A 288,358-nucleotide genomic window follows, 5' to 3' on the forward strand; every position below is an offset into this window, starting at 1 on the left:
TTAAAGACAAGTCCATTTTAACTACTTTCTGTCCAGGTGCTGGTTGTTATCAAGTGGACTCCAACTCTAGGCGACCCCATGTGTGTTGGAGAAGAACTGTGCTCCATAGGGTTTTCAATGGCTGATTTTTTTTATATTGCCAGGCCTTTCTTCTGAGGTGCCTCTGGGTAGACTCGAACTTTCAACCTTTAGGTTAGCAGCAGAGTGTGTTATCCATTTGTACCACCTAGGGCCTTCCTACTACCTAGGATGTTGTTGTTGGGTGCCGTTGAGTCAATTTCGACTAATGGTGACCCCATGTGGCAGAGGAGAACTGCCCCACAGGGTTTTCTAGGCTGTAATTTTTACAGAAGCAGGTTCCCAGGTTTTTCTCCTGCAGAGCTGCTGAGTGGGTTCAAACTGCTAACCTTTAGGTTAGAAGCCAAGCACTTAACCACTGTACCACCAGGGCTCCTTAAAGTTCCTCCTACCTGCTGTCCTGGCAGGAGGCATTTATTTGCCGATTTTGTTACTGTTTTCTTTAAATAATCCCTTGTGGGAAGAGGAGCTCCCCCCCCCCCCCCCCCCGCATTCTCCCAGTGTCCCATAGTTGTTTTCAGCAGGGCCTGGCCCTGAGCATGGGACAGTCACACATCCTGGCTCCCCATGGGGCTCAGACAATGCACTGGGCTCATAATGGGAGACCTGGCCTATAGCAAGGCTCTGCCACCAGCCAACCTGGTGACTTTTACCAGTCCCTTCAGCCCTCAGGGCCCCTGTTTCCTCATTGGTAGCATGGAGTTGGGCCCCTGGCTGGCACAAACAGTTAACCATTCAGCCTCTAATCGAAAGGTTGCAGGTTTGAGTTCACCCAGAGGTGCCTCAGAAGAGAGACGTGGTGATCTACTTCTAGAAAATCAGCCACTGAAAACCTTACGGAGCACAGTTCTAGTCTGACACATGTGGGGTGCCAGGAGTTGGAACTAACTCGATGGCATCTGGTTTGGTTTTGTTGTTGTTGTTGTTAGCATGGAGGTGAGAAGGATGCCTGCTTATTAACTACTCAGGGCTGTTATAAAATAAGACAAAAGGAGAGTTTGAGTTCAACTCTCTTCTTCAAGCCAGAGATGGTTATCTGGAATGGTCAGAGGGAGTTCCCAAACTGTTGGGCTCCTGCAGCATGTAGGAAGAGGTGGGAAAAATTCCAGGAATCTTTGCCTTCTTCCTACAAATGGATTCCTCAAGTTGGTTAGGCAAATGGTACTGAGACTGTCAGAGAATGGAAATTGCATTTCTAATCCAGATATGTAGTAACGTTGGGTGCCCCTTTCTCCCTGTAATCAGGATCACAATTTCCCTGGTGTCAGAGAGACCTACTTCTCACTGTCCAAAGAACCCAATGTAATTAAGTACACGGCTCGCTAGTGTGTATGAGGCCAGGTTGGCAGGTCATAGTTCATCTATCTACCCATTATCTTACCTGAGATCCTGCCAGGACCAGCCAGGCAGTGTGCTAGGAAAGAAAAAGATGCCCAGGCTACACCCCCACCTTCAAGAAGTTCCTAGTCAAGGGGAATATGAACACACCCAAAACCAAAACACCAAACCCGCTGCTGTCAAGTTGATTCCAACTCATAGCAAACCTATAAGACAGGGTAGAACTGCTCCACAGAATTTCCAAGGAATGCCTGGTAGATTCGAACTGCCACCCTTTTGGTTGGCAGCCGTAGCACTTAACCACTATGCCACCAAAGTTTCCAGACACACACAGGGCAGTACGATAAACAAGGCTGTGTAGTTTCTGGTTTATGGCTTGTCCTCCAACTGGAATAAACGCATCCTGAAGGGCGCCTGTGTCTATCTCGTTTCTTAATGTATCCTCATTGCCTTTCCTATTGCCTGGTGCAGCACAGGCCCCCAAAAGATTCGTTGAGTGGATGAGTGAATGGTGAAACAAAAGTGTGCCAAAAACGTGAAGGGACTGCAGAGAGGAGGCAGTGGGCAAGGGCTCGTGCTGGCCGCCATCCAGTCAAGCCTGGCTCGTGGTAACCCCGTGTGTGTCAGGGTAGGACTGTGCTCCAGGGGGTTGTCAGCGGCTGATCTCTTGGAAGTAGTTCACCCGGACTTTCTTCCAAGGCATCTCTGGCTGGACTCAAATTTCCAACCTTCCAGTTACCGCCTGAGTACCTTAACTGTACCACCCAGGGACTCCAAGGGCTTATACCTGCCGCCATCGAGTCAATTCCAACTTGTAGTGACGCTATAGGGCAGAGTATAACTGCCCCTAGGGTTTCCAAGGAGCAGCTGGTGGATTCGAACTGTGGACCTTTTGGTTAGCAGCCGAGCTCTTAACCACTGCACCATCAGGCTCCAAAGGCTTATACCCACTGCCGTCGAGTTGATTCCGACTCCTCGTGACCCTATAGGACAGAGTAGAACTGCCCCGTAGAGTTCCCAAGGAGCACCTGGCGGATTCGAACTGTTGACCCTTTGGTTAACAGCCATAGCACTTAACCACTACGCCACCAGGGTTTCCCCCAAGGGCTTATAGCGAAGCAATATTTGAATTTGACCCTGAAGGATAGAAGTTTTTGCAGGACCTGGAGGAAGCAAAAAGAACAACATGGTCTACCACTCGGAGCTGGCCAGGAGAGGCTGCACTATAAACAGCCTCAGAGAGTGGAAGGTGGCAGGAAAGGCGGACACCTCAGAAATGGTATTCCAGGCCTCCCCACGGGTCAGAGGTCTCAGCTATCATAGTAAAAAGTCCAGATATGATCCTACAGAACCGGAGGGCTGGTGAGAATTTTCAAGCAGGCAGATGACTTGATGAGATTCTGCTAGTTAGGAAAGGTCATTCTTGCCACAGTTTGGTGGACAAATTGGAGCCCTGGGGGCCAGGAAAGCAGTTAGGAGGCTGATGCTGGAGGCAGGCTAGAGACCCTGAAAGCAGAACCAAGAGCGAGAGTAGCTCAAGAAACTGAAGAGGAAGAAACACTTGAAAGACGTTTTGGAGGTCGGATATTAGAATCTGGTAATGGATTTCAAACCAAAATCAAACTCTTTGCTGTCGAGTCAATTCCAACTCATAGCAACCTTACAGGACAGAGTAGAACTGCACCCATAGGGTTTCCAAGGAGCGAGTGGTAGGTTCAAACTGCCAACCTTTTGGTTAATAGCCAAGCTCTTAACTACTTAGCAAGGCGGTAAATGATAGAGGCGGGAAGGGAGGACTCAAGGTTAACATCCAGACTACAAGTTTGAGAACGAAATAGACAATGGAACCACTCACTGGGAGAAGGGCCAGGGTGTGCTAAAGGATAATCAGCTAGAGATGCCCAGAAAATAATTAGATGTTCACGTCTAGATTGTAGGACAGAAGTCAGGGTGCAGTTATAAATTTATGAAGCAAGCTTTTCCTGGACAGAAAAACAGCACCTGGATTGAAAATAATGAAATAAACACCGTCTTCTTTCTGGTGGGCCAATTTACAGTGATTTAAAAAAAAAAAAAAAATCTAACAACCTGAAATGTTTTACTTATCACATGGTATGCTCCAGGCTACACACAAAACCCCAGATGGAGAAATAGTCTGCAGTCCTTGTTAGGTGTTGCCTGGAATCCTGGGGTCACATGTGGGCATTCTGCTGTATCACTGGGGGCCAGGCACAGAACCAGGCTCTGGGTCTACCAAGCCCCAGAAATCTCTGGCTTCATGAAGTTTGCAGTTGGGCAGAGTGATCCGACATGAATATGACCTATGAGTTAAAACAAAAGTAAAACTCATACGAGGGCTCTGAGGAACCAGTCTGAGAGGCCAAGAGAAGTTTTCTGAGGAAGTGACACTTGAGCTGAGTTATGACTTAGAGTTAATTTAACTAGACGAAGGAAGAAAAAATGAGCATTTGGGAAAGAGGGAAGAGTACTTGAAGGAGCCCTGTGGAAGGGAGCAGAGAAAGTACAAGGACAGAGATGAGGCGAATGTGGCCCAAATGGAGTGTGTAGAGCCATGAGGTAAGAAGGGGCTAACGAGGTAGGAGGGGTCGGTTTCTGGTAGGTCCTTGTCAAGCAGCATCTGTGGAAGAAAACATCGCCAGTCAATATTTGGAAAAGCTCCTGACGTGCCTGAAGAAGACAAGAGAGTATATTCAACTTGGCTCATTGAATGAACTAGATATGCAAAATAGTGATGGTCTGTGATAATGAACGCATTTCATGAATTTTAACAAATTAACTCAATTTAAAACAATTTAATCTCTTCATAGAAAGTGCCTTCGCAAAATGCCTAAATTACAGAGTGGGAGTTCAATAAATATTAGCTGAATGAGAGCTGGTACGGCTAAATCATCTGCTTCCCACATTTGGATAATGTTTGCTAGTTTTTCTCAAATTCAACTGACACAGGAGAGCATCTGGGACATTGCCTGGTCCGTGGTCACTGTCCTTCCGTCTCTTGGTTAACGTCCTCATCACCCATGTGGAGAAAGCATGATGGGCTCCTCTCCCAGATGAAACATCGGGGACTTAACAGATGTTAACGGAGGTGCCAAGGTCACCCTGCTGACATGGGAGGCAGCCCCTGTCCTCATCTGGATCTCCAAGCTTCCTCTACCCCATACTACCACCCTTTGAAAAATAAAGCTCTTACATTTAAAAAAAAAAAAAAGTAAATGAATTACTTTAAACACAGATTTTATTTTAACCCCAATGGAAATGCAAAGAGTCAGAATTGTGTGTGAGACGTTAATTACTTAAATCTGACTGCATGGCTGTTCCTATCAATGAATGCACTTAATTAATTTTTTCCCCTAGCTTCTTGCTATTTCCCAACTATAATCTATTTTCTTTCATCCCAGGGGCAAAAGGACAACAAAAGAAGGATCCAGTGATCTGCAGTTCCGGAACCTCGCTCTGCAGAAAAACAGGTCAGAATATTTACTTATTTATTAATTTGTTGTTTTAAGTGGTTAGCTGCCATCAAGTCAGCTCCGACTCGTGATGACCCCATGTACAATCGAGGGAAACATTGCCCCAGCTTGTGCCATCTTCGCAATCACCGGTATGCTTACATCCATTGTTACAACCACTGTATTTTGAGTGTCTTCCAGCCTACGGGGTTCGTCTTCAAGCACTATATGGGAAAGTATTCTGTTGTGATCCATAGGGTTTTCACTGGCTAGTTTTGAAAAGCAGGCTGCCAGGCCTTTCCTCCTAGTCTGTCTTAGTCTGGAAGCTCCACTAAAACCTGTCCACTTTGGATAACCCTGCTGGTATTTGAGATACCGGTGGCATAGCTTCCAGCATCATCGCAACACACAAACCACAACGGTATGAAAAGCTGACAGACAGGTGGTAGCATTTATAAGGAGCCCTGTTGGCACAGTGGTTAAGCACTTGGCTGCTAACCAAAAGGTCAGCAGTTCAAACCCACCAGCTGCTCTGTGGGAGAAAGATGTGGCAGACAGCTTCCATGAAGATTACAGCTTGGAGGTCCCCATCATTGCCTCTTGCCAAAACAAAAAAAAAAGTTCATGTGATAGAGTGATATTGCTGTTAGTGACCTTCCAGGCTACCTGGAAACTGAGGCCCAGAAGAAAAAGCGAGTGGATGTGGGTTGAACAGGCAGCACATGTGGGATACACGCACAGGCTGAGAAGCCCCAGACATCCACGGCATTTAGACCAGGGCTATTTCCACCATCCACCCAGCGCTCCACAGCCCTGAGAGAGCCCCAGGGGATGCTTCAGCTCCCCTGCTGGATGAATCGTGCATCCTGGATCAGCCGCTAGTCCGCCTCCGGTCTCACAAGCAAGCAAACTGGAGGGAACTGCCTGGTTAGTCAGTGAGTGCCTGAGCAGTCTCTTTTCTTTGTCCTTCAGCTGAGACAAACATTTACTGGGCAGTTATCAGAACTTGTGTAGGCTACTGAAAATGCAGAGACACGAAGTCCTGCCCTCACAGGGCTCAAGATTAGTTAAAAAGCTACGTTGATTACATTACTGACAGGAGATAAAGACTGAAGTCAAATCCGGCTCTCCTCCGACCTCAGCTTTATACAGGCTGTCTTAGTCAGCTCCCGACTCACGGCGACCCCATGCACAACAGGATGAAATGCTGCCTAGTCCTGCACCATCACCATGATTGTTTGCAGACCAGACTATTGTGATTCACAGGGTTTTCATTGGCTGATTTCTGGAAATAGATCGTCAGGCCTTTCTTCCTAGCCATTGTCAGTCTGGAAACTCCACTGACGGGTGGTGGCTGCATGTAGGTGCATTGGCCAGGACTCCCCCAGGTCTCCCACACTGAAGATGAGAATTCTACCTGAACCATCACTGCCCCGTTTAGTTACCTAGTGTTGCCATAATTAAAAAATACCCCAAGTGGGTGGCTTTAAAGTACAGAAATTTATTTTCTCACAGTTCTGGAGGCTAAAAGTCCAAATGAGGGTCTCGGTCATGTTAATTCCTTCTGTGAGCCTCTGTCTGGTGTCTGCTGGCAATCCTTGGAGTTCCTTGGCTTGTAGACAATCCTTGCATGGTGACTGTCTTCCTCCTGTATGTGTTCATGTCTATTCTGCTTGTATTATAAGACCCCACTCAGAAGTGATAAGGTTTAGGACTGACCTCGCAATGGTATGACCTCATTAACAGCAAATGAAAGCCTCTATTTCCAAACAGGATCACACTCACAGGTAGAGGGGTGAGGACTTCAACAAATATTTTCGGGGAACACAAAATTATCTATACCACTGGACTACACCCTGATACTCAGAAATATTGAGCTTTCTCTTATGCACCCATCCAGAACACCCTAGTCAAGCCTCCCAGACTGGTCTCAGCTCTGAGGGATATCAGAGGGTCTCCATGGGTTATACCAACCCTTGCATCACCAACTGAGTTCAAGTCAAGTCAATCCGCCAAACTTTTGTTCAGTCCCTACTGTGTGCCAGATGCTATAAGCATGCCTGGGATCCTGGTATTTGCTTGAATAAATAGCTTCCCTAAGCTGAGTAAATGAATCCCTGTAAAACAGGAAACTTGGGCTATTTTCCAGACCACATTAAGCAAAGGAAAATTTGTGGCCATTCTCAGACTTCTTTAATGTTTACATTAAATATGTTTGAATAATGCATTTTAAGTCAGTTTTTCTTATTTCTTGACAATAGCAGGAGATGGGAGATGGAAGGGTTAGAAGCCTTCCCTCAAACAGAGCTGCTTGAAGCAATTACATACATCAAAGTAATATTTACAGTTATATTTGGAAAAAGAGAGAAAGAAGAGCAGTGTTTTCTTTTTCCCCAAAGCAAATGATTTCAGTATGTGTCATGGCATGCTCAAGAGATATTAAAGATAGCAATAGCTGATGATCCTACGTGTTCCAAACCATTTATAAACCCAAATCTAAAAAAAAAAAAAAATCCAATATACATACAAATCTCTGTACCACCACATATTTTATAATGAAAGTGCCATATGAATATAAATTAGTATTTGCAATGTATAAATCAAATCAGAATGTCTGAAATGTACATATGTGGGTTTAGTATCTGACTTTGATAACTATTGAACTGATGTATTCATTCCACACACAAATTATAATTACCAGCATTTGATGGTGATGGAGGCAAGGAGGAGGCTACTGATGGCCAGTGATGCAGTAACAGAACGAGCCTGTCGGGTCGGATTTAAATCTCAGCTGGCCTGTCTACAGGCTGCGTGACCTCAGACAGGCCCATTCCATTTCAGCACCTCGTGTATTTTAGGGATGGTATTTGAAAAGTAACTGATACCTTAATGCAAACTATGGACTTTAGTTAGTAATGACACAACCTGAAGAGGACTTGAAGCTCTTACTGATGAAGATCAAAGACCACAGCCTTCAGTATGGATTCACCTGAACATAAAGAAAACAAAAACCCTCACACCTGGACCAATGAGCAACATCATAATAAATGGAGAAAAGATTGAAGTTATCAAGGATTTCATTTTACTGGGATCCACAATCAACACCCATGGAAGCAGCAGTTAAGAAATCAAATGATACATTGCACACGGCAAATCTGCTGCAAAAGACCTCTTTAAAGTGCTAAAAAACAAAGATGTCACTTTGAGGACTAAGCCATGGTGTTTTCAAACATCTCATATGCACGTGCAAGGTGGACAGTGAATACGGAAGACCGAAGAAGCATTGATGCCTTTGAATTATGGCGTTGGTGAAGAATATTGAATACATCATGGACTGCCAGCCAGGAGAACGAACGAATCTGTCTCGGAAGAAGTGCAGAAGGAATCCCGTATGGAAGCGAGGCTGGTGAGACTTGGTCGCACATACTTCAGACATGTTATCAGGAGGGACCAGTCCCTGCTGAAGGACATCAGCTTAGTAGAGTAGAGGGTCAGCAAAAAAGAGGAAGACCCTCAATGAGATGGATTGACACAGTGGCTGCAACAATGGATTTAAGCATAACAACAATCGTGAGGACCGTGCAGGCCCAGGCAGTGTTTCATTCTGTTTTACGTGGGGTCACTATGAGCCAGAACCCTTTCCGTGGCATCTAACAACAACAATGTATCAATATCATTTCATCATTGTAACAAATGTACCACCACTAATGCACCAGGGAGCGCTTGGAACTCTGGGCGCTTTCTGCACACAATTTTTCTGTAAACCTGAAACTACTCTAAAAAATAAAGCTTATTTTTAAAAAGATAAGTGAGAGACTGCCTTGCCCACCACCAACTCCCTGAATGGAAAGCAATGCCTGTGTTTGTGGAATAAATGAATGAATCCCATAGTGTGCCTTGAACATAAACCAAACCCATTGCCATCGAGTCAATTCCGACTCATAGCGACCCTATAGGACAGAGTAGAACTGCCCCACAGGGTTTCGAGGAATAATTGGTGGATTGGAACTGCCAACCTTCTGGTTAGCAACCAAGCCCTTAACCACCGGGCCACCGGGGCTCTGCCTTGAATAGGAAGTTCTCAATAAAAAACAAATGCTGACAGGCACTGAGTGCGCACACGTGCTAAGTGCTGTTCTAAGCATTTCACAGGCAGCATCTCCCTGAATCCTAACAAGCATGCTCTTTTTAGTCACCTTGTCATAGAAGAAACTAATGCAGCCCAGAGAGGGTAAATAATTTCCCCAAGAATGCACAGCTGGTTGTGTCATGGTAAATGATAGACATAATTGTTATTGTTAGCTGATGTCAAGTCAGCCCTGACTCGTGGCAGCCCCTTACCCAATGGAATCACAACGGTGTGTCCCATAGGGTTTTCACAGGTTGATTTTCAAAAGTAGATCACCAGGCCTCTCACCCCAGTCTGTCTTCGTCTGGACGCGCCGCTGAAACCTGTTCAGCATCGTAGCAAAACAGAAGCCTCCACTGGCAGACGGGCGGTAGCTGTGCCTGAGGCACATTGGCCGGGAGTCAAACCCAGGTCTGCTGCTTGGGAGGCCAGAACTCGACCAGTGAACTAGTAGGTAAAACAACTCCAGCCCTGCCTACCAGTGCCCTCGCTTCTTGCCATCATTAGTTAGGTGTAGGAGTCAACTCTCCCAAACAGGTGCAGAAGGGCTGGTGGGTTGGAACCACCAACCGTTTGGTTAGCAGCAGAGGGCTTAACCACTGCGCCACCAAGGCTCCTTCCCTGTTTTACCAGCATCATATCCTTCTCCAGGAACTGGTCCCTCCTGATAATATGTCCAAAGTACACAGGACGAAGTCTCCCCATCCTCACTTCTAATGAGCATTCTGGCTGTACTTCTTCCAAGGCAGATTTGTTTGTTCTTTTGGAAGTCCATGGCATATTCAATACTCTTCGGCAAAGGCATCAATTCTTCTTCAGGCTCTCTTATTCATTGTCCAGCTGTCGCATGCATATGAAGCAATTGAAAATGCCATGGCTTGGGTCAGGCACACTTTAGTCCTCAAAGTGACATCTTTGTTTTTTAACACTTTAAAGTGGTTTTTTGCAGCAGATTTGCCCAATGCAATGCGTCATTTGATTTCTTTGACTGCTGCTTCCATGGATGTTGACTGTGGATCCAAGTAAAATAAAATCCTTGACAACTTCAATATTTTTTAAAATGTATTTAATTTTTTTTATTGTACTTTAGATGAAGGTTTACAGAACAAACTAGTTTCTCATTAAACAGTTAGTACACATATTGTTTTATGACATTGGTTAATAACCCCATGACATGTCAACACTCTCCCTTCTCAAGCTTGGGTTTCCTATTACCAGCTTTCCTGTTCCGTCCTGCCTTCTAGTTCTTGCCGCAGGGCTGGTGTGCCCCTTTAGTCTTGTTTTATTTTACAGGCCTGTCTAATCTTTGGTGGAAGGGTGAATCTCGGGACCGACTTCATTACTGAGCTAAAAGGGTGTCTGGGGGCCATACTCTCAGGGTTTCTCCAGTGTCTATCAGACCAGTAAGTCTTGTCTTTTTTTGTGACTTAGAATTTTGTTCTACATTTTCCTCCAGCTCTGCCTGGGACCCACTATTGTGATCCCTATCAGAGCAGTCCGTGGTGGTAGCCGGGTACCACCTAGTTGTACTGGACTCCGTCTTGTTGAGGCCATGGTAGATGTGGTCTGTTAGTCCTTTGGACTTATCTTTCCCTCGTATCTATAGTTTTCTTCATTCTCCCTTGCTTCTGAAGGTCTGAGACCAGTGTTGTATCTTAGATGGCCGCTGATAGGCTTTTAAGACCCCAGACGCTACTCACCAAAGTAGAATGTAGGACATTGTCTTTATAACCATGTTATGCCAGTTGAGCTAGTTGTTCCCAGAGACCATGGTCCCCACAGCCCTCAGCCCAGCAATTCTGTCCATCTGGTAGTTTGGATGTGTCTATGGAGCTTCCATGACCTTGCCTTGGACAAGTTGTTCTGGCTTCCCCAGTATTGTGTACTGTCTTACCCTTCACCAAAGTTACCACTTATCTATTGCCTATTTAGTGTTTTTCCTTCCCCACCCCTCCCCTCCCTCGTAGCCATCAAAGATTGTTTCTTTTTGTGTGTAAACCTTTTCATGAACAATTTCAATATTTTGTCTGTTCTTAGAAACAGGAATTCTCAGGTGCCAACACAGGCATACTGAAAGGGAGACTCAGAGATGGGAGGCCAGCCACTCATGTTCAGGCAAGCCCCTCAGGGGATTCTGATAGCAAGTTTGAAAACCTCTGCTTTAAGCATAGTTACCAAGACCAAGCCCTGGAGTTGGAATAAGGGGACTTCTGGGCTCAACTTTCTGCGCTGAGCTCTGAGTAACATGACATGGGATGTAGGGGAGAAGATAGAAGATAGGGACCGAGTGGGAGAAGGGTGGAGAGAGGGAGGGGATGGTGGATGCAGAAGTTGTTCTGCCCTGGGGGAATGTCTGAACCCTTAACCTAGCCAGGGATGGATTACCCAATAAGCAGGGTACGCACAGGCTTATTTGTGCTTACTTACTAATCTGTCGTGCCCAAATGTGGTGAAACCCATGTGAAATTGTGCACGACAGATTAGTAAGTAAGCACAAGTAAGCCCCTACTGTCAAGATGCTCAGTCTACAGTGGGGTTGGGAGGATGAGCATAAAAACATAAAAAGACATATGTAAACATCAGGAGACAATGTGCCATGTGCAATGCCGGAAGCAGATGCAGGACCTATGGATGCAAGGAGACCAGGGATCAGGGAGGTTAAGGACTTTCAAAGCCCACCCGCTAACGAGTAGCAGAGCTAAGATTCTGACCTATGTCCTCCTGTCCCAAGTTCAAATCTCTTCTTCCTACCCGACTCTTAATGACATTGTTATTATTAACAGTGTTGTTCACACTTTCTGATGTTTAAGCCCCTCCCAGTTCATCATCTCATTGACCATGGATTTTTTTCCCCCCTCTGCCACTAGCACCTGCAGCAATAGTTAATTCCAGGGGGAAAGGTGCAGGTGGCTGTAATTTCTCAGGGCACGCGGGCCAGTTATTCTTCAGGAGAGGTGAGCCCTCGTCTAGCCTAAGAGGCCCCCTAGTGGGCATCTCTGGCCATGCAAGCCCCTGACCCCAGGAGAAGAGCATGGTCGCTGCTGTCTTCTCTCCTGCTGTCTCTGGCTTAGCCCCACCTGTTCCAGAGCTGTCCTGGGACACAGTGCAGACCTTCAAATAGAAGGAAGAAGAGGATGAACTTAAAAACATTAGATCCTTCGGCGTTTCTCTCTAGGCTATTTTCAAAACGAGTTTAGTAACTCTTAGATCTTCTGTCTTTCAAAATTTAGGAAATTTTACCAAAAGGCCAACAATTACTCTAAAGCAAAGATGAGAAGGGAAGGGGGCAGGGAAACTAGAGTACTGGAAAGAGAAGACCCAGAGCACAAAGAGAATGCTGACTCATTGTGAAAAATGTAACTAATGTCACTGAACAGTTTGTATAGAAATAGTCAAACGGGGACCTAACTGGCTGTATAAACTTTCACCGAAAACACAGTCAAATATTATTTTTAAAAACTAAGGAATTTTATTCTGGAGTAGTCCTTTAATTTCTGGGACAGATCTTAAAATGGTACGTGGAGCTGAGCCAGTTCATCTTGGAGGCCTGAGAGCAGGCAAGGGCTGGCGGGGTGAAATCACCCTGATAATTTCCCACGGGGTTCACCCCCACCTTCTGGACTAGTAGTGCTTGGGGAGACCCAGGGGGGATGCCACACACTCGAGGGGGCGATGAGGAATTAGCTTCCATGCCCGGAGCTGACCCTGGGGACAGGCCCCAGCCCCATCTCTATGGAACCGGAATAACACACCATCCAAACTCGGTTCCCATGAAATAAGTAGAATGCAAGGACACCCTGCCTATTTCATCAGATTCCATCCTTCCAGGAAAAGGGGGAGCGAGATGAGTTTAATTTAGTGTTCTTTTTAGAAAATATATTGAACATATTGCACTATTTAAAAGTATTAAACATCAAAAATAATTCGAATATCAGAAAGCTGTATTTGTATTTGTAAAGGCACTTTCCATACTGAAACCCACAAACCCCTGGGGGTCACTGTGTTCATTTCGTAGGCCATGAACTTCCCCAGTGCAATGTGGACGCTTGCCTAGACCAGGCTGCAATGTAGCGGAAACCCTACTTCACACAGGCCCAGATGTGGGGGGAGCAGGGGCCGGGGAAGAACAGAAGGGTGACTGCCAAGCTAGAGTGCTGCCCAGCTGTGGCCCACTCGCACATGGCGGTGTCATCTATGCTGTTTACAGAAGGAAGCTGGGGTGCATCCTTGTAATTCCCTGGCAAGAGACAGCTTGCTAACTCACGGGCCTCACGTGAGCGCAGAGAGAGTGCATCAAACAGCCACGAAGTTTGCTAGCAGAGTCTTCCATCAATCACCCTGGGCTGTCAGGCCGCAAAAAGCATTAGCTCAGGGGTCTTTGCAGATCACTTGTCAGCGACTGATGTCCACATGATGTCCACGCTCTGGCCAGACACAGCTGTGGTCCAGGCTACCTCTCCAGTCTCCTCCTTCCCAAACCCCAGGCAGCTGCTTCCAGCCTCCCCCTCCTCCCCACCCCTCAGCTTCTCTGGCTCTCTGGCTCTCAGCAGCAGGCTCAGCTGGAATAACAACACGGCTCCCTGTTTTGCTGATACTTCCTCTGCTAATTCATTTGGCTCGCATTGACGCACGGAGAGCCCTGGGGTGCAGAATCCCCGGAGATATGACATCTGAATGAGTACCATCACTTCACGGTCCCGCAGAGAGGTAGAGTGGAGCAGATATGCGGCTCTTCAGACTGCCTTCGCCACTAGGAGAAGTCTACTTTGCTCCCGTGGGCTTGCACGTCGGAGGGGATGTAGAGTCAGACGAATCCTGGCTCTACCAGTTACTTGCTGTGCCTCCTTAGACGGTTACTTAACTGTTCTGAGTTCTAGTTGCATCTGCAAAGTGGGCATAGAAATACTTGCCAGCCACGGCCCAGCTCAGTGCCCAGTTTTGTTGTTGTTGTTAGCTGCTGTCGTGCGAGCCCCCGATGTGTATTGATCCCATGCACAATGGAACCGCACACTGCCCTGTCCTGCGCTGTCCTTGAGCACTCTATTGAATAATATTCTGTTGTGATCGATAGGGATTTCATTGGTTGACTTTTGGAAAGAGGTTGCCAGGCCTTTCTTCCTAGCCTATCTTAGTCTGGACGCTCCACTGAAACCTGCATCAGCAACATGCAAGCCACCGCTGACAGACGGGAGGTGACTACCCATGAAACGCATTGGCTGGGAATTGAACCTGGGTCAAAAGTATGAGCTCTTCTTTTCCCTTCAGTTCTGCTCTTTTTAGGTGTCCAAAGACCTCAGTTCTGCCTGCAAAAGTCTGAGACCTGGAACAGCGCCCTGGCTTCCTTGGGCCTGAGCGCTCTCATTCACAGAGCTAATGAATTGGATGCCATTATCTCTAACACGCTTTCTATCCTGAACAGCCTTTGATTCTAAAAATTAGACCAGGCCAACGTCAGAAGAAGGACAGAATCCTCATTTAAAAGCTAAAGTTTTTTCCTAGGATCCCAGGAAGAGTTTTCCTGGTATTCAGAATCCCTGGGCTCAGACCTTCATGAGCCTTGCGTTTGAATTCCTGCCTGCTGTCCATCAGATGGAGCCCTGGTGGCGCAGTGGCTAAGAGCTATGGCTACTAACCAAAAGGTCAGCAAATCCACCAGCTGCTCCTTGGAAACCCTGTGGGTTTCTAAGGAGTTCTGCTCTGTCCTACAGGGTTGCAGTGAGTCAGCATGGACTCGACAGCAACAGGCTTTTTTATCCATCAGATAAACAGGGGAGGTTCAGTGGTAGACTTCTCACCTTCCATGCGGGAGAGCCGGGTTCGATTCTCAGCCAATGCACCATGTGGACAGCCACCACCTGTCTGTCAGTGGGGCCTTATGTATTGCTAGGATGCTGAACAGGTTTCATTGGAGCTTCTAGACTAAGACACCTAGGAAGAAAGGCCTGGCAATCTGATCTGAAAATCAGCCTATGAAGACCCTATGGATCACATAGGCCTGAACCGCAGTCAGCCTTGGAGATGGCTCAGGATGGGTTAGCATTTTGTTCTGTTGTGCACGGGGTCGCCATGAGTTGAGGGGCCAACTTGATGCCAGCTGGCAACAATTAGGTGGCCTTCCACCCTTACGTTAGGTTCACAGTTCACAACCACAAACACTTCTCACAAGTGGTGAGTTGCAAGTCTGTGGATCAAAAACCAAGGTGTCAGGAAAGAGGCCATATGTTTCAAGTGTCAAGAGAGGGCCCGCCAGGCCCCAGATATATGATTTGCTCCTTCCTGGCTGGTTTGAGGAGCTCTGGTGATACAGTGGTTAAAGCAAAAGATTGGCAATTCAAACTCATCAGCTGTTCAGAGCAAGAAAGATGTGGCAGCCTGCTTCCATAAAGATTATAGCCTTGGAAACCCTATGAGGCAGTTCTACTCTGTCCTATGGGGTCCTATGAGTCAGAATTAACTCGACGGCTGTGGGTTTCGTATGGTTTGTTTGGCTTGGCTTGGGCTGGTTAACTTTGAATTTCTGCAGAATCTCAGGTACTTGAAAGGTTGCCAACACCCAACCACACAGGGACCCAGGCCACAGCTGCTCTGCTCAGTGCCTCCAAAGCACGACTCTCCACTTCTCTGGAAGAGGGGCAGGGACAGAGCAAGGACGTGGGAGTCGGGGAGCCAGGAAGCACTGTCAAATCCCTCATGCTTGGTGGTTCTGTGGGACCTGGCACGTTGCTCAACCCTCTGAGTCCCCCGTTTCCTCTTCTGTAAATCTGGGACAGTTGTAGTCACCCCCACTGGGTCGTTTTGAGTGTGACAAAGGCGAAGAGGAAGCAACGGGGTTAACGGGAAGTTGGTTGTACTTGTAGGCTGTGGTCCCGTGGTTGCTAACATCACACCGCTTGGCTATTCTGTGCCTGATATCCCAGGCACGAAACAGGACTTATAAATATTTACACCCGGAGTGTGTTGTGGTGCTCAGCTAATTGCTGCTGTGACGCACATTTCGAGCCTGGAGGGAAGGTGTAACTCGAGAGCAGGCAGGGGGTTATTAAAGGCACAAACAAGGCCTGGCTCACAGAAGAAGTAGCATCCTTTGGAGCTTTCCACAGCTTAGGGCTTCCCAGATCATCCCCCAAAATCCAGGGGGAAAGTGCTTCCAAAACCGCAACTGGCGAAGGGATTGTGGCTACACAAAGACCTCGCTGGAAAACAGACTCCTACAGATAACTTACCATGAAAGAAATGCAAATGGCCAGATTTGGAAGAGAAAAAGAAAATAGTTCAGTCTCTCTAACTATGGCAGAAGTGAAACAGGCAAATAAGGAATCAAGTGCCAAACAGGCAAAGTTGTTTTCAAGTTCGAGTTTAATGGTGGTAAGATGCAGCGAGGTGGTCACTTCACACTCTGTGGATGAGAATATAAATTGATACAACCCATCCAGAAAGCAACCGAGTAATACGTAACAAAGGGCTGAGTATGACCTTAATTCCACCTGATGGAGCCCCTCCTTGGAAATATTCAGGGACGTAGGTCAAAAATAACGCAAGAATGGATGCTCACTGCGACATTATTTACAATCATTGACACCAGAAAGAACCTCAACGCCCCCTCCAAAAACTGTGTAGTTGTTAGCTGCCATCAAGTCGGCCCCCAGCTGATGGCGACCCCATGCACAATGGAACTCACGCTGCCCCGTCCTGAGCCATCCCCATGATCACTTGTACATCAGACCTTTGTGATCCATGGGTTTTCACTGCTTGATTTTTGGAAGTAGAAAGCCAGGCCTTTCTTTCTAGTCTCTCTTAGTCTGGAAGTTCCACTGAAACCTGTTCAGCATCCTAGCAACACACAAGCTTCCACTGACAGATGGGTCATGGCTACACATGAGGGCCAATGGGTGGGCACAGAACCGGGGTCTCCCACATGGAAAGCGTGTCCTCATCCAAAAAATTATACAGCCAATAAATGTCATCTTTGTGCAATTTTAGCCTGTGTCGTTGTCAGTTGCCACTGAGTCAGTTTTGACTCATAGTGACCCTGCGCACAACAGAACGAAACACTGCCCGGTCCTGCGCCATCCTCACATTTGTTACGTTTGATCCCATTGTTGCAGCCGCTGGGTCAATCCATCTCTTGTACAATTTTATGCCATATATATATCCAGAGAGAGACTTCCTTGGTGATACAAATGGTTAAGAGCTCAACTACTAGCAGAAAGGTTGAGGGTTCAAACCTCCACAGAGGCTCCTCAGAAGACAGGCCTGGCAGTCTGCTTCCAAAAAGTCACAGCCTTAAAAACCATATGGAGCACGGTTCTACTCTGACACACGTGGAGTTGCCATGAGCTGGAATGGACTCCATGGCAACTAACAGCAACATGTATGTATGTGTGCGTACGTGTATTTATGTATATGTACATATATGTATATGCGATATAGAATACATTTTTAAAGTTGGGATGCTATATGTTCTTATACTGTTTTTATATATTTGTACGTTTAAATGTATACACACATCCTCATAAACACATTTTCACATGAGACTCACAAAAATGTCACCTGGGGTATCGATTTTTATATTCTTCTACACGCATTTTTCTCTTTTCCAAATTCTCTGTAAATATCAGAGGTCTATATTCAGGTCTTGCTTGGTAAAGTAGAGGGTCGGCAAAAAAGAGGAAGACCCTCAGGGAGATCGATTGACACAGTGGCTGCAGCAATGGACTCAAGCGTAGCAATGATTGTGAGGACGGCACGGGACCAGGCAGTGTTTCCTTCTGTTGTGCACAGGGTCACCGTGAGTCGGAGCCGACTTGACAGCACCTAACAACAACAACATATTCAGGTCTATAAAAATACAAAGAGATCGTTTCACTGATAGATCCGCGAGCTGGCCTCTGAGGACTACCTGCGCCACCTGGGCGGTGGGGAACCTCCATGCAGCTGACGCTCACCTGTGCTCTCTTTTCTGCCCTAGGTCATGCCCTCACAACCAGAGAGCCACAGGTGAGTCAGGGGTCCTTCATCATCTAAGTGGTGGACCATCAGCATACACCTGTTAACTGTTCTTCCCATTCTTTTCTGTTTTCCCTTCAGTTAAACTGTTGGGTAGTTCAAAATGACATTAGCTACTTACCGTCTTCCTGCCAGTTGCTCCCTGGGTGCAGCCTCGTGTGTGGCTGACACAGACTTTGGAATCTGGCAGACCAGGTGGGAACCCTGGCCCCCACCTATGAGCTGTGTAACCTCGGATGAAGCACAGATCCCCCTGAGCCTGAGTTCCTTCGTCTGTGAAGTGGGTATAATTCTGCCTAACTGGCAGTGTTGGGGCTACTCATTAAAGTTAGTTCAATTCAACTCTACATAATAGGTTCCTCTCAAAATATGGCTTTAGTAAATGCATGAATCCGAATTCACATTTATGCTCTTTCTGCATTTCTTTTCAGAGCCTAGCTCCTCATACTAGGCGCTTACTTTAAAAAAAAAAAAAAAACACAGTTGCTCTTAATTCCCACTCATGGCGCTCCATGACCCTATGTCTTTCAGAGTAGAACTGTGCTCCAGAGGGTTTCCAATGGCTGTGATCTTTTGGAAGAAAACTGTCAGATCTTTCTTCCAAGGTGCCTTTCAGTTAGTAGCTCTCTTAGTTATCTAGTGCCGCTATAACAGAAATACCACAAGTAGATGGCTTTAACAAAGAGAAATTTATTTCTTCACAGTGAAGTAGGCTGAAAGTCCAAATTCAAGGCATCAGCTCTAGGGGAAGTCTTTCTCTCTCTGTCGGCTCAAGAGGAAGGTCCTTGCCCTCAATCTTCCCCTGGTTGAGGAGCTTCTCAGGTGCAGGGACCCTGGGTCCAAAGGATGCGCCCTGCTTTCTTGGTGGTATGAGGTCCCCAACTCTCTGCTTGCTTCCCTTTCCTTTTTATCTCTTGAGAGATAAAAGGTGGTGTAGGCCATACCCCATGGAAACTCCGTTTACATTGGATCAGGGATGTGACCTGGGCAAGGGTGCTACAGTCCCACCCTAATCCTCCTTAACATAAAATTACAATCACAAAATGGAGGACAACCACAGAATACTGGGAATCATGGCCTAACCAAGTTAATACACACATTTTGGGGGGGACATAGTTCAGTCCATGACAGTAGCCGAGCAGTTAACTGTTTGCACCACCCAGGGACTCCTAGGTACTTACTAGGAGTAAAGTTTCAGGAAAAGTATATAATATTCATCTTGAAAAGTTATTATTTAAGAGAAAGTTCTCATAGAACTTCCCCAGAAAGCTTGTGGCTACAAATGACAACTGGAATAAAACAGAAACACTGAGAAATAGACAAGAAAAAGTGTTCAGAGAGGTAATAGAATCTTTGGGGAGAGATGTAATCAGCAAATGCATAAAGAGGGTTCATTTTGGAGCACAACGAAACAGACAACCTGTACGGCTGTGAGGAGAACTGGGCAAAATAAAGTCAAAACTGCAAAGTAGGAGTCTAAATCGGAAACAAGCCTCCGGCTCTAAATTCCTCCTGCACAAAACGTTTTTATGAAGCTTCCCTGGCAGGTTCTCACAGAGGCGGGAACCTCTCAAGGTGGTAGTGTTAGTTGCCATCAAGTCAACTTCAACTCATGACCACGCCACGTACAACAGAACAAAACACGGCCTGGCCTTTCACCATTTTCAAGATCACCATTATGCTTGAGTCTCTGCTTGTGGCCGGTGTGTATTTTAAGTGCCTTCCAGCCTAGAGGGCTCATCTTCCAATGCTATATCAGGCATAAGGTTTTCACTGGCTATTTTCAGAAGTAAGATCGCCAGCCCTTTCTTCCTAGTCTTAGTCTGCAGGCTCCACTGAAACCTATCCACCATGGGTGGCATAGCTTCCAGCATCTTAGCAACATGCAAAGCCGCCACAGTGCGACAAACTGACAGACGCGTGGTGGTCTCTCAAGGTAGAAGAGTCCAAATTGTACTGGAGCCTTTGGTCTCAAATGTTCACCCCCTGTCTGCTTGCCAGCTGTCCTTCCCTTCTGCCATCTCCTGCAGTCCTGGAGGGATGGTGCCTGAGACGGACATTTCTAATCTGACATAGTGGCTGGTGAGTTACAATCACGTGGATAAAACAGAGCGGCCAGCTGTATCTACCCGTCTCACTCCCTTTTTCTGTCTTGCTTCCCACCTTGGCTGAGGTGGAGAAAAGCTGATGGGTGGCTATTTCATTAGCAACATTCTAGACACAACCTGGGAAAGGAAAACAAATCAAAAAACTCCCCAAAAATCATTTGAAATACAACTGCCCACAACTGCCCATGTGCACTTGAACCTATACCTTGCCAAAAAAAACTTAGCAAATCGCACCATCCAACGTATACCAAAACCAAAACCAAACCCACTGCCATCAAGTCGATTCCAACTCACAGCGGCCCTATAGGACATAGTAGGACTGCCCCATAGAGTTTGCAGGGAGTGCCTGGTGGATTCCAACTGCCGATCTCTTGGTTAGCAGCCGTAGCACTTAACCACTACACAACCAGGGTTTCCCCAGCGTATACGTACTTGCGTTATTATTGTTGTTGGGTGCTGTGAGGTAGATTCTGACTTATAGCGACCTTAGGTGACAGGGTAGAACTGTCCCATAGAGTTTTCTAGGCTGTACTGTAATCTTTACGGGCGCAGATCACCAGGTCTTTTCTCTCGCAGAGCCGCTGGTGGGTTCGAGCTGCCTACTGTTCAGTTAGCAGCCGAACACTTAGTCATTACACTACCAGGGCTCTGGTACACACTTATCAATCCCTGAAAATGTCCACTAGACAATATCAGAATTGAAATAATTAAGGCTGTGCATGGGAATTTACATTTGAAAAATGTATCACAGTGATATTGACATGTCTGGATACTTAAGTTGTTTGCAGTTGGTTACCATGGAATTAGTTGAAATACGGTGGGCCGTTTATACAAGAGAATACTACACAACCATGAAAAATCATGACGTCAAGCATATTCATTGATGTGCAAGTGTTGCCAGCCAGTTATCAGGTGACAAAGCAAGAAAAAATGTGCCCACGATTATATATGCATAGACTATATTGTGGCTACAATCGTATTTACAGTAGTTGTCTTGAAATGATGACATTATAGTGATTTTTACTTATTATTTTGCTTAACTGTCTCATAATTTTTCTACAGGAGCAGCTATTTTGGTATATTAAAAACAACCTATCAAAAAAATAAATTCTTAAAAAGTTTCTAAAAAGACCCCTGGCCTAGAGAGGACAGACACATATTCCAACTTGGAAAACCTGTCATTGGCTATACCTTCTCAGAGGCTGATACATAGAAAAGCATGCCAGGTTTTTCTATAAAATGAATGCGTGAGTCTTTCTCCTTCCCCTGAATAAAGAATGAAATTGGAGACGACAGCCACCTTCAGCAAGTGGGCCCTTCTGTCCTAGCTCACCTTACACAATGAAAACGTTGATAAAGATATACACTGACTTATTCAATTAAACAGACAAGAAATTTCATTTTGTCCAGGAACACTTGATTTTTTTTTTTTTTAAGTTTTCTAAGGAAGACAGCCTTGATGGTTGATTTTTCCCAATTTTAAGGGGAAAAAAATGACTGATGATGATTACATAGGGAGGGACTGGCAGGTGTGGAGTACATGAGCATCCAGTGCCCCCTGCTGGCCATGCCTCAGCGTTGCCACGCCTGCATGAATGGCGCTGAGGCAGGGACCAGTGAATACTCCTGGTCCTCCGTGATGTCGGCAGAAGCTAATTGAAAAGTTGACGCCAGTGGATCCTGAATTGCTGGGACAGGGTGATTCTCGTAAGCGCGAACTTGGCCTTCAAATCAGTCCAAGGTTGGTAAGCTCAAGGCTTAACTATTGTCTTCAAAATTCAGTGTGTATTATTTTGTATTAGAATGGTTGATGTTAGTTGCTATCAAGATTATCAAAGAAACTACTACCCTGAGATAATCAGTAAACCTGAAACCTTAAACCAAAAACATCCCCTGAAGTCTTCTTTAAACCAAACAATAAACCAAAACCAAACCAAACCCGTTGCCTTAGAGTCGATTCCGACTCACAGTGACCCTACAGGACAGAGCAGACCTGCCCTGTAGAGTTTCCAAGGAGCGCCTGGGGGATCCAAACTGCCGACCTTTTTGGTCAGCAGCCATGACATTTAACCACTATGCCACCAGGGTTACTCAGTGGACAAAGTCTAACCATTGTGCTCCTTCAAAGAACTCTCTCTATGGGATCAAATTGAGAACAGCAACTTGAAAGATTAGATAGGAACCTTAGGGGGCAGCGAGTTTTTGTTAATGGGGGAGGAACAACTCGGAAAAGGAGGGTGAGAATAGTTGCACGATTTGAAGAATGGAATCAGTGTCATTGAATTGTACACGCAGAAATTGTTGAATTGGCGTATGTTCTGCTGTGTATATCCTCAACAACAAAAGAAAATCATTTTTTTAAGAGGGCAGCTAAGAAATAAATAAAAATGAGTATTCTCAGTCTCATGCCGGAGTTTCTGACTTGGTGGCTTGTGGCGAGGCCAAGGGAGTCTTACTTTTAACAAGATAATTCCAATCCAGGTAGTTCCTGGAACATCTGATGAGAAACACTGGCTGAGGCCAGAAAAGTGGCCCTTATCAAGATCATCCCCATGAAAGAACTATCAGTTCTTGAAATAATAGCTCTTTCAGGATATTTCAGTTGAATTCCTGAAGATCACACAAGACCCAAAGATGAGAGGTAACTGCCTTCTGTACTCCCATTCATTCATTCATCCCACCATTCACCCTGTTTGCACTACGTCCTTAATGTGAAGACACTATAACAAGCTATGGGCACAGACTGGTAAAGGGGAACATGGAAACCAAAGGCTCTGGGGACTTAGCTCTTCCAAGGTTTTAATATGGCACTTTCTAGATGAAGAAATTAAGAACTAGAGAAGGGAAGTGAATTTCCACGGATCACTGTCTTAGTTTCCTAGAGCTGCCGTAACAGAAGTACCACAAAGTGGGTGGCTTCAAGAACAGATCTTTATTCTGACCATTCTGGGGGCTGTTTCAAGGCAGCAGCAGGGCCATGCTCTCTCTATTCCATCTGCCCTGGAGAAAGATCCTCCCTTGTCCCTTTCAGCCTCTGTATCCCGGGTGTTTCTTGGTACTTCTTGGCTTAGAGATGGATCTTCTCACTGTGTGTGACTCTATTTCCATGTCTGTCCTCATTTTTTATAAGATGCCACTCAGAGGGCACTCGGACCCACCCTGCTCTGGTATGACCTCCTTTAACTTAACTGGTAACAAAAGAAAACCCCTGTTTCCAAACAAAGTCACATTCACAGGTACAAGGCCTAGGACTTCAGCATATCTTTTGGGGGGACACAATTCAATCCTTAAAAACCACCTAGTAAGAAAATCAAGCCTGTTCTCCAAACTCCCAATAAGCGTTCCCCATGTAACTATTCCTGTGAGTTTGGACTATTAGTGGCTTGGTGTTATCAGTTCATAATCTTCAGATCAGGGGACCAAGGCTCAACAAATAAAAATACAAGATGACTGAGCCAGTCTATCCTCTTCTCCTCTTAACTCCTTCTCCTCCCCCTCCCCTCCTCTTCCTCCTCCTCCTCCCTCTCGCTCTTTCTCTCTCTTATTCTTTCCCTCCCTCCCTCTCTTCCTTCCTCTCCCCAAGAATAATTCATATCATCAAGGCTCATTAGACACCATACTCTTTTACTCAGGGTGTTAAAGAAATTCATTTCTGCCTGTTCATACAGTCGTGGATTGATCTAACACCAAACTGAAGGTGTGCTAAGGCTGAGAACGGATCACAGGAAGGGTTTGAACTACCCTCTTTCTCATCATGCTGAAGGGAAGGTCAGATTTCTGCCCTCAAACACCTTCTAGCTCCTCTAGATAAAAACTCTGCAAGGCAGTCCAGGGAGATGAAGGACACGGGCGCTGAGTCTGGAGTCCAGAATTTGAATCTGGTTCTCACAAAAACAACACGTGCTATGATCTTAGAATGGGAAAAAGTGGAAACAAACCAACACACACTGAGTCCCTAGTTTGTGCCAAGTGTTCTATGAAGGTGTCTGATTTAGCCGTAGGGCACTGATTTGATTATACATACTTTACAGATAAGGTAAACTGAACCCAAAAAAAAAAAAAAATTGAGGAGTTAAATAATTTGGAAAGAAATCACTAGAGCCGGGACTCAAATCCATCATACCACATATGTTGGTGCAGTGGACCAAATACGTTTGGCCTCAGCTTTTTGTTTTTTCTTTTTTAAAATGAGGGAGTCAACCAAAAGATGGTGACCGCTGAATCCTTGAGCCACACAGCTAGAAGGGACACTTGCTTGGAGAGCCCTTGCAAAGGATTGGCATGTGCCTGTCAAGAGAGTTGAACGCTGAAAAGACACACATTTTGTTTTTCAGGCCTCAAAAGTGAAGCATTAAATAATGGAAAAGATACTAATATAGGTCAAAAAGCCATGCCAGAGTCCTGAGTCAAGTGAGAAAAATTTGGACATCAAGTTGGACCTGCAAACCTATGAAACATAGAACACAGCACGTTGTTCGTGAAGCACTGAGCCAGGGAGTTATCTCTTAAACTTCTGAACAACCATTTGGGGATGATGTTATTATTTCCCTTTAACATGTTAACATTAGTTACCTGAGGCTTATAAGTGATGGAGTTTGCCTGAGGCCATGTGTCTAGGAAGTGACAGTCAGGATCTGAACTCTGAACTCTTTCATCCAGCTTCCATGAAATATGTATTGCCTTCCTCACGCCTTTGAGCCGAGGCTCTGCTATGTTACTGTGAGCTCCGAGGCCCTCCTCCGCAAGGTGAAGAAACATGAAAAGGCTACAAGACACTGGGAAAAAAAAGAAAGAAATCATGGGGGCTTAAGCATGATAGAACATCCTGGGTAGCACAAAAGGTTTGCTGTCATCTACTAACCAAAAGGGTGGTGATTCAAACTCACACAGTGGCACCACAGAAGAAAGGCCTGGCAACCTGCTTCCAAAAAGATTACAGCCAAGAAAACCCCATGGAGCACAGTTCTCCTCTGAGTCACATGAAGTCACTGTGAGCTGGAATCGACTTGACAGCAACAGGTAAACATGATACCAAAACTCGTTGCCCTTGAGTCGATTCCAACTCATGGCAACTCCACGTGTTTCAGAGTAGAACTGTGCTCTGTAGGATTTTCTCTTCTGTAATCTTTATGGAAGCAGATTGCCAGGGCTTTGTTCTGCAGCGTCACTGGGTGGGTTTACACTGCCAACCTTCAGTTTAATAGTTATACAGAAACCATTTGTGCCACCTTATGTAAATGAAGTCCAGAGGTGAGCAGCCAAGGCTGATTGGCATCTCTGCTCTGTGAAGTCCTCAGAGACCCTGGCCCTCCTATCTTGTTTCTCCCTCACTTGTATGGCCCCAATCCCACGGCCTCAGGTGGTGATAACTCTGCTCCAGGCAGCAGGATGGGAGGGGGGAAGAAAAAGAAGAGACAAGGACACAACAATTTCTCTTAAGAAAGGTGCTTGGAAGCTATGAACTGGTTTTCCATCTAGATTCTGTTGACCAAAACTTGGACTCATGGCCACATGTAGCTACGGGGAAGACTCAGACATGCAGGATTTAGTCTAGTTGGGCAAGTACGAGCTAGACATCAGCGTTTGGTACCTGGGAAGAGAGGGAAAATGGACATGGGTGACACACAGCTGGCTGTGCCATGGAGTGGTTAGTGATGGGTAGTTGAGATTCACTGACTTCTCTCTTTTATGAGTAGCTCTAGCTGGCAGCTTCTGGAGTCAGAGCCAACCCTACTCCCTCACCCCTAGACACACACACCTCCTCTAGTGTCTGAAATGAAAACAGAAGCCCATTTTGCTCAGGGATGGAATTATCTGAAAAGCCTGCTAACTGACTTCGCTTCCTAGAGAAACAGAAAGTTCTAAACCTCTGCAGGCTTCCTATTTTTACTTCTCTCATCAGAGAAATGTATTCTCTTCTGGGACCTACTGGGAATTGCTCCAGCCTGTGATTCCCTCCAAATGTGAATATCCCATGGCAACAGCACTTTGGGGCTCATCCAGCTGCCCTGTCGCTGAAAAGGTACTTAATGGGGTCATGGGCAAAGGCACCAGCCGTGTGTCTCCAGGGACTTGGGTTCACACAAGTGTTTACAGATGCAAATAACCTGCCTGTCTCTGTTTTTAACTTAGATTCACCCACTTTCCAGTGGAACGGGAATTTGAGCTTCTAAGCCTGGTTCTCAAGCTTCAGTGTAAATAAATATAACCATGTCATTATTATTTGCCAGAGAGTCGACTTTGACTCATGGTGACCCCAAGTAGTCAGAGTAGAACTGTGCTCCCTAGGATTTTCAATAGCTGGCTTTTCAGTAGATCACGAGGCCTTTCTCAAAGGCACCTCTGAGTGGGTTCGAACCAAAAACATTTCAATTAGTAGCCTAAAGCTTAACTGGTTGCCCCACCCAGGGACTCCAAACAGAACCATAAAACCAAAAACAAACCCGTTGCTGCTGAGTCAATTCTGACTCATAGCAATCCTAGAAGACAGTAGAACTGCCCCACTGGCTTTCCAAGGCTGTAATCTTTACAGAAGCAGGCTGCTACATCTTTCTCCCTTGGAGCGCTTAATCACTGCACGACCACCAAACCAAATCCATTGCCGTTGAGTCAATTCCGACTCATAGCGACCCTATAGGTCAGAGTAGAACTGCCCTGTAGGATCTCAAGAAGCGGCTGTTGGATTCAAACTGCTGAGTTTTTGGTTAGCAGCTGAGCCCTTAACCACTGCACCACCAGACTCTGACCTACAAATTTTGTGATTTAACAAAATAAAGCTTATTTCTTGCTCCTTAAATAGAGCCATCCATATACAGCCATCCAACCCTGTTGCCATCAAGTTGATTCTGACTCACAGCGACCCTAGAAGACAGAGTAGACAGCCCCATAGGGTTTCCAAGGAGCAGCTGGTGGATTCAAACTGCAGACCTCTTGGTTAGCAGCCAAGCTCTTAACCACTGTGCCACCAGCAGACTTGAATTCGAGTGGTTTGCACTGGGGCTTAAGTTTTGCTTCATTTCCTTTTATTTATGTATTTTAACACCCAAGATGAGTCTGACACAAATGATTAAGACACCTCAATTTGAGGGTCATTGGCCATCAGTCCTTGTCATCCATGGCTCTGTCTCTATAGACATGAGAAGAAGCCTCCACGTTGATGGCCAAATGGCTGATGTTGCCTTCTGCCTGTCAAGAAGACCCCTGTGCTTCCCATTATGCGTATTAGTCTTCGCTTACCTCTCCTTCCCCACCTAAATAGCTATTTTAAGAGAATGTTGCTTTCCGTAAAAAGAAGTTGCCGTCAGGGGCCTCCAAGAGTCAGTTGCTGTCTAGAGCTTTTGTCTCTTGTGTCTGTGAGTGACAAATGACCCTGCATTCATCAACCCAACAGAGCCGTAACTCTCCCAGAATCACAGTGTGAAAAGCTCCTGAGCAACTTCCTTTATTTTTGTAGAAAATGGCTGTCTCTGAGAAGCCAAACTGTCCTCAGTTCCAGGAAGACTCAGTGGCCTGGAAGGGTTTGGTTGGTGGGGGGCCTGGGGCCCATTGAGAGCAGGTGTCACGCCCATGTTCGCTCACCACAGGAGGAGAGGGGGGTTCTGTCACTAGTTCCCAGTTCTGTGTTGTTTCCACTGCACAACATGCTATATTTGAGAGCCAACTATTCATTTATTGTGCACTTACCATATGCCAGCCTCTGCTATACGCTGGGTTACAGGAGCGGCCAAGAAAAGCCTACACTCTTGTCACTTCCATTTGCTTTGGGAAAGATTCCATAGTCTGTAACTATATAATTTGTTTGCTGGCTTACTTGCTTCCTGCATGTTAACAACAATTGCTGTCAAGTCAATTCTGACTCATGGTGACCCCATGCATATCAGTAGAACTGTGCTCCATACGGTTTTCAATGGTTAAGAATCTACTTTGGGAAGTAGATCGCCGAGTCTTTCTTCCGAGGCACCTCTGGGTGGATTCAAACCTCTGAACTTTTGATTAGCAGCCAAGAGCTGAACTGTTTACCTCACCCAGCAACTTCTTCCTACATACTGTGGAGACACTAAAAATGGTGTATCAATCAGGGAAGGTTAATAACGACAATGAATATCAAAAGATAAACAAATAAAACCCGTTGCTATCAAGTCGATTCCAACTCATAGCAACTGTATAGGATAGAGTGGAACTGCCCCATAGGATTTCCAAGGAGCAGCTGGTGGATTCAAACTGCCAAGTTTTTGGCCAAGCCCTTAACCACTGTACCACCAGACTCCAACCTACAAATTTTGTGATTTAACAAAATAAAGGTTATTTCTTGCTCACATGACAATCCAATATCAGTTGGAAGGGGATATTGTCCAGTGCACTCATTTGGGATTTGCTCTCCATCCATGCAGTAGCCTTGGGGTCCTCTGTCTTTGACCAGCCCCTGAGGGAAGAGTGAGAGCTTGGAGGGGCAAGCAGGCTGGCCTGAAGTGTAGTCCCTCACAGCTGTCGCTCCCCAGTGGCCATAGTACCACCCCATAGCTGGCCCAGTCCAGGGAAACTTACTCTAGCTTAGCACCCACAGCAAAAGGAAGTGGGGTTTGGTGGGCCCACTGTGCTGTTGCTGCCACACTAGGGGCTTTTGGTAGTGAAGAACAGGCCTGGAAAGGAGCCCTTTAAATTTTCTATGAGGTTGGAGGTCAGGGAAGGCTGCCAGGGGAAGATGACATTTAAGATGCAATCTGAAGGATAAATAGGATCCGGACATAGGCAGAGGCAAGGAAAGAACATTCTGGACAGAATGACAGCGTATGCAAAGTCTCTGAGATAGAAACAGCTTGGAGTACTTGGTGACAGACTGTGAGGAGGCTGATATGGCTGAAGTTCAGAGATGAGAAAGGAACTGGGGCAAGAGGAGGCTGGAGGGGGGGCAGGGGCCAGCTCTGCTGAGCTTTGTAGGCCACAGCAGGGATTTGCACTGTATTTCCTGTGCAAGGAATCCCTGGGTGGTGCAAAGGGTTAACATGTTCCCTGATAAGCAGAGGTTGAATTCACCAGTCCACCCAGAGGCACCTTGGAAAAAAGGCCTGGTGATCTACTTCCAAAAACAATCAGCCATTGGAATCCCTAAGGAGCACAGTTCTATTCTGACCATGAGTCAGAGTCAATTTGACAGCTGCTGGTTTAGTTTCTTCTTGGGCAGTGAGTGGCACGAGCTGATTTACAACTTTACAACTGTGCTTATAAAATTATATTTCCAAAATTCTGCATTGATAATAACACAAGTAGGTATTTGGGAAATAAAGAGATAAAAGAAAATTCCTTCCAATTACACCACAAAGAAGTAATCAGATGTTGCCTATTTTTATTTAAGTGTCTGGTGAGTGAGAGAGAAAATAAGTGCTCTAACAATTCAGTGAGATTCACGTGGCCTGTAGTGGTGGCACAAGTGGTTTGCACTTGACCGCTAAACTAAACTGGACAATGAAAAAGGAAGACCAAAGAAGATTGATGCCTTTGAATGACGGTGTTGGCAAAGAATATCGAATATACCAGGGACTGCCAGAAGAACAAAGAAGTATAGCCAGAATGCTCCTTAGAAGCAAGGATAGCAAGACTTCATCTCGCATACTTTGGACATGTTATCAGGAGACACCAGTCTCTGGAGAAGGACATCATGCTTGGTAAAGTAGAGAGTCAATGAAAAAGAGTAAGACCTTCAATGAGATGGATAGACACAGTGGCCACAACAGTTGTGGGGGCTCAAGCATAACAATTATGAGGATGGTGCAGGACTGGGCAGTGTTTCGTTCTGTTGTACATAGGGTTGCTATGAGTCAGAATTGACTTGACAGCACCTAAGAACAAGAATGCTAACCTAAAGTTTGGTGGTTCAAATCCACCCAGCAGCAATGTAGAAGAAAGGCCTGGAGATCTGCTTCTGTAAAGATTAAAGCCAAGAAAACCTTATGGAGCAATGGAGCAGCTCTACTCTGACACACATGGGGTCACCATGAGTCTGAATTAACTCAACTGCAACAGGTTTTGTTTTTCACTTGTTTGTTTGTTTGAGTGATCAGATAGGGAAGCCCCTGAAGACAGGAAAAGAGGGTCTCAAAGCACACGCAGCATTTGGAAGGCAGGTGGGGAGAGGGAGGGAATTCCAGGCAGGATCAACACCAGCAAAACAGAGGTGTCATGGAGCATATTGGGGAACCCAGGAGAGACTGAGGCTGCAACAATGGTGAGAGAAGAGACCCCTCCACTCTTTATGGGCATGTCAATATAAAGACCACACTCAAGAAGGCCAGGGTCTTAAGGTGAAATTGTATTACACTGTGGAGCTGCATTCCTGGATCAGGAAAACCACTGCAGATCCCCAGTAATTCTGTGCTCATTTGCTCTTTCCAAGCCAGCTGGTCTGTAATGGGTGACCTTATTAACTTTACTCAATTTGTAAGAAAGTACAAATCGCTGCTCCGGAGATCTGGAAAATGTGTTTCTCTTCCAGTGATCTCAGTGGGGGAGTAAGTGGGGCTGGGTCTGGAAGGTGCCATTAGTGCCCCAGGGTAGTCGGGGCTGCTGGCCCAAGGACCAGGACAAGCTGGGCCTGGTGGCAGGTGCAGACAGGGTTCACTCCTCTCAGCTCATTATTTCAGGGAGATTAGCTATAGTTAACACTTCCTCCATGTGGTGGTCTTTGGCAAACTCCAGGCCATTGTGTTTTCACTGAGGCAAATGTCTGTTAATTGCACATTTAAAAAACAAAAATGGTTGCCATGGAGTAGATTCAGACTCATGGTGACTCCATGTGTGTCAGAGTAGAACTCTGCTGCACAGGATTTTTAGGGCTGTGATCTTTCAGAAATCAATCTCCAGGACCTTCAAGCATCTATGGGTGGACTCGAGCCTCCAATCTACTGGTTAGTAGCCAAATGCTTAATCATTTGTGCCACTCAAACCAACCATCCAACCCATTGCCATCGAGTCGATTCTGACTCATAGCGACTCTATAGAACAGAGTAAAACTGCCCTGTAGGGTTTCTAAGGAGCAACTGGTGGATTTGAACTGCCAACCTTTTGGTTAGCAGCCAAGTTCTTAACCACTGTGTCTCCTTAATTAACACATTAAAACCTACACCTGTTGCCATTAAGTCAATTCCAACGCATAGCAACCCTACAGGACAGAGTAGAACTGCCCCATAGGGTTTCCAAGGCTGTAATCTTTATGAAAGCAGACTGCCAGATCTTTCTCCTGTAGAGCAGCTGGTGTTTTCGAACCACTGACCTTTCCACTTAGCAGCCGAGTGCTTTAACCACTGCACTACCAGGGCTCCTTTAATTCACACATTACACCCAACAAATGAATTGGGCATGCTAACAAAAATCAATAACTATTTCATATTTTGGTATTGTGTTAGTTTCCTGGGGCGGCCCTAACAAAATATCACAAACTAGGCGGCTCGTAAGAACAAAGATTTTTTGGCTGACAGGGATCTGGAAAACAAAAGGTCTGAATTCAGGAATTAGTTGTGTTGATTCCTCCTGAGGGCTGTGCGACAGAACTGTCTCGTGTCTCTCTCCCAGCTTCTGGTGACTCCCAACAATCCGACGCATTCCTTGGCTTGTAGATGTATCCTACATGGTTGTCTTCCCTCTGTGTGTGTCTTACACGGCCGTCTTCCCTCTGTGTGTATCTTACATGGCCGTCTTCCCTCTGTGTGTGTCTTTCCATGGCCGTCTTCCCTCTGTGTACATCTTACACGGCTGTCTTCCCTCTGTGTGTGTCTTTACAGGGCCGTCTTCCCTCTGTGTGTGTCTTTACAGGGCCGTCTTCCCTCTATGTGTGTCTTTACATGGCTCTCTTTCCTGTGTGTGTGTCTTTCTGTATCCTCTTTTACAAGGACAGCATTCATATTGGATTAGAATTCATCCTATTCCAGTAAGCCCACCCACCGTTGTCGACTCTGACTCATGGCAACCCCATAGGGTTTCCAAGGCTGGAAATCTCTACAGAAGCAGACTGCCACATCTTTCTCCCATGGAGCCACTGGTGGTTTCAAACCACCAACCTTTTGATTAGCAGTCAATGGCTTTAACCACTGCACCACCAGGGCTACTCCAGTACAAAAAAAAAAAAATCCCAGTGCCAGCGAGTCGATTCCAACTCATAGCAACTCCAGTATGGCCTCATGTTAATCTAACTGATAACATCTTCCAAGACTCTATTTCCAAAGAAGGTCAAGTTCACAGATACCAGAGGTTAGGACTTCAACATATCTTTTTCAGAGATACAGTTCAATCCATTATAGGCATGATAAGGGAATTCAAGATGAGATAACAAAAGTTTAGAAAAATAATGAAGCCAGGGCAAGATGTAGAAATACCTATCACACAATGGCCCTGTAGGGTACCTGGAAGCAGGCTAGAAATTTTCCCTGAAATTCCTAGCCAGAAGAAGGAGGGCAATATGATCTCTTATGGCATTTGTGTTTTCTATAAAATTGAAGCACATGGCTTTTGGTCCTGAGACTTGGAAGAAACTCCCCTTGTATGCAGGCGGTCCCCGACTTATGATGTATTTGAGTTACTGTGAACTGCACTTAACGACTATCTGATGTTTGTTTTTGTTTTTTTAATATTTATCTTAGTAATATGTACTACATAATGTTGCAGTATGTAATTTGCTGCTGTCTTCATACCTGTAAGTTTATATTTAATGTTTCCAACACCCAAGGACAAATAAAGGTCAGACTTATAAAGATAATGATAACAAAAGTGAATAAAACTAATAAAATGAAAACTAGAAAAAAAAAGTGAGGTATTCACCTTAAGTCAGAACCGACTTACAACAGGGTTGTCAAAATGGAATCCTGTCTTAAGTTGGGGACTCCTTGTATGTAAGTAAAAAGAATGCGATAAAGAAAAGTTTCTGTTTATAACACTCTCAATGCACACTAAGAGGATAAAACTAAAATGCAACTTAGAAAAATCAAGCCATATGGAACCAAAATACCTGCAGGTCAAAGAAGCAGTTCATTGACAGTTTTGCATAATCTAAGGGTAAAATTTAAAACACAGAACTCTGAACGGGTTGCATGATCTTCGGGCAGTCTTTCATAAAGCAAGTCCAGATGAGGGGGTTGAGGAGAAACTGCCACTGAATGACATTCATTCAACGAGCATCTTCCAAAAACTCGTTTGTGCAATAAGGAGCCCTATGCCTAGAGATACGGGTAGATGAGTGAAGAGACATGACCCCTGCTCTCAGAATACTTAGTGTCTATTCAAGGGAACATGGAGTCCCTGGGTGGCACAGACGGTTAAGAGCTTGGCTATTAATCGAAAGCTTGGAGGCTCGAGTTCCCCAGAGGCATCTTGGGACGAAGTCCTGGCAACCCACTTCCAAAAGATGACAGCCATTGAAAACTCTATGGAGTGCGGTCCTACTCAGACACACACAGGCTGCCATGAGTCAGCAACTGGTTTGTTATTTGTTTTTTATTTATTCAGGGTACAGAGGTATGGACAGATTATTGCAAAGATAATATAATAAAAAAAATAGGGAAGGGAAAATAAACCTTCATAAGCTGAGGTGCTGCTGAGTCAAGACTTCAGGTGCATTCGATGTGGCGTAGCCTACTATCATGCTTCTTTTTCAGTGAGAATTTTATCGTGCTGTCGGAGCCCTGGTGGTGCAGTGGTTAAAAACTTGGCTGCCAAACAAAAGGTCAGCAGTTTATATCCACCAGCCGCTCCTTGGAAACTCTATGGGACAGTTCTACTCTGTCCTACAGGGTTGTTATGAGTTGGAATCAACTCGACGGCAATGGGCTTAGTTTTTTTGGTTGTAGGAAGAATAAGGAGCCCTGGTGGCCCAGTGGTTAAAGCGATCCACTGCTAACCAAAAGGTCAGCAGTTGGAAACCACCAGTGGCTCCATGGGAGAAAGACGCAGCAGCCTTGGAAACCCTGTGGAGACACTATGAGTCAGAATCAACGCAACCACAGTGGGTATAGGAAGAACAAGACTGCTTCTCTCCGTGGTCACAGTGGTTATATGGTTTGAATTTTATTTTCTTTCCTCCTTTTCCATTGTCTGTCTTTGCAAGAGCAGCATGAAGAGCAGGAAATAAGCACTTTAGCTTTGAAAAATTACAGTCAAAAAAAGTTAATGGAAATGAGCTCAAGATTCCTGGAGAAAAACAAAAGCTCAATCTTTTCAGTGTTGTGAGCTACCACAACGATTGCTGTGTAACATTTTGTTCTTTTGTTGTTGTTGTTTGGCAGATCAGTGTCAGACTGTTGATGAGCCTCTTCCCAGCTATGTAAGTCTAATGCATCCTTAACCTATTTTGAAGTCTCTGGTATTTATAATGTGTGTGTCTTTTTAAGATACTCGGTAGAATGCAAAAAAAAAAAAAAAAAAAAAAAAAATTTCCAAGTGATATACTTTCCTAGGAGGAAAAAACCTATTTTAACTATTGGATATAAAACTGCATTTCAATCCTCATCTATAAAATGGAGATAAAAATCAATTCAGATGGTCATTGTGAAGACTGAATAAAGTGAAAATACCAACACACGTTATTGGCAAGCATGCTATGAAAAGTATACTTTCTGGAAAGCAATTTCATAATATTAACTAAGAGATACAAAATGTCCATTTTTCTGGCTCAACAATTCTACATTTGGTAATCTAAGGAACTAACCTTAATTTTGGGCTAGTGGTTAATTCCTTCATGACCATTGTAATATACTGTTGCCCACCCATATTTTCCACCTCTCAGGTTCATTGGGAAGCAGTTTTCCCACTGAGAGTGCATGCTGCTGCAAGGCCGGGGCCTTTAGGACTATTTGAAATTTAAAAAAACAGGCATGTGCTACAAATTACTGTTTCTACAGGGTGTTTTATGAGCTGTGTGCATTTTGGGTAGGAGAAAGAGAAATGTTTCTTTGGGACACCATATGTCCCTCTGGACTCTAGGGATGTCCAGGATAAATTTAGTGGGACACCATGTGTCCCTCAGGACTCAGAGGGTAGGATTGTTGGAGGGGGAAAAAAATCTATACTACCTACCAAAAATTCAGCAACACTCGATGATTCAGCATACTTCCATTAATGAAAACTCATGGTATCAACAAAAAATCCAAAGCAGAAAATAATTGGATCTCACTTGTCTAACCCAAGGTGACAAAGATTTTACTCCAAGTTTTCTTCTACGAGTTTTACAATTTTAGCTCTTATATTTAGGCCTTTAATCCATTTTGAGTTAATTTTTGTATATGGTGAAAGGAAGCAGTCCCACTTCAATCTTTTGCCTGTGGACATCCAGCTGTTCCAGCACCATTTATTAAAAAAACAATTATTTTTTCATTCAGTTGTCCTGGCAATCATGTCAAAAGTCAATTGACCATAAATCTAAGGGTTTATTTCTTTTCCATTGATCTATACGTCTATCATCATGTTAGTACGATAATCAGTCGGAAACCAAACAACATGTTGCACTGAGTAAATCTGCTGCAAAAAACCTCTTTAAAATGTTGAAAAGCAAAGATGTCACTTTAAGGACTAAGGTGCGCCTGACCCAAGTCATGCTGTTTTCAATTGCCTCATATGCATGCAAAAACTGGACAATGGATAAGGAAGACTGAAGAAAAATTGACACCTTTGAGTTGTGGTGTTGGCAAAGAATATTGGCTATACCATGGACTGCCAAAAGAATGAGCAAATCTGTCTTGGAAGAAGCACAACCAGAATGCTCCTTAGAAGCAAGGATGATGAGACTTCGTCTCACACACTTTGGACATGTTATCAGGTGGGACCAGTCCCTGGAGAATGGCATCATGCTTGGTAAAGTAGAGGATCAGTGGAAAAGAGGAAGACCCTCAACGAGATGGATTGACACAGTGGCTGCAACAATGGGCTCAAGCATAACAATAATTGTGAGGATGATGCAGGACCAGGCAGTGTTTCATTCTGTTGTATATAGGGTCACTATGAGTCATAACTGACGGCATCTAACAACAATAACAACGTGTCAGTACTACACTATCTTGATTCCTGCAGCTGTGTAGTAAGTTTTGAAATTGGAAAATGTGAGTCTCTCAACTTTGTTCTTTCTTTTCAAGATTGTGTTGTCTATTCTGAGTCCCTTGCATTTCTATAAAGATTTTAGGATCAGATTGTCAATTTCTGAAAAAAAATTTAGCTGGGATTTTGATAGTGATTGTATTGAATTTGTAGATGAGTCTGAGAGGATTAACAGTGTAACAATTTTCAGTCTCCTAGTCTAGGAACATAGGATGTCTTTCCATTTATTTAAGTGTTCTTTAATTGATTTCAACAACGTCTTGTAGTTTTAGGAATACACATTTTGCACTTCTCTTGTTAAATTTATTCCCAAGATTTTATTCTTTAGATACTATCATAAATGAAATTTTTCTCTTAATTTCATTTGTATATAATTCATTGCTATTGTTTTAGAAATACAATTGGTTTTTATATATCGATTTTGTAACCTGCAGGCTTGCTGAACTCATTTATTAATTCTAATCCTTTTTAGTAGATTTCTTAGGATTCTCTATTTATATGACCACGTCATCTACAAATACATCTACTTCTGCTTTTAAGAGCTCATGTGGTTACATTGGACCCACCCATATAATCAAGGATACACTCTCTATCTCAAAGTCAACTGAGTCTGGAGAAAAGAGAAATAAGGAAGCCAAAGGCTCAAAGAAGAAACTCATCTATGGTACTAATTGCTTACATGAACCACAGCGTCATCTATCCTGAGACGGAAAGAACTAGATGGTGCCCTACTACCACTAACGACCATTCTGACCGGGGTCACGATAGATGGTCCTGGATAGAATGGGAGAAAAATATAGAACAAAACTCAAATTCTTTTTTAAAAAAGCCAGATTTCTGGACTGGTAGAGACGAGAGGAACCCCTGAGACTATCGCCCTGAGAAAAACCATTTAAACTTGAAACTAAAACTACTTGTGGAGGTCACCTTTCAACTAAATATCAGATTGGCTCCTAAAATAAATAATATCACCCATGAGTACTGTGCTTCTTATGATTATATGTATATATGAGCCCAACAGTCAACATTTACCCCAAAGCAGAGATTAGAAGGTAAGGTGAGGCAGGGAAGCTAGATTAATGGAAATGAAACAACTAGAAGGGAAATAATGAGAATGTTGACACAATGCGTAAAATGTAACCAATGTCACTGATCAATATGTAAAGGAAGTGTTAAATGGGAACCTAATTTGCTGTGTAAACTTTCACCAAACACCAAGAAAATGTTATTTACAAAACAATAAAGTCAACTGATATAGTAACCTTAGTTACATCTGCAATGATTCTTCACATCAGTACCTAAATTAGTGCTTGATAGAATAACCAGAGCACAGGAGGCCATCTTTAGAATTTTGCCTACCACAAGAATTGAACATGAATTGTCTTGTTTTCCAGACTTTTAATTTTTTATCTCCCAACCGTGAGAATCTATATTGCTCCTCTAGTTAGCGCTGTAGTCTGTAATCTTTGTCCTCATTGTAACTTGCTTTGGCTCACTTGAATGTTTCCTCCTACTTAGAATAGGAATTTTGCTGCAGTCCTGGATGGAGCAAAAGGCCACAGTGATGATAACTATGAAGAACCTGAACTTGAGATGGTAGAAGCATGGCAGCCGATCAAAATTTTGCCAGCCAGGCCTATAAGGGAATCTGAATATGCAGGTAATATTTGGGTCTGCCCAAATTTTCAAAATTCATCCAATACTATAATAATGCATAGTGATTAAAGGTACAGATTCTGAATTAAACAACCCTAGGTAAAAAGAGGAAAAAAAAAAAAAGAATTCTCCAAGAAGCCCTGGTGGCACAGTGTTTAACTGCCTGGCTGCTAAACAAAAGGTCAGTAGTTTGAACCCCACCCCTGGTGACTCCACGGGAAGAAGACCTAGCGATCTGCTCCCATAAGATTTCAGCGTAGGAAACCCTATAAGGCAGTTCTACTCTGTCCTGTAGGGTCCCTGTGAGTTGGAATCGATTCAACAGCACACAACAACAGGTAAAAATATGTCTCCATTTCATACTAGCTGTGTGACCTTGAGGAGCCCTGGTGGCACAGTGGTTAAGTGCTTGGCTGCTAATCAAAGGGTCAGTGGTTCGAGCCCATCAGCCACTCCAAGGGAGAAAGATGTGGCAGTCTGCTTCCATAAAGATTTACAACCTTGTGAATCCACAAAACATCTCACAACATGGATGAATCCGGAAGGCATTACACTGAGTGAAATAATGTCAGTCACAAAAAGACAAGAACTCAAGGAAAGGTTTACACACAGAAAAAAAAAAAAATGCATTCTTTGATGGTTACAAGGGTGGGGAGAAAGGGAAGGGGAAATCATTAACTAGATAATAGACAAGAATCATCTTAGGTGAAGGGAAGGACAACACACAATACAGGGGAAGTCAGCACAACTGGATCAAAGCAAAAGCATAGAATTTTCTAGACACATCCGAACACTTCAAGGAGCCAAGTAGCTGGGGCTGGGGGCTGGGGCCTGGGAACTATAGTTTTGGGAGACATCTAGGTCAATTGGCACAACATAAGAAAAAAAAAGATTTACGGCCTTGGAAACCCTTTAGGGCAATTCTACTCTGTCCTATAGGGTCGCTATGAGTTGGAGTCAACTCAACAGCAATGGGTATGGTTTGGTTTCATGTGACCTTGGGCAAGCCCTACAACTAACTCATTTTCTCTATGTGAAAATAGGGATGATCATAATGGAACCTACTCCATAGGATTCTTTTGAAGATACATGATATGATACATGTCAGGTTCTTGCCAGAGGACCTGGCACCGAATCAAACTCTGTAACCTTTGGCTGTTAGAACCATGATGCTCTTCCTGAGCCCAATGAGGGACAGAGGGATGTGGGAGACACGCGAAATGTTAAGATAGAGTTTGCATAATAAAACCAAACCCACTGCCGTTGAGTCTGACTCATGGTGACCCTATAGGACAGAGCAGGACCGTCCCCATAGACTTTCCAGAGCTTGCATAAAGTGAAAGCAAAGACTTTTTAACTTGGTTGATTGATTTCATGCGTACCCAGCCTAGGACTCATACTGGAGCCATGCTTACTAAGAGCAAGGAAGGCTCAATTTCACACCCACTTTGCTTCTTTCTAACTGGGAGCCATTGGGCAAGTTCATCAAGGTCTCTGAACCTTAGACAAGACACTGGACAGGAAAAAATGAAATCATGTATTTCTGACTGCCTAACCTATTGAAGGAAACCCTGGTGGTGTAGTGGTTAAGAGCTACGGCTGCTAACCAAAAGGTCAGCTGTTCAAAACCTATTGAAGGAGCCCTGGTGGCACAGTGGTTCAGAGCTCAGACTACTAACCAAAAGGTTGGCAGTTCAAATCTCACCAGCTGCTCCTTGGAAACCCTATGGGACACTGTCCTATAGTGTTGCGATGAGCCAGAATCTACTCAACAACAATGGTCTGGTTTTTTGGTTTAACCTATTAAAATGAGCCTACGGAAGTTTCTTTGCAGAGAATCACCTTGTAAATAATGACGATATTCATGTGCTCATTCATTCCACAAACACTTTACTCAGTATCTGCTCTGTGCCAGTGTGTTGGGGGTCCCCAGGAGCCCCCCAGTGGTTTGCTGAAAACTCACAGGAATGAGAAAAAGCTGTTATACTCATGGTTATGTTTTATTACAGTGAAAGGTCACAGGTTAACATCAGTACAGTGAAAAGGCACACAGAACAAAGTCCAGGAAAAACCAGGCACAAGCTTCCAGGTGTCTCCCCCCAGTGGAGTCACGTGGCAATGCACTTCATTCTTTCATTTATGATGTGTGACATGTTCAAAGTGTTACCAACCAGGAAAGCTCACCTGAGCCTTGGTGTCCAGGGCTTTTACTACGGACCAGCCATGTACACATGCACTGCTCATGTGACTAACCTCAGCTACTCAAACTCCAGATCCCCACCCCCATTCCTCAGAAATCACATTGTTAGCAGAAACCTATCTGCACAAACAGTGCAGCATGGTCCAAGGCCTCGGGCATACAAACACACCCTTCTCAGGCAGAGTATTCCAAAAACTCACGGGCTATCCCACAGGAGCCTGCTCAAGGCCAGTCCTGAAGGCAGGCCTTTCTCTGGAATTTGCAAGGTTTGCACAACCCAGGCCTGCTGACTTAACCCTTTCCTACTCAGCTAGTTGCCCTATAAGGACCAGGTGGTACATCCCATGCCCTCAGGAGGGTCACAGTCTAGTGGGAGAAAGAGACAGGTCAACAGATAAACACGATAGAATGTGTTACGTGTATAATATAGAAAGGAGAGGCAGGGTGGGATGTAGGTGGGTGGGATCTGGGAAGACTTTGATAGGAAGTAACATATCCCAATTCTCAAGGATATGTAGAGTTTCCCAGGCAGATGAAAGAATGATGTTCAAGTCCAGACTTTGGCATTTATTTGTATGAACCTGGAAAAGTAATTTCTCCTCTTTGAGACTCAGTCTCTTCATCTGTTAACTGGAAGTAGAATTGCTTGCCTCATGCCTAAATTGTGGGGATTTAATGAGCTAATAAGTCCCTAGATGGTGCAAGCAGTTTACACACCGCTAACCTAAAAGTTGGTCGTTCAAACCCACCAAGTAGGGCCATGGAAGAAAGGCTTGGAGGTCTGCTCCTGTAAAGATTACAGCCAAGAAAACTCCACGGAGCTCAGTTCTGTCTAACACGTGGGGTCGCCATGAATCGAAATCAACTAGATGGCGATGGATTTGGTTTGGTCTTCTAAATGAACTAATGGATGTACAAAATATTTTGTAAATTTTAGTGTATTAAGTCTGTGTAAGCTATGACTTTAGTGTTTTACTTTCTTTTCACAGATACACGTTATTTCAAGGCTGTGATGGACCTTCCTGTAGACCCCGAGACCTCTGTCTTCATTGAGGAGAAGCCCTGGAGCACACCAGTGAAACCGGAAGAAGTGAGTAAAGGCTTGACCCTATGAATCAAGCACAAGCAGGGCACTTCCCAGCAGCCAAGAGCCTGCTATCTCTCATTCCTCAAGGGATCTCATTAGGGAACAAGCAGGTCAAGTTCAGCATAAAAAAGACCTGTTGCCGTCCAATCAATTCCAACTCATAGCAACCCTATAGGTCAGAGTAGAACTGCCCCATAGGGTTTCCAAGGAGCAGGTGGTGGATTCAAACTGCCAGCCTTTTGGTTAGCAGCCGTAGCTCTTAACCTCTTCACCACTAGGGTATTACAAGGGGCTGATTTGTATTACTGGCAGGATAAGCAGAGTCTTATGAAATAAGTGCCTAGTAGGGAGTGCAGTGAACATTTGTTGAAGATTTACTGTGAGCCAGACCTCAGGCTAACCCCTTTCACATATATCTTATCTAATGCTTATCCCATTCTCCAGAGCCAGAACTTGAACTAAAGGCTTTCTGATAATAATATTTTGCATAGATTCTAGGCCCAACTTTGCCAACTGCTGAGCGGTAATAAATCATGCAACTCCGAGCCTCTCTGTAACCTCATCTACACAACAGGAATAATAGATGGTAAAGTGGTTAAAGAGCCTGGCTGCTAGCCAAGAGGTCGGCACTTCAAGCCCACCAGCTGCTCCTTGGAAACCTATGGGGCAGTTCTACTCTGTCCTATAGGGTCACTATGATTAGCAATCAACTCTATGGCAAAGGGTTTTCAGCAGATTATCAAAACCAGAGCCAAACCCATTGCCGTCAAGCCAATTCTAATTCATAGCAACCCTATGGGACAAAGCAGAACCGCCCCCATCGGGATACCAAGGTTGTCATCTTTACAGAAGCACACTGCCACATCTTTCTCCTGTGGAGTGACTAAGGAGTTCAAACCACGGACCTTTCAGTTAGCAGCTGGGCGCTTAACCACTGCGCCACCAGGGCTCATTTAATCCCTATTATACTCACTTCAGAAGGCTACTTGGAGACTGCGAAAGATAACCTTATGAAAATATCTCATAAATGTAAATGCCTTAAACACACCTATAGAATTTTATTTTTAAGTAAAACTTTTGCTAATATTTAATTTTCTACATGTAGAAATGCATAAAATATAGATGAATTGACCCCTGGGATTACAAGGTTATCAATGATAATGTTTTGGTGTATTTCATATCAATATTTTGTATACAGACGTATTTCATGCAAGGGAGCCTTGTTGTGTAGTATTTAGGTGGTTTCCTGGTCTTTTCTCCTTAAGTTCTGGTTATAAAACAATTACCCATGTAATGATAAGCATTCATTCATAAGCCTAATTTTATAGATATATCATGCCCCATTATGATATTTGTATTATGTTACTGAACCATTGAGTAGAAACATTTTAAACACACTTAGTATATATTGTGATCCCCCCCAAAAAATATATATATATATAATTTCAATTTACTTTCCCAGAGGAAACCCTGGTGGCATAGTGGTTAAGAGCTACAGCTGCTAACCAAAAGGCCGGTAGTTCAAATTCAGCAGGCACTCCTTGGAAACCCTGTGGTGCAGTTCTACTCTGTCCTGTAGGGTCACTGTGAGTCGGAATTGACTCCACAGCAGTGGGTTTTGGGTTTTCCCAAAGCTATATATGGAAATGTTCGCCTAATCGAACTTTCATCAAAACTGGCTGTTATTTTTTTTAATCATTTATTGAGGAGAAATCCACAGAACATAAAATTAACTTTTTCAAAAGTGACCAATTCAGTGGCATTCTGGCTGTTGGTTTTTTAATCTTAGTTAAAACAAAAGGGGAGAATATTACCGTTCTTTTTTTTTAATTTGCGCCACAATTTGAACATGCTTTTGAATATTTATAACACACACTTCTTTGTGATTACCTGTTCCCATTGTTTACCTATTTAACTTGAGGTCCGCTGTTAATATTGACAAGAAAAGGAAAGTACAAATTTTCCCAAGCAATGCCATTTACGTGAAGTACATCAGATAGAGGTTTGGCAAGCAAGATGAGGGGTGAAATATTGAACGTTACCTCTTTACACAGGCACCAAGCTAAACACTTCGATCACTCATGCAACAAACTCATTCAAGAAACATGTACCGAGTGCCTGCCACAGACCAGACACAGTTGTGGGTTCTGAGATGCCACCCCAAGTCCTGCTGGTGCAGTGGTTAAGCACTTGGCTGCTAACCAAAAGGTTGGCAGTTAGAACCCACCAGCCGCTCCATAGGAGAAAGATGTGGCAGTCTGCTTCTGTAAGGATTACAGCTTTAGAGACCCTATGGGGCAGCTCGACTCTGTACCACAGGGTAGCTATGAGGAGGAATTGACTCCATGGCAACGGGTTTCGCTTTCTAACTGGGGTGCCACCATGAATGACCAACTCCTGCTCTTACGAAGCTTATGTACTAGTGGGAAAAAAAAAAAAAAAGAAGAGAACCATAATAAATAGACAATAAGCCAAGTGATAAGCGATTCAAGGAAAAAAGAGTAAAGTAAGGTGAGGGGTCGGGGAAGACCTTTCTGAGTAAAGATCTAGTGAATCGGTCAATCGCGTTGAATTCTTCAAGCAACCTTACAAGATGGGGTATATCACCTCTATTTTAACAGCTCTAAATTTTAACTTTTATGAGCTCTGTGCTTTTAGGCCTGTTGCTTGCCCTCTCTGAGCCTTCGTTGTCCTACCTATAGAACCTGATAGCTGTTGTGACAATACACATAGGGCACAGTGCCTGGTACAAAAAAGCAAACCCGTTGCCGTCAAGTCAATTCCGATTCATAGTGACCCTATAAGACAAGGTAGGACTGCCCCACAGAGTTTCCAAGGAGCACCTGGTGGATTCGAACTGCCAGTCTTTGGGTTAGCAGCTACAGCACTTACCCACTACACGACCAGGGTTTCTACCTGGTACAAAAAAAAAAAGCAGTCAATAAATGCCACTTTCATGAGGACAGCGACCAGTTTATCCCCAGCACAGCGCCTTTATGTAAGAGGTGCTCAGTAGATATCACTGGAGTGGATGGAAATTTAACAAGCAAACTTTCAATCATATGAACTAGATCTTGAAAAACTTAATAACTCGTTGATAGGAACAGTAACCCAGTCTTTTCCCCAGTTCTACTTCTGTTCACATGGAGTCCTTTTACACTTTGTTTTCAAAGTTCTCCTGTGAATATTTGCTACTATAACTGAGATTTGCATCTGTGGTGGCCCCACGGGGGCTGTCTTGACAGGGAGAAGGGTACTTCAGGGCATGAAGCTTGTTCAGGAAACAAGGAGAATTTCAGAACAGAGACTGAAGGCCCACGTTGTGGTCTGGCTGTAACGGGATAGGGACTCTCAGTTCTCCTTTCCTTAAAATCACTCCTAAAGACCCCTTACATGTAGATGAGCATTCTTGAGACTTTTTTTAGGAAGATAATTCTCATTTGTTTTTTGTTTTGTTTTTTAACAACTATGCCAGAATTTAAGCCTCCATTCTTATTGCTTCGTATTTTTTTCAAATCATCTTTGTAGTTTCCTGTAAAAAAACAAACTTCTTCCTCAAGCTAGATCGTGTTACACATGGGAGGACAATCTCAACATACTGAGTCGAATGAAGCCTGTGAGGAAAGGGATCATGCTGGAGCCCTGAGCCCAGTCTTGGTCAGCCGGAGAGTTGGCTTATAAGTTAAACAAGGACTTGACCTCAATTCAAATAAAGAGGGAGTTTTATAATCAGTGTTCAAATAACCAAACTTTTATAACAAACAGACTATCTTTTTCACTACCAGCCTCATTTCTAGGAGTTGACTCTTGTTAGTTCTGCATGTTTATGTTGAGATTAAACTACCTGTGAAATGGATCTTCAATAATCTTTACCGCAGGCCAGTTCTAATCTAGACTCCTTAGGTTGGTTATAACTGCATTGCCCTAAATCACTGCTGATTCTTCCATTTGTTGAGAACTTACTGTGTGCCAAGCACTTTGCTTAGCATTGGGGATCAAAAGATGAGCCAGTGGCCAGAGTCTAGTGGAGAGCTATGAGCCAACCTGACCATTTTGACGTCATAAAGTGAGTACAGAATGCAAAGAGAACACCCAGGTACATCACTTAGCCCAACGAAAGATTGGGAGAAGCTTCTGGAAGAAGCAATACATAGCAGTCTTTCACACCTATGACACCTTCCATTGTAACCAGTGGTTCTCAACTGGGACCATTTTGTCCCACTAGGACGTTTAGCACTGTCTGGAGACATTTTTGGTTGTCACATCTGGGAAAGTCCCACTGGCATATAGTGGGTAGGGTCCAGGGATGCTGCTAAATGTCCTACAATGCACAGAGAAGCCCCCTGACAGCAAAGAATTATCCAGCCCAAAATGTCAAGAGTGCCAAGTTTGAGAAACCCCGTGCTATGATGTACCTGCGCACATCTGGCTTCACCTTTAGAATCCAAGCTCTTTTTCCTCTTTGCTTCCTTGTAATCTGCTATCATTCCAGATACAGAGTAGGTACTAATAAATACATATTTGATTAAGAAAATGGGAGTATCCCTGGGGGAGGAGCAGGAAATACCCCAGGACCCTGTACTAATACCATCAAAAATCATCAGAGGGTCCCTAATGCTGAAGGAGATACAAAAACTCCCTACTGCAAAAGATCCACCAAAGACACAAAGCAGAATCTGGCTGCCACAGAGAGAAGGAGCAGAGTCACTGGGAAAGGCCCACTCCTAAGACTCTAAGCCCCAGGTACATAATGCCTGCCTGTTGTTGTTAGTTGCAGGCGAGTTGGCTCTGACTCATGGCAACCCTGTGTATGATGGAATAAAATATTGCCTGATCCTGTGCCACCTTCATGATTGTTGGTATTTTGAGCCCATTTTTGTGGCTATTAGGTCAGCCCATCTCATCATGGGTTTCCCAAGGTTTTGCTGACCCTCTACCAACCACGATGTCCTTTCGTAATGATTGGCCCCTCCTAATGACGTATCCAGGAAACCCTGGTGGCATAGTGGTTAAGTGCTATGGCTGCTAACCAAGAGGTTAGCAGTTCAAATCCACCAGGCGCTCCTTGGAAACTCTATGGGGCAGTTCTACTCTGTCCTGTAGGGTCGCTTTATTCGGAATCGACTCGACGGCAGTGGGTTTGGTTTTTTGGTTTAATGACGTGTCCAAAGTAAACAAGACAAAGTCTTGTCATTCTTGCTTCTGAGGTCCATGCTGGTTGTATTTCTTCTAAGACAGATCTGTTTGTTCTTCTGACATTCCGTGGTATATTCTGTATTCTTTGCCAATACCACAATTTCAAAACATCAGTTCTTCTTCTGTCTTCCTTTTTCATTGTCCGGTTTTTGTGCGCATGTGAAGTAGTTAAAAAGACCATGGATTGGGTCAAGCACACAAGGCCCACTGAAGACCCAAAAAACATAGAGCTTCTCCTGCCCCCACCACCAGACTAGCCCTGTGGTGGGGAGGAGCAAGAGGATGGAGAAAGAACTATGAATCGGAATCGACTTGACGGCAACGGGTTTGGGTTTTTGTTTTTTGTTTTTTTTTTTCTTGATGGAGAGCTACACAGGGAAGACTGACACTTGAGGATTGAACAAGAACATTGAAAAGAATCTTCCAGCACCCCAACCTCTTCGAGATGGCCCTCTGTGAAGAGGTAACCCTAGAGGAATTTGAAGCTGGTAGTGTAATGAAGAAAACCATAGCAACAAGATCCAAATCTCTCTCAACTCCCAGCTATATGGATTCACATCCTCCCCACCACACACACACACACACACACACACACACACCCCTATGGCCCAAAGAAGACGGACTATGCTCTTTCCAGGCACAAATACTGGGGTTCAGTGTTCTATAGAGGAGGTATGGTAGGCATCAAACTTCAGATGATAAAAGGTAGCTTGGGGTTCAGTAACCACTCTATCCATCCTGGCCATCTCAACTAGGTACCAATAAAGAGTAACACTAAGGCCCTAATATTGACCTAGGCTCAAAGGCTTTTTAATGCATGAAACATCATTATGAGATCTTCATCATTTTCTTCACTATCATGTCTTCCAATTGTCTAACCCTTAATAGTTCGCTCATGTCTTCATTAATAATACTAATAGTAATGATGTTACTAATATCATTATATTATTAATAATGTCATCATTATTATTATTAATATGAATACAGTGATAACAGCCATGTGTGTCAGAGTAGAACTGTGCTCCATAGGGTTTTCAGTGGCTCATTTTTCAGAAGTAGGTCGGCAGACCTTTCTCTAAGTAACAATTATTAATCACTTGATTGGTGCCACATTCTGTGCAAGGCACATTACGTTCTGTGCCTCATGTAATCCTCTCCCCACATGAGGTATCAGTACCTTTGTTATTTCCATTTCACAAATGAAGAAACTGAGGCTCAGAAGGCGAAGTGACTTGCCCAGTTCTCATAGCCAGCAAGCAGTGGAGGTGGAATTCCACGCAGGCGTCCACTCGATCCACCTGCTTGGCTGCATTTATGCACACGATCATGTATATTGATCTTCATAATAACTCAGTGAGGTGAATCCCGTGAGCACGTTCCCTGTTATAGAGATGAAAAATCAGAGACTAATAACACACTAATGCCTTTCCCCAAATTTCACAGCAATAAGAGGTAGGAGTGGATCTGAAATCCAAGTGTTTTATTCCAGATACCACCCAGGCCACCGCACCCTTCCCTGACAGCAGTGGAACATGTATTCACACATATTTTTCAGCGGCAGAATTCTTGCCTTTCCTGCGAAAGACATGGTTTAATTACTGGACGATGCACCTAAAGTACAGCCACCACTGGCATATCAGTGGAGGCTTGTGTGTTGCTATTCAGCAGAGTTTCCAGACAAAACAGACTAGGAAGAAAGGCCTGGCAATCCACTGCCAAAACTCAGTCAGTGAAATACGCCATGTATCACAACAGTTCGATCAACAACCGATCATGGGGATGGCACAGGACTGGGCAGCATTTTGGCCCATTGTGCTTGTGGTTGCCGTGAGTCTGGGACTGACTTGATGGCAGCCAACAATAGCAGTGTTGACCGCGGACCATGCAGTGAGTCCAGGGACTTACCCATTTATCCTTGAGACGCTAACCATAAAGAGTAGCAAGATGTTAAGTGTTTTCATAGTAACAATTTAAGAGATAATGGTTCTATGCTGTCTTTTACAGGAGGACGAACCCATTTCCAAGGACACCAGAAGCCAACATATCAAAGGTAAAGTGGAGCCACAACAAGTTAGAAATACAAGAACGTGTACTTTGCTTCCAATATCCTCTTGCATTTTTGTTGGTAGTCACAGATTTTCTTAAACAAGAGAATTACCATTCAGGAAATAGCTACCTAATTTTGGAAAGACTCTCACACACCTTATGCCTCTTGATGACACTCTCTTATTGATGAAAAAATTGATTGTGAAAACCAATACTCTGTGGGTTTTTTTTGGACAGGAATTCTTTTGTTGAAACATGCGAATTGTGTTGTTGTTGTTGTTCAGTGCCATCGAGTCAGTTGCCACTCACAGCAACCCTGTACAACAGAACGAAACGCTGCCCAGTACTGCGCCATCCTTGTGATCATTGTTATGCTTGAGCCCATTGTTTAGCCACTGTGTCAATCCATCTCATTCAGGGCCTTCCTCTTTTTCGCTGACCCTCTACGTTACCAAGCATGATGTCACTCTCCAGGGACTGACCCCTCCTGACAACATGTCCAAAGTATGTGAGACGTAATCTCTCCATCCTTGCTTCAAAGGAGCATTCTGGTTGTACTTCTTCCAAGACAGATTTGTTTGTTCTTCTGGCAGTCCGTGGTATATTCAATATTCTTCACCAACACCACAGTTCAAAGGTGTCAGTTCTTCTTCAGTCTTCCTTATTCATCATCCAGCTTTTGCACGCACATGAGGTGATTGAAAACACCATGGCTTGGGTCAGGCGCACCTTAGTCTTCAAGGTGACATCTTTGCTTTTTAACACTTTAAAGATATCTTTTGCAGTAATTTGGCCAATGCTGAAGTAATTAATAACAATTTGCACTGGGAAATAAAAGGAAAATCATAGGGAAAATCTAGAGAGATGATATGATTACCATAAAGATAAAATTCAAGATCCAAGGGCACGCATAGCTAAATGCTATTAAAATTGTCTCTGAGCTTCCTGGTAGTCAAAGCAAAAAGGGTATTGTGCGCCTTTGTGTGATATTAATTTCTCATAGTGAAAAATGTAAACCAGTTCTTCAGGGAGAGCAGTTTCTTACACAAGAATGTATTTTTCAGGGTTAAGTGCTATTTTATAGGGGATGTCCGCTGTTATAATGGATACCATGACTATAAAAACATGATTGCTCTTTAAAGTAAGCCTTGGTGTAAACTGAGGAAATAAGTCCAGAGAGGACCTCTGTAAAACTAAGGCTCACAGAAGCTGAGGCTTGTAGGGAGTGGGGGGAGGCTGCCTGGAAAACTTTGTTAATAAGAGTTATTTTCTTTCCATCTTCCTTCCATACACTTTCATAACTGATGGTTCCCCACCACCCCCAGAGCACTAATGTAATGCACAAAGAAGGAAGCTGGAAGGAAGGAATTAATGTGACTGCTCCCCATTTTTAGAACCATGCATCTTGCTGGAAAATGCCTGGATGATTTATGTGTTTATTACAAAATTCTGTATTTTTGATGCAAACACATTCTCAGATAATTTATTCATTCTCACAAAATGTCAAAGAAAAAAAAATATCAGTGGATTCAGTGATAACAGAATCTTATGGTGATATTTTTCATCAACTTGAGCAGTTATAGATTTATGTTAATGTACATTTCATGTCATTTTCTTGCAACCATTTTCTGACATTATCTGGAAACCGTCAGATTTCAAGAACTTCTCTTCCCTGAAGCTTAACTTTTTTCCATTCCTAAAAATTCAGTCAAGAAATCAAACAACATATTGCGTTGAGCAAATCTGCTGCAAAAGACCTCTCGAAAGTATTAAAAAGGAAAGATGTCACTTTGAGGGCTCAGGTATGCCTGACCCGAGCCATAGTATTTTCAATCACCTCATATGCATGCGAAAGCTGGACAATGAACAAGAAAGACCGAAGAAGAATTGATGCCTTTGAATTGTGGTGTTGGTGAAGAATATTGAATGCACCATGGAGCGCCAAAAGAACCAACAAATCTGTCTCAGAGGAAGTACAACCAGAATGCTCCTCAGAGGCAAGGATGGTGAGACTTCATCTCACGTACTTTGGACATGTTATCAGGAGGGACCAGTCCGTGGAAAAGGACGTCACGCTTGGTGAAGTAGAGGGTCAGCGAAAAAGAGGAAGGCCCTGAATGAGATGGATTGACACAGCGGCTACAACAGTGGGCTCAGACAGAACAATGATTGTGAGGATGGTGCAGGACAGGGTAGTGTTTCATTCTGTTTTTTACAAAGGGTACGTGAGTCAGAACCAACTCCATGGCACTTAACAACAACAAAAATGGATAAAAGCTTATTTGGAGGCAAAGTATTTATATGGTATAAGTTGTTTGTGATGAACCTGACCATTGACCAGGAATCCAGAAGACATCTTCTCATTTTAAGAGGGGGATAACTGTAATATTCAAATATGATGGGGCTTAACTTTCTACTGAAACAAATACCAAGAATAAAGGAAGCTAGGTTTAGAAAGCATATTTTTGCCCTAGATGTGAACCAAGCACAAACTGTAAACCAATTTCCTTTGAGGTGACAAGCATACAATATACAAGAATGCATTTATAAGGAAATACAATAGACCATTCAAGGAAAGAAAAAGAGAATTATGCATTCGTGACTTAACACGCATATCCAGAAACATGAGCTTGATTGGAAAAAAAAATGAAAAATAGAATTCCACAAAATGTCATCAAAAGACCTTTATTCTAGTTTTCCTTTAGACAAATGTATGTGCCAGAGAAATTGGAATCAGAAATAAATTCGAGTTAATCTGACCCAGAACCCTCATATACACAAGAAGTCAAGCAAGGCAAGTGCCTTGCTCAAAGTCATCCAGCAAGGTAGAGTCAAGACCAGAACCCAGCAATTTTTCAGCTATGGCAGTGTGTTTCCAGGGTTTTACTGTATTTGGTAGTGTATAAAATTCATTCCACCACCCCTCCCTTCTGTCCTCTGACTAATAACCTACTCATCCAAACTGTCTGTGTGACTCATCCAAACTACACAAGGTTTATTGCCTAGACATGAATTGATAGGTGATACTGCCCCCTCGTGGCAGAATGTGGCAACACACAACATCGCAATGATAGACCTTGATATCCTACAGATTTTATCTTTTACAAAAATAACAAGCCTGAGGCTAGAGAGCTGATCAGAAATAAATTTAAGATTATTCCCTTGACATTTTAGATTTAAATCTATTTCAGACACAAGCCATGGCTCAAAAGCAACAGAGACATAGATGTGATATTTAGCTCAAAGTTAATGTTACAAACTTTGTAGAAATACCCACTAATGGGGACTACACAGAAATGTTTTGTTGTTGTTGTTTCCACCACCACACAGAGAAAACTATAGGATCCAGAGAAAAAGATTATCATATCTTATGACTGCTTAATGTCGCGAATACATTTTTTAATAAATAAACATTAAGTGGTCGTCAAAAGGAAGATTAAAAATGAAGTGTTCAATAAGAGAAGCTTGGTAAAATCCACATCCCCAGATAATGACTCCCAGTCAAGTCCCTGTTTCCTACTAGGATTCCAGTATACAAGAATGTGTCTACACAGAGGAACAGGGTCGTCTCCACGACACCATTTCAGAAGCATCTCTCACGCATGCATCAGGAGAAGCGTTCTTCGTTTCTCTGTGCAAAGCTGGGATGTGAATAGAATGCCCGGCTACCTCAGTTCTCCCAAGACTGAGGGCTTTCCCAAGAGATGCAGGACGTTCCGCTAAAACCTGAAAAGCCCCAGGCAAACGGGGATGAGTTGGTCACCCTAAAGATGCCTCCTACGTCCCCGTGTCTCACGTGCCAGCAGAACATGAGGGCTGTTGTGTTTGTTTCATCAAGAGTTTTAAAACAACATACCTGGGATCATCCAGCCCTTTCTTGTCACTTAGGTGCAGCATCCCTCCCAGACCCTCGGGCATACTCAAGGGCTCTCTGCCTTCCCAGACAGCCTACTCCCAACTTTGAACAGCCCCACCAGGTTTAAGCTGCTCTGAGCATCAAAAAATTTTACAGTTAAATTTTTTAACTTCTTCTTCTTTAAACGAAATGATAGTTTAGCTTAACTAGTAAAGAAGGTCCGCCTTGAGCACTGTGGTCTTGTAAAGAACTATCTATATGGGATCAAATTGACAACAGCAACTCGAAAGGTTAGAAGAAACTTAGGAGGCAGCGAGTTCACGCCAATGAAGGAGGAATAATTTGGAAAAGGAGGGCGAGAATGGTTGTACAACTTGAAGAATTTAATCAATGTCTCTGAATTCTCTATGTAGAAATTGTTGAATTGGTGTATTTCTGCTGTGTACATTTTAAACGACAAAAATTTAAAAAAAAATTAACTTTCCCTCAAGGTCGACCTCTCAGACCTCAGTCCTATGTCCCTTGCTCTTTGAAGCTTTCCGGGGAAACACAATTCTTCCTCAAGGCAGAATTAATTCTCCTTTTCTTGAGTTTGGTACTGAAGGAAGAAGTCCAAGCTGCTCTGAAGGCATTGGCGAAAAACAAGGCTCCAGGAATTGATGGAATATCAATTGAGATGTTTCAACAAACAGATGCAGCACTGGAGGTACTCACTCGTCTATGCCAAGAGATATGGAAGACAGCTTCCTGGCCAACTGACTGGAAGAGATTCATATTTATGCCTATTCCCAAGAAAGGTGATCCAACCAAATGTGGAAATTACAGAACGATATCATTAATATCACACGCAAGCAAAATTTTGCTGAAGATCATTCAAAAACGGCTGCAGCAGTATATCGACAGGGAACTGCCAAAAATTCAGGCTGGTTTCAGAAGAGGACGTGGAACCAGGAATATCATTGCTGATGTCAGATGGATCCTGGCTGAAAGCAGAGAATACCAGAAGGATGTTTACCTGTGTTTTACTGACTATGCAAAGGCATTCGACTGTGTGGATCATAACAAACTATGGATAACACTGTGAAGAATGGGAATTCCAAAACACTTAATTGTGCTCATGAGGAACCTTTACATAGATCAAGAGGCAGTTGTTCAGACAGAACAAGGGGATACTGATTGGTTTAAATTCAGGAAGGTGTGCGTCAGGGTTGTATTCTTTCACCATACCTATTTAATCTGTATGCTGAGCAAATAATATGAGAAGCTGGACTATATGAAGAAGAACAGGGCATCAGGATTGCAGGAAGACTTATTAACAACCTGTGTTATGCAGATGACACAACCTTGCTTGCTCAAAGTGAAGAGGACTTGAAGCACTTACTAATGAAGATCAAAGACCACAGCCTTCAGTATGGATTACACCTCAACATAAAGAAAACAAAAATCCTCACAACTGGACCAATGAGCAACATCATGATAAATGGAGAAAAGACTGAAGTTGTCAAGGATTTCATTTTACTTGGATCCACGATCAACAGCCATGGAAGCAGCAGTCAAGAAATCAAAAGACGCATTGCGTTGGGCAAATCTGCTGCAAGGGACCTCTTCAAAGTGTTGGAGCAAGATGTCACCCTGAAGACTAAGGTGCGCCTGACCCAAGCCATGGTATTTTCAATCACATCATAGGCATGTGAAAGCTGGACAGTGAATAAGGAAGACTGAAGAAGAGTTGACACTTTTGAATTGTGGTGTTGGTGAAGAATATTGAATACACCATGGACTGTCAAAAGAACGAACAAATCTGTCTTGGAAGAAGTGCAGCCAGAATGCTCCTTAGAAGCAAGGATGGCGAGACTGCATCTTACATACTTTGGACTTGTTGTCAGGAGGGATCAGTCCCTAGAGGAGGACATCATGCTTGGCAGAGTACAGGGTCAGCGGGAAAGTGGAAGACCCTCAACGAGGTGGATTGACACAGTGGTTGCAACAATGAGCTCAAGCATAACAATGATTGTTAGGATGGCGCAGGACCGGGCAGTGTTCCATTCTGTTGTGCATAGGGTCACTGTGAGTCGGAACTGAGTCGACAGCACCTAACAATAACAACAACAACTTTTTCAGTTCCCACTACACATAGGACAGAACTCACTAGGTCCAAGATCCTAGGGGACTCCATGCCAGCTCAGGGACCCAGCACATCATAATTATAAGCAAAATGACCTTCTTTCAGCAATTATCACAGTGTCGTGACTGTCGGTAAGTAACACACACTCTTTCCCTTTGGAAACTCATTGTCTGGTTGGGGAAGAGACATCCAGAATGCCTACTATGTGCCACTAAAGGCCTTAGCATTACTGTACAATTAAATTGACCCCAGTGTTGAACACATAGTACCAGTTTACCAGTTACCGTCGAGTGGACTCCAACTCATGGCCACTGCATGTGTGTCAGAGTTGAATGGTGCTCCATTGGGTTTTCAGTAGCTGATTGTTCAAAGATCGCCAGGCCTTTCTTCTGAGGACATCTACCTGGACTAAAACCTCCAACCTTTCAAGTGGCAGCTGAGCTTGTTAACCATTTGCGCCACCCAGGAACTGAACACATCCAAAACAAACCCATTCCGATGCATGGTGACCCCATGTGTGACAGAGTAGAACTGCTCCGAAGGGTTTTATTTTAGTTTCTTGTTGTTGTTAGGTGCCATCCAGTCAGTTCCAATTTGTAATGACTCCATATACAACAGAATAAAACACTGCCTGGTCCTGAGCCATCCTTACAACCCTCGCTGTGCTCAAGCCCATCATTGTAGCCACTGGGTCAATCCATCTCATTGAGGATCTTCCTCTCTTTTGCTGACCCTCTTCTTTATTAAGCAGGATGCCCTTCTCCAGGGACTAGTCCCTCCTGATAACATGTCCAAAGTACATGAGATGAAGTCTCACCATCCTCACTTCTAAGGAACATTCTGGCTGTACTTCTCCCAAGACAGATTTGTTCGTTCTTCTGGCAGTCCATGGGATACACAATATTCTTTGCCAACACCATAATTCAAAGACTTCAATTCTTCCTTATTCATTGTCCAGCTTTCGCATGCATATTAAACAACTAAAAAGACCATAGCTTGGGTCAGGGGCACATTAGTCCTCAGAGTGACATCTTTGCCTTTCAACATGGAAGAAGTTTTTGCAGCAGATTTACCCAATGCAATACTTCATTTGATTTATTGACTGCTGCTTCCGTGGACATTGATTATAGATCCAAGTAAAATGAAACCCTTGATAACTTCAGTATTTTCTTAGTTTCTTGTTGTTGTTGTTGTTGTTAGGTGCCATTGAGTTGCTTCCGACTCATAGTGACCCTGTGTACAACAGAAGGAAACACTGCCCGATGCTGCGCCATCCTCATAATCGTTACGTTTGAGCCCACTGTTGCAGCCACTGTGTCAATATCTCATTGAGGCTCTTCCTCTCTTTCGCTGATGCTCTATTTTACCAAGCGTGATGTCCTCCAGGGACTGATCCCTCCTGATAACATGTCCAAAGAACATGAGACGTAGTCTTGCCATCTCCCTTCTAAGGAACATTCTGGCTGTACTTCTTCCAAGACAGATTTGTTCATTCTTCTGGCAGCCCATGGTATATTCAATATTCTTCACCAATACCATAATTCAAAAGCGTCAGTTCTTCTTTGGTTTTCCTTATTCATTGTCCAGCTTTTGCATGCATATGTGGCAATTGAAAAGACCATGGCTTGGGTCGGGCGCACCGTAGTCCTCAAGGTGACCCTCAAGGTGACGTCTTTGCTTTTCAACACTTTGAAGAGACCTTTTGCAGATTTGCCCAGTGCAATATGTCATTTGATTTATTGACTGCTGTTTCCATGGGCATCGATTGTAGAGCCAAGTAAAATGAAATCCTCGATAACTTCAGTATTTTCTTAGTTTCTTAGTGCAGCTATAACAGAATTACCAAAGTAGGCAGCATGCAGCAACAGGTGGCTTTAACAAACAGAAATTTATTTTCTCGCAGTTTAGTAGGCTAGAAGTCCAAATTTTGGCACTGGCTTTAAGGGAAGGTCATATTCACAGGTATCAGGGGTTAGGACTTGAACACAACTTTTGGGGGAAAACAATTCCCCCCCAAAATTTTGTTTAATATAGAAACTAAATTTGTTATAGATGAATATAAAAATTAGCTAAAGTCCTCAGTCACAGGGACCACGGTTTATTAAACATAGCGTGTTTAACAAACTGTGCCTGGCACATAGTAGGTACTTGGTAAATATTTATTGTGTTAATACCACAATTTAACCCATTTTCATAGCGTATTAAATAAGCACTACCACTCTGCCAGGTATCACAGAACCACCTGGAGACAAGTCTGTGGTCCTCAGTCACTGATTCCAATTAGATGGGGGCTTATGGAGAGGCAAGTCGGAAGCCTGGGTTGCTTCTGGCTCCATGTTTATCTCTACTTCTAAATTGAGGCGAATTCTATTCCCTTGCTAGACCTTAATCCCATCTGTAGAGACATAGCGGTGCAGTTAACATGCTTGGCTGCTAACTGAAAGGTTGGAGGTTTGAGTCCACCCAGAGGCACCTCAGAAGAAAGGTCTGGCAATCCACTTCCCAAAAAATCAGCCATTGAAAACCCTCTGGAGAACCGTTCCACCCTGACACACATAGGGTTGCTGTGAGTTGGGGGGACTCAATGGCAACTGAACTGGTTTTAGAGAAGTAGTGGAACCATATGGCCTCTAACAGTTTGTGAATCCACGAGATGCTGCATACATACAAATCCACCCACCCCATCACCTGTATCATCCTCTCCAACCGGTCTCAGTCCTTCACTTCCCGAGACATCCAAGTCAGCCGCAAAGACCTCTCCCAAAGCTTCTGTGGGGAAGATGCTTCTGTCCTGCTCCCCTCACTGCTCCCAGCATGAAAGCTGCCGAAGTACATGTTCATTATCGGAGGCGCTCTTAGCCAGGTGGAAACCCTAGTGGCACAGTGGTTAAGACATACAGCTGCTAACCAAAAGGTCTGTAGTTTAAATCCACCAGGTGCTCCTTGGAAACTTTATGGGGCAGTTCAACAGGTTTGGTTTTGGTTTTTCTTAACCAGGCAGCTTCCTCCTACACCCTTGGCATTGCCTAACTTAAGCGCTTCCCTTAGCCCAAAGAATCATCTCAGCAATTGAGCGCTGCAATTAATTCCTGAACGTTTCAACAGACTTAGAAACCGTTGTCAAATTGGCCTTGTCAAATGTACGTTAGCCGCTTGGATCGTAAGTTGCTTCTCTGGACTCTTCCAGAATTAATCACGAGGACATAAAATCCTAATGGTTTGCTTCTGTATATCATAAAACCCTTAGACGCAATAAATATTGTGATTGAGGCCAAGCTTTATCCAATTTTGTCCAAAGTCTTTTTCCCTAATTACAGGACATTACACTGATGGGCTGTTTCTGAAAGTGGTGATTTGCATGATCATATTTCATAGATAGAGTGTGTAGTAGATAAGTGTTTAACATAAATTGGATTGTAGCTACATGAAAAACAGATATTATTTTATTTCATCCTGACAATCCAAGTGTCTTGTTTAACTTGGGGTGTTGTAACACAAACACCACAAATGGGTGGCTTTAAAACACAGGGAATTATTTTCTCACAGTTCTGGAGGCTAGAAGTCCAAATCAGGGTCTTATAGGTTATTCTGGGCCTTCCGTGGCTGCCTGGTTCCTTGGTTTGTAGACTGTCCTCATGTGGTATCTGTCTCCCCGGCCTGTGTTCCTGCCTGTGTCTATTCTGCTCTTTTTACAACTCAGAAGTGACTAGGTTTAGGACGCACCCTACAATGGTATAGCCTCAGTGATGTAAAAAGGAAAAACCCTATTTCCAAGCAGGATCACATCCACAGGTGGGTTTGGATTCCAACACATGTTTTAGGGTAATACAATTCAATCTCTAACACCAAGGAACTAGATTTCATTATCTACACTTTACAGACATGAAAACTGAAGCCCCGAACATTTAAATAACTTGCCCAAGGTCACTCAGTAAGTAGAAAAGGTGGGATTAGAACCCAGTTGGAATGACTTCTAAGACCCCATTTCACACCACGTATTGTGCTGTTGTCCCTCTACCAAGAAACAAATCCTTGGACCCTACGTATCTCCTTTTCCAACCGTTCAGGTCACAGATAAAGATACCAAAGATCAGAGAAGCCAACCAATTTGCATGACGTCACTCAGCTCAGCAATAGCACCAAAACTAGGCTACCGGTAGTGGTGAATGTTTACCAACAGGGTCTCTGAAAATAGGCAAACCAGGTCCATCAAATTTCAAAACCATGCTGCCCTCACCTCACTTCATTACCTCCCAAGAAGCCGTAACTTTGCAGGGGAGGTGAGATCTGTCTTGTCTAAGACTGAAGAGCCGCGAAGATCTCTGGGAAAATGGCTAATTACACATATGGCCACCAGGGGGCGAGCAGGCAACCTTCTCCACGTGAAAACTGCTTCATTGAATTATAAAACAGGAAAGATGGAGGAAACCAACTGGCTGTGTCCTCTCATTTGACAGACAGGAAACTTTTCATAGCATTTGGAAATATCTGTGTACTTCATCAGGGAGTAGATTTGCCATTTTCTCTCTAATTTTCCATTACATTACATAATTACGCAGTAACAGTAGTAACAGTGTGTATGTATTGGAGTCATGCTCTATTGGGAACCTAAGTTCATTAGCTCATTAATTCCACACATGAGTTTCCATGAAGTATGGGCAAAAGAGGAAACTTCTTCCTCCCTCAATCTATTCACGTTCTTCATAAACATTTACTGAGACCTGCTACGATCCTACAAGGAGCCCTGGTGGTTCAACAGTTAAGCACTCAGCTGCTCACGGAAAAGCTGGCAGTTTGAACCCACCCAGCAGCTCCACGGGAGAAAGACAGGGCAATCCGCTTCCATGAAGATTACAGCCTAGAAAATCCTACGGGGCAATTCTGTCACATGGGTCTCTGTGAAATGGACTTGAGGGCACTTAACACAGCAATGTGATCCCACACATACTAAGTAGCAGAGTCAAGGTTCAAACCCAAGAAATTCAGCTCCAGATCTCACATCTTCCCATTAAACCAAATACCCGAGTTGTTATTGCTTCACTAAACAAGTCAAAAAAAGAAAAAGCTCATTGGTTTTGTCTGACTTCACCTGTTGGAGCCAGCATTTTCCATTGCAAGGTAAAGGTGTGGACTTGACGCCCCTGAAGCTCACTTGTGCCCCTGAGTTTGTAGGATTTCAGTCACCTAAGCAGTGACTAAGTGAAGCTCCAGTATAAATGTCTGTCAGTTTGTCGTGCTGTGGGGGCTTGCGTGTTGCTGTGATGCTGGTCCTACCCATTTAAAAAATGTTTTGAAAGAATGAAAACAAAATGGGGAGAATAGTAATTTGATTCAATGAAGTAATTATGTTACACCTGGAAAAGCCATGAGAATTATCCATCTATCCAGAACCAGTATGTGCTGTGTTGTGTAATGTTGTGTTGTGTTGTTTAGGGTCGTGTTGTGTACTGTTGCAATGTGTTGTGCATATTGTGTTGTGCAGTGTTTTATTGTGTTGTGTGGTATAGTGTTGCATTTTATGCTGTGTAGTGTTTTTTTTTAGTGTTGTATAGCATTGTGTAGTGTAGTACTGTGTTGTATTGTCTTGTGTTATATAGCATTGCATTGTGTAGTGCTGTGTTGTGTAGTGTATTATGTTGTGTAGTATTGTGCTGTGTAGTGTGTTGTGTAGTGTTGTGTTGTGCTACGTAGTGTTGTGTAGCACTCTGTTTTGCTGTATAGTATTATGTTGTATAGTGTTGTGTTGTGGTATGAAGTGTTGTGTTGTGTAGTGTTGTGCTGTGTAGTGTGTTGCATAGTGTAGTGTTGTGTTGTGCTGTGTACTTTTGTGTCATGTAATGTGTTGTGCTGTGTAGTGTTGAGCTATGTAGTGTTGTGTAGTGCTGTGCTGTGCGGAGTTGTGCTGTATAGTGTTGTGTTGTGGTATTGTGTCATGCTGTGCTGTAGTGTGTTGTGTTGCATTAGATCCTTTTTGACCAGCTGTATCCTTCACCAGAGGAAACCTTAAGAGGCGGCCCAGTGGGAAGCAGACCCAAATAGAACCCCCCAGTGACAGTGGGTGGCGAGCCAGAGACCAGCACCCAGCCCCCAAGCCACCCAAGTTCCTTAGGTGTTCCCAGGGGGACCCCAGGGGAGTCTTTAGATCATTGCTAAAACCACTAATTTGTCCAAACTCACTGTTTTACCAACGAGGAAGTGAGGCCCAGCGTGAAGATGCCCAGTTCTCGGTGGAGGCTCACGCCTCCTGTGACAGGACACATGGCTGTCTAACCGACTCCTCCGAGAGCCTATAAAATAGCAGTAATTACAGCACACCCACTTGTACAGATAAGCGAACACCGCTTTTGCAAGGAGGCTTTTTCTGACACCCCAGATGAACTGAAGTCTCCCGTAATATGTTCCTTTAATACCTTTTCTTCTTGAAATCCTCGCCAAATATTAGTGACCGGCCCAAGCACTTAGGCTTACGCCCTCTGGAGACACGGTTGGGGTCTGCCGCCTTCATCATAACATCCCCAGAGCCTAATGTGCAGGCTCTAAACAGAACAACTGTAAGCTCCTTGGGAGGAAGGATCGTATCATATTTGCCTTTTATCCCCAGCATCTTGTACTATGAGGGCAGCGGTGGTTTGGTGGTAGAATTCTCACCCTACATGAGGGAGACCTGGGTTCAATTCCCGGCCAATGCACCTCATGAACAGCCTTCGCCCGTCTGTCAGTGGAGGCCTGTGTGTCGCTATGATGCTGGGCAGGTTTCAGCGGAGCTTCCAGACTAAGACAGACTAGGAAGAAAGGCCTGGTGATCTGCTTCCAAAAATCAGCCAGTAAAAACCCTATGGATCACAATGGTCCGATCCTGTTGTGCATGGGGTTGCCATGAGTCGGGGGTCAACTTCATGGTAGCTAACAACTTTGTAGCTCAGAATAGCAATTCAGTAATTTCATTTGAATTGAATTGAATGATGGAACTAAAAATATCTATGAGTCGGCAAAATCCATTCCAGGCCCTACTCAGTCTCTTTCTAGGGCTGGATGATCTTAAGTAATTACCTTACCTAGTTTGTCCTTAGTTTTCTCATCCCTAAAATAAAATTGGATTCTGGGGTCTCCAAAGGCTTTTCTTTTTTTTGTTTTTGTTTTTTTTTATAACTTCTATAGCTTTGGTTTTTTTTGTACTTTAGATGAAGGCTTACAGGATAAACTAGTTTCTCATTAAACAGTACACATATTGTTTTACGACATTGGTTAACCATCCCACGACATGTCGATAGTCTCCCTTCTCAAACTTAGGTTCCCTATTACCAGCTTTCCTATCCCTTCCTGCTTTCTAGTCCTTGCCCCTGGGCTGGTATGCCCCTTTAGTCTTGTTTTATTTTACGGGCCTGTCCAGTCTTTGGCTGAAGGGTGAAGCTCAGGAATGACTTCATTACTGAGCTGACAGAGTGTCTGAGGGCCATACTCTCAGGGTTTCCCCATTCTCTGTCAGGTCAGCCAGTCTGGTCTTTCTTTTTTGAGTTAGAATTTTGTTCTACATTTTTCTCCAGATCCTTCTATCTTGAAGATTCTGTGATGCTATTAACCTCTGCTTGGCAATGCCCAGTTAAGGTTTGTGTTAGGCAGGAACTTAAACTAATGAAGTTAGTAGATAGAAAAGAATGTTAATTCTAATCAGAAAATGGTCATTAAAAGGAGACCTCAAGGGTAACATCGCCTGCAATGAAATCTTCCTAAGCCATTTACTGGCTGGTGACTGTAGGCGAGATACTTAAATTCCCATTCTTCAGTTCTTCATTAACACAAGGGTAGCAATCAGAGTGTTGTGAGGGTTGAGTGTGATCACAGAACTAAGGTACTTAGCACGGTGTGGGCATCTAATAAGGGGTCAACGAATGTTAATTGTCATTATCTTCATTATTATTAAAAATGAGACTGGTTTCTATTTAAACATAGGTAAAAGTTAAAAAGTAGTGCTTAATGGCATTTTCCATAAATTCACTGGTATTCCCTCTTATTTCCTAGGAGACAAACTCATAAAAGAAGCCAAGGTAAGAGAAATCATTAAAAATACATTTGCCACCTACTCTTTAGTTTAGACGCATAGAAGCATGAACAACGTGAGTGCTTAAATAGCACTTTAAAAATATGTCCTAGAAGTTTTGTTGGTATTCATCATTTCTGTTTGTAAACCCTAAAATTCATCATTTCTGTTTGTAAACCCTAAAATTGTTAACCATGGACCCTGCTCAATGAATAATAAACTGCATTTCTGGTTCTCTTTCCTTTTGCAGATTCCTTTACCACCTCCTCGGTAAGGCGCTTAAAATGGCATTTTGTTTTGCTCTATACATAAATGATTTGTTGAAGTACTTGATAAAGAGAAACACAAACATCTGACACTGAAAAAGTAGTATGAGTTGGCCAATCAGCAAGATTAAACCAGCCTTCGATTATTCATGTAATCGTTCGTTCATTAAACAGTCGCCTATTCAGTAGACTTCATTTGCTCTTCATTGTCTAGCTCTTCATTCATTCCTTCCTGCTTCCCTTCTTTCACTCCCTTCTTCATTTTAGTAGAGAAATCTATCAGATAGTATTATTATAGGCATGTATCTAGCACGGCCAGATATACCTGAGACAGGGGCAAGCCCTCCATGGACTTAAAATTGGCAGAGGAGTTACAATGTCTAATTGTTGTTGTTGTTGTTAGTTGCCATCAAGTCAGCTCCAACTCATTGTAACCGTCTGTATAATAGAACAAAACACAGCTTGATCCTGAGCACCTTCACAATCGTTGGTTTGTTTGACCCCATTTTTGCAGCCACCATGTCAATAACATCTAATACTTTACCTTGTGTCTTATTGCCGCCGCCTATTTTCTCTTCGTTTTCACACCATAGGAGGGCTATTGATAAAAAGTTATGAAAATTTCTATCAGGAAGCAAATTGACTCACATAAGAAAAACTAACAATAACAACCAAGACCTGAGATAATCAGGTTTGGTGTAGGACATTCACTGAGGACTAATTTAGATGCACTTTGCGAATTGAAAAGCATGATAGGTGATTACACCATGATAAGATATTTAATTCATTTAACAAACACAAGCATGCTGCAGACTAGAAACACATATTAACATGCTATCAGGAGGGATCAGTCCCTGGAGAAGGACATCATGCTTGGTACAATAGAGGGTCAGCGAAAAAGAGGAAGCCCCTCAACAAGATGGACTAACACAGTGGCTACAACAATAGGCTCGAGCATGGCAACAATTGTGAGGATGGCGCAATACCAGGCAGTGTTTCTTTCTGTGGTGCACAGGGTCACTGTGAGTCAGAACCGGCTCAATGGCACCTAACAACAACAACAACCCTGTACAACCAAAGTTTATTATCTGCTTCCTACATCCCTCGCTTCATTGGTGTCTCGTCCCCAGCAGCGAGTCTTCAGGTTTATCTGGTGTGTATTCTTCCCACAGGAGAAATAATTATGATAGACACATACCGACCAAGAGTTTCAGCACTGAGATTTTTATGGCCCTAAAATCTGCTAGACATACCATCTGGGGACCTGCGGTGAACAATGTTGAAACCCTGTGAGGCAATCACTACCATCACGTCACCATCTCCCTAGCTGCTGTTTCGTGAGTGCCCCGGGCTCTCACATCTCTCTCTGTCTGAGGGCTTTCTCTGTCCACGGGAGCACAGACAGCAGACTAGGAGTGCCAGGGTGTGGAGGCCCCAGGAGCGTCCCTTGACCAGTGAGGAATAGGAACCCATGGATAAATGCTCCAGTTCCTCCCTCTCAGTGGACAATTCTGAGGTGTACGCTAGAGTCTCTCAGGAGGTCACCAGCAGAATCAAGCCCCAGTTGCCCTCAGAGGAAATCCACCCATTAGTCCATCCACTGCAGTCTCTCCTCAGAAGTGACACGTCTTCTTTCTGTTTCCTCACTGTGATCCCAGGAATCACATCTCAAAAAAACTGTGGATACTCCAGTCCTTTTCCTAGGGTTAACTTTTGGGAGGAACTCAAACTAAGGTACTTTGTTTAATCTCAATGGCTAATTTCTGGAAGTAGATCACCAGGTCTTTCTTTCGAGGCACCTCTGGGTGGACTCGAACCTTTAATATTTGGTGTGCAGCTGAGCTTGTTAACCATTTGCAGCATCCAGGGACTCCTACATAGGAAGGTAGGTAGATAGGTAGGTAGATGACAGATAGACAGATAGGTAGGTAGGTAGGTGGGTAGATAGGCAGGTAGGTGGTTGGTTACGAAGGAGGGGAGGTGTGGGCATGGAAAAACACTAGTCAATAGATAAGTGGTAACTTCAAAAAAAAATTTTTTTTTTTTTTTTGGTGACAGGTAAGACAGTACACAATACTGGGGAAGCCAGCACAAGCTGTACAAGGCAAGGTCATGGAAGCTCCATAGACTCATCCAAACTCCTTGAGGGACTAAATTACTGGGCTGAGGGCTGTGGGGACCATGGTCTTAGGGAACATCTAGCTCAATTGGTATAACATCATTTATTAAGAAAATATTCTATATTCTACTTTGGTCAGTAGCGTCTGGGTTCTTAAAAGCCTGTGAGCGGCCATCTAAGATACTTTACTGGTCTCACCCCTTCAGGAGGAAGGGAGAATGAGGAAAACTAAAGTCACAAGGGAAAGATTAGTCCAAAGGACTAATGGACCACAACTACCACAGCCTCCACCAGACTGAGTCCAGTACAACTAGGTGGTACCCGGCTACCACCACGGACTGCTCTGACAGGGATCATGATAGAAGGTCCCAGATGGAGCTGGAGAAAAATGTAGAACAAAATTCTAACTCACAAAAAAAGACCAGACTTACTGGCCTGACAGAGACTGGAGAAACCCTGAGAGTATGGCCCCCAGAAACTCTTTCAGCTCAGTAATGAAGTCATTCTTGAGGTTCACCCTTCAGTCAAAGATTAGACAGGCCCATAAAACAAAACGAGACTAAAGGGACACACCAGCCCTGCAGCAAGGACTAGAAGGCAGGAGAGGACAGGAAAGCTGGTAATAGGGAGTCCAGGGTCTAGAAGGGGGAGAGTTGACATGTCATGGGGTAGTTAACCAATGTCATAAAGCAATATGTGTACTAACTGTTTAATGAGAAGCTAGTTTGTTCTGTAAACCTTCATCTAAAGTACAATAATTAAAAAAAAAAAAAACAGGGCTGATCTGTAAGCCAAAATTTGCTGACCCCTGGTCTAGAGAATCAACAAAACAATAAATCAAGCCCTGATTTGTAGCATTTTCAGATTTCCGCAGTGTAAATACTCTCACCATGACCAACTTCAAGCTATCAAGAGGACATCACTGAAGCCAGAGTTGTAGCTGTATGGTGTGTTGTATCTGTATATTGTAATTAAAGTTTGTCTTAGGCTGAGTTTTCTAGAGAAGCAAAACCAGTAAAGTGTATAAATATATAGAGAGAGATTTATGTCAAGGAAATGGCTCATGCGGTTTTAAAGGCTGTAATGTCTCACGCCCATAGGTCAGGATAGAGACTTCTCCTGATTCATGTAGCTACAGGGGCTGGTGGACCCAAGATCAGTAGGTCAGAGAGCAGGGCTGTTGCTCACAGGCTGTGAAAATCAATGAATTCCAAGATCGGCAGGCAAGACCTCAGGTAAGCAGCTAGCTCAAGTCCCAAGAACTGGAGGTCAGACGAACAGATGCACAGGAGCCAGCTGCAGGATTCGGAATGAGCAAAAGCCCCTGAGCCCTAACAGAGCATCAACCCACATTTGATGCAGGCCACATGCCCAAGGAAACTCTGCTTCAACTGATTGGCTACTCACAGCAGATCCCAGCATGGGGGTGATCACATATCAAATCTCAACAGGGAAGTGACCACAACATCACATGAGTGCCAAAACTCTGAGAATCATGGCACAGCCAAGTTGACACACAATCTTAAACATCACAGTCCACCCCTTGTCAACTAGGCACCTGTACACATCACCTTAAAGTATGCATAATCTCTGAAAAAAGACAATTATAAAAAAAAAAGGAAGTTGTTGACGTTCAACAATTTTCAGATTTCTTTGGAGGGTCTTTGAACCTCAGGGTTTCTAGTCTGTGGTAAATGGAAGGTGCTTGGCACAGTTTTCCCAGTTCTCCTAAAACTAAAACAGGTGGTATAATGAGAAATATGCGACACCCTGTAAAAATTTATATTATACCCTTTAGAAAATAGTAGAGTACCAATGACCAAGTTACAGGGAGGTGGATTTAGGCTCATTAGAAGAATCAGTATGCCAATATCCGAAGCGACCTGGTCCAGGCTCTCTGTGAAGTAGTGAGCACCCTGAAACAGAAGTCCCAGAACGGAAGTCTCCAAACAGAAGCTGGGAGAGCCGAGGGCATGGTTGTGAGTGTGAACTCCAGTCTGAGGGCCGCTAGTGCAGCAAACTTTCTCAGACCCCCTGTGGCTCTTCACACAGGCCTCCCATCGCTCTTCCGAGGAAGTACCAGCCCTTGCCCCCCACGCCGGAGAGCAGCAAGTCACTTTTTCCTCAGAGACACACCTTTCCTGAAGCCTGGAGAGGACCCAGGTGAGTGAGTTGTTATTGCTGTTATTTTTGGTGCTGGTGGAATTCCAGGGGTACTGATGTGCTATGCAAGGGTGTCTTATTACCTAGGGTTGCTGTTATAGAAATACCACAAGTTGGTGACTGTGAAGAACAGAAGTTTATTTTCTCACAGTTCTGGAGCCTGAAAGTCCAAATCAGGGTCTCTGCCTAGTTCTGGTGTTTCCATTGATCCTTGGCATTGCCTTGTTCATAGATCATCCTCATATGTCATCTGTCATCCCCTGTGTGTGTGTCTCTGTGTCTATTCTGGCCTTCTTATAACTCAGAAGTAATTAGGTTTAGGATCCACCCTACACTGGTATGACCTCATCTGATTGATTGACTACATTACATTATGTACATTACATTACACATTTTAAGAAACCAAGCCAGTTGCCACTGAATCAATTCTGACTCATGACAGCCCCATGTGTGTCAGAGTAGAACTGGTCCATAATGTTTTCATGGCTGTGACCAGGCCTTTCTTCTGAGTTGCCTCTGGGTGGGCTTAAACAGCCAATCTTTCCATTGGTAATTGAGAGCCCTTAACTATTAGTTCCACCCAGGAATCCCCATATTAGACATTACATTATAGAAGGTAATCGGCTTTGCCAAGGTGTCTTAGTTATCTAGTGCTGCCATAACAGGAATACCACAAGCAGATGGCTTTAAGAAAGAGAAATTTATTTTCTCACAGTCTAATAGTTTACAAGTCCAAATTCAGGGCATCGGCTCCAGGCGAAGCCTTTCTCACTCTGTCAGCCCTGGAGGAAGGTCCTCATCCTCAGTCTTCCCCTGGCTGAGGAGTTTCTCAGGCGCAGGGACCCCGTGTCCAAAGGACAGGCTCTGCTCCTGGTGCTGCTTTCTTGGTGGTGTGAGGTCCCCAACTCTCTGCTTGCTTCCCTTTCCTTTTATCTCTTGAGAGATAAAAGGTGATGCAGGCCACACCCTAGGGAAACTCCCTTTACATTGGATCAGGGAGGTGACCTGAGTAAGGGTGGTGTTACAATCCCACCCTAATCCTCTTTAGCATAAAATTACAATCACAAAATGGAAAACAACCACACAATATTGGGAATCATGGGCTAACCAAGTTGACACATATTTTTGGGGAGACAGAATTCAATCCATGACACAAGGCCAACTGATTTAATCACATGCAACCACTCCATGGCAACAACTATAGACTACTGTTCGGTCAAACCACTGAAAACCATAGCTAAGCCAAGTTGACACATAAAATTAACCATCACAGGAGGTGACAGGGAAAACCAAACAAATCACTTCTCTGAATGGGCTCCCAAATTAGGACGGAGATAAACCAAATAAATCTTGAGGGAAAATTGTCTTAGAAGCCTGAAGTTTGAGTCTTTCTAGAAAATACAGCTTCTTTCTAATAAAATGAGTTATTAAAACAGTTGCTCACTTGAGGTCTGAATTAGTTACTAAGGAAAATGCTAAATGTCAAGCAGAATCAGGATATGGTTATATAAAAACCATAAGGGGTACCAGACTCTTCCGGGACCAGTAGTGGCCTCCAGCTTCCCGTCACCCAGGCTGGAGGAATATAACCGCAAGTGAAAATCCATTTATCAAAAATGTTATTGCCTTTTTGACAAATAAATATTTTTAAAACAACCCTCTAGTGTTGAGTGCTGACGATGGACCCCTGCTCCGGATTGTGTGGGACGTTTGGCAGCAAGCTCTAATCACAAACGCAGTGGATGAGAATGGGCTTTTTTTCCCCCTCCAATAGAGGTTGAATTTTCAAAATTACCTTGTTTTGGAAGTCAGAACAGAGATTAGCGTCCCCCTCTTACTTCTGTACAGAATGAGCAATGCTTTCTTATTGCAAGCTTGATTCAGCAGGTTGGGCACAAGATATTATTTAGTCAGCAAGCATTTCCCATGGATACAGAAATTCAGACTATCGAGCTCCTTTTGAGCATTTAAGGAAAACCCACTCATCACTGGCTCTGACGAAAATGTCATTTCTCCCTCTTAATTGTCTGATGAATGTCTCTTTATCTTTTCATCCTTTAAAGCCCCACGCAAACTTACATCCTCCAGGAAGCACCCCGTCCTTCTCTCCACTCCCCAATATCTTCTGTGACCCCTTCTCAACCAGCATAGTGTCGAGGGAAAAAACATGGGTTCTTGAGTCTGGGTTCAAACTACCTGGGTTGAAATTCAAGTTCAACTTCTTAAGAACTGGCAGATTTGGAGCAGTGGTCTTCAACCAGGGGCAACTCTGCCCCCCAGGGGACACTTGGCAATGTCCAGAGACATTTTTGGATGTCACAGCTTTGAGAGTGTTGCTACTGACATCTGTGGGTAGAGGCCATAGCTGCTGCTTATCACTTAGAATACACAAGACAGCCCCCTCCCACACAATAAAAAACAATGCGGCCAAAGGCCAATAGCGCAGAAGCTGAGAAACCCTGTCTTAGGGCAAATTGCTAATCTCTGAGCCCAAGCAGGAGAAAGACTTGGAGATCTGCTCCCGTAAAGATTACAGCCTAAGAAGCCCTACGGGGCAACTCTACTCTGTCACATGGAATCAATATGAGTCAAAATCAACTGGACGGGACTTAACGACAACAAAGTGAAGATAATAATAATACCTACCACCTACCTCACGGGTTAATGTGAGGATTGAGATGATTTCCATAAAGTGCTTAGCAGGGCTTGCCTAGTGCAAATTCACAACCAACATGTACTGCACTCTTATCACTACACTGAGTCCTTCTCTGTCGGTGTCTTTGTCATCGCATATAACATGCCTGGGTACAAGTCTGCCTCTTCCACCCTGAAAGGAAGAAGTAACTCATTTTTGTATCTGCATTTCCAGGCACAGTGCCTGACACATGTTGTTGTTATTGTTAGCTGCCACCAAGTTGGCCCCCCACTCATGGCGAGCCCATGCACGACGGAACAAAACGCTGCCAAGTCCTGTACCATCCTCATGAAGGATTGGATCAGACCACTGTGAACCATAGGGTTTTCACTGGCTGATTTTGAGACATAGATAGCCAGGACTTTCTTCTTAGTCTGTCTTAATCTGGAAGCTCCGCTGAAACCTGTTCAGCATCATAGCAACACGCAAGCCTCCACTGACAGAGAAGGGATGGCGTGCACGAGGTGCGTTTTCTGGGAATCAAACCCGGGGCTCCCACTGGAAGGTGAGAATTCTATCATTGAACCATCACTGCCGCCATCAATGTCAAATCAGTTCCAACTCCTAGTGACCCTGTGTACAAAAGAACGAAACACCAGTCGTGCGCCATCCTCGCAGTCTTGCTATGTTTGAGCCCATTGTTTCAGCCACTGTGTCAATCCATCTTGTTAACGGTCTTTCTCTTTTTCGCTGACCCTTTACTTTAGCAAGCATAGTGTCCTTCTCCAGGGACTGATCCCTCCTGATAAGTCCAAAGCACATGAGACAAAGTCTCAACACCCTTTCTTTTAAGGAGCATTCTGGTTGTACTTCTTCCAAGACAAATTTGTACATTCTTCCAGCACTCCATATTATATTCAATATTCCTCACCAGCACCATAACTCAAAATTCTCCTTCAGTCTTCCTTATTTATTGTCCAGCTTTCACTTGCATATGAGTTGGTTGAAAATACCATGGCTTGGGTCGGGCACACCTTAGTCCTCAAGGTGACATCTTTGCTTGACAATGGTAGATGTTTCATAAATATGTATTTCCTTCTGCAAGGAGCCCTGCTGGTGCAGTGATTAAGCACTTGGCTGCTAACCAAAAGGTCAGTGGTTCAAACCCACCAGCTGCTCCATGGGAGAAAGATGTGGCAGTCTGCTTCCGTAAAGGTTACAGCCTTGGAAACCCTATGCAGTGGTTCTGTTCTGTAGGGTTGCTATGACTAGGAACCAACTTGACAGCAGCAGTTAACGGGTATCCCCATGTGTGTATGTGTGTGTGTGGGTATCTGTGTATCTATCCAGTTCTGAATTGTATCCCCCTGAAAATATGTGTTGAAATCCTAACTCCTGTACCTGTAAATGGAGCCCTGGTGGGGCAGTGGTTAAGAGCACAGCTGCTAACCAAAAGGTTGGCAGTTTAAATCTACCAGCCACTCCTTGGAAGCCCTATGGGGCAGCTCTACTCTGTCCTATTGGGTGGCTAAGAGTCAGAATCGACTCAATGGCAATGAATTTATGGGTACCTGTAAATATGATGCTGTTTTGAAATAGGGGTTTTCTATCCTTAAGTAATGAGGCCATAGCATTATAGGGTGGGCCCTAAACCTAATCACTTCCAAGTTATAAAAAAGAGCAGATTAGACACAGAGAGACACACAGGTGGGGAGACAGAAGCCAGGGAACTCCAAGGATGGCCATCAGACACCAGAAACTAGGAGAGACGTTCATTGAAGGAATCAGAGCAGCTGAGACCCTGATTTGGACTTTGAACCTCTAGAAAAAAGAAAAAAAAAAAAACCGTGTCCTTTCAAGCCACCCACTTGGGGTATTTTTGTTATGGCAGCTCTAGGTAGCTAAGACAAAACATAATCTATTTTCGGGTTTTTTAAGTTTTTATGTATTTCAAAAAAAAAAATAAAAGTACTGTCCCCTAGTATCTGCTTTAATGGGTGCAACCTGGAATCTGGTGGAACCTGGAATCAGTATTTTGAAAGCTCCTCAGATGAAGCTACTGGCAGCCAGGGCTGAGGACCCAGGAGAAACCAGGTGCTAGGAATACCCCTGCCATGGAAGCGTCTCAGGTCCTCAGGCCTTGTCTGGCCGGGCCTCTGGTTTCCATTGTGTTAAGATGCTGCTGATGGCTGCACAACAGGATTAAGCAATTGTTGTCGGCGAATTGAAAAATGTTAAATTGGTAAATGTTGTGTTATGCATATTTTTACAACAGTAAAAAAAAATTTAAGACAAAAAATAATACTAATAATAAAAATGCTCCCACTGCGGCAGGGGTCACACCGAGCTACTGTGCTGTCATCTTAGTGGTGGTGGTGGTGTTAATTGCCACCAGATCGGCTCCAACTCATGGCAACCCCACGTGCAACCGAACGAAATAGTGCCCCTTCCTGTGCCATCCCCATGATCACTGGTATGCTCAAGTCCCTTGTTGCAGCCACTGTGTATTTTGAGTGTTTTTTAACCCAGGGGGCTCATCTTCCAGCGTTATATCAGACAACATTCTGTAGTCATCCATAGGATTTTCATTGGATGATTTTCAAAAGTAGATTGCCAGGCCTTTCTTCCTAGTCTGTCTGAGTCTAGAAGCTCTGTTGAAATATGTCCCCCATAGGTAACCCTGCTGGTATTTAAAATTTCCCTGGCATAGTATCCAACATTGTAGCAACATGCAAGCCACCACAGTATGACACACTGACAGACAGGTGTTGGCATAGCATCCAACATTGTAGCAGCATGCAAGCCACCACAGTATGACAAACTGACAGGTGATGGCAGTCATCTCAGTGGTGTTGGTATTTTGAGAAGTTTGCATTTTGCATCTTTGAGGTTCTGTAGTTATAGTTTATGTTTGTTTAATCATTTTTCGATGTGAAGACTGCTGCTTCTCCTCTGTTGTTGTCCCAAACACTTCCAGAGGGTAGATACACTTTACCTCATTAAATCCTCCCAACAGCCCTATAAAACGAGGTTTGCTAAGGCCTGGAAGAGTAGAGTGCCCAGCCCAGTGGACGGCACATAGTAGGTGCTCATTAAATATTACCTCCTTACCCATTGCACAAGGAGCCCTGGTGGTGCAGTGGTTAAGCTATCGGCTGCGAACTGAAAGGTCAGCGGTTCAAACCCACCAGCCACTCCACAGGAGAAAGAAGTGGCAGTCTGCTTCTGTAAAGATTACAGCCTTGGAAACCCTATGGGGCAGCTCTACTCTGTCCTATAGGGTCACTATGAGTTGGAATCAACTCAACAGCAACAGGTTTTTTTTGTTTTGTTTTGTTTTTACCCATTGGACACATAAGGTTACTGAAGTTCACAGAAGTTAAGTAACTTGTCAAGTTTACAGGGCTGATCTGTGACTTGTCATCGTGTCAACTCTGACTCATGGTGACTCCATGTGTGTCAGAGTAGAACTGTGCTCCATAGGGTTTCAGTGGCTGATTCTTCAGAAGCAGACTGCCAGGCCTTTCTCCCGGGGCACCTCTGGGTGGATTCCAACCTCCAACCTTTCCGTTAGCAGCTGATTACATTGTTACTGTGATGCTGAGCTAGTTTCAGTGGAGCTTCCAGACAAAGGCAGACGAGGAAGAAAGACCTGGTGTTCTACTTCCAAAATCAGCTAATGAAAACACTATGAATCACAATAGAACATTGTTGGATCCTCAAACAATCGTGGGGGTGGCGCAGGACCAGGCAGCATTTCGATCCGTTGTGTGTTCGGTCTCCATGAGTCGGGCTGATTCAACAGCACCCAACGACGGCATGTGACTATCGAGTTGACAAGCGTATAAATCTCTGTGCAAGTTCCTGGAAATACCCCATGAATAAGAAGGAGCTTGGCTTTAGAAAGACAACTGTGCCTTCAGAAACATCTTTAAGTAGTTCCAAAACCAAACCCGTGACTGTCAAGTCAATTCTGACTCACAGCAACCCTATAGGATAGGGTGGAACTGCTCCATAGGGTTTTCAAGGAGCAGCTGATGGATTTGAACTGCTGACCTTTTGGTTAGCAGCCAAATGCTTAACCATTGCACCACCGGGTCTTACTTCCTCTAAAAACAGAAGGACCTTTGGAGGTCTGAGCTTCTACAGCCAATCCACACAGAAGCTCCTTTTCCCAGCAGCTGCTTCTTCGGGCACCAGGAGCTGAATTGCCCTCCCTCACCAGGAGCCTGTGATTTACATCCGTCAATCAACTCCATCAATTGCAAGCAGCCTGAGAGCTGCAGCCCTTTACAGTGGGTCCTGCTCACCCAGGATGGTGGTTGTGGTTCCAGCTATCATTTCAGGCAGCCCCCATTTGCCTCCTCCAGCTCTGCCATTCTCTATTTTAAAGCTAAGACTTAGCTTTGCAAAACGATTGCTGAATCAAAGCCCAGCCAGTTAAGGAAAACGTCATTTAGATCATTCGTTGACAACTCAGAACTAGAAGGGAACTTTGAAGTTTGGGGAATGCTGGGTGGACGTTCTCAACCACTATCATTTTGCAATATTGACATACGTACTTAATATTTTACTTAGCCCGTTTTTTGGCTTGAACAAATTTATTTAAGGGGAAACGTACCGAGATTCATTGCTTAGGCAACGCTGAGCTTCTGGCATAAAGACGGTATAATTTGGAAACGGATAGTGGTAATAGTTGAACACATGATGAGTGTAATTAATGTCACCAAATCATACCTATAAAAAATGTTAAATGGTGAATGTTTTCTTATATCTACATTTACAACAATAAGAAAAGAGAAACCTATCATTCCCATAAATAACTGCAATGCAAACAGTGCCAATAAAACTTCAGAATAAAGTTTTGAACCCAGAGAATTTTCTCTGTCTGTTAAAAGGCAGGTAAGTAAATCTTAGAGTGACATTTAGGATATAGTAACTACCACATAGTCCCTGGGTGGTGCAAACGCTTAACACGCTTGGCTGCTGACCAAAAGGGCGGAGGTTCGAGCCCAGCCAGAGGCTCCTCAGAATAAAGGCCTGGTGATCTACTTCTGAAGAGCCAGCCATTGAAAATCCTATGGAGCACACTACTGCTCCGACACACACGGGGTCTTCATGAGTCTGAATCCATGTGACAGCAACTGGTTCATCGCCACACTGAGACTTTCTCCTGGACATAATCAGAAAAAGAATTAAAAAGGGGATTTTTTTCTACTGCGTATTCATTGCAATTTTAATACTGTGGCTGTGTACCAAATACAACCGTCCTGAGTGATAATAAGAGCTGAGTTCTGACTACACGCTGGGCCCAGTTGGGAGCGTTTTGTGGGCATCAGCTCATTGAGTCTCCCAACAGGAAAGCAGAATTATTACGCCACTTTACAGAGGAGGACACCAAGTGCCCAGAGGACATTGTGCCATGGTATCTCCTTTCAGCTTCAGTAAATTCAGGGACCCAATGTGCACGGTTCAGCCAAAATACAATTTAAATAAAGCACCTGATATTTAGGGGACAGCAGTGGTTCAGTGGTAAAATTCTTACCTTCCCTGCGGGAGACCGGGGTTCTCCCGAGCTGTGCACCTCATGCATGGCCACCACCTGTCTGTCAGCAGGGCTTGCACGTCACTGTGATGCGGAAGGGGTTGCCCCAGAGCTGCCAGACTGAAACAGGCTAAGCATCTGTTATGCAAGGGAAGAGATGTGGGCGAAGTTATCCAAGTTACGTAGTTAAGTACTTTGTTTTATTGGCCATCTCCAGAAGGCAGAGAGTAGGCAAACCTCTGATTTCAAAGATGCACTCAACTTTTAGCTAAATAACAGACTGGCTCATAAAATAAAGAATATTACCAGCGAGTACTGCACACCTTAAAAAATATATCATCTATATGAGACCAAATGGTCAACAATTACTTAAAACAAAGACGAAAGGGAAGGGGGCAGGGAAGCCAGACCACTGGAAAAGAAACATCCAGAATGGAATGAATGAAAATGTTAGCACGTTATGAGAAATGGAACTGATATCACCAAACAATTTGTGTAGTAATTGTTAAATGGGAACTAATTTGCTGTGTAAACTTTCACCAAAAACACAGTAAAATATTGTTAAAAAAAAAAGATGCACTCAAAGAGGCAGTGTGGTGCCGTGGGGTGGACCCGTGAGTCAAGAGACCAGATTTCCCCACCTGCTTTTTCTCTTCCTTTTTGTGCCACGGTGCCAGTCCTTTGTCTTCATAAATCTCATTTAAACCAAAACACCAAGCCCGTTGCCTTGGAGTCGATTCTGACTCACAGCAACCCCATGTGTTTCAGAGTAGAACTGCTCCGTAGGGTATTCTTGACTGTAATCTTTATGGAAGCAGATCACCAGGCCTGTCTTTTGCAGCACTGCTGTGTGGATTTGAACTCCAACCTTTCAATTAGTAGTTGAGTGTAAACCTCTGGACACCACCCAGTCACCTTTACTTCTCATTTAAGGGATCCCCTAAAGCCCATCCCCTTCATTTTACAGGTGAGGGGAACAGCTAACTTGCAGGGTCTTGTCCAAATGGGTATTTCTAATGCCCAAGGAGGATGGTTGTACACAGAAAGAATGTCTTACAATTACTTGAGTTTCCACTTAGAATTCAATTTATTGAAGCTACAAATTCCAAAACCTAGCTTCACTTAAGCCTCTAATGTCAACCTATAAAGCATATTGTTCTATTTGTAGAGTGATTTTATATCAAAAGAAAGACAATCACTTTGCTTGTTCTTCAACTAGTGTTCTATAAACTCGAGTTAGACAGGTTAAGGAATCTTAGACAATAGACTTATTTACACACTCAGTTAATTCTCTTTAGACATTTTAAATGTATAAATGTAAGCCTTAAAATTAAATATTATAAATTTTATAAAGCTAACTATTTCGATTTTCAAGCACTTTTAAGGCTGACAGGGCAAATTTCAACCCTAACATGCAAAACTTTCTTTAACAATTAACTTTTGTCTATCTAACCAGTTGCTGTCATTGAGTTGATTCCGACTCATAGCACAGAGTATAGAGTATAACTGTCCCATAGGGTTTCCAAGGAGCAGCTGGTGGATTTGAACTACTGACCTTTTGGTTAGCAGCCAAGGTCTTAACCACTATGCCACCAGGTCTCCTTTGTATATATCTAGTAAAATAAATTTATAAATATAGAAAAATTCAAGTTCCTTTAACAGTTCAAACTCTTTCCAAACTGAGTCAAAAAGATCTTGACTCTGTAACTTAAAATCACAAGTCTAAAATCAATTACACATTTTAAATTGAAGCCATATGGCCTGTCAGTATCCCTAATATAATCTTACTAAAAATACCAAGATTAACCTCAGTTTAACCCCAAAATAATTACTACTATGGGAGTTGGTTCCACTTCATTACCTCTCTTCATGTCTCTTTATCTTCTCACTTTTGCAATTTAAAGGGAGAATGTGGTATGTGCAGCTTATTATCTCGGAAGAGACAAGAGAAGAGGTTGGAAAACATGGAAGCTCAGCCTTGTTGTTAGGTGCCGTGGAGCCGGCTAGGGCTCATGGCAACCCTATGCATAACAGAATGAAGTGTTGTCAAGTCCCGCGCCATCTTCATGACCGTTGACATGTCTGATTCCTTTGTTTAGGCTTTTGTGTCAATCCATCTCATGGTGGGTTTCCCTCATTTTCACTGATCCTCTATTTTACCTAACGTAATGTTTAATGTCCTCTTCTAGCGATTGCTCTCTCCTGATGATGTGTCCAAAGTAAGCAAGCCAAAGTCTCGTCATCCTCTCTTCCTCCAAGGCTGATTTGGTCATTCTTCCGGCAGCTCATGGTATATTCAATACTCACTAACACCTCAGTCCTGTTGCCTGTTGCTCAGAGACCTGAGACCAGTCTACAGTGCCTCATTATCGTGTGTTTCTGGGATACTTTTACCTCATACAGGCTAACCGTTATGACTGTAGACCAACAGGCCTCAACTGAAATTGTCTTTGCAGCCTTAATCTCCCAGGCCCTTCTTAAAGCTCCAACCTTTTCACTGACAGACATGGGTAGGTGGAATTTACACCCTCACCCCTGCTCCTTCTATGGTCTTCTCCTCTGACTTCGGCTTCATTCTGGCAACAGTGTCCACTGAACACGCCGTTTTCATTGTCATCTCTCATATTTCTCAAGACAGCCCTCCAAGATAGATACTCTTGTAGATGAGAAAAATGAGGTTTAAAGAGGCTGCTTGGCCAAGGAAACCAAAAGGCTTGGAGTTTATTCAAGACCAGTCCATGTCTGTAAATCCATTTGGAATTACATCCCTGCCACTCAGCTACAGGCTCGCTATGGGTCGGAATCGACTCGACGGCAACGCGTATTTTACTCAGCTTTGTTCTCCTTGCATAATCAGCTTCCTTTCTCTTAAGCGTGCCTTTCTAGGGTTCCACTGCACTGGACAGCTTCATACTTAGAAGTCTTTACACTTCTTTAGAGCAAAAATTCACTTGCTTTAAAATCAAGGGAATAACAGCAAGTCGGAGTGTCCCAATGGAATCTGATGTGGAAAACCATATGTCAGCAGGAAGGGTGACAGTATTTAAATTCTCCCAAAACGAGAAGCAAGTGTATTCATGGTCTTTATGTCACCACCTTTACTACTGGCTCATTTTTTTTTTTTTCTTAGAGAATTATGACAAAAACAACCAGGCTTTAGTTTTATAGAATAGCAATAAATATCGCACTGGACTGTGGGCTGCTAATTTGGCAATGTAAATGTAACCAAAGGTTTGCAAGGGCTCAGAATGACTTTATCTTGGTCATTATGAACTGTATTTTATATAACACTACTTCTTTCTCTTTCAGAAACATGAGCTTAAAGAACTTAAGAGAGGTAAGTAGCAATTTTGGCCTGCTAAACATGGAAGCAAACATTTATTAAATGTTTGCTATGGGCAAAATAGGAAACCCTGGTGGTGTAGTGGTTAAGTGCTACAGCTGCTAACCAAAGGGTCACCTATTCTAACCCTCCAGGCACTCCTTGGAAACTCTATGGGACAGTTCTACTCTGTCCTATAGGGTCGCTATGAGTTGGAATCGACTCAACGGCACTGGACTTGGCCTCGACGGGCAAAATAAGGAGCCCTCTCGGCACAATGGTTAAGCGCTCAGCTGCTAACTGAAAGGTCGGTGGTTCAAACCCACCAGCTGCTCTGCAGGAGAAAGATGTGGCAGTCTGCATCCTTAAAAATTACAGCCTGGGAAACCCTGTGAGGCAGCTCTGCTCTGCCCTACTGGGTCACTATGAGTAAGAACTCAACGGCGAGGGGTTTGGTTTGGTTTGGTTTTTTATGGGCAAGATACTATTTGCTTCAGATACTTTATCACACTTAATTTTCATAATAACTGTGAGAATTACAGCTGGCAGACAATAGGGCCAGACCCAGAAAGTCCCAAGTTCAGGAATCCCACCCCGGCCCCTATGTCTCTCTGCCTTAGAAAATACAGAGATACCTCTGAGCTACAATAGCAAAAAGGAAGATATATCATTATCCCTCACAGCGACCCCATGTGTTACAGAGTAAACTGCCCCATAGGGTTTCCAAGGCCGTAATCTTTCTGGAAGCAGACTGCCACATCTTCACCCTGCGGTGCGGCTGGTGAGTTTGAACTGCTGACCTTTAGGTTAGCAGCGAGAGCTTAGCCACTATGGCACAAGGCTTAAGGAGTCTGTTTCCATAGAGACTGCAGCCTTGGAAGCCCCATGGGGCAGTTCTACTCTGTCCTGTAGGGTAACGATGAGTCAGAAGATTTGACAGCAATGGGGTTTTGGTTAATCTTAACAAAAGTAGATCTCCAGGTCTTTTCTTCCACAGGACCCCTGCGGGGATTGGAACTGCCCACCTTTAGGTTAGTAAACAAAACTTTTTGCACCACCTAGGGACCATGAGTTGGAAGCAACTGGGCAGCAACTAACAACAACCCAGCAATTATTATCCCAACTTCAAAGGCAAGAAAGCTAAAGCAAAACGAGCTAAGATCCAGAATTTAAGCCAAGGCTCCTTTTTGCCACCCATGTTCAGTCCTTACTAGCCCAATGAACAACGTGTCCATTTCCAGATGGAAGACATGAAGTCTCCATTGATGGCTTCAAGGCTCCACCATTACACTAGACATAAAGCACTGGGAATTGTGTTGTAACTTGGTATTTGTTCTTCACAGTAAAGATACAACTGCAGAGTAAAATGTTTATGAGATTCAGTCACACAGAGCTGGATTCAAATTTTGCACCAACTACTGGTCTTGTGAGTTTTGGCAAGTGCTCCCCCCACCCACTCCCCAGATTTCTGTTTCTTCAGTCACAAAATAGGGATGGGTACACGTCTTCCAAGAGTTGCTACGATACAATCAAACTAAGCACACAAAAGGTCATGTGAGTAGTTGTTAGTTGCTGTCGAGTCGATTCTGGCTCACGACAAACGCATATGTTACAGAGACTGCCGCACAGCGTTTCCTTGGCTGTAATCTTCATGGAAGCAGAACGCCAGGCGCTTCTTCTGTGGTGCCACTGGGTGGCTTTATATAGCCAACCTCTAGATTAGTAGTCAACCACAAACCATTCGTGCCAACCAGGCACAAGTAACAGGGGCTCAATGGATGGCACAAAAATCAAGTAAGATGGAAACATTATCTTAGAACCTTCTAAGGACATCTACCTCCATAAGTCTCCTGAGATGATCTCCTAGGAAAGGTGGTGTGTCCACCCATGACGGATGCAAAGTTCCTGTATGATGACACAAGTGGCCTCGCCTCCCTCCCACTGAACTTCTGTGGGATTTGGTTCTGTATTTGACCTGTGTCCTCACATCTAGATAGATCACTTAGGTTGATTACTGTTCTTTTTCTTCTCCCTTCCTTTCTTTTTTTTTTTTTTTTTTTGGCTTTATGAGTATGCTAAAATCAAAAATAACATTTCTAACTTGTGACTTACACAGTAAGACAGTTATTACCTGTAATCCCTAAGATAATCCTGTCAAGAAGGCTAGCATGCTTAACTCCTAACTAAAAGGGCTCAGCCTTTCCCTCTTGTGGGTGTTGTCCAACATCGTGAGTACCACTAGGAAGGAGAAAGCTTGGAGTGTGGTACTTCACTGCTGGAGAAACTACATATCTAAGGTCCTTGAAGGAGTGTGTGCATGGAGCATACAACTAAGTGCTCAACTACTAGCCAAAAGACTGGTGGTTCAAACCCACCCACAGGTGCACTGGAAGACAGTCCTGGCAATCTTCTTCTAAGAAGTCACAGCTTTAAACACCCTACAGAGCAGTTCTACCCAGAAACACATAGGGTCTCCATGAGTCAGAATTGACTTGCAGGCAACTGACAAGGTTCATGAACCCAGGAATTCCACCTCTTTCTCACTATGGGCCAGACTTACGTGTCTCGAGTAGCAGAAGGTTGCCATTCAAGGTGACCTCCAGTCCATAACTCACTGGTCAGTCTGAGAGGACAATAGGATCTCCAGTCACTAACAAACAAGAAGGAAATGGTGAGACTAACCATAAGCAGCATTTTATGTATTCTTTGCAACTGTGGTTGGCATTCTCCTGAAAGTTGATATCATTCTAAGCAACAACAAGGTCTCCTGGGAAAACGTATTCCTGCTCCTTATCTTTTGCTGAGACATTTCCCTATTGTCTCTCTGGGCTGAGACTCAAAGCTGTTTCCCCATCACAACAGCCCATCTGGTAGGGCAAATGTCACATTTGCGGGTGTGGGTGTGTGTGTATGTGTTTAGTGCTTGAATTTTATCTTGTGGACTAGAATCCATCCAGCAGAAACAATGCATTCCCCACCGCACCACAAATTCACATTGTTGTTGTTTGGTGCCATTGAGTTGGTTCCGACTCATAGCAGCCCTATTTACGTAGAACAAAACACTGCCCAGTCCTTCACCATCGTCACAATCATTGTTATGCTTGAGCCCATTGTTGCAGCCACTGCGTCAATCCATCTCACTGAGGGTCTTCCTCTTTTCCGCTGACCTATCGCACTTAATAGCTTTCAAAGAAAGGAGAGACTCATTGTCTAGTTTCGTCCTCACAACAACCCTAAGAGTAAAGGAGCCTCAAAGGGGTCGCAAGACTTCTCACAGCTCACAGACAATAGGGCCAGGCCCTGGAAGTCCAAAGGTTAGGGCTCCCCATTCCCCACCCCTGCATCTCTCTGCCTTAGAAAATAGAGACACATCTGAGCTAAAATAGCAAGAAAGAAAATAGAATGAAGGAAGGAAATAGCTAAGAAGGCAGGGGGGGAGGGAGGAAGGAAGGAACAAACGAGAGTTCACTAGTTAACTTGAATATGTTTACTTTCTAACAAATACATAAAGTTAAAGTAGAGAAACTAGAGAGATTTCACTCCACTTTCCTAATGGCATTTGGTGTTAAATTCAGAGCCCCCAAGCAAAAAAAAAAAAAATTGGCTGAGTCTCAAGTAAATAAACCAACTGCTCTCCAAGACGGAGGGCTTCTCAGCAGTGTTTACAGCATGGCTTCCCCTCTCTCTGACAAGCCAGAGAACCACGGCTGCCGCTGAGAGAGCACTTTGAGCTGCCAGGTTCAAAGTCCTGGGGCACACTCCTTGGGGAGACTTGACAGCCACTCATTAGAATGGATTCATTACCCTTGTCACTTAACTTAGAGATTTGCCTTGGTTTACTGTCTGTAACGAAAACTATATGCTCTTTCCAGAACCCTACAAGACCCCAAGGACTTTGAAACAAAAGGGCTTGTCTGTCGGCCAGCTCCACAGAAGACATACAATGTCCCTCTAAGCAATTTGTTGCTAAAGGTTTCTTGTCTATGAAGCCAATGTGAGTCAGGAGGCCTGGGCTCTAGGGTCCGCTCTGCAGCAAGATAACAAGGACCCTGGGTAAATGGTACCACCTCTTTGGACCGCATCCGTTAACCAATGGTTTTGAACATTTTATGGGTCACCGTCCCCTTTGAAAATTTGATGAAAGGTATAAAACCTTCCTCAGTGCAGGAAAAAATTTGAACATTTTTATAAGGAAAAAAATGAGTTTTTACTTTTATTATGCTCATGGACCCTACGGTGCCATCCATGGCCATCCTTCAAACCCGAGGTTAAGAAGCTCTTGTCTGAATGATATTGGGTACCCCCCTAGCTGATGCAGTACATGACAGAAAAAACCTAGTGCCGTCGAGTTGATTCCGACTCATAGCTACCATATAGGACAGAGTAGAACTGCCCCATAGAGTTTCCAAGGAGTGCCTGGCGGATTCGAACTGCCAACCCTTTGGTTAGCAGCAGTAGCACTTAACCACTACGCCACGAGTGTTTCTACAGTGCATGAAACGGACTTCAAAAAACTATTTGCAGTTAAGGAAACGCTTCAGCAGATACTATACCTGCTATAAAGCTTTTTGCTTCGTCAAGAGTAGAACTGGGCCCAAGAACACAAGTCCAATAAGCATGTAGATTTCAATAATGAAGGATGGTCAGAAAGTCTACCATTATTAAAGAAGGAAGGAGAAAGGAAATGTTTGTGAAGATTGATGGCCACATTTTAAAAGAATAACATATGAATATCTTCATATGTTCAATTTTTTAAATAAAAATTACAGAACAGGCGTAAAGACAGAAAATTAACCTTAGTCTCATCGTTTAAACACCCACCCACCCACTGCCATCGAGTCGATTCCGACTCATAGTGACCCTATAGGACAGAGTAGAACTGCCCCCATAGAGTTTCCAAAGAGCGCCTGGTGGATTTGAACTGCCAGCCTCTTGGTTAGCAGCTGTAGCACTTAACCACTATGCCACCAGGGTTTCCTGTTTAAACACAAGCTCTATTAATATCTTATCATATTTCTTCAAGTCATGTTTTCTGTATATACACATATACACTTTCGTACATATGAAACATGCATATGTATAAATATCTCATGGACCCGGTTTTTATACTGAATGTGTTATATAACGTTGAAGTATATTTACCGTATAATGTTATCCCATATGCTACATAAGAACTTGTAATACCCTTATAATATTCCAATAAGCAGATTTACCACCCAAATTTACTTAATGGTTCCTATTTAGATCAAAAAAAAAAAAAAAAAAAGCCTGTTGCTGCGAAGTTGATTGTGACTCATAGCGACCCTATAGGGCAGAGTAGAACTACCCCAAAGGGTTTCCAAAGAGCGCCTGGTGGATTTGAACTGCTGACCTTTTGGTTAGCAGCTGTAGCTCTTAACCACTACGCCACCAGGGTTTCCCCCTATTTAGAGAGGCATGTAAATTGTTCCCAATGTTTCGACATTGTAAGTAAGGCTATACTGAACACCTTTGTACATGGAACTTGGTCCAGGTTGCTCTCTTAGAAAAAGAGCCTCATCAAGGAAATTACTGGGATAAGTGTGACTATTTCAAAGGTTCTTGATAGCGATGGTCAAATTGCATTCTGGGAGAATCGAAGCGATATGTAGTCCCGTGAGCTGACTCTATTGCCTGTCACACCCCAAAAAGAACATGTCGTTTTGATTTTTGTTTAGTCTTTTGGAGATTATTTGTAGTTTTTTTTTTTTTAAGACTCTATATTAGCAAAAACTTTGCTCAAACTTTACTAAACAATTGCTTCAAAACCTATACATAGTATTATGTTAAATTCTGTATTACCAGGAGTCACTCAATATTATTTTATTTTTATTCAATACAGGTCCTTGGAGCAGAGGAAGGTAAATCTTTTACATTTGTTTTCTTACCCTAATACCAATAGGATGAGTTCTATTCCCAAATTCATGATGCTAGTCACTATATACAAGGATAAATTATTTCAGGGCCCAGAATGTGTGGACTGGGGTGTGTGTGTGTGTGTGTGTGTGTGTGTGTGTTAGCATGATCCAGACAGGAAACAGGGATAGCACCTCATAGTCTATTCACGAGTCATCTGGTCCAAACAGGGTGACTTAAAAATCTGGGGCAGAGGGAGCAGGGGGCTTTCCAGACTAGGCAAACTCCTCTCCAGGGCATCTCCTAAGGCTGGTAAAAATTGGCTACAGATCTTTCTTGAGCCACAGACTATAGATGAGGAGTCGCCCTGTCACTTCCTGCCAACTTACCCTCTGCCACTTTGAAAAGACGTTGCTCCAGAGGTGTTCTAGTTGTCTCTTCATCTCTGGCATCACCCACGCACACGCACCTATGCACTCACTTGCACACACACACAGGCACACTACTGGTATCCTTGCAGTAGAAGCATGCGATCCGACACTCATTGCTAGATGGCAGCATGTTAAGTAGGCAGCACCTTCCTGCTCACCTTTGAAGTACTGTTCACCATTCACATAAAATGATGAATTATGTCCACAACCAAAAAGCCTACGCCATGGCCCAAAGAGCTGGCAAGACGGCGTTTAGTAACATTAACTAGGGCTTAATTAATCTTAATTTATGAGGATTTCAGAGGCCTGCCACCAACTCACAGTGTGGTCTTAGCCAGGTCACATTCCCTGTGTGGTTTTCAATTCTGCTCTTTTTTGTTTGGAGGAAGTCAAACAAGAAGAGAGATCTAACCTGGTATATGGAGCCTCAAGGTTCTCTTGTGGAGAAGTGGGCATCTGTGGGCAATTCTAAACTATTTTAAAACCTAAAAGAAATTGTACCGCTGCCCACAATAAAGCTCAACATCGTAATTAAAAAAAAAAAAAAAAACCCATTGCCATAGAGTCAATTCCAACTCATAGTGACCCTATAGACAGAGTAGAACTGCCCCATAAGGTATCCAAGGAGCGCCTGGTAGATTTCAAACCGCCGACCTTTTGGTTAGCAGCCGCAGCTCTTAACCACTACGCCACCAGGGGTAGGTGTTAAATGTCAAGCTTCGATGATTATTGACGCAATGATGTGACACTGTTCTGCTCATGAAGGGCAGATGCTGTAGGTAGCTGTTAACGACACGAAATGATTTTGTGGGATGTGTGATTCGTAGACCAGTCGCTGACTCCAATCACTTTTCAAGTAACCACACTTATTCAATCAAAGGTAGCCATTCAGCAAACAAACTTGGACATTGTATAAACTAACAACACAAATTAAGACACGCAAGTGTCTGCATGCTTCCCTAACTTTATTACTCATAATTGCCACTGAGGGAGTGTTTTATGTGCTTCCATGCCAGAGTATTATGACGTGCCCTTGGTAGTTCTGGGTGGCTAGTTAAAATGTCTCCACGATGAAAAGGACATAAAAAACAGTAACACCAGTGGCATATGTAATTGCTAAATAACTCCAGTTTTGTGACAGGCAGAGTCTTTGCAAACGTGATTATCAAGGGGGAAAACATACTCCTGGTGGTAACCAGATACTGGACTACAGGATTCTGAGAGCTCTCCTGCCTCATCAAGGGAGGGATGGGGGAATACGGGTGTACCAGGGCCTGCAGGGGGCATCCCTATCCCCTGTGTCACCGGGAACAGTTCTTTGTTTGAACTCTGTTGTTCATTGTGATAGATTGAATTGTGTCCCCCCAAAATGTGTGTCAACTTGGCTAGGCCATAATTCCCAGTATTGTGTGGTTGTCCACCATTTTGTGGTCTGATGTGATCTTCCTATGTGTTGTAAATCCTACCTTTATGATGTTAATAAGGCAGGATTAGAGGCAGTTCTGTCAATGATGCAGGACTCAATTTACAAGATCAGGTATTTTAATCTCTTCTGAGATATAAAAGATAGAAGCAAGCAGAAACACAGGGAGTCCTCATACCACCAAGAAGGTGTGCCAGGAGCAGAATGCATCCTTTGGGCCTGAGGTCCCTGTGCTAAGAAGCTCTTCAACCAGGGGAAGATTGATGACAAAGACCTTCCTCCAGAGCAAAGAAACAAAGCCTTCCCCTGGAGCTGGCACCCTGGGTTCACACTTCTATCCTACGAGACTGTGAGAGCATAAACGTCTGTTTGTTGAAAGCCATCAACTTGAAGTATTTTTATAGCAGCACTAGATAACTAAGACATTCATGTAAAAATACAAAGCACTCCACAGTTCAAGCAGGAGAGAGAGGTCTCTATACATAGAGAACAAAGGAAAGGTAGCGGGTTAATGATTGAATTGATTAAGATCAACTTCAGCTTGAAGTCCTTTGAAATGTAAAAGTCAGCCACTTGGCTAGAACAGAGTGAGTGGCACCAGCAGGTTCAGTTATACGTGATTGCAGTTGTGAACATACTTTTTTCCGGTTAACAAGATGTACACATCTTGACACATTCTTCCCATGAATAAATGGTTTACATCCTTATCTTTTGCTTCCTGGGAATGCACATTGGCCCCGTCATTCTTACGTCTGACACGAGTGCCTCCAGTTTGAAACTTTTCCAATTACACACACATTGGGTCTCCATGAGTCAGAATGGATTCAATGGGAACTGGTTATTGGTTACTCTCTCCTTATTAAGATTTCAGATCAGATGTCATTTTTCAAAGACACCTCTCTCCTCCACCATGCTGTCTAACACACACAGTATTCTCTCTATCAAAAGAGCTCTTTGTTTTTTTCTTTATATCACTGTTATGGATTAAAACTCTGTCCCTCCAAGTTTATGTTGGAATTCTAACCCCCATACCTATTTGGAAATAGGGGTTTCTTTGCTATGCTAATTAGATCATACCTGAGTAGGGTGGGTCCTAAATCTAATCACCTCTGGGTTATAAAAACAACAGATTAGACACTGAGATACATACAAGCAAGGAGGAAGACAGAGGTTATCCGACATGGAGGCGGATGAATCTACAAGCCCAGGAACTCCAAGGATTGCTAGCTGTTGTTAGGTGCCGTCGAGTCGGTTCTGACTCATAGCAGCGGCCCTATGTGCAGCAGAAGGAAACACCGCCACCATCCTCACAATCATTACTATGTTTGAGCCAGTTACTAGAAGCTGAAATAGACAAGAAAGGACCTCCCCCTAGAACGCCTCCCCCTGAATTTGGACTTCTAGCCTCCTGAACTATGAGAAATAATTGTCTGCTCTTTAAAGCCACCCACTTGTGGCGTTTCTGTATGGCCTCGCTGGGTAACTAAAACAATCACGTATACCGTCTGAAGTTTTCTTAGTCACTTACTTGCATACTTATTTTCTGTCCTCTCTCACTAGAATGTAAGGATGCTGTCTGTCTGCTTCTCCACTGTATGCCTAGATTATAGCAGAGTACCTGGCCCCCAGTAGGGGAATGAACGAATGACTGGGAATGAAGCTAAAAGAAAAAAATCTTTTACATGAACTTCCAGAATAACCCCTAAAACACCTTCCAACATAATATGCTGTATTTCTGGAAAGTTCATTGATGATTGTAAGTACTCAAAATGGTTTTTATAGCCTCAGGGAGAAGCCATTTCCAAGATCAGGAAAGCTGCTGAATACACAGGTTGTACTTTCCACTGCCCCCTGAAGGCCCCTCCCAGTAATCAGAGATTAACCCATTACCGTGGAGTCGATTCCGACTCATAGCAACGCTCTAGGACAGAGTAGAATTGCCCCATAGAGTTTCCAAGAAGCGCCTGGTGGATTCGAACCGCTGATCTTCTGGTTAGCAGCCGTAGCTCTTAACCACGCCACCGGGGCTTCCAAAATCAGTGATTACATGGATGAAATTTTACAGTAAAACTGGCAAAACCCAGAATCTGTGTAGGGTGGAAACCTGTGGGAGAAGGAAAACGGAAATATTTTCCACTGAATAGAGAGCAACAGAAGAGTGGTGGCTGCACCCAGTCAAAGGTGCAAAACTTGCGAGACCTGGAACAACAAGTTAATCCCGCCGAGTTCCAGCTCTCACAGTTTTTGCTGTAGTAGTTCCACTGGGCCTCTAATTGTCCTCAATCCTTTTCCTTTTGCAAACTGACCAAATTATATCACTCTTTTATGCAGTGCCTCATCATCACATGAAGCCTGAATTGTCTCAGCTGCCACAAAACCAAAATAGTCAAGAGGTTCCTCTTGGCGTTGCCAGGTAAGAAGCTAGGAAGCCCTTGCTGAGTCCCCAGTTTGGCAGTCAGACTATATGTTGTCTCAGAAGATGACTCACCAAGCCTTCCTGAGAAAACAGAAAAATCCTTGGCCTTTGATTACGAAGCCTGGAATTCGGCCCAAGGGAGTCCTGTGAATCACAGTTGCTATTGAAGCTGACAGTGTTGTCCTGTCTGCACTTGATAAGTGCTTGACTGAGTGTTAGAGAAGTTGGGGGGATTTTAAGACTTTAGTATACTCCAAGGACTAGCTGGAATGGTTGCTAATCAATCTGGCAAGAAAAGTTGGCTGTTTCTAACTGTTTTCAATTGATTATCACGCTAAAGCTTACAGTCACTTTTGTGTAACTCTTTGCAGATGTGGCTGGGAGTTGAAAGTTGCATTATCTGACTAAATATTTGCTTGATCAGGTCATCGTAACAATTGTCTCAACTGAAGAGTTGAGGAAGTGAAGACTCAGGCTGGTGACTCATTGACCAAGGCCACTGTAAATTAGCGGAGGCTTCCTTAAAATATAATCCCACCTATTGCCATTGCCATTGAGTCGCTCCTGACTCATAGCGACCCTAGAGGACACAGTAGAACTGCCCTGTAGGATTTTCAAGCCTGTAAGTCGTTACAGAAGCAGACTGCCACATCTCTCTCCCTCAGAAAGGCAGTTGGGTTTGAACCGCCAACCTTTCGGTTAATAGCTGAGCACTTTAAACATTGTGCCACCAGGATTCCTTAAAATAAATTCTAAGACATCCAAAATTAGCACCGCAAGGCCCCTCATGATCCCAGAGCTCAGGCCAGCTACTCCAGTCTTTGCGCCACTGTCTCCTCACACTTTACCCTCCAGCCTCATCAGATGTTTCTGCTACCTTGATATGCATATTGGCACTGAGTACAGTCATTTGCACGTGCTGTTCTTCTGCCTTCCCATACTCACCTCCTTCCACCCTCTCCCTACTCCTAGTCATCCCTCAGACCCCAGCTTAAAGACACATAAATGCAGGAGATAGTTTTGACCCATACACATTCCCCAGAATGAATAAATGAGGTTCGGAGAGGCCAAATCCTTTATCATTGAAGTCAAGTCCAACTCCAAACCTCAAGCACTTTTCAGTAGCCCATCCTGCCTGTAACAACTTGAAATACAGCCCACAGATCCTTACTCTCTCTGGTGCCTGCCTATAACTAGCATTGTTGTTGTTGTTAGTTGCCACTGAGTTGACTCTGACTCATGGCAGCCCCATGTACAAGAGAACTGAATGCTGCCCAGTCCTGCACCATCGTCACAATCACTGGTATGCTCGAATCCATGGTTGTAGCCACGGGGTATTCTGAGTGCTTCCTGGCCTAGAGGGCTCATCTCCTAGCACTGTATTGAACCATACCCTGTTGTGATCCTAAAGGTTTTCATTGGTTGATTTTTGGAAGTAGATCTGCAGGCCTTTCTTCCCCGTCTTCTTAGCCAGGAAGCTCTGCTGAAACATGTCAACCATGGGTGACCCTGCAGGTGTTTGAAATACTGCTGGAATAGCTTCTAGCATCATTGCAGTACACAAGCCACCACACTAGGACAAACTGACAGACTGGTGGTAGATAGCAAGGATGCTACCTTTCACCTATCCGTTAAAATTTACTGAAAGTATACCAGAATATCCTCAGAGGATATTCCTATTCTATCAAGATTTTCTAAAACTTCTGAGAAATTAGAGCACTGACATTTTGCTACTCATGTTTTCTCTCCCCAAACATTTAACAATGGTTTTACACTGGTTCCTAGTAAAGGAATCCTATTTTTAACAGAGTCAAAGACTTGGTGTCAATGGAAATCTGACCAGCAAGGACAGCTCAGTGTGGTATCGGATAATCTGTTAGGGTTTTCATCTACAAAGCAAGCTGCAGGGCCCCAGGCTTCCACATAGACAACAAAAATCAGATACAGAGTTTATTGATTTCATTGGGGCTGGAAACAGGTCAGGTTTCATTTAATTAACCCAGAGGCCTTAGTCAATCGCGCTATCCTTGATATCGAGAATGTTCCATGTAATTAGATTTAACTGTTGTAGCACCTGGGGCTTATTATGGCAAGGCTGACCACAACACAAAAAGATGTAGAAAATTCGAGCTCAGTGTTAATCTTGGTAAAGCCATTGATGAACAGTCTCGGTAGCGTTCACTTTTGTGTTCGTTTAGAAATGCATGTTGGTTTTTCCATTCCTCCATATTTTTTATAATCCCCTTCTTTGATGAGTTTCTTTGTAATAAGCCACAGAATTCTCACCTAGCTCACATTTCAAGAAGGAAAAGAATAATTTCTGTACTTTTTCCCTGCTATGTTTGACTCACCCTCAATTGGTAAATAGTTCCTGTAGGATATAAGCCTCAGCCAGTCAAATATGATTGTCTTTGATGACTATAGCTTCAAGGCCAGTCTATATTCATGGTTTCCAAAAGGAGAGAATCATAATATGTGCTTATTGAAATGACAAGGGGACCTTATATGGGTTCATCAGTCTGTTCCCTATCTAATGTGTGCCAGTCTTGAGAAAAGAGGGAAAGAACAGCCTCCTCCTGCCTTACAAAACAGATGATACTTCCAGCATGTCCAGCAAAACATAAAGTGCTTTACAGATGTGACTTCAGACCGTTATCGTTGACCTTGACTCTGAATGGAGTTTTACCCACACAGGAAATACTAATATTCTTTCCATTCTAACATGATCTTTAGCTGTTCATTCACTGAGACCAACCACAGCGTGCAAAGCAAAGGTAAGAGCACTTAAGGATTGAAAAATGAACAGGTAAGTCACCGTACTACAATATTCCCACAGTGTGACTTAACTTTTGTGAACCTCAAAGTTTCTGAGCTGACATGTATAGATGTAATTAGTTCATTTTCATTGATAGTGTCGCATTGTGTAAATATAATACAATTTTTATCCATAATTAAATACAATCACTTAAGTAGCTTTCATTTTTTGCTCTTTATGAAAAATGCTGTCACAAACATCACTGGCCCTATGCTCCCATTGTATAATAGGATAATTTCGCTGGGGTATAGCTAAGAGTGAAATTGCTGAGCATCTCTTCAGTTGTCCCAGGTGATTTTCCAAAGTAGACATATCGGTTAGTCTCTGCAGCAATTTAGGAGTCACCCATGTTCTTAAGTCTCTCCAACAGCTTTTCTTGACCATCTCTTAATTTTTGCCAATCCATTGGGTATAAAATAGATTTATCTTAAGAAAAATCTGGGTACTAGAGAAAATAAAATCGGCCCCTCATACTAATTGATTGTAAAGATAAAATCAAAAGTGTCTGTGCAGTTATCTAAAACAGCATATACGTGCCGTGTGGGTTGTGATATAGTGGTAGTTCTGGTGGCTTTTGATGCTATTCCTGTTATTTTGCCCAAACTAGATCGGTCATGTTCATTTGTCTTCCTTTATTTACTCTATATGCCATGGAGATTCTGTGTTTGGGTCTAGCCCTGCAGGCTCTCTCTGTTGAGGAGAGAGGGCGTGGGCTGGAGGAAGCAGATCCCACAAGGAATAGTGAGAAAGGTGAGGGCTCTACTACCCTTGATCCCAATTTCTTCCTCTCTCCCTACAACAGGGTACTGTGAGCAAGTTATTCTTTGAGCTTCGCCCCACCACCCATAAAATTTGGATAATAATATCAACTCACAAGATTGTTTGGGGGACTAATGATATAGTACATACATGTCTTATACACACGGCAGGGAGCAATGGTAGTTCAGTGGTAGAATTCTCATTTTCCGCACAGGAGACAATGCATCTTATATACAGCTACTACCTGTCTGTTAGTGGAGGCTTGCTATGATGCTTCAACAGGTTTCAGCAGAGCTTCCAGACTAATACAGACTAGGAAGAAAGACTTGGTGATCTGTTTCTGAAAAATCAGCCAGCAAAAGCCCTATGGATCACAACAGTCCAATCCCATTATACATGGGGTCACCATGAGTCTGGGTCGGACTCAGCAGCAGCACACAACACACACACACAGTCCTCTGTTTGACACGAAGTCATCAAGAGATTTCCTACCCAATTCACCTCATTAGGCCTAAGAGTGACCTTCCTGTCTCCATCATGGCCTCATTTTTCTTCTGCCAGATACCATCTGGGCCTTATGTTGGAAAACCTATCTGATAAATTTATTCCCAGTAACGTACATGTGGTTAATAGGAGTTTCCCGTGAGAAGACTCCTCTTTGCAAATAAGGTAGCCAAAGGGGGCTGTGATTAATCCAATGGACTCAATCCTTAAGAATCAAAGGTCAGAAACAGTCATCCTAGACACTAGACTACTGTTTGAGGATAAAAGCAGCTGAAGTATCCAGATGGACGGTTCAAAAAGGGCATTACATACGGGGGTTCTGAGGATGTTTTGCAGGGATGGAGAAGCAAAGACAAAATCAGGCACAAATGAAAAAATAGTGAGCAATTCAAGACTGGAACAGAAGAGTTAGTGAGGTTGGTGGCCGTAACAGACACAAGTCAGATCAAGAAGTCTAGCATTGTGAATAGACAGTTTGTGCTGGGGTCTTTGATTTATTTTTGTACTGTACTTTAGATGAAGGTTTACAGAGAAAACTAGTTTTTCATTAAACAATTAATATACACATTGTTTTGTGACTTCAGTTGCCAACCCCATGACATGTCAGCACTCTCCCCTTCTCGACTTTGGGTTCCCCATTACCAGCTTTCTTGTCCCCTCCTGCCTTCTCGTCCGTGCCTCTGGGCTGGTGTGCCCATTTAGTCTCATTTTGTTTATGGGCCTATCCAATCTTTGGCTGAAGGGTGAACCTCAGGAGTGACTTCATTACTGAGCTATAAGGGTGTCTGGGGGCCATACTTTCGGGGTTTCTCCAATCTCTGTCAGACCAGTAAGTCCAGTCTTTTTTTGTGAGTTAGAATTTTGCTCTACATTTTTCTCCAGCTCTGTCCCGGACCCTCTATTGTGATCCCTGCTAGGGCAGTCGGTGGTGGTAGACGGGCACTACCTAGTTGCACTGGACTCAGCCTGGTGGAGTCTGTGGTAATTGTGGCCCATAAGTCCTTTGGACTAATGTTTCCCCTGTGCCTTTGGTTTTCTTCATTCTCCCTTTCTCCAGACAGGGTGAAAACAGGATGCTACTCACCAAAGGAGAACATGGGACATTTTCTTTATAAACTATGTTATGCCAATTGAGTCAGATGTTCCCTGAGACCATGGTCCCCACAGCCCTCTGCCCAGTAATTCTGTCCCTCAGAGAGTTTGTGTGCTGGGATCTTTTAGAATGTCCTATACTCATTGCAGAGGAACTTGGTTGCTTCAAGAAACAGCCCTGGGACGGACAGGGAGATGTTTTGTCTGAAGGTTACCTCCAGAGCCTCCAAAATACCATCAGTTTATCTTTCAGTCAATAAACGTCCACCAAGCACATGGCATATACCCAAAATTCAGCTGTGTCATATGAATAAAGACCGTCCCCACCCCTCTACCAACCAGCTCTTAAACTCACATGATGCTCCTCCATCAACTTACTGAGCAGATATTCACCCCAGATAAATATTCTTCTCTGAATCACCAGCTTTTGGTCCAAATTACCAGGACCAGAACCAGCTGCCATCGAGTCAACTCTGACTCATGGAGATGCCCTGTGTGCAGAGTAGAACTGTGCTCCGTAGGGTTTCAGTCGCTGATTTTTCGGAAGTAGATCATCAGACCTTTCTTCTGAGGCGCCTCTAGGTGGACTTGAACCACCAAACTTAGCAGCCGGGCACATTAAGCATTTACACCACCCAGGGACTCCTGGGACAAAGTAGTTGCACAGAAAGCAACACACAATTGTTATACTTACAGAGTTATCAGCCTAGTGGGGCCCTGGAAAGCGAGCTGGTTTTAACTTAAATGCCCTAGGTGTTTGAGGCAGTACTTTTGCAAATGAGGAAAGCATTTTGGAAAAGTTATAGTTCAGTTCCTGCTTGATGAACCGACTTGGATCAATTCTCTGATAAACAAATTCATGCTGAGTTCTTAGGATCCTCAGAGCCAAAAAATATTTCTGTATGTTGGAAGAGGGTCCAAAAATGTTTGGTTATTCCCTAAAATAGTAACAACATTACTCTCAAAGTTTGGGATTGTGGATGACTATCTTTTTATTTGATTGTTTTTGGTTTTTGTTCACGAACGCATTCTTCTTCTATCGGAATTTTATGAATATTCTTTAAAATGCATGGATTTTTTATTCCAAAAATTAATTTTTTAGATTGTATGTCTTGGTAAATTAAAATTTTCTAATGAACGTTGGTGGAATTCCTGCTTAAAAATAAAACATTTTATTATAAATTACAAAAGAAAGGCCTACAGCTGTGTTTTCCTGATAATAATGACAGCACCAACAGCTAGCATTTACTGAGCGATTAGTATGGGCCAGGCACTGTGCTAAGTGCTTTAGATACATAAAAAGTTTTGAATAGTAGTTATTATTCTTATCAGTAGGTTTCTACAGAAGCAGTTGCCCTTAAGTCAACTCCAGCTCCAGCTCAACTCTGCTCTGACACCACGTGCGTCGGGGCGGGCTGTGCTCCGTAGGGTTTTCAGCGGATGGTTTTTCAGGGGTAGACAGCTAGGTCTTTCTTCCTAGTTGCGTCTGGGTGGACTCAAACTTCCAACCTTTTGGTGAGTAACTGAGCACATTAACCATTCCCGTCACAATTCTACATTCCATACCTTTTTTCTTAGGCCACCCTACCTTACATGTTAGTTATCACCTGTGCAGCCTTCTCCTCAATGTTCTCCAGCTCATCTTGTGTCAGTCTCTTAGTTAATTTGGCCCACCACTCTCCAGGTAGAAAGTCCTATTTCCTGGGGTTGTAAAGCTCAAATACAATGTGGTATGTGGGGAAAAAAAAAAAAATCTCCATTATTTTAGAAGAAGATCCATTAAATACTTGTAGTGGACTCTCTGCTCAAAATTCCATTCATTCATTCAACAAAGATCCAACCAGGCCTTTGGGGGAAATTGCAGGGGAAGGTCATTTTGTTCATTTGTCTGTTTTGTTTTGTTTTGTTTTGTTTAACTCATTCTCTGAATAGGCTACAAATGCACAAATGCATAGCTGTTGTCAGATGCTCTTTTTCAAGTAGGATTTTTAAAATATTCAAGCAAGGCACTCAGACTTGAAAAATAATAAATCTGTTGCCACAATATCATGAAAAATTCATAATCACTGAGCACTATTATGTATGCTACCCCATCTAAGTGATAGAAAATGCTGAAAATGGTTCTTTTCTTCTTTCGAGCATGTTCTTATTGTTTCAATCTGTGTTGAAAAGATATTTATGGCCATTTAAATAATAAGCCTCTATGTGTTGTTTCACTATAATTTAAAACAAAGTTTCTAAAGTCAATTTATATATATATATGTGTGTGTGTATATGTGTGTGTGTATTTTTATATATATATTAGTATAGTTCTGCCAGCTTTCTCTTGGTTAGGATTTACCTTGTGTTCCGCCACTCATCTGTCAGTTGGCCATACTGTGGTGGCTTGCATGTTGCTGCAACGCTGGACATGGGTATTTCAAATACCAGCAGGATCACCCATGGTGGACAGGTTTCAGTGGAGCTTCCAGACTAAGACAGACTAGGAAGAAGGATCTGGCAATCTGCTTCTTAAAAAATTGGCCAGTGATAACCTTACGAATAGCAGTGAAACATTGTCTGTTATACTGCCAGAAGATAAGCCCCCCAGATTGGAAGGCACTTAAAACACAACTGGGGAAGAGCTGCCTCCTCAAAGTAGAGTTGGCTTTAATGACATGGATGGAGTCCAGCTTTCAGGACCTTCATTTGCTGATAGGACATGACTCAAAATGAGAAGAAACAGCAGCAAACATCCACTGATAATCAGAATGTGGAAATGTATGAAATATGAATCAAGGAAAGTTGGAAGTTGTCAAAAATGAAATGGGACACATGAAGATTGATATCCTAGGCATTAGTGAGTTAAAATGCACTGATATTGGCCATTTTGAATTGGGCAAACGTATGGCCTACTATACCAGGAACGACAAATTGAAAAGGAACGGCTTCACTTTCATGGACACAAAGGACATTTCAAGATCTATCCAGAAATACAACACTGTCAGTGATAGGACAATATCCATACACCTACAAGGAAGACTAGTTAATACTACTATTATTCAAATTTACACGCCCACCACTGATGTCAAAGATGAAGAAATTGAAGACTTTTATGAACTTCTGCAGTCTGAAATTGATCAAACATGCAATCAAGATTCATTGATAATTACTGGTGATTGTAATGTGAAAGTTGGAAATAAAGAAGAAGAATCAGTAGTTGGAAAATGCAGCCTTGGTGATAAAAATAATGTGGGAGATCACACTGTAGAATTTTGCAAGACCAACAGCGTCTTCATTGGAAAGATCTCTTTTTCCAACAATATAAATGGCAACTATACACGCAAACCTCACCAGATGAAATACACAGAAATCAAATTGACTACATCTGTGGAAAGAGATGATGGAAAAGCTCAACGTCATCAAAATGGACAAGGCCAGAGGCCAATTGCAAAACAGATCATCAATTGCTCATACGCAAGTTCAAGTTGAAGTCGAAGAAAATTAGAACAAGTCCACGAGAGCCAAAGTATGACCTTGAGTGTATCCCACCTGAATTTAGAGACCATCTCAAGAATAGATTTGATACATTGAACACTAATGACTGAATACTGAGCAAGCTGTGGACTGCCAGAGAACAAACAAATCTGCCTTGGAAGACATGCAGCCAGAATGCTCATTAGAAGCAAGGATGTTAAGATTTTGCCTCATATACTTTGGACCTGTCATCAGGAGGCATCAGGCCCTGGAGAAAGACATCATGTTTGGTAAAGTAGAGAGTCATCACAAAAAGAAGAACCTCAACGAAATGGATTCACAGTGGCTGCGACAGTGGGCCCAAACATAACAACGATTGTGAGGATGGTGCAGGACCAGGAAGTGTTTTGTTCTGTTGTTCACAGTGTCACTATGAGTCGAAACTGACTCAACAGCACCTAATAACAACAACAGTGAAAAGTTAGAGTGTCTTGTAGATCTCAAACTTGAGGTTCTCATCTGCCTATTTGGCAGTCTGAAAGACAGTGTCCCTTTAACTTATGAGGTCTGACCTAGCTCCAGGTGGCTAGGGTCAGAGGTGAGGGAAGGTCAAGAGCCCTGAGCTTACAGCTGACATCTTGAAGTAGCAGAGAAAAAGCTCGAAACTAGTCAGCAGGTTAGGAGTGAGGGGGTCACATGGACTCCCAAGCTTGCAACTGGCATCTCCTTATTGGCAGTCTGAAGGACAATGTCCTTTTAACTTGTGAAATCTCACCAAGCTCTGGGTAGATAGGGTCAGAGAAAGGAGTGCCACACGAGCAGCTGGTTTCAGAACTGAACAAAAAAGTGGAAAGAGATTATTTGATATCTTACAGTGGATTTAAAATGTATACATCAGCACAGTGATCAAACACAGTTTTCTACAATGAACATTTTGATACATGTAATTACCAATAGTAAATATTCTTAGGCTCATATTAAAAGCCATAATCCTTGGAACCATTAAAACATAGAACTTTCTGCTCCTGGGGGGCCAAGATGGCTCACTAGGTAGAAGCTACCTCGGATCGCTCTTGCAACAAAGACTCAGAAAAACAAGTGAATGGATCACATACATGACAATCTATGAACCCTAACCATCAAACACAGATCTAAAGAGTTGACCTGAGTGACAGAGACTGAGAATGAACAGCCAAGGGGAAGCAGTGACTGTTTTTGAAGCCTGGAGCCAGCGTCCCAGTCAGGAAACCTTGGCGCCAGGCTTTGGACTGGACGCAGGGGAGCCGAGCATGGCATCCTGAGACGGTGCAAACACGGGACGCAGCCCTAGCCCCCAGAAGTGACCTCGGGGGAAGCCCAGCCAGTGCACACAGGCAGCGCAGCGATGCGGCTGACAGGAAGAGAAGTCACCGGGAGGCAGCGACTGGTTTTGGAGCCGGTAATGCGGCGTCTCAGCCGGGGAACCTTGGCGCTGGGCTTTGGACTGGGAGCGGAGGAACTGACCATGGCTTCTGAGACAGCACAAGCACGGGACGAGGGCCTGACCCTTGGGGGCAATCTCTACCCAGCCAGCGCACACAATCGACGTGCCCCTCAGGAATATCAGATAAAACAGTCATCCCAAGCAAGATAAGTAACTTTGTCTATATTCTGGGGTTCTACCTCTCCTATTTATCTGAACCCTCCCCTCCCCTTCCCAGGCGGCTTCATTAACATTGGAATTTCCTGAGCCAAAGAGTGAAGTGCACTGTGGTTTTTCTTTCTTTCTTTTTTTTTTTTTTTTTGGTCTTTTCCTAACCCATTCTCCTGGCCTGAGAGAAGCAGCTACAAAAAACCCAGGGACCAAAAATCCTTCCCTAATTGGACTAAAAACACAGAACCAGCTCCAGCCAAGCATATGTGATCCACAGTCTCGGGCTTTCATCCCTACAGGGAACAAGGTGGCTATTGTAATGCAAAGGCATTTCTGGTAGGGATCTGACTATAATTGTTTTAGCGGATTACTAGAAAGACAAGTTTCCCAGGTCTGATATCTCTGCATATTCAACAGAGCAATCACTGACCCACAACAGGGAACTGAGGGCTGAAGCTCCCCCCAGACCATCCAGCCTCCTGCCTTAGGGGTCTAAGGAGGGTGACACCTACCAATCTGTAGAGGTACTTGCATTGAGGGCCTAAGGCACAGCTGCAGAGCCCACCCACCAAAGTGCCTTAGGAATAGAGACACACCTACCTCACTGGCACTTGGGGGAAGCCTGTCAGCATCCTGCCCCCCCTGGAGTGTGAAACCCTGGTGTTGCTAGAATCTGGTGCACACAACTATCACCACTACTTCTCTAGGTGGATAGGTGACAGTCTGCACCACACACTTGATGACCCAAAATCAGATTCTACTCAAGAATAGTGAATGGACTCTTAGGCTTATATATCTGGCAACAGCCCAAACCAGCTGGTAATAGGACATAAGTGATTCAAGGGCTACAACAATAAAGACAGCACAATCTAGTAGCCCATCCACGTATATTGAAAGAAAACAAAACAAGATAAGACTCAGTGAGCAAATATAGAATAAATCACTACAATATCTTAGAGATGGCTCGGAGACAGCAGTCGATATCAAACCACATAAAGAAGCAGGCCATGACTGCTTCTACAACTCCTCAAACTAAAGAATCAAAATCTTTCCCAAATGAAGATACAATTCTGGAATTGCCAGATGCAGAATATAAAAAATTAATTTACAGAATGCTTCAAGACATCAGGGATGACCTCAGAAATGAAATAAGGCAATCTACAGAAAAAGCCAAGGAACACGCTGATAAAGCAGTTGAAGAACTCAAAAAGATTATTCAAGAATATAGTGGAAAAATTAATAAGTTGCAAGAATCCATAGATAGCATTCAGAAATCCAAAAGATTAACAATAAAATTACAGAATTAGACAATGCAATAGGAAGTCAGAGGAGCAGACTCGAGCAATTGGAATGCAGAGTGGGAGATCTGGAGGACCACGGAATTGACACTGATATAGCTGAAAAAAAAAATCAGATAAAAGAATTTCAAAAAATGGAGAAACCCTAAGAATGATGTGGGACTCTATCAAGAAGAATAACTTGCATGTGATTGGAGTCCCAGAACAGGGAGTGACAACAGAAAACACAGAGAGAATAGTTGAAGATCTGTTGGCAGAAAACTTCCCTGACATCATGAAAGACGAAAGGATACCTATCCAAGATGTTCTTCGAATCCCATTTAAGATTGATCCAAAAAGAAAATCACCACAACATATTATCATCAAACTTGCCAAAACCAAAGATAAAGAGAAAATTTTAAAAGCAGCCAGGGATAAAAGAAAGGTCTCCTACAAAGGAGAATCAATAAGAATAAGTTCAGACTACTCAGCAGAAACCATGCAGTCAAGAAGGCAATGGGATGACATATAGAGAGCACTGAAGGAGAAAAACTGCCAGCCAAGGATCATATACCTAGCAAAACTCTCTCTAAAATATGAAGGCGAAATAAAAATATTTACAGATAAACACAAGCTTAAAGAATTTGCAAAAACCAAACCAAAGCTACAAGAAATACTAAAGGAAATTGTTTGGTCAGAAAACCAATATCAGATACCAGCACAACGCAAGGTCACAGAACAGAACATACTGATATCAACTCAAATAGGGAAATCACAAAAACAAATTAAGATTAATTTTAAAAAGAAAAAAACACTCAAAACAGGGAATCATTGAAGTCAGTATGTAAAAGATGACAATAATCAAAAAGAGGGACTAAATACAGGTGGCATAGAACTGCCATATGGAGAGGGATACAAGGCGATACAGGACAATACAAGTTACAAGTTAGGTTTTCACTTAGAAAAATAGGGGTAAATATTAAAAAAAAAAACATATTAAGGTAACCACAAAGAGGTATAACAACTCCATAACTCAAAATAAAAACCAAGAAAAACATAACGACTCAGCAAACATAAAGTCAAATACTATGAAAATGAGGAACACACAATTTACAAAGAAAAAAGTCTCAGCACAAAAAAGTAAGTGGAAAAATGAAATTGTCAAGACACACATAAAAAGGCATCAAAATGACAGCACTAAACACATACTAATCTATAATTACGCTGAATGTAAATGGACTAAATGCACCAATAAAGAGACAGAGAGTCTCAGACTGGATAAAGAAACACGATCCGTCTATATGCTGCCTACAAGAATCACACCTTAGACTTAGAGACACAAACAAACTAAAACTCAAAGGATGGAAAAAAATATATCAAGCAAACAATAAGCAAAAAAGAGCAGGAGTAGCAATATAAATTTCTGACAAAATAGACTTAAAAGTTAAATCCACCACAGAGGATAAAGAAGGACACTACATAATGATTAAAGGGACAATTGACCAGGAAGATATAACCATATTAAATATTTATGCACCCAATGACAGGGCTGCAATATACATAAAACAAACTTTAACAGAACTGAAAAGTGAGATAGACACCTCCACAATTATAGTAGGAGACTTCAACACACCGCTTTCGGACAAAGACAGGACTTCCAGTAAGAAGCTCAACAGAGACACGGAAGACCTAATAGCTACAATCAACCAACTTGACCTCATAGATTTATACAGAACACTCCACCCAACTGCTGCAAAGTATACTTTTTTTTTCTAGTGCAAATGGAACATTCTCTAGGATAGACCACATATTAGGTCATAAAACAAACCTCTGCAGAATCCAAAACATCGAAATATTACAAAGCATCTTCTCAGACCATAAGGCCATAAAAGTGGAAATCAATAATAGAAAAATTAGGGAAAAGAAATCAAATACTTGGAAACTGAACAATACCCTATTGAAAAAAGACTGGGTTATAGAAGACATTAAGGAGGGAATAAAGAAATTCATAGAATGCAACGAGAATGAAAACACTTCCTATCAAAACCTCTGGGACACAGCAAAAGCAGTGCTCAGAGGTCAATTTATATCGATAAATGCACACATACAAAAAGAAGAAAGAGCCAAAATCAAAGAACTGTCCCTACAACTTGAACAAATAGAAAGGGAGCAACAAAAGAATCCATCAGGCACCAGAAGAAAACAAATAATAAAAATTAGAGCTGACCTAAATGAATTAGAGAACAGAAAAACAATTGCAAGAATTAACAAAGCCAAAAGCTGGTTCTTTGAAAAAATTAACAAAATTGATAAACCATTGGCTAGACTGACTAAAGAAATACAGGAAAGGAAACAAATAACCCAAATATGAAATGAGATGGGCCACATCACAACAGACCCAACTGAAATTAAAAAAATCATATCATTATTACGAAAAATTGTACTCTAACAAATTTGCAAACCTAGAAGAAATGGATGAATTCCTAGAAAAACACTACCTACCTAAACTAACACAATCAGAAGTAGAACAACTAAATAGACCCACAACAAAAAAAGAGATTGAAACGGTAATCAAAAAACTCCCAACAAAAAAAAAGCCCTGGCCCGGACGGCTTTACTACAGAGTTCTACCAAACTTTTAGAGAAGAGTTAACACCACTACTACTACAGGTATTTCAAAGCATAGAAAATGACGGAATACTACCTAACTCATTCTATGAAGCCACCATATCCCTGGTACCAAAACCAGGTAAAGACATCACAAAAAAAGAAAATTACGGACCTATATCCCTCATGAACATAGATGAAAAAGCCTCAACAAAATTCTAGCCAGTAGAATTCAACAACATATCAAAAAAATAATCCACCACGACCAAGTGGGATTTATACCAGGTAAGCGAGGCTGGTTTAATATGAGAAAAACCATTAATGTAATCCACCATATAAATAAAACAAAAGACAAAAACCATACGATCTTATCAATTGATGCAGAAAAGGCATTTGACAAAGTCCAACACCCATTTATGATAAAAACTCTCAGCAAAATAAGAATTGAAGGAAAATTCCTCAACATAATAAAGGGCATCTATACAAAGCCAACAGCCAACATCACTCTAAATGGAGAGAGCCTAAAAGCATTTCCCTTGAGAACTGGAACCAGACAAGGATGCCCTTTATCACCGCTCTTATTCAACATCGTACTTGAAGTCCTAGCCAGGGCAATTAGGCTAGACGAAGAAATAAAGGGTATCCAGATTGGCAAGGAGGAAGTAAAGCTATCACTATTTGCAGATGACATGATCTCATACACAGAAAACCCTAAGGAATCCTCCAGAAAACTATTGGAACTAATAGAAGAGCTTGGCAGAGTCTCAGGTTATAAGATAAACATACAAAAATCACTTGGATTCCTCTACATCAACAAAAAGAACATCGAAGAGGAAATCACCAAATCAATACCATTCACAGTAGCCCCCAAGAAGATAAAATACTTAGGAATAAATCTTACCAAAGATGTAAAAGACCTATACAAAGAAAACTACAAAGTACTACTGCAAGAAACTAAAAAGGACCTACTTAAGTGGAAAAACATACCTTGCTCATGCATAGGAAGACTTAACATAGTAAAAATGTCTATTCTACCAAAAGCCATCTATACATACAATGCACTTCCGATCCAAATTCCAATGACATTTTTTAATGTGATGGAGAAACAAGTCGCCAACTTCATATGGAAGGGAAAGAAGCCTCGGATAAGTAAAGCATTACTGAAAAAGAAGAAGAAAGTGGGAGGCCTCACTCTACCTGATTTCAGAACATATTATACAGCCACAGTAGTCAAAACAGCCTGGTACTGGTACAACAGGCACATAGACCAATGGAACAGAATTGAGAACCCAGATATAAATCCAACCACATATGAGCAGCTGATATTTGACAAAGGCCCAGTGCCAGTTAATTGGGGAAAAGATAGTCTTTGTAACAAACGGTGCTGGCATAACTGGATATCCATTTGCAAAAAAATGAAACAGGACCCATACCTCACACCATGCACAAAAACTAACTCCAAGTGGATCAAAGACCTAAACATAAAGACTAAAACGATAAAGATCATGGAAGAAAAAATAGGGACAACGTTAGGAGCCCTAATACAAGGCATAAACAGAATACAAAACATTACCAAAAATGATGAAGAGAAACCAGATAACTGGGAGCTCCTAAAAATCAAACACTTATGCTCATCTAAAGACTTTACCAAAACAGTAAAAAGACCACCCTACAGACTGGGAAAGAATTTTCAGCTATGACATCTCCAACCAGCACCTGATCTCTAAAATCTATATGGTTCTGTCAAAACTCAACCACAAAAAGACAAACAACCCAATCAAGAAGTGGGCAAAGGATATGAACACACACTTCACTAAAGAAGATATTCAGGCAGCTAACAGATACATGAGAAAATGCTCTCGATCATAAGCCATTAGAGAAATGCAAATTAAAACCACGATGAGTTTCCATCTCACTCCAACAAGGCTGGCATTAATCCAAAAAACACGAAATAATAAATGTTGGAGAGGCTGCAGAGAGATGGGAACTCTTATACACTGCTGGTGGGAATGTAAAATGGTACAACCACTTTGGAAATCTATTTGGCGTTATCTTAAACAGTTAGAAATAGAACTACCATACAACCCAGAAATCCCACTCCTCGGAATATACCCTAGAGATATACGAGCCTTCACACAAACAGATATATGCACACCCATGTTTATTGCAGTTCTGTTTACAATAGCAAAAAGCTGGAAGCAACCAAGGTGTCCATCAACGGATGAATAGTTAAATAAATTGTGGTATATTCACACAATGGAATACTACACATCGATAAAGAACAGTGACGAATCTGTGAAACATTTCATAACATGGAGGAACCTGGAAGGCATTATGCTGAGCGAAATTAGTCAGAGGCAAAAGGACAAATATTGTATAAGACTGCTATTATAAGATTTTGAGAAATAGTATAAACTGAGAAGAACACATACTTATGTAGTTACGAGGGGGGGAGGGAGGGAAGGTGGGAGAGGGTTTTTTACTGATTAATTAGTAGATAAGAACTGCTTTAGGTGAAGGGAAGGACAATACTCAATACACGGAAGGTCAGCTCAACTGGACTGGACTGGACCAAAAGCAAAGAAGTTTCTGGGATAAACTGAATACTTCAAAGGTCAGTGGAGCAAGGGCGGGGGTTTGGGGACTATGGCTTAAGGGACTTCTAAGTCAATTGGCAAAATAATACTATTATGAAAACATTCTGCATCCCACTTTGAAATGTGGCGTCTGGGGTCTTAAATGCTAACAAGAGGCCATCTAAGATGCATCAGTTGGTCTCAACCCACCTGGATCAAAGGAGAATGAAGAACACCAAGGTCACACGATAACTATGAGCCCAAGAGACAGAAAGGGCCACATGAACTAGAGACTTAACATCATCCCGAGACCAGAAGAACTAGATGGTGCCTGGCTACAACCGATGACTGCCCTGGCAGGGAGCACAACAGAGAACCCCTGAGGGAGCAGGAGATCAATGGGATGCAGACCCCAAATTCTCACAAAAAGACCATACTTAATAGTCTGACTGAGACTAGAGGAATCCCGGCGGTCATGGTCCCCAAACCTTCTGTTGGCCCACGACAGGAACCATTCCCGAAGACAACCCAGCAGACATGAAAGGGACTGGACAGTGGGTAGGAGAGACATGCTGATGAAGAGTGAGCTAATGATACCAGGTGGACACTTGAAACTGTTGGCATCTCCTGTCTGGAGGGGGGATGGGAGGATAGAGAGAGTTGGAAGCTGGCAAAATTATCACAAAAGGAGAGACTGGAAGGGCTGACGCATTAGGGGGAGAGCAAGTGGGAGAACGGAGTAAGGTGTATATAAACTTATATGTGACAGTCTGACTTGATTTTTAAACGTTCACTTGAAGCTCAATAAAAGTTAATTAAAAAAAAAAAAATCAAACACCCATGCTCATCTAAAGACTTCACCAAAACAGTAAAAAGACCACCTACAGATTGGGAAAGAATTTTCAGCTATGACATCTCCGACCAGCGCCTGATCTCTAAAATCTATATGGTTCTGTCAAAACTCAACCACAAAAAGACAAACAACCCAATCAAGAAGTGGGTAAAGGATATGAACACACACTTCACTAAAGAAGATATTCAAGCAGCTAACAGATACATGGAAAATGCTCTCGATCATTAGCCATTAGAGAAATGCAAATTAAAACTACGATGAGATTCCATCTCACTCCAACAAGGCTGGCATTAATCCAAAAAACACAAAATAATAAATGTTGGAGAGGCTGCAGAGAGATGGGAACTCTTATACACTGCTGGTGGGAATGTAAAATGGTACAATCACTTTGGAAATCTATCTGGCATTTTCTTAAACAGTTAGAAATAGAACTACCATACAACCCAGAAATCCCACTCCTCGGAATATACCCTAGAGAAATAAGAGCCTTCACACAAACAGATATATGCACGCCCATGTTTATTGCAGCACCGTTTACAATAGCAAAAAGCGGGAAGCAGCCAACGTGTCCATCAACAGATGAATGGTTAAATAAATTGTGGTATATTCACACAATGGAATACTACACATCGATAAAGAACAGTAACAAATCTGTGAAACATTTCATAACATGGAGGAACCTGGAAGGCATTATGCTGAGCGAAATTAGTCAGAGGCAAAAGGACAAATATTGTATAAGACCACTATTATAAGATCTTGAGAAATAGTATAAACTGAGAAGAACACACTTATGTGGTTACGAGGCGGGGAGGGAGGGTGGGAGAGGGTTATTTACTGATTAGTTAGTAGATAAGAACTACTTTAAGTGAAGGGAAGGACAATACTCAATACACAGAAGGTCAGCTCAACTGGACTGGACTGGACCAAAAGCAAAGAAGTTTCCGGGATAAACTGAATACTTCAAAGGTCAGTGGAGCAAGGTCGGGGGTTTGGGGACTATGGCTTAAGGGGACTTCTAAGTCAATTGGCAAAATAATTCTATTATGAAAACATTCTGCATCCCACTTTGAAATGTGGCGTCTGGGGTCTTAAATGCTAACAAGAGGCCATCTAAGATGCATCAATTGGTCTCAACCCACCTGGATCAAAGGAGAATGAAGAATACCAAGGTCACACGACAACTATGAGCCCAAGAGACAGAAAGGGCCACATGAACCAGAGACTTACATCACCCTGAGACCAGAAGAACCAGACGGTGCCCAGCCACAACCGATGACTGCCCTGACAGGGAGCACAACAGAGAACCCCTGAGGGAGCAGGAGATCATTGGGATGCAGACCCCAAATTCTCACAAAAAGAACAGACTTAATGGTCTGACTGAGACTAGAGGAGTCCCGGCGGTCATGGTCCCCAAACCTTCTGTTGGCACAGGACAGGAACCATTCCCGAAGACAACTCATCAGACATGGAAGGGACTGGACGATGGATTGGAGAGAGATGCTGACGAAGAGTGAGCTACTTGTATCAGGTGGACACTTGAGACTGTGTTGGCATCTCCTGTCTGGAGGGGAGATGGGAAGGTAGAGAGGGTTAGAAACTGGCAAAATTGTCACGAAAGGAGAGACTGGAAGGAGGGAGTGGGCTGACACATTAGGGGGAGAGTAAGTGGGAGTATGGAGTAAGGTGTATATAAGCTTATATGTGACAGACTGACTTGATTTGTAAATGTTCACTTAAAGCTCAATAAAAATTATTAAAAAAAAAATAGAACTTTCAATATCTCAGGAAGAGTTCTTCTTCGTAAACTTTGTTTTTGTTGATAGTTACTAGAGAGTTAGTTCCAACTCATAGCATCCTTATGTGTAACAGAAGGAAATGTTGCCCAGTCCTGTGCTATCCTCACCATAGTTGGTGTGTTTGAGCCCATTGTTGCAGCCACTGTGTCAATCCATCTCGTTAAGGGTCTTCCTCTTTTTCGCTGACCCTCTATTTTACCAAGTGCAACGTCCTTCTCCAGTTATTGGTCCTTCTGGTGATGTGTACAAAATAAGTGAGATGAAGTCTCATCATCTTTGCTTCTAAGGAGCATTCTGACTGTACTTCTTCTAAAACACATACATTCATTCTTCTGTCAGCGCACAGTATGTTTGATGTTCTGTACCAACACTACGATTCAGATGTGCCAGCTCTGCTGTCTTCATTGTTTCACTGTCCAGCTTTCACAGGCATATGAGGTGACTGAAAAGACCATGGCTTGGGTCAGGTGCATCTTAGTCATCAGAGTGACATCTTTGCTTTTTTAGATTTTCAAGAGGTCTTTTGCAGCAGATTTGCCCAATGCAGTATATCATTTGATTTCTTGACTGCTTCCATGGGCACTGATTATTGATCCAAATAGAATGAAATTGTTGACAATTTTGGTGTTTCTCCACTTACCATGATGTTGTTTATTGGCCCAGCTTTGAGGATTTCTGTTTTATTTACATCGAGTGTGATCCACACTAAAGGCTGTAGTCTTTAACCTTCATCAGTAAGTGCTACAAGCTGTCTTCATTTTTGGCAAGCAAGGTTGTGTCATCTGCATGTCACAGGTTGTTAATGAGTCTCTCTCCAATCCTGATGCCGAGTTCTTCTGCATATAATCTGGCTTTGTTTCTTTTTAATGAAAATATCTGCCAAATACCCAAGTATGAACAACAATTATCTATCATTCTTGCAGGTTAAAAAAGTAATGTTCCGTTTAAAAAAAAATTCCTTCAAATTAAAAATTAAAAAAAAGTGTTTCTTGAGTTCAGAGCTAGTTTGCCATGTTTAAGAAACTGAAGAGAGTTCATTACGGCCAGAGTAGAGTGGACAACAGGAGGAGCTACGAAGTTGGAGAGACAGATCGTGCAAGGCCTATTGACAGAAGTAAAATGTTTGGGTTTTCTTTTAAGTCTAAATAAAACCACAGAAGGATTTTTACCAGGAAGAGTAGCAAAGTCACAAATCAATTTTTAAAGGATTCCTCTGAGGCTCTATGGAAAGAGAGCGGAAGGTGTAGGAACTGAGCGAAGAGACCAATACAGAGGTGACTGCAGTCACTTGAGTAAGAAGTGATGGTGACAGAGACCAAGACAGTCGCCATGGAGATGGGAAGGCATGGATGGGTTAGAGCACTGTGTTGGCGGGAGACATGCCGAGACACTAATGAAATCATATTTAAATGTGAATTTGTTTTTTCCCAGTTCATAAAGGAAGCCTGAAGTCCTGTTCTCCTCAGCAACGCCAGTCTCCAGTCAGTCACAGTTCTCGTGAGGAGAAGCTACCTGATAAAAACACAAGTGGGAGAAAGCCTTTCCCCACACAGTCTGATGAAAAGGTAAGACAGACATTTCTCTGCCCAGTCTTTCTAGATGTACTTGCATCGAAGTAGAGTTTATTGAACAATGTCTACAATGAAATTATGATGATTGGCATTAATTGTTTTTTCTGGCTTCGTGTGTTCTGGTTCCATTGTATTTGGTTTTTGCCCAATACCATCAGCTCTTTTATCGGATTCTTTACCTTGCATGTTACTAGATTCTCCAAGTATTTTTTCAGTAATCCAAACAAACAGAGATACTTAAACACGTGTTTTATATTTACTGGCTGTTCAGTAATCCGTTGGGGATAAACTAGGTTTTACATACTTGCAATTCTTTTTCTAACAAGCGATGGTCATATTGCATACTCTTTTCATTTGAACAATCCAACAACCAATTACTGAGCACCTACTATGTGCCAGACCGTGAGCTAGAGGCTATGGCCCCTATCCCAGGGGTGTTTAAGGAGGGGAGAAATGCAAGCAGATAATACATGTGTTCTTGTCTGCCTTTCATCTATGTCCTGTTCTCTTTCTCAAACACGCTCAAGCCCTACTATCTGCTCTTCCTGAACTCTTGCGCCCATATGGTGGTTAAAACTTTCTTTGTGGCTTGTATCCCGTTCCCTCTATCACTACCTGTTTAAAGTCTTTCCCTATAAAGTATTGAAGGCTATGCTTCTTCTGTGGCTCCATCCCCTCTCCTGTTACTGCTGCTGAGTTCATGAGAGCTTTTGAGCAGAAGCACAGTGTATGGGACATCTGGGGTCAATTCCTCAGAATTCCTACAGTATCTTAAAGGTCTTGTGTTATATTATTTATATTTATTTATTTCAACCTCAATTCTAAAAGGAGTCCCATGCTCTGAAATTAGACTTGGGAGATTCTTTTACCATATTTCTTTTAATGCCCCTTATTATATGCCTGGCTTCTTTTTCCTCTGCCATCTTCTTCAGAAGTACTGGGACTCTTGGGTTTGAACTAGATGTCTATTCAAAATCATGCCCCCTCTCAGAGCCTGAGAGAGGCTTGAACTAGATCAGGATTTCCCTGATTTCAGTTATTTGAATACATCTTTATGATTTGTGGCATATTTGCATACTATAATAATATTTACTTCATATGCTTTAAGTTGACTCATTTTAGATATATTTAAATAGAAACTTTATATTAATTTATATATTTTGTGTTTTCTATATTTTCTATATCGACTTTGTATAAATTTATATATATAAATTTTATATATTAACTTTATATTACTACAAATAAAAAACCAGTATTATATACCATAGATAGAAATTTTAAAAATAATTGCAGTGCAAACACAACGAGAGTATTAAATTTGTAGCAGGATCCTGTTACCTGCTAAAGGCTCTCAGCCTAAGGATTGCTGTAGCAAACCTATATAACAGAGTAGAACTGCCCCATAGGATTTCCAGGGAGCAGCTAGTGGATTCAAACTACCGACCTTTTGGTTAGCAGTCGACCTCTTAACCACCTTGCCACCAGGGCTCCTCTTCTGTTAAAGGGAGAGATTAGAAATGTCCAAGAGATAGAAGGACGTACTAGCTCCAAAATGAAACATTCTTCTGAATTATGCAGAGGGACAGAAAGAGAATTGAAAGGGAGATGGGTGGTCCCCCAGGTGATTTAGAGTTATTCAGTGCTGTGTTGAAGCCGTGCCTAAACTCACCAGCCATCCCTCACGACCACACTTGGAGAAGCACAAGACTATAAAATCTCTAGGAGTTTTCCAACTTGAGCAAATAAAAGCAGAGCCTGTGAAATGCACCAGGACCTGGCCCCCACCAAGCCCCTGTGAGGGAGTTGTAGATCCATAGCACATCTCACTGACGGCCCTTCTCCCTGTTTTCATGGGGTGGGTGAGCAAAGGAAATCCACTTAAAATAAATAAGGCAGCATAAATATGGGCTGAGAGCCAGACAGGCTAGAACTCAAATCCCACGTCCGCCACATGTAACTTTAGGTAAGCACACAAGGATCCTCCCAGTCCACACCTGTCTCTCCCTCCCTGATGTTTGATGACTAGGGCAGCACAGGCTTCATAAGCTTTGGCAGGTGCAGCTTCAGAAAGCACTGATAGATTGATAGCTTATCATCCGTTCTGAGAGTAGTGGCCAAGAGCCCTTTCTCAATTGATAGGATGAGATGTCTAGTTACTTCCAATGACAGACAGACTCAGTTAGGTGATCCAGTCAATTTCATAATCCCCAAGCTCTGGTTACTTTTCTAACAAATCAGTCTTAGAAGAAATACAAGAGTGCTCCTTAGATGCGAGGATAGCAAGACTTCAGCCGGCTTATTGTGGACATGCCATCAGGAAAGACCAATCACTAGAAAAGGACGTCATGGTGGTTGGTAAAGTAGAGGGTCTGTGAAAATGAGAGAAACCCTCAATGAGACAGATCGACAGAATTCAAAACAATGAACTCAAACATACCAATGATCATGAAGATGGTGCAAGATCAGTCAACATTTCATTTTGTTATATGTAAGGTCACTATGAGTCAGAGCCGACTCGATGGCAACTAACAGCTGCTTCTTCTGTGTCCATCTTCCCCAAGCATCTGTGGGCTTTTCCAGGTTCAGGGACTAGATTTGATTCACTGCACATCTACTGTAAATTAAATTGTAATTGGACTGGTGAAATAAAAGTAAATGTTGAATGGATGGGTGGATGAATTAGTACTTCCCTTTGACCTAAAATATTCATATTGAACCTGGACTGCAGGATGTCCAACACCACGACTGGTACATTGGAGAATACAGTCGCCAGGCAGTAGAAGAGGCGTTAAAAAAGGAGAACAAGGTAACTCCCTCTCTGGGCCCATTGTCCTTCTTTCTGTTGTCATCTTATGACTGTCACCCCATAGGTCACAGACTGTCATGAGCACTGTGTTTTGATGTAAAGGTTTCTTTATCACCCTGTATTTCTCAATGCTAGGGAGGTTATAATTCAAAAGGGAATTTACTATGTAAAGTTTCAGATTTGAGGCTTGGTTGTGCCACTTATCACTGTGATACTTTCTCAAGCTCCTAAATATCTTTAAATGTAAACCCAAAATCAAAACCAACACCATGGAGTCAACTCCAACTCATGGCCACCCCATGTGTTACAGAGTAGAACTGTTCCATAGGGTTTTCTTGGCTATAATTTTTACAGAAGCAGATGGCCAAGCCTTTCTTCCATGATGCCACTAGGTGGGTTCAAACTACCAATCTTTAGGTTAAAAGTTGAGCACAAACTGTTTGCATCACCCAGGGACCTATATCTTTAATTATAGGTTTCTTTTACTTGTAAAAATGGAGACAGTAAAATCGACCCTCAGGAGCTTTTTTGAGATCAAATATGGAGACCTGGGTATACATGGACGTCACCATCATTGTGTCTTCCTCTGCCTTCTTCTAGTTTCATCTCCTTCCTAAAGGTGCCCAAGTTACAGTGGGGTCTTCACATCCCACTTTCTGCAAGGAAGGTGTAGGAATTGTGAACACTATAACAGTCAGGATAAGATAGGTTAGGCTGTAGTAACAAACAACCCCAACATCTCAGTCATTAGCAAAACAAAACTTTGTTTCTTGATTATATCCATGTTCCCGGCAGGTTTGCAATGGGAAACCCAGGCTGCTGGAGGCCCCATCTCAACATGTGCTTCCACCAGTCACATACTGGCTCGCAACACATCCTTTTGAAGTAACATACATCACCTTTGCTCACATTTCATTAGCCAAATAAGTCACATGGACAGCCTAACTTCAAAGGGCTTGAGGAAGTACAAACCTACATGGTGACCAAAAGGAGGGGAGAACTGGAATAGGTGTGATTAGGTCAAGTGTCTTAGTTTCTTGGTGCTTCTGAAACAGAAATACTACAAGTGGGAGGCTTTAAAGGACAGAAATTTATTTCCTCACAGTTCAGGAGGCTAAGAGTCCAAATTCAGGGCATGGTTCTGTGGGGGAGGGAGGATCCTTCCTTGTCTACTCCACCTTCTAGTAGCCGGCAACCCTTGGCGTTCCTGGGCTTGTAGGTGCATCCTCAGAGTGTTGTCTTCTCCCTGTGTGTGTCTCAGTGTCTATTCTGCTCTTTCTACAACTCCATTTTCTAAATGAGGAAACTGAGGCTAAGCCAAGGTCCAAGTCTCACAATGGAGATAGTGGCAGAACTGGTAGTCAAGACTGAGCTCTTTCCTCAAAATCACAGCTGCTTCCAGTAGGTGGGGAGTCATGGGTGGGCTCTTTTGCTGACTCCTCCCCTCAGGGACCCTCCCCTCCTCACCACAGTCCTCCCCTGGAGCCCCACCATGGTTTATCTCTGCCATGGCAGCATGTCAAGAGCAGTGGTGCTGGACTTGCAGGGGCCAGACCTCCAACCACAGCTCCTTTCTTAGCTAATCAGCACCAAGTGAGCCACTGCACTCGCTGACCCTGTTTCCCATTGGGAAAGCTGCTCTTAGAAGCCCTGCTTCCAGAAGTGGATGTGCAGTTGTGGTAGAAAAGCAACATGTATGTCACCGAATGTCCTCAATGAATGCTCCCTTTCCTCTCCTTCTTGCCTCTGCCTCTTCCCAAAAAACACTGAGAAAATAAAATCTCAGCTGAATGACTTAACATTTTCCTTTTCTGTTTGTCTCTATTAGTTTTGTCAAAATATGTTTCCCATTCATGAAAGAACTTTATTTAAATTGTTACACTGCCCAGATTGATTTGACAAATTCATTGCAAAGTTTAAGATGATAAACAGAAAAACCAGTCATGAATCTTGATGTCCTCTCCCCTTCTGATCTTTGGCAATGTTCTGTGCTTGACTCTGATTATGGCTGAGGGTTCTAGACAGAAGACGTTCCAGAAAATCCATCAATCCCAGTTTACGTACTCATAGTCTGTATAGCTAAAGAGCAAGAATTTGGCTTCCAGAAAATTCCTCAGTCCCACTTTATATACTTGGAGGCTGGTATATCTAAAGAGCAAGAACTTGGGTTCCTCGCAACAGAGAGTCCCTGACAGAACAGAAGAAAAGTGGGGTGCAGAATTCAAATTCTAGTAAAAAGAGCAGACTTCCTGGTCTGACTGAGACTGAAGGAACCGCAGAAGACATGGCCCCTGGACTATCTATTAAACCAAAACTAAAACCACTCCCAAAGCCAACTCTTCAGACAAAGATTAGACTGGACTATAAGACATAAAATGATACTCGTGAAGAATGTGCTTCTTAGCTCAAGTAAATACATGAGACTAAATGGGCAGCTCCTGACCAGAGGTGAGATGAGAAGGCAGAAAGGGACAGGGGTTAGTTGAATGGACACAGGAAATTCGGGGTGGGAAGGAGGACTGTGCTGACAGATTATAGGGATGGCAACTAGGTTCACATAACAATATGTGTTTGATATTTTTGTATGAGAAACTACCTTGAGCTATAAACTTTCACTTAAAGCACAATAAAAAAAAAAAAAAGGAACCTGGGTTCCAGAAAATTCTTCAGTCCCACTTTATATACTTGGAGTCTGGTGTATCTAAAGAGCAAGAATTTAGGATCGACTTCTAGGTTATTCCATTTACTAGCTGTGAAGCTTAAGGAGATTCACTTAAGCTGTTGGTTATCTAATTCCCTCATCTATAAAATGGAGGTAAAATACCTTCCTCAAAGTTTACGTTAACTATCAAATGAGATAATGTATGCAAAGCACTTGAAACCTTGAAAATAATTCTCAAAAACCTTAGCTGCCAGCATCATCATATATCACTATAGTTATTGTTATTACCATTATTATATAAATTATATGTTACTATCAAGCCTTTATAGATCATTTATAACCACATATACAACAATCTATACAATAACAGTTACAAATTTTTCAGTATTTTTCATCATAAAAGTGACAATGTCACCATAAAAGGAAGCCTTGCAGGTGTGTTTATGTTCAGGAAGATTGTTCTATTTCTTAGACTTTACAATCAGGCTTTTATCCTGAACTATTCCTTGGAGTAGAGCCTCTGGGTGGTGCAAACAGACAACATGTACAGCTGCCAACCAAAAGGTCGGAAGTTTGAGTCTACCCATAGGTGCCTCACAAGAAAGGCCTGGCGATCTGTTTCTGAAAAATCAGCCATTGAAGACCCTATGGAGCACAGTTTTACTTAGACACACACTGAGTCACCGTGAGTTGGACTCAGCTCGACAGCAGCTGGCTTTTTATTCCTTGTAGTATGCCTGACCCATGGCTTATTCTCAGACCATTTGAATCCGTTGACCTTCTTTTGGAAGCCCTCGCTCATCACCCCTTAACTTCCGTGGTACCGTAGTCACTTGGCGTATCTTCTATCTCTCAAACATCCTAGGTTCCTTTCCTGTCTTCTCCTCCTTGCCCTGCCCCTTGGCCCTCACCTCACCCCAGACAATATTTTTTCTCCTCCCTCAAACAGTTTCTCCACTTGTTTTGATATCAATAACTCCCAAACCCCAAGCCTCTTTCCTGGACCCTACTTCTGTGTGGGAGGGCCTCTCCCCACACTGAGGCTCAATCTGTTTTGCTAAACCCCTCCCCTGTTCAAAGCCTGTGATGGCTCCCCGTGACCATCTCTAGAATAATACCCAAACATCTCAGGCAGAAAAGGAAATATCCAAACATTCACCGATGAAAGGGAGAACACTGGGGAAGTGGGGAGGAGGATTACTCTATGGAGAAAGTATTAAAAAAAAAAAAAAAGTTGCCCTTGAGTCAATCTGGCAACCCTATATGTGTCAGAGTAAAACTGTGCTCCATAGGATTTTCAATGGCTGATTTTTCGGAAGTAGATCACCAGGCCTTTCTTCTGAGGTGCCTCTGGGTGGACTCGAACCTCCCAATCTTTCAGTTAGCATTCGAGCATGTTAACTGTACTACCCACAGACTCCATGCAGAGCGTATAACATGGGCAAAAGCAGAGACCCCCAGACAGATGATGGTAGTTTGGCTGGAGGTAGGATCTGGGGACAGGAGGCTGGAAGAGTGATGAGAGAGAAACTACAGGCAGGCTGGCAGGTTCCTGACAGTACCCTGAGGTCACTAGGGACAGTGAAAGATTTGGATGAAGGGAGCACCATGATCTGTGATACACTTCTCAGAAAATAACAATATGCCTTATGCATACTGAAACTTGACAAATACTTACTGAGTTAAATTGAATAAGGAAGTGGTTTGCCAACCCCTAAAGTGGCAATCTCATAATGAACATCAGTGTTCCACCATTGTGGTGGCGGGGCCCTGGCAGGCCGGAGAAGATAACCATCATTCTTTTTGCTTCAGGACGGTACTTTCTTGGTCCGAGATTGTTCCTCAAAATCCAAGGCAGAGCCCTACGTTTTGGTGGTGTTTTATGGAAACAAAGTCTATAATGTGAAAATCCGCTTCCTGGAAGCGAATCAGCAGTTTGCCCTGGGGACAGGACTCAGAGGAAACAAGGTGGGTATAACTTACTGTTCCCCTTTTCAGGCTACTGACAACCAGTAAGGAGAGAGTCTGGGGGATGACGGCTGAAGTCATCTTTCCTTATCTCCATGACTGCAGGCGGTGGAGAATGTAGCCTAGTCCTTCCAGCCCCTTCCACTGATATCCTTGCATATAGCTTACCTGTCAGCACAACAGGCCAGCGACCAGTCCCTGACCATCCTGTGTGCCATCCATACACTTTTTCCTAATAAAGCAAGACCCAGCTAAATCTGCCTCCCAGGAAGTCTTCTTTAATGCCCACAAATGCCACAGTTCTTCACCTCCCAGGTGCTGAACTCTCACTGCAGGTATTTCTGACTCCTGTTAGCATGAGTTGTCTGTAGGTTTGGGTCCCTGTACAGCTTGAAGACTAATGTGCGCCTGACCCAAGCCATGGTGTTTTCAATCACCTTATAAGCATATGATAGCTGGATGGCGAATAAGGAAGACCAAAGAAAAATTGACACCTTTGAAATGTGATGTTGGCGAAGAATATCAAATATACCGCGGACTCAACGGCAACCAACAATAATGACAGAAAACTAATACTGTCCAGCTGTCACAAGCATATGAGGCAACTGAAAACACCATGGCTTGGGTCAGGCACACCTTAGCCCTTAAAGTGACATCCTTGCTTTTGAAGACTTTAGTCTTCAAGGTGATGTCTCTACTTTTTAGCACTTTAAAGAGGCGTTTTGCAGCAGATTTGCCCAAAGCACTGCATTTTTTGATTTCTCAACTGCTGAACTGCTGCTTCTATGAGTGTTGATTGTGGATACAAGTAAAACGAAATCCTTGATAACGTCAATCTTTTCTCCGATTACCAAGATGTTGCTTTCTGGTCCAGTTGTAAGGATTTTTGTTTTCTTTATGTTGAGATGCAATCCATACTGAAGGCTGTGATCTTCGATCTTCATCAGTAAGTGCTTCAAGTCCTCTTCATTTTCAGCAAGCAAGGTTGTGTCACCTGCGTGTCGTAGGTTGTTAATGAGTCTTCCTCCAATCCTGATGGCCCTTTCTACTTCATATAGTCCAGCTTCTCAGATTATTTGCTCAGCATACAGATTGAATAGGTATGGCGAAAGAGTACAACCCTGATGCACACCTTTCCTGACTTTAAACCATGAAGTATCCCCTTGTTCTGTTCAAACCACTGCCTCTTGGTCTATGTACAGTTCCTCATGAGCACAATTAAGTGCTCTGGAATTCCCATTCTTCCCAATGTTATCCATAGTTTCTTATGATCCACACAGTCAAATGCCTTTGCATAGTCAATAAAACACAGGTAAATATCCTTCTGGTATTCTCTGCTTTCAGCCAGGATCCATCTGACATCAGCAATGATATCCCGTTTCATGTCCTCTTCTAAATCCAGCTTGAATTTCTGGCAATTCCTTCCCCATATACTGCTGCAACCAATTTTGAATGATTGTCAGCAAAATTTTACTTGTGTTTGATATTAATGATATTGTTCGATAATTTCCACATTTGGTTGGATCACCTTTCTTTGGAATGGACACAAATACAGATCTCTTGCATTTGGTTGCCCAGGTACTGTTTTCCGAATTTCTTGGCATAGACAAGTGAGCACTTCCAGTGCTGCATCAGTTTCTTGAAACATCTCAGTTGGTGTTCCATCAATTCCTGGACCTTTGTTTTTTGCCGGTATATTCAGTGCAGCTTGAACTTCTTCCTTCAATACCATTGGTTCCTGATGGTTGAACACCAACCAGTTCTTTTTGGTACAGTGACTTTATATATTCCTTCCATCTTCTTCTGATGCTTCCCACATAGTTTAATATTTTCTTTTAATATTGCAACTTGAGGCTTGAATTTTTTTTCTTCAGTTCTTTCAGCTTGAAAAATGTCAAGTGTGTTCTTCCCTTGTGGTTTTCTATCTCCTGGTCTTTGCACGTTTCATTATAGTACTTTATTTTATCTTCTCCAATAGCCCTTTGAAATCTTCTGTTCAGCTCTTTTATGTCATCATTTCTTCCATTTGCTTTAGCTACTGTACACCAGATTTAAACGTCTATAATTTAATGAGTCCAATTTCATATCTCCAGGCTCCAATGACATCTTGGTTTGTGTGAAACCAGAATTTTCACACAGCTTCTTCAAAGTCAGTGCACATCCTAGTGCTGTTTTCTACTGATTAGCTAAACTGTTCTTCAGTAGATACCAAAATAGAGAATGTTGCCAGGGCTGCCAACATGCTTCAGGAGGTCCTGTGGGTGAAAGTCCTACAGCAGGCTGCGTGAAGATTCTGGCTGAAATCCAGTCTCCGACCCACCACCATGGGGTCAATTCCGCCAGCCTTTGCTGCAGCCCAGGCATGTTTTGGCATGAATGCGTACAAGAGTGAATAAACAAGTTAGCAAATAAATCTGCCAAACACATCCCCTTTAAGAAAGTGTTATGTGAAAACTGAAGAGAAAAGTAGCCAGTTTTTCATCTTGTTATGGTAATTACCAAGTTAATAAAGGCACTCAAAACAGTGCCTGGAATATATGAAGCCCAGGATAAATGTTAATTATTACATTTTCATTATCATTACTGTATCATTTTAATAACTAGGATATAGTCTCCAACTAGATATCTGTGGTTAGTGGACTTTGCAACTCAGTATCCTACTATTCCACTCTATCTTCTTCAAGCTCATAGAATTTCTTATTTATTAAAAAAATGAAAAGCTTTTTAGGTCTTTTAAATGCTTGGGGTTAAGAAGTCCTTTTCCTTAGAGAATTAGGAAATGAAAATTACATGGCCCGATGTGCTAGTCCCTCGGTGAGATGCTGTTTAATTTTTCTGTCACATTTTGTCCTCACAAAAGCATAGGAAAGGATACGTTGTTAGACCCCTTTTACCATCAAGGAAACTAACAAGGGATACAGCTCTTTTCCCCTAACATACTATACTTTGATCTGCTAATAAAAGATCCCCACTAATGACCACAGACAGACGAGTTAAGGAATGACATCAAGGACATCATATGTGAAGAAAGCAAGAGGTCATTGAAAAGACAGGAAAGAAAGAAAAGACCAAAATGGATGTCAGAAGAGACTCTGAAACTTGCTCTTGAACATAGAGTAGTTACAGTGAAAGGAAGAAACGATGAAGTAAAAGATTTGAACAGAAGATTTGAAAGGGAGGCTCAAGAAGACAAAGTAAAGTATTATAATGACTTGTGCAATGACCTGGAGTTAGAAAACCAAAAGGAAGGAACATGCTTGGCATTTCCCAAGCTGAAAGACCTGAAGAAAAAATTCAAGCCTCAGGTTGAAATAATAAAGGATTCTATAGGCAAAATACTGAACAACGCAGGAAGCAACAAAAAAAGATGGAAGGAATACACAGAGTCACTGTACCAAAAAGAACTGGCCAACATTCAGTCATTTCAGGAGGTAGCATAAAATCAAGAACTGATGGTATTGAAGGAAGACATCCAAGCAGCACTGAAGGCACTGGCGAAAAACAAGCCTCCAGGAATTGACAGAATACCAATCGAGATGTTTCAATAAATGGGTACAGTGCTTAAGTACTCACTGATCTATGCCCAAAAATTTGGAAGACAGCTACCTGGCCAACCAAATGGAAGAGATCCATATTTATGCCTATTCAAAAAAAAAAAAAGTTGTTCCAACCAAATGCAGAAATTGTTGGATAATATCATTAATATCATGCACAAGTAAAATTTTGTTGAAGATCATTCAAAAGTGATTGCAGCAGTACATCGACAGAGAACTGCCAGAAATTTATGCCGAATTCAGAAGTGGATGTGTAATGAGGGATATCATTGCTGATGTCAGATGGAGCCTGGCTGAAAGCAGAGAATACCAGAAAGATGTTTACCTGTGTTTTATTGACTATGCAAAGGGACTTGACTGTGTTGATCATAACTAATTATGGATAACATTGCAAAGAATGGGAATTTAGAACACTTAATTGTGCTCATGAGGAATCTGTACATAGACCAAGAGGCAGTTGTTCCAACAGAAAAACGGGATACTGCGTGATTTAAAGTAAAGAAAGTTGTGTGTAAGGGTTATATCCTTTCACCATACTTAATCAATCTGTATGATGAGCAAATAATCTGAGAAACTGGACTATAGGATTGGAGGAAGACTCATTAACAATCTGCATTATGCAGATGACACAACCTTGCTTGCTGAAAGTGAAGAGGACTTGAAGCACTTGCTGATGAAGATCAAAGACCATAGCCTTCAGTATGGATTACACCTCAACATAAAGAAAACAAAAATCCTCACAACTGGACCAATAAGTGACATTATGATAAACAGAGAAAAGATTGAAGCTGTCAAGGATTTCATTTTGCTTGGATCTACAATCAATGTCCATGAAAGCAGTAGTCAAGAAATCAGACAACATATTGCATTGGGAAAATCTGCTGCAAAAGACCTCTTTAAAGTGTTAAAAAGCAAACTATCACCTTGAAGACTAAGGTGGGCCTGACCCAAGCCATGGTGTTTTCAATCACCTCATATGCATGTGAAAGCTGGACAATGAATTAGGAAGACTGAAGAAGAATCGCTGCCTTTGAGTTATGGTGTTGGCGAAGAATATTGAATATACTGTGGACTTCTAGAAGAACAAACAAATCAGTCTAGGAAGAAGTACAGGCAGAATGCTCATTAAAAGCAAGGATGGTGAGACTTCAACTCACATACTTTGGGCATGTCATCAGGAGAGACCAGTCCCTGGAGGACATCATGCTTGGTAAAGTGGAGGCTCATCAAAGAGAGGAAGACCCTCAACAACATAAGACTGATACAGTGGCTGCAACAAGGGGCTCAAGCATAACAAAAATCATGAGGATGGTGCTAGACCAGGCAGTGTTTCGTTCTGTTGTATGTAGGGTCACTATGAATCAGAACCAACTCAAGGGCACCGAACGATAACAACGACATTAAAAGAGAGAAAACAGAATGACTGTAATAACATCATAAAAAGCCAGTAAACCAGTTGCCATCAAGGTGACCCCCAACTCATGATGACCCCATGTGTATCAGAGTAGAACTGTGCTCTGTAGAGTTTCATTGGCTGATTTTTCAGAAGTAGATCTCCAGGCCTTTCTTCCAAGGAGCCTCTGGGTTCACTCCAGCCTGCAGCCTTTCAGTAAGCAGCAGAGCACATTAACCGTTGGTACTACCCAAGGACTCCAAGATAGCATTTAATTAAATTGTCAGCCCTGTTCACCGATTGCCACATCAACTAAGCTGTTGTCATCTATACAACCAATAAATTAGACTCACAGCTCCCAAGTACTGCTCCAATGATCATCACCAAAGACTCCTTAGAGAATTAAAAGTCTTTTTTAAGAAGAATGTTTTCATGTTAATCCAGCATTTTCTCCTCGCTTGCAAGAGTTCATGTATTTATTTAACACTTAAAAAAATAATAATTTTTTTTTTTAAGTGTAAAATCCAGCATTTTCTCCTCCCTTGGAGGTCATGTATTTATTTAACACTTACCTATAGAAACCCTGGTGGTGCAGTGGTTAAATGCTACAGCTGCTAACTAAAGGGTCGGCAGTTCAAATCCACCAGGCACTCCTAGAAACTCTATGAGGCAGTTCTACTGTGTCCTATAGTGTCACTGTGAGATGGAATCCACTCAATGGCAATGATTTTTTTGTTTGTTTGTTTTTACGTTTAATCTGCATATGCACTATCCTGTGCAGTGAGCAAATAATCCAATCAATTTAATTCTCATAGCAACCCTATGAGGTCAGTGCTGCCAATATATCCATGATATAACTGAGACACCAAAATGTTCAATAACTTGTCCAGGTCACAACTAGTAAGTGGCAAAACTGGGAACCCATACAGTTTGCAGAAAGAGCTACTTCCTCACATAGTCTCAGATTGTTATGGATTAAATCATATCACCGAAAAAGTCATGTTGAAGTCTTAACCCCTGTACCTGTGAATGTGACCCTATTTGGAAATAGGGTCTTTGTAGATGTTACCAGTTAGGTTAACATGAGGTCATAAAGGAATAAAATGTGTCCTAATCCTGAATCTTATCTGACTGGTGTCCTTATAAAAGAGGAGGTGATACAAAGGGATAGAGAGATGGAGGAAAGACAGCCAGGTGAAGATCATCTGCCAGGCTAAGGAACGCCAAAGACGGCCGCGACCCACAGAAGCTAGGAGAGGTGTGGAATAGTTCCTCCCTCAGAGCCCTCAGAAGGAATCAACACAGCTGACACCCTCATCTTCAACTCACAGCCTCCAGAACTGTGAGACAAGAAATCTCTGTTCTTATAAACCACCTTTTGGTATTTTGTTAAGGCAGCCCTAGGAAACCAATCCACAGATAATACCATGACCAGGTACAAACCATTCCCAGCCCACTTGAAAATAGTCTAGAACTCTGCAAGCTGCATAGTAGCTGAAGAAGCGTTGACACTCACGAGGAGCTGGCTGTGCCAGGCACTGGGTGAAAATTGGAATTCCCAGGAGGTTCTTGCCGCCTTTCCACTGCCAAGCTCCTGCCCTGGTGTAAGTGGAGACAGTCTCTATTGCTCTGCTTTCTCAGATGCCTTTCACAGCGGGAACCCGTCCCCAGGCTGAGGAAGAATCCCCAGTCTTTAAAACAAGATAAAAGAATACAAAGGCTGCTAAATGTAAGCCAGTTACTTCATCTGATGCTCCAATAAAGAAACTCGGCAGGAAACGCTTAATGAGAAACAGGTTTTTCAAGAATCATTTTGATTGCATGCGGCTTTTTGGTTGTCATGCAAACTTGGGAATTTAACCACACAGGAAGATAATGCACTAACACTGACCTCCTGAGAGTGATTTTCAGTGTAAGAATGAATGATGGAAATAGAGTAGCAGATACATAGAGGTGCCTGATGCATACTGGTCACCATCTTAAATGATTCCTGAAGGACCTTTTATTAGGTCTACGTGATCCCAAACGAAAATAAGCAAACCCATTGCCGTCGAGTCGATTCCGACTCATAGCAACCCTATAGGACAGAGTAGAACTGCCCCATAGAGTTTCCAAAGAGAGTGAGATAGATTTGAACCGCCAACCTTTTGGTTAGCAGCCGTAGTTCTTAACCACTATGCCACCAGAGTTTCCCTATGTAACCCAGGCAGAGGCAAAGTAAAGCTTGTGCCAGTATGGTAAGAGTTGTAGGGGAAGTCTGGATGAGACCTCCTGGGGAAGGTACGTCTGTACCTGTCACAGGTATGGAGAGGAAGGAGAAAAGCCCCAGGCAACTGCAAATAAACCTGGAATGATCCATTTTGCTACATATTGGATATCTGGCTCATTCAATTAGCCAGCTGGCTAGAAATTCAAAGCTAAAGCCCAATTTAGAGGTTCCTGAGACTACCACAGCACATTACCAAAAATTTGGTGGCTTGGAAAAAGGGAAATTTATCCTCTCACAGTCCTGGAGGCCACAAGTCCGAAAACACGGTGGCGTCAAGGTCATACTCTCTCCGGAGACTCTAGAGGAGAATGCAGTCCTTGCCTCTTTGAACTTCTGGTCCCAGGCATTCCTTGCCTTCTAGCCGCATCACTCCAGTCTCTGCCTCTGAGGTCACATTGCTTCCTCCGCTTCTCTAAATGACATCTCCCTTGGTCTCTTTCTTATAAGGACATTGTGATGGCATTTAGGGTTCACACGGATAATCCAAGGTAAGCAACTCCTCTCAAGATACCTAACTTAAGCACATCTTTTGCCTTATAAGGGAAGACTCAGGTTCCAAGAATTAGACTGTGAACGTACTTTTGGGGGGGGGGTCATTGTTCACCCCACTAAGCCGATTTACACAGTTATTGGCCACTATTCTGGACTCAGTGTTGCATGCTGAGACAGGCATAAGGTGGAGTCTCTGTCATCCAGGTGCCAGCCTGTCTCTCTGGGCCTATCTGTGCACGCACCTGAGCCACAGGGAGACCAGTAGGACTCCGATCCTGGCCAATCAGAAGTGGCACCTACCTTCAACAACTTCCAGAACTTTACCTGTTGCTGAACGCCCACACTGCATCCAAGTTGTATAAATCCCTTTTCTCAACATTTCTGTGAAAGCCCAGAGCAGGGAGCAATTCAAATTAGCAGTGCTTTCCTCGCCTGCAAATGGCGATTGATAAGTTTCTGAAAATTATGATAGCCACTTACTTCATGAATTAAACTTTAAAGATGAGGAGACCAATATATATATATATATTGCCGTTGAGTCTACGCTGACTTAGAGCGACCCTATAGCAACCCTAGAGGACAGAGTAGAATTGCCTCGTAGGGTTTCCAAGGCTGTAACCTTTACAGAAGCAGACTGCCTCATCTCTCTCCCATGGAGCGGCTGGTGGGTTTGAACCACTGATCTTTCAGGTTAGCAGCCAAGCGCTTAACCACTGCACCACCAAGACATAAAATTAACCGGTGGGTTTATTCCTCACTTTCCCCTGTCTGCTTCTCTCTCTTCTTTCTCTCTTCTTCTTTCTTTGTGTTTATCTCTTTTTCTCTCTTTCCTTCTCTAACTCTCATGTGTGAGCCCGAAGAGATTTATTTACTTTTCTGGGAATGAGAATTGCCCGTCATTTGCCTCTAGGGATAACACAAAAGATTTAAATGGCATTTAAGATCTAATATTAGCAAGGCATTTGCTATCTCCCCCCCAAAAATCATTTAATATAAAAATAAGATCTTAACTGTAATCTCTTTTAAATGTCTCTTTTGTCAGTTGGGGATCCATCACTAGATGCCAAAAATAAGAAATGCCAGTATGATTAATTGCTCATACCTTGCATTCTGCTGTTGTCGTTAGGTGCCACCGAGTCTATTCCAGCTCATAGCAACCTTACTTACAACAGAACAAAGCACTGCCGGGTCCTGCACCATCCTCATAATCGTTGTTATGCTTGAGCCCACTGTTACAGCCACTGTGTCAGTCCATCTCGTTGAGGGTCTTCCTCTTCTTCACTGACCCTCTACTTTACCATGCGTGATGTCCTTCTCCAGGGACCGGCCCCTCCTGGTAACATGCCCGTAGTATGCGAGATGTAGTTCACCATCCTGGCTTAAAAGGAGCATTCTGACTGCACTTCTTCCAAGACAGATTTGTTTTCCACTACCTGTTAACATAACAATTTCATGTAAAATGTCATTCACGTAGTGGATTGTTAAACAATGGATGTCGAATGCATTATTTCTGGACTCTCTTAAAGAAAATAGAAATGAGAACATGAAGCGAGCATTTCCCCCTGAAGGTTAATTCCAGGAAAGGGATTTCCTTTTTGCAATGCAGAAGGGCTCTTTCTGCGGGGCAAGTTTCTTTTCTTTAATTACTTTTTGTTTTTTTCAAGAGTGAAGAAAGAGGAAGAAAACTCTGTCCTTAGCTCATGTCTTTATTATTCGGTGCTGCTCTGATAGAAATACCACGAGTGGATGGCTTTAATGAGCAGAAATTTATTCTTCCACACTTAGAAGGCTAGATGTTCAACTTCAGGTCGCTGGCTCTAGGGGAAGGGTTCTCTCTGTCAGGTCTGGGGGAAGGTCCTTATCTCTCTGTTCCTTGGTTGCTTGCTTAATCTGCTCTTTTATATCCCAAGAGATTGACTTAAGACACTAATAGTATCTCATTGACATAACAAAGAAACCCCATTCTGACTCATAGCAGCCCCATCTGGTGTCCAAGGCTGTAAATCTCTATGGACGCAGACTGCCATATCCTTCTCCTGCGGAGCCACCAACCTTTCAGTTAGCATTTCACTGCTCTACTCATTGTGCCACCAGGGCTCCTAAATCCCAGGTATAAGTTAGGATTTACAACACATATTTTGATGGGACACAATTCAATTCATCACAGTTTATAACTGCAAATGAAATATGAAAATGTTCTTTCTTCATAAAGCTTACAATAGTCTAGAAACTTTTGTGGTGATTTCATAGCTCTTGCTTCATGTTCTTGGCAAACCTAGTATCTTAGTCATCTAGTGCTGCTATAACAGAAATACCACAAGTGGATGGCTTTAACAAAGGGAAATTTACTTTCTCACAGTAAAGTAGGCTTAAAGTCGAAATTCAAGACATCAGTTCCAGGGGAAGCTCAAGGCTTTCTCTGCTGGATCTGGGGAAAGGTCCTTCTTGTCCATCTTCCCCTGGACTAGGAGCTTCTGTGCACAGGAACCCTGGCTCCAAAGGACAGGCACTGCTCCCAGTGCTTCTTTCTTGGTGGTATGAGGTCTCAATGTGTCTCTGCTTGCCTCTCTTTTTTATACCTCCAAAGAGATTGGCTTAAGGCACTACCTAATCTTGTAGACCTCATCAGTATAACTGTCGCTAATCCATTTTATTACATCATAGTGATAGGATTTACAACACATAGGGAAATCACATCAGATGATGACATGGTAGACAATCATAAAGTCATATGAGGGAATCATGATCTAGCCAAGTTGACAGATATTTTGGGGGGACACCATTCATCCATGACACCTAGGCAGGAAGAGGTAGTAATATTGGCTGACATTTACTGAGCACTATGTACCAAGCTGTCTTCTGAGCACTATGTTGGCATCAGCTCATTTAAGCCTCACGATGACATTCAGATATAGGTCCTAATATCACATCGCTGTTCACAGATGGGGAAACTGAGACCCAGAGAGTAATAAACTTGTCTGAGGCCACGCAGCTGGTAGGTGGGAGAACTAGACTTTCAAACCAGGCATTTTGAGTCCCCAACCCCTCATTCATCACCACCCTGCAGCGTCAGAAAAATTACTTTCCCCATTGGACAACTGGAAAACTACTTACCTTAGCGTACGTAGATAGACTGTTATGTCGCCTCCGATTTACAGTAACTTTATCCACAACAGAATGAAACATTGCCCAGTCCTGCATCATCCTCACGATAGCTGGCATGTTCAAGTCCATCTTTGCAGCTGTTGTGTCACTCCATCTTACTGAGGGTCTCCCTCACCCTTGCTGGCTCTCTACTTCACTAAACACAATGTCCTCCAGCGACTGATCCCTCCTGATGACGTTCCAAAGCAAGCAAGTCAAACAGTGTTCTGTTATGATCCATAAGGTTTTCATGGCTAATTTTCAGAAGTAGTTTGCAAGGCCTTTCTTCCTAGTCTGTCTTAGTCTGGAAGCTCTGCTGAAACCTGTCTACCATGGGTGGTCTTGCTGGTTTGGAATACCGGTGGCATAGCATCCAGCGTCATGGCACCATACAAGCCACCACAGTACAGCAAACTGACAGACAGGCCGTGGTAGCCCAGGATAGGAACAAATATTTATTGTCTACTTGTTGGAGGTGGACACACAGATTAGCTCATTGAAAACTCTGCCACAGATCCAGTAAAAGACTCCAAGAGGTAAACTGCTTACAGATTTAATTAGGACTCTGTTGATGTGAAAAGACAGGAAGCCAGCTCAAAGTAACTCAAAGGAGAAGTTGAGGAGGAGAGGATTAATTGATGCTGTAAGCAAGAAGGGCAGAAAAGAGCAGACCCCAGGACTGGACAATGTCAGGAAGCCCATCTCTCCTTCCTCAAGTTTTCCACCCAGTGAGGTGGCAGCTGGCTCTTCCACACCCTCCCCATATGTGGTAGGAAAGAGGAGATGGCCACAGGCAGATACAGGTTTCTACTGAACCCCTCACCCCAACAAAAGGAATAAGAGCTTTCCCTCCCAGCAACCACATGTAGCACCCAGGCAAGGACCCCGGTTGCCTGGTGAGGTCCTGGATTCCAGAGTAGCAGAGCACTTTAATAGCACCCTTCCCCCAGCCCACTCCCAGGTTCCCTGGTTGAGTTAGGCAGGAGTCCTGAGCAGGAAAAGAATTTTTATTACCAAAAGAAGGAGGAAAGAATGCTGGGCAGGTAAAAACAGCATAGATGGCTATGAGGTACATCCAAGATTTGAATCCAGTTATCTCAAAATGCCATGCTCTGTCTTCTACAAAAAAAAAAAAAAAAAAAAAAAAACCCTAGTGCTGTCAAGCCGATTCCAACTCATAGCGACCCTATTGGACAGAGTAGAACCACTCCATAGGGTTTCTAAGGCTGTCATCTTTATAGAAGCAGATTGCCACGTCTTTCTCCCATGGAGCAGCTGGTGGGTTTGAACCACCAACCTTTCGCTTAGGATTTGAACGAACCACTGTGGCTCCTTTCTTATTGTTTGTGGTTGTTGTTAGGTGCTGCTGAGTCGGTTCTGACTCATAGTGATCCTATGAACAATAGAAGGAAATACTGCCCAGACCTGCTCCATCCTGACAATCATTGACCTATTTGAGCCCATTGTTGGAGCCACTATGTCTACCCATCTAATTGAGAGTTTTCCTCTTTTTCACTGACCCTCTACATTACCAAGTATGATGTCCTTCTCCAGGGACTGGTCCCTTCTGATAACATGCCCAAAACCATCTCAATATTGTTTAGATACCTAAATTTTTTTGCCCATTGAGAAGACTCCATTTTATTTAGGGATTTTGATCATTCTAAAAATCATATTTCATATTATATGAAAGTCTTAGTTATAAAATTAAATTATCCAAGATAATTTTCATATGCTTATGTAATTTGAGAACAGTTAGCTTCTTGTTATTTATGTAAATCCACTTAATAAGGGTTCTAAAATCATTTAGAAGTATTCATTCATTCATCAAATAGTTCTTGATTATATAATATGTACCAGGCACTGAGTCTGTATTAATGCAAAAACCAGGCATGGTCCCAAATGAAACCCATAATTTAGGGTAGATAGTGAAACAAGAAAAAACACAAATAAATATGTATATTAGTGCCTGCTGTTGTTGTTAGCAGAAACCCTGGTGGTGTAGTGCTTAAGTGCTACAGCTGCTAACCCAGAGGTTGGCAGTTCGAATCCACCAGGCACTCCTTGGAAACTCTATGCGGCAGTTCTACTCTCTCCTATAGGGTCACTATGAGTTGGAATTGACTCGACAGTAACGGGTTTGGTTTGGGTTTGGTTGCTGTTAGCGGCTGTAAGTCAGGCCCGACTCACGGCAACCCCATGCACAAGGTCCTATACCATGCCCATGATTGGTTGTGGGTTCAACTGTTGTGACTCACAAGGTTTTCATTGGCTGCTGTTTGGAAGTAGATCGTCAGGCCTTTCCTCCAAATTCATCTTAGTCTGGAAGTTCCACTGGAGCCTGTTCAGCGTCATAGCAACACACAAATCTCCACAAACAAAAGGTGGTAGCCGCACATAAGGCGAACTGGCCAGGAATCGAACCCAGGTCTTCTGCATGGAAGGCGAGAATTCTACTACTGAGTAACCGATGCCCTCTGTATACCTCTGGAAACACAGAAATGTAGTAATCCACTGTCACCTAGTTATTTCACAAGATGTCAGGGAGGGAAGCTAAGTAGTCAAGGACACCCAGTAGCCCTGTGCTTATCACAGTTCTTTCTGAGTTTACTAGAATGCATTAGAACAAGAGGGGTTTACGGGAGGGGACGTCCACTCCAGGCCTTTCCCACCGATTTTCTAAGTGAAGTCCAAGCCTTGATAGTCTTCATTTTGTTTGACATGGAGAGGGGTGGGGTCAGGGAGGCACCACAGCTTCCAAGTGGCTGGTTGCTGTGTAATGAATCCATCTAAATAGGGTATGTTGCTGCGGAAACAGTAGCATGGAGCTTGACCAGTGCGACCTGACCCTGGTGAGCACCAGGTGAATGGAGAATTAGAGTGCCCACGGGGTTCACTCTTGATCTCCCAGGGAAAGCCCTTTTAGGCTCTCTCCTTATCCTCTCCTTCTTATCGCTCATCCTTCAAGAGCTTATTTGCTTCACTTTTTTTTTTTTAAGTCACTTTCTGAAGCACCTTTACAATATAAACAGCAATCAAAAAAAAAAAAAAAAAAAACCAATTGCCGTTGAGTCGATTCCAACTCATGGCAACACCATGTATGTCAGACTAGAACTGTGCTCCACGGGGTTTTCAAACCTGTGACCCTTCAGAAGCAGATCACCAGGCCTTTCTTCTGAGTTGTCTCTGGGTGGGTTTGAGCCGACAATCTTTCGGTTAGTTGGCAAGTGTCTTTAGAATGTGCAATTCTTGAAAAGAGTTAACCTCTTCTCTGAGTAAAATGAAGCCCTTCAGAGTGTGCTCTAACTTACCGTCACTGACATTATTTTAAATTGCATTAACTTCCTTTTCTGTCTTTCAGAAGTTTGATTCCGTGGAAGACATCATTGAACACTACAAGTATTTTCCTATTACACTGGTTGACGGGAGGGATAAAAGCGGTGCCCACAGGGGGCAATGCTACCTGACTCAGCCTGCCCCCCTCCACAGGTTCTTCTTACCTAGGTAGCCTGGCCTTCCTTCCGTCTTCCGCTCAGTGAATGCCTCTATGATTTCTCATTTATTTCTGTGTTCACGAGATTACCTTTTCTGCAAAGAAAAGAAAAACATTCTATAATGGAAACTGGAAAATCAGTCACGCTTTTGAAAGCTCCAACTACAGAAGAAATACTTAGAAGATGCAAAACCGAAAACCAGCTTTGAGAAACTGTCTTCTAAAGAACTATAAACGTGGTCCTTACGCTCATGTCTCAGATGCTCAACAAAGGCTACGGGAAGCTATTGCTTATGTTTGCAGCTCGCACACGACATGTTTATGTGAGACTCCCAGACCACGCTCTTTCTAGAACAGTGCACTGCTTGTCTTTATTGCAGAACTGTTTGGGCTTGTGCATTTACGGTATTACGGTGATTCCTTGTGCTACAGATGCCGAACGTTAGCTGTATTTTATTTGTAATCCTGGAAATTCAGTTCTAGGGAAGAAATGTGGTATGGAAAACAAGAGCATTTGTGACTATCACCCAAAAGAAAGAAATCAGAAATACTTTTACTCTGGTGTGAAGTGATCACAGGACCCATCTCCAGCATAAAAAAACAGTTGCCTTCAAGTCAGCTCCGAGTCATGGTCACCCCGTGTGTATCAGAGTAGAACTGCACTCCACAGGGTTTGCAATAGCTGATTTTACAGAATTAGATCTCCAGGCCTTTCTTCTAGGCACCCCTGCTGGACTTGAACAGCAACCAAGCACATTAACTATTTGCAGCACCCAGGGACTCTGTTTAAAATAGTTTTACTCTAATGGAATTAACAAATTCATAATAAGGAACTCAGAAGATGATATCCTGCCCTAGTCTTAGGTCAGGCTTAAGCCTAAGTTAAAGTGAAAACAAAAAATTCCAATTATGGAATGCCATTCAGTGGTCGAGAAGAGCGCTCCTCAATTTAGTGCTAATATTTCGCAGTTACATTGGATGGGTCATAATTTCATTCTTGTTTTATATAATACAAATGGGGAAACTGAGGCTCAAAGAGGTTATTTATTTATGCAGTGTGCCTGGAGATCCCAGATCTTAGTCCATTTTGCCTGGCCCTATACCACAGCTTGTTCCAAGGTGCAGTCTCTGCCCTGTGGCATTTGACAATGGAATTGAGGAGCTAAATTTAAAGAGAAATGTTTTAAAAATACAAACTTACCCACTTTTAAATAAATGAATTAATGAGCTCTTGTAGAGTGGTAGGTTAAAACACAAATGGGTTACTGTTGAAATTAATGGTACACAATTATTTCAAACATTACCAGAGCCTAGGTGTGCAATTCATGGGTGTTTATGAATCGTAGGAGCCCCCAGGTGCGGCTGCTAACCAAAAGGTTGGCAGTTCAAATCTATCAACTGCTCCCTGTAAACCTTATGGAGCAGTTCTACTCTGTCTTATCGGGTCGTTATGAGTCTGAAAAGACTCAACGGCAATGGGTTTGGTTTTTGGTTTTTCTGGGTATTGCAAATTGTTGACATGCTCACTGCTAACCAGAAAGTGAAGGTTGGAGTCCACCCAGAGGTGCCTCAGAAGAAACACCTGGTGATTTATTTCCAAAAATTCAGTCACTGGAAACCCTATGGAGCACAGTTCTACTCTGACACACATGGGGTTGCCATGAGTAGGAATCGACCTGATGGTAACATTGTGTTTTGGGTTTTTGTTTTATTTTTTGCTGTTGTTGTTTTGAGGGGGGGGGTATGCAATTGTATCTTTAATACAAAACTAAAATAAAAAAAGCAAAAAAAATCAATGAAAACCACATAAATAATGCCCAGGATTATCTCTAAAATAGCAAAGAGTACTCTTGTGAGACACTCTTAGCATCTACCAAAGCATCAAGCAATGGCAGAGACACTCTCTTTAAACAGAATCAAATATGAAGAAATGCCTCCTAAGTTCCATCAGGACCATCAGTTGAAGGAGCTCCTTGTAAAGTTTGAACTCTTGCTGAACTATGGTCCAAGAGACAAGAATACTTAAATTGGAGCTTGGCTACTAATGAACAGTTTGATCAGAGCTGAAGGAAGTATGACTATTGGTCACTCTCCGCTGGTCTTTAGCCAGCCAGCATGGAAAGAAAGACTCTACAGAGAGGTTCCAGGCTCATGTGCAGAAGGAATCTGTCAGTCACCTTAAAAGGTATTGGGAGAACAACTACTGGTCTCTACTCATCTGGAGCAAAAGAGAAAGAAGTGAACCAAAGATTCAAAGAAGAAACTAGTCTTCAGGACTAATGGCCTGCACAAACCACGGTCTCATCTAGCCTGAGACCAGAAGGACTTAAATGGTGCTCGGTAACCACTACCAACTATTCTGACCAGGGACACAATAGATGGTTCCAGATAGAATGGGAGAAAAGCCTAGAACAAAATTCAAATTAAAAAAAAAAAAAGGCCAGATTTACTGGACCGATAAGAGACTAGAGGAATCCCTGAGACTATAGCCCTGAGATACCCTTCAAACTTTGAACTGAATCCACTCCTGGAGGTCACCTTTCAGCTAAATAAGAAACTGACTCACAAAATAAACAATATTACCCGTGAGTACTGTGCTTCTTTAAAAAAGAAATCATTGATATGAAACCAATGGTCAACATTACCCTAAAGCAAAGATGAGAAAGTCGGGGGGTGGGGGGCATGAAAACTAGATCAATAGAAACAGAACAACCAGAACAGAAATAATTAGAATGTTGATGCAGTATGGAAAATGTAAGCAATATCGCTGAACAATATGCATAGAAATTGTTAAACGGGAACCTATTTCACTGTGTAAACTTTCATCAAAAACACAATAAAATATTTAAAGGAAAAAAAAAAAAGCTACTGGGAGTTTACCAAGGTCTTCAATTTACCAATTCACTGAAGCCGTGCCATTCAATGCTTGTTCTCAAGAAATATTTCTGGGTCTCCTTAAGAATGTTATGCGTGAGGTTGATGAGCATCAAATGGTTAACATTCTGAAGACTGTTTTCAAAGGCGTTATCGCCTCTTATTCAGAGATACATGACATAATGTTAGAGGAAAAAGAAGTAAAAATCAGCCATCTTAAAACTCTCGCAATATTTATACATATGAAAATCTCTGGAAAGAAATACAAGATTCAAAATATTGACAGGGATTGATTCAGATGATTGGGATTTGAGGAACTGTATTAATTGAGTCCTCTGGCAGCCAGATGTCAAGATGGAGTTGTTTTAGATACCATGGAATCAGTTCTAACCCATAGGGGCCCTGTGTACTACAGAAAGAAACACTGCCCAGTCCTGCACCATCCCCACAATCGTTGCTATGTTTGAGCCCATCGTTGCAGCCACTGTGTCAATACATCTCGTTGAGAACCTTCCTTTTTCCCTGACCCTCTACTTTACCCAGCATGATGTCCTTCTCCAGGGACTGATCCCTCCTGATAACATGTCCAAAGTACAGGAAGTGAAGTCTCACCATGCTTGCATCTAAGGAGCATTCTGGCTGTACTTCTTCCAGAATAGATTGATTTATTCTTCTGGCAGTCCATGGTATATTCAATATTCTTTGCCAGCACCATAATTCAAATGCATCAATTCTTCTTCAGTCTTCTTTATTCGTTGTCCAGCTTTCCCAAGCATATGAGATGGTTGAAAACACCATGGCTTGGGTCAGGCGCACCTTAGTTCTCAAGGTGACATCTTTGCTTTTTAATACTTTAAAGAGGGCTTTTGTAGCAGGTTTGCCCAATGCAATTTGTCCTTTGAGAGGAAAAGCCTCAGACTGTGATGCACCTCTGGGAAAGTTTTGGCCGACCCAATGGAATTCCTGGGTGGTACAAACAGTTGACATGTTTAGCTAATAACTGAAAGGTTGGAGGTTCAAGTCCAACCAGAGGCCTCTTGGAAGAAAGGCCTGGCAATCTACTTCTGAAAAATCAGTCATGAAAACCCTATGGAACACAGTTCTACTCTGACACACATGGAATCACCCCAAGTTGGAATCGACTTGACAGCAACTGGAAATGGGGAGCTCCAGAGCAAAGACTGCTCATAAAGGAGAGAGACTCACATTGGGCAGAAATGGCCAGGCCCTGGTATCCCAGCATGCCCAGTCACTGCTGGGCTGCCCAGGAAAAGCAGGATCTTCAAATGCTTTGGGGGATCCAGAGGGCCCCAAAGCTGGAGGCTGTCAGCCCATTTGCTGATCATCAAATTCTTCATTGAAGGGAGACCAAGCAGCCCACCTCCACGCTTGCCACAGTGACATTGTGTTTTCAAAGCTGATTGTAATAAGCACATTTTGCTTGTCATAGATTGCTAAAGATGAAGACGTTTAAATTTTAACGGTGTTTGATTCCCCCAGAAGTTCAGTAAAGAAGGCAGGATCCTAATACACGCAGCAACATGGATAAACCTTGAAAACATCATGCTGAGTGAAATAAGTCAGTCACAAATGGACAGATATCATATGATCCTACTCCTAGGAAATATCTTAAATAGGCAAGTGTATACAGACCGTAGTTTATTAATGGGTACCAGGCATGGGTGGGAGGGAAGGGGAATGGGGGACCCACTGCTTAAAGGACACTGAGCTTCTGTTAAAGGTGAAGGAAAAGTTTGGAAATGGAAAATGGTGATGCTTGCACAATGTAACGAACATAATTAATGTCACAAATTGTACATGTAAAGAATGTTGAAATGGCAAATGTTTTGTTACATAACTATATAATACAAAAAAAAAAAAAAGAAGGCAGGGTAGATATTCTTAACCCATTTTATAGCTTACGAAATTGTGCCCCATTGGCCCAAAGCTTTACGGTGACATAGTTTTCACCTGATCCACGGTCCTCCTGCGTAATTCTCCTCTCCAGGGTCTAGCTGCTTGATTGCATCTGTAATTGAAAGTTTAGTGATTTCAGCTTGGTATGCTCAAATTTCAAAGTGTATTAATCCCTCTTCAACCATTATTTCATCATCAGTTTAAAAGTGTCACTTGATACCTAGCTTCAATAGAGTAGGGGAATGTTAGCTTTATACGATTACAGCACCCATGCGTTCAAGATATTTCCTTTTGGCCAAATAATTCCCATTCTGGATCAATTTCTATCTCCCTCATCTTTAACAATGCACTGTTATAAGCACCTGTGTGTGTACTGCAGGTACGTTCATTCTTGAAAAACGTGTCTAAAAATGAGCATACTTTCATGGCTGTGCTAAGTTTTGTACATTTCCCACTGAAACATCTCTCACTTAACCATTCATCAGCCAGACTCTTCCAGAACCATTCCTTCCACCCCTACGGTTGTCGTTCAGATGCCCAGCAGTACTGGCCAGTAAGTTTTTCCTTGAAAGATAGCTTCTGTCTCTTCCTCAAAAATGCAACCAGAGACATTGTTGTGTTGCTCAGTCTCTTCGGAATGTAACACAGAGCTTACAGGAGGCAGAAGCGTGGTTTATCTTCTGCATGGTGGTTCCTCTGGAGAGCTGCCCAAGTCCTAACTGGCAGTTGGGCTGACCCAGCTTGGGTTTAGCACTAAACCTGGGAGAACAGACCCAGGATAAAGTAGAGGAAAGAATTTTGCCAAAGGGCAACACAGAACTTTCTTTGGGAAGCTATCCTATTGAACTTAGAGTGGAAAATATGGGCTAATTTAAATATGACCTAAATTGTCCAAGTGATACTAAAATCTTTCATTTACTTCTTATACCCCGTTTCTATATGCAAGTTAGAAGGGGAACATCCTATGTTTAACTTGGTTTGTGAATAAAATCCTAGTAGAGAAATAACCATAGCGATTCAGCCCATGATAATCAAGGATGAAAGTTCACTAAATGCATTAGTTTCTTTTTTTCAACAGTAATGATTATGATCCACTAAAGGGTGGCCTTGACTCTTAGTAATTGTAAAATATGAATAAAGAAATCAATGGCAAAATAAGCTTAAATTGTTCCCTGGGTAGGGTGGAATAGATACAGATCATAAAACATGGTCGCATTGGGCCTCAATTTCATAGGGAATGGGAAAAATGTGGCCAAAGAGGAAAAAAAAATTATAAATAAATTTCCTACGGGAGGAAAATGAGTTTTACGTACTCTTCTCTCAGTTCAGCTTTTTCCAAATTGTATGATGTAGATGGTGCTTCTTGAAGAAAAGAAGAAAGGCAGTTCTTGGTTAAATAGTGCCTGAGGGGTGGTGCAGTTAACATGCTCAACTGCTAACCGAAAGGTTGGAGGTTCAAGTCCACCCAGAGGTGCCTTGGAAGAAAGGCCTGTTGATCCACTTCTGAAAAACAGCCATAGAAAACCCGATGGAGCAGAATTCTACTCTGACACACATGAAACAGCCAGGAGTCAGAGTTGACTTGATGGCAACTTTTTTTTCTTGTTGTTAAATTTGGAAAATTCTGCTACGAGATCCTCATTTTGCAAAATGACGATGCTCTTTATTCTATCAGAGACTGTCATTCCCCAGTTATTTGCTGAACTACAGTTATGCGTTGTCGTTGTTGTTAGGTGTCCTCGAGTTGATTCCGACTCATAGCGAATCCTATGTACAACAGAATGAAACACTGCCCAGGCCTGAGCCATTCTCACTATCCTTGTTATGTTTGAGCCCATCGTTACAGCCACTGTCTCAATCCATCTCATTAAGGGCCTTCCTCTTTTTCCCTGGCCCTCTACTTTACCAAGCCTGATGTCCTTCTCCAGGGACTAGTCCTTCCTGATAACATGTCCAAAGTATGTGGGATGAAATCTTACCATCCTTGCTTTCAAGGAGCATTCTGGCTGTACTTCCTCCAAGACAGATTTGTTCGTTCTTCTGGCAGTCCATGGTATATTCAATATTCTTCTCCAACATTATGATTCAAAGATGTTGGTCTTCCTTACTCATTGTCCAGCTTTCCAATACATTTGAGTCGATTGAAAATACCATGGCTTGGATCAAGTGCACCTTAATCCTTAAAGTGACATCTTTGATTTTTAACACATTAAAGATGTGTTTTGCAGTGGATTTGCTCAATGCAGTATGTTGTTTGATTTCTTTGCTGCTTCCATGGGCATTGATTGTAGATCCAAGTAAAATGAAGTCCTTGACAACTTCAGTATTTTCTCCATTTATCATGATGTTACTTATTGATCCAGTTGTGAGGATTTTTGTTTACTTTATGGTGAGGTACAATCCATACTGAAGACTGTAGTCTTTGATCTTCATCAGTAAGTGCTTCAAGTCCTCTTCACTTTCAGCAAGCCAGGTTGTGTCATCTGCATATCATAGGTTGTTAACCAGTCTTCCTCCAATCCTGATGCCACATTCTTCTTCATATAGTCCAGCTTCTCCGATTTGCTCAGCACACAGATTGAATAAGTATGATGAAAGGACACAACCCTGATGCATACCTTTCCTGACTTGAAACGACACAGTATCCCCTTGTTCTGTTCAAACAACTCTCTTGGTCTATATACAGGTTCTGCATGAGCACAATTAAGCGTTCTGGAATTCCCATTCTTCGAAATGTTATCCATAGTTTGTCATGATCCACACAGTCAAATGTCTTTGCATAGTCAATAAAACACAGGTAAACATCTTTCTGGTATCCTCTGCTTTCAGCCAGTATCCATCTGACATCAGCAACAATATCCCTTGTTCCATGTCCTCTTCTGAATCTGGCTTGAATTTCGGGCAGTTCCCTGTTGATGTACTGCTGCAATCACTTTTGAATGATTTTCAACATAGTTTTATTTGTGTGTGATGTTAATGATATTGCTAGATAATTTTTGCATTTTGTTGAATTACCTTTCTTGGCCAGGCATCTGACCTCCAAGTTTATTAGCAGAGATGAGTGAGCACCTCCAGTGCTGCTTCCATTCATTGATACATCTCAGTTGGTATTCTGTCAATTCCTGGAGCCTTGTTTTTTGCCAATGTCTTCAGTGCATCTCGGACCTCTTCTTTCAGTACTATTGGTTCTTGGTCATATGCTGCCTCCTGAAATGGTTGAATATCAACCAATTCTTTTTGGTACAGTGACTCTGTGTATTCCTTCCATCTTCTTTTGATGCTTCTTGCATTGTTTAATATTTTCCCTGTAGAATCCTTCAACATTGCAACTCAAGCCTTGAATTTTTTCTTCAGTTCTTTCAGCTTGAGAAATGCCGAATGTGTTCTACCCTTTTGGTTTTTCTAACTCCAGGTCTTTGCACGTTTCATTATAACCCTTTACTTTGTCTTCTCGATCCGTCCTTTGAAATCTTCTGTTCAGCTCTTTTACTTCGTTATTTCTTCCTTTTGTCTTAGCCACTCTACGTTCAAGAGCAAGTTTCATAGTCTCTTCTGACACCCATTTTGATCTTTTTTCTTTTTGCTGTCTAGACACTATTTTAGATGTTGGAATTATAGCAGTGAAAGTGTGGGAGGGACAGGCAGCAAACAAGTAAACAAATTAAATAATCTAAGTTGGTTTTCCATAACTTTGTTGTATTTCCATTTTAGCTTTTATCACGGCATGCTGGTGGGTGAGGTCAGTATTAGATAGTTTGGTAAAGTCCCTTTGAGATAGCTTTGAAAGTTATGAATCATTAAATTTTCCCAAGCTTACTTAACCAAGAACTTCCTGTCTTTGGTATATATACATGTGTATATGTGTGTGAGTATGTCTGTGTGTGTAACCACATCATGGCTGCAATCGATTAAATCTTCTGTTCTAATTACTATAAAAACCTATTGCCATCGTGTTTATTCCAACTCAAATCAACCCTACAGGATAGAGTAGAACTGCCTCATAGGAGTTCAAAGACTATAATATTTACAAAAGCAGATTGTCACATCCTTCTCCCATAGAGCGACTGGTGGGTTCAAACTGCCCACCTTCGAGTTAGCACCTGAAAACTTATCCATTGCACTACCATGGCTCCTTCTAATTACTACTCAGGGATCAAAGTTACCCGATCATCAAATTTACCCCATTGTCGTATGTGTGTATACACATATACGCATTTTTATAAGACAGCCTATATTTTGTATGATTAGCATTGTATTTGTGTATCTATTGTTATTTGTATCCTAAGTAATATTTGTTCCAACTAAGCACATTTACTTTCCTTGAACATTCATGATTAATTAAATAAAACAAAATATGTAATTAAATGTCAAATTTTCTCCATTACGAAGCATTATAAAATAAAATTGAAAACGTAGTTTAATTTTGTAGGCTTAGTGTGCCTTACTTAATCTCTAAGGTCCCTTTTGGGTAGTGTGCCTTTCTTAATCTCTAAGGTCCCTTTGAAATCTTATTTAGGATAAATTTCAGGAAATTTTCTAGAATAATTATTGATATATGAGCACTATGCTAGACTTTTTTTTTTTTTTTTTTTTGGCTACACAAATGAAAAATACCCAATCCCTGTAGTGGAAAGTCTCGGAACCTGGCAGACAAAATACACATCTAATCAAATCATGCAGTGTGAACCTTGAAAACATGATGCTGAGTGAAAGAAGTCAATCACAAAAGGACAAATATTCTATGGTTTCATTAATATAAAACTGTTAGAATAGGCAAATGTATAGAGATTAGAGTTTAATGATGGATCCTGGGGGGAGAGGAAAGGGAAGAGAGGAGAGTGTTTGGCTAGCATTGAGTTCCTGTTTGTGTGGATGGAAAACATGGCAAGGGATGTTGGTGATGGTTGTACATAATTGATGTAATTGGATTCACTGAAATGTACAAATGAAAAGTGTTGAGTTGACAAATGTTGTGTTTTCTATTTTTACAACAATAAAAAAAATGCAATGTAGAATGATAGATTGGGTCGTTCTCTCCCTTATATCATCTCTGTTTGGGGAGATGAGTGGGGAGGAGGTTGTCAGAGAAAGCTGCCCAGAGGAGATGTTCAAGGATGCCCTTAGAATGTAAGCTTTAGAAGAACAAATACCTTGTCCATCTGTGTTTGAGCATTACTACCTTAGGGGCTGTGTTCTCAAACATGAGGAATCAATCATGAGCACCTGTTAGTTGGATAAATGAATATGATGAGCTGGGGGTTCCCAAATCCTCAGTGAAAGGAGAGATGATTTATCAAGTGATACTGGGGAAGTGGCTCACCACACAGAAAAAAAGGTGATTGTGTCTCTACCCCAAACCATATACAAAAATGAATTCTACATGGAAAGGCAGAAAAACTGAATAATTATTCCGATATTTTCTTCTAATACTTGAGTCTTACATTTTCTTCTAATAATTTTGATTAGTTTGATGTAGGGAAAGAATTCTTAAGATCCAAAAGCATAAATCATAAAGAGAAATATTGATAGATTCATCACATAAAAATACGAAATCTTTGCAAAAGTTAGACAAAGAGGCAATTACACACACAAATATATGTATTTATAAATATGTGCATATAAGGATTACATATAAATGCATATATATATATATATATATATATATACATATAATTGTTGGAAACCCTGGTGGCATAGTGGTTAAGAGCTATGGCTGGTAACCAAAACATCAGCAGTTCGAATCCTCCAGGCGCTCCTTGGAAACTATGGGCAGTTCTACACTGTCCTATAGGGTCGTTATGAGTCAGAATCGACTCGACGGCAACAGGTTTACATAATTGTTAGTTGCCGTCAAGTCAGCTCTGACTCGTGGTGACCTTATGTGCAACAGAATGAAACGTTGCCCACTCATGTGCCATGTTCATGATCCTTGTTATGTTTGAGTCCGTTGTTTGCCAATTGTTGATCCATCTCATTGAGGGATTCACTGAACTCGTACTTTACAAAAGCTGATGTCATTTCTAGCAATTGGTCTTTCCTGATATGTCCAAAGTAAGCAAGCCTAAGTCTAGCCATCCTCATCTGTGAGGAACATTCTAGTTATACTTATTCTAAGACTGATTTGTTTGTTCTTCTGGGTCTACAGTATATTCAGTATTCTTCATCAACTCCACAGTTTGAATGCATCAATTCTTCTGTCTTCCTTTATCATTGTCAGCTTTGCATGCATATGAGGAGATTGAAAAGACCATGGCTTGGGTCAGATGCACCTTAGTTTTTAAGGTGACATCTTTGGTTTTTAACACTGTTAAGAGGTCTTTTGCAGCAGATTTTCCCAATACAATAAGTCACGTGTTTCCCTGACTGCTGCTTCCATGGCATTGATTGTGGATCCATGTAAAATGAAATCCTTTACAACTTCAATTTTTTCTCCATTTGTCATGACATAGTTTATCGGTCCAGTTGTGAGGATTTTTGTTTTCTTCTCGTTCAGTCATAATCCATACTGAAGCCTACAGTCTTTGACCTTAATCAGTAAGTGTTTCCAGTCATCTTTATTTTTGGCAAGCAAGGTTGTGTTATCAGCATATTGCAGGTTGTTAGTAAGTCTCCCTCCAATTTTGACACCATATTCTTCTTCATATATCCAGCTTCATGGATTATTTGTTCGTCATATCAAAAAGAATAAAAGCTCAAACTCATTGCCATGGAGTTGATTCTGACTCATAGCAATCTTACAGGACAGAGAAGAACTGTCCCATAGCGTTTCCAAGGAGTGGACTCATGGATTGAAACTGCAACCTTTTGGTTAGCAGCTGAGCTCTTAACCACTGCATCACCAGGGCTCCTGATTGAATAAATAAGGTTAAAGGATAAACCATGCCATGAAGCTTTCTAATTTTAAACCATGCAGTATGCCCTTGTTCCGTCTGAGCAACTGTCTCTTAATCTATGTACAGATTCTACATAAGTACGATTAAGAGTTCCGGAATTCTTCATAATGTTATCCATAATTTGTTATGATCCACACAGTCGAATGCTTTCATGTAGTTGATGAAACGAAGTAAACATCTGTCATGGATTGAATTGTGTCCCCTCAAAATATGTGTCAACTTGGTTAGGCCATGATTTCCAGTATTGTGTGGTTGCCCACCATTTTTTGATTGTAATTTTCCTGTGTTTAAATCCTAATCTCTGCCTGTGGTTAATAAGGCAAGATTAGATTATGTTAAAGAGGATTAGGGTGGGATTGTAAAACCCTTGCTAAGGTCACATCCCTGATCCAATGTAAAGGGAGTTTCCCTGGGGTCTGGCCTGCACCACTTTTTGTCTTACAAGACGTAAAAGGAAAGGGAAACAAACAGAAACGGGGGACCTCATACCATCAAGAAAGCAGTGCCAGGAGCAGAGGGCATCCTTCAGACCCAGGGTTCCTGCACACAGAAGCTCCTAGTCCAGGGGCAGACTGATGACAAGGACCTTCCTCCAGAGCCCACGAAGAAAGAAACCCTTCCCCTGGAGCTGATGCCCTGAATTTGGACATCTAGCCTATTTGACTTTAAGAAAATTAATTTTTCTTTGTTAGAACCACCCAGTTGTGGTATTTCTGTTATAGCAGCACTAGATGACTAAGACAATATCTTTCTGGTATTTTCTACTTTCAGCCAAGATCCATATATAAACTACTTTTAGGTGAAAGTCTAATAGCCATAATGTATAAAGAATTTCTACAAATCAATAGAAAGAAAAATACAAGCAAACTAATATTAATATGAGCAAAGGATAGAAACAGGCAACTCACAAAAAGACAAAACCTCCAGGCCCTACATGTTATAATATTCAGATGTTCAGCCATGTTAGGTCTGTAGCTACCATAACGGTACAGTAAAGGCATTGATGCAAAGAAGACAATAGACACTGTCATGGAATGGAGCCCCATGGAGAGAAGAGGAGAGAGAAGGATGGCTTCTCTGAACCCCAACCCCTCAGCATTGAATGATATACCTGCACAGAGGAGGCTTTCCCCAGAATCCTAAAGAGAGGCCAGAAGAATGAGCCCCTGTGAGAATAGCAAGGGGGCTACCTGCCAACTAGATAAAAATAAAAGTGGTGACTGAGGCCAGCACATTCCTCAGTATTCACTGGGAGCCCTTTTCACCCTTTCAAACCAAAAATCCAAAAATGAGGTTACGTCTCTAACTGTGATGGCTAATGTTATATGTCAACTTGGCACAGTGGTTTGGCAGACACTGAACTGGGTGATCTTCCATAATGTAATACAATGTAATTACTTTCCATTTTGCGATCTGATGTGATCAGCCAATCAGTTGAAAGGGGTGTTTCCTTGAGGATGTAGCCTGCCTCCCGAATATGAACGGATGTTCTGGCAAAGCTCACTTTCTCTCCACCCTGCACTCTTGTCATCACCAGACCTCTGTGCCTGAGATGTAAGCCTGCAGAATTCTCTGGCCTGCTGTCTGACCTATGGATTTGGGATTTGCCAGCCCCCACAATTGCATGAGCCATTTCCTTGAAGTAAATATCTCTATATTTATAAGTTTCACTTGTTTTGCTCCTCTAGAAAACTGAGACTAATACCCCAAACCACATAAAAAATAAATTCTACATGGGAAAGTGAAAAAAAGTGAAGAATCCATCATATTTTCTTCTAATATGTGTCTTAATTTTTTGTAATAATTTTCATATGTTTAGTATAGGGAAAGAGTTCTTAAGATCCAAAAGAATAAATCATAAACAGAAATATTGATAGATTCATCACATAAAAATGTAAAATGTTGTGACATCCGGTCAACATGGTGCCATAGACAGAAGCACCACGCCCTCTCTCCACAGCAAAGACCTGAAAAACTAAGTAAAACAGAGACAAATGTCATTCCCAGAACCCAAAGTGTCAAATGAAGAGATAAAGAACTCAGCTAAACATGGAATGAAATATGAAACTGACAGAGAACAGAGAGCGAGGAGATACACGTGTGGAGGTCCACTATCAGCTAACACAACACAAATTCGCCATCTTGGACTCCTGCTGGGGATCAGCAGACAGGAAACATGGCAAAGCAGCTTCATGAAGCTCCCACCCGCATCCTCTACCCGCTGCTCTACCTCCGCGCTTCCTGGCTGGCAGCGGCATCTCAGCCAACCGGAAAATGAAGAGTCCTTGCCAATTGGATTCACCCTACCCACACTGGAGATTTGCAGACAGAGAGTATTGGAAAGCAGCTTCATGAAATTCCCAGCGGGACAGAGCACCCAGTAACTAGTGATATACTCTTTCCCACCACCCACCCTTCCTCCCACCCCATTCGGCCTCCTCTGCTTCCCATCACCCACAATCTCTTGGCTGGAAGGCAACTGGTTCAGCTCCAGGCCTCTTGGGTTCATCCCGACCACACTGGCTGAGTCCCTGAGTGCCATTTGTCTGCTGCTGATGTTACTTATTTCCCTTTCTTTGGTTTCTTCCATGTCTCCCACCACCTACCCCTCCCTTCTCTGGAACACCTGGTCCCGTGTGCCATTTTTTCTTCTTGAAAGGCTTTGAAGCACCGTTTGACTAGAGAAAAATTTCCCAGCCCACAACACCATGCTGGTGGGATCCCCAGGGATTTTTTTTTTTTTTTTTTTGCTTTGTTTTGTTTTGTTTGCTTTCTTTTTCTTTTTGCAGCATGAGAGTCCCTTCTAGCTGGGCTGCACTGCACAGCTTAAGAACCACTTCCCCAGTCTGCACAGACCCTGGGGACATTTCTTCTTTATTTATTTCTTCTCTCTGTTTTCCTTTCTGTCTTTCTTCATTTCTCAGTTCTCATCTCTCTATACTTACCTTCTTTTACTGTCTCCAGAATACCTGGCACTGTGTCACATGTATATCCCCTCTAGCTGGGCTATACCGCGCAGCCTTGGGGCAACTTCCCCAGTCTTCACAGACTCACTGGTAGGACCCCTAGGATCTTTTCTTTTCTTTCTTTCCCAAATTTTTATCTAGTTATTGTTTTTTTCTTTCTTTTTCCTTTTTTCTTTTTTGTTTCCTTTTCGTTTTTCTCCATTTCTCAGTTTCTCATCTCTCGACTCCAATAGGAAGCTCCCTTAGCACTCTTTTTTTGTTTGTTTTTGGCTCCTGTTTCTCCTCTCTCTTCCCTTTCCCATACCCTTATTAGCTCCACACATCACAACCTCTCCCCACTTTTCTGCCTACCTGCACCATGCACTGAACATCACACCCCCGAGCAGCACAGGCATAGTGTACTGGAACCTGCCCAGCGCTGATTCCTGGCCCACTCTGTTGGCCCTAGTATGGGCCACAAACAACCCATCCCAGCCCCTCCCCTTCTGCTGGACCTGCCCTGCTGCACCATCGCTGAATGACTGGCTCTACCAATTGGACAAAGAGGTGAGAAGTATCATGACTACAGATGAGCAAACAACAAAGAACGTACAGTCCATCTGCTCAGACATAACCAAATAAAATAAAAAAGCAGGATGAAACAAACAAATCTAAAATCAAGAAACATATTACTGAATGTCCCGAAGACAGCAAACAATATCAAAACATATTTAAAAAACAGGACAGGATGGTTCCAGTAGGCATACAAAATAAAACATCAGAGGACTTTCCAGTAAAAGAAAAGACACTAGAACTACCTGACGGGGAATTCAAATCTCTAATATTTAGAGCTATTCAAGAGTTGAAGCAAAAAGGAGACAAAAATGAGGGAAAAGTAGACAAATTTATGGAAAACACAGACCAAAAAAAAATGGAAAAATTCAGGAAAATAATACAGGAACAAAATACCAAAGTAAATTCACAACTAGAAATTATACAAAAACAATTAGAAACCCAAAAGATAAACAAGATTTCAGAAATGGACAGTGTCATAGAAGGGCTGAGGAGCAAGTTTGAAATGATGGAAGACAGGATCAGTGAAATTGAAGACAAATACTTGGATACAACTCTGTTTGAGGAAAAATCAGAAAAAAGAAGAAAAATGAAGAAACCCTGAGAATTATGTGAGACACAATCAAAAGCAAAAATTTGTGAGTGATCAGAGTTCCAGAGCAGAGAAAGAAAATGGAAAACACAGAGAGGATCATTGAAGAATTGCTGACAGAAAACTTCCCTAATATCATGAAAGATGAAAAGCTGACCACCCAAGAAGCTCAATGAACCCCATATTGGATTACTATATATCAATAAATTTGAAAACCTAGAGGAAATGGACAAATTTCTAGAGACATGCTACCTACCCAAACTAATACGAAATGATGCTGAAAATCTAGACGGACCCATAATAGCAGAAGAAGATTGAAAAGGTAATTAAAAAAAAAGAAAAAAAACCCAACCAGAAAAAAACCCTGGCCCAGATGGCTTCACTGGAGAATTCTACCAAACATTCAGAGAAGAGCTTACACCAGTACTACCCAAACTATTTCAGAATATACAAAAGGAAGTGATACTTCTGAATTCATTCTATGAAGCCAGCATAACCCTGATAGCAAGACCAGGCAAAGATAACACAAAAAAAGGAAATTACAGACCAATACCTCTTGTGAATATAGATGCAAAAATTCTCAAAAAAATTCTAGCCAATAGAATTCAGCATCATATCAAAACAATAACGCACCATGACCATGTAGGATTCATATCAGGTACACAAGGATGGGTCAACATTAGAAAATCAATCAACAAATTTCACCACATAAATAAAACGAAAGAAAAGAATCACAAGATCATCTCAATTGATGCAGAAAAGGCATTCAACAAAGTCCAACACCCATTCCTGATAAAAACTCTCAATAAAATAGGAATAGAAGGGAATTTTCTCAGCATAATAAAGGGCATCTATGCAAAACCAATGGCCAACATCATTCTTAATGGGGGGAGGCTGAAAACATTCCCCTTGAGAACCGGAACAAGACAAGGATGCCCTTTATCATCACTCCTATTTAACATTGTGCTGGAAGTCCTAGCTAGAGCAATAAGGCAAGAAAAAGAAATAAAGGGCATCCAAATTGGTAACAAAAAGTGAAAATGTCCTTATTTGCAGATGATATGATGCTATACATAGAAAACTCCAAAGACTCTGTGAGAAAACTGCTGGAACTAATAGAAAGATTCAGCAGATTAGCAGTGTACAAGATAAACATACAAAAATCAGTTGGATTACTATACATCAATAAAGAGAACAATGAAAAGGAAATCAGAAAACAATACCATTTATAATAGCCCCTAAAAAAGTAAAATACTTAGGAATAAATCTAACTACAGGTGTAGAAGACCTATACAAAGACAACTACAAAACAGTACTGCAAGAAACCAAAAGAGATCTACATAAATGGAAAAACACACCACGCTTACGTATAGGTAGACTCAACATTGTGAAAATGACAATTCTACCCAAGGCAATTTACAAATACAATGCAATACCAATCCAAATACCAACAACATTCTTTAAAGAGATGGAAAAACATATCACTAACTTTATATGGAATGGGAAGAAGCCCCAGGTAAGCAAAGCACTATTGAAGAAGAATAAAGTAGGAGGACTTGCCCTACCTGAACTTAGAACCTAATATACAGCTACAGTAGTTGGAACAGCCTGGTACTAGTACAACAACAGACACATTGACCAAAGGAACAGAAGTGAGAACCCAGATGTAAATCCATCCACCTATGGTCACCTGATCTTTGACAAGGGCCCAATGTCCGTGACATAGGGAAAAGAGTCTTTTTAACAAATGCTGTTGGCAAAACTGGATGTCCATCTGCAAAAAAAATGAAACAGGACCCATACCTCACACCATATACAAAAACTAATTTGAAATGGATCAAAGACCGAAATATAAAGCCAGAAACTATTAAGTTCATACAAGAAAAAATAGGATCAATGCTAGAGGCCCTAATACACAGCATTAACAAGATACAAACCACAATCAACAACACAGAAACTCCAGAAGATAAGCTAGGTAACTGGTATCTTCTAAAAATTAAACACTTATGCATATCAAAAGACTTCACCAAAAGAGTAAAAAGAGAACCCACAGACTGGGATAAAATTTTTTGGCTATTACAAATCAGATAAAGTTCTAATCTCTAAAATCTACAAGAAAATCCAGTGCCTCTACAACAAAAAGACAAATAACCCAATTAAAAAATGGGCAAAGAAAGTGAACAGACACTTCACCAAAGAAGACATTCAAGTGGCCAACAAACATAAGGGAATGTTCTCAATCACTAACCATTAGAGAAATACAAATCAAAACCAGAATGCGATACCACCTCACCCCAGCATTGCTGGCACAAATAAAAAAAAACAGGAAATAACTAATGTTGGACAGGCTGCAGGGAGATTGGAACCCTCGTGCACTGTTGGTGGGAATGAAAATGATGCAGCCACTCTGGAAGACAATATGGCACTCCCTTAGAAAGCTAGAAATAGAAATACCATATGATCCAGCAATCCCACTCCTAGGGATATATCCTAGAAAATAAAAGTCATCATGTGAATAGACATATGCACACCGATGTTCACTGCAGCATTGTTCACAATAGCAAAAAGACGGAAACAACCTAGATGCCCATCAACAGATGAGTGGATAAACCAACCGTGGTACATACACTCAATGGAGAATTACAGAACGATAAAGAACAATGATGAATCCGTGAAGCATCTCATAACATGGATGAATCTGGAGGGCATTATGCTGAGTGAAATAAGTCAGTAACAAAAGAACAAACATTGAATGAGACCACTACTGTTCTGAAAAGGCTTACACACAAAAAGAAACAGTCTTTGATGGTTACGAGGGAGAGGAGGGGTGGGGATGGAAAAACACTAAATAGACAATAGATAAGTGGTAACTTTGGTGAAGGGTAAGACAGTACACAATACCGGGGAAGCCAGCACAACTTGTACAAGGCAAGGTCATGGAAGCTCCATAGACACATCCAAACTCCCTAAAGGACTGAATTGCTGGGCTGAGGGCTGTGGGGACCATGATCTCAGGGAACATCTAGATCAAACACTAAATGAAGAAGAACATTCTACAAAATACCTGACCAGTGCTACTCAAAACTGTCCATCTCATGAAAAGCAAGGGAAGGCTGAGAAATTGTCCCTTCTAAGGGAGCCTAAGCAGTCCTGGTGGTGCAGTGGTTAAAGCACTCACCTGATAACTGAAAGGTTGGTGGTTCAAATCCACCAGCCTAATGCGATGTGACGAGTAAATATCATGTAGTCTCCTGGTTGGAGCCCTGGGACACAGAAAGAGCATTAGGTAAACACTACAGAAATCCAAGTGCATATGGACTTAAGTTAACAAAAATGTATCAGTATTACTTCATTAGTTGTAATAAATATATCACACTAATGTAGGATCTTGACAACAGGAGAAACTGGGAGGGAATAGAGGGAAACTCTCTGTACTACATTTGCAACTTTTCTGTAAATCTAAAACTATTCTAACACAAACCGAGGTAGAAAAACTAAAACAGACCCATAACAAAAGAAGAGACTGAAGAGGTAAAAAAAAAAAAAAAAAAAAACTCCCAACAACAACAACAACAAAAAAGCCCTGGCCTGGACAGCTTCACTGGAGAACTCTACCAAAGAGCTAACACCAAAACTACTCAAGATATTTCAGAGCATAGAAAAGGAAGGAATACTCCCAAACTCATTCTATGAAACCAGTATAACCCTGATATCAAAGCCAGGCAAAGGCACCTCAAAAAAAGAAAACTCAGACCAATATTCCTCATGAACATAAATGCAAAAATTCTCAACAAAATTCTAGCCAATAGAATTCAACAGCATATCTAAAAAATAATATATCATGACCAAATGGAATTCATACCAGGTTTTATGCAGGTATGGTACAACATTAGAAAATCAACCAATGTAATCCACCACATTAAAAAAAAAAAAAAGAACCACATAATCTTATCAATTGATGATTTGAAAAAGTCCAACACCCATTCCTGATTTAAAAAAATAACTGTCAGCAAAATAGGAATAGAAGGGAGATTCCTCAACATAATAAAGGATATTTTTTACAAAACCAACAGCCAAAATCATTCTAAATGGAAAGAGACTTGAAAGCATTTCCCTTGAGAATGTGAACCAGACAAGGATGCCCTTTATCACCACTCTTATTCAACACTGTGCTGGACGTCCTAGCTAGAGCAATAAGGCAAGAAAAATGAATAAAGGACATCCAAATTGGTGAGGAAGAAGTAAAACTATCCCTGTTCACAGGTGATATGATCTTACGCACAGAAAACCCCAAAGAATCCACACGAAAGCTATTGGAACTAATAGAAGATTTCAGCAAAGTAGCAAGATACAAGATTAACATACAAAAATCAGTTGGGGAGGCGGGGCCAAGATGGCGGACTAGGTGGACGCTACCACGGATCCCTCTTGCAACAAAGACTCGGAAAAACAAGTGAATCGATCACATACATAACAATCTACGAACTCTGAACAACAAACACAGATTTAGAGACGGAGAACGAACAAATACGGGGAGACAGTGATTGTTTTCAGAGCCAGGAGCCAGCATACCAGTCAGCGGATTTTCTAGAAAAACTAGTTTCCCAGTGATGGCTCGGAGACAGCAGTCCATATCAAACCACATAAAGAAGCAGACCATGACAGCTTCTCCAACCCCCCAAACAAAAGAATCAAAATCTTTCCCAAATGAAGATACAATCCTGGAATTATCAGATACAGAATAAAAAAAACTAATTTACAGAATGCTTAAAGACATCACAAATGAAATAAGGCAAACTGCAGAAAAAGCCAAGGAACACACTGATAAAACTGTTGAAGAACTCAAAAAGATTATTCAAGAACATAGTGGAAAAATTAATAAGTTGCAAGAATCCATAGAGAGACAGCATGTAGAAATCCAAAAGATTAACAATAAAATTACAGAATTAGACAACGCAATAGGAAGTCAGAGGAGCAGACTCGAGCAATTAGAATGCAGACTGGGAAATCTGGAGGACCAGGGCATCAACACCAACATAGCTGAAAAAAAATCAGATAAAAGAATTTAAAAAAATGAAGAAACCCTAAGAATCATGTGGGACTCTATCAAGAAGGATAACTTGCGAGTGATTGGAGTCCCAGAACAGGGAGGGGGGACAGAAAACACAGAGAAAATAGTTGAAGAACTCCTGACAGAAAACTTCCCTGACATCATGAAAGACGAAAGGATATCTATCCAAGATGCTCATCGAACCCCATTTGAGATTGATCCAAAAAGAAAAACACCAAGCCATATTATCATCAAACTTGCCAAAACCAAAGATAAACAGAAAATTTTAAAAGCAGCCAGGGAGAAAAGAAAGGTTTCCTTCAAGGGAGAATCAGTAAGTTCAGACTACTCAGCAGAAACCATGCAGGCAAGAAGGGAATGGGACGACATATACAGAGCACTGAAGGAGAAAAACTGCCAACCAAGGATCATATATCCAACAAAACTCTCTCTGAAATATGAAGGAGAAATTAAGATATGTACAGATAAACACAAGTTTAGAGAATTTGCAAAAACCAAACCAAAGCTACAAGAAATGCTAAAGGAGATCGTTTGGTCAGATAACCAATAATATCAGGTACCAGCACAATACAAGGTCACAAAACAGAACATCCTGATATCAACTCAAATAGGGAAAGCACAAAAACAAATTAAGATTAATTCTAAAAAATAAATAAATAAATAAAATAATACACATAACAGGGAATCATGGAAGTCAATAGGTAAAAGATCACAATAATCAAAAAGAGGGACTAAATACAGGAGGCATTGAACTGCCAGATGGAGAGTGATACAAGGCGATATACAACGATACAAGTCAGGTTTTTACTTAGAAAAATAGGGGTAAATAATAAGGTAACCACAAAAAGGAATATCAACTCCATAACTCAAGATAAAAGCCAAGAAAAACGTAACCACTCAACTAACATAAAGTCAAACATTATGAAAATGAGGATCTCACAAGCTACTAAGAAAAACGTCTCAGCACAAAAAAGTATGTGGAAAAATGAAACGGCCAACAACACACATGAAAAGGCATCAAAATGACAGCACTAAAAACTTATTTATCTATAATTACGCTGAATGTAAATGGACTAAATGCACCAATAAAGAGACAGAGAGTCACGGACTGGATAAAGAAACACGATCCATCTATATGCTGCCTACAAGAGACACACCTTAGACTTAGAGACACAAACAAACTAAAACTCAAAGGATGGAAAAAAATATATCAAGAAAACAATAAGCAAAAAAGAAGAGGAGTAGCAACATTAATTTCTGACAAAATAGACTTTAGACTTAAATCCACCACAAAGGATAAAGAAGGACACCATATAATGATAAAAGGGACAATTGATCAGGAAGACATAACCATATTAAATATTTATGTACCCAATGACAGGGCTGCAAGATACATAAATCAAATTTTAACAGAATTGAAAAGTGAGATAGACACCTCCACAATTTTAGTAGGAGACTTCAACACACCACTTTCAGAGAAGGACAGGACATCCAGTAAGAAGCTCAATAGAGACACGGAAGACCTACTTACAACAATCAACCAACTTGACCTCATCGACTTATACAGAACTCTCCATCCAACTGCTGCAAAATATACTTTTTTTCTAGTGCACATGGAACATTCTCTAGAATAGACCACATATTAGGTCATAAAACAAACCTTTGCAGAGTCCAAAACATCAAAACTTTACAAAGCATCTTCTCAGACCACAAGGCAATGAAACTAGAAATCAATAACAGAAAAACTAGGGAAAAGAAATCAAATACTTGGAAAATGAACAATACCCTCCTGAAAAAAGACTGGATTATAGAGGACATTAAGGAGGGAATAAGGAAATTCATAGAATGCAACGAAAATGAAAATACTTCCTCTCAAAACCTCTGGGACACAGCAAAAGCAGTGCTCAGAGGCCACTTTATATCGATAAATGCACACATACAAAAAGAAGAAAGAGCCAAAATCAGAGAACTGTCCCTACAACTTGAACAACTAGAAAGTGAGCAACAAAAGAACCCATCAGGCACCAGAAGAAAACAAATAATAAAAATTAGAGCTGAACTAAATGAATTAGAGAACATAAAAAAAATTGAAAGAATTAACAAAGCCAAAAGCTGGTTCTTTGAAAAAATTAACAAAATGGATAAACCATTGGCTAGACTGACTAAAGAAATACAGGAAAGGAAACAAATAACCCGAATAAGAAACGAGAAGGACCACATCACAACAGAACCAAATGAAATTAAAAGAATCATTTCAGATTACTACGAAAAATTGTACTCTAACAAATTTGAAAACCTAGAAGAAATGGATGAATTCTTGGAAAAACACTACCTACCTAAACTAACACATTCAGAAGTAGAACAACTAAATAGACCCATAACAAAAAAAGAGATTGAAACGGTAATTAAAAAACTTCCAATAAAAAAAAGTCCTGGCCCGGACGGCTTCACTGCAGAGTTCTACCAAACCTTCAGAGAAGACTTAACACCACTACTACTGAAGGTATTTCAAAGCATAGAAAAAGACGGAATACTACCCAACTCATTCTATGAAGCTACCATCTCCCTGATACCAAAACCAGGTAAAGACATTACAAAAAAAGAAAATTTTAGACCTATATCCCTCATGAACATAGATGCAAAAATCCTCAACAAAATTCTAGCCAATAGAATCCAACAACACATCAAAAAAATAATTCACCCTGATCAAGTGGGATTTATACCAGGTATGCAAGGCTGGTTTAATATCAGAAAAACCATTAATGTAATCCATCACATAAATAAAACAAATGATAAAAACCACATGATCTTATCAATCGATGCAGAAAAGGCATTTGACAAAGTTCAACACCCATTTATGATAAAAACTCTTACCAAAATAGGAATTGAAGGAAAATTCCTCAACATAATAAAGGGCATCTATGCAAAGCCAACAGCCAGTATTACTCTAAATGGAGAGAACCTGAAAGCATTTCCCTTGAGAACAGGAACCAGACAAGGATGCCCTTTATCACCGCTCTTATTCAACATCGTACTTGAAGTCCTAGCCAGGGCAATTAGGCTAGACAAAGAAATAAAGGGTATCCGGATTGGCAAGGAGGAAGTAAAGCTATCACTATTTGCAGATGACATGATCTTATACACAGAAAACCCTAAGGAATCCTCCAGAAAACTACTGAAACTAATAGAAGAGTTTGGCAGAGTCTCAGGTTATAAAATAAACATACAAAAATCACTTGGATTCCTCTACATCAACAAAAAGAACATTGAAGAGGAAATAACCAAATCAATACCATTCACAGTAGCCCCCAAGAAGATAAAATACTTAGGAATAAATCTTACCAAGGATGTAAAAGACCTATACAAAGAAAACTACAAAGCTCTACTGCAAGAAATTCAAAAGGACATACTTAAGTGGAAAAACATACCCTGCTCATGGATAGGAAGACTTAACATAGTAAAAATGTCTATTCTACCAAAAGCCATCTATACATATAACGCACTTCCGATCCAAATTCCAATGTCATATTTTAAGGGGATAGAGAAACAAATCACCAATTTCATATGGAAGGGAAAGAAGCCCCGGATAAGCAAAGCATTACTGAAAAAGAAGAAGAAAGTGGGAGGCCTCACTCTACCTGATTTCAGAACCTATTATATAGGCACAGTAGTCAAAACAGCCTGGTACTGGTACAACAACAGGCACACAGACCAATGGAACAGAATTGAGAATCCAGATATAAATCCATCCATGTATGAGCAGCTGATATTTGACAAAGGACCAGTGTCAGTTAATTGGGGAAAAGATAGTCTTTTTAACAAATGGTGCTGGCATAACTGGATATCCATTTGCAAAAAAATGAAACAGCACCCATACCTCACACCATGCACAAAAACTAACTCCAAGTGGATCAAAGACCTAAACATAAAGACTAAAACGATAAAGATCATGGAAGAAAAAATAGGGACAACCCTAGGAGCCCTAATACAGGGCATAAACAGAATACAAAACATTACCAAAAATGATGAATAGAAACCAGATAACTGGGAGCTCCTAAAAATCAAACACCTATGCTCATCTAAAGACTTCACCAAAAGAGTAAAAAGACCACCTACAGACTGGGAAAGAATTTTCAGCTATGACATCTCAGACCAGCGCCTGATCTCTAAAATCTACATGATTCTGTCAAAACTCAACCACAAAAAGACAAACAACCCAATCAAGAAGTGGGCAAAGGAGATGAACACACATTTCACTAAAGAAGATATTCAGGCAGCTAACAGATACATGAGAAAATGCTCCCGATCATTAGCCATTAGAGAAATGCAAATTAAAACTACGATGAGATTCCATCTCACACCAACTAGGCTGGCATTAATCCAAAAAACACGAAATAATAAATGTTGGAGAGGCTGCGGAGAGATTGGAATTCTCATACACTGCTGGTGGGAATGTAAAATGGTACAACCACTTTGGAAATCTATCTGGCGTCATCTTAAACAGTTAGAAATAGAACTACCATACAACCCAGAAATCCCACTCCTCGGAATATACCCTAGAGATACAAGAGCCTTCACACAAACAGATACATGCACACCCATGTTTATTGCAGCTCTGTTTACAATAGCAAAAAGATGGAAGCAACCAAGGTGTCCATCAACGGATGAATGGGTAAATAAATTGTGATATATTCACACAATGGAATACTATGCATCGATAAAGAACAGTGACGAATCTCTGAAACATTTCATAACATGGAGGAATCTGGAAGGCATTATGCTGAGCGAAATGAGTCAGAGGCAAAAGGACAAATATTGTATAAGACCACTATTATAAAATCTTGAGAAATAGTAAAAACTGAGAAGAACATATACTTTTGTGGTTACAAAGGGGGGAGGGAGGGAGGGAGAGGGTTTTTTATTGATCAATCAGTAGATAAGAACTGCTTTGGGTGAAGGGAAAGACAACACTCAATACATGGAAGGTCAGCCCAGTTGGACTGGACTAAAAGCAAAGAGGTTTCCGGGATAAAATGAATGCTTCAAAGGTCAGCGGAGCAGGGGCGGGGGTCTGGGGAACATGGTTTGAGGAGACTTCTAAGTCAATTGGCAAAATAATTCTATTATGAAAACATTCTGCATCCCACTTTGAAACGTGGCGTCTGGGGTCTTAAATGCTAACAAGCGGCCATCTAAGATGCATCAATTGGTCTCAACTCACCTGGAGCAAAGGAAAATGAAGAACACCAAGGTCACACGATAACTAAGAACACAAGAGACAGAAAGGGCCACATGAACCAGAGACCTACATCATCCTGAGACTAGAAGAACTAGTTGGTGCCCAGCCACAATCGATGACTGCCCTGTCAGGGAGCACAACAGAGAACTCCTGAGGGAGCAGGAGATCAGTGGGATGCAGACCCCAAATTCTCATAAAAAGACCATACTTAATGGTCTGACCGCGACTAGAGGAATCCCGGCGGCAATGCTCCCCAGACCTTCTGTTGGCACAGGACAGGAACCATCCCCGAAGACAACTCATCAGACATGAAAGGGACTGGTCAGCAGGGGGGAGAGAGGTGCTGATGAAGAGTGAGCTAATTAAATCAGGTGGACACTGGAGAGTGGGTTGGCAACTCTTGACTGGAGGGGGGATGGGAAGATAGAGAGAGAGGGAAGCTGGCAAAATTGTCACGAAACGAGAGACTGAAAGGGCTGACTCAATAGGGGGAGAGCAAGTGGGAGAAGGGAGTAAGATGTATGTAAACTTACATGTGACAGACTGATTGGATTTGTAAATGTTCACTTGAAGCTTAATAAAAGTTAATTAAAAAAAAAATCAGTTGGATTCCTCTATACCAACAAAAAGAACTTTGAAAAGGAAATCACCAAATCAATACCATTTACAATAGCCCCCAAGAAGATAAAGTATTTAGTAATAAATCTAACCAAGGATGTAAAAGACCTTTACAAAGAAAACTACAAAACACTCTTGCAAGAAACCAAAAAGAGACCTACATAAATGGAAAAACATACCATGCTCATAGATAGGAAGACTCAACATTGTCAAAATGTCAATTCTACCCAAAACGATCTACAGATACAAGGCAGTCTCAACCCAAATTCCAACAGCATAGTTTAACAAGATGAACGAACAAATCACCAATTTTAAAAGGAAAGGGAAGAGGCCTCGAACAAGTAAAGCATTACTGAAGAAGAAGAAAGTGGAGGACCTCATGCCACCCGATTTTAGAACCTATCACTCTGTCTCGGTAGTCAAAATAGCCTAGTACAACAACAGACACATAGATCAATGCAATAGACTTGAGAATCCAGACCTAAATCCATCCATCTATAAGCTGTTGATATTTGACAAAGGGCCGAAGTTCATTAAATGGGGAAAAGACAGTCTCCTTAACAAATCTGCCAGACGCTCCTTGGAAAATCTATGGGGCAGTTCTACTCTGTCCTATCGTGTTGCTATGAGTCAGAATCGACTCGACGGCACTGGGCTGGGCTTGGGCTTAACAAATGGTGCTGTCATAACTGGATGTCCATCTGTAAAAAATGAAACAAGATCCATACCTTACATCATACAAAAAACTAGTTCAAAATGGATCAAATACCTAAATACAAAATCTAAAAGGATAATGATCATGGAAGAAAAAATAGAGACAATGCTAGGGGCCATAATACCTGGCATAAATAGGATACAAATCATAACTAACAATGCACAAACACCAAAAGAGAAGCTAGATAACTGGGCGCAACTAAAAATTAAACATTTATGCTCATCAAAAGACTTCACCAAAAGACTAAAAAGAGAAGCTACAGACTGTGGGGTTGGGGGGAGAGGGAGGAAATTGGCAACAAAATACCTGATAAGGGTCGAATCTCTAAAATCTACAAAATAATTCAACACCCCAATAACAAAAAGACAATCCAGTTTAAAAATGGGCGAAGGTATGAACAGACTCTCTGCTAAAGAAGACATTCAGGTGGTCAACGGGCACATGAGGAAATGCTCTCAATCACCAGCCTCAGAGAAATGCAGATCAAAACTACAATGAGACACCATCTCACCCCAACAAGGCTGGCACTAATCAATAAAACAGAAAATAACAAATGTTGAAGAGGCTGTGGGGAGATTGGAACTCTCATGCATTGCTGGTGGGAATGTAAAATGGTACAACCACTTTGGAAAATGATATGGGACCTCCTTAAAAAGTAAGAAATAGCAATATCATATGATCCGGCAATTCTCCTCCTAGGAATATATCCTAGACAAATAAGAGCTATCATATGAATAGACATATACACACCCATGTTCACTGCAGCATTATTCACAATAGCAAAAAGATTGAAAAAAAAAACCTAAGTGTCCATCAATAGATGAATGGATAAACAAATTATGGTACATACACATGATGGAATTCTACACAACAATAAAGAACAACAATGAATTCACAAAACACCTCACAACATGGATGAATCTGGAGGGCATTATGCTGAGTGAAATAAGTCTGTCACAAAAGTACAAATATTGTAAGAGATCACTATTACAAGAACTCAAGAAAAGGTTTACAAGCAGAAAAAAAAATTCTTTGAAGGTTATGAGGTGGAGGAGGGAAGAGGGAAAGCACTAGCTAAATAGTAGACAAGTATTAACTTTGGTGAAGGGAAAGACGACGCACAATACAGAAGTCAGCACAACTGGACCAAAGCAAAAACATGGACGTTTCCCAGACACAGCCAACAAGTGGCTGGGGCTGGGAGCTGGGGACCAAAGTCTTAGGGGACATCTAGGTCAATTGGTATAACATAGTTCATAAAGAAAATGTTCTACATCCCATTTTGGTAAGTAGCATCTGGGGTCTGAAAAGCTTGCAAGCGGCCATCTAAGATACATCTACTGGTCCCATCCTGTACAGAGCAAAGGAGAATGAAGAAAACCAAAGACATAAGGTAAACTACCCCCAAAAAAGGACTAAAGAATTACATGAACCAGAGACTCTACCATCCTGAGACCAGAAGAACTAGATGGTGCCCAGCTACCACCACCAACTACTGTCACAGGGATCACAACAGAGTTTCAGACAGAATGGTAGAAAAATGAAGAACAGAATTCAAATGCACGAAATAAGACCAAACCTTCTGGTCTGACAGAGACTGGAGGACCCACTGAACTTTTTGTCCTGGACACTCTGCTAACTCAGAACTGAAACCACTTCTGAAGCCCATTTCTCACACAAAGATTACACAGGCGTATAAAACAAACATACTTCTCAGTCCAATCAAATATATGAGACGAAATGGACAACTCTTGTCCAAAAGCAAGACAAGACACCAAGAAAGAAGAGGAACTCTACGAACGGACAAAGGGAACCCAGAGTGGAAACAGGGAGCATGATGTCACATAGTGGGAACTGCGACCAATGCCACAAAATAATACTTGTGTAAATTTTTGAATGAGAAATTAACTTGAGCTGTAAACTTTCACCTAAAGCACAATAAAATTAAAATAAAATAAAATAAAACAGAAAACAATTTTTTTAAAGATAAATTAGCAAAATGCTGTGTATGCGTGTATGTGTATGTACACACATCAAATCCAACAATATATACAAGAGTATCTCATGACCAAATAGGATTTTTCCTAGGAATTCAATATTGGTTTAAATTTGAAAATCAGTGTAATTAGCCGCATTGACAGAATAAATGAGAAAAATTATTTGACCACTTCAACAAATGTAGAAAGAGCATATGACAGAATTCATCACCCTTTCGCAAACTGAAAGAAGAAAATGTACTTAATCTGGTTAGTGGCATCTACTAAAAACCTTTAGTCCACACGATATTTAATGGTGAAATAAGTGAACACTGAGAATTAAGTGATTAAGCACAAGTTGTTGATCCATCAATCCATTCTCTCCTGTTAGGGCTTTCAATTGGGGGTGGCGAAAAAGCCCCAAGTAAAGAAAGAATGCAAGTGACTTGATCTAATCCCTTTGTAAATATGCTAATGACAAATCTCCTGGTAAATGTCATTATTGTTATCCTCTGCCCTCAAGTTGGTTTCAGTTCATAGCACAACAGAACAAAACATTGCCTGGTCCTATACCATCCTTCCGGGTTTGGGTACACCATCCTTACAATAGATTGTTGCCATGTTGGAGCCCATTGTTGCAGCCACCATGTCAATCCATCTCATTAAGGGTCTTCCTCTTTTTTGCTGACCCTCTATTTCACCAAGCATGATGTCCTTCTCCAGGGACTGGTTCCTCCTGATAACTTGTCCTCGCTTCTATGGAGCATTCTGGCTGTACTTCTCCAAAGACAGATTTGTTTGTTCTTCTGGTACTCCATGGCATATTCAATATTCTTCACCAAAATTGTAATTCCAATGCATTAACTGATCTTCAGTCTTCTTTGGTAAATAATCTAACGGATTTTGCTAGCAGGTGAATCTTTTGTCTTTAGAATACATTTGAAAGGATATATAGGCTTGTAGTAAACAAACCTGAAGCTTACGAATTTATGAAGCACGTTGTGGTTGGCTGACATTACGCACAAACGCACAAAATGCTGCCCAGTCCTGTGCTAGCCCCATGACCATTTGTTAAACAACCTTTGTGATCCATAGGGCTTTCATTGGCTGATTTTCAGATGAAGATCACCAGGCCTTTCTTCATAGTCTTAGTCTGGAAGCTTCCTTGAAACCTCTTCAGCATCATAGCAACACACAAGTCTCCATTGACAGGTGGTTGCTGTGCGTGAGGCGAAAACCAAACCCTTAAACTCCTGGCCATCGAGTCAATTCTGACTCATAGTGACCCGACAGAACAGAGCAGAACTGCCCTAGAGGGTTTCCAAGGCTTTAACCTTTACCACCACCACTTGTCTGTCAGTTTGTCACACTGTGGTGGCTTGTACGTTGCTGTGATGCTGGAAGCTATGCCACCGATATTTCAAATACTAGCAGGGTCACCCTTGGTGGACAGGTTTCAGTGGAGTTTCTAGTCTCAGACAGACTAGGAAGAAGGGCCTGGCAATCTACTTCTTAAACAATTGGCCAGTGAAAACTTTATGAATAACAGTGGAACATTATCTGATATGGTGCCAGAGGATGAGCCCCTCAGGTTAGAAGGCCCTCAAAAGACAACTGAGGAAGAGCTGCCTACTCGAAGTAGAGTCAACCTTAATGACATGGATGGAGAAAAGCTTTCTGCTGATGTGGCACCACTCGAAATGAGAAGAAACAGCTGCAAACATCCGTTAATAATCAGAATGTGGAATATATTAAGCATGAACCTAGGAAAATTGGAAGTTTCCGAAAATGAAATGGAACACTTGTAGACATCCTAGGCATTAGTGAGTTGAAATGGACTGGTATTGGCCATTTTGAATCAGACAATGATATGATCTACTCTGCCAGGAATGACAAATTGAAGAGGAACAGTCTCTTGTTCTTCTCAAAAAGAACATTTCAAATCTATCCTGAAGTACAGTGCTGTCAGTGATAGGATAATATTGTCAAAGAGCACACTGGAGCTTTTGTTAAAATTAAAGCAAAGAGTTTATTGAAGAAACAAAGAGCTCCAGACCAGGCAGCACTTCATGAGAATTCGCCAGAGCACTTCAGCAAACGGAATTTTTCACAGAGCTTAAATACGGAAAGTCCAGGAATTTACAAGAAAAAAGTTATGATTGGTTGACATTTAGAAAATTATGCTTAAACAGACACAAGACAATTGTGAGATCATTTTAACCTTGCTTTGTTAATCATGAAGTTTGAGTTATTTAACAGCTTAATCTATGGGTATTTTGAGGGCTAGCCCGAGTGAATGTTCTTTCTGGGAGCATGCTGTGAGAGGAAGGGGGAGGAGGGGAGTACGCAGGCTTCCTGAGGTAATGCTGGCTAGCTGACTTTTGAAGGTCAGTTCAGGATAATTAGTAAACAGCAAAAATAGAATTCAGCCTGTAATTTTGGCAGAAGCCTCTTTTTATGCCAAACATCCAGAGTTTTTAAAAAACTCCTTCACAGACCCCTCTTTTGATCAGTAATTTCTATAAAATTCATTGATCACTATTATAAGAGTGACTTCTTCTTCCTGGACTTAACCAAATCTTCACCTTGCTATGTGTAAAGCCTAATCTTCAGGGCAAGCAGGGCTTATGTTGCCCACAAAGGAATAACTCTTCTTCTGCAAGGGCCTTTTTGTTAGCTATAGATGGCGTATTTATTAGATGGCTGCCTTTTCTAAATAGGTTATTCAACCTCAGACATTCCCCATGAAAAGAAGTCAGCACCATCTGTTTATTGATGGTTGCTTACTTTGATAAATCTTTAAGACCATGGTTACTATTATGCAGATAGCGAGGAACTGCCACCAATGTCTTTACCATGCCATAGCTTGAACCTCTGCTTCTGTGATCCTTTCTAAAAAGGGTATGTAAAAGCAGGGCCAAATTAATAGGAATACTTGGCAGAGAGAGGCATCAGTCAAAGTGAAGAGCTAAGCTGTTGTCTAAGGAATTTCCATTTCTTCAAAATAAATGGTCTTTTGTGTAACAAGGAGTGTTATGAGTATAAGCATTTGAAAAACATTTCATAAAACATTTGATTAATCAGATAATTATTATAGTGATTAAGATAATTAATTCAGTTTGTTAAATTGAATGTAGCCAAGAAACAATTTCAATAGGTAGCCAATTAAAAGTATCAAGAAAAGGGAAATCGGGTATGGGGGTTAATGGTTGATTGTAGATCAGATCAGCTTTGGATTAAAGTTCTTTGAAATGTAAAGGTCGTCCATTTGGCCAGGAAGGAATGAATTTGAGCCTAAGTAAGAGGTCTCAGCTGCTTCAGTTAGTTATGGAGCACATTCTTCCTGAGAACAAACTACCATAATTTTATGTGAAGGGTCAAATGATTCTGAAACACAGCATTTCGTATATAAGATGCATTGAACTAAAGCAAAACAGCATTTTACAATTTTAATAGTAGAAACGATGAGGAATATAAAGATTCCAAAATAGGGTAGCAATTTTTCCCACTATTCTTCCCAAGAGGAAAACTAATTGTTCATCTTCAAGTCCTACCTAAGGTACGAATACTGCTGTTAAATGATCATACCAATGAAACACTGAGTGAGACTACCGAGCTCTCAAATACAGATGCATTATATGGTAAACCACGTTCAGTTAAAATGCGTCCTTGGCCAGCCACCCTAAAGGAGAACTTATAATCCACATAAACAGCTATGGACCTCCCTTTAGCAAGTTTGCAGGCTCTGATAAAGAGCAATTAATTCAGCTTGTTGGGCTGAAGCAGCTTCGGGAAAGGCTTGAATTTCAAGAACCACAGTAGAAATCGTGATGGCATACTCAGCCTGATAGCAACAACTAGCAGGATCAGTTTTCAAATAGGAGCCATCAACAAATAGAATCAGATCAGGATAAGTCAAAGGAGTTTCTCATAAATCTTTTCAGGAAGTTTAAAGCTGCTCAGCTAAATTTAAGCAATCATGTGCTGGGTAATCCTTATTGTCAATTTCTGGAAGAAGAGTGGTGGGATTAAACAAGCCACAGAATGCAATTTAATATTGCACGCAGCCAGGAGTACTTCATAAGAAGTGAGTCTACTTGCACAAGGATGATGGGTCAAAGCAGAGTTAAGGATAGCAGATACCGCACGGGGAACGAAAACATTTAGAAAACTTTCCAGCACTATATCGACAGTGTTTTCAACTAGTTTGGCTGTTGCAGCAACAGCCATGAGGCAGGGAGGAAAAACTTAGCTACAGGGTCAAGCTGCAGGCTGTAGTAACCTGCTGGAATCTGATGTTCTCCATTTTTCTTGGTTAAAATGCCTGAAGCATTTCCAGAGGCTTCATGAACAAATGGAAAAATCTAGGTGATAGGAAAGCCTAGTGCAGGCATGTTTACTAGAGCTTCTTTTAGTTTAATTATGGCTTTCTGATCCTCTGGTGCAATTTGGAAAGAATCTGGTTCAGAGGCTCTCAAATATTTACATATAGGTTGGGCTAACAAAAAAAAATTTTTTAAATCCAAGTTCTGCAGTAGCGGCAAAGCCCCAGAAACCCATGTCGTTATTTCGTAGTTTGGGGGATAAGAAAAGCAAAAATAGCTTCTTTCCATGAGGACCAATAGAAATGCCTTCTTCAGAAATCAAATGACCTAAAAAAGAAGACTGGGCTAATTGTAGTTTTCCTCTAGAAACCTTCTGCTCTCCAATAGCTAAATGTTTTAATAAGATTATGCTGTCATCCATGCAGGCTTGCTGTGAGTTTGAGCATATGAGTAAGTCATTGACATATTGCAGTAATTTAGATTCATCTTTTAATTTCAAGGACAGTAAATCCGCATGGAGAATTTGAGAGAAATAGCTGGGAGATTCAGTAAAACCCTGAGGCATTGCAGCGCAGGTAAACTGTACATTTTTCCAGGGGAAGGCAAACAAATATTGGCTCTCGGAATGTACAGGAATACTGAAAAAGGCAATACAAAAATCAATTACAGGAAAATATTATGTAGTGTCTTGGAAAACATAAAGCAATAAGTGAGGATTTGGGACTCCTGGAAATCTAGGTATAACAATGTGATTGTTGTTGTTGTTAGGTACCGTCTAAAAAAAAAAAAAACCGTCTAGTTGGTTCCAATTCATAGCAACTTTATGTACAACAGAATGAAACACTGCCAGTCCTGTGCCATCTTCACAATCATTGCTATGTTTGAGCCCATTGTTACTGCCACTGTGTCAATCCATCTCATTGAGGGTCTTCTTTTTCGCTGACCCTCTACTTTACCAAGCATGCTGTCTTTCTCCAGGTCCCTCCTGAAAATATGTCCAAAGTATGTGAGACAAAGTCTTGCCGTCTTTGCTTCTAAGGAGCATTCTGGCTGTGCTTCTTCCAAGACAGATTTGTTCACTCTTCTGGCAGTCCATGGTATATTCAATATTCTTTGCCAACACCACAATTCAAAGGCATCAATTTTTCTTCAGTCTTCTTCTTCATTGTCCAGCTTTTGCATGCATATGAGGTGATTGAAAACACCATGGCTTGGGTCAGGTACACCTTAGTCATCAAAGTGACATCTTTGTTTTTTAAACACTTTAAGAGGTCTTTTGCAGCAGATTTGCCCAATCCAACGCATCATTTGCTATCTTGACTGCTGCTTCCAAGGGTGTTGATTGTGGATCCAAGTAAAATGAAATCTTTGACAACTTCATTCATTTCTCCGTTTATCATAATGTTGCTTATTGGTCCCGTTGTGAGGATTTTTGTTTTCTTTATGTTGAGGCATGATCCATAATGAAGGCTGTGGTCTTTGATCTTCATCAGTAAGTGTTTCAAGTCCTCTTCATTTTCAGCAAGCAAGGTTATGTCATCTATATAACACAGGTTGTTAATGAGTCTTCCTCCAACCCTGATGCCCCATTCTTCTTCATATAGTCCAGCTTCTCATATTATTTGCTCAGCATACAGATTGAATAAGTATGGTGATAGGATACAACCCTGATGCACACCTTTCCTGACTTTAAACCACACAGTGTCCCCTTGGTCTGCTTGAATGTTCGTCTCGTGTTCTATGTACAGGTCACAATGCAATAGCCCTTAAATCCTGTACAAACTTCTAACCTCTATTTTTCGGTTTCTTAACAGGGAGGACATGGGTGTTACAAGGGCTGATGTAAAAAACTCAGTGCCCTCGACTGATGTAGGGAATAATTAATCCCTTAGTAAGGAAATCTTGAGTAATAGAGGCTAATCCCTCTTTAGCTTCATTTAAGAGGGTATTGAGGAAGCCTTGGTCAAGGCTTAGAGGTGTCTACCTGAACTTTAATGGGTTTTGCTAATAAAACTACTCCCACATTGGCAGATGTGGTGGCCCATAATGTTTCAGGAATTCATGAAAAAAGGTCAGAGGGAAATGGGTTAGAGGTGGTTAAGTTGTCCTTTTGCATGACTAGTGCTTGCAAACAGTAAGCAGATTCCTCTCTTTGAATTCGCTTTGATTCAGATCCCTCACTAGAGGTCTTAGGGGGTCTGCTAGGCTTTATAATGGCTCTCTTTTTTTTTGAAAATTGCAAATGACAGACAAAAGGTCTCAGCCCAACAAATTAACAGGAATGTCAGAGCTAAGCAGAAAGGGATGTTAAGCTCCAATCAGGTCAAGGGAAATAGGAACAGGTTTTGAATGAATTAAAGTCTGTTCTCAATTTGTAACCCCCACAACTTTTGAAGTTTTAGTACTCCATGGCAGAGGCTTTGGTAAACATGTGGGGTTAATTGCAGAGAGTGTAGTACCAGTGTCAACAAGATATTTGCAAAGTTCTCCATTAATATCCGTGGTAGCTTCTCCTGGCGAGTTAATTGTCACAATAAGGAAGGCCCCTGTTGTGTCCTCAGAGCCTCCTAATTTCACATCTGCTTGAAGGATCTCTGGCTTAAGCTGTTTCCTTAACTTACAGCAATGTTTTTTCCAATGCTCAGATTTCTTGCAATAATTCCAAACACCAGGTTTAGTGCCTCCAAAGGGCTTGAATTTACTTTTCTGGTCAGAAGATTGGAATTGTTGTCACTGTAAGACCACTAATTTATTTTGTTTTGGAGGTTTTTTTAGTCTCCAAGTTCTAAGAAAATTCACGAGTCAAATTGGCCAGCTCAGCAATGGGGGCTACTTTCCAATCTAGCTGATGCCTTTTTACTAGGGTTGAAAGCTCAGGTTTTAGGCCAGATATGAATACTGCAATAAAAGCTCCTGTATCCCCAGGGGATGATGGATCAATCTCCAGATGCTCAGCAAACTTCTGAAATAACCTAGCCTGATAATCATATACACTCTCGCCTTTTGCATGAAAGAGTGAATTTTTGTCCAATCTATTATTGGGGAAAAAGCCTTTGGAATGGCCTCTAGCAATCTTTCACTGATAGCCTGAGAATCTTCTAACATTTTGGTGGCTATTTTATTTGGGTTTTTGGTTTAGAGCTAAACTATTTGGGATTTCCCCATTCAGCCTGTTCTAACCACAACTGGGACTCTGCAGGCACAGTTATCATGTGAATCAGCTGACAGAAATCAGGGAGTCCAGGATGGTAAGACTCAACAGGGGTTTAAATTCCTCAGCTGACCTGTAAGTCTCCTCCCGCAGTCTTAGAAAAGCTTTAGTAATTTTATGTAATTCTGAGTGCATCCAAGGAGTAAAGGTGATGTGGAAAAGAACCTCAGTATCCACCCTGGGACATATTATAAAAGGTATATGGTGAATAGGCTTTATGTTCTCAATAGGTCCTTTAGGGAAAAAGGGAAGTTCGAACACAGTATTAGTAGAGGAATATTTAGTAGCATCAGAGAAGCAAGGAGGTAGAGAAGGATACAAAAGAAAAGTGGCCAGCAAAGAAGAAAATGGTCCTGGAACAACTTAGGTAGTTGGAACAGAAATCTCGAATTGTAATTCCTTATTTTGTTTAGTTAATTTTGAAACATTATCCCGTAGAGAAGTGATTTTACTCTCATCATATCTACAAGAAATTTCAAAAAACCAATTTCAAAAAGCATCCCATTGTTTCTGTTTAATTTCAGACCCCCTCTTTTCTAATTTACTGTGCATAAAATTCAATTTAGATAATTCAAAAAAAACAAAAAATGTCCACACGTTTTCCAGACTGTCCTTAATGAGAAAATGCCAACCAGATAGGTACAACCAGGTAACAGAGCCATAGTGTTTGTCCAGGAGTCCTGGAAAGGAATTCCACATCACCCCTAGATGTGGCATTTCCCATTTTCAAAGAAAGTTTGAGTTTGTTCAAAGTTTAGCACCCTCAAACTTAACTAAAATCCTGATGGGAATTGCCGTGGGGTCTGGACAGTGTGTTTTGTTTATACCAATGTGTGCCTTGCTGCAGGGGCATTGTCTCATGACCAGCAGGCAGACTTGTTTCTGGCCCATCTTTTGAACCAGTTTATCCTGTCCGAGGAGTCTTTAACCATCTTTCACAGCTGGCAATCACCCTACTGGCATTTACTGGTCGTCCTGTCCCCTTTATTTCTTTGTGGCTTATATGGCCTGAGATTCCACAAACTCAGAAACTTCTAGGACAGTACATTGGCCAGAATCTCACACTACTGTTACTAAGCAGAGGCAAAATTTGACAACAATTCTTACAAGACCAAATGAAAACAGACACAAATAAAACTAGAATCATTCAATAATTCTTAAAGAGCTCAACACAGAAAGCGGAGCTTGAGATTCCAGAGGGGCTTACCCCAGCCAGTCTGGGGAATCCATGGAAACAGATGAGCTTCTCTGGACTCGTGTTGGTTCCAGGACTCCACCTCTCATCCTCTCGGGGGTCACTGAATGTAAGTCACCTCAAAATCCCCTCTTATGGCACCAAAAAATGTTAAAGAGCAAACTGGAGCTTCTGTTAAAATTAAAGCAAAGAATTTATTGAAGGAACAAAGGGATCTGGACAACGCAGCACTGCATGAGGATTCGCCAAAGGACTCCAGCAAAAGGAATTTTTCACAGAGCTTAAATACAGAAAGTCCAGGAATTTTACAAGAAAAAAAAATTCTGATTGGTTGACATTTACAAAATTATGTTTTAACAGACACAAGACAATTTTGAGGCCACTTAAAAACAGTTTTGTTAATTGTAAAGTTTGAGTCATTTAACAGCTTAATCCATGGATATTTTGAGGGCCAGCTTGAGTGAATGTTCTTCCTGGGAGCATGCTGTGAGAGGAAGGGGGAGGATAGGAGCCCGCAGGCTTCCTGAGGTAACGCTGGCTAGCTGACTTTTGAAGGTCAGCTCAGAATAAGTAGGAAACAGCAAAAATAGAGTCCAGCCTGTAGTTTTGGCAGAAGCCTCTCTTTATGCCAAATACCCAGATTTTTTTTTTAAAAAAAAAATCTCCTTCTCAATATCCATATGCCTACAAGGAAGACCAGTTAATATGACTACTATTGAAATTTATGCACCAATGACTAATGATAAAGATGAAGAAATTGAAAAATTTTTACCAAATTCTTCAGTCTAAAATTGACTAAACATGCAATCTAGATGGATTGATAATTACTGCTGATTCGAATGTGAAAGTTGGAAACAAAGGAAAAGGATCAGTAGTTGGAAAATACGGCCTTGGTGATAGAAACAATGCTGAAGATAGCACGATAGACTTTTGAAAGACCATCAACATATTATTAAGAACTAACTTTTCACAACAACATGAATGTCGACCATACACATGGGCCTTGTTAGGCTGAATTCACAGGAATCAAATTGACTACATCTGTGGAAGGAGATGATAGAACAGCTCACAATCATCAGTCAAAATAAGGCCAGGGCCAGACTGCAGAAAAGACCATTAATTGCTCATATGCAGGTTCAAGTTGAAGCTAGAGAAAATTAAAATAAGTCCACGAGAGTCAAAGTACAACCTTGAGTATATCCCACCTGAATTTAGAGACCACCTCAAGAATAGATTTGATGCATTGAATACTAATGACTGAAGACCAGACAAGTTGTGGAATGACATCAAGAACATCATACATGAAGAAAGCAAGAGGCCATTGAAAACACAGGAAAGAAAAAAAAGACCAAAATGGAAGAGACTCTGAAACTTGCTCTTGAACATACAGTAGCTAAAGCAAAAGGAAGAAATGATGAAATAAAAGAGTTGAACAAAAATTTCAAAGGGCAGCTTCAGAAAACAAAGTAAAGCATTATAATGAAATGTGCAAAGACTTGGACTTAGAAAACCAAAAGGGAAGATCACGCTCAGCATTTCTCAAGTTGAAAGAATCAAAGAAAAAATTCAGCCCTCGAGTTGCAACACTGAAGGATTCTATAGGCAAAATATTGAACGATGCAGGAAGCATCAAAAGAAGAAGAAAGGAATATACAGAATCACTGTATCAAAAAGAATTGGTTGACATTCAACCATTTCAGGAGGCAGCATATGTTCAAGAACCAATGGTATTGAAAGAAGAAGTCCAAGTTGCACTGAAAGTATTGGCAAAAAAAAAAACAGGCTTCGGGAATTTATGGAATACCAACTGAGATGTCTCAACAAAGTGATGCAGCGCTGGAAGTACTCAGTCCTCTATGCCAAGAAATTTGGAGGACTGCTACCTGGCCAACCAACTACAAGGGATCCATATTTGAGCCCATTCCAAAATAAGGTGACCCAACAGAATGCAGAAATTATTTAACAATATCATTAATATCACAGGCAAGTAAAATTTTGCTGAAGATCATTCAAAAGTGGCTGCAGCAGTGCATTGACAAGGAACTGCCAGAAATGCAAGTCACATTCAGAAGAGAACGTGGAACCAGAGATGTCATTGCTGATGTGGGACGGACCTTGGCTGAAACCTGAAAATACCAGAAAAATGTTTACCTGGGATTTATTGACTATAAAAAGGCATTTGATTGTCCGTATCATAACAAATTATGGATAACATTGTGAAGAATGGGAACTCCTGAACACTTAATTGTGCTCATGAGGAACCTGTACATAGACCGAGAGGCAGCTGTTCAAACAGAATAAGGGGATACCGTGTGGTTTAAAGTCAGGAAAGGTGTGCGTCAGGGTTGTATCCCTTCACCATACCTATTCAATCTGTATGCTGAGCAAATAATCTGAGAAGCTGGACTTTATGAAGAAGAATGATACGTCAGGATTGGAGGAGGACTCACTAACAACCTGAGTTATAAAGATAACACAACCTTGCTTGCTGAAAGTGAAGAGAACTTGAAGCACTTACCAATGTAGATCAAAGACCACAGCCTTCAGTATGGATTACACCTCAACATGAAGAAAACAAAAATCCCTACAACTGGACCAATAAGCAACATCATGATAAATGGAGAAAAGGTTGAAGTTGTCAAGGGTTTCATTTTGCTTGAATTCACAATCAACACCCATGGAAGCAGCAGTCAAGAAATCAAGAGACATATTGCATTGGGCAAATCTGTGGCAAAAGATCTCTTTAAAGTGTTGAAAAGCAAAGACGTCACCTTGAAGACTGAAGTGCGCCTGACCCAAGCCATTATGTCTTCAATCGCCTTATATGCATGTGAAAGCTGGATGATGAATACGAAAGAACTGATGACTTCGGATTGTGGTGTTGGAGAAGAATATTGAATATACCATGGACTGCCAAGAGAATGAACGAATCTGTCTTGGAAGAAGTACAAGACTTTCCTTAGAAGCAAGGATGACGAGACTTCGTCTCACATACTTTGGACATGTTATCAGGAGGGATCAGTCCCTGGAGAAGGACATCGTGCTTGGTGGAGTAGAGGGTCAGTGAAAAGAGGACGATCTTCAATGAGATGGATTGACACAGTGGCTGAAACAATGGGCTCAAGCATAACAAGCGTCATGAGGATGGTGCAGGACAGGGCAATGTTTTGTTCTATTGTGCATAGGGTCACTATGAGTCAGAACCGACTCAACAGCACCCAACAACAACAAGGCATGTGGTAGGATAGCATCTTTCTTCCTCCTTGTGATCATATGTCTTGCTCTGTCCAATTAAATATGAGTAGGAGTTATTTGTCATTTCTGAATGTAAATTTTCACAGTGAATGCTCAGTGTAGCTGGTATGGATTGAATTGTGTCCCCCCAAACATGTGTTCCCTGTAGATATAATATAATCCAATGTAAAGTAATCATCTTCCATAATGTGATCTAATGCAATGTAACCAATCAGTTGAGGTCAGACCACTGTAGGCTGAGTCCTCAACCTAATGACTTCTTAGTTACAGAAAGGGCAGATTTGACACAAATATGGGGACACGTTGGGGAAAATAGATGCCAAAATAGATGAAGATCACCAAGAACCAAGGAATGGCCAGGGCTTCCACAAGGAAGGAATCAACACAGCTGAGACCTTGATTTGGGCTTTGAGCCTCCAGAACTATGAGAAAATAAATTCCTGTTCTTTAAATCCACCCACTTGTGGTATCTGTGTTACAGCAGCACTAGGAATCACAATAAATGGTAAAGTAATTGAAGTTGTCAATTATATCATCCTTCTTGGATCAACAACAATCAGTTCCCATTGATTGTTGTTGATCCAAGAAGCAGGAGCAAAGAAATCAGATGACATAATGCCTTGGGTGAATCTCCTCCAAAAGACCTCTTTAAAGCGACAAAAAGCTAAGATGTCACTTTGATGACCAAGGTGAGCCTGATCCAAGCTATGGCATGCCTCATATGCATGCAAACGCTGGAGAATGAAAAAGGAAGAATTGACTCTTTCGAATTGTGGTGTTGACAAAGAATATTGACTGTACCTTGGACTGCCAGAAGAATGAACAAATCTGTCTTGGAGGAAGTATAGTCAGAATGCTCCTTAAAAGCAAGGGTAGTGAGACTTCTTACTCGAATCCACAGCACCTAACAACAGCACAAGTCAGAGTTTACTCAATGCTAGGAAACTAAGACAGTACCCAAGTTCTCCTTCCCTCTGCCTTGGTGATTGGCAACACACCAACTGGTGGGTGCTCTGACACCCTTGTTCTGAGAAAAAAGATGTCATAAAGCCAAGTTCTCAGTCCACCCATGATGGAATAGAGTGGAAATGGCAAATAATCCTTTGTCTTTTTAAGCCACTGAGATTTGAGAATTGTTTGTCACTGCGATGTAACCTCTCCTATCCACACTGATTTAATAGCTAACTCATATATGGCTCTCAATATGAGCATCGTTTTAAGTCCTCTGCAAAAGTTAACTTGTCAAATCCTCAAGCAGATACTATTATTATCCCCATAATTTTCCCAGATGAGAAAACTTAGGGATGAGGGTAGATGGATACTTAAGTGTCAATATTTAGACTCAGGATTCCAAATCTGATATCACACTCTGTTTAACCACAGTTATTTCTTGAGTGAACAAATGAGAATGCAATTAAGTGCCAGGCCTTCTGCCTTAACCAATTGCCACAGAGTGGATTCAAAGTCATGGAGACCCCATGTGTTATAGAGCAGAACCGCTTCGTGGGTTTTTTCTTGGCTGTAATCTTAATGGATGCAGGTTGCCATGCCTTTTTTCCCGGGTGGGTTCAAACCACCAACCTTCAGTTTAGTGATCTTTCTTCCTGAAGGGCTCAAACCATAATGGTTTAACCATCTACACCACCTAGGATCACCCTCTGACTTACCCATTGCCATAATGTCGATTCTGACTCAGAGTGACCCTATAGGACAGAGTAGAACTGCCCCCTAGGGTTTCCAAGGCTGTAAATCTCTACAGAAGCAGACTGCCACATCTTTCCCCTTCGGAGTGGAGTAGCTGGTGGGTTCGAACTGCTGACCTTTTGGGTTAGCAGTGCAGAACTTAACCATTGTTCCAGCAGGGCTCCTCCCTCTTCCTTAGGCACTGAGAGTATAAGGGTGAACAAGACAGAGCATAACTTATTTTCCAGTAAAGGAGAATGAAAAGATACAAGTAAATAAATGATAAATAATTTCAACTTGTTATGAAAGCAGATGCTAAAAGTCCTTTCTAACCACTTCACCTCAGGGGGTTGTGAGATGTGGGAAGGTGGTTTTGAAGCTGAGATGAGAAAGATGAGGAAGACAGGCATCCCTGAGAGAGAGAAAAAGCCCAAAAAGGCTTTCTCCAGGAGAAGCCTGGTGCATGCGGGTGGGGTTTGGAGAGGGGTAGGGGACAAGACAGTGTGGAAAGAGCATAGGTATGAGAAAGAGACAGGCAGTGGCCCCTTTGTGTAGGATTCCAGGGTCCTGACAAAATGTGTTAAGCGGGGGAGTGATTGATCCCATTTGCTTTGTGAAAGGACCACTCTGGATGGTACAGAATAGTGAGAGGCTTGGAAGAGACAGACAGGGAGCTACCACAGGAGCCTGGAGCTATCGGTGGTGAAGGGCCAGGTCATCCATTTTAAATAGCCCTGGTGGTACAAGGTTAAGCACTTGGCTGCTAACTGGAAGGTGATCTGTTAGAACTCACCTAGCCACTTGGCAGGAGAAAGACCCAGTGATCTGCTCCCATATAGATGGTTGTTGTTGCTAGGTGCTGTCTTGTCGGTTCCAACTCACAGGGACCCCAGGTCCAACAGAAGGAAATACTGCCTGGTCCTCATGATCACTGCTGTGTTCGAGCCCACTGTTGTAGCCCCTGTGTCAGTCCATCTCCTTGACGGTCTTCCTCTTATTTGCTGATCCTTTACTTTACCAAGCATGATGTCCTTCTCCAGGGACTGGTCCCTACTGATAACATGTCCAAAGTATGTGAGACGAATTCTTGCCATCTTTGCATCTAAGGAGCATTTTGGCTGTATTTCTTCCAGGCCAGATTTCTTTGTTCTACTGGCAGTCCATGGTAAATCCAATATTCTTCACTAACACCATAATTTAAATGCTTCAATTCTTCTTTGATCTTCCTTATTCATTGTTCAGCTTTCTCATGCATACGAGGTGATTGAAAATATCATGACTTGAGTCAGGCACACCTTAGTTCTCAAAATGACATCCTTGCTTTTTAATACTTTAAAGAGATCTTTTGCAGCAAATTTGCCCAATGCAATACATTATGTGATTTCTTGAGTTCTGCTTCCATAAGTGTTGATTGTGGATCCAATTAAAATGAAATCCTTGACAATTTCAATATTTTTTCCATTTGTCATGATGTTCCTTATTGGTCAGTTGTGAAGGTTTTCATTTTCTTTAGGTTGAGATGTGATCCATACTGAAGGCTGTGGTCTTTGATCTTCATCAGTAAGTGCTTCAAGTCCCCTTCACTTTCAGCAAACGAGGTTGTGTCATCTGCATAACACAGGTTGTTAGGGAGACTTCCTCCAATCCTGATGACACGTCCTTCTGCACATAGTCCAGCTTCTCAGATTATTTGCTCAGCATACAGATTGAATAAGTATGGTGAAAGGATACAACCCAGACGCACACCTTTTCTGATTTTAAACCATGCGGTAGCCTCTTAGCCTAGAAAATGCTGTGGGGCAGTTTTACACAGACATATAGGGTCACCATGAGCTGAGTTCGACGGCACTGGGTATGAGCTGAGTTGGACTGGAAAGCAAATGACAACAACCTATCTGAAGTCCTACTTTGGTGGGTGGAGTGCAGCTGGACTTTGACTCCACCCTCTCAAATTCCTCTACCCTGGAATAGTTTCACATTTGGATACTGCAGCCGGGACAGATTGCTATGAACGTTTCTGAACACTGGTTCTCCGTTTCTCTAAGCCTATCCATGGGAACCTGTCCACACACCACACTCTAGTTGGCCCTGGCCTAAGACCGGGTCTGTGGCTGCTGGGACCACACTGGCCCTAGAAGCCGGCAGTTACAGGACAGGTGCTATGCATGCCATATTCTGGGACTTCAACAGTGAACAAAACAGACGCGTCACGTGTCCGGTGCAATTTACAGCCTGGAGCAGCGGCACGTATTGTGCGTCTAACAGAGTTCCTTTGATATCTCATCTTCTAGATCCTCTAGGGTGACCATTTGGTCCGACACAAACATTGGGCAGGAGAGCACACCGGAGGGCCTGGCCGTCCTTTGTTAATGTACAAGGGCTGTGCATCCAACCCTCAACTCTCCTGGTTCCAAACAAATTGTGGTTGTTGGGTGCCATTGAGTTGATTTCAACTCATAGCGACCTATATGACAGAGTAGGATTTTCTTGGCTGCAATCTTGGTGGAAGCAGATTTGCCAGGTCTGTCTCCCGTGGAGCCCCTAGATGGGTTCCAATCAACCATCTGGTTAGCAAATAAGCTTCTAACTATTTGCACCACCAGGGCCCCCTTCCCAAGGCCTCAGCAAAACAAAAGCAAAGCATCACTTCCCGGATTCCTGAAGGAAGGGCCCGCCGCAGCTGGCAGCCCAGGCGGCCCAGGTTAGCTGGGCGCCCCAAGCCAGGGAACCCGCGCCTGGTAGAACGCTACACCCAAAAGGGCGCGGCGACCCGGGAGGGCAGCTGCGCAGCGACGCCCCCGCCGCCGGCGGTACTGCAGGACGCCACCGCAGTGGGCAGCTCTACAGGCCGGCCGCGCATGCTCGCTGCTCCCCGGCAGCCCCACCCTGGGCGGACGGCTCCCAGGCCGCAGCGCAGAGCGTGCACAGGGCGGAGGGCGGTGTCCGGGCCCTCATCTGTGGCTTCTACCGCCCGACGGAAAGCTAAAGGGAAAGCAGGGGCCGAGGCTAGGAGGGAGAGGGCAGCCGGCCTGTGGTCATAGCTACAGGCGCTCTGATCTGCCCTGATAACCTGGACGAAAGGTTGCTCCGGTTAGTCCAGTTTTACAGTTCAGAAGATGGTCTCAGAGACAGGCATTAACTTGCCCAAGGCCACACAGCTGGTGGTGGTTGTTGTTCGGGATCCTAGAGTCGAGTTTCCACGCATAGCAAGCCTACTAGGTACAACCGAAGGAAAAATTGCCAGGTCCTGCGCCATCCCCACTATCACTGCTGTGTTTGAGCCTGTTGATACAGCCACTGTGTTAATCCAACTTGTTGAGGGTCTCCCTCTTTTTTGCTGAGCCTGTACCAAGCATGATGCCCTTCTCCACCTGATAACACGTCCAAAGTATGTGAGATGAAGCTTTCACAGCCTTGCATCTAAGAAGCATTTTGGCTGTACTTCTTCCAAGACAGATTTGTTCATTTCTTCTGGCAGTTCATGGTAAATTTGATATTCTTTGCCAACACCATAATTCCAAAGCGTCAATTCTTCTTCGGTCTCCCTTATTCATTGTCCAGCTTTTGCATGCATATGAGGCGATTGAAAATACCATGGCTTGGGTCAGGCATACTTTAGTCCTCAAAGTTACATCTTTGCTTTTTAACACTTTCAAAAGGTCTTTCGCAGATTTGCCCAATACAATACGTCGTTAGATTTCTTGACTTCTGATTCCATGGGGGTTGATTTGTGCATCCAAGTAAAGAGAAATCCTTGACAACTTGTCTTTTCTCTGCTTATGGCGATGTCGCTCATTGGTCCAATTGTAAGGATTTTTGTTTTCTTAATGTTGCACAGCTGGTAAAGATGAGTGATGGGATGGGGATTTGGATTCTATAGCTTCCATTCCATATGCCCTAGGACTGGATGGAGAACTGAATGTGCACACCAGGTCTGTCAAACCCGAGTTTTGGGACCCTGGGCAAGAGACCTTAACTTTACCCTCTTTTGCAACTGAACAAATTCAGGCACAAAGAATTTATTAAAAACTTCTTAAGTGTTTTAAAAGAGAAAAACCCCTTCGAAGGGTCTCTTGTTTATGCATAAAGTTTAAAACGTCCGTGATTTGCATGTCTGTGCCTCTGAAAACCAGGGGTAAGTACCTGAACTGGGAGTTAGAGACCTGGTCACTGCTCCAAACCACAGTGGGATTTTAGTCAGGTAGGGTTGCTATGAGTTGGAATCGACTCGATGGCACTGGGTTTGGTTTTGGTTGGACCTTCCTCTGGGAGCCCTGGTGGTGCACATGTAAGAGCTACACCTGCTAACCAAAAGGTTGGCAGTTTGAATCCACCATCCGCTCCTTGGAAACCCTGTGGGGCAGTTCTACTCTGTCCTACAGGGTCGTTATGACTTGACAGCAATGGGTTTGGTTTGGGTTTTACCTTCCTCTGGGCAGCAGGTTCCCTATTGTCAGATTGTGGACAAATGGCTCCCCTAAGATCTCACAGAAGCCCTGGAGGTGCAATGGTTAAGCACTTGGCTGCTAACCAAAAGTCTGGCAGTTGGAATCCACTAGCCACTCTGTAAAAGAAAGGTGTGTCAGTCTGCTTCCATAAAGATTTTTAGCCGTGGAAACCATATGGGGCAGTTCTCCTCTGTTTGATGGTCATTACGAATTGAAATTGACTCTACAGCACTGGGTTGGGTTTTAAGATCTCACAGTTTGTAAGTGCCTGTTGTTGTTAGTTGCTGTCAAGACAATTCCAAGTCATGGCCAACTATTGTTCAACCACATCCTGGCCTAAGCCATAATATTTTCAATCTCCTTATATGCATGCTAAACCCAGACAATGAATAAGGAAGACTGAAGAAGAATTGATGCCTTTGAATTAGGGTTGGCGAAGAATATTGAACATACCAGGGACTGTCAGAAGAACAAACAAATCTGTCTTGGAAGAAGTATAGCCACCGTGCTTCTTAGACATAAGGATGGTGAGACTTTGTCTTACATACTTTGGACATGTTATCAGGAGGGACAAGTCCCTGGAGAAGGGCATCGTGCTTGGTAAAGTAGGGGGTCAGCAAAAAAGAGGAAGACCCTCAAAGAGATGGATAGACACACTGGCTGCAAGAATGGGCTCAAGAGTAAAAACGGTTGTGAGAATGGCGAAGGACCAGGTGGTGTTTCATTCTGTTGTACATAGGGTGGCTATGAGCCGGAGCCAACTGGAGGGCATCCAACAAAAACATTAAATATGTACTGCTCTGCTGGTCTACAGTCTACCACCCCCAGCACAATGAACATTCCATGAGAGCAGAGCCTTTTTCTTACTCCTCACTCCATCCCCAGCATATAGCTTGTGCCTGTGCTAACAAAAACCAAAAAAAAAAAAAACCAAACCCACTGCTGTCAGTCAATTCCGACTCAGCGACCCCATAGAATTTCAAAGACTGTTAATCTCTACAAAAGCAGGCTGCCACATCTTTCTCCTGTGAAGCCGCTAGTGGTTTCGAACCGCAGACTTTCGGTTAGCAGTCAATCACTTTAACCACTGCACCACCAGGACCATGCACAAATGAGGTACTCAATAAATGTCTGTTGAATAAATGAGAGAACGTCAGCTCCCAGCCCTTAGATTCGGCGACTATGATTTCAGCACGTGACTTTCCTTCCCTGTCTTAGGCAGTGGTACCTAGGAGGTGATCCACAAATCACTAAGAAAGAATTTAAGCCAACTTAGGCTAGGAGGTGGGGGATGAAGGTATGGCACGCAGATGTTCAGTTTAGAAAGTGTGTCCTGGCTGCAGGTCCGAAGATGACATTTCTAGGTGAACTCTCCCTGCATCAGAAGACTTTTCAGGACATTTCAACCTTAAGCGATTTGGTGGGAGTAGTTTTTTATCTTTGCTCGGCCATTTTCCAGGCTGGGAACACCCCATTTCCGGGCCCCCTGCAAAACCTTTTTTATCTCACTGAATGCTGGCTCCTGGGCGATGTAGACAAGGTAACGACAGTTGTTGAGCAATTCCTCTCTGCCGGGCACTGTGCTGAGCCTTGCTCTGCTTTCTCTTGTATGATGTTGACAATTTGCCTTCAGGGTAGGTCCTGTTATTCACCAAAGTTTACATAAGGAAACTGAGGCTCAGACAGGTTATCAGACCTTCGCAGCTTCTATATCCCAGAGCTGGGATTTTTTTTTTTTTTTTTTTTTTTTTGCTGCTGAGCCGATTTCCATGCATGGTGCCCCCATATGTCTCGAGAGTAGAACTGTATGCCATAGGGTTTTCAAAGGTTGAAATTTTTCCAAAGTAGATCACCAGGCTTTTCTTCTGAGGCGCCCTCACTCTAGAGGAACTTCCAGGAAGCCCAGGGGCAAACTTTCATCAATTCTATGTGACTCCAGAGGACAAAACTGTGACTCATGAGTGGAAGTTACAAGGAGAGGCAACCATTTGGGCTAAATTTTAGGAAAAAACTTCTAATACTTACATTTCTGGTTCAGTATGAGTGGGAATCGACTCGACAGCAACAGATTTGGTTTGTTTTGTTTTTAATACTTAGGATGCCGCTTAGAAGTGAGGATGGTGAGACTTCATCTTGCTTTCCTTGGATGCATCATCAAGAAAGACCTATAGCCAGAAAAGGACATCATGCTTGGTAAAATATGGGATCAGCGAAAACAAGGGAAACCCTCAATGGGACGTACTGACCCAAGAGCTGCAACAATGGACTCAAACATACCAACAATTGTGAGGATGGTGCAAGACCTGGCAACATTTGTTCTGTTATGACTGACTTGACAGCAACTAACCACAACAATTCTTAGAATTAAGTTTTTCCTGATTTGGCTCCTTTTGCCACTCAGATTTTGAATGGCCTCTACCCGTGCAGTCCTGAAACATAGGTATGCAGATACGTGTTTTTCTAAGAGGTCCATTCCTTTCTCTGAGCCCTAGGAGATAGAGACCCAGGAGGTAAGCAGTTCTCTTATCAGGAATGAGGTCCAGCAGGCTGCAGCATAGGGCATGGGGAGGACTTGTTGGACGATCTGTCTCTGGGTTAGCATTCTCAGCCCTGCTCATGCTATTTCGACGACGGAGAGTTTGTCCCGCTGGTGTCCCCTGGCTGGCGCTCTCTTCCTGAACTCCACTTCCCCGTTTTGCCGAATTTCCCAAGCCTGCATCTCCTCGGTGCCCCACGCTGACAGCCAAACAGGAAAGTGTTGGAAGCCAGCCTTGCTCCTCCCAGAGCTTTGAAGGAAACTTTGGTCTGTTGTCCCTGGAGCAAGTGCACTTCCCAGTGACGCTGCTTCCTCGCGACAATTTGCCCTTGCTAGGAAGCAGTTTTATTTTTTAAGGGAGTAGCCCTGGTACCGCAGTGGTTAAGAGCTCGGCTGCTAACCAAAAGATCAGGCAGTTCGAATCCACCAGCCGATCCTTGGAAATTCTATGGGGAAGTTCTACCCCGTCCTATAGGGTCACTATGAGTCGGAATCGACTAGATGGCAACGTTTTGGGGTTTTTGTCTTGTTTTGGCATTTGGTTATGCGGACCGCGGCATTATGGTTCCCTTTTATCCCCAGAGAAGGGCCTATTCTAGGTGCATCTTCCTTCCAGAAGATCAGAGGTGTGCGTGTGGGTGCAGGGAGAAGGTGTCTCCCCAAATAGGACTGAAGTCCAGGAAGCAGGAGGAAGCGCTGATATTAAATGAGTTTACCCCAGCCCCAGCCTCCCACAATCACTGTCTCATCTACGTGATAGGTGAGGCTGTGGGGCCCAGGTATGCCCTTCCCCACTTTTTGAAATGAAACATCTAGACTCGAGAGGTGAGGGGACTTCCTGGCCCAAGTGTTCGCAGCAAATATGTGAAGGAGTCAGAGTCGGGATTCGAACCCGGCCTTCAAGGCCACCTAATCCACTGCTAATCTCAAAAGCGGAGGCATTTGGAGGCTAAAGACTTCATTCATTCATCCGCTGCTGGACTTCAAGCCCCATGAGGGCAGGGACCAAATCCGCCCTCTGCGGGGCATACAGCAGGCGCTCCCTAAAGACCCGCTAGGCTGGCGATGCCAGACGAGTCGGTTCTCCGTTTGCAGAGGAGGCTCCTGGAGCTTGTGGGCCTTGCACGCCGCCGTGAACGCGTGGGCTCGCGCTCCGGGGCCAGAACCGGAGACCCGGCCGGGGGGCTGGCTTTCGGCTCCAGGCAGCGCTGCACCCGGCGGCGGCGCGCGGCCTTAGAGACTGCGGGCTTCGGACCTCGCGCCCGCCGCGCCGCCAAGTGCGCACGCGCGGCCGGCCGGCTCCGCCCCCTGAGTAGGGACCTACAGCGGGCGCGGCGAGCGGCTGGCGGCTGCGGCCGTGTAGACGCGCCTCTGCCGGGAGCGGGACCGGCCGGCGGTGAGTGTCCGGGCGGGAGGGCGAGGCCGGGCCGTGCGCGCAGGGCGGCCGGGCCGGAAGCCGCCGGCGGGGGCCTGGAACCGGGGGACTGGAGGGACAGGAGCCGGGAGGCCGGGGGACAGGGGACGGCTCCGCGGCCCCCGCCTCGCGTGTCCGAGCCGCTGGCCGGCGTCGTGGCGAGGGGCCCGGGCGGGCGGGCGGGCGGGACGCGGGCTCGGGCCGGCCGGGGGCCGGGGGACAGGCCCGGGGGGCGAGCGGCCGCCGGCTCGGGCGGGGGTGGCGACAGGCCGCGGAGCCGGGGGAGTGCGGGCCGCGCCCCCGCCGCCTTTGTGCCGCCGCGACCCCTCGGCGCGCCCCTGCCCGCGGCCTCCCCGCCCCCAGCTTTGAAAGATGCCTCTCCTCGGAGCTCGCCTACCGGTCGGCGGAGCAGGAAGTGGCGTCAGAAGGCCATTTTTAAAGCCTCCTGCGGGCCTCGGAGGTAAGTGTTGACGTTTTGGGTTTTCAGTCGTTAGAAGACACCCCAGGCGGGCGACCCCACGGTGGGCCCGGGCGTCCCCGGGAGACGACGACGTAGTCGTATTGTACCCGCGCCTCCGTCCCTACTTAGCACCACGTTGTTAGAGGGCGAGTCGCCTGGGTTGGCCCACGCGTGGATATTGTGTACCATCGGTGTGATTGTGCCAACAATAAACTTGAAAACCAGACTGGCATCGTCTTTCCTTGGGAGTTTTCGAGAATGTGTCCGGGATGGGCTTGGCCATTGAGTGCCTGAGCATCTTTTGTGTGTATTTGTGTGTGTGTGTGTGTGTGTGTGCGTGCGTGTGCATGAGAGAGAGAGAGCATGTGGATGGCGAAGGTTTGAATTGTTCCAAATACCGATGTCACTCTTTGTGGAAACTCCCCCACCCCAACCTGCCCTTTTCATCTTGTTTTGGGGGTGGTTGGGCTGTTTAAGGCAGGGGAAACAATGCTGGGTTCGAAGAAATGGAAGTTTCTTAGCGGGAAAGGGGAGGCCAAAAAGGAGAATGGGAAAAACAACCTGAGTCCTTTTAGGTACAATGTGGATTTAATGCATCCAGTTAAAATACTCCCTGAGTTTAATAACTGGGAAAACGAACCGTTTAATCAACCTGACATGAAAAAATAAAAAGCAAAGCGCGGAGCACTTGGTTCTTTTCTAAAAATAAAGGCTGCACAGCTAAACTGTAATGTTACCATAGATCCTCAAGCAGTAACCCTTATATTTTAGGATTGAAATCACCAGCAAGAGTAAGACAAACCCTGGGCTCCAGGAGCTTGTACTCCTTTCCTGTAGAAGAGCTGAGAGAAGGAATAGGAACGTATGTCTTTATCTCTCTGAGTCACAAATGCAGAGTTCAACCCAGCCTGCGATGTGTGTATAAGGAGATTTAGGCCAAGGGCTCTAGAGGGCCAGAAAATCTTGTTTACAAACCAACGTGGTGTAGTCTCTTTAAGTAGAGTACATTTAGAATGTTCTTTTTAGAAAACAATTACCTTAGATTTAAGTTAGCTTTAAAAATAACATTTTTGTATGTGTTCAGCTTTGTTATTCTGATAACATTCACTCAAGTGCAGTTTGAAAAAAGGCAGACAAAGGAGAGAGTTATGTCATCCATTGGGCCTCCTCCCCGACGTGTTAAGCAAAACTAATGTGGATTTTAAAAATCCAGTAATGGCGATGAAAAAAAATCACCTCTCTTTCATCCTTCTGTTCGCCTTGAAGTAGGGGATTCTGGGCTGACTTTTGTGCAAGAGGAAGAACAAAGAAGAACGTTTTTTATAATTGTCACTTAATGAAGGGTGCCATTTCTTTCAGTCATTCACTCATTCCATCATTCATTCGGCCAATCTGTGTTGAGTGCTTTGTGTAGCTAGGCCTTGTGCTGTTGACTATGATGGGATTTTTCCCAGTCCTGATTGTTCTCGAATTGTCCCTGTACTGCGTTGTCTTTGTTCACATACACAGACCCAGCCAACTGCAGTTTCCGGGCTCCATCCTTGGAGCGAAAGTGACCAGACACCGTCCACTCCAGATGTTCTCATCATGAGTGGAGGGAGGGGGCATCAGAACCACCTGGGAAGAATTTTAAATCACATGCTGAGCTTCGCCCCAGGAAAAGGGCAGCCTGAGGCATTAGGTCATGTGGGTCCTGGGAATCCTTTTTTTTTTGAAGCTCCCTAAGTGATTTTGCCACCCACCCCTGCTTGAGAGCACTGCTGGGGTGCATTCCCCTTATTTTATAGAAGAAACATGCCCTAAGAAGCCAGGGCTGCAGGCCCCTGACTTAAACCCAAGTGTCTGGCTTCTGTTGCAGGGCTCCTGTGCAGCACCTTGCTTTCACCCAGGGTGCTGAGCATAGAAGGCTACACCAGGGCCAGAGGCTGTGAGACCAGATGGCACTTGGTGCCAGGCAGGAAGTGAGCACCAGGCCGAAGTGGCAACAGATCCTGACTCTTTAGTTCAAAGCCTCCTACCTCCTCATCCCAAGCTTGCCCCTGCCCCACTCTTGTAAGATTGGGCAAGGGAAGGAGTGAAAGTGTGGAAGAGCAAGGCTTCTGTGGCATCCCTGTGACCACTTTACTTTGAGGACCCAGGAGGTACTTATCAGTAGTAAATTAAGGGCTACCACCTACCCCACCCCCCGCTACAACGAATAATTTGCAGACCACTTTCACACACGATCTATTTAAATGTACGTGTTTGAACTATAATTTTTGAGGAAAGCAGGGTACCAGGAACCAGAATTTAGACCAGACACCAGATGCTGCCCTTCACCAATTCTGACCTTAGGAAAGCTATACAGCTTCTCCAGACCTGGTTTCTTGGGATGGTTAAAGGATTTGGCTGAGGGAGAAGCAGGTAATTCAAGACTGGATTTGACAAATCTGGAGGTACTGTATGAACCTGCTCCTGCAGGTGCCCTCTCCACCTGACTCAGGTCAAGGTGCTCCAGTTGATAAAAGCCACCACACACCGAGAGAGAGCTCCCTGATCACATCCCTGATGTGGCATTGCACATTTTACTGACACCACCCACGAACTTCTCACCTCCCCCCATTACATTGCTTAAAGACAGCAGCCAGTGGCAGCAGGCTCACAGCTCACTCCGTGCCAGGCACCGTGCCAGCAGCGTTGACGTTTCCAGTCATGGACGAGGTAGGTACTGGCATTGCCCACTTTACAGAGAGCTTCAGTGACATCTGCAAGGTCACACGACTAGGCAGTGGAGGGACTCCGAGTCTTAATCATCCTGTGGCAATCCCAAGGTAGTGTCTTTGCCCTAGCTCAGGCACCCTCAGGTGGGTCAAGTGTATAAAGGATTGGCAGTATTTTGGCCATTTCCATGTGCTGGTCTCTGTACTGTAGTGTCAGGTGATTCTCAACCTTGGCTGCGTGTTAGAATCACCTGGGAAGCTTTTAAACATCCTGGTGCCCAAGGTGCATCCTCCCCATCTCTAGCGATGGGGCTCGGGCCTGATTATTTTAGTCTCCCCAGGTAATTCTGGTGTGCAATATGGTGACCAACCGTCCCAACTTCCCCTCAACTTTCAGTTTTAAAACGGGAACTTCCTGGGTGAATTGGGACTGATTGGTCACCCTCATGCAGCCATCATTGAGAGCCACTGGGAGACATTTCTTCTAGGTTTGATGCACTTTTTACTAAATTCTAGATCCATTTCTTCTGCAAAAATCATTGTTTACCTTTAATGCAAGAAAATAGGGGAGACACAGCAGTACGCACGCCCTTCATTTTAGCACCTTCAGAGAGCTGAAGTCCCTGGTTGGCACAGGAATGCGCACGCCCTTCATTTTAGCACCTTCAGAGAGCTGAAGTCCCTGGTTGGCTGACTAACAGAACGTTGCAGTGCTCCTTGTAATACTAGCCTTGTTTTACCCTGGGTGTCCCCCCCCTCCCCCACACACACAAATGGAACTACAAGTTTGTTCCTTTGGAAGCTTTTTTTAAAAACAACTTTTATAATTACTTTGTTTTCTAATCTAGACTCAGTTGATGTGCCCAGCAGTGTCAGGTTGATCCCCAGAGAACTTCTTTGTGGGGTCGGGGGTGTCGGGAGCAGAGCATTCTTGCCTCCAACTACTGATGAAATCAGTTTGCCTTAAAAAACCAAACCTGTTGCTGTCGAGTTGATTCTGACTTATAGTGACCCTATAGAGTATAACTGCCCCGTGGGGTTTCCAGGGAGAGGCTGGTGGATTCGAACTGCCTGCCTTTTGGTTAACAGCTGAGCTTTTAACCGCTAAGCCACCACCGTATGTTAAGCTATCAGTTTCTGCCTCTCTGGACGTTACTGAAATCTGCATTTGAAGTAGTCAACAAAAATGTGGTGATTTATCTCTTGACAGAACAGCTGCTGTTTGCCAAGCGCATAGGTATTCTCACATCAGCCATGCAAATTCAACATCAGTATCCCCTTTTCACAAGTGAAGGAGCCCTGATGGCTCGGTGGTTCAGAAAGGTCAGCTGTTGGAACCCACCAGCCAGCTCTTAAGGAGAAAGATGTGGCAGTCAGCTTCTGTAAAGATGACAACCTTGGAAACCCTGTAGGACAGTCCTACTCTGTCCTGTAGGGCTGCTATGAGTTGGAATCAGCTCGATTGCAGTGGGTTTGGCTTTGGTTTTTTCAGGTGAAAAAAACTCAGACACAGAGGTTAAGTAACAAGTCTGAAATACACAGCTAGTAAGTCCAAGACCTAGGTCTTGAACTTATTTTTGATATCCTCAGGTCATTACTCTTTCTGCTGTTTTCCTTTGAGCTGTTTTCATATGTAAAGCAGAGGAATGGGAACCAGGGCTCATTGCTGCAGCCACCTTGCCCCATCCTGTGCTGAAGGGAGGCACTTGGCTTCAGAAGAAAAATCTAGGATCCCAAAAGTGGTACGTGTGTCAGTAACGTGTGGAAGCATTTGTCATCACCACATTGTTGTCCAGATGACACTCAACTTGCAGTTCAGTCATTTTTAAGTGCATGGCAGTTTGGCAAAAAGGAAATAAGGCTTCATTGATCTTTTTCCTTGTTTAGGCCTCTACCAATTGAAGTCAATTCTGACTCACTGTAACGGTCCAGGAGATAGCTCTTGCTGAGGTCACAGTTTCTTCCTAAATACCTTCCAGCTGGGGATATATTAGCCATTTACATGTCTAATGTCAGATTTTTCCCCCAGTCAGGTATTGTCTGCATGCTCCAGGGCACTTTGGGTAGAATTGTTTGGAAAATTTTAGTTAGTGGGGAGTGTTAGACAAGCCTTTGGTATGGCTAAATAGACAAAAAGAACTTAGGTGTGTTACTTGAGTACCTGCCTGTGTCACTGGGCTGAAGGCTTCATACATTATACATTTGCTTCTAAATCCCTTAAGTGTGATAATGCTGAAGCCTGTGTCCTGGCCTGTCAGTGAATCCAGAGAAATCACTTGCTTAAGGACCCAGCAAATAAGGTATGCAGGATCAGGGATTGAACTCCATTCCCACTGCTCTTCACGGCTACAGAAGCTACATCCCTGCCCCTGTGGTGAATGTTCTAGAAGCCACAATGAAAGGAGGACTTCTGGGTTGTAATTGCTGGAAAAAACTTCTGAAACTTTATTCTCCATCCGGAAAGAATGCAGTCAGGCACCAGATACTGCTTTCACTGGCATCTCTCAGAACCAAGACTATGTGATGATCCATGGAGCATGCATATGACATTGTCGGCCAGCCATTTCTCTAACTTTTCACATTGACAGCTAGCACGGGAACACAGTCATTCGCTAGAAGTACACGTCACAGTTCTGCGGGGCTTGGAGGGAAGTGGTAAAAACGTAGTCCAGTAACTAGTTTATATGTAAACCTTAACTGTAGTGAGTACTTTTTTAGTTAGGACTTCTTTTCCTTGGCAATTGTAAGAGGCCCTTAACCATTTTGCCACTAAGGCTAAGTGAGTGGTTTTGCCCCTAAGGTTTAAGCTGGTAAGTATTATCTTTTAGGCTGTACAAGCAGATATGATTAAATTACAAAATGAGATTCAGTGTATGTTCTAGAAAGAGCAATTACCTGGCAGCTAAGAAGCCTGTACTTTAGCCCCTCTGTTTATGTGACTGGCATCATTTCTTTTTCTCCTGTTTTCTTTGTAAATAATAATAATTTCTAATGTGTCCCATGCTTATGATGTGACTTACCTAGCCACGTCTACGCCCATTGTCACACTGAATCCTCACAGCAACCCTGTGAGGTAGGTGCTCTTCTAGTACTGTCTCTGTCACAGGTGAGGAATCAGATGCAGGTTCAGCGGTCTGCCCCCGTCATGCACCTGGAAGGTGACCACACTGGGATTTCAAGCTATAATCTGATTGCAGAACCTGTAGTTCCAAGTACTGTTCTGCTGCTTAGTTCTCTTCTAAGTCTGTTGAACATTGCCAGATCCCAGTATTTAGACGTCAGATGCTCATACAGTCTTCCATGTTTTGTATAGCCCTCAATGTCACTGAACTGTTTCCCCTCCCCCCCCCCCACCAAATTCGCTGTTTTTTTTTTCCATGTGGCCCCATAATAAGTCTTTAAGAAACCAGGGCAAGTAAGGTGAAAGTCAATAAGAAAAACCCACAAGCGGAGAATGCATTTAGGCCTTTTCCCAGGAAATGACAAGACTCATTCAGAGGGAAAAAAAAAGCGCGTTGATAATACGCTGTGCCCCTGTCTTGGCGTGTGGTGGCCATCTTCAGCTGAGCGGCCTCTTCGGCCGATGCTGTAGATAATTTTATTTAAAAAACAAAACCCATCGAACGCTGTTGAATATTTGGAAAACAGGCCTCTTAATACGTAAGAACACCTTATTTCCTGTGCCAAAAAGTTAATAATACTAAATATTTTCTGTTTTTGAGGTCTCCTCTAAGTTACTTGGAAGAATGTACTTTTTAAGTCCTAAGAGGTCAAGTGCAGAGGTCTGAAAGTGAGGCCTTGTGAGTTTGGAAGATAGGCAAGCACTGACCTGGGTGTTAGTAGTAACTGACTGGGTTTCTGCTCAGCATCAGGCCCATGCTTGGCCCTTTATCTGCAGTATCTCATGTAATCCTGGATCATTGGCCCATTGGGCAGTCACTCTTCAAGAGGACCCCCCTCCACAGGTGATTGTACCTGGACACGAACCAGATGCAAGAATTGTATGTGGAAGGAAGAGGAGCTTGGGAGCTCACTACTTCAGTGTTCCTGCTGCAGCCGAGGAGTGTACATGTGTAAATACCAACATCAGATCCATCCATCTTGGTTCTTCCATGCTACTGCCGGAGTTTACCTCTGTCTTAGGTGTTAAAGCTGAGATATTCCTCCCCCCCCCCCCCCCGACTAGCCACACAAGTTGCAGAGGCCGAAGAGAACGACACCTGCTTATTCTGAAGAAGCCTGACGTCTTTTTTACCTGGACTGAGAGAAGTGGCAGTGTAGTAATATTTCATTGTTTTGAGAATGGTTTAGAAGCTCATGGCCCAAATACCCTGCATTCTCCATTAAACTGTATTTGTTAATCACAACTCACGCTTCATACTGGCGCTTGCCCCTGTGGAATCTTAGTTCAAAATAATGGCTAGGTAGCTTTGTGGAGGCATCTCCAGGTGGACTCTGCCGTCCTCGTGAACTACTGGTTTGGTTGATTCCCTAGGGACCTTCCTCTGTCAGAATGCTTGCCCTCCACTTCTTGTTGTCAGTGTAAACTCTGCTTTTCCAGACTGAAGGACATGGTCTTACAGTTCAATCCATCCTAGATTCCAAGTTTTCAGTTTAGAAAGAATGACACCCTTTCAAAAGGACTTGAAAGAAACTGGCAATATGGCACTCTGTAATTGTTGATGAGGCTGGGAAAGGTGCTGGGAAACTGAAAGTTGACAAATGGAATCCTGGGTTGGGTGATTGTTAAAACAGATGGGTGTCTTCCCGGGCTTTATTGTAGAATTTTTTGAAATTAGTATATAAGGTGTTAACATTGAAGCACTTGGTAAGCACGCTGTGTCAGGCAAGTAGTAACCTAATTAGGTGGTCCTCCCTTCCCTTTTTCCAGTTTGTTGTTATCGTTAGGTCCTGTCGAGTCAGTTCCAACTCACAGCGACCTTATGCACAACGGCAGGAAACACTGCCCTGTCCTGTGCCTTCCTCACAATCATTGTTATGCTTGAGCCCATTGTTGAAGCCACTGTGTCAATCCATCTGGTTGAGGGTCTTCATCTTTTTTGCTGACCCTGTACTTTACCAAACATGATGTCCTTCACCAGGGACTGATCCCTCCTGATAACATGTCCAAAGTATGTGAGACAAAGTCTTGCCGTCTCCGCTTCTAAGGAGCGTTCTGGCTGTACTTCAAAGACAGATTTGTTTGTTCTTTTGGCAGGCAAGGATGGATTCAGTATTCTTTGCCAACACCACAATTCACGGGCATGAGTTCTTCTTCCAGTTTGTAGGATTATAAAGCCGGAAGATGAGCAGAGGTGTACCTACTGAGTGGCGTAGTCTCATGCAAATCTTTTGAACAGAAATGAGAACTAGGGGCTGGCTGAGAGAGGTGCATATGAATAACTAGTCATCAAGAGAGAATAAGCTTTTTTTTTTTTTTCCCTAAAGCTAGGATAGAAGAACATTAAGTTGCAGGGAGGCTGATTTCATTTCAGGGTGAATTCTTTACAGTGAGAACTCTGGAAAGAAAGGTAGCTGCCTAAAAGGACGGCATCTTCTGTTTTGTGGTGATATTAGAACACCAGCTGCAGGACTAATCGATGAAGCTGTTTTAAGGTCTTAAATGCCACTGGAAGCTTCAGCCAGTGATTTCTGATGCTGGCCTTCATCAGAACTACCTGCAGGGCTTTACAGACCAGACCACCACTGTCACCACCCCCCACCCATGCCCCCGAGACTTGGATTCGCCAGCTTGGGGATGAGGCCCAGGAGTGTGTATTGGAGGAGTCATTCCAAGTCTCCTCCAGGTGTGAGAGCCAGTGGACCAGATGCCCTCAGCCTGCCCTTCTCAGCCTCTGCGTCCTTTGGGGGTTTTTCTTGGGCTCTGGTTGCAGCTGTGGCTTCCTCTGTTTTAGCAGCTGGCAGCCTACACGTGCTGACAGGAGCACGCTGATGAATGAGAGTAGCGTTCTTAGACTTACAGTAAAAGTCTGATTGCAAGGATCGGCAGCGTCAGGCTGGGCTTAGAAATCACCCAAGCCAGCCCCGTGTTTTATAGATGAGCAAGCTGATGACGTTGGGTGACTTGATCAGGCATTCTCCGGGGTGTCCCTTCTGCCTCCCTTCACTGAAGCCACTTTACACATCCAGAAAATGAAGCGTCCCATCTTCCATCCACTCCTCTGACAGTTACACTTCCCTTCTATCCCAGGGGTGCGAGGGAAAAGAACGGTCCTTGTCTTTGCCCTGCGTGTCTCTGTTTCCCAGTCGGAGGCATCCTGCCTGTGCCCTACCCAAAACCACAGTCTCCTTGCATAGGGAGGTATTTGCACATTGAGGGGATATGTGCACCTCACAACCCCACAAGCCTCTTCCCGGGGGCACGCTTATATGGTAGAGAAGTCTGGTTGAGCCCCTAGATGCCCTTAGGGCTTGGCTGCATGCTGGAAGTTGCTTTGGAGAGGAGGTAACTGTATTACAGATGCAAAACAGGAAAAGGCAATCCAACAAAAAAATAAATGCTAAAGCCTCTCGGCAGCTACCACCACACCGTCTCCTGGGGCTTCCCGGAGCTGCTTTATGAAGGGAAGGTTTTAGGTCAAGCTAGATCGGAATATGCCGCGGTTGTATCTCCTGACCCTCACAAGTGACCGTTTTGCCCCCAGCATGGGTCTTTCAGCCTGGCTTTATACAACGCTCGGCCTGTTAGCAGTGTGCCCGAAGGAAGCTGCTAGTTCTCCCTCTTATTGCTGCCTGTCACCAAACAAGCGCCGAGTGCCTCCATGCCTCTTGACACTCAGAGACGCACTTTAAAATTTCAGAAGTGTTTTCTTGTGCTCTTCAGCCTTTTAGTCAGCAGAGCTATCCTGCAGGAGAGCTTGAACAAGTGCCCTTAATTTTGATTGCCAGACGAAAAACTTGTTACAAAAGTTTAAGTGGCTTTTTTAAGGTCCGAGAAGAAAAGGCTTTTAGCACGTCTCTAACTGGAAAGACTTTTGTTTGGCTCCTAGGTCTGTGTATTCTGAGGGTGGGAGGGAGTTGGGGCGTGGGGAATGTCTTTAAAGATCAGTGAACTATTTTCGTATAAAAATCAGTGACCGTTTTCCACACAATGTGTGTGACTATTGGAGCACTTGATTTAGATGTCACCTGCTAACCTGTTCCAAGCCATCATCATCTCTCACCTCAGTACCCCTGCTGCTACTGTTGTACCCCTGACAGGCTTTTCTCTTCATAGCAGCTAGAGACTTATTGAGATATGAGTCAGGCCATGTCCTGTCACTGCTCTAGTCCCTCCCCTGGCTTCCCATCCCACATAGAGGACAGGCCCATCCTTACCATACTGTGGTACAGATCCTTCCATGACCAGCCTCCCAGTTCCCTCTGACCACATCTCCCTGTGCTCGTTCCCCTCTAGCCTCAGGGCCTCCTTGCTGTTTCCCATGGAAGCCAGACCCGCTTCCCACAAGATGTTTGCTTCTGTCTTCTTGAAACACCCCTTTCCCAGACAGTCACATTGCTCCCTCCCTGGCTGCCCTCAGGTCTGCGCAAATGTCCGCTTACTGCGAGGCCGTTCCTAACTACCCACACCTCACCACCCCAGCCCTGTATCGCATTGCACAGGCAATCCTGTACCCCCTTGCCTTGTTTTGTGCTTTTTTTTCCCACTTAACATCTCTGGCAAATAAATGCGTATCCTGTTTCCCCCCCCTTTATAGTGTACACATCACAAGGGTAGGGATTGATTTCCTTTTGTTTATTTCTAAACAGTACTTGGAATAGTCCCTGGCTCATAAGAGATATGTGATAAAATGTTGAAGCCATAAATGATTAGTTGTCTACCGAACATTGTTCGTATCACTGGCTCTTAACCACTGGTGAAAGCAGGTGGCGTATAAAAGTGAGAGTTGGTATCCAGGCTGATAAGCCCTAATATAGAAATGGATGTGAAGATGTGGGCCAAAGCCCTGGCTCTACCACTTGATGACTGTTATGTCCTAAGCCTGAAATGGCAGTATTTCCTGTACAAGGTTTAGTGAGGTTGATAGGAAATTGTTGTTGTTGGGTACAGTTGAGTTGATTCCAACTCACTGACCCTGCGTGCAACAGAATGAAACACTGCCCAGTCCTGTGCCATCTCACAATTGTTGTTATGCTTGAGCCCATCATTGTAGCCACTGTGTCAGTCCATGTCATTGAGGTCCTTCCCCTTTTTTGCTGGCCCTCTACCAAGCATGATGTCCTTCTCCAGGGACTGTTCCCTTCTGATAACTTGTCCAAAGTACATGAGACAGAGTCTCGCCATTCTTGCTTCTAAGGAGCATTCTGGCTGTACCACTTTCAAGACAGGTTTGTTCGTCCCTTTGGTCCAGTTGTGAGGCTTTTTGTTTCCTTTCTGTTGAGGTGTAATCCGTCCTAAAGGCTGTGGCCTCTGATTACGCCTGTGAAATTGCTGGCACGTGCCCACTCGCGCTGGAAGAGAACTTCTACCGAGCACAGGCTACTCCAGACGATCACGGGGACTTCCTGGCTTCTGGCATATCATGGCTGGGGGTCTCAAGTGACTGTGAGGGGCCTTGTTATTTGTCAGCTCTGTTGTGTTGCATGTTACTATCAACATGCATCTTAGATAACGTGAGGTTTAGCATAAAATTCCCAAGGCCATTGAATGTAGAGACATTTAATAATAGCTAAACCTTAAGTTCGTATACTAATCATTATAATTTTTTTTTTCTTTCCTTTAGTGTTGCCTGGAATATCAGAGAATTGGAAGAAATCCTACTCTGGGGCCATGAACCTACTGTGGCAGTGTATAAAAAAGGATAATTAAGTATGCTCCCAGAGAGTAGCTTCTTTTCTTCTAATCCCAAAATATGTTGAAGGATGCCTCTTAAGAATTTCATCACGTGAAGTCTTTCTGAATTTCCATGGACTCTTTCTAGAAATGCAGATAAAGATGATGAAGGATCTTGGACAGCAGTTCTATACTCCGCAAGTGAATGACAGACATAATTCCTTGACCATGGCCCCCAAGCAGCCCAGTGCTGATCGAATGACTCAACCAGATGGACAACAAGTTCAAGCCCTTTTGTATCAAAGCTCAGAGACCGAGGCTGCCGGGATGACCATTGCTACATGTGTGAAATGCAGAAGTGTTCACAAAGTCCCTCTTCAAGACTTGAGTACTGGACAAAGCCAAAAGGAAGACAGGTACATCTGTTTCACATGCAGCCTTGCTGTGCCGCCTCCTCGTTTTCATTTTGTGAACAGTAACTCCAGTGCTGCTCACGTAGGAAATAAAATTGAAGCCATCTCCAGCTCTGTCAGTAATAAATTTAAGGTAAGGAACTTTAAGCCCGGCAAATACTATTGTGATAAATGCCGATTTTCCACCAAGGACCCTCTGCAGTATAAAAAGCACACACTTCAACACGAAGAGATCAAATTCATTTGTTCTCACTGCAGCCACATTTCATATACAAAAGGAGAGTTTCAGAGGCATTTGGTGAAACACACAGGCATATTCCCTTATCAGTGTGAGTATTGTGACTATGGTGCTATCAGGAATGATTATATTGTCAAACACAGGAAGAGAGTGCACGAGAAGGCGGGTGCTAAACGGCCACCCAAAGCTGCTGCCAAGTTGGAGCCAAAAAGAACCAGCACATCCAAACAAAACCCAGAGCTTTTAAAAGCTTCCACCCTGAGTACTGCATTTCAAAACAAATTGTCTGATCAACTTTCAAGATTCTCCCTCCACGCAAATAAAGACAAGATGCATAATATCATGCTGATACCAGAATCAATGGAGTACCAAAAAGATGTAGTGTGTATTCCAAATAAAATGCCCCTGTCTGAGCCGACTGACCTCAGTCTGTTTGAGAACAAAAACGTTGAGGTAGAAGTGTTATCCCCCGCAAAAGAGCCCGTCCAGCCAGGCGTGCCGTTAACAGTTGTAGCACCAGCAGAGCTCGTTGTCCCTGCAAACTGTCTAGCCCAGTTGATGGATGTGAAGGTTGTCAACGGGACACAGCAACTTGTTCTGAAACTGTTTCCTCTGGAAGAAAACAGTTGCCTTGAAGCTGGTGGCGGAGATGGAGGTAATTCTGAACGTAGGACGAAAGAGAAGGTTTCAGGTGAACAAGAAAAAACAACGTCTTCAGAGCAAACAAAGCCACTAATGATTGAGGGGAATGTTGGAAAACTTGGAGGCTTTGATAACCTTCAATCTTCAGTGCACAAACAACTTAAAAATGTGAAATGGGTAAAGTCTTACGATTTCTTCATGGCAAATTCTAGTGTGTACAGCCAGGGAGAATCCTTTCTAAGCCCTAATAGATTCGAGGATTTGCAGAAAAAACATAATTTGTATCCACCTAGAACTGTACCTTCTTCTCTTGCCTTAAAAGGTCATTCTCCATCATCTGTAGTAAAAACCAATGTTTTATGTGGTCTTGGAACTGCATCAAACCCTTTTCCATATAAGACTGCAGCTTCTTTTCCTGACGGTGGACGGAATTTACACAGCAACTCACAGCCGTTGTTTCCTCTTGCTGTACCACCTGCGGCCATTTCCTTCTGTGGAGAAAAGGGCTTATTGCCTGTAAGTGAAAATAACTTTGAATCTAGAAGTGAGATCAGTATTCCTTTAAAAATGGTTTCCTCTAATAGGAAGCTGAAAGACAGCCAGACAGAGGCAGTTTCAAATATAGGCCAGGTCTCCTCTCAACATAAAACTGAATATCTGCACATAAACATAGCTGGAGACGACAGAAGCAGATCTCAGCAACCCAGGGAGAAGCCTTTGGAATTAAAGAATTCTGAAAGAAATAATGACTGTTTTGATGGCCCGGTCATCTCATCAGTATTTTCTCTGAGCTCTGGATCTGAAAACGTTCCTGAAGGCATCAAGTGGAATAGTTCAACCTCCAAAATAAAGTCAATTGAACTGTTACGCAGAAAGATAGCTCAGTTAATTGAGTCCTGTGGCAAGCCTTCAAGTTTGGCTGCAAACAGTGCACACCGTCGTTCTGTAGGGCAGGCATCGAAGGTGACTTCGAAAGCTACCTCTGAAAGTATTCAAGAAATTAATGTATCATTCCCTGGCTCTGGCTATTCCACAAGTACTCCCCCAAAATCTCAGGATGATGGTAGTATTAGTGGACAGCTTATTCATGAGCAAATATACCCACGGTTTATAGATGGCAGTGATGGGAAGAGCGAAAACAGAATGACCAGGCAGGCTCATGTCGCTGCTCCGGTGTTGATCCCCAAAGGGGCTGTGTTGAGGGTTCTTAATTCCTCTGAGGATGCCCACATTATAGAGGCTACCTGTGAAGCACCTGTCAGCATACCTGACAGTGAAACACAGCTAATAAAACCTGTTCCGTTCTGCCCTGTGAAACAGACTGACTCAGAGATACCGACAAATGAAAGTGGGCCAATAGACATGTCCCAGAACCTGGAGACATCTCTCCGGCCTAAGCCAAAAAAAGAGAGTGCTGCCTGTACCACCACCCCTAGGAAAGCTGCCCCCCTGCACGGGCAGCAAGGAAGCAGTGAATTGAGTAAGCAAGGGAAACAGTTTTCCAGAAATCTTCCCATAAATCGAAATAAGGTCAAACAAGTAAACTCATCCAGGAAGAAGAACAAAATTCAGGCCGATCCCAGCCGCTATCTCAAGGATCCTTCCATGTTTCAGGTTGCAAGACAGCTTCGACTTAGAGCAGCTAAACCAGACCAGTTGATCAAATGCCCCCGTCGGAACCAGCCGGTCATTGTGTTGAACCACCCCGATGTGGACTCACCGGAAGTGACCAATGTGATGAAGGTCATAAACAAGTACAAAGGCAATGTCCTCAAAGTCGTCTTATCAGAGAGGACCAGGTGCCAGCTGGGCATCAGAAGGTATCACATGCGGCTCACCTACCAGAATGCAGAGGAAGCCAATCATCTAAAACGGCAAATGATGCTGAAAATGAAACTTAAAAAAGTTCATAAGAACAACTACCAGGTGGTGGATTCCCTGCCCGATGATGCATCGCAGTGTATATTTAAGTGCTGGTTCTGCGGGCGCCTGTACGAAGACCAGGAAGAGTGGATGAGTCACGGCCAACGACACTTGATAGAAGCCACGAGAGATTGGGATGTGCTTTCTTCCAAGGGCAAATAATAAGTAAAAAAATTGGTCTTTGAAGCAAATTGTTTTTCTTCCTTTTAGTTTATACTGGTTCGGTTCCCCTCTTCCCCACCCCCCGCCAGCCCCCAAACTCAGTAGGAGAGATACAGACTGTCGGGATGGAAGGATTGTTAGTTCTTCAGATGTCCTGTAGGAATGTTGAGATCCAGGGTCTTAACCTGAGAGATGTGACTAGGCCCCAGAAGGTCTTCAGAGCTCCTGAATTGTACGCGCAAATGTATGGACACGCGTGTTTTGGAAAGAGAGCATGTGAAACTTTGAGTAGATTGTCAGGGAGGCCTGAGACCTTTCTTTGTTTAGCACCCCGTTTTCTGAGTACATGCAGATCTTTCATAATCCACAGAGAGGGGCGAGTTTAGAATGTTTTACTCATGCTCTTTTATATAACAACATGCTACTGAAGAATTAAACCGATGTCTTTGTGGCCACATCCACTCTGGTTTTGCTTTAACTCGTCTCCTGAATATTTGGTACATCATGGAAATTATATTTTCTACTTTATCAGTTCTCTTAAATTTGGTTATAGAAAGCAACGACCGTTCTTTTTAACCCCTTCCCTGTTTTATAACACTCGCAAGGATGGTACGTAGCACTGAGAGCCGTACCTTTGTCAGCCATTGTAAAGAAATGGTACCAGGGGTATGCCTGAGTTTACTAATTGAGCAGCAGGTGTGAGGGGAAGAACACCTTTCCAAACATGGAACTTTTGCTTTCTTTTTAAGTATCTTGACTTATGGTAGTAAAGGAGGGGTTGTGCCCTTTGCAGAAAAGATGATCACGGGGGGAAAACCTAAAAATTAAGTCTCCTATCTTTGCCCTAATTACTCCCACAAACATAAGCAGCCAGACAGGCTTCTTTATTGCATAGATAACACTTGGGAAGACAATTCAAGGTAGCCTTGTACAGGGAATTGTAATGGAGTTTAATGCAGCTTTTTGCTTTCATTGGGTGAAAACTGTGTTTTCTTCCAGAGCCCTTGGATGAGTGTTGTGCATTTGTCCTTGGTCACCAATGCTTCTCCCCTGGGTCATATCCCAGCCTCTGTTTGCCATGACCAGCCATTGGAATAGGGCCCCCTGTGAAATAGGAAAGCTTCCCTGCTCACCTCCCATCCCTTTCCATTTATGCCTTTGAGGCTCTTCCTCCTGAAACTACTAGAAATGGGCAGGAATCAGGAAAATTGAAATATCCTACCATCTTTTCTAAGGCTATAGAAACACTCCCCCTGGTTTTCACTGTAACAATCTGGTTCTGCTGTAACTTAGCTCACCTTTTGTAGGGAAGCACCTCTGGGAACACTTCTTCCCACCCTGTCTCCGCCAACTGATGTCAGGACTGGTCCTGACCTAGATCCAGCACCTTTGTGTAAGTTAGAGGAGAGGTCGCCCTCCCGATTCCTGCAGCCTCTTGGGCAGATGGTTTGTCACATGGAGCTGGAACTGGTTCTTAGTCCTCACTTGTCCACTCAGCAGGGCACTTTCCTACAAAACACAAAGGACATAACCACAAAGCAGCCTCAACTTGTGTTTGCCCCTCTTCAGGTACTGTTCCTTCCTTGGGGGATTTATTGGTGCAGTGAGTGAAGCTGGAGGCTGTTAACCTCTGGAAACCACACCAGTGAGATTTCTGTCTCATGGGGTATTCAGTTGGAGACTTCCTGATTTTTTTTTCCACATGGGAAAATCTGAGCTTATCATCTGACAGCTGGGATTGTAATCCTTTGTAGTTGGCTTTCATTACAGATCATATTTCTCATACATAATTCAATACATGATCATTAAGTTGATTAACTGGCTAATTTTTATTGAAATTTAAAACTTGCCGTATTGATTTTTGAGTGTGTGTGTGTGTACACATATAAATATTTTTTACCATATGAAAATAAGCAGTAGCAACTTTTTTGATTTCCTATTTTATAATGACATGGGCTGGGAAAATGTAAAACTTTTTTATATTCTAGAAATAATTTATTTTGGAAGTACATTTTTATAATGGTCTGATCTCATTTTTAGAAAATGAAAGCACAGAAGGTGATGTGGGATCTGATTTATTTGAACAAATGTTAGTAGGGACCCCCGTGGGTCACTTCATTACAGTATTTAGTCTTCGTGCATTTTCAGTTGGTGGTTTTGGGAAATGGACCTTGGGTGCCACTTCCCTACATAGTGGAGAGCATTCTGAAGTTTTCTCCACGTATAAACACGCAGCCCTCTCGCAGGCAAGAAGACTCCCAAAGTGTGGAGAGAAGGAGAATAGAGTCTGTGATTGACTTTTTCTATAACTCATCCCTCAACAGCATCTTTCCTGAAAGGCTAGACCGCGAGTTGGCCATGAATCAGGTCAAGGTGTTAAGTGTCAACATGAAATATTTACACCTTGCAGCATCAACTGATTCTCAAGTGTTAACTAAAGCACAGCTTATGTACTTCTATGGAGCTAAATTTTCTAAGTAGAAAATGTAGCGAATCTTTTGGGGGATTCCCAGAACTATAATACGTTTGTCTCTGGAAGTCATAAAAATGGAAAAGCAGAAAGTGTCTGCTTTCCCCATAGAAGGAGCTTTGGAAAATAGCATGTTAACACATAGATAAATGCCCTGAAATGAACGTATTTTTAACAGAGTTGGAGGGAGTAGGATCAGAACTGTGTCGTGTATTTGTGTACTCTTGATTTTGAAGGACCTCACCAGATTTTATTAATAGTAGTTCTTAAGAAATTAAACTTTTTACAGTAGGTTTTCTTGGTTTTTGAGGGGCCAGAAATTAGATCATCTTATATTTATGGTAAAATAGGCGAATAGAGTAAAAAAAATTAAAAATAATGACTCAAAAATAGATTATATTTTATCCCCAACCCAAAACATTTTGTGAGCCCCTGTTTTGGCCCTGGTGGTACAGTGGTTAAGAGCTCGGCTGCTAACCAAACGGTTGGCAGTTCAAATACACCAACCACTCCTTGGGAACCCTGTGGGTCAGTTCTACTGTGTCCTATAGGGTGCTATGAGTCGAGATTGACTCAACGGTGATAGGTTCTTGATTATGGGCCAAATGTTTGTTGAACTAAACTGAATACAACACCGTTAACCCTCAAAAGGTTCATTCCTCTTTCTTAGGATATACTACATAAGCCATCCCAGAGAATGAAGAAGTGATGCTGTTTCGCCTCTGAAATGACTTTTGAATCCCTAAATGTCAATATGAGCAAAAATAAAACATTGCTTAACATGTTTTAAGTATTAGAAGTCCTGTGTTAACATTTTGTGCGTCTGCTGCTCTGGTTTTAAGACAGGTCTGTGTATGGATACAGAGATGTTGGCATAAATGTTGGCAAATAAAGCATCCGTACAGCCTTCTCTGCCCTTTCATTTCAATTTTAAGCAAGATGGCTCCTTACTACACAGCACTACCTTTGACGATACCTTTCTGAACCAGATAAAGACATCACTGTATACAGCGCGGGTGACCTGAATTCCACGGGGCTAGATTTGGAATCAGGTGCACTGGCAGTCAACCATACATACTCTAATGTGAGACCACGTTACTATTTGTTTTGTTTTGGCTTAAATTTGCAGGAGATGCTGATTTAGGCAGCAGCAGCAATTTTCCTACTGAGATCAGTGGCCTCAGCAGAGAATGTAGGTGGGCACTTAACCTACCCTTCATGTCTAGCTTCTCAGGTGGGGGTGAGATGAGGCCTTGGGTGGAAGAGTTCCCAAGCAGTCTGTGGGCCAGCCGGGCTATCTTGAGTGTAGTTGCCTGTTTGACTCCATCTGTCAAACATAGTGGACCCCCGTGCACCTGATTCCATGTATATTTGGAAGGGAGGAATACGAGGATATTTGGAGAGTGGGCTTCATTGCCTCATCTCACTCCCAAGACCTAAGGAGCAAAAAAGGAAGAGAATTCAAGTTGACATGAATAGTGGCAGACCCTGGGGAAAAACCGAGATGTGAGTTGCTTAAGCTCAGCTATTTGGCTGATGATTATCTGAGTCTCAATGAGCTGTTATCCTCTGGAATTCTACAGGACTAGTCTAATAAATCCTATCACCTTTGGCATTGATTATTTAGGGAAAGTAGAGATCAGATAAGGCAGTGGGAGCCTGAAGCAGAGTTTGTATTCAACATGAACCACCACTGGTAGCTGTGGCATAAAGAGAGTGGGAGACTTGAACAGAAACTGACTTCAGAGCTATAAAGCTAGGAGAGGGCAGGCACTAATTCACACTATAATAGTAAGAAAGCTTAAGCTCAGAAAGATTGATAATACTTGATTCATAAGGTTTACATGAGGATGCATGAAGTCATGTAGAGGACAGTGTTTTGGCACCGTTGTACCCCTTCATATTTGCAAAGCTCTGCTTTGATGTATGTGGAGCTCTTTGCTGCCCACGGGCTACACTCAACATGAGTTGTTTTCATAAGACTCCAATAGCCATTAAACTTGCAAGTTGGGATGAGATACCATGCTAAGAAATTTGAACATTGTCTAGAGCACCACTGTCTAGTAGAAATATAATGCAAACCACATGTGTAATTTTAAGTTTCTAGTAACCACATTTTAAAAAGTAAAAAAAAAGATTAATTTCAGTAACATTTTATTTAACCCAATAAATCTAAAATATTATTTTAAACATTTACAATCAACATTTTATATAGATATATATAAATATGAAGAAGCCCTGGTAGTACCATGGTTTATTAAGCCCTCAGCAGCTAGCCAAACTGTTGATGGTTTGAACCTACCTGGTAGGTCTGCAGGAGAAAAGACCTGGTGATCTGCTGCCATGAAAATTACAGCTTAGGAAACCCTATGGGGCAGCTCTACTCTGTCATATAGGGTAACTATGAGTCAGAACTGATGATATACAACAATACATATACCAACTGCCATAGAGTCGATTCCGACTCTTAGAGACTATATACTACAGAATGCAGAAATTACTGAACAATATTAATATCACATGCCAGTAAAATTTTGCTGAAGATCATTCAAAAGTGGTTGCAGCAGTACATCGACAAGGAACTGCCAGAAATTCAAGCCAGATTCAGAAGAGGATGTGAAAGGAGGGATATCATTGCTGACGTCAGATGGACCTTGGCTGAGGGAGAATGCCAGAAGGATGTTTACCTGTGTTTTATTGACTATGCAAAGGCATTCAACTATGTGGATCATAACAAGTTATGGATAACATTGCAAAGAATGGGAATTTCAGAACACTTTAGTGTGCTCCTGGGGAACCTGTGCCTAGACCAAGAGGCAGTTGTTCGAACAGGACAAGGAGATACTGCATAGTTTAAAATTAAAAAAAAGGTGTGTGTCAGGGATGCATCTTTTCACGATACTTTTTCAATCTGTCTGTATCCTGAACAAATAACCCAAGACGCTGGACTATATGAAGAAGAATGTGGCATCAAGATTGGTGGAAGATTTATTAACAACCTGCAATATGCAGATGACACAACCTTGCTTGCTGAAAGTGAAGAGGACTTGAAGCACTTACAATGAAGATCGAAGACTACAGCCTTCAGTATGGATTACACCTCAACATAAAAAACAAAAATCCTCACAACTGGACCAAAAGCAACATCATAAATGGAGAACAAATAGACATTGTCAAGAATTTCATTTTACTTGGATTCACATCAACATCCATGGAAGCAGCAATCAGGAAATCAAAAGACACATTGATTGCATTGGGTAAATCTGCTGTAAAAGATCTCTTTAAAGTGTTGAAGGCAAAGATGTCACCTTGAGGATAAAGGTGCACCTGACCCCAAGCCATGATATTTTCAGTCGATTCATATGCATTTGAAAGCTGGACAATAGATAAGGAAAACCAAAGAATTATTGATGCCTTTCAGTTATGGCGTTGGCAAAGAATATTGAATATCCCATGGACTGCCATGGACTGTGTTGGAAGAAATACAGCCAGAGCGCTCCTTGGAACCTTGGATGGAGATGCTTTGTCTCACATACTTTGGACATGTTATCAGGAGGGACCAGTCCCTGGAGAAAGACATCATGCTTGGCAAAGTGGAGGATCAGTAAAAAAGGGGAAGACTCTCAGTGAGATGGATTGACGTAGTGGCTGCAACAATGGGCTCAAACATGGCAACAACTGTGAGGATGGTGCAGGACTGGGCAGTGCTTTGTTCTGTTGTACACTGGGCCGTTGAGCTGGAACCAGGTCGTCAACACCTAACAACAACAACAGTTTCTGAAAACTTCATAACAAAAAATATGTATGTATATGTGTGTATATATATATATTTTTTACAACCTTGTAACAAAAAATATAAGTGCATATATGTGTGTGTGTGTGTGTGTCTTTTTTTTAATGAAGTTTTCAGAAACTGGGTGTATATTTTACACTTACACCATGTTTCAATTCTGATTTGCTGAATTTTCAGTAATTATACTAAAGTAAACTCCTACGAAAAGAATGAAATTGTGTTTAGTAGAAAGACATTTTACCTGGCTTCAGTTTCTAAATGAAAATTAAATTAAAAATGTGATTCCTCAGATACACTAGCCACATTTCAGTGCTCAGTAACCATATGTGCTGTGGCTACTGTACCAGGCACACGGGAGAAGTTTATTTGAGCTTGGCGGGAAGAAATGGACTTTGTGTATCTCTAAACTAGGGTAGGCTTGGTGAGACTTCATAACTGACATTTTGGGAATGCCTATTGGATGCCAGATTCTGTATGAATGTCCCAGCAGCCCTCGCTCTAGGTCTATGCCCTAAAGAAATAGTTGCTCATGCAGGCTTTTGAGGTTATCATTTCTTTAATTCACAATCTTAGTTGGTAAAACAGGCAAATATTTATTTCTAATTCACACTACACATACACCATGTGTCAGTAAGGGGCTTGGCTCCCCACGGTCTGCCGGGGTCCTAGGCTAATGGACGGCTCCACCTTGTAGCTGCACCATCTTGAACACTTAGCTTTCTCCATCACTGTGACAGGGAAAGAACGAGAGAAGAAGATCTTGCATGGGCCATCACGTGCTTTTTGGGAAACGACACACAGCCCATTGCCTAGAACTAGACATGCGACCTTCCAAAGGGGATGGGAAGCACTGCTGTCTGTGTGCTCAGAAGAAAAAGAACGGTGCATCGGTGAACACTGACGATGCCTATCGTGCTGGGTTGTAGGGTGCCTGCTGAGGAGTATAAAGGACAGTCACCTCTGTGGAGAGCAACTTGTCAATCTGATAGTTGTGAAATGGTGACAAGTCTGATAAGTATTAGTAAAATGTGGAGAAACCGGAATTGCAACATAATATTTGGCAATATTTAAATTTGAAAGAACAATGTACTGTTTTCCTTTGCATTTTCCTGACTATGCTTATTGGGCATTTGAATTTTCTGTGTATGGCCTGTTCATATACTTTGTACATTTTACTATTGTACTGTTTGTTTTAAACATATAGAAGAATAATGGGCTCAAACATAGCAACGATTGTGAGGTTGGTGCAGGACCGAACAGTGTCTTGTTTTGTTGTGCATAGGGTCACTATCAGTCGGAACTGCTCAATGGCACCTAACAGCAACAACAGCAGAAGAAACTATAGACATTCAAAAATCTATAAGAAGAAAACTATCAGGTTTTGGGCTTCTTGTGTTTTATTTTAGAAATTCTTCCCTACCTTGAGGACAAAAAATAGTCTTCTAAGTTAAATTTCATATTAAAAATTAAAAATATCATACTTCCATACAAAAGCAGACACTGTAATAAATAACAGGCTGTGAGTTATAGACTTCATAAAATTTTTTTCCCAAAAGGATCCAGACTCAGATTCTTTACATACATTGAAAAATACCTGTGTTGTATTAGATCCATATTCTCACAAAATTCAATTCCAGTGGATTGCTCCATCAGTTGTCCTAACGCTCATTACCGGAGGGTTCATCCTTTGTGTAGCCTGAGGTAACGCCACCTCCGTCCAGCTTCCCTACTGGCATGGATCTACCCCTGGGTCTCGGTGCTGTCCCATTGCATGGTTTACTGTGATTCTTCTTCACAAGCAAATCTTAATGAGACAGCTGCTATTGGGACAGGTACATACAGAGTAGAGAGACTTGCCCTAGTAGATATTACAGAGCTGTAGCGATTGTCTTGGCTATTATTGGCTCTTTGCTCTTCCATGTGCATTTTAAAACCAGCCTGTCAAACAATATTAAGATTTGCAGTGGAAGAGAATTGAATTTATAGATTAGATTTAAGATACATGATATACTGATATTATCTCAATAACAGAACAAAGAAAACCCTTTACCCAAATGGGATTGCATCCACAGGTATAGGATTTAGGATCCCAGCACATATTTTCTTGTTGTTGTTGTTGTTAGGTGCCCTTGAGTCGGTTCCGACTCATGCAGACCCTATGTACGACAGAACAAAACCCTGCCCGGTCCTGCTTCATGCTCACAATCATTGTTATGCTTGAACCCACTGATGTAGCCACCGTGTCAATCCATCTCATTGAGGGTCTTCCTCTTTTCTGCTGACCCAGTACTTTACCAAGCATCATGTCCTTCTCCGGGGACTGATCCCTCCTAACAACATGTCCAAAGTATATAAGACACTGTCTCATCATCCTTGTTTCTAAGGAGCATTCTGGTTGTACTTCTGCACATATTTTGGGGGGACACAATCCATAACAGATAGTAAGTGTTTAATTCAATAAGTATTTATTTATAAATAAATTTATCTATTAAACATCTACTGGGGCAGACACAGGTGATCGTGATATTGTTGATGTCGTTGTTAGTTGCCATCAAGCCGATTTCGACTCCTGGTGACCCCATGTGTGCAGAGTAGAACTGCTCCACAGGGTTTTCAAGGATGTGACCTTTTGGAAGCAGATGCCTGGGTCTATCTTCTGAGGAACCTCTGGGTGGTCTCGAACCACCAACCTTTCTGCTAGTAGTCCAAAACTTAATCATTTGTGCCATACAAGGAAATCATTGCCCTCACATTGCCTAGAACCTCACTGTTCAAATGTAGTCCTTGGACCAACAGCATGGGCATCACCTGGTATCTCGTAAGAACTATAGAATGTCTGGTCCCATCCCTGACCCCCTGAATCCGAATCTTTACCTCAACTGCACATGAAACGTTGAGAAACTTAGGCTAGAACACTGCACCTTCAGCCCCCTCCCCTCCATCTGGCTAACCTTTTGTTTCCTTTCTCAGGAACACCTGCTCTGATTCCCGTTCCATTCCCACCACCATCTTGAGATTAGATGTTGAATGGCGTTGCTAGTGCCGTTAGAGAAAGCAATGCACATAAGCTATAATTAATGGTAATACGAGCAAGCAGGGAAGGCTGGGGAGGGGCAAGCAGGAAGGAGGACAGGGAAGAGCTAAAGGAGAGTGTCCCTGAACCCTGAGAGAGTTGGAGAGAGAGAATATGGATTGAAAAGATGCTGTTGCTGATGGCAAGACGCTGGTGTGGTCCAACTCATTCGAGAGCTTCCTTGGAGCTAACCTCTTGAAAGCTGAGAGCCTGTTTGCTGTCGCTGTCTTCTTATGACCAGTTGACAGCGTTGCTGGGACTGCCGACAAGGCCTCTCACATAGTAAGAATGTGATACAAACTCTGAAGTGTGAGAAGCACTGGTTTATTGGGCCAACAAATCATTGGAAATCTCATTAAAATGCAGATTCAGTTATAGCATGTCTGATGATGCCAGTGCTGTTGTTCCAGGGATACCCACGCTAAAGTCCTAAAGCTCTCTTGGATAAAAACAGAACAAGAGCAGCTGCTGGGTAGAGTAAGTTTAGAGCTTTGCTACTCAGGCTTGTTTCTGTGGACTGATGTAGAAAGCAATTGTAGTCTCAGCTTTGCAGTTTTGAATATAGTACATCCAGCCATAAATCACTCAAGCTTGCCTCAAAAGCTAAACGGTAAATAAACCGAAACCAAACCTGTTGCCATCAAATCTATTCCAACTCATAGTGACCCTATAGGACAGGGTGGAACTGTCCCACGGGGTGCCCAAGGAGCAATTAGTGGATTCAAACTGCTGACCTTTTTGTTGGTAGCCAAACTCTTAATCACTGCGCCACCAAGTCTCCGAGGGGTAAATAGTGGATCGAATTGTGGAGTAGCCCGGTCCCTAGCATTCCCTAGAATAACTTGGACACAGCTGGTCTTTGATATCTGTACCTCGCCCCTCTAAACCCCTCCCCTCCCAAGTCATCCTCAGAGATTTTGGTCACAGAACCGTCTGGTAAGGTAATTTGGAGCCTGGATGTGTATCTCGTAGGGTATCTGAGTCATAAATACTAATGGCGCCCTGGAACCAGCCGCTGGGTGGGTAGGCCCTTAGAGTTACCTAAGCCACTGGTGACTGTTGGCAGGTGCTTCAGGGCTAAGCAGGTGGCCCTAGAGCCCCACCCCCACCCCGCACCCAGCCAGAACAGCTCGGATTTTACTTGCGGTTATCGCCACGCTGTTGTTGTTCTTAGTTGGTCTGCAAACCTTTCTGGAGGAAGAGAAGAAATTCGGTCCTTTGGGAAACTCCTAATTTAGCTTTGCCCCGTTGTTTTAGAAACTGTAAAACCGGGCGAGTCACTTCATCTCTTCCAATTCCAGTATTATCCCAATACCCACCTTTTAGAGGATCGTGTATTGTATTGAGAGGGAAAAGGGAATTCTTACTTCCAGTCTTTATTCTTTTTGGCAGAAATTTCACTAGGAAATTCCTAAGAGGAAATTGTAAGTTTGTCCCCAGAGGTTTGTCAAATGAAATGAAAGAACACCATTGTTGCCGGGTATATTTGCTGGCAATTGACACAAATGGTCTCTGAAACTGTAAACTGTTAAGTAAGCCAATACAGTTAGAGTTGAGATTTGTAAGAAATTGGAAAACAATAAAAAGCTTAACCCAGAATAAGTAATATGTTAATGGGGCATTTACTGTAAGAATAAAATTATTTTTTAACTTGTCAAACAAGGGAGTTGAACTAGATCGCAGTAATGCTATTATGTTTATTACCGTCATCATCAGGAATTGCTCCAAGTGACCTTATTTCAGGACGTCTAAACCAGGTTCGAAGGAACCCTGGCTGCGCGGTAGTTAAAAGCTTGGCTGGTAACTGAAAGGTCAGGGGTTCGAACCCACCAACCACTCTGCAGGAGAGAGATGTGGCAGTCTGCTTCCGTAAAAATTCCAGCCTGGGAAACCCTATGGGGCAGTTTTCCTTTGTCCTGCAGAGTCACTATGAGTCAGAATCGACTCAACAGTACACAACAAACCAAGTTCTCAAAAGAGCTGCCTCAGATAAGGCAGATTTTGCCCCCTTCGCTAGCACAGCTGGGTAGCTGTCGCCATCATGGCAGAAGGGTACACAGGATACACCCCCTCTGCAGGGAGGCGGATGCCAGTGAAAGAATCCAGACGGTGCTGAGCCCTCTATGTGTAATCCCTTCTCCCAAACTCACTAGTTGCTTAAGTCATTCCATTACCAGTGGGCAGGAGTGAGCAGGGGTGAGCACAGGTGTCTGTAAGTGGCCCATTCTAGTGGATGGCCCATCATGGACATGACAGGCCAAAGGGTTAGGGGCTTCCCACTGTGCTGGGTCTTCTCCATCTTCCCTTTCTCCACCCTGCTTTGTGCCCAAGAAACCAGACTCCATGGGCTGAAGTAATAATTAGGCTTCCTCGTCTTCCGGTTGCATTTGAGTTGGGAGCTTAAAACAGGGGCAGCATAAAGGTGTCAGGGTATTTATCACCCCAGTTCATTACTAAGCTACCCTTTAGAAGTTTTGGTGTTTATCTAAAGCCATAGCTAAGGGTCAGAACTAGCTTTGTGGGGAAGAAGTTTGCACACATTTTTGACCCTCTTAAAGAAAAAAAATATAAAACTCTAATCCAAAGTTAGGTATGAAAGTGAATATTTAGAATCGGAAAAGAAATCACAGTTTTCAAAATTAAAAAAGCTTAAAGATAGCATAAATTTACAAAATCTGTACACATTTCAGCAATATATTTTTTCTACTTTTTTGACTGCTTTCTCTTTATTATTATATGACAATTTGATCAACTTTGTAATATTTTAATAGAGAACACAACTTCAGTCAAAGCACTTGGCTGCTAACCGACAGGCCAGTGGTTCAAACCCACCAGCTGCTTCACAAGAGAAAGATGTGGCAGTCTGCTTCCTTATAGATTTAAAAGAGATTTACAGCCTTGGAAATCCTATGAGGCAGTTCTACTCTGTCCTAGGGGATCAATCGCTATGAGTCAGAATCGATTTGAAAGCAATGGGTTAGGTTTTTTTTTTTTTTCCTAGTTACTTGAATACTGCACTCACTGTACTATTAGAATAGCAAACATTTTTTTATGAGAATACTATGAAATAGAATTTATTTCTGATAAAAGACTGTATCTATTTTGACCAGGAGTCAATGCAAACTGAACCCAGTTCTTACAGTTTAATTGGAAGATTTTCCACAGACTAGCTTCTGGCTTCTAACATCCCAAACTTTCTTTCCCTTCCGCTATCCACATATTCTGGTGGCTAGGCTCCGTAGAACACATTTGTAGTATCATGGACAAAGAGACAAGAGCAAGAGTATACACAGCTGTGGGAAATACCCCTGAGAGAGCACAATTCAGGATTCTAAATCCAATGGACAGCTTTCATTCATTCAATTCTTCAAGAATATTTATTGAGGCAAGGTCATGGTAGCTCCGTAGACACATCCATATTCCCTGAGGGACCAAATTGCTGGGCTGAGAGCTGTGGGGACCCTGGTCTCGGGGAACTCCTAGCTGAATTGGCATAACATAGTTTATAAAGAAAATGTTCTACATTCTACTCTGGTGAGTAGCATCTGGGGTCTTAAAAGCTTGTGAGCAGCCATCTAAGATACTCCACTGGTCTCACCCCTTCAGGACCAAGAAAGAATGAAGAAAACTAAAGACACAAGGGAAAGATTAGTCCAAAGGACTAATGGGCCACATTTACCACGGCCTCCACCAGACTGAGTCCAGTACAACTAGATGGTGCCTGGCTACCACCACCAACTGCTCTGACAGGGATCACAATAGAGGGTCCCAGACAGAGCTGGAGAAAAATATAGAACAAAATTCTAACTCAAAAAGAAAGACCAGACTTGCTGGCCTGACAGAGACTGGAGAAACCCTGAGAGTATGGCCCCCGACACACTTTCAACTCAGTAATGAGGTCACTCCTGAGGTTCACCCTTCAGCCAAAGATTGAACAGGCCCATGGAACAAAACAAGACTAAAGGGGAGCATCAGCCCTGGAACAGGGACTGGAAGGCAGAAGGGAACAGAACAGCTGGTAATAGGGAACCCAGGGTTGAGAAGGGAAAGTGTTGACATGTCATGAGGTTGTTAACCAATGTCATACAACAATGTGTGTACTAGCTGTTTGATGAGAAACTACTTTGTTCTATAAACCTTCATCTAAAGTTCAATAATTAAAAACAAAAAAGTGTATTTATTGAATGCCTAAGATATCCCAGACATTGTTGAGCACCAAGGGTACAGTGGTGAAGGAGACAGAATAAGTCCATGCCCACAAAGAACTGATGTTCTAATGGTGGAGATGGGCAATAAATGTATTGATTTATTTACTTACCTTGTCTTTCTTCTCAGCAGATCTCCATGTGAAATTAGAGTAGGGTAATGGAATCAGAGGGGCCTTGGTGGCACAGTGGTTAAGCACTGGGCTGCTAACCAAAAGTTCGGCAGATCAAACCCATCAGCTGCTCCACAGAAAGATATGGCAGTCTGCTTCCATAAAGATTTACAGCCTTGGAAACCCTATGGGGCAGTTCTACTCTGTCCTGTAGGGTCACTATGAGTCAGAATTGCCTGAACGGTAATAGGTTTGGTTTTTGGCTTTTAATACCATCAGACTGAATGGGGGAGGTGATATCAAATTATTTCAGGTAGTGTGTTCAAGGAAGAACTCCCTGAGGAGGTGATATTTGAGCAAAGACCTGAAAAGAGCAAAAGAATGAGGTATGCAAATACATAGAGGAAAACCATTCCCAATATGGGGAGCAGCAAGGGCAAGACTTCTAAGTCTGGTTCCTTTTGATTCTGTTGATTCTTTCCACACAGGAACAAATTTACAGGAAAGACCCTCTTTCTCCTTCTCTCTGCAAGCGTCCTTTGGTGTTCCGTTCATAAATCACATTTTTCATTACTGTACACTACTTCCTAAAGAAAGAGAACAGCACCAGGTGCCAGAAAACCTGGGCTTGGACCTGGAGCTAGCAATAGCTAGACACATAGAAGAGTTTTCTCTGGCCACACGCTTCATCATTTCCTGGGCATTTTGCATAACTCTATGAGCTCATGTTTCTGCAGCTATAAAATGGGAACATTGCACATTTCAGAGAGACCGGAGCAGTGGTGGTTCACTGGTAGAATTCTTACCTTTCACGCGGGAGATCCAGGTTTGATTCCCGGCCAATGCACCTCACACGCAGCCACCACCTGTCTGTCAATGGAGGCTTGTGTGTTGCTATATGCTGAACAAGTTTTAGGGGAGCTTCCAGACTAAGATGGACTAGGAAGAAAGGACTAGTCATCTACTTCTGAAAATGAGCCAGTGAAAACCCTATGGATCGTAATGATCCCATCTGCAAGGATCATAATGATGTCATCTCATGGGGATGCTGCAGGACTGGGCATTTTGTTCCATTGTGCGTGGGGTTGCCATGAGTCAGGGGCCGACCGCACAGCAGTTACCAACAGCAACAGTGGCTTGTTAACTCAGCGACCTCAAGTGCATGAGTGGCCTCACTAGGATATGTAAGATGGCCTCCATGCCTCCTTTCCAGCACACCATCACCTCTCTCCAAGACTCCCGTCTTATCCTCTGCCTCTCCTTCCAGGAAAGTATTATATGGACTTGCTTTCTGAGTTTTCCCATTTGACAAGACAGCTTTCACCATGGGTCCTAACCTTGCCCCAGATACCGCTTGTATATTACCTTGCTTTACTGAATTCCCTCCAATTAATGTAGTTCGGGTGAGCTTATGATGATGGATCAAGGATCATGCAACTGACTATTCCCCTTGAAGATTTTTTTTCAAACCCTTGTGCTGTGTTAATTGGATAAGTCACTATCATTACTTGGGCTTGTTAGTGATACTGCTTTTGTGCTCATAGGGAACTGAGTTTGGGGTAATTATGTCCTCCCTTTAATTTATCCACTATGGTGGGTTTCCTCCTACCTCACATACTAACAGCTGTGTGACTTTTACAAGTGCCTTCCCCATTCTTGGCCTCCAATATCCCACCTATAATGTGAAGGGACTGGATGAATTTGTCTCCAAGATCCTTGACACAGCTTAATTACTCTTTTAGCCTATGTTGACAATTCATAATGTCTTTAGCTTATATTTTCCAAATGTGGTTTCCTTGTGTGAATTGGGGTTCACGTCTTAATTCACTTAGTGTCATCTTTTTGTTCTTGTCAGTGTTTAAATTTACAGTGACAGTGAGTTCAGAGCACAGAGTAGTTTGTAATTCCTTTCAGAGCGACAAGAGGACCACTAAATAAAACCATTCTTGTGTTAATCCCTCTGCCACCTCATTAGGCACTTCGAACTCATTCAATTACAAAGTGTTACTACTCTTTCACTTTGCTTCATTATTCAGGCCTAAATTTATGCTGTGAATCTGTGACCATACAAGGACTAAGTACTGAGCCATGCCTTGGTTATTTAGCACCCAGAATGCCAATAAATCAGTTAACTGGCCAAAGGCCAAATGCGTCTGCCTTCTGTAAAGGTTAACAGTGACTGCTGCAAATGGTGGCAGAGAGTTGGGGATTCACTTATTCGTTCAACAAATCATGTTTATCAATTGTTTCTCCTCTTGGGACTTCTTTGTTTTTATTTATTTGTTATGAATTTCGGGGGGTGTTTAGGGACAGGTTCTGACAAAATCACCCGTGTGAGATTCTATAGAAGGCCATTTGAGAGAGGAACACCAACATTTAGGTCAGGTACTGAGAAGGGACTTAGAAAAGTACACTGAGAAAGAGAAGCCCAACCTCTTCTTCTTACCTCTGGTTGAGTGGAGAAATGGGGTAACTTTTTAAAAATTTTTTGAAATTTAAACCAGGAATGGGAAGGTAGCACTGAGAGGATATTTAAAAGAGATGAAATAATTTCAACAAAGGGAAGAGTTTGTGGAGAACATTCTACACAGAAGGAACAACGGTGAAAAATAATCAGTGGTGGAAAAGTGATCAAATGTTTGAAGAACGGAGGGTATTTCACTTGGCTGGTACAGGGCATATTGAGTCATTCAGCAAATATTTTCTGTGGATCAACATTAAAGTACGCGTGTTTATTTCCACATCTTAATGTCAGATCATTTGACTTAAGAATACCTGATGCGATAAAGATATCGATATTGAAGTGTATTTCAAACCAGCTGCCACTTCAGCTGCCAGGAAAGAATTAAAATCCTCAGGGTGGTCAAGCTCTAGATGTCATTTTCATTGCAGTGTTGCTGGAGAGATGTTAACATTTCATATGTGAACCACCTTCCTTCTCATGCCCACAAAATGGTTGTCCTTACCCATTCTTCTCCATGAATGTAAGACCTGAGGATTAGGGATGAATTAACTTGAAAGCAAAAGCAAACAGTTAAGCTCTTGGAGGAAGGTGCTCAGTGATGCAATTTGATCAGGGTGGTCTTGTAAGCACCACTTCTCAAATGCCTCTGTAGGCCACAAACTCCATGATACACAGGGACGTTAGGAGAAAGAGGAGCTCAAGAAAGTGGGCTGGGTACACATTATGCAGTTCATTTAACTGCATTGTCCTCTGACAGTGTTGTTGTTGGTAGTGTTGGGTGCCGTTTAGTCAATTCCAATTCATACAGACCTCATGTGACAGAGTGGAACTGCCCCAGAGAGCTTTCTTGGCTGTGATCGTTACAGAAGCATACTGCCAGGTTGTTCTCCTGCAGAGCCATGGGATGGGTTCAAATTGCCACCCTTTCTTTTAGCAGCTGAGGATTTAAGAGTTGTGCCACCAGGTCTCTTTATTGTTGTTGGCTGCCATTCAGTCAATCCCAGCTCATAGCGACCCCATGTGACAGAGTAAAACTGCCCCATAGGGTTTTCTGGGCTGTAATCTTTATGGGACCAGATTGCCTGCGGTTCCTTAGCCACTATCAGACCTAGAAACCAAGTCTCCTAGGTCTCCTGCTCTGGGTTCATAATTTGAAATGTATATCAGGAAAAAGACGGTAGGATTGAGAACTGACCTCAATGATAATCCCAATATCCTACAAGAGTCTGGCTGAAAGCCCTCCTTGATATTTACCATCATCTCTGTCTTCTAAAGACCATGAGTCCCAGTGAGGACCTTTGTGTGCTGGGCAGGCGATTGCAAACTGAGATGATGCAAACTGGAGAAGTCCACCAGTAACCAGTTACCACCCAGTCAATTCTGACTCATGGTAACCTCATGTGCCAGAGTAGATCTGTGCTCTGTAGGGTTTTCAATGGCTAATTTTTCAGAAATAGATCACCAGCATTTCTTCTGAGGAACATCTGGGTGAACTCAAACTTCCAACATTTTGGTTAGCAGACAAGTGTGTTAACCTTTTGCACCACTCAGGGACTACAGAGAAGCCCAACAGGTAAAAATGTATCTACATAGAAAAGGATTATGGACCAGGGGAAGGTGAGAGGGATGGGGGCTTGAGCCAGCTTGTTTGGAGAAGTGGAGGAGAAGAGGCTGTAATGTGAAGGAAGAGATGAGGTGGCTTATATTAGAAGAGAATATGGGGGAAAAGACCAGAAATACTTAAGAGAAGTTTTGTGAAGTTCGTCATTTTGTTATTGTTGTTGTTAGGTGCCATCAAGTTAGTTTCAAATCATAGCAACTCTATGTACAACAGAATGAAACACTGCCTGGTCCTACGCAGTCCTCGCAATTGTTTCTGTGTTGGAGCCCATTGTTGCAGCTACTGTGTCAATCCATCTCACTGAGTATCTTCCTCTTTTTCCCTGATTCTCTACTTTACCAAGCACGGTGTCCTCCAAGTGCTGGTCCCTCCTGAAAACATGTCCAAAGTACATGAAACGAAGTCTCATCATCCTCACCTCTAAGAAGCATCTCAGTTGTACTTCTTCCAGGAAAGATTTGTTCATTTGTCTGGCAATCCATGGTATATTCAATATTCTTTGCCGTAATTCAAATGAATTGATTCTTCTTCGGTCTTCCTTATTCATTGTCCAGCTTTTGTACACGTATGAGGCAATTGAAAGTACCACGCCTTTGGCCAGGAGCACCTTAGTTTTCAAGATGACATCTTGGCTTTTTAACATTTTAAAGAGGTCTTTTGCAGCAGATTTGCCTAATGCAATGTGTCCTTTGATTTCTTGACTGCTGCTTCTATGGGCCTCGAATGTGAATCCAAGTAAAATGAAATCTCTGACAACTTCAATCTTTTCTTTGTTTATCATGATGTTGCTTATTGGTCCAGTTGTGAAGATTTTTGTTATCTTTATATTGAATTTTAATCCATACCGAAGTCTATGGTTTTTGATCTTCATCAGTAAGTGCTTTCAGCAAGCAAGTTTGTGTCATCTGCATATTAATGAGTCTTCCTCCAATCTTGATGCCATGTTCTTCTTCATATAGTCCAGATTCTTGGATTATTTACTCAGCATAAAGATTGAACAAGTATGGTAAAAGGATACAACACTGACGTACGCCATTTAAACCTGCAGTATCACCTTGTTCTCTTTGCACAACTGCGTCTTTTTCTGTGTACACGTTCTGCAGGAGCACAATTAAATGTTCTGGAATTTCCATTCTCCCCAATGTTATCCATAATTTGTTATGATCCACACAGTCAAATGCCTTTGCACAGTCAATAAAACACAGGTAAACATCTTTCTGGTATTCTCTGCTTTCAGCCAAGATCCATCTGACATCAGCAATGATATCCCTCATTCCACGCCCTCTTTTGAATGTGGCTTAAATTTCTGGCAGCTCTTTGTCAATGTACTGCTACAACCATTTTTGAGTTATCTTCAGCAAAATTTTACTTGCATGTGATATTAATATTGTTCAATAATTTCCATATTCTATTGGATTATCTCTTTTTAGAACGGGTACAGATATGGATCTGTTCCAGTCTGTTGGCCAGGTAGCTGTTTTCCAAATTTCTTGACATAGACAAGTGAGCACTTTCAGCGTTGTTGAAACATCTCAATTTGTATTCCATCAGTTCCTGGATCCTTGTTTTTCACCAGTGCCTTCAATAAAGCTTGGACTTCTTCCTTCAGTACCATCAGTTCTTGATCATATGCTACCTACTGAAATGGTTGAACATCAATCAATTCTTTTTGGTACAGTGGCTCTGTGTATTCCTTCCATCTTCATTTGATGATTCCTGAATTTTTCGATATTTTCCCATAAAATCCTTCAAAATTGTAACTTGAGGCTTGAGTTTTTTTCTTCAGTTCTTCCAGCTTGAAAAATGCCAAGCATGTTCTTCACTTTTGATTTTCTAGCACCACGTTTTTGTACATTTCATTATCATACTTTATTTTGTCTTCTCCACCTGCCCTTTGAAATCTTCTGTTCAGCTCTTTTATCTCATCATTTCTTCCATTAGCTTTAGCTACTGAGTCTTGCCTTAAAAAAAGCTTAGGACCAAACACAGTCTGCCCATAAAAGCAAAGAATTATTTTGTACTCTCCAAGAATGGACTAAGTTACTAGCTGGCCTCAGTTAGGGTAAAGGATTTTCCTGGATCCTGAACTAAAGAAATCTCAAATCCAGGTATCAGAGGTGTTGTGTGGGGTGCTTATGGGTATATAAAAGCATGAATTCAGATCAAATTGCCTTTTATTAGTGACTGGTACCTTGAATGGATAGCAATGAAGACCTCTTTCTCCATTCTCTTCCTTACTACCTAGGTCTTGATCTTGGGTCTCTATGATCTGGATGACTGCAAGCAACAACTACCCACCTGGCTCCTCTTCTGCAAGCCTATATATCCTCTCAAGCTCCACCAGAACCACCTTCAGGACGAGACACAAGCCCCTTTCCCTAGACCCTACACTTTGGGAACTCTCAAATATCATGAACACACCATGATTCAAATTTATTCAAAGAATACATGGGAGTCTCAGTCCTTTGGGATCTTTGCTCAAAGATCATGGGTACACACCAACCATTAATACTAAAGATGAAAAAATTGAAGATTTTTACCAACTTCTGCAGTCTAAAATTGAGGTAACATGAAATCAAGACATGTTGATATTACTGGTGATTTAAATGCAAAAGTTGGAAACAAAGAAGACAGATCAGTAGTTGGGAAATGTGACCTTGGAGACAGAAATGACACCAAAGATCACTTGACAGAATTTAGGAAGACCAACAACCTATTCATTGCAAATACCTTTTTACAACAACATAAACTATGACTATACACATGGACCTCAATGGCTGGAATACATAGGATCAAATCAACTACACCTGTGGAAAAAGACTATGAAGAAGCTCAATATTATCACTCACAACAAGGCTAGGAGTTGGCTGTGGAACAAACCTTCAATTGCTCATATGCAAGTTTAAGTTGAAGCTGAAGAAATTAAAACAAGTCCACGAGATCTAAAGTATGACCTTGAGTATATCCTACCTGAATTTAGAGACCATCTCAAGAATAGATTTGACACGCTGAACCCTAATGATGAAAGACCAGACAAGTTGTGGATGACATCAAGGACATCACGCATGAAGAAAGCAAAAGGTCATTAAAAACACAGGAAAGAAAGAAAAGACCTAAATAGATGTCAGAAGAGACTCTGAAACTTGCTCATGAACATAGGGCAGCTAAAGCGATGAAGTAAAAGACCCGAACAGAAGATTTCAAAGGGCGGCTCAAGAAGACAAAGCATTATAATGAAATGTGCTAGAACCTGGAGTTAGAAAATCAAAAAGAGAACATGCTTGGTATTTTTCTTTTCCTTTTTTTTTTTAAGCATATATAACAAAATAATTGGCATTTCAACATTTTGTATGCTTACAATTCAGTGACATTTATTATATTTATCATGCTATGCAACCATCACCATTATCTGCTTCCAAATTTTTCCTTTTCTTTTTTATTTCTCTATCACTTTTTTTTAAACCGTATCTTTAGGTGAAGGTTTACAGAACAAATTAGTTTCTCATTAAACAATGTTTTGTGACATTGGTTGCCAACACCGCAACGTGTCAACAGTCTCTCCTACTCAACCTTGGGTTCCTCACTTCCAATCATCCAGCTTTTCTGTCACTCCCTGCCTTCTTATCCTTACCCCTGGGCTGGTGTGCCCATTTAGTCTTGTATATATTGTTGAGCTATGTGTATTATTGTTTGTTTTATGGGCATGTCTAATCTTGGCTGAAGGGTGAACCTCAGAAGTGGCTTTAATACTGAGTTAAAAGGGTATGTGGGTGCCATACCGTCAGGGTTTCTCCAGTCTCTGTCAGACCAGTAAGTATGATCATTTTTTGTGAGCTTGAATTTTGTTCTTCATTTTTCTCCAGCTCTGTTTAGGACCCTCTATAGTGATCCCTGTTAAAGCAGTCTGTGGTGGTAGACACGCATCATCTAGTTGTGCTGGACTCAGTCTGGTGGAGGCTGTGGTAGTTATGGCCCATTAGTCTTGTAGACTAATCTTTCCATTGTGTCTTTGGTTTCCTTCATTCTCCCTTGCTCCAGGTGAGGTGTAACCAGTGGAGTATCTTATACTGTATCATGGATTGAATTATGTCCCCCGCAAAATGCATGTATCAATTGGGCTGGGCCATGATTACCAGTGTTGTGTGATTCTCCTATACGTTATAAAGCCTACTTCTATGACATTAATGAGGGAGGCTAGGTGGCAGTTGTGTTAGTGAGGCAGGACTCAACATACAGGTTTGGATTGTGTCTTGAGGCAATCTCTTGAGATATAAAAGACAAAAGCAAGCAGAGAGACCGGGGGACCTCATACCACCAAGAAAGCAGCACCAGGAACAGAGCACATCCTATGGACATGGGGTCCCTGTGCCTGAGAAGCTCCTCAACCAGGAGAAGATTGAGACCAAGGACCTTCCTCCAGAGCTGACAGAGAGAGGGCACCTACCCCTGGAGCCGATGCCCTGAATTTGGACTTGTGACCTATTGGACTGTGAAAGAATAAATTTCTTCTTGTTAAAGCCATCCACTTGTGGTATTTCTGTTATAGCACTATTAAATGACTAAGACATATGGTCACTCACAAGCTTTTAAGGCCCCAGAGGCTATCCACCAATGTAGAATGTAGAACATTTTCTTTACAAATTATGTTATGCCGATTGAGCTAGATGTCTCCCGAGACCACAGTCCCTAGGTCTCGGCCCAGTAATTTGGTCCCTCAGGGAGTTTGGATGTGTTTGTGATGCCTCTATGATTTTGTCTTTGTCAAGTTGTGCTGACATCCCCAGTATTGTGTACTATCTTACCCTTCACCAAAATTACCACTTCTCTGTTGTCTAAAGCCAAAAAACCAAACCCATTGCTGTTGAGTCAATTCCAACTCATGGCAAGTCTATAGGACAGAGTAGAACTACCCCATACGGTTTCCAAGGAGCAGCGGGTGGATTCAAACTGCCTAACTTTTGGTTAGCAGCTGAGCTCTTAACCACTGCGCCACCAGGGCTCCATCTATTGTTCAGTTAGTGTTTTTCCTTCCTCACCCATACCTTCCCTTGTAACTATCAAAGATTATCTCTTTATGTGTGTAAACCTTTTCATGAGTTTTATAATAGTGGTCTCATACAGTATTTGTCCTTTTGTGACTGATTTATTTCACTCAGCGTAATGCCCTCCAGATTCATCCATGTTGTGAGATGTTCTGCAGATTCCTCACTGTTCTTTATTTTTGCATAGTATTCCACTTTGTACATGTACCATAGTTTGTTTATCCATTCATCTGTTGATGGGCACTTAGGTTATTTCCATCTTTTTGCAATTGTGAATAATGCTGCAATGAACATGAGTGTGCATATGTCTATTTGCATGATAGCTCTTATTTCTCTAGGATATATTCTTAGGAGTGGGATTGCTGGATTGTATAGTATTTCTATTCCTAGCTTTTTAAGATGACGTTATGTTGTTTTTCAAAATGATAATATCATTTTTCATTTCCACCATGACTGGCATTTTTCAAGTGGAAAGAACTAAAGAAAAAATTGAAGCTTCAGGTTGCAATACTGAAGGATTTTATGGACAAAATGTTGAATGATGCAGGAAGCATCAAATGAAGATGGAAGGAATACACAAGAATCACTGTACCAAAAAGAACTAGTCAACTTTCAAACATTTCAGGAGGTAGCATATGATCAAGAACCAATGGTACTGACTGAAGGAAGGAGCCCAAGCTTCACTGAAGGCATTGTGAAAAATGAGACTCCAGGAATTGATGAAATATTAATTCAGATGTTCCAACAAAGAGATGCAATTTTCAAAATGCTCAGTCACCTATGCCAAGAAATTTTAAGACAGCTACTTAGCCAACAGATTGGAAAAGATCCATATTCGTGCCCATTCCAAAGAAAGGTGAACCAACAGAATTCAGAAACTATCAAACAATATCACTAATATCACACACCTGTAAAAATACACTGAAGATAACTCAAAAACAGTTAAAGTAGTACATCAACAGGGAACTGGCAGAAATTCAAGCTGTATTCAAAAAAGAGGATATCATTGCTAATTTCAAATGAATCTTGGCTGAAAGCAGAGAATATCAGGAAGATACCTGTGTTTTGTTGACTATGCAAAAGCATTCAACTGTGTGGATCATAACAAATTGTGGATAACATTGGGAAGAATGAGAATTCCAGAATACTTAATTGTGCTCATGTGGAACCTGTACATAAACCAAGAGGCAGTCCTTCAAACAGAACGAGGGGATACTGCATGGTTTAAAATCAGGTAAGGTGTGTGTCAAGGTCTTATCCTTTTGCCATAGTTATTCAATCTATATACTGAGTAAATAATCTGAGAACTAGGCTACATGAAGAAGAACATGGTGTCAGGATTGGAGGAAGATTCATTAACAACCTGTGATATGCAAATGACACAACCTTGCTTGCTGAAAGTGAAGAGGACTTGAAGCACTTACTGATGAAGATCAGACTACAGCCTTCAGTATGGATTTCACCTTAACATAAAACAAAAATCCTAATAATTGGACCAATAAGCAACATCATGATAAATGGAGAAAAGATTGAAGTTGTCAAAAATTTCATTGTGCAATCAATGCCCGTGAAAGCACTAATCAAGAAATCAAAGGATGTGCTGCTTTGGGCAAATCAGCTGTAAAACACCTCTTTAAAGCGTTAAGAAGCAATAATGTCACCTCGAGGACTATAGTATGCCTAACACAAGTCATGGTGTTTTCAATCACTTCATATGCATGTGAAAGCTGGACAATGAATAAGGGAGACCAAGGAGGAATTGAAGCATTTGAGTTATGGTGTTGGTGAATAGTAGTGAATATACCATGGACTGCCAGAAGAATGAACAAATCTCTCTTGGAAAAAGTATAGCCAGAAAGCTTCTTAGAATCGAGGATGGTGAGACTTTGTCTCATGTAATTTGGACATGTTATGAGGAGGGACCATTCCCTGGAGAAGGACATCATACTTGATAAAGTCAAGGGTCAGCAAAAAAGAAGAAGACCCTCAATAAGATGGATTGGCATGGTGGCAAAACAATGGGCTCAAATACAGCAACCATCTTGAGGAATACACAAGATAGGGCTATCTTTCTTTGTGTTGTACATAGGGTCGCTACGAGTTGGAACTGACCTAAGCGCACCTAACAACAAACAATAATAGCTCAGAGATGGCATAGTAAGTAAACATCCATTCTGATGGCCAACACCATTTAGGCCCCAGGGAATGACTTCTCCATGTCTTCTGCTTGATGTTCTAAACAAAGGATGACTGTGTCTGAATGTCATGAAGGTTTGTGAGTTGTGCTGCTTTGAAGACTACTTCAGAGGGTAAGGAGGATTTGAGCTGTAGACACGCTCAGATAGGAGAAAAAATAACTTGTCAAATCCTTCTTTTCAGGAAATATGAATGCACTAAATTCGTGCGTAACAAACAAGCAGTTTCCGGTAGGGTAGAGTGTCCATTTTGTGGTTTTTCATAATGCATGTGGTCTCAGAGGTATTTGTAACAATTATACATGATGACAAAGCACCCTGGTGGCACAGATGGTTAAGTGCTGGGCTGCTAACCAAAAGGTTGGCTGTTTGAACTCACCCAGTGTCTCCACAGGGGAAAGACTTAGTGGCCTGCTACTATAAAAATGACAGCCGAGGAAATTCTCTGAGGCAGTTCTACTCTGTCACCTGGGATCGCTACGAGTCAGAGCCGACTCCATGGCACCCAACAACAACAACCCACAGGATGACTGAGGGAAATTTCCCAGCCCTAAACAATTCATTTTTTCATATGTGGGGATCTGGATGGAATACGTGTGAAGCGTCATACCGGTTCCATACTTTGGCAACTGAACGGACACTGAATACTGGATTTGCAGAGAGTTTTAATTTTATAAAAATATTTCATATGATTCAGTTATATGCTTAAATGTTTCCTATTTTTAAACAACTTCTAATTGATATTTGTTATTCATAAATTATAATTTGTGTTTTGTCATTAATTTTAATGGATGCTTGTTAATATTTTTGTTTAAATAACAACTTGATCTGAAAATATATTAAAAATTTATTTTTGACATTTACTTTCATTTAAGATGTTTAGGTCATTTCTGTCAATAGAACACAAACTGTGAAAATCATAAATCCAAAGATAGTGATTCAGCTAAAATAAAGGCAAGAAAATAGATTGCATGCATTGTGACTTAATAATTTATATCATACATGTATTTATTTTATTACTCATCTAAGCATTGCCAGGCCATCAACAGAACACTGAGACATGCATAAGAATAATTAAATTTTGTTATCTTTGGTATTTTTCTGACAACTAGTCAAATAAAGTCATTACCTTTCACGTATTTTTTTGTTTTGCTGTTATGAGGGTATACTTGTCAAAGCCAGAGGATAAAACATGATGATTGTGTTAACTATTAAGTTAAATAACTTTTAAATACTCGGACTTGTAAATGCAGACCTCTATTTGGCTCTTGTACTGGGACTTGCAAAAAGGCGAGGACAGTCTTATTTCCCACAATCTGATCTGCAGCTTTGTTGGGCTTTAGTGGAGAACTCAAAGATCCTCCACTGGCCAATGGAATTGAACAATTTATTGGTGTCCAGTACAAACCACATTGTTTACAGTCTAGGCACAGTAAGCCACCCTTATGGTTTAGAGAAAGCTTGATCAATATAGGGAGCTTCTTATCAGACATGTTCCCAGATCCCAGCAGAGGAGGAGCAACCTGGTAAGCAAGCCTTTCTAAGGATGGAAGTCTCAGGCCTGCTATGTTAACTCTTTTTTGCAAACCACTCAATGTTTTTCTCTACCCACAACCCCCTTTCTTTCCATTTTGCCCCTTCTTCTGGCTCTTCCTAGATGTTTGTTCCTCCAGAAGAATTCAATAATTTTTTTAAGTAACATATTAACGAAGTTTTCTTTTGTTTTATTTAGTTTTTTTCTTTTTTTTAAATGGTGGGCATAACTTGAGGTTGCAATTTGTTTGCAGTCTAATTTTACCAGTCTCTGTTTAACTCATGGCAACCCCATGTGTGTCAGAGTCGAACTGTGCTCCATAGTGTTTTCATGCTGATTTTTAGAAGACGATTGTGAGGACTTTCCTCCAAGGATCCCTTGGGTGAGCTCGAACTTCTAACTTTTCACTTAACACCAAGTGTATTAGCTATTTGCACCACCCGGACCACATAGCCTAATTTATGAGGAATTATTTACACTTAAAACATGCTGAGAAAAACAAAAGATGGCAAATAGATGAAAAGATATTTGTGCTTGGATGTTGTTGTTGTTAAGTGCCGTTGAGTCATTTCCAACTCATAGTGAACCTATGTACGACAGAATGAAACACTGCCTGGTCCTGTGCCATTCTCCTGAGCCCATTGTTGCAGCCGCTGTGTCCATCCATCTCCTTAAGGGTCTTCTTTTTTTGCTGATCCTCTACTTTACCAACAATGATGTTCTTCACCAGAGACTGATCCCTCCTGAACACCTGTCCAAAGTATGTGAGACCTAGTCTCGCCATCTTAGCTTCTAAGGAGCATTCTGGTTGTACTTCTTCCAAGACAGATTTGTTTGTTCTTTTGGCAGTCCATGGTATATTCAATATTCTTCGCCAACACCGCAATTCAAAGGTGTCAATTCTTCGGTCTTCCTTATTCATTGTCCGGCTTAGATAGGAAGTCTCAATTTTATCAATTTGCTCATATGCTTCCTGTACATTGCTTAGGTTTATTCCTACGTGTTTTACTGTTTTATCCTGGTACTATAAATATCACCTTTTCTTCCATCATTTTTAACTGGTTAATTATATATTTTTTAAAAACCCACTAATATCTGAATCTTAAATTTGCAACTAGCAACATTTCTGAGACTAATATTGGTCGATGATAAGACTGATACCAAAAAAATCCATGGAAAATTAGTATAAAGAATTAATTTGAAACTATTTGAAATAATTTTATCAAGTTCTTTACTTTTTAAATTTTTTTTCTTTTTTGTGTTTAACTACTTTGATACATTCAGAACAATATTAAATAGTCTAGTAATAGAAGATCAAAGACTCCAGCCTTCAGTATGGATTACACCTTAACATAAAGATAACAAAAATCCTCACAACATCATGATAAATACAGAAAAGATTGAAGTTGTCAAGGATTTCATTTTACTTGGATCCGCAATCAACACCCACCGAAATAGCAGTCAAGGAATCAAAGGACATACTGCATTGGCAAGTCTCTCCAAAAGCCCTCTGTAAAGTGTTAAAAAGCAAAAATATCACCTTCAGAACTATGGTGCGTGTGACCCAAGCTATGGTGTTTTCAATCACCTCATATGCATGAGAAAGCTGGGCAATGAATAAGGAAGATTGAAGGAGGATTGGTGCCTTTGAATCACGGTGTTGGTGAAGAATAGTGAATAGACCGTGGACTGCTAGAAAAACAAGTCTGTCTCAGAATACAGCCAGAATTCTCCTTATAAGCAAGCATGTAGAGACTTTGTCTCACGTACTCTGGACGTGTTATCAGGAGGGACCAGGCCCTGGAGAAGGACATCATACCTGGTACAGGGCCAGCAAAAAGCAGGAAGATCCTTAACGAGATGGATTGACACAGTGGTTGCAACAATGGGCTCACATATAGCAACAACTGTGAGGATGGCGAAGGACTGGGCAGTGTTTCCTTCTGTTGTACCTAGGGTCACTATCAGTCAGAACCGGCTCGATGGTACCTAACAACAGTCATAGCATCAGAACCTTTGGCATTTCACTGTCAAGTAGGGTAATAGTTTTTGGACTGTGAAACATACCGATTAGGAATATAAAGATACTTCCTATATACAATGTTGTTGTTGGTAGTTGCTGTCAAATGGGTTCTCATTCATGGCGACCTCATGCGTGCAGAGGACTGTTCCATAGGATTTTCAAGGCTGTGACCTTTGGAAAGCAGATCAGGAGGCCCATCTTTGAGTTGTCTGTGGGTGGGTTCAAACCGCCAACTTTTCAGCTAGTATTCAAGTGCTTAACCATTTGCATCACCGAGGGACTCCTCCATATACTATAAAATAGTCTATTATATTTACATATATATATGGGTCCCTTTGTGAATGGGGGCCCTGGTGGTGTAGTGGTGAAGAGCTCAGGCTGCTAACCAAAAGATCGGCAGTTCATATCTACCAGGCGCTCTTTGGAAACCCTATGGAGCAACTCTACTCTGTCCTATAGGGTTGCTATAAGCCGGAGTCGGTTTTCTTTTCATGAATATGTTATTCTATACCATATATATCTTTCTCCCACGTGTCTGTCAGTTTGTCATACTCTGGGGGCTTGTGTGTTGCTATGATGCTGGAAGCTATGCACCAGTATTCAGATTCCAGCAGGGTCACCCATGGTGGACGGGTTTCAGCTGAGCTTCCAGACTAAGACAGACTAGGAAGAAGGACCCAGCAGTTTACTTCTGAAAAGAATTAGCCAGCAAAAACCTTATGAATAGCAGCAGCACCTAACAACAACAGCAACACATGTATCTTTTTTGTACTCTCAGTTATTGTAGTTTTATACTCAGCTTTAACATCTGTTGTTGTTAGATGATGTCCAGCTCACCCTGACTCATAGAGATTTATGTGAACAGAAGAAAACACTGCCCGGCCCTGCACCAACCTCGCAATCGTTGTTATGCTTGAGCCCATGGTTGCTGCCACTGTGTCAATCCATCTCCTTAAGGGTCTTCCTCTTTTTCGCTGACCCCTACTTTACCAAGCACGATGTTCTTCTCCAGGGACTGACTCCTCCTGACAACATGTCCAAAGTATGTGAAACATAGTCTTGCCATCCTTGCTTCTAAGGTTATACTTCTTCCAAGACAGACTTGTTCATTCTTCTGGCATTCCATGGTATATTCAATATTCTTCACTAACGCCATAATTCAAAGGCATCGGTTCTTCTTTTGTCTTCCTATTTAGTGTCCACCTTTCTTATGCATATGAGGCGATTGAAAAGATCATGGCTTGGATCAGATGCACCTTAAGCCTCAAAGTGACATCTTTGTTTTTTAACACTTTAAAGAGGTCTTTTCTAATTCAATATGAGGCCCACTCTACCCACGTATATAAACTGCATTTTGTTAGGTATAAAATTGTAGTTATAGCACCAATAATAGAATCAATTAAATGGAATGTTTCAGTGACTCACATTTTTATAATTCACTGTATTAATAGTCTAAAAGAGACAAAAAATATTATCATCTTAATATAGAAAAGGCAGTTGAAAAAAGTCAACCACCATTCTTCGTAAGTAATTATTAGAGAGTAGCAGCCTTTCCCAATGCTATACTTTGTTTGATTTCTTTACTGCTGCTTCCATTCGTGTTGATTGTAAATCCAACTAAAATAAAATCCTTGAGAACGTCAATCTTTTTTCCGTTTATCATGACGTTGCTTATTGGTCCAGTTTGTGAGGATTTTTGTTTTCTTTATGTTGAGGGGTAATCCACACTGAAGGCTGTGGTCTTTGATCTTCATTATCAGTGAGTCAAGTCCTCTTCACTTTTAGCAACCAAGGTTGTGTCATCTGCATAATGCAGATTGTTGATGAGTCTTCCTCCAATCTTGATGCCCATTTTTCTTCATACAGGAACATCTACTCTCTAATAATTGGAGGAAGACTCATTAACAACCTGCATCTTGACGCCCATTTTTTCTTCATACAGGAACATCTACTCTCTAATAATTGGAGGAAGACTCATTAACAACCTGCATCTTGACGCCCATTTTTTCTTCATACAGGAACATCTACTCTCTAATAATTGGAGGAAGATTCATCAACAACCTGCATTGTGCAGACGACACAACCTTGGTTGCTAAAAGTGAAGAGGACTTGACTCACTGATAATGAAGATCAAAGACCACAGCCTTCAGTGTGGATTACACCTCAACATAAAGAAAACAAAAATCCTCACAAACTGGACCAATAAAAAACGTCATGATAAACGGAAAAAAGATTGAAGTTCTCAAGGATTTCATTTTAGTTGGATTTACAATCAACACGAATGGAAGCAGCAGTCAAGAAATCAAACAACGTATAGCATTGGGAAAGGCTGCTACTCTCTAATAATTACTTACGAAGAATGGTGGTTGATTTTTTTCAACTGCCTTTTCTACATTAAGATGATAATGTTTTTTGTCTCTTCTAGACTATTAGTACAGTGAGTTATTATTAAAATGTGAATCATTGAAGCATTCCATTTAATTGATTCTATTATTGGTGCTATAACTACAATTTTTATACCTAACAAAATGCTCTTCATATACGTGGGTAGAGTGGGCCTCTAATAATATTTCACATTGATTTAGAGACCTGCTACCTCAAGCATCTTTTCCTTAAAATTAATAGCAAATATGTCATGTCATCCCTACATAGCTCAGTACACAGCTCTTTTAAAAAATGGACATTTTCTTACATAAATCAGAATACTATTATTACACCTAACAAAATTTTAAATATCGCCTTGATACTTTCTAGTACTCAGACTACATTCAAATATTCCCAATTGTCTTGAAATAGATTGTTCAAATTAAGACCTAAACAAAGTCCTTGCCATTACCTTTGATTGTGTTTTCTTAGCTGCCTGAATGGTTCCCACCCTTGTCTCTGAATGCAATCCTAAGCAACATAAGTAAAAATTGAATTTAGGAACATGGTGCTATAGACAAAAGCACCATGCAATCCCTCTGCAGCAAAGACCTGAAAAAACTAAGTAAAACAGATACAAACATCAATCCTGGAACCCTAATAATCAAATGAAGGGAAAAAGAACTCGATCAAACACCAAATGGAGTAAGAAACTGATGGAAAACTGAGAACAAGGAGAGCTACAGAGTGGAGGTTCCCTACCAGCTAACTTGGCATGGATTCACCATCCTGGACTACAACCACCAAGGAACACAGGGAGTATAGGAAGACAACTTCATGGAGCTCCCAACAGGAGACAGAGTACCCAGTAACCAGGAATACACACTTTCCCACCCCCCACTCTTCTTCCTTTCACATGATCTCTGCCACTTTCCAATCGGCCACGGTTGCTAGGCCAGAAAGACAATAGCTCATTGCTGCCTAGGTCTGCCCTGCCCCCACCAGCAGGTCCATTCAGCGCCATTTTTTTTTTGTTGTTGTTATTTTTTGTTGTTGTTGTTGTTACTTCTCTCTCCATTGGTCCTTTTCCTTTCTCCCACCCAGCTAGCCCCATGTGCTGTCCCCTCCACTTCTTGATGGGCTGTGCCGCACCACTCAGTTAAAGAGCCACCAGCATACCGCTGCCCTGGGTTTGCACTGCCCCTGCCAGCAGGCTCCCTCAGTACCATTTTTTTCTCTTTTCTTTTAGTTTTTTTCTGGTTTCTTCTCTCTCTCTCCTTTCCTTCCTTCAGCCTGCCTAGCCCCATGAGCTGCCCCCACCATTTATCAATGGACAGTGTTTCACAATTTGGCTAGAGAGCCACTGGTGCACAGCCTCCATCGGTCTGGGCCACCCCCAACGACCAGCTCCTTCGGTGCCATGTTTTCTTGTTTGCTGGTGTTGTTTTTCTCTTTGGTTCTTCTCTTTCTCCCTTCCTTCCTTTCCTTTACTCCACCCACCTAGCCCTGTGCACCACCACCCCTTTCTCAATAGCCTGTGCTGTACAGCTCGGCTAGAGAGCCTCTGTCACACGGCCTCCTTGGGTCTGCACTGTCCCTACAGGCCAGCTCCCACAGTGCCATATTTTTTATTGTTCATCTTTCCCCTTCTCCCTTTTCATTTCCCCTCCCACCTATGCCCTGTGCTTCCTCTGCATCTTCCTGATGGGCTGTGATGCCTCACCCAGCAAGAAATACCTCAACTTGCTGCTATCCCAGTTCCACCCAACCCCCAGCTGCCAGCTCCCCAGCACCATTTCTTTATTTTTCTAGTTTTTTAAAATGTATTTCTTCCCTCTCTTTCTCTTCTGTCCTTTCCTTACCGTCGCCCACCTAGCCCCATGCTCCATCCATGTCCTTTCTCAACAACCACCAGCGTACAAACTTGCCAGGGTTACCCTGGCCCCACCTGCCAAAGGCTACCATGCCATTTTATTTACTTTTTTTTCTTTTTTCTTTCACTTTTTTTCCTTCTCTTTCTCTCACCCACTTAGCTCCACACATCACATCCTTTCCCTTCTTTACTGCTTATCTTCACTGCATGCCCCGAGTGGCACTGGCATGGACCCCCAGACCCCTGAACCTGCCCTGCACTGCCCTGACCCCACCCCGTCGGCCCCAGTTCATGCTGCAAACTACCCATCCCAGAACAAACCTAAAGGGAATGGACATATTTCTAGAAACACATTGCCTACCTAAACTAACACAAACTTGAGATCAAAAATCTGAACAGACCCATAACACAAGAGGCAATTGAAAAGGTAATTCAAAAAAAAAAAAAAAAAAAAAACTCCCAATGAAAAAAGCCACGGCCCAGGTGGCTTCACAAGAGAATTCTACTGAACATTCAGAAAAGAGCTTGCACCAGAACTACTCAAACTATTTTAGAACATAGAAGAGGAAGGGATATTTCTGAATTCATTCTATGAAGCCAGAATAACCCTAATAACAAAACCAGGCAAAGACACCACAAAAAAAGAAAATTACAGACCAATATCTCTCAGGAATATAGATGCAAAAATTCTAGCCAGGAAAACTACTGGAACTAACAGAAAGATTCAGCAGAGTAGCAGAATTCAAGATAAACATACAAAAATCAGTTGGATTCATATACACCAACAAAAAGAACTACAAAAAGGAAATTAGGAAAGCAATACCATTTATAATAGCCCCTAAAAAAATAATGATACTTAGGAATAAATCTAACCAGGGATGTAAAAGACATATACCAAGAAAACTACAAAACACTACTGCAAGACACCAAAAAAGATCTACACAAAATCTAATTCAAAATGGATCAAAGATCTAAATATAAAACAAAAAAACTATAAAGATCATACAAGAAAAAATAGGGTCAGCACTAGAGGCACTAATATCCCAGTGCCATTGAGTCAATTCCGACTCATAGCGACCCTGTAGGACAGATTAGAACTGCCCCGTAGAGCTTCCAAGGAGCGCCAGAGGCGCTAATACCAGGTATAAATTGTATACAAACCATAACTACCAATACACAAACATCAGATGATAAGCTAGATAACTGGAATCTTCTAAAAATTAAACACTTAAACGCTCATCAAAAGACTTCGCCAAGAGTAAAAACAGAATACTCCACTAGTTCCACCTCGTCTGGCACAACGGAGAATGAAGAAAACAAAAGACACAAACGAAAGATAGGTCCAAAGGACTAGTGGACCACAACTACCACAGCCTCCACCAGACTGAGTCCAGCACAACTAGATGGTGCCCAGCTACCACTACTGACTGCTCTGACAGGGATCACAACAGAAGGTCCCAGACAGAGCGAGAGAAAAATGTAGAATAAAATTCTAACTCACACACACACACACAAAAAGACCAGACTTGCTGGTCTAAGAAAGTTTGGAGAAACTCTGAGAGTATGGCCCCTGGACACCCTTTTAACTCAGTACTGGAGTTCCTCCTGAGTCACCCTTCAGCCAAAGATTAGACAGGCCCATAAAACAAAACAAGACTAAATGGGCACACAAGCCAAGGGGCAAGCACAAGAAGGCAGGAAGGGACTGGAAAGCTGGTAACGGTGAACCGAAGGTTGAGAAGGCGAGAGTGTTGACCCGTGTTGTTGGCAACCAATGCCACAAAACAATATGTGTATTGATTATTTAATGAGAAACTAGTTTGCTCTGTAAACCTTCATCTAAAGCACAATAAAAATTAAAAAAAACCAGAAAACCACAAATACTGGCAGGCCGTAGTGGTATCAGAACCCTTACACACTGCTGGTGGGAACATAAAACGGTACAACACTGGAAAACGGTATGGTGCTTCTTCAAAAAGCTAAAAACAGAAATATCTTATGATCCAGCAATCCCACTCCTAAGTATATATCCTAAAGATGTAAGAGCAGTGACACGAATAGACATAAGCACGCCTATGTTCATTTCTGCATTATTCACAATAACGAAAAGACAGAAATAATCTAAGTGCCCATTGACGGATGAGTGGATTAACAAACTGTGGCACATACATACAATGGAATACTATGCAACTATGAAGACTAATGAGGAATCCGAGAAACTCCTTTTAACATGAATTAATCTGCAGGATATTATGCTGAGTGAAATAAGTCAATCACAAAAAAACCCAAATATTGTACGGTCCCCTGTTATAAAAAATAAAGAATATATATACACACAGAAAGCAAAGAGCTTTGATGGTTACCAGGGATGGGAGGGAGAAGGAGGGGGAATCACTTTCTAGATAGTAGGCACTTGATGCTTTTGGTGACGGGAAAGACAAGACCAAATATTGGTGAAGTTAGCACAACTAGGCCAAGATAAATAAAGACACTAAGAAGTACACACGAAAAAGGAACAATTTGGGTAAATGCTAGAAAATATACAATTTTGCAACACTGTAAAAACCATCAAAAAATACATGTACGGTTATGTGGGTAGATATGGATATATGGATATATGTACATGTGTGTTTATGTGTGTGTATATAGAAAGGCAAACACGAGTAAACACATGTGCATGTATAGGTGTACCTGTAGGCATATGTGTGTGTGTGTATGTGTATATATATACATATATATATACATATGCCTATATACTTTTGTGTGTGCTGCATATACACCTACATGAATAACAAACCACATAGGGGACACAGCTACAGAGGCTTCTTAGACATATCCAAATTGCGAGATTGGTTTACTGGGTTAGAAGGCTTGGGACCATAGTCTTGGGGGACAACTTAGTCAATTGACTTGACAGTTCACAAAGATAATGTTCTATATCCTAGATTGGTGAGTAGCATCCGGGGTCTTAAAGCTTGTGACCAGCCGTCTAAGGTACAACTATTTGTCACTACTCATATGGAGCAAAAGAAAATGAAGGAAGTCAAAAGCTAAAAGAAGAAACTAATTCCCTAATAGTCCACTAGAACCACAGCCTCCTCTAACAGGAGACCAGAAGAACTAGATGGTCTAGTTTGGCTACCACTACTGACCTTTCCGACCAGGGACACAACAGAAGGTCTCAGAGAGAATTGGAAAAACTGCAGAACAAAACTCAAATTCCTAAAAAAGGCCAGACCTACTAGACCAATAGAGATTAGAGGAACCCCTGAGTCTGTCACCCTAAGATAACCTTTGAACCTGAATTTGAAGCTACTTTTTTTTTTTCTCCCTGCAGGTCACCTTTCAGCCAAATAATAGATTGGCTTATAAAATAAACAATATCACTTGTAAGTAATGTGCTCCCTTAAACAATTAATTACATGGGACCAAACAGTCAAAATTTACCCAAAAGCAAAGATGAGAAGGCAAGAAAGAGAAAGGAAGCTAGATCAATGGAAACAGAACAAACAGATTGGAAACAATGAGAATGCTGACATATGGTAAAATCTTTAACCAATGGCATGGAACAATTTGTACAAAAATTGTTAAATGGAAACCTAATTTGCTGTGTAAACTTTCACCTAAAACACAATAAAATATTTTCTAAAAAGGAGCATTTATGGAGCCTTCCTGGACGTATCCAAACAAATTGTGAGATTGGTTTACTGGGTTAGAAGTCTTGGGACCATAGTCTCAGAGGACAACTTAGTCAATTGGCATAACGTAGCTCATAAAGATAATATTTTACATCTTAATTTGATGAGTAGCATCCGGGGTCTTAAAAGCTTGCGAGTAGTCATCTAAGATATAACTATTGGTCTCTACTCGTATGGAGCAAAAGAGAATGAAGGAAACCAAAGATTCAAAAAAGAAACTAATTCACAGAACTAATAGCCCACGGGAACTATGACCTCTTCTAACCTGAGACCAGAAGAACTAGATGGTGCTCAGCTATCACTACCGACAGTTCTAACCAGGCACACGATAGAAGGTCCTGGGTAGAACGGGAGAAAAATGTAGAATAAAATTCAAATTCCTAAAAAGGACCAAACATACTGGACTGACAGAGACTAGAGGAACCCCTGAGACTATCGCCTTAAGATACCCTTTGAACTAGAACTGAACCTGTTTCTGGAGGTCACCTTTCAGCCAAATAATAGGTTAGCTTATAAAATAAACAATATCACCCATGAGTAATGTGCTCCCTTAAACAATTGACTACATGAGACCAAATGGTCAGCATTTACCCAAAAGCAAAGATAAGAAGGCAAGGAGGGGAAGGGAAGCTAAATCAATGGAAACAAAACAAACAGAATGGAAATAATGAGAATGCTGATGTATTGTGAAAATTGTAACCAATGTCCTGGAACAATTTGTATAAAAATTGTTAAACGGGAACCTAATTTTCTGTGCAAACTTTCACCTAAAACACAACAAAATATTATTAAAAAAAAAAAGAAACTAACAAAGAATTTTTAAAAATTAATTGTAAATAAAATTAAGAAGACACTATGTAAATTAAAAAAAAAAAAAAACTGAATTTGGGGCCAGTCTGGGTTTTTTTTTTTTTTTTGAGTCTAGTTCTCAGGAGCCCTGGTGGTCAGTGGTTAAGGGCTATGGCTGCTAACCAAAAGGTCAGCAGTTCAAATCTACCAGCTGCTCCTTGGGGCAAGTCTACTCTGTCCTGTAGGGTCACTATGAGTTGGAATTAACTTGATGACACGGGTTTGTTTTTTGTTGTTGTTGTTAGTCTAAAGCTCAATGTCCCTGGGTGGTGCAAATATTTAATGTGCTTAGCTACTAACAGAAAGGTTAGAGATTTGAGTTCATCCAGCAGAGTGCTTCAGAAGAAAAGCAGTAGCTCTACTTCTGAGAGATCATAGTCGTTGAAAACCCTATGGAACAGTTGTGCTCTGCACCCTTAGGTCACCATGAGTTGGAAACAACTTGATGGCAACTGGTTACTGGTTAGGCTAGTGATAACTCTATATGGTTTGCATAAAGTTGAAATGAATGCTCTGCGGTCCATATGAAATATACCTGTCTTTTTGGTTAAAGTCCTGGCCTATAGATTTGGCTAAAAAATATTAAAACAGAAATACCCATCAATGACTAGTCAGCTAGTGCGTAAAGATTTGCATTCGGTTTAGAACAGAGCCTTATCAAGGCTCAAAGGCACTTTTTCCATTATCTTTGCCTTAGCCACACTTTGCCAAGGGATTGACTGCACAGGCCCAGGCTGTCAGCCATAGATCACCACAGAGCTCCTGCTTACTAAGACCTAGACAGCCTGATCCAATGAAAACAGCTGCTCATCTGGGAGCAGTGGAGAAATAAGCATCTATGACCAACCAACTGCTATTGCATTAAAATCTGAGGCCTCACACTCAGACTAAGTCCAAAGCCCTATCTTACTCCTTGCTAGTTTTATTCCCAGCAACCAGAATTTATGTATCAAACTCCCTGGCCAAGGAATCAAAATATTATTATTATTAATTGTCCTCCTTAAAACCCTTTATCCACTCCCAAATTTAGGACTTTACCTATAGATGATGCTGAAGTTAGACCAGATGGAGTTAAATGTGTCAACGTCTTTGCTGATGTAACTAGGTAGGAGAATGTAGTTCATATGTATGCTCTTAGTGGGCATTCTGACGTTTCACGTTGGTTTAGAGACCTGCTATCCAGTCTTGGACCTCATCAGACCAATACGATCTTCTCTTACAGGACCAGTCTGGCCCTGTAAGCACCCCACAAAAGGCAGCAGAGGAAAGCATGTTTCCTTTGGGCAAGGTGAACCCAGAGAAGAATGAGCAGCATGCATGGTGGTCAGAAAAGCTTGCTCAGTTCATCATCATAAACAAAGCAGGACCATCTCTCTTTCTCCTCTGGGCAGAAGTGAAGATAGTGGGGAAAAGAGCTGGAAGTGTTCCTCATATACTTCTCCCTCCTGGGGAAGAGAGTGGAAAACCACTTCAAACATGAGAAAATATGAGGAATGGATAAAGGTGACAGAACATTCATTTTAGGGAAAACCCTTAAAATCTGTAAAAGAAAACATCAGGGATATTGTCTTAGTTTCTTGGTGCTGCTGTAACAGAAATACCACAAGTGGGTGGCTTTAAAGAATAGAAATTTATTTTCTCAGAGTTCTGGAGGTTAAAAGCCCAAATCAGGGTCTCAGCTGTGTGGATTTCTTCTTTGTCTGTAGCCCACGTGTTCCTTGGTTCTTGGTGACCCTCACATGGTATATGTCTTCCTCAGCATGTACTTGCTTATCTCTGTGTCTATGCAGCTGTTTCTATAATCAGAAGTGATTAGGTTTAGGATCCACCCTACACTGGTATGACTTCAATTGCATTATGGAAGGTGATTGTATTACACAAGATTAGATTACGTCCACAAGTATAGGGGCTAGAATTCCAACACATATTTTGGTGGGGGGAGACATAATTCAATCCATAACAGACATTTTAGGACCCATCTTTCCAGTTACCCTTTACCGTAGAGCCGATTATGACTCATAGCGACCCTATAGTACAGAGTAGAACTGCCCCATAGGGTTTCTAAGATGCCACATCCTTATCCTTCAGAGCACCTCGTGGGTTTGAACTGCCAACTTTTTGGTTAGCAGCCAAGTGCTTAACCACTGCGCCACTAGGGCTCCTTTTTCAGTTACTAAAACCAAAAAGAGCAAACTCATTGCCATTAAGTCAATTCAGACTCATAGCAACCATACAGGACAGAAGAGAACCCTCCCATAGCGTTTCTAAGGAGCGCCATATGCAAAAAGATATTCGGTGCTCCTGTGTGCTAACATTCTGCTAGATGTTATATACAGTTTATATAATGTTATGCTCCCAACAACCCTTAAGGGAGGTAAATATTAGCATTTACTAGCTGGGTGATGGAAACCCTGATGGCATAGTGGTTAACAGGTATGGCTGCTAACCAAAAGGTCGGCAGTTCCATTCCACAAGGCACTCTTTAGAAACAGCGTAGGGCAGTTCTACTCTGTCCTATACAGTCGCTATGAGTCAGAATTGACTCTATGGCAATGGGTTTGTTTTTTGTTGTTTTTTTTTTTTTTAGCTCAGTGATGGACTCAGACATACCGAGGATCATGAAGATGGCTCAGGACCGGGCAACGTTTCCTCCTGTTATACATAAGGGCATCATGAGCTGGCTCCATAGTAACTACCAACAACACAACAGCTAGGTGACCCTGGGGGAGTCCTAGTTTTTTCATCTGTAAAAAGATATAGACATTCAAACTCAAGTATTTCCATTTTCAAACCCATTGAATTTCTTATTATGAAAAACAAAGAGCTTCAGAGGTCTGATTCATGAAACAAACTAAGCTGATGAGCCTTTTTCCTTGGACATTCCATTTCCAATTGGGTCATTCTCAGACTTTGTAATTACTGTGAACTGTGTGCCAACCGTTCATTCCTTGGGGGCTAGAGTGGGGGTGAAAGGCAGAGAAGCTGGTAGGACAAGTCTTGAACATTCCCCTAGGCTTGCTTTTTTTTTTAAAAAAATTGTGCTTTAGGTGAAGGTTTACAGAGGAAATTAGTTTCTCACTAAACAATTAATACACATGTTATTTGTGATGTTGTTTGCCAACCCCACAACATATCAACACTCATCCCTTCTTGACACTGGGTTCCCCATTTTCTCTCATCCAGCTTTCCTGTCCCCTTCTGCCTTCTTGTCCTTGCCCCTGGGCTAGTGTGCCTGTTTAGTCTCATATACATGGTTGAGCTACGGGTATTATTGTGTGTTTTATGGGCCTGTCTAATCTTTGGCTGAAGGGTGAACCTCAGGAGTGTCTTTAGTACTGAGTTAAAAGGGTGTCGGGGGAAAGAAATAAAGGGCATCCGGATTGGCAAGGAGGAAGTAAAATTATCTCTATTTGCAGATGACATGATCTTATACACAGAAAACCCTAAGGAATCCTCCAGAAAACTACTGAAACTAATAGAAGAGTTTGGCAGAGTCTCAGGTTATAAGATAAACATACAAAAATCACTTGGATTCTTCTACATCAACAAAAAGAACATCAAAGAGGAAATCACCAAATCAATACCATTCACAGTAGCCCCCAAGAAGATAAAATACTTAGGAGTAAATCTTACCAAAGATGTAAAAGACCCATATAAAGAAAACTACACAGTACTACTGCAAGAAACTAAAAAGAACCTACTTAAGTGGAAAAACATACCTTGCTCATGGATAGGAAGACTTAACATAGTAAAAATGTCTATTCTACCAAAAGCCATCTATACATACAATGCACTTCCGATCCAAATTCCAATGACATTTTTTAATGTGATGGAGAAACAAATCACCAACTTCACATGGAAGGGAAAGAAGCCCCGGATAAGTAAAGCATTACTGAAAAAGAAGAAGAAAGTGGGAGGCCTCACTCTACCTGATTTCAGAACCTATTATATAGCCACAGTAGTCAAAACAGCCTGGTACTGGTACAACAGGCACATAGACCAATGGAACAGAATTGAGAACCCAGATATAAATCCATCCACATATGAGCAGCTGATATTTGACAAAGGCCCAGTGTCAGTTAATTGGGGAAAAGATAGTCTTTGTAACAAACGGTGCTGGCATAACTGGATATCCATTTGCAAAAAAATGAAACAGGACCCATACCTCACACCATACACAAAAACTAACTCCAAGTGGATCAAAGACCTAAACATAAAGATTAAAATGATAAAGATCATGGAAGAAAAAATAGGGAGAATGTTAGGAGCCCTAATACAAGGCATAAACAGAATACAAAACATTACCAAAAATGACGAAGAGAAACCAGATAACTGGGAGCTCCTAAAAATCGAACACCTATGCTCATCTAAAGACTTCACCAAAAGAGTAAAAAGACCACCTATAAATTGGGAAAGAATTTTCAGCTATGACATCTCCGACCAGCGCCTGATCTCTAAAATCTATATGATTCTGCTAAAACTCAACCACAAAAAACAAATAACCCAATCAAGAAGTGGGCAAAGGATATGAACACACACATCACTAAAGAAGATATTCAGGCAGCTAACACATACATGAGAAAATGCTCTCGATCGTTAGCCACTAGAGAAATGCAAATTAAAACTACGACAAGATTCCATCTCACTCCAACAAGGCTGGCATTAATCCAAAAAACACAAAATAATAAATGTTGGAGAGGCTGCAGAGAGATTGGAACTCTTATACACTGCTGGTGGGAATGTAAAATGGTACAACCACTTTGGAAATCTATCTGGCGTTATCTTAAAAAGTTAGAAATAGAACTACCATACAACCCAGAAATCCCACTCCTCGGAATATACCCTAGAGAAATAAGAGCCTTCACACGAACAGATATATGCACACCCATGTTTATTGTAGCTCTGTTTACAATAGCAAAAAGCTGGAAGCAGCCAAGGTGTCCATCAACAGATGAATGGTTAAATAAATTGTGATATATTCACACAATGGAATACTATGCATCGATAAAGAACAGTGACGAATCTGTGAAACATTTCATAACATGGAGGAACCTGGAAGGCATTATGCTGAGCGAAATGAGTCAGAGGCAAAAGGACAAATATTGTATAAGACCACTATTATAAGATCTTGAGAAATAGTATAAACTGAGAAGAACACATACTTTTGTGGTTACGAGGGGGGGAGGGAGGGAGGGTGGGAGAGGGTTATTTACTGATTAGTTAGTAGATAAGAACTACTTTAGGTGAAGGGAAGGACGATACTCAATACACGGAAGGTCAGCTCAAATGGACTGGACCAAAAGCAAAGAAGTTTCCGGGATAAACTGAATGCTTCAAAGGTCAGTGGAGCAAGGGTGGGGGTTTGGGGACTATGGCTTAAGGGGACTTCTAAGTCAATTGGCAAAATCTATTATGAAAACATTCTGCATCCCACTTTGAAATGTGGCGTCTGGGGTCTTAAATGCGGCCATCTAAGATGCATCAATTGGTCTCAACCCACCTGGATCAAAGGAGAATGAAGAACACCAAGGTCACACGACAACTATGAGCCCAAGAGACAGAAAGGGTCACATGAACCAGAGACTTACATCATCCTGAGACCAGAAGAACTAGATGGTGCCCGGCCACAACCGATGACTGCCCTGACAGGGAGCACAACAGAGAACCCCTGAGGGAGCAGGAGATCAGTGGGATGCAGACCCCAAATTCTCACAAAAAGACCAAACTTAATGGTCTGACTGAGACTAGAGGAATCCCGGAGGTCATGGTCCCCAAACCTTCTGTTGGCCCAGGACAGGAACCATTCCCGAAGACAACTCATCAGACATGGAAGGGACTGGACAATGGGTTGGAGAGAGATGGTGATGAAGAGTGAGCTACTTGTTTCAGGTGGACACTTGAGACTGTGTTGGCATCTTCTGTCTAGAGGGGAGATAGAAGGGTAGAGAGGGTTAGAAACTGGCAAAATTGCCACAAAAGGAGAGACTGGAAGGGATGACTCATTAGGGAGAGAGTAAGTGGGAGTATGGAGTAAGGTGTATATAAGCTTCTTTGTGACAGACTGACTTGATTTGTAAACGTTCACTTAAAGCTCAATAAAAATTATTGAAAAAAAAAAAAGGGTGTCAAGGGGCCATACTCTTGGCATTTCTTCAGTCTTCATCAGACCAGTAAGCCAGGTCTTTTTTTGTGAGTTTGAATTTTGTTCTACGTTTTTCCCAGCTCTTTCCAGGACCCTCTATTGTGATTTCTGTAGGAACAGTCAGTGGTGGTAGCTGGGCATCATCTAGTTGTGCTGGATTCAGTCTGGTGGAGGCTGTGGTAGTTGTGTTCCATTATTGACTTGCTTTTTTGCAGAAAGTTTTGGAATCTTTAGCTAAGCCTATGTTGATTCTATTTTTGCAATCTATCATTCCAAGGCCAGAGAACAGTGGGAAGAGCTGTTTTGGTTGGAACCAAAAGCAAATGTTCTGTCCAGTTGTTCCTATTTATTTGCATTCACAAGTTCTGTCTTTCTCAATAAGTCACTTGTCAGAGCCTAACAGACTAAAAACAGATAGGTATAATAGCTTTAAATTATGTGTACTAGGGAAATAAATGAAAAATTAGAAGTGAAAGTATCCAGTATGGTTGTTTCTCAGTACTCTCATGTTCCCTGTCAGACATGAAGGAGGAAGGTAACTAATATTTCCATTCAATTCAATTAAACAAAAAATTGTTAGGCACTGGAGATGCGAGGGGTCCCTGGATGGTACAAACATTTAATTGCTCCACTACTAACTGAAAGGTTGGCAGTTCATATTCACCAGAGGCACCTTGGAAAAAAAGCCTGGGTAAACATGTTCCAAAAGATCACAGCCACTGAAAACCCTATGAAGAACAGTTCTACTCTGAAACACATGGGGTCAGCAAGAATTGAAATTGACTCAACGGTTTTGCAGATGTAAAGATAAAACACCTTTGGACGTCAAGGAGCTCAGAATAGGTGACATGATACACTGTGGTAAGAGCAATGATAGAGATGGGTCAAGTTGGAGCTGAAGAAAATTAGAACAAGTCCATGAAAGCCAAAGTATGACCTTGTGTATATTCCACCCAAGTATGAGACCATTTCAAGAACAGATGTGATGCATTGAACACTAGTGACCAAAGACCAGATGAGTTGTGGAATGACATCAAGAACATCATACATGAAGCAAGAGGTCATTAAAAAGACAAGAAAGAAAGAGAAGACCAACATGGATGTCAGAAGAGACTCTGAAACTTGCTCTTGAACGTCAAGTAATTAAAAGGAAGAAATGATGAAGTAAAAGAGCTGAACAGAAGATTTCAAAGGGTGGCTCAAGAAGACAAAGTGAAGTATTATAATGACTTGTGCAAAGACGTGAAGTTAGAAAACCAAAAGGGAAGAACATGCTCAGCATTTCTCAAGCTGAAAGAACTGAAGAAAAAAATTCAAGCCTCAAGTTGCAATATTGAAGGGTTCTGTGGGCAAAGTATTAAATGACACAGGAAGCATCAAAAAATGGAAGGAAGAGTCAGTGTATCAAAAAGAATTGGTCAACAGACTTAATGGTCTGACTGAGGCTAGAAGGACCACGGTGGTCATGGCTCCCAGACCTTCTGTTGGCCCAGGACAAGAACCATTCCCAAAGCCAACTCTTCAGACAGGGATTGGACTGGACAATGGGTTGGAGAAGGATGCTGATGAGGAGTGAGCTTCTTGGATCAGGTGGACACTTGAGGCTATGTTGGCATCTCTTCCCTGGAAGGGAGATGAGAGGGTACAGGGGGTTAGAAGCTGGTGAAATGGACAAGAAAAGAGAAAGTGGAGGGAGGGAGTGGGCTGTCTCACTAGGAGGAGAGCAATTGGGAATATTTTAGCAAGGTGTATATAAGTTTTTGTGTGAGAGACTGACTTGACTTGTAAACTTTCACTTAAAGCACAATAAAAATTAAAAAAAAAAGAATTGGTCAACATTAAACAATTTTAGAAGGTAGCATATGATCAGGAATCTATGGTACTGAAGGAAAAAGTTCAAGCTGCACTGAAGAAAAAAAAAAATTGAAAAACAAGGCTCCAGGAATAGACAGAGTACCAATGGAGATGTTCCAAAACACAGATGCAACTCTGGAAGCGCTCACCCATCTATGCCAAGAAAATTGGAAGACAGCTACCTGGCCAACTGGCAGGAAGAGATCCATATTTGTACCCATTCCAAAGAAAAGTAGTCCAACAGAATGTGGAAATTATCGAACAATATCATTAATATCACTCACAAGAAAACTTTTGCTAAAGATAATTCAAAAACTATTGCAGCAGTACAATAACAGGGAACTGCCAGAAATTTCACCAGGATTCAGAAGAGGACATGGAGGGAGGAATATCATTGCTGATGTCAGATAGATCGTGGCTGAAAGCAGGGAATATCCGAAAAGTGTTTACCTGTGTTTTATTGGCTATGCAAAGGCATTTGACTGCGTGGATCATAACAAATTACAGATAACATTGCAAAGAATGGGAATTCCAGAACACTTAATTGTGCTCATGAGGAACTTGTACATAGATCAAGAGGGAGTCATTCTAACAGAACAAGGGGATAGTGTGTGGTTTAAAATCAGGAAAGGAGTGTGTCAGGGTTTTATACTTTCATCGTACGTATTCAATTTGTATGCTGAGCAAATAATCTGAGAATCTCGACAATATGAGAAGAATGGGGTATCAGAATTGGAGGAAGACTCATTAACAACCTGTGATATGCAGATGATTCAGCCTTGCTTGCTGAAAATGAAAAGGACTTGAAGCACTTACTGATGAAGATCAAAGACTACAGGCTTCAGGTTTAATTACACCTCAAATAAAGAAAATAAAAATCCTCACAACTGGGCCAGTAAGCAACATCATGATAAGTGGAGAAAATATTGAAGTTGTCAAGGATTTCATTTCATTTTACCTGGATCCCCAATCAACACCCGTGGAAGCCGAAGTAAAGAAATCAAACAACACATTGCATTGGCCAAATCTGCTGCAAAAGACTTCTTTAAAGTTTTAGAAACAAAGATGTCACTTTGAGAACTAGTATGCACCTGACCCAAGCCAAGGTATTTTTCAATCACGTCATATGCATGTGAAAGCTGGATGATGAATAAGGAAGACCAAAGAAGAATTGATGCCTTTGAATTATGGTGTTGTCAAAGAATATTAAATACACCATGGACTGCCAGGAGAAAGAACAAATTTGTCTTGGAAGAAGTACAGCCAGAATGCTCCTTAGAAGGGAGGATGGCAAGACTTTGTCTCATGTACTCTAGACATGTTACCAGGCAGGACCAAGTCCTTGGAGAAGGACGTCATGCTTGGTAAAGTAGAGGGTCCATGAGAAACAGGAAGACCCTCAGAGAGATGGTCGAGACAGTGGTTGCAACAATGAGCTCAAACACACTGTTGTGAGGATGGCACAGGACCGGGCAGCGTTTCATTCTGTTGTACACAGGGTTGCTATGAGAGTCGGAACTGGCTCAACGACACCTACATACAATAACTAACCTTACGTCTGAAAATCTCTAGGGGTGGCACTAATTCCACTCCACCCAAGATGATATATTGTTTTGTATTTATTTTCTTGGCCTGGTTATTGATTAATTTCAGAGGGCTCAGGGTTAAATACTTGGCTGCTAACCAAAATGTCAGCAGTTTGAATCCACCAGCCACTTCTTGGAAACCCTATGTGGCAGCTCTACTCTGTCCTATACGGTCGCTATGTGTCGGAATCAACTTGACAGCAAAGAGTATGGAGTAGTATATCGTCGTTCCTATTTCATACATTCTATTCATTTTTAAGGGGCCCGCTATGAGATTTCTTCCACCTACTAAGTATATCCATCCTGATTATGTACCATGGGACTGGAAAGATCTACACAGGTAGGTTAATAAGCACACTGCATCCCTGTGGAATAGATTTAGGCCAAAAATCTGTATATGCTAAGTGCTGTGAGGGTTAGTGAAATAATGTAAGAGGCTGGTACTATTATCATCTTAATTTTAATGTGAAAGGACTGTCTCAGCACACAGCTAGTAAGCAATCATGTCCGAGGTTGGTCCCAGCCCAGGTGGTTCACCTAAATCTAGGCTCCAACTGCTATCTTGTCTTTCCAGGGCTCCTTGTTGGTTTTCCTCATGCCATCCTCCATTTCACCACAGGATATATTCAAATCACACGTGACCGCTAAACGTTTAGTTATGTCCTTTCAAAGGAGTCATATTGCCTAGAGCAAGCTATTTTGACCTCTTCTTGATATCCTGAGTCTTTTCATTTGGGGGATTAGGTTAAGGGGAAAAGAAAAAAAGAAACAAAATGTTTTCTTATTTCAAAGGAATTTCCTCTGGAAATTCAATCCCTGTCGTTTTCCACACTTACACACCAGATGGCAGTGTTCAATTAGTCAAAATAAAAATCCTGTAACAATGGACTCAAACCTAGCAATGATTGTGAGAACCACGCATGATTGGGCAGTCTTTAGTTATATTGTACATAGGGTTGCTAGGAGGTGGAACCGACTCAATGGCACCTAACAACGTGACAACAACATGGATTTACTGATAGGATAAAGGCTTTTAGCTAATTCAAAATTGACCTAGGACTCCTCAGATAACCTAGGAGTTACTTTATAAACTGCTAGAGTGGTACCACTATACTCTGACCTTCATCCTAAGAACCAAGGGAGATTTGGAATAACTTCAGATTAGTAATGAAGAAACTCATCCAACGCGAGACAATTGGCAAGCAGACTAGAACCCAGGTCACATAGTGATATTAATGTATTAATAGACTATATCGTAATGTGGGGCCCTGGTGGTGGTGCAGTGGTTAAGTGTTTGGCTGCTAACAAAAATGTTGGCAGTTCAAATCCAGCAGCCACTCCTTGGAAACCCCATAGGGCAGTTTTACTGTGTTGTATAGGGTCTCTGGAAACCCTGGTGGCATAGTGGTTAAGTGCTACCGCTGCTAACCAAGAGGCCGGCAGTTCGAATCCACCAGGCACTCCTTGGAAACTCTATCTGACAGTTCTACTCTGTCCTATAGGGTCGCTATGAGTCGGAATCGACTCAACAGCAATGAGTATGGTTACTTGGGTTACACCATAATATAATTAGTATTATTATTATCTCATAATAATATTATTATACCAAAAAAACAAAACAAAACCCATTGCCATGGAGGTGATTCCGAACTGCCCCGTAGGTTTCCAAGGCTGTAAATGTTTATGGAAGCACGCTGTCACATCTTTCTCCCATGAAGTAGCTGCTGTGTTCAAACCATCAGCCTTTCAGTTAGCAGCCAAGCACTTAACCACTGCACTACCAGGCCTCCCTATAATTAGCCCAGTGTTCATAATATTGTATCTATGTAAACTGAAGGAATATTAAAGAAGCTGGAATTTTCCACTCTCCCTAAGACATGAAACCTTTGCATTCCTACCCAACATTTCCCCAGCCTCCATTATATGTTGCTATGGCATCTCAAAATAACTGTTCTGAAGGCAATTTGATAACAATAGGTGAACTCAGCTAAAAGGAAAAGACTGAGCAAAAATGTAGAGAGAGTAAGTCCTGTGAGACTAGTCTCCTTAGGTGTTAACCCAATGTGATGGTTAACCCAATGTGTGTGTCAACTTGGCTGGGCCATGATTTTCAGTGGTTTGGCAGTTATGACATAGTTTGGCAGTTGTATAATAATCTAATCACTTCCATGATGAGATCTGATATAATGTAATCACCTTCATGATGGGCTCTGCCATGAGCAGCCAGTCAGTTGAAAGGGAGTTTCCTTGGGGGTGTGGCCTGTATCCAATATAGGTGGACTTTCTGGCAAGGCTTGTGGGCTTTTGCTCACTCTGGATCCTGCAGCTGGCTCCTGTTCACCTGACCTCCAGTTCTTGGGACTTGGGCCAGCAGGTTACCTGCCATCTTGCCTGCTGATTTTGGGGTTCGTTGGCCTTCACAGCCTGTAAGCCAGATCCTTGCTGTCTGACCTGCCGATCTTGGGCTGGCCAGTTCCCTGCAGCTACATGAATTGGGAGAAGCCTCCAGTCTGACCCACGGACTTAAGATATTTCAACATCTACAACCGTGTGAGCCATTTCCTTGATATAAACCTCTTTATATATATGTTTATATGCTTTACTGGTTTTACTTCTCTAGAGAACCCAACCTAAGACACCAAACATGGTCATTTTTTGAGTCTGATGACTCCCTTTATGAAATAGATTCTATTTTAATTTATCCTTTTAAGCATACCTTTTTGCATTTTTAAATGGTAGCTCTATGAGTTATAATATCCATTCTTAACTTTTTACACTCTACTTGGAGTTGATATTGTCTCATTTCACAAAAAAGCAGAAATTTTGTAAATATATATGTCCATTAACCCACTTTCATTCTTTTTGCTGTGTTTACCAAATGTATTACATTGACAAACATTATAAACCTCATAAAACAATGGTATAAATTTTGCCCTAAAAAATCCTATGCATTTTTTAAAAGTTAAGGCAAAAAATGGTCTTTAATATTCACCCATACGTTTAGCATTTCCATGATGCTCTTCACTTATTCCTGAAGATTCCACTTTTCCTCTGATATTATTTCCCTTCAATCTGAAGAACTTCTATTAGCATTTCTTGAAGTATGGAAATGCTGACAACAAATAATCTTTAGCTTTCTTAAAGTTTTTATCTCTCTTTCTTGAGGGATATTCTTTCTGGATATAGAATTTTGCAATGACAAGGTTTTTTTCAACATTTTAAAATTTTTTAATGGATCAAATTGTGTCCCCCGAAAATATGCATTGTAAGTCCTAACCCCTATACTGTGGGTATAATCCCATTTGGGTATAGGGCTCTCACTGATATGTTAAGGAGACCACATCAGTATAGTTTATGTTTTAAGCCAGTCACTTTTGAGATATAAAAGGAGCAGATTAATCACAGAAGCAAGCAAGCACAAACCTTGGGAAAGATGCATGCCACATGAAGATTGCCAAGGAACAAAGGAACAGAAGCTGAAAAGAGGCAAGAATCTTAACATTCCCATACAGCTGGCACTCTGAATTTGACTTCTGGCCTCCTAAACTGTGAGAAAATAAATTTCTGTTCATTAAAGCCACTCACTTGTAGTATTTCTGTTATAGCAGCACTAAGAATCTGGGGTAATATTGTAAGATTACCAGTCTATGTACCTTGTGCGTAGCCATCACCCACTCGCCAGTGGAGACTTGCATGTTGCTGTGATGCTGAACAGGTTTTAGCAGAGCTTCCAGACTGAGGCAGACTAGGAAGAAAGGCCGGGGAGATCTACTTCTGAAAATCAGCCAGTGAAAACCGTATGGACCACAACAGTCCAATTTGTAACCGATCATGGAAATGGTGCAGGACCAGGCAGCAATTAGTTCCGTTGTGCATGGGGTTGCCATGAGTTCGGGGCCAATTCGATGGCAGCTAACAACAACAACTTGTTTGAACTCAAACCTTAATTTCTGCCCCTTAGGCAGTACCTCAAATCTCCATTGGATTTTTTTTTTTTTAAGCTGGAGACCATTCTGCACATGTATAATGCAGGGGTTAGCCAGAGATTTGGACACTTTATTCAAGAATTTGGGGCTTCATCTCTTGGTTACTCCCTTTTCTGCAATTTTCCCCTCATTTTTAAGAATTGGGATTTCTTGGATCCTGTGCTCTAGTTCTTTAAGACAGCAGGATAATAGTTTTTGATCAGAGTTTTAGCTGTTTCCAATAGTGCTGACTCTGACTGCAGGCTAAAATAGTAAATCTGTAAACTCACCCCCACCATCCTTTCACTGTTCAAACTGTTCACGCCCCTCCAGAATCTGCCTACTTCTGTACTCTTCCCAGTGCCTTCAGCTCATTGTTTTTAATTGCCCTAGACGGCAGTAGGTTTAGGTTCCAGAGTTTATGGTTACCTGCAAGAGGGTAGGGTCTTACAGGAGATACTTGACCACAATAGAAACCATAGATGTAAGCTGAGAGAACTTATTTGTGCCCTCTGGACCTGCTCAAGCCTAATTCCATATGCAACATTTTATTTTTTATAGATTGCTCCTAGGCCTGCCCAAACTTGTGACTTGGTGGGTCTGACAAGGCCTATGAATTTGATAGAATAGAGTTAATATATATTTGAAAATGCACTTAGCACGTTAGAATCTAAGCTATCAACTCCTGTTGCTTATCCTAAGTTTCCTTTTTTTTGGAAACTTAAAATGGCTTTGGTTTGAAGTAAAAACCTTGACTCCTAATGGGCCTGAGCTTTATTCTGCTGACAGTAGCCATTCCCACAGACCTCAGTGATTAATCTCAGAAGAAATCCAAACAAACGAACAAAAAATACATACCAGAGGCTACTCACAAAATTACCGGTTACCTATGTGTTCATTCTCAAGAAGATCACAGCTGTAATTGCAGCAGAGTTTCCAAATTACTGAAGCACTTATGTGCTGCCCTTTCTACTGGGTAGTTTTCTTAGTTTCCTACCTGGTGTAACACAAATACCACAAGTAAGTAGCTTTAAAGAACAGAAATTTGTACTTTCAGTGTTCTGGAGGCTAAAAATTCAAATCAGGATCTCAGCCATGTTAATTCCTTCCTTGTGGAAGCCCTGGGCATTCTTGGTTCTTGGCGATCCTCACATGGCACCTGTCTTCCCCAGTATGTGCTCACATCTGTGTCTAATTTGCTTCTTTTATTACTCAGAGGTGATTACACTGTACATTGGTATGGCCTCATTAACATAACAAAGAAGAGAAATACATCCACAGGAATAGGGGTTAGGATTCCAACACATATTCTAGGGGGGACACAATTCAATTAACATTCCACCTTTTGGCCACCCAAAATTCACGTCCTTCTCACGTGTGTAAAACAAATTCACCCTATCACATCATCCCCCACAGTCTTAACCCATTCGGCATCATCTCTAAGTCCAAAATCTCATTTTCTGAATCATCTAAATCAAGTATGGGTGAGACTCTGGATGCGTTCCATCCTGGGGAAAAGTTCCATCCCACATGTGAAGCTGTAAAACCTAGAATAGAAGTGATTTCAAAAGTACGATGGTGGAACAAACACAGGGTAGACATTTCCATTCCAAATGGGAGAATTTTGAAGTAGAGAAGGGATCACGGTACCAAGCAAGTCCAAAACCTAGCAGCAAATTTCACTAGCCCTCAAAGCTTCAAAATAATCCTCTATTCTCCAGGCACACTTGAACAATGGCTTTACCTTCCAGACTCTGGGCATTGGTGACACTCTCTTGATTCTGCTCAGAGGTATCTCACTTTTGAACACCAGCCCCACTTTCCAGGGCTACTGAAATGTCAATCTTGCTTCTTCAGCTTTGGGCAGCTGCATTATCCTTAACCCCCCTGAGTGGTGACCCCAACTACTAAGTCCTGGGGGCTCTGTTCTTTTGGCCTACTTACACAGCAGTGCCACACTCCTAACTTGGGTGGCAGCCCCATTTTCCTGGCTCACTGGAATGGCAGTCCCACCCTATGGAACCAAGGTGGTGGCAGTTGTTCCACCTTTTCAAACCTAGGTGCCATGGCTTTACCCTTGTGATTTCCAACAGTTCTGCTGATCTCCAAATTGCTCTCAGGATGGTGCCTTCCCTTTCTTGGAGGACAAAAGATGTTTGCAACTGTCATGGACTAAAAAACTCTAGATTTATTTCAGGAATCAAATAAGAATTTTATTAAGCCAAAAACATTCAAATGGGGATCAGTCAGCTCACCAGGAGTGAAACTAACTGAATCCACGGAAGCATAGTCAACAACTGATTTATATGCTCTTACAGAAGAAAGCAAACAATAAAAAAATCTGGATTGGTTATGTAGTCTTTTGTAAATGTCAAAGGTGGGATAACAGAAGCAGGAACTTTACATTAATAGGTTAAAAGAGTATTTGTTGACTTAGTTACCACTTGGTGATAGGTTTAGAGAGTTTTTGTTGACTTAGTTATCGCTTAAAAAATTATTATTTTTTTTTTAGTTATTGCTTGGTGACTGGTGCTTTGTTGGTTAGTTACTGCCTACCAACTGCAATGGATTCACAGGATGGCCACAAAGTAATTGCAAGATATTTCTTTCCAAAAGCATAGGTTTTTTGTACAATGGTTCTCAGGACTGGCTTGCATAGCTGGTTACAAAGAAAAAATTTCCTTAGATACCAGATTGAACCTGTTTGACAGGCTTCTTAGTGCTCCTAAGTTCAACATGGTTTCTGGACCATGTACTTGATATTAACCATTTACTTTGGTCAAGCGCCTTATAAGTTTAGATTTTCTCCTTTTCATTCACTCCTTTGATCAAGGATTTTCTTGAACCATCCTTTGATTACATAAAGCTTTTGCTGAGTAAGCCATTTTGGTAAGATTTTAATTCAAATATGGACTTTAGGATCCTAAGCGGTGCCCAGTGGTTTTCATGCCTGTATGACCACAGCTGGTTTTTGTTTCCTTCTGGCTGGGTACCACTTGGTTCTTTACCATACGTTGCTGGAATCTTCACATACTCTTACATAAGTTTCCCACTGATGATGGTGCATGGATGCTTCTGTCAGAAAATCAGGAGCTTAGGCCACATTTAAGGAGCAACTTGATTTCATCTGGCTAATCCAAAGTAAAAGTGTCCTCCATTTTATTACAAAGGTGAGCTGAATCTATACATATGATATGTTTTGGAGGAGGTTTAACATTAGTGCTTAAATTAGAAGCACATTTCATAACACATTTCGCTAGTTCAACAATAATCACAATCATTATTAGTATTATAATTCTAATTTGCAACAAGTTTCATAACCAAGAATCTATACCTCAAGGTAACCAGCTAAAAATATCAGAAATGGATGGTACAGACATTGGGAGGTATGGAATGTAGCCATGTTGCCTTTTGATGTATTTTTGCAAGGTTGTGTTCAACTTCTCCAGGGGTATTAATCCATGAACAACAAGAGGTGTTGGCAACAGCACAGGTGCATTCTTGTTGGGCTAATCAATAATCTAGAACAATTCTATGATCTAATACTACTTTAACTAATGAATTCAATGATTTTCACTTAGCAGCCATATCATTAGCTACATTACCTGTCATATGAGACATGGTAGTCAATAAATTCCTAATTGATCTTTCTAATTCAAACATTCATAACGAATATTCATAACAATACGATAAAGTTTAGTCCGAGTCCAAGGAACAAAAGCAATGCTACCTTCTTTAGGGTTTTGTTGATCCAGGGGAACAGGATCAACCTTAAACAGAATTTAAGGAACAGCTTTAGAAGAACTGAAGTTTTTTTGCATAAAAAGGGAGCTCAGACAAAGAAGAATTGGGAGTTTCAGAGAAAGGTAGAGAAGGATAGAGAGAAAAAGTCTCCAGAGGAATACAGGCCCCGTAATGAGAGGTTGACATTGTAATTCCTTGATTTGTTTAGCTTGTTTAGACAAAAAATTTTGTAAAGAGGTAGATTTACTTCCTGTTGACTCTTACAACCTTCCAAATACCAATAAAAAAATGTTACCCACTGATTCTGATTAATTTGGGTACACCCTCGCCGCTAATCTATTGCACAGAAAAATTAACTTAATGAGCTCAAAATTACCCCAAAAAAGGCCATTGTTCCTCCAATTTTTCTCTGGTGAGAGTATACTGTTGTTGTTAGGTGCCATCAAGTCACTTCCGACTCATAGCGACCCTAAGCACAACAGAACGAAACACTGCCCAGTCCTGTGCCATCCTCACAATTGTTGTTCTGCTTGAGCCCATTGTTACAGACACTGTTTCAATCCATCTCATTGCTGACCTTCTACTTTACCGAGCATGATATAATTCTCCAGGGACTGATCCTTCCTGACAACATGTCCAAAGTATGTGAGACGTAGTCTTGCCGTCCTTCTTTCTAAGGAACAGTCTGGTTGTACTTCTTCCAAAACAGATTTGTTCATTCTTTTGGCAGTCCATGGTATATTCAATAGTCTTCACCAACACCACAATTCAAAAGCATCAATTTTTCTTCTATTTTCCTTATTCATTGTCCAGCTTTCGCATGCATGTGAAAAAAAATGCATATGAGGTGACCAAAAACACCATGGCTTGGGTCAGGCACACCTTAGTCTTTAAGGTGACATCTTTGCTTTTCAACACTTCAAAGAGGTCTTTTGCAGCAGACTTGCCCAATGAAATGTGTCTTTTGATTTCTTGACTGGTGCCTCCATGGTTGTTGATTGTGGGGCCAAGTAAAATGAAATCCTTGACAAGAGCAATCTTTTCTCCATTTAACATGATGATGCTCATTGGTCCAGTTGTGAGGATTTTTGTTTTCTTTATGTTGAGGTGTAATCCATACTGAAGGCTGTGGTCTTTGATCTTCATCAGTAAGTGCTTCAAGTCCTCTTCACTTTCAGCAAGGAAGTTTCTGTCTTCTGCATAACACGGGTTGTTAATGAGTCTTCCTCCAATCCTGATGCCCCATTCTTCTTCATATACTCCACATTCTCAGATTATTTTGCTCAGCATACAGATTGAATAGGTATAGTGAAAGGATACAACCCTGACACACACATTTCCTAACTTTAAACCATGCAGTATCCCCATGTTCTGTTCGAACGACTGCCTCTTGATCCATGTACAGATTCCTCATGAGCACAATTAAGTGTTCTGAAATTCCCGTTCTCTGAAATGTAATCTTAATTTGTTGTGATCCACACAGTCAAATGCCTTTGCATCATCAATAAAACACAGGTAAACATCCTTCTGGTACTCTTTGCGTTCAGCCAGGATCCAGCTGACATCAGCAATGATATCCCTGGTTCCATGACCTCTCCTAAAGCCAGCTTGTATTTCTGGCAGTTCCCTATCAATATGCTGCTGTAGTCACTTTTGAATGATCTTCAGCGAAATTTTGCTTGCATGTGATATTAATGATATCATTTGATAATTTCCACATTCAGTTGTATCACCTTTCTCTGGTATAGGCATAAGTACGGATCTATTCCAGTCGGTTGGCCAGGTACCTGTCTTCCAAATTTCTTGGCATAGACAAGTGGGCACTTCCAGTGCTGCATCCATTTGTTGAAGCATTTCAGTTGGCATTCCATCAATTCCTGGAGGCTTGTTTTTCACTAGTGCCTTCAGAACAGCTTGGACTTCTTCCTTCATTACCATCGGTTCTTGATCATATATATGTTACCTCCTGAAATGGCTGAACCTCAACCAATTCCTTTTGGTATAGTGACTCTGTGTATTCCTTCCATCTTCTTTTGATGCTTCCTGCATCATTTAATATTGTCCCCATAGAATCCCTCAGTATTGCAACTCGAGGCTTGAGTTTTTTCTTCGGTTCTTTCAGCTTGAGAAATGCTGAGCATTTTCTTCCCTTTTGATTTTCTACCTCCAGGCCTTTACACATGTCATCATAATACTTTACTTTGCCTTCTCAAGCTGCCCTTTGAAATCTGTTCAGATCTTTTACTTAATCATTTTTTCCTTTTACTTTAGTTACTTGATATTCAACAGCAAGTTTCGTAGTCTCTTTTGACGCCCATTCTGGTCTTTTCTTTCTCTGCTGTCTTTTTAATGGCCTCTTTCTTTCTTCATGTATGATGTCCTTGATATCATTCCACAACTCATCTGCTCTTCGGTCATTAATGTTCAATGCATTAAATCTGTTCTTGAGATGGTCTCTAAATTCATGTTGGATATACTCAAGGTCATACTTTGGCTCTTGTGGAGTTGTACTAATTTTCTTCAGTTTCAAATTGAACTTGAATATGAGTAATTGATGGTCTGATCTGCAGTCAGCCCCTGGTCTTGTTCTGACTGATAATATTGAGCTTTCCCACCATCTCTTTCCGCTGATGTAGCCGATTTGATTCCTCTGTAGTCCATCTGGTGAGGTCCATGTGCATAGTTGTCGTTTACGTTGATGAAAAAAAGGTATTTGCAGTGAAGAAGTCATTGGTCTTGCAAAATTCTATCATGCCATCTCCATCATCTTTTCTATCACCAAGGCCATATTTTCCAGCTACCAAGCCTTCTTCGTTTCCAACTTTCAAATTCTAACCACCAATAATTATCAATGCATCCTGACTGCATGTTTGACCAATTTCAGACTGCAGAAGTTGGTAAAAATCTTCTACTTCTTCATCTTTGGCCTTAGTGGTTGGTGTGTAAATTTGAATAATAGTCATATTAACTGTTCTTCCTTGTAGGCATATGGGTATTATCCTATTACTGACAGCATTGTACTTGAGGAGAGATCTTGCAATGTTCTTTTTGATAACAAATGCAACATCATTCCTCTTCAAGTTGTCATTCTCAGCATAGTAGACCATGTGATTGTCCGATTCAGAACGACCAATACCAGTCCATTTCAGCTCACTAATGCCTAGAATATTGATCTTTATGTGTTCCATTTCATTTTTGACGATTTCCAATTTTCTTAGATTCAAACTTCCAGTTTCTGATTATTAATAGATATTTTCAGCTGTTTATTCTCATTTTGAGTCATGCAACATCAGCAAATGTAGGTCCGAAAAGCTTGACTCCATCCATGCCATTAAGGTTGACTCTAGTTTGAGGAGGCAGCTTTTCCCCAGTAGTATTTTGAGTGCCTTCCAACCTGAGAGTCTCATCTTCCAGCACTATATCAGACAATGTTCCACTGCTATTCATAAGGTTTTCACTGGCTAATTCTTTTCAGAAGTAGACCACTGGATCCTTCTTCCTAGTCTGTCTTAGATTAGAAGCCCCACTGAAGCCTGTCTACCATGGGTGACCCTGCTGATAGTTGAATACTGGCCGTATAGCTTCCAGAGTCAGCAACACACAAGCCCCCACAGTACAACAAACTAACAGACGGCATACTAGTACTCCAAGTACTGAACAAATGTGGAGCCATAATTCCTAGCTATATACACAGCTGGAGTTCCAAAGGGAAGTGTACTCTGGTCCCTAGAGGCAGCATTTTCCATCTCACCAATAGCACAAGCCTCACAAAGAAAAAGAAATAAAAATGCTGCTTTAACAATTACTACTAGATGGCATTGTTGTAACACAAATCACAAGAAGAAAGAAACTGAAAGGTGCTGCAATAATAAGTACCACTAGATGGTAATGTTTTAATGCAAAATTATTTACTATACTAGGAGGTAACCACCAGGATCAGAGAATTATCTAGACTTACCTCTGCACACACAAAACAGCAAATAATTTACAAGAGAACAGTCAGCCAAAATGTTCAGAAAAGAGAACTGAAGAAAGTAGCTTAATAATATTCTCTCAGAGCTACACTACAATCAGGAGGCCCTATCTGAGAGGGGCTTATCTCCAAATATTCCCTCAGGGTCCTTGGAAGGCAGAAGAGTACAAAGGGCTCTAGTGCTGGTCAGGGATCATTCCTCAAATTCCACAGGTAATTTCTCAAAAATCTACAGGATACTGCAAAAACTCAACTACAAAAAGACAAATAGCCCAATTAAAAAATGGGCAAAAGATATGAACAGACACTTCACTAAGGAAGACATTTAAGTGGCTAACAGATACATGAGGAAATGCTCATGATCATTAGCCATTAGAGAAATGCAAATCAAAACTACAATGAGATTTCATCTCACTCCAACAAGGTTGGCGTTAATCCAAAAAACACAAAATAGTAAATGTTGGAGAGGCTGTGGAGAGATTGGAACACTTATACTCAGCTGGTGGGAATACAGAATGGTACGACCACTTTGGAAATCGATTTGGCGCTTCCTTAAAAAGCTAGAAATAGAACTACCATATGATCCAGCAACCCCACTCCTTGGAATATATCCTAGAGAAATAAGAGCCTTTACACGAACAGATATATGCAACCCATGTTCATTGCAGCACTGTTTACAATAGCAAAAAGATGGAAGCAACCAAGGTGCCCATCGATGGATGAATGGATAAATTATGATATATTCACACAATGGAATACTACGCATCAATAAAGAACAGCGATGAATCTGTGAAACATTTCATAACATGGAGGAATCTGGAAGGAATTATGCTGAGTGAAATTAGTCAGTTGCAAAAGGACAAATATTGTATAAGATCACTATTATAAGAACTCAAGAAATAGTTTAAACAGAGAAGAAAATATTCTTTGATGGTTATGAGAGGGGGAGGGAGGGGGTACTCAATAATTAGATAGTAGATAAGAACTACTTTAGGTGAAGGGAAAGACATCACACAATACAGGTGAGGTCAGCACATCTGGTCTAAACCAAAAGCAAAGAAGTTTCCTGAATAAACTGAATGCTTCAAAGACCAGCATAGCAGGGGCAGAGGTTTGAGGATCATGGTTTCAGGGGACATCAAAGTCAATTGGCATAATAAAATCTATTAAGAAAACATTCTGCATCCCATTTTGGAGAGTGGTGTCTGGGGTCTTAAACGCTAGCAAGCGGCCATCAAAGATGCATCAATTGGTCTCAACCCACCTGGACCAAAGGAGTATGAAGAACACCAAGGACATAAGGTAATTACGAGCCTGAGACAGAAAGAGCCACATAAACCAGAGACTACATCAGCCTGAGACAAGAAGAACTTAGATGGTGCCCAGCTACAACTGATGACTGCCCTGACAAGGAACACAACAGAGAACCCCTGAGGGAGCAGGATAGCAGTGGGATGTAGACCCCAAATTCTCATAAAAAGACCAGATTTAATGGTCTGACTGAGACTAGAAGGACCCTGGTGGTCATTGCCCCCAGACCTTCAGTTAGCCCAGGACAGAAACCATTCCCAAAGCCAACTCTTCAGACAGGGATTGGACTGGACAATGGGACAGAAAAAGATGCTGGTGAAGAATGAGCTTCTTGGGTCAAGTAGACACTTGAGACTATATTGGCATCTCCTATCTGGAGGGGAGATGAGAGGGCAGAGGGGGTCAGAAGCTGGCGGAATAAACATGAAAAGAGAGAGTGGAGGGAAGGAGCAGACTGTCTCATTGGGGGGAGAGCAATTAGGAGTATATAGCAAGGTGTATATAAATTTTTGTATGAGAGACTGACTTGATTTGTAAACTTTCACTTAAAGCACAATAAAAATTAAAAAAAAAAATTCCACACGTAATGTCTGAAGGAAAGAGTCTACTGGATAATCTTGCCGACTACACCAAAATGTCTTAGAGTAAAAGACCCTAATCTTAATTCAGGAATCAAATAAGAATTTTATTAAGCTGAAAATATTCAAATGGGGATCAGTCAGCTCACCAGGAGTGAAACTAACTGAATCCAAGGAAGCATAGTCAACAGCCAGTTTATATACCCTTACAGAAGAAAGCAAATAATAAAGAAATTTGGATTAGTTGCATTGCCTTTTGTAAAAGTCAAAGGTGGGATAAAAGGAGAGGGGACTTTATACTGATAGGTTAAAAGAGTTTTTATTGACTTAGTTACCACCCGGTGATAGGTTTAGAGAGTTTTTGTTGACTTAGCTACTGCTTAGTGACAGGTGCTTTGTTGGTTAGTTACTGCCTGATGACTACAACAGGTTCACAGGGTGGTCATAAGGTAATCACAAGACATTTCTATGTGGGAGCATAGCTTTTTTGTACAATGCCTTGGGAGTGGTCTGCATAGCTTGGTTACAAAGAAAACCTCTCCTTAGATACTAGATATAAATTTCCACATTCTGTTGGATTATCTTTCTTTGGAATGGGCACAAATATAGATCCCTTCCAGTCAGGTGGCCAGGAAGTTTTCTTCCATGTTTCTTGGCATAGACGAGAGAGCACCTGAAGCATTGCATCCATTTGTAAAAGCATGTTGATTGGTATTTCATCATTTCCTGTAGCCTTGTTTGTCACCAATGCCTTCAGTGCAGCTCAGACTTCCTTCTTCTTATCTTGCTGAAGATAACTCAAAAGTGGTTGCAGCAGTACATAGACAGGGAACTGCCAGAAATTCAAGCTGGTTTCAGAAGTGGATGTGGAATGAGGGATATCATTGCTGATGTCAGATGGGCCTTGGCTGAAAGCAGAGAGTATCTAAAAAATGTTTGCTGTGTTTTACTGACTATGCAAAAGCATTCAACTGTGTGGATCATAACAAATTATGGATAACATTGTGAAGAATGGGAACTCCAGAACACTTAATTGTGCTCATGAGGAACCTGTAGATAGACCAAGAGGCAGTTGTTTGAACAGAGTAAGGGGTTACTGCACAGTTTCAAATCATGAAAAGAGTGCAGCAGGGTTGTATCCTTTCACCATACTCATCTAATCTGTATGCTGACCAAAAATCTGAAAAGCTGGACTATATGAATATGAATGTGGCATCAGGATTGGAGGAAACTCATTAATGACTTGGAATATGCAGATGACGCAATCTTGCTTCCTGAAATTGAAGAGGACTTGAAGCACTTACTGATGAAGATCAAAGACCACAGCCTTCAGTATGGATTGCACCTCAACACAAAGAAAACAAAAATCCTCACAACTGGACCCAGAAGCAACATCATCATAAACAAAGAAAATACTGAAGTTGTCAGTGAATTCATTTTACTTAGATCCTCAATCAACATCTATGGAAGCAGCAGTCAAGAGATTAAACAATGTATTGCATTGAACATATCTTCTGCAAAAGACTTCTTTGAAAGTGTTGGAAACCAAGGATGTCGCTTTGAGGACTAAGGTGCACCTGACCTAAGCCATTGTATTTTCAATTGCCTCATATGCATGCAAAAGCTGGACAGCGAATAAGGAAGACCAAAGAAGAATTGATGCCTTTGAGTTATGGCGTTAGAAAAGAATATTAAATGTACCATGAACTGCCAGAAGAACAAACAAATCTGTCTTGGAAAAAGTACAACCAGAAGGCTCCTCAGAATTGATGATGGTGAGATTTTGTCTGACATACTTTGGACGTGTTATCAGGAGGGTCCACCCCCTGGAGAAGGACATCATACTTGGTAAAGGAAAGGGTCAGCAAAAGAGAGTAAGACCCTAAAGGAGATGTACTGACACAGTGGCTGCAACAATGGGCTCAAATACAGCAATGAATGTGAGGATGGTACAGGACCAGGCAGTATTTCGTTCTGTTGTACATAGGGTTGCTACGAGTTGCAACTCAGTAGAAAGCACCTAACAACAACAGATACGCAATTAAACTGGCTCGATATATTTCTTAGTGCTCTTCCTTTCAGATTAAACCTGTTTGACAGTTTTTTTAGTGCTCTTACATTCAACATGGTTTCTGGTCCCTGGACTTTATATTAACCATTTACTTTCGTCAAGTGCCTTTTAAGTTTAGATTTGGTCCTTTTCACAACAAAGTAGTTCCATTCACCCATTTCTTGCCTATAGAATTCCATGAGGCAGATAGTTCTCCTTCACTTCATTCTACTGTCCCTTTCAGTCTAAATTAATAGGGTTGATGCTACAGTCATTGATTAGATCCATCAGTCACAGATCTTAGCAAAAGATTGTATAGCAATGCCCTTGGTGAAAGTTCCATGACGTGCTTTCTTCGTTTGTAGAACAGAATTTTCCAAATCTTTAAGTTCTGGTTTTATTTTGTACAGTTCATTTATGTATGTCTCTTCCCTCCCAAATTTTACTATAAGTGGCAAGGAGAAATCAAGATGCCCCTTTAAGATATTGCTTAGAAATCTCCTCAGCTAAATATCCAAAGAAAACAAAAATCCTCACAACTGGACCAATAAGCCACATCACAATAAATGGAAAGAAGATTGAAGTTTTAAAGGATTTTGTTTTACTTGGATCCACAGTCAATACCCATGGAAGCAGCAGTCAGGAAAAATCAAAAGATACATTGCATTGGGCAAATCTGCTACAAATAACCTCTTTAAAGTGTTGAAAAGCAAAGATGTCACCTTGACATCTTTTCATTCCCATCATATGCATGTGAAAACTGGACAATGAATAAGGAAGACTGAAGAAGAATTGATTCCTTTGCATTGTGGTGTTGGCGAAGAATATTGAATATACCACAGACTGCCAGAAGAACAAACAAATCTGTCTTGGAAGAAGTACAACAAGAATGCTCTTTAGAAGGAAGGATGGTGAGACTGCGTCTTACATACTTTGGATACTTTGTCAGGAGGGAGCAGTCTGTAGAAGAGGGTATAATGATTGGTGAAGTACAGGGTCAGTGGAAAAGAGGAAGACCCTCAATAAGATGAATTAACACAGTGACTGCAACAATGGGCTCAAGCATAACAACGATTGTAAGAATGGCGCAGGACTGGGCAGTGTTTCATTCTGTGGTACATAGGGTTGCTATGAGTTGGAACTGACTCGACAGCACCTAACAGCAACAACAACAAATATACAAGTTCATCCCTTACAAGTTCTATTTTCCACCAAATATTCAAACATAATTCAGACAATTTGTTTGCCACTTTATAGCAGGGATCACCTTTCTTCCAGTGTCCGATAACATGTTCACCATTTCCTTTTAAAGCTTCTTTCTGAAGCTTTATCAGAATCCCCCTAAATGTCCACAATTCTACCAACAGATTTTTCAAGGCTGTTTAGAACCTTACTGTCAAGCACATCAAATTTCCTCAAGCCTCTGTTCATTACCCAATTGCAAAACCACTTCCATATTTAGGTGTTTGTTAGAGCAGCAACCCACTTCCAAGTTCTAAATTCTGTTTTAGTTAGCTAGTGCTGCTGTAACACAAACATCACAGGTGGATGGTTTTAAAGAACAGAACTTAATTTTCTCACAGCTCTGAGAGCTAAAAGTCCAAATCAGGGTCTCAACTGTGTTGGTTCCTTTCTTGTCGGTAGCCCTGAGCATTCCCTGGCTCTTGGTGATCCTCATATGGCAACGGTCTTCCCTAGTATGTGCTCATATCTGTGTCTAAATTGTTCTTTTTATAACTCAGAAGTGATTAGGTTTAGGACAACTCTATCTGGGTATGGCCTCATTAACATAACAAAGAAAGCCCTATTTCCGAAGAAAATTAAATCCACAGAACTAGGGATTAGGATTCCAACACATATTTTAGGGAGACACAATTCAAACATCAATCCAACAGTAGTGAAGGGGAAAATTTGAGAACGAAAAAATATAGTACACTCGCCTCCTGTTAAGTAAAATTGTCTCTAGCTTACTCAATTTCCACTTCAATAATTTAGGTGAAAACTCATTTTTGTAAAGTTTTTCCTCTTCCTGCAATTCTGCAAGAGAGAATTTAGAAGGGTAAAATATAACTTATATGAATACCTGATGATGGCCATGGGATACACAGGACTTTCCACCCCTCATGCTCTCCTCTGGATTTTTGCTTGACAGTGGAGTGGTGGGGGTCCCGGATGCCTCCTGAATTAATGACCTCAGAGGAGCGACTGGTTCTGGTTAGATTTTTTGTTAGACTTATTCTTTAGAATATGTGGCCCCAGAAATGTTCCTTCATGGAGTTCAACAAATCCCAAGCCAGATAAAGAAAGAAATCTACCACCTAGACACATCATACTGAAACTACAAAGACAAAGGGATGATCTTAAAAGTAGGTAGATGGTAACCAGTTATTACATACTGAGGAAACATAAACTTACAAATGATTTATTAGCAGAAATAATGAAGGCTAGAAAACAGTGGAATTGTATTTTTTAAATGATAGGTAAAATAACTTTTAATTTACAATATATGTTCACTGAAACCAACTGAAAAGACATTTTCAGATAAGCAAAAATAATTTACCACCAACATAACCTCACTAAGATAAATTCTAAAGGGCATACCTCAGGAAGAGGGAAGGTGACAGAAGGATGGTCTGCAACACAAATATGGAAGATGTACAAGGAAACTGGGAGCTATGTTGGCACATTTAAACAGACACCAACTATATAAAACAATAACTATATTTAATCTATGGTGTTTAGAAAAGTGAGATAACTAAGATGGGTCAAAATAGCATACAAATTATAAAGAGGGTGATTACAGTTATATTCTACATTCTTTATGTGTTCAAGAAGAAGATAAAGATGTTGATTTACTTTATGCATGTGATTAAAATAAGCATAATAACAATTCTGGGCTAACTCTGAGAAAATTTTAAATAGCGTGCCATACTCCTGGGAGAGAGAAGACAGTAGACTAAGGAAAATATCAAAAAGGTGGCGAGAGAGGATAAAACTAAAAAAAAAAATAAGACAAGTATAATGTACAAAGTATCACAGTATAAATCCAGGTTGATACTAACATATATAAAGGGACTGAAACCTCTAGAACACTCAATCGTACTAACGTAGAACCTGTAGATAGACCAAAAGGCAGTTGTTCGAACAGAACAAGGGGACACCGCGTGGTTTAAAATCAGAAAAGGTGCCTGTCAGGTTATATCCTTTCACCATACATGTTCATTCTGCATGCTGAGCAAATAATCCGAGAAACTGGACTATATGAAGAAGAATGGGGCAACAGAATTGGAGGAAGATTCATTAACAACCTGCCATATGCAGATAACACAACCTTGCTTGCTGAAAGTGAAGAGGACTCAAAGCCCTTACTGATGAAAGATCAAAGACCACAGCCTTCAGTATGGATTACACCTCAACATAAAGAAAACAAAAATCCTCACAACTGGACCAATAAGCAACATCATGATAAACAGAGAAAACGTTGAAGTTGTAAAGAATTTCATTTTCCTTGGATCTATAATCAACACCCATGGAAGCAGCAGTCAAGAAATCAAAAGACTTACTGCATTGGGCAAATCTGCTGCAAAAGAACTCTTTAAAGTGTTAAAAAGGACAGATGTCACTTTAAGGACTAAGGTGAGCCTGACCCAGGCCATGGTATTTTCAATTTCCTCATTTGCACTTGAAAGCCAGACAATGAATAAACTCAAACCCATTGCCTTCAAGTGGATTCTGACTCAGCGACCCTACAGGACAGAGTAGAACTGCCCCATATGGTTTTCAAGGAACGCCTAGTGAATTTGAACTGCCAGCCTCTTGTTTAGCAGCTGTAGCACTTAATCACTATGCCACCAGGGTTTCTGGACAAGGAAAAAGGAAGGCCAAAGAAGAATCGATGCATTTGAATTAAGGTGTTAGCAAAGAATATGGAATATACCAAAGACTGCCAGAAGAACAAATTTTTCTTGGAAGAGGTACAGCCAGAACGCTTCTTAGAAGTCAGGATGTCAAGATTTGTCTCAAGTACTTTGGACATGTTATCAGGAGGGACTAGTCCCTGGAGAAGGACATTATGCTTGGTAAAGTAGAAGGTCAGTGAAAAAGAGGAAGACCCTCAAAGGGATGGGTTGACGCAGGGCTGCAACAATGGGCTCAAACACAGCAACGATTGTGCAGATGGTGCAGGACTGTGCAACGTTTTGTTGAGTTGCTCATAGGGTCACTATGAGTCAGAAGTGACTTGAGGGTACCTAATAACAACAGCTAGATGCTGAAGAGTTACGTCTATCTCTATTTTTCTAGATGTAGAAGGCTGCAGTATATCAGCAGTGAAGGCCAGGAAGAGGCCAAATTTGCAATTGTGATTAAAAAAAAAAAAAAAACCTGAAGGACCTGGGTACCTGAGGGACTGTTATAAGCATTTCCTTTTTCAGGTACTGTAAAAGACTTTCTGAGGCTTAGGAGGTCAGATTACCTATGGGGAAGGCATAGTGCTTATAAATGGGGGTGGGAGATAACCTATTAATTTTTTAAACATTATTAACTGTTTCAAAACATAGAAAAGTAGACAAAGTTAATATAATGGACTATTGTGTACTCATCACCTAAGCTTAACAACTGTTGATGTTTTGTTATATTTGTTTAATCTATATAAAAAATCCATGCCGTCAAGTCAATTTCAACTCATAATGACCCTTTCAGTTAGAGTAGAACTTCCCCTTGGAGGTTCCAAGGAGCAGCTGGTGGATTTGAACTGTGGACCTATTGGTTAGCAACCGTAGCACTCAACCACTATGCCACCAGGTTTTCCTTAAACTACATAAGATATGAAATGTCTACATTTACATTTATAAAATATTCCCTTCCCTCATCTCTCTGCCTCCACTCCTGTCAGGATTATATTAGCTGGGGGAAAAAAAAAATCCATGTTCTATTTTATAATAATATAATTCCAAGTTTCAAATCTCTCATATCCCCTCCCCACCGCCCCCGTGTTTTTTTTTCTTGGTGCAAATTGATGGAATTGACTTGAAACTCCTTAACTCTTACTCTTCTAAAGTTTCTGCAGGAGAAAGGGGAAGGTCTCATTTAGGCTTAAGGTCCTCAGGATCCCTGCTGAGTTATAGAAAGAAGGACAAAGACATCCAAATTGATTAGATCCAACTTTAGTGATTCTAAAAGGCTTGTAAGGAACTCTTCTAATGATGATTTACAAGGTAAAGGAATCAAAATAACTAAATTTTAATCCAAGTTTACATAATAACCTCAAATACAGTAAAACCATTTGATAATTTAAATTTTTCTGTGAATTTGAAGTTTAAAAACAGTTTCATGTCTTCTGCCTAAATTCTATCACAGTGTGAAATAAAAATACAAACAAGGTGTTTTAAATTTTATTTACTCAAGATTTTGGATTTTTTTTTTTAACAAAAATACCTAAATTAAATGGAATGCCCTCAAATCCTAACACTTACCTCATAGATTAGATAACACAATTATTATTACACTAACTTTTAAGATTATATAAATGTAAATAGGTGATCAATCCAATTTAATTAATAATACTACTATCAATATAAGTTGGTTCTTGTGGAAGTCATCCTATATTACAAATTACGTAGCTCTAAGACCTATTCAAGGAGCCCTGGCAGCATTGTGGTTAAGCATTCAGCTACTAACCAAAGTGTCTGTGGTTCAAATCCACCAGTCACCCGATGGGAGAAAGATAGGGCCGTCTGTTTCCATAATGATTACAGCCTTGGAAACCCTGTGGGGCAGTTCTACTCCATTCTATAGGGTTGCTATGAGTCGGAATCAACTCGACCACAATGAGTTTTAAGATTTATTCTATTTACCTTAAAACTTTACAATGATGTCGTTGTTGTTAGGTGCCATTGAGCTGGTTCTGACTCATAGCAAGCTCTGTACGATAAAACGAAACACTTCCCAGTCTTGTGCTATATTCACAATCATTGCTATGTGTCATGGATTGAATTATGTCCCCCCAAAAATGTGTGTATTAACTTGGTTAGGCCATGATTCCAAATGTTCTGTGGTTGTCCTCCATTTTGTGATTGTAATTTTATGTTGAGAGCATTAGGGTGGGATTGTAACACCCTTGCTCAGGTCACCTCCCTGATCCAATGTAAAGGGAGTTTCCCTGGGGTGTGGCCTGTACCACCCTTCATCTCTCAAGAGATAAAAGGAAAGGGAAGCAAGCAGAGAGTTGGGGACCTTATACCACCAAGAAAGCAGCACCAGGAGCAGAGTGTATCCTTTGGACCCAGGGTCCTTGCTCCTGAGAAGCTCCTTGGCCATGGGAAGATTGAAGACAAGGAACTTCTTAGATCCCCCAGACCAGAGCGGCTAACAGTAGTTAATAAGACACAATAAAATCTAAAACAATAAACAAAATTGGTATATACAATGGACTATTATTCTGTCACAAAGAGAAATAAAGTCTTGATGCACGCTACATGAATGAACTTTGACAGCTTTATACTGAATGAAAGAAGTCACTTACCAAGGCTGGAGAAAGTTTGGAAATGACTACTGCTGGAGGACAAGTATTGTATGACCCCACTTGTATGAAAAATTGAGAATAGGCAAATGTATAGAGACCAAAGTTTATTAGTGGTTTTATGGATTAAATTATGTCCCACCAAAATATATGTTGAAATCCTAACCCTTATGCCAGTGATGTCATGTCATGTCATCACTTTATATAATGCAATCAGTTGAGGTCATACCAGTAAAAGGTGGATCCTAAACCTAACCACTTCTCAGCTATATAGAGTGGCATAGACAGAAACAAGCAAGTTCACAAGGGAGAAGACGAAGGTGGACAACAGAGATGGCTCCATCTACAACCCCAGGAACTCCAGAAATTGCTGGCAGCTACTAGAAGTTGAAATAGACGAGGAAAGATGTCTCTCTAAGCTGTGACCAGAATTCAGACTTCTGGCCACCTAAACTGTGAGAAAATTAATTTCTTTAAAGCCACCCACTTGTGGTATTTGTATTACAGGAGCACTAGGAAACTAAGAGAAGAGGTTATCAGGTGTGGGACGGAAGGGAAGGAAGGAGACATTGCTCAGGGAGCTCTGAACTTCTGTTGAAGGTGATGGAAAAATTTGGAAACAAATAGTGGTGATGACTGCACAATATGATGAATGTAACTAATGTAACTAAATTTTCATGTAAAAATTGTTGAAATGGCAAATGTTTTGTTATATATGTACTTACCACAATAAAACAAGAAAAGGAAAGAAATATTAATAGGTCAGCAGCTAATCCATTTGTCAATATGGTCCCAAGAGTAGAAAAATTTTATTTCTTTAAAAATTTTTATTATTGAAAATTTTAAACATACACAATAGTAGAGAGGATGAGTACAACCCACAAGTACCCATCATCAACTTCAACAATTATCAACATTTGCCTACTTTCGTTTCATCTCTGTTCACACCCACTATGTCAGCCCACTGCTGAATAATTTTAAAGCAAATTCCAAAATTATATAATTCACCTGCAAATTCTCTATCCTATATCTCTAAAAAGTAAGGGCTTTTAAAAAAATAAATAAGCACAATAATATTATAACTAAAATATATCAGTAATTTCTTAATATTACCAAATATCTAATTTCTTCAAGTTTCCTCAATTGCCTCATAAACGTCCTTTCATGGTTGGCTTAATTCACATCCAAGCCAGTTCCACCCACTGCATTTGTTTGACATGATTCCCAATTCTCCTTTAATCTTCAACAGTCCCCCCCACCATCTTTTCTCATTGCAATTTATTCATTGAATAAACTACATTGTTTGTAGAATTTCCTTCATTGTAAATTAGGATAATTGTATCTCTCTGTTCTTTAATATATTTGTCTGAAAAAAGATTTCCTAAATGCCCAAGATGAATACTTTTGTGAGAGTGGTTTGAGGGGTTTGAGGGGCTTGAGGGGTATTCTCACTCTCTCAGACTAGAAGATGAAGATAAAGAACTCAAAGGGGCACAGGGTCTCAGAATTTTTCACAAAGGAGACACCACCTTTCAGCAACTATGGAAGGACAACAGCTGGATTCAGAACTTGACAGGCAGAAATCTGGGAATGGGTTGTCGTTGTTATGTTAATAAGACAGGATTAGTCTAGGGTATTCTTGAATCAATCTCTTCTGAGATATAAAAGAGATTAAACAAGCAAGCAAGGATAGGAGAAGAGAGATGCCAACCCACATGAAGATTGCCCAGGAGCAGAAGCTCAAAAGAGACAAGAACATTGCTCCAGAGCTGGCAGAGAGAGAAAGCCTTCCCCTAGAGCTGACACCCTGAATTCAGGCTTCTAGTTTCCTAAACTGTGAGCAAATAGATTTGGTTTGTTGAGGCCACCCACTTATGGTGTTTCTGTTATAGCAACACTAGGTAACTAAGACAGAATTCAGTACCTGGAGTGGGGCGTAGCTCTAACAGATACCTAAAATGTGGAAGTGGTTTTGGAATTGGGTAATGGGTAGAGGGTGAAAGAGTTTTAAGGTGCCAAATAGTAAAAGTGACTTGATTGCTCCTAACAACAACAACAATAGTAAAAGCCTAGATTGCCTTGAAGAGACTGTTGGTAGAATTATGGATGTCAAAGGCAATTCTGTTGAAGGCTCAGAAGGAAGTAAGGAGAGCTGTAGAGAAATCTCTATTTTCTTGTTGTTGGGAGCCATCATGTCAATTCTGACTCATGGCTACCCTGTATATGACAGAACAAAACACTGCCCTATCCTGAGTGATCCTCACAGTCATTGCTGTTTGAGCCCATTGTTGCAGCCACTGTGTCAATCCATCTCCTTGAGGGTCTTCCTCTTTTTCGCTGACCCACTATTTTACCAAGCATATCCTTCTCCAGGGACTGCTCCCTCCTAATAATATGTCCAAAGTATGTGAGACAAAGTCTCATCATCATTGCTTCTAAGGAGCATTCTGGCTATAATTCTTCCAACAGATTTGTTCGTTCTTCTGGCAGTCCATGGTATATTCAGTATTCTTCACCAACACCATAACTCAAAGGTATCAATTCTTCTTCAGTCTTCCTTATTCATTTTCCAGCTTTCACATGCATATGAGGCAACTGAAAACATCATGGCTTGGGTCAGGAAAACCTTAGTCCTTAAAGCAGCATCTTTGCTTTTTAACATTTTAAAGAGGTCTTTTGCTGTAGATTTGCCCAATGCAATGCACCGTTTGATTTCTTGACTGCTGCTTCCATAAAGTGTTGATTGTAGATTCAAGTAAAATGAAATCCTTGATAATTTCTATCTTTTCTCCATTTATCATGATGTGGTTTATTGGCCCAGTTGTGAGGATTTTTGTTTTCTTTTTGTTGAGGTGCAAGCCATACTGAAGGCTGTGGTCTTTGATCTTCATCAGTAAGTACTTCAAGTCCTCTTCATTTTCAGCAGGCGAGGTTGTGTCATCTGCATATTGCAGGTTGTTAATGAGTCTTCCTCCAATCCTGATGTCCCATTCTTCTTCAGATAGTTCAGCTTCTCAAATTATTTGCTCAGCGTACAGACTGAATAAGTATGGTGAAAGGATACAACCCTGACACACATCTTTCCTGACTTTAAACCATGCAGTATCCCCTTGTTCTGTTCAAAGAACTGCCTCTTTGTCTAAGTACAGGTTCCTCATGAGCACAATTAAGTGTTCTGGAATTCCCATTCTTCCCAATGTTATCTGTAATTTTTTATGACCCACACAGTTGAATGCCTTTGCATAGTAAATAAAACACAGGTAAACATCTTTCTGGTATTCTCTGCTTTCAGGCAGGATCCATCTGACATCAGCAGTGATATCCCTCATTCCATGTCCTCTTCTGAATCTGGCTTGAATCCTGGCAGTTCCTTGTCTATGTACTGCTGCAAGAGCTTTTGAATGATCTTCAGCAAAATATTACTTGTGTGTGACATTAGCGATATTGTTCAATAATTTTCGCATTCTGTTGGATCACCTTTCTTTGAAATGGGCACAAATATGGATCTTTTCCAGTCACTTGGCCAGGTAACTGTCTTTTAAATTTCTTCGCATAGATGAGTTAGTGCTTACTGAGCCACATCCATTTGTTAAAACATCTCACTTGGTGTTCCGTCACTTCCTGAAGCCTTGTTTTTCACCAAAGTCTTCAGTGCAGCTTGATCTGTTCCTTCAGTACCGTTGGTTCTTGGTCATATGCTACCTGCTGAAATAACTGAGTGTCGACCAATTCTTTTTGGTACAGTAACTCTGTGTATTCCTTTCATCTTCTGATGCTTCCTGGCACCAGCAACAGAATGTTGCTTGAAATGTGGAAGTTAAATGTGCTTCTGGTGGGGCTTTAAAAAGAAAATGATAAACATGTAATTGGACAATGGAGGAAAGGCAATGCTTTTTATTCATTAGTAAAGAAGTTGTCTGAATTATGTTCAAATGTTTGGTGGAAGGTAGAACTTGTAAGTAAAGAACTTGGATATGGTTGGGGGATTTTGTAACAAGATCTTAGAGGGGACACGTGGTTTCTTCTTGCCACTTACAGTAAAAAGCAAGATGAAAGTGATGGATGTAAAATGAATTATATAAAATGAAACCAGAATTTAAAGATTTGAAAAATTCTGTTTTAGAAACTAAGGACATGTGTTCTAGTATGTTCACCAAGAAAGTGGCTACACAATCTTTTGTTAGCGATTAAGCCTGTGGCTGATGGATCTAACCAACTACCCACAGCAGAAAACCCATCAGCTTAGACTGAAAGGGACAAAGAATGAAAGAGCGCTACCTGCCTTTTGGAATTCTACAGGCAGGAAATACGCCAAAGGAGCTACATCTGTTGTCCTCCAAGAAAAGAAAATGACCCCCTGGAGCAGCTCAGAGATTAGCAGAACTGTTAGAAGGAGCATGAGAAGCCAGGATTTCTCGGTTTCAAAGGGTGTGGCTATAGTCTCCTGGATTTCAAAGGGTCGGGTCACAGCCTCCTAGGTTTAAGGAGTCAGATCTTCACCAGCTCGGTTCCAGAGTGTGGGGCTGCCATTAAGGTATGCCGGGAGATACAGCCACAGCCCAAAGCTAAGGACGCTCGGCAGCCATGCTCAAGGGACAGAAGAATGGGGCCTTCCCAGGCCAAGAGGGTGGGGTTGCCACTTGGATGGACTAGGAGAATGCAGCTGCCCAAAGTCAAGGGAGCAGAGTTGCTGTGTCAGTGGGCCTGAAAGATGGAGCTGAAGCCCAGGGCCCAGAGGCCTCACCCAGAATCCAGAGAGTGTGGTCTGGAGGATAGAGCCATCGTCCAGATGTTCTCAGAGAACTATTTTCAAGACTTAAGAGATAATGTAAATTGTTCTGCTGGGTTTTGGACTTTCTTGGTGCCTGTTGTCCCTTCTTTCCTTCTAATTTGTAATGGAAAGTCTACCTTGTGCCTGTTCCACCGTTGTACTTTGCAAATAGGCAACTTGTAGTCTGGATTTCACAGGCTCACAGATGAAGAAGAATTTTGCTCCAGGGCAAAATATACCTAAAGTCTCACCTGTATTTGATTTAGATAATCCAGAAGATGAGACTTTGGATTTGGAGTTGATTTAAGACTTTTGGAATGATGTGATGGGGTGAATGCGTTTTGTACGAGCAAGAATATGAATTTGGGGGGGCCAAAGGGTGGAATGTTATGGTTGAATTGTGTCCCCCCAAAATATGTGTTGTAAATTCTAACCTTTATGCCTGTGATTATAATTCCATTTGGGAATGGGTTGTCTTTGTTATGTTAATGGGACAGGATTAACGTAGGGTGTTCTTGAATCAATCTCTTTTGAGATACAAAAGAGATTAAACAAGCAAGAAGAGATGAGGGAAGAGAGATGCCAAGTCACATGAAGATCACCCAGGTGTAGTAGCTCAGAGACAAGGACGATCTTCCAGAGCAGAAAAAGAGAGAAAGCTATCCCCTAGAGCTGGCACCCCATATTCAAACTGTGAGTAAATAAATTTCTGTTTGTTAAAGTCACCACTTGTGCTATTTCTACTATAGCAGCACTAGATAACCAAGACAGGGGCCTCAGCTGGTAAGAGTCAAATACTGGGGAGTGGCTTAGCAGCAGGGACTGGAATCATTTGACATAATCTTCAGCTTCTCGTGGCATGGAGGCTAGGTTCCACAAACAAGCATCCCAAGAGAGCAATGTGAAGTACATAGTATTTTTTATGATCTTGCCTCTGAAGTCATGTATTATCATTTCCACCATAGTCTATTGTTCAAGGCAGTTACAATGTTCCACCCAGGTTCAAGAGGAAGGGACATATGCCTCACTACTCAGTAGAAGGAATACCAAGGTCACTATGAGAGAAAATGTTGCGTCCATTTTTGTAAAATACAATCTGCAACAGTCTACCCTCTCACCCAGCCCCAAAGCCAATGCCACATGTTTTATATATTTTTTTATGATAGCACCCCACTTCCATGTACCAATACCGTGCCAGGCACTATTGTTGTATACAAATTACCCCTAACGTAATGGCATAAAACAGCCATCTTATTATCCTCACAGATGGTGTGGGTTAAAATTTCAGATAAGGCCCAGCAGTGATTGTTTATCTCAGTTTCTCTTAAATAGGAAGATGCAAAAGCTGGGAGTGACTCAAGAGTCAGGGGCTAGAATTATCTGGAGGTATTTTCATACATGCCTAACATTTGAGGCTGGCTGTTTGTCAGTTGGGACCTCAACTGGGCTGACAACCAGAACACTTACAAATGTCCTCTCCATGTGGTCTCTGCATGGGCTAGCTTGGGCTTCCTTGCAGCATGGAAGAGGAGTAAATGCCAAAAGAGAGTAAGGTGGCCATGCATGATATTTCTATGACTTAGCCTTGAAAGTCATATAGCATGGCACCTGCCATAATTTATTGTTTGAAGCACCCCAGAGTTCCACCAGGTTTAAAGGGAGGAGGCACAGAACTTCACCACTCAGTAGGAAGAAAACTGATTAATCAGCTATTAAGTAGCAACAAGCTGGGTCCTGGTGGCCTGGGTGCAGAAGGACTACAGAATCCTGGAGACAGTTGTTCTTGACAGCAGGGAACAAAAGGGGTAGGACAGGGTTGGCAACAAACCAGGAAGTCAGTGTGTTGCCCAACAAGAATGTCAGCCCTGGGGTCAGATAGACGTGGGTCCAAATTCTGACTACTTCATTAACCAGCTGTGTAACCCAGGCAGGTCTCTTAAACTTTCAGAGGTCCTCACCTGTAAAATGTGGGTGACCTCCCTCTGTAGGATTACTGTATCAATCCTGTATGAGAAGTACCAGGCACATAATAAGTGCTCATAAATAGTAGATTTTATTGTCCACTTCACCATAGAGCCCAGAGCTACTCTTTGTTGGAAAACCACAGGGGACAGAATCTTAGAAATTAAAGTTGGTACCTCATGAGTGCATGTATGTGCGTAAGTGCTTGCATCCGTGTGTGTGTGCATGCATGCAGCACTGCTTTATGAAGAATGTCCACCTCCATTATCTGACTGTGCCGTGCAAGGCCCAGCCTGACAGCCTGCGAGGGGTCAGGGCAAGGACTCTTACCACTATATCAGGAAAGGGTGAACAGAGGCCGACGCAGGTACAGAGGCACCCAAGTTCCCCCAGATAGGATGTGTCGGAGCTAAGACTACAAGCTCTTTGTTCCAGCTCCTCAGTCCAAACTCTCTCCACAGCAAGTTCCCCAGGGCCAGAATCTGAGAAGTTGGTGCAGTATTAGAAGTGGAGTTGTTGTGATTGCTACCTGCCCTTGAGCTGGTCCCCGACTCATGGTGACCCCGTGCACAACGAAACGAAACACTGCCCAATCCTGCACCATCTCATGATTGGTTGCAGATAAGACCACCGTGACCCATAGGGTTTTTCATTGGCTAATTTTCAGAAGTATATTGCCAGGCCTTTCTTCTAGTTGGCCTTAGTCTGGAAGCTCCATGGAAACCTGTTCAGTGTCATAGCAAGACACTAGCCTCCATCGACAGATGGGTGGTGGTCATGCCTGAGGTGCACTGGCTGAGAGTTGTGCCCAGATCTCCCGCATTGAAAGCAACAATTCTACCACTAAGCCAGGAGAGAAAAAGGGGGGAGTGGAAGAGGTGAGAGGGACCCATTTGCAGTTGACCCTTACCTCCTGGAGCTAGGGACACCGATCTCCACTAAAGTGGCCACTTGCTGCTTAAGGGCTTAAATGGATGAGGATTCCAGCCCAGTTCCTTTGCCAAATGAGCTCATTTACACTTGCTGGAGCTTCAGTTTATGTGTAGAATGCATGTAATCCGCAGGCGGACATAATGAAGCTCAGTGAATGCAAGCATCATTCCCCTTTTTCCGTTCCTCCTCTTGCTGCCCATTATGAATGATCAAGAAACCAGGGTATCGGCCAAGCCTTCCCAGTTCAAATACTGGCTCCTCCCATTTCTCATTGCTATTGTTAAGTTACTGTCAAGCTGGCTTAGACCTTGTGTATGACATTGCCCAGTCCTGGGCCATCCTCACAATTATTTGTATGTTTGAGCCCATTGTTGCAGTTATTGCGTCAATCCATCCCGTGGAGGGTTTCCCTCATTTTCATCGACCCTCTACCAAACATGATGTCCTTTTCTAGCAATTATTCTTTCCTGATGACACCTCCAAAATAAGTGAGTTGAAGTCTCGCCATCTTGGCTTCTAAGGAAGGCTCTGGCTGTCCTTCCTTTCTCAGGTGGAGAGAAATTGAGAAGGCTAAGCCTCAGTATTATAGCCTGGAAAAGATGGGTGTGTGTGTTTCTTAGGCGGAGAATAAATGAGATAACGTATGTTTTATTAGTTATATGTTATGGTGCCAGACTCTAACCCAAGTTTTTAAAAAAGCAGTAGTGAATAGAACATGATTCCTGCTCTCCTGGGGCTTACTTTGCATTTGGCTTAGTACTGTGGGCACGTAATACATTGCCAATATATTTACCTGTTGGAAGGAAGGATCAAGGAGTCAAAAAAGGCATGATTACCTCTTTCCTCTGATTACACTCCTGCACCCAGTCTCAATTTCTGTCTCCTGTGAAGAACCACTTTAGATTTGTATGTAGGGGGAGGGAAAAGCATAAAGTAATGACAGAGACCAATACGCTTGGCATATAAATTTATTTTTTCAACTTCGTATTTGAGGTTGGAACCTACATTCCCCCTCACACACACACACTAATACCTTAATTCCAAAAAAAAAAAAAAGGGATGTCTGTCTTCCAACCAGACAGAGGAATTCACTGTAGCGGGGGTCAGCAAAATTTCCTATAAATATTATAGGCTTTGTGGGTCTAGGAGCAAAATCAAGGATATTAAGTAGCTACTGGTGGCGCAGAGGTTAAGCACTCAGCTACTAAGCAAGAAGTTCAAAGTTTAAACCCTCCAGTCACTCCTTGGGAGAAAGGTGTGGCGGTCTGCTTCCTGAGAGATCACAGCCTTGGAAACTCCGTGGGGCAGTTCTACCCTCTCCTATAGGGTCGCTAATGAATTGGAACCGATTGGATGGCAACAGGTTATATAACAAAGGAAAAAACAAATTTCCACACGTTTTGTTGACAAAATTCCAAACATAACAAGAATCGAGTACTTCTTTGGTAATACAAGCCTACTTAACGGGAAATGTGATGCGTTTCTGAGGGATAACATTTTGCTTAATTGGAGTTCAAGGTTAGTATTCCCCATTATCAAAGCTGACCGCAAATGTTCATCTGTTAATGCTGCTCTGTAATGAGGCTTTACATATTTCATCTTTCAAAATGTATTGCTCTTTTGATTTTTAAAACTATTTAAAAATCTAAAAAATATTCTTAGCTTAGGAGCCATACAAACACAGACGGTGGACCATAGTTTGCCAACCCTGGCTCTATAGCTATGAGGCCTCTCTCTTCTCAGCCTCAACTAGATGGTTATTTCCAAAGTAGAATGTGGTCGTTGCCACCATCAGTTCCAGACACTGCTTGGACACTAGCTGTTATTCATTTGTGAGGGTAGGAGGGGAGGGAGGGAGGAAGGGAGGGAGGGAGGGAGGGAGGGAGGGAGGGAGGGAGGGAGGGAGGGAGGGAAGGAAGGAAGGAAGGAAGGAAGGAAGGAAGGAAGGAAGGAAGGAAGGAAGGAAGGAAGGAAGGAAGGAAGGAAGGAAGGAAGGAAGGAAGGAAGGAAGGGAGGGAGGGAGGGAGGGAGGGAGGGAGGGAGGGAGGGAGGGAGGGAGGGAGGGAGGGAGGGAGAAAAGGGAAGGGAGAAAAGGGAAGGGAGAAAAGGGAAGGGAGAAAAGGGAAGGGAGAAAAGGGAAGGGAGACAGGGAGAGACTGACAGAGAAGGGCTAAATGTTTTATACACATTTTCTCATTTAATCCTAATAACTCTCCAAGATATGTGTTGTCATTGTATTGTATAGATGGGAAACTAAAGCTCAGACAGCTTAAGTGGTTGGCCCCAAGTCACAGCAGGTTTAGCGGCCCAGACCAGCTTCCCACTCAGGCAAATCTAACTCCCAAGTCCTGCGCCTGCTTCCTCGAGAAACCTGTCAAATCCACAGCCCCCAAAGCCAGTCCTCATCACTTCCCCGTTGTATGTTTGTTTGTTTGTGTTGGAGATTTTCATAGGTAAGCCTATATTGGGCTCCTCCAATATTTTTCTGGAAAACCAGGAGAAAAGGACAATTTCTAGTTCAAGCAGTGTCCTGACACCAGGAAGCGTTGGGAAAGAAAGGGCTCTGTGTTGCCTGCGTTACACCATGGACGTAATCTCATTTTCAGCTCATGGACTCTTATACAGTAAAAAGCCTAATGTGATTTCTTCGTAGCCAGGGTCTGTAAAGAGGCTGACTCCAGGAGGCCCTAAATCCCAAAATGGCTGGCACCTCCAGCTCGGCGATTATCAAATTGACTGGCATTAATCTTTTTTTTTTTTCCTATTTTATTGTTCAGATCCATGTATTTTGATTTGAAATTCAACATATATAAAACAAAACCACTCCTGAAACAAAACCAACATTATTAATGGTGGCAGCAGAGCCTATTGTCTTCATTAAGTGAAGACTTAATGAAGGAACTTAGCACACTATTACGGTTGCTTGGATAAAATCAAGAATGTGGTGCCCTGGTAAGTAAATATGACATAAAATTAGTCAAATATTCAAGGTAAAAGGACTGATTTGATTTAAACCTAAACCAAAAGTGAATTTTGATACTGCGTTTAAAAAGAACCTCCCAAACCACTGTTAACACTCTCCTTTTTGCTTTCACACAGCAAGTGCTGCGAGTAATAATTTTCTGTGTTCCCACAGATCTTTCCACTGGAGAGCTAGGAATTATGTTCTTTCTCAATGTTGTTGTTGTTGTTGTTAAGTGCCGTCGAGTTGGTTCCGACTCGTAGCGACCCTAAGTACAACAGAACAAAATACTGCCCTGTCATGTGCCATCCTCACAGTGTTGCAGCCACTGTGTCAATCCATCTCATCGAGAGTCTTCCTCTTTTTTGATGACCCTCTTCCAGGTATGATGTCCTTCTTCAGGGACTGATCCCTTCCAATAAAATGTTCAAAGTATGTGAGACAAAGTCTCACCATCCTTGCTTCTAAGGAGCATTCTGGCTGTACTTCCTCCAAGAGTGATTCATTTTTTCTTTTGACAGTCCATGGTATATTTCTCAATATAGATCTTTGCATTAACTCATGCCATTTGCCTGGCCAAGTACCTGCCTCTAGCTGACACTGGAGTGTCTTCATTGCTCTGCTTTGCAAACTTGCTCACCGCCTCAGGTGGTCTCTCTTGTTCCTTGCCCTTCTCTTGCCTTTCCTCTGTGATTCTGTGTTCCGCTCCCTCAGAACTAGAGGGTTTCTCTTGGTTCCTTTCTTTGTCCTTTTCCATGTTTTTCATGTTGTAGGATTTTTAGTGGTCAAACAACCTATCCTTTGCTCTAAAAACTCGGGCTACTTTCCTTTGTCTCGATTTCTTTCTGAAGATTGAACACTTCCTTCTTGTTTTTCCCTACCTCTATATTTGTCATTGTTCTCATATCTTTCCTTCCTTCCTTTCATATTCTCTTCCTTCGCTTTGAGTTTCTCTTCCTTCTCACCTCCTTTCTCAGTGCGTCAGTCATGATCATCTAGTTCTCTACCTCTTTCTTGTTTTCCCAGGATATATTTCTCCTCATCTTTCTCCCTTTTCCCTCCTCTGTCATTTCTTTCTCTTTCTGTATGGTCTCTTCCCCTTGTCCATGCTTCTTCCAGTGCGAATCTCTATGACTGGCCTCTCTGTGCCTACGGCAATCCTTTTCTAATCACGGTCAGCGATGGTCTTTCTTGATGCCTATCTTCCCTTTTCTCATGTCCTCTTGATTTGGAACTTTTTGTGTGGCATTTGGCCCTGTGTCATCTTTCTTCACTAGATGACCATGAGCAGGTTTGATTCCTGTGGTGCTTGGGGTCATTCTCAGAGGACTCTGTGCCTTTTTCCTTTCTGAAGTTCACTTTATTATTTTCTTCAATTTATCATCCTTGCTGCTGTTAGCATCAAAGACACTGAACCCGGGTTTTCCTCTGCCTTCATACCAGTTTGGAGAATGCACTTCTCATGTGGCATTCTGTTCTCTGCACTTATTTCATCAGAGTAACCTCTTGATTTCTCCTGCTTTATCCCAGACCTGCCTTAATGAAAGCTGTATGTAGGGACTTCCTCTTCACTAGCTGTTGGATTTAATTACCCCGTTGCCTTCGAGTTGATTCTGACTCATAGCAACCCTATAGGACAGAGTAGAACTACCCTATAGGACAGAGTAGAACTAACCTACAGGACAGAGTAGAACTACACTATAGGGTTTCCAAGGAGCAGCTGGTATATTCGAACTGCTGACCTTTTGGTTAGCAGCCAAGCTCTTAACCATTGAGCCACTAGGGCTCTTGTGTTGGATTTAATAGGTTTTATATAAAAAAATTTTTTTTTTTTTTTTTTTTTATAAAATCCACTGAGACCTTTCTGCTTGGTCACATCCAAATGTGCTTCGAGTACAGCAGTCCTCTTTTCCTTCCTCTTCAGCTCTCTCTTGCAATTTTTTCTTATAAGCAGATGTCACAATGCCTCTTTATCATCAATTTCTCCCTTTTTCATTTCTCATTCTCTCTCAGTTTCTTTTCCATTCTTTTCCTGATCTCAACTGCTTTTAATAAGTTGGGCGTGTACTTGGGCTTTCGGTCTTCTCCCAAAAGCAATTTGGGATTAATTTTTCCTTTTTTTTTCTGCATTTCATCACAATTGCTGTCATATTCATACATGGTAGCATCTTCTGCAAGGGGCTTTTGGATTTCCAATTTGGTCTTTCGTTGCTTGCTTCTCAGGAGCTTCCCTCTGAGGGCTTTCAGTCACAGAGCTCTCATCGTCATCATCAGAATCATTCCCAAACACTGATGGTTTCTGCAAAACAGGGTGCAACTGCTGTGTTTTCTTTGGCAAAATAAGCCCATACTGCCTGCCCAGCATCACCATCTTGCTCCTCTCTCTGAGAAACGTGGCTGATGAAAATGTAATGGCAATGCAGATGCTGACATTGTCATGTAAACTGTTGTGCAGCTTTGGGCAGCCTGGAACCGAGTCTGCATTTGGGTCCTTTGAATTTATATAAATATATTTATAAATTAAAGAGATTGAATTCAAGGAAATGGCCCGGCACAGTGGTTCAGATTTCGGCTGCTAACCAAAAAGTTAGCAGTTCAAATCCACCAGGCACTCCTTGGAAACCCTATGGGGCAGTTCTACTCTGTACTGTAGGGCCGCTATGAGTTGGAATCAACTTGATGACTATGGGTTTGGTTTGGTTGTGGGGGCTGACAAGTCCCAACTCTGTGGGTCAGGCATCAGGCTGGAGGCTCCTCCTGATTCATGTGGTTGTGGGGGCTGACAAACCCAAAATCAGCAGGTCAGACAGCAGGCCTCTGGCTCAAACAGCTGCAGGAGCTGGTGAATCCCAAAATCTGCAGGTCAGGTGGCAGGCTGTTGGCTCATGTCCCAAGAACTGGAGGTCAGATGACCACGAGTCAGATGCAGGATTCAGAGCAAGAGAGAGCCTTGATAGAACATCCATTTATATACTAAAGGCAGGCCATACCTCCAAAGAAACTCTCCTTTCAACTGATTGCCTATTCATAGCAGATCTCAACATGGAGGTGGTCACATTAAATCAGATCTCATCATGGTGGTGATTACATTATATTACATTATGAAAGAGCATTCAGTCCAATGTCTACCAAACCACCAAGAATCCTAGCCTAGCCAAGTTGACACGTAAAATTAACCATCACAGTCACATCTACACCTCTGGGAGCTGACTCCTGTGACCTTCAGTTTTGTTTTGAAGATGACCAGCTCCCTTAAAATCAGGAGGAAGAAAGAAATTATAAAATGACATAATTTTTTAGTGATTTACAAAGAGTAGTCCTGGGACCAGCAGCATCAATATTGCCTAGGAATAAGTAAGAAATGCAAAATCTGGCATTATTCATTTTTAATGGCCAATCTGCGTTCTTTATTTTAAAAAGAAATGGGACGGAGTTCAATTGATCATTGATGTAAAAGAAGACAAGCAGGTTTAGTAAAATCTCATTTAAAGAGAGAGAGAGAGCTAAGAGAGAGGGAAAAGTTAAAAAAAATTTTAAAGAAAGAAAAAACTGAATCACTTTTTGTAGTAGAGCTCAGAATCATAATTTCTGACACCAAATATGTTGAAAAAAAAACAAAGTCTGTTTAAAATTAAAAGTAAAGAGTTTTACTGAGGATCAAGAGCAGCCATGGTCATAGAACAGCCATAGCTAGGGAGACATCAAGCGAGGTGCTAAATCCTCCACTGCAAAGTGTTCCCAAAGGGATAGGATTTTTGTTTATTTATTGCACTTCAGATGAAGATTTACAGAACAAACTAGTTTCTCATTAAACAGTACACATATTGTTTTATGACATGGGTTAACCACCCCGCGACATATCAACACTCTCCCTCCTCAACCTTGGGTTCCCTTTTACCAGCTTTCCTGTTCCCTCCTGCCTTCTAATCCTCGCCCCAGGGTTGTTGTGCCTCTTTAGTCTCATTTTGTTTTATGGGCCTGTCTAATCTTTGGCAGAATAGTGAACCTCAGGAATGACTTCATCACTGAACTAAAAGGGTGTCCAGGGGCCACACTCTCAGGGTTTCTCCAGTCTCTGTCAGATCAGTAAGTCTAGTCTTTTTGTGTGAGTTAGGATTTTGTTCTCCAATTTTCTCCAGCTCTGTCCCAGACCTTCTGTTGTGATCCCTATCAGAGCAGTCAGTGGTGATAGCCAGGCACCATCTCATTGAACTGGACTCAGTCTGGTAGAGGCAGTGGAGGATGTGGTCCATTAGGCTAATCTTTCCCTTGATTCTTTAGTTTTCTTCATTCTCCCTTGCTCCTGAAGGGGTGAGACCAGTGGAGAATCTTAGATGGCTGCTCATGGGCTTTTAAGACCCCAGGCGCTACTCACCAAATTAGAATGTAGAACATTTTCTTTATAAACTATGTTATGCCAATTGAGTTAGATGTTCCAGAGACCATGGTCCCCATAGCCCTCCACCCAGCAATTTGGTCCCTCAGGGAGTTTGGATGTGTTTATCGAGCTTCCATAACCTTGTCTTGTACAAGTTGTGCTGGCTTCCCCAGTATTTTGTACTCTCTTACCCTTCACCAAAGTTTCCACTTATCTATTGTCTATTTAGTGTTTTTCCACTCCACCCCACCCCTTCCCTCCCTCATAACCATCGATGATTGTTTCTTTTTGTGTATAAACTTTTCATGAGTTTTTACAATAGTGGTCTCATACAATATTTGTCCTTTTGTGATTGACTTATTTCACTTAGCATAGCCCTCCAGATTCATCCATGTAATGAGATGCTTTGCAGATTCATCATTGTTCTTTGTCGTTGGGTAATACTCCATTGTGTGTATGTACCATAGCGTGTTTATCCATTCATTTGTTGATGGACATCTAGGTTGCTTCCATCTTTTTGCTATTGTGAATAATGCTGCAAAGAACATGGGTGTTCATATGTCTATTCATGTGACAACTCTTACTTCTCTAGGGTATATTCCTAGGAGTGGGATTGCTGGATCATATGGTATTTCTATTTCTAGCTTTCTAAGGAAGCACCATATTGTTTTCCAAAATGGTTGTATCATTTTGCATCCCCACCAGCAGTCCATAAGAGTTCAGATCTCCCCACAGCCTCTCTAACATTTGTTATTTCCTGTTGTTTTGGTTTGTGCCAGTAATGCCAGGATGAGATGGTATCTCATTGTGGTTTTGATTTGCATTTCTATAATGGCTAGTGATCAAGAGCATTTCCTCATGTGTCTGTTGGCTGCTTTTATGTCTTCTTTGGTGAAGTATCTGTTCATTTCCTTTGCCCATTTAAAAAAATATATTTTATTATGCTTTGAGGGAAAGTTTACAAGTCAGTCTCTCACACAAAAACTTATATACACCTTGCTACACACTCCCAATTACTCTCCCCTTGATGAGGCAGCCCACTCCTTCACTCCACTCTCTCTTTTCGTGTCCATTTTGCCAGCTTCTAACCCCCTCTACCCTCTCATCTCCCTTCCAGGCGGGAGATGCCAACATAATCTCAAGAGTCCACCTGATCCAAGAAGCTCGCTCCTCACCAGCGTCCCTTTCCAACCCATTGTCCAGTCCAATCCCTGTCTGAAGAGTTGGCTTTGAGAACGGTTCTTGTCCTGGGCCGACAGAAGGTCAGGGGGCCATGACCACCGTGGTCCTTCTAGTCTCAGTCAGACCATTAAGTCTGGTCTTTTTGGGGGGTCTGCATCCCACTGCTTTCCTGCTCCCTCAGGGGTTCTCTGTTGTGTTCCCTGTTAAGGCAGTCATTGGTTGTAGCCAGGCACCATCTAGTTCTTCTGGTCTCAGGCTGATGTAGTCTCTGGTTTATGTGGCCCTTTCTGTCACTTGGGCTCGTAATTACTCCTTTGCCCAGTTTTTAATTGAATCTTTTGTTTTTTTTGTTGTAGAGGTGTTGGATTTTCCTGTAGATTTTAGAGATTAAAACTTTGTCTGATTTGTAATGGCCAAAATTTTTTTTCCAGTCTGTAGGTTCTCTTTTTATTCTTTTGTTGAAGTCTTTTGATGAGCATAAGTGTTAAATTTTTAGAAGATCCCAGTTATTGAGCTTATCTTCTGGAGTTTGTGTGTTGTTAGTTATGGTTTGTATCCTGTTAATGCCATGTATTAGGGCCTCTAGCATCGATATATTTTTTCTTCTATGAACTTTATATTTTTGGGCTTTATATTTAGGTCTTTGATCCATTTTGATTTAGTTTTTGTGTATGGTATGACGTATGGGTCCTGTTTCCTTTTTTTGAAGATAGATGCCCAGTTCTGCCAGCACCATTTGTTAAAAAAGACTGTCTTTTCCCCATTTGATGAACTTTTGGCCCCAAGGATAGGAAGTGCCTTTTATATAGATTGGTTGGCATTTAAAAAAAACAATTATAAGATATGATTAATTTTATAATGATGACAAGCCCTGGTCATAAGAGTTCTATATGTGTTTACTCACAGAAACATATTCCATATAAGAAGGTGTCTTCCTGGGGGTGGTTTTAGCACAAATAATCTTAAGTGAAACATGGTCTTACATATGCACTTTCTGAGAACAAAATAATTGTAATGGCAACATGGCTTTATCATGTGCTTTCTGAGAACAAAAACAATCTTAAGCAAAATACATTTTATCATATATTTTTTGGAACATTTTCTCTTTGCTTAAGGATAATCTAAGTGACTCTGGAGCTTGTGCTGGCCTTTCATTTTGCTGATGGGACCTGAGTCTCCAGGCTTGGCCAGAGGGATTCAGACTGCAAGGCCACGCCAGGGAGAGGAAAACAGGGTGCTTAATCAGGAATACATACTTAAAATATTTCAGAAAACCACAGGGTTGGAGGATTCCCAAAACTGCACAAGGCTGCCTCAGAAGTGAGCCCTGTGTGTGTCATTTCTATTTGGATTTGATATGTTAAATGTCCCGAATGTTGATGGCACAGAAGCCCACTCAAACATTGCAAAGATTCTTTGGCCCAAGCAAGAGGACTTTCCCCGTCCTCCCTCCTTTCACCCTCTCTGCTTGCTCGCCCCTCCCCCCCCACCTCCTTCCGCACACCCTCTTCCTGCCCTTTCTTTGGCCATAAGGTCTACTATGAGGAGTACACTGAAATAGAGACTTTTAAATCCTTTCCTAAAAGTGACACCACAATTTGACCTTGTTTGAGAAACAGGTTAAAGTGATTTATGATGTGCGGACCCAGAGTGACTACAGGCAAGAGAAGGGAACTCTGGAAGCAGGAAAGGACATTGACCCTTTCTGGAGGAGACTGGCCATTGGGCAGGAGCCACAAAGATAATGAAGAGCCCTGAGCAGGAGCAAATCTAACCAGGAGAACAGGTATCACAGTGTTTGGTGGGAGGCATGGGGTGTTAATTTTGACACCTGGTATTATAGAAAGTAAAATGACCCTCACCCGTTAATATCCCAGAATTGAATTGCCACAAGTAAGCGGCTACCAGTTGCCTTGAAGGACAGCAACAGGGTGGGGCGGGGGACAAAAAAGGTGGATATAGCCAAGCCTCACGCAAATCATAGGTTCTGGGTTTTCTCTCGAGAACTTCAGCACTTACTACTTTAACAAGGACTCACCACCCTCACCCAAATGAAGCTGTGAAATTCTTTCCCAGAGGTGACACAATTAATTACATTTGCAGTTAACACAATTAAACTGTAGCTGAAGGACTGGCCTGCACTTAATAAATCCCAAATGTTAAGAGGGATAATCAAGTTGATAAGTCACCTGGTCGCACCACCTGAGAAAGTATATAAACGCCCAAGGTCATGGGAAATAAGGAGCAGTTAATGATACCTGTTTAAAATAAGGTGGGGAAATAGGTTATGTCCCTGGGTGATGTAAACAGTTAACACACTTGGCTGTTAAGTTAAAGGCTGGAGGCTCAAGTTCACCCAGAGGTGCCTTGGAAGAAAGTCCTGGCAATCTACTTCCAAAACACCAGCCATTGACAATATTATGGAGCACAGCTCTACTCTGACACACATGGAGTCACAATGAGTCAGAATTGACTCCATGGAAGCTAACAACAATAAGCATATATATATTTCATATAAACCCAACCCATACTTTTTTTATAGTATATGAAATATTAATCCCCCCTCCCAAAGGTGCCCCATAGAGTTGATTTCTTGACTGCTGCTTCCATGGGTGTTGATTGTGGATCCAAGTAAAAGGAAGTCCTTGACAACTTCAATCTTTTCTCTGTTTATTATGATGTTGCTCATTGGTCCAGTTGTGAGGATTTTTGTTTTCTTTATGTTGAGGTGTAATTCATACTGAAGACTGTGGCCTTTGATCTTCATCAGTGTGTACTTCAAGTCCTCTTCACTTTCAGCAAGTAAGGTTGTGTCATCTGCATACCACAGGTTGTTAATAAGCCTTCCTCCAGTCCTGATTCCGCATTCTTCATATATTCTAGCTTCTTGGATTATTTGCTCAGCATACAGATTGAATAGGTATGATGAAAGGATACAACCCTGACGCACACCTTTCCTGACTTTGAACCACACAGCATCCCCTTGTTCTGTTTGGACAGGTTCCTCATGAGTGCAATTAAGTGTTCTGGGATTCCCATTCTCCACAATGTTACCCATAATTTGTTATGATCCACACAGTTAAATGCCTTTGCATAGTCAATAAAACACAAGTAAACATCCTTCTGGTATTCTCTGCTTTCAGCCAGGATCCATCTGACATCAGCAATGATATCCCTGGTTCCACGTCCTCTTCTGAATCTGGCCTGAATTTCTGGCAGTTTCCTGTCGATACACTGCAGCAACTGCTATTGAATGATCTTCAGCAAAATTTTGCTTGCATGTGATATTGATGATATTGTTCAATAATGTCCACACTCAGTTGGATCACCTTTCTTGGGAATAGGCATAAATATGGATCTCTTCCAGTCAGTTGGCCAGGAAGCTGTCTCCCAAATTTCTTGGCATAGACCAGTGAGCGCTTCCAGGGCTTTTGTTGAAACATCTCAGTTGGTATTCTGTCAATTCCTGGAGCCTTGTTTTTTGCTAATGACTTCAGTGTACCTTGGACTTCTTCCTTCAGTAGCATCAGTTCCTGATCATATGCTACCTCCTAAATGGTTGAACATCAACCAATTCTTTTCGGTACAGTGACTCTGTGTATTCATTCCATCTTCTTTTGAAGCTTCTTGCATTAATATTTTCCCTGTAGAATCCTTCAATATTGCAACTCAAGCCTTGAATTTTTTCTTCAGTTCTTTCAGCTTGAGAAATGCAGAGTGTGTTCTTCCCTTTTGGTTTTCTATCTCCAGCTCTTTGCATGTGTCATTATAACGTTTTCCTTTGTCTTCTTGAGCCACCTTTTGAAATTTTCTGTTCAGCTATTTTACTTCATCATTTCTTCCTTTAGCTTTAGCTACTCGATATTTAAGAGGAAGTTTCAGAGTCTCTTCTGACATCCATTTTGAATCTTTTCTTTCTTTCCTGTCTTTTTAATGACCTCTTGCTTTCTTCATGTAGGATGTCCTTGAACAACTCCTCTGACCTTTGGTTGCTAGTGTTCAGTGCATCAAATCTTCCTTAGAGAGTTTCTAAATTCAGGTGGGATATACTCACGGTCATACTTTGGCTCTCATGGACTTGTCCTAATTTTCTTCAGCTTCAACTTGAACTTGCATATGAGCAATTGATTGTCTGTTCCACAGTTGGCCCCTGGCCTTGTTCTGACTGATGATATTGAGTTTTCCTGTCATCTCTTTCCACAGATGTAGTCGACTTGATTCCTGTGTATTTCACTGACAAGGTGCACGTGTATAGTTGCCATTTATGTTGGTGAAAAAAAGGTATTTGCAATGAAGAAGCCGTTGGTCTTGCAAAATTCTATCATTCGATCTCTGGCATTGTTTCCATCATCAAGGCCATATTTTCCAATGACTGATCCTTCTTTATTTCCAACTTTTGCATTCCTATCACCAAATCAAAAAAAAAAAAACAAAAAAAAAACAAACCCATTGCCATCAAAATATCAATGCATCCTGATTGCATATTTGATCAATTTCAGACTGCAGAAGTTGGTAAAAATCTTCAACTTCTTCATCTTTGGCCTTAGTGGTTGATGTATAAATTTGAATAATAGTTGTATTAACTGGTCTTCCTTGTAGGCATATGGATATTATCCTATCACTGACAGCGTTGTACTTCAGGATAGATCTTGAAATGTTCTTTTTGACAATGAATACAATGCCATTCCTCTTCATGCTGTCATTTCTGGCACAGTAGACTACATGATTGTCTGATTAAAAATGGCCAATACCAATCCATTTCAGCTCACTAATGCTTAGGATATCGATGTTTATGCACTCCATTTCATTTCTGATAATTTCCAATTTTCCTAAATTCATACTTTGTACATTCTACCTTCTGATTATTAATAGATGTTTGTATCTGTTTCTTCTCATTTTGAGTTGTGCCACATCAACAAATGAAGGTCCTGAAAGTTTGATTACATCCACATCATTAGGAATTGGTTGAATGGACACAGGAAATCCAGGGTGGAAAGGAGG

The 288,358-nt window shown here is 42.1% G+C and overlaps 2 protein-coding genes and 1 pseudogene across 2 annotated transcripts; 2 read left to right on the forward strand and 1 right to left on the reverse strand.

Annotated features, from left to right (window-relative positions):
* The first annotated feature begins 2,753 nt into the window (after positions 1-2,753).
* CLNK (cytokine dependent hematopoietic cell linker) lies at positions 2,754-131,333 on the forward strand. Its single transcript, XM_049885312.1, has 17 exons — positions 2,754-2,778; positions 4,836-4,904; positions 34,397-34,434; positions 37,719-37,860; positions 41,046-41,146; positions 48,344-48,389; positions 62,386-62,411; positions 62,655-62,674; positions 66,842-66,952; positions 78,442-78,469; positions 84,315-84,333; positions 88,514-88,595; positions 91,332-91,372; positions 109,398-109,531; positions 112,266-112,343; positions 116,818-116,973; positions 131,187-131,333. Exons 1-17 carry the CDS (start codon positions 2,754-2,756, stop codon positions 131,331-131,333), a joined length of 1,263 nt encoding a protein of 420 aa, XP_049741269.1.
* A 51,365-nt stretch (positions 131,334-182,698) lies between these two features.
* On the forward strand, positions 182,699-201,794 carry ZNF518B (zinc finger protein 518B). The gene is made up of 2 exons (XM_049886504.1): positions 182,699-182,780; positions 194,702-201,794. The coding sequence occupies exon 2, from the start codon at positions 194,902-194,904 to the stop codon at positions 198,127-198,129; it is 3,228 nt and encodes a 1,075-aa protein (XP_049742461.1). The 5' UTR covers positions 182,699-182,780; positions 194,702-194,901; the 3' UTR covers positions 198,130-201,794.
* Positions 201,795-274,677: 72,883 nt separating this feature from the next.
* Positions 274,678-280,168, reverse strand: LOC126076765 (nuclear speckle splicing regulatory protein 1-like; annotated as a pseudogene).
* Between the last annotated feature and the right edge of the window lie 8,190 nt (positions 280,169-288,358).

Source organism: Elephas maximus, chromosome 5, assembly GCF_024166365.1.
Source record: "Elephas maximus indicus isolate mEleMax1 chromosome 5, mEleMax1 primary haplotype, whole genome shotgun sequence".
Lineage (NCBI taxonomy): Eukaryota > Metazoa > Chordata > Mammalia > Proboscidea > Elephantidae > Elephas > Elephas maximus.

Bases quoted from the DNA above. Each gene is read 5' to 3' on its own strand.
- CLNK (XM_049885312.1), top strand. From the start codon at position 2,754: ATGATCCTACAGAACCGGAGGGCTG. The intron at 4,905-34,396 runs GTCAGAATATTT...GTTGTTTGGCAG, and splicing joins CTCGCTCTGCAGAAAAACAG to ATCAGTGTCAGACTGTTGAT. The intron at 88,596-91,331 runs GTAAGAAGCTAG...CATGATCTTTAG, and splicing joins GTTCCTCTTGGCGTTGCCAG to CTGTTCATTCACTGAGACCA.
- ZNF518B (XM_049886504.1), top strand. From the start codon at position 194,902: ATGCAGATAAAGATGATGAAGGATCTTGGACAGCAGTTCTATACTCCG.